This window comes from Corvus hawaiiensis, chromosome 2 (assembly GCF_020740725.1).
Source record: "Corvus hawaiiensis isolate bCorHaw1 chromosome 2, bCorHaw1.pri.cur, whole genome shotgun sequence".
In the NCBI taxonomy this organism is placed as follows: domain Eukaryota; kingdom Metazoa; phylum Chordata; class Aves; order Passeriformes; family Corvidae; genus Corvus; species Corvus hawaiiensis.
In genome coordinates, this window is record NC_063214.1 from 45,673,238 (window position 1) to 45,926,329 (window position 253,092).

Below are 253,092 nucleotides of genomic sequence, written 5' to 3' on the forward strand. Positions count from 1 at the left end.
GCATTTAATGCATCAAAGACTGATTTTCTAAGGGAAGCAGATTCTACTTCTGCAAACACAGCACATGGCTATAGCTGAATGACAGCAATTATCTAGTCTGCAGCTTTTGCGGTGTGGGGGACAGGGGCTGGAAGCCAGCTAGAGCTGAGCCAAAGAGACAGATTTATTTAAGATAAACTTTAACCCTACCATGGAGAGAATAATACAAGTTTGGATACAGAAAGGCCAAAACTGGGGGCTGAAAATGTATCTTCAAATCCAGGCAATATTGTATGAGCTCTAATTAATGTGAAAATTAAGCAGAAAAAAAAGAATATCTGTGTGTGTGATTTGAGATAAGCATTGCATTACTTGATTGTATGTTTTTTTCTGAGGCTGAGAAATAGCTTCATGTAAGTAAGTAATGCTTTGGTACAAAAGTATAGATGGGATGACAGCAGGATATTTGTCTCTCAGACATGCAGACAGGTCTGTTAGGGACTGGGAAATGCAAGACAAGATCACAGGACATACGTGAAAAGTATCATTTTTATTGGCAATAAACCTCACTAGAACTAATTTTTATGAGCAGTTTAGTGTATCAAACTGCAGTTACATTCTGTAAGTATGATTTTGCAGAAACAGTATTGAAGGTTTGCTGGTTATCATCCTTGAAATATTTTTTATCAAATTTGCTTCACTTCATGAGTTAAAAAGACAGGGCAGAGGCTTCTTCTCAGCAATTGCACCATTCCCTTTCTCTCCCTGGATCTGGAATTGTCCTTTTTGCTCATCCAGCATCTTCAGTGCTGAGACTTCTGCAGCTGGAGCTGCTGAGGTGATTCTCTGATAGTGGTGGCACAAGCCACACCAAAACCAGCTCACCCCTTCATGTGGGTGACAGCACTTGGGAGGTGAGCAAGAGAAATGAGCTAAAAACTATCACCTTCAAACAAAGGTGAACTTTGGGGTATTTTTTCACAGGTAATGACAATTAGGTCAATACAGCAAAATGCTATGGGTAGTGAACAGAGGCTATTCTTTATATGGTTCTGACATCTTCCTCACTCTACTGAGTCGATTATGTCACAGAGGTTATGGCAAAACATTTTAATGAGAACTGGTAAGGTAATGAAAAATATTTTTCATCAACTTTTTGGCAAAACAACCCCAAAGTACAAAAATGTTTAGGGGGGAAATTTTTTTTTTCATGGAACTAGTGTGATGTTTTAATATGTTTTTGTGGGTTTGGTTTTTAGTTTGTTGGGTTTTTTTTTAAATATAACCCAAAGAGACAATCTTTTTTTTATTTAGGAAAAAACAATTTTTATTCATAAGAATTCACATTCCCAATATCTGTAATTATCTAAATCGAGCTTCTGTCTCCTGATTTTCTTCTGGTTTCTTCCCCTCTCATTCCACACCGAATTCAGTTTCACTACAAAGCATTCACCTGCAGGGGGTTGTCTTTGTTACTGTGACTGTTCTTTCCTTAAGAAGATGTAGAACCAATGTCCCGATCCCAGAAAAAAAAGGGAATTTTTAAGTACTGTGTGATTCAGAGGGGCCATATGCATGTTTCCTGTCCATGGCAGAGGAACATGTGGGCGAATGACCTTTCTTAACCTGTACCCTCCCTTTCAGGTAACAACCTGACTTTTTGGTGTGGGTGATCACTAACCAGACTCCTCAAATATTTCCAGGGGAACCCTTCCTTTGCTACTTTAGAAAAGTACTCTGTAGAAAATGAGAATGAAATACACCTATTTTAAACCCTATTTCACATAAGTTTACAGACAGTGAGTTAGTCTAACTTGGACAGTACCTAGAAGACTAGCAATAACTCGTTTGGATTCAGGAATTATTATAAGTGATGGGCAGAAGTCAGCATTAACAAAAGTCGACATTTTTCCCTGTATAAACAAGACCAGATGGGCTCAGGTGGAATGCTTTTAAGTTGCTGCATTTTCCCCACAAGCATACCTCTAATTGATGAGGAAATTGCCCTATTCTTCAGAATTGCCTGGCATTTACTACTGCAATAAGCTGTACTTAGGAAAGAAACACTGCTTCAAACTTTTGTATTTTCTCAGGTATATCCCATGATGCAGCCCGGGTTATTAATATGGACAGAAAAAAAACTATTAAACCATTATAAATGTAATGAATACGAGATCAAATTTAAAGGGCATAGATTCCAATTTTGTTCTTTTATCAAGTTCTCAGGGACTGAAGCTGTCTGGGAAGTATTGCAAAAGAATTTCACAATACTAATTGATTGAGAAATAAAACGGCAAATGAAATTCTGTATCAAAAAAAATACAAAGCAGTGCACATGGGAAAAATAACCTTAACTATGCATACACAATGATAGGCTCTAAATTAGCTATTACCACTCAGGAAAGAGATATGGGAGTCTTTGTGGATAGATTCCTGAAAACATCATCCTCATGCTCAGAGGAAAATGATGTTTTAGGAGCAATTAGAAAAAAAATGAGTTAAGCAGAAACCAGTTTTACAACTGAAAAAATGTGTCCTATTTCATGTGTTTTTCAGAAAGACATAAGATGTGGCAGAGAGAATAGTGCCAAGGAGGATTGATACATAGTATAGACTATAAGATGTGGGAATACAGAAAGAGGTGACTGAAGGGTGCTATTATAACAGTATATAAAGCTATGGATATGGGAAGGTAAACCCTTTTTTTTTTTTTTTTGCCTTTGGGAATTTCCAGGACATGGTCAATACAAAATAAGGTTTAAAACAAACTAAATAAACTACTTTTTTAGTATGGGGTTATAGAGCTCATTTGCATAGGATGCTGCTGGACACTGGAAGGAAATATAAGACAACAACCATAGGCAACTCTTCAACACAAGGACCTCTTGAAAATTTTTAGTTTAGAAGCCTCAAAGCTGTGACTGCCAGGAGGTCAGAGGACTCAGCAATAAATAACCTCTCTCAAGTCCCTTAAAGTTTAAATGAAAAGCTCATCAGTTCTCATACTCTTCCCTAATAAACCTCTGAAAGTTAATGTTACACATAGGATACTGTTACAAATGGACATTGAGTCTAACTTAATTTGGCAGTTCTTAATTATATCAGTGTCACCACATTTTTCTCAGACTGAAGTAAAACCTGACTGATATCAGCACAACTTAAATTATAATCAGGATTTTTTTACTTTTCACAACTTCTCATTTCATGGTCATGGTGTCTTATAGTATCCCTTTAATTTCTTCAGGTCATTAGGTTTGCAAAGAATGATGTGAACATGCAGCACACTAGAAAGGAGTAGGATTGGTGGATGAACACGTTCAAAGCCAGATGAATTGTACTACAGTTGTTCCAGTATCAAAATAAAACTTTTAATGAGAAGTACTATTAAAAAAAATTAACTGTTCTCTCTACCCCAGAATTTAGATGAATGAAAAATAATAAGAATGAAAATGAGAGGACAAAATCTTGCAAAATGGAAGAAATTGCTGCAAAGCAACTTCCTGAAAAAGGGTTCTGCTACAGAAAGGAAACTGTATCTTCTTCTGGTGTTCTGCTCATCTATTCAGTACTGCTGGTATCACTTCAAAAGGTGACATGAGACCATGCCAAAGGGTGGAGTGCAAAAAATTCTGTGTAAGTGGTTCATATCTTCTTTACTTTTTATTGCCTAGAAGTGCTCAGCATTTCACAAAAGACAAAGCCTTGTCCCAGAGTTTACAGTCTAAGGGATCTATTTGACAGATACGTGAGCTACAGCATTTCATAAGGCAAGAAAGGACAGAGTGTTGACTCAGTTGGTTTTGCCATCACTTATTTATTACTGAAGCATTTCAAGTGGCCACACAGCAAAAGCTGCAATGAAAATTGTATTTGAAGCAAGACTAATATAAATGAAGGAATCCCTTTTTGGGATGGAGGTCTGTGCCCAGATGATTGTGCCACAGGGAGCCATTGTGGTGCAGACATTTGCCTACTCTGACTCATTAGGAGCCCTGACAAATGCCAGGGGCAGGGTGTTGTCTGTTTTAAAGCTGACATTGCCTCTGTGCACCTGGAATCTGCTAGGAAGGGGTGATGATGGATCTTTATTTTTGTGTCTTTTGCTAGTGAAATTGTCCTTCTCCTTTCCTCCTCTCTGTGCTCCTAATTGTCACAGTCTATCCTTGACAATTGGCACGGCTTTATTTTCCCCCTTTCTCACTCAAGACCTCTTCTCCTTCACAACATTATGTATCTTCAGACACACAATGGCATGCCTTTTTACTAGATGGCGTAGCTGGGATTTGCATTTTGGATGAAAGAACATATAAATATGAATCAAAGTTGCTACTTCAGCATGTGGATATTTATCTACTACACTCACAACACAAACTCTGTCCACAGTGGAAAGTGTCTGTCTCCTCCATACCCTGCGATTCTTCTGGGATTCCCATAAGATGAATGCCTCTGGTATCTTCTCTGCAGTTTTATTCCTCCTAGCTAACATACAGCCTTCATCTCTTTTTTAGAGTAAATCTTCTCATATTATTCCAGTTCCTGCAGGGTCTTTTCATACAGGCATTTTTTTCAAGCACAAGACTATCTGATCAAGGAAATAGCCAACCGTTTCCAAACCTTGCCAGAGGGGAAAAAAAATACATATTCTTGCATCTTTTGCAGCAGGGGTCATTCACGTGCTGCAGCAGATAGTCAGCCTCAACCTGAGAGTCTTCTCTCTAGTCATGGCCTCCAGCCAAGGCCAACAGGAGCTGTTTGTGCCCTAAGGCACAGCAAGCCTTCCCCACCAACAGTCAGCACTCCAGAGACAGACCTCCTCTAGTCTATCACTTCCATACAACTGATGCATTCAACAAAGCTTCTTTCAATAATTTCTTAATTTCTCTTATGTTTCATTGTGGCACTCCAAGATCTGTCCCTTGCTCCCTTAATCACCAGCCACAGCCTTCATAGTCTGCCTGACTATGAAGTGGGAACAAAGGGAATCCTGGGACCTCAGTTCTGAAATGGCTTCATGCAGCACCTCCCCAGCTGCCACCAGGAAAACACACAGGCTCTCCCTTCTGGTCTCCTCTTGCTTGGCAGGGTACAGATATATTGGTTTGTGTGGCAAGGCTGGGGTGGAAGGGTGTGCTGCAGGGGTGGCCTCTGTCACAAGACACCACAAGCTCCCAAAAGGAGCCAGTTTCATCCAGCTCCAAAACAGACTCATCGTTGCCCAAATCTGATCTCCTCAGTGATGCTTGATGGCACCTCTGGGATAACATATTACAGAAAGGGGCAAAAACAACTGCACAGCAGCTGCATGAGAAACGAATGAGAAAAATGGTGAAGAAACAGCCCTGCAGACCCCAAAGTCAGTGAAGAAAGAGTTGAGGAGGTACTCCAGGCACAGCAGCAGCCCATGGTCAAGACCACGATGGAGCACATATACAGCCGGCCATCCTGTGGAACACCCTACGCTGAAGCAGGTGGAGGTGCCTCAAGGAAGCTCCAGCCCTCAAAGAGCTCATGCTGGAGGAGGTTTTCTGTCAGGAACTGCATCCCATGGAGAGCCTCCACTGGAACAGACTGTTGGTGAAGAACTGTTCCCAATGGGAAAGACCCACCCTGGAGCAGAGAAAAAGCAGGAGAAGAAAGGAGCAGCAAAGTGTTATGGACTAACCAGAACCCTCACTCCTCATCCCTCTGCACTGCTCAGGAGGAGAAGGGAGAAAAGTCATGAAAGGAGTGAAGTTGAGCCTGGAAAGAGGTGTTTATAGTTTTGTCCTTGTTTCTTACCATCCTCTTCTATTCCTCACTGGAAATAAATTAAATTAACTTCACCCAGTTTGAGTGTTTTACCTGTGATAGTAACTGGTGAGTGATCTCCCCATCTTTACCATGACCCATCAGCTTTCTCACCTTATTTTTCACCCCCTGCCCTTTTGGGAATGGGAGAGCAACTTTGTGGGCACTTGGCAGACGAAGTTAACCGACCAGAGTGGCAGTGAGTCTAAAATCTTATCTCACCTTTCCTCCCCTCCAGTCTTAATCTTGATTGCATCCCTGCTACCTTTCCTGTTCCAGCTCTTCTGTCAGAAAAACATTTTGATCAATTACTTGATCATCTGCCATTCACTTCTTGAAACTTACTGAAATGGGATTTTTCTCCTTTGAAACTACAATTCTTTACTTTTTTCCCCCTTCTGTCTTTTAAACAAAATTTCTATAATATGGACTTATCCCCTTCCTTTCCTCTGCTTTCCACAGCTGCAAAAATGATCCTGAACTGTCTGAGCAAGGGAGCGTCAAGTGGAGGACAGGGTTATTTCCAGGAATAGCACTGAGTGATACCATTACAGGAATACTGGGTTCATCTCTGACAGTCAATATTAGAAACCAAAGCTAGAAAAATGCAGGTTTTAACAAATGAGAGTAGATATCAACTTGAACAACTTACCCAGGGAAGTGATGGATTTCCTGTCTCTTGAAGTCTTTAAATCAAGATTGGATGTTTCTCTAAAATATATTGTCCAACTCCAACAGAAATTACAGGTTTGAGGCAGGAACCGCTGGGTGAGACTCTTGGTCAGATCAGGTTAGACCACTGTATGTTCCACATACAGAGCCTATCATTGTGCAGTCTCAAATTAATTTAAATTAACATGCTACTACTGTGTTCGAAAAAGACCAAAGCATATTGCTCAGCTTGGTTAGCAGGCAGTAACTTGCTGACCCACTATAACGGATTTATGTCTAAAATCCTAACATTTAATACTTATTTAGCATGAATTCGCATGCCTATGTGCCAGCAAACTAACTAAATATTTTACCTGTTTCCAAGTTCACCTGCTCCTAGTGGAAAAGAACCAGCCAGCCATGGAAATACTATCTCATTTTCATTGGTTTTTATTTGGGTTTACGAAGTCAGAAAGTTAAATGATGAAGAATGGAGGAAAAGAGGAACCAACTTTTGGGGAGAATCCAGGGAAACAAAGGAGGCAAAGAAGAAAAGAAAATCAAGCAAGAGCAAAAGCAGAGGCCACAAAAAGACATGGGTAAATAAGGTGAAGAACAACCATGCTGTTTCAGAGGAAAGACTGGAAAATATGAAGGGAAAATAAACACAAGTAGAAGATTTACTGAAACATAAGGAATGAGTATTCTGAAAGGCAGGCTAAGTCTGTTTGCCATTGATCTGCAAAGAAATATTTCAGGAAGTAATTAATTTACAGGAACTCCACAGACTCCCAAACACACACACACACGTGTCATGCACACAGCTGCACACATCCATGATGCTAAGTCTGTCTGTCTGTCTGTCCATCTCTGCTTTCAATGTTCTCTGCTTACTCTCCTGAGTATGTGGTAGATGCTAAGGAGCTCACAATCATTCTTCACAAATCACTGTCACCCTCTGCAGCAAATACAGGGGTTGTCTTTCACCCTGCAACAGGAGAGTTTGAGGATACAAGGTGCAGTAAAAAACTAAGAAAGGAAACTTGAGTGAAAGGAGGCAAAACTCTGATCTTGGAGCAAATATGTGTGTTTCAAAGCAGAGCCACAAAGTTCACCTTAAAAAAATCAATATTCTTTCTTATTGCCAATTAACATTTTAAAATTATGCTACTGCAACTCCAATTATTCCCCGTGACTGATAGAAATATGCTGTAAAGCCACAAACTAGAAGCTCCCTTCTCTGACATACAGCTATTGTTGGATGATTTCATTACCTATCATTTATTATATATATATCTTTTAATTATTAACTGCAATAGACCCAGACTTCTGGCAGCTCCTCTGGGAAACTTCCAAGGCTTGAAAAGAAAAATTCAAAGGCACCAAAAAAGGACTAGACACTAAAAGAGCTCAATCACTTTTTCCTACTTAAAAATATTAAGGAAAAAAACGAAAAAAAAATGGAAAAAGGAAAAAAAAAAAAAAGAGAGAGAGAATGCAAAAAGGAAGCAGCATAGGAGCAGGGAAGTTTTCCTTTCCATTCGCTCTCCCTCCCTTCAGCATGAGTGCCACAGCCCTGAGCGGTTCCCTGCTACCGTCCCTCCGCTCCATCCTCTGCCGCAAAGCCCGGCAGCGCGGAGGGGTCCCGCTGCTCCCGAGCGGAGCGGAGCGCCCCCCCCGGGGAGGGAGGGACACGCCTGCCCAGCCGCGTCCCCCGCTCCGCAGCCGCTCAGCACACGCACGTCCGCCCAGCCACCTTCATTAATAATAATTAGTACTTAATAGCAGCAGCCCCAGTGATGGGCTGTCGCGGCCGAGCCTCCCGCGCCCCGCGCCCAGCCCGGGGCACTGACCTTGCCTGGCCCTCGCACCCTACGCCCGCGGCACTAACTTCCGCGCCCGCGGATGGGCTAGCGGCAGGAAAAAGGCGGGGGGAGCGGCGGGGGCAAAAAAAAACAAAATAAAACAAAAACAAAAAAAAAAAAAAAAAAAAAACCCAACCAAAAAACCCCACAAAACAATTAAAAATAATGGCAAATGCCGTGTGTGCGGCGGGTGCGGGTGGACTCCGCGGCCAGGCGCGGGGCGGAGCGCGGCGCGCACGGCGGCAGCTCCCGCCCGCGGCGGTGCGGGCGGCGGGGGGGGCGCACGGCGCATGTCCGCCCGCGCCGCGCCTCCGCCAGACGCTGCCCCCCGCCGCCAAACTCACCACCATCTTCTGCATGTGCAACATTTGCAGCCGGACACACACCGCTCCCCGGCGATGGAGACTGCGGGAAAAATCCGCCGCGGCGGCATGGCTTGCTGAAGCGGCAGCCGGGAGAGAGGCAGAGCGCGAGCGGGAGAGGATAGCGAACAAATACTAAAACAAAACCACCAGACAAAAAAAAAAAAAAAAAAAAAAAAAAAAAAAAAAAAAAATTAAAAGAAAAAGAAGGAAACCTCTCTTTTTCTCTCCCTTCCTTTTTTTTTTTTTTTTTGTTTTTGTTTTTGTTTTTGTTTTTTTTTTAATTCCTGGTTTTGTGTGTATCCTGCTCGCCCTCGATGCCTCTTTGAGCAGCATCCAGCGAGCGAGCGGGAGAAGGCGAGACAGAGAGGCAGAAGAGAAGATGAGGATAATTTGCAGACAGCTTGTCTTGTTGTTTTCTGGCTTTTGGGGACTAGCAATGGGAGCTTTTCCTAGCAGCGTGCAAATAGGTAAGCGCTGCATTGGGCTGCGTGCGTGTGTCCAGGGGTTTAATCCTTTGCGAAGTGAGTTGGAAAGGGGGCTCTGAAGGCAGTTTTTGCAGATTTCTCCTCCAGCACCATCCCATTTCCCTGCCTTCACGAATCATCCTCGTGGTTCTGTATATGTGCCTCCGTGTGTCCGTGTGTGTAAATATTTCTGTGTGCGTTCGCGTGCGGGAGGGAGGATGCTTGTCTTTTGCAGAACTCCTTCCAGCCCCTGGTGTGCGATATCGGCACGGCAGGAAGGGGTTTGGGGCTGATGCCCCTTGGCTGCTTCATCCCCCTCCGCCTCCCCTTGCTTTTGCCTGACTCCCGAAGGAATGGCGAGTCCTGGGCACCGGAGGTTGCGGTAGCCGGCAGGGATAGGGGGTAAAAGGCAACGCCGTCCTTCGTTTCTCTCTGTAGTTGGAAAGTTTAGGGTTTTGTAACTGTCTCCCTGTAGTCCTGTGCCCCATCCTCACCCCTTTCTCATCGTCTCCTGCTTCCCTCCTTTCGGACGTGTTTCAGATGGGACGCAGCTATCTGAATTCTTTCCAGCTCAGCTCCATCACTGCATCATTTATGTGGACTTGTAAAGATGCTACTAATAAGGCTGAGCTGCTGCCTGCCTGCACATGGCTGCAGAGGAGAAAAGTTCATTATATTCCTCTTCACTGCAGATTATCCTGCACCGAGTTGGTATTTTCTTTTTTTAATCCAGAAAGCATCGTTCCGCTTAATCAGCCCGCCACTTAATGTGAGAGGCTGTTGAGCAGCTGAGTTACCAGTGTGTTCGGATTCAGGGAGATGGAGGCTAAACACTTTAAAAGGTCACTGTAATCATGACAAATCTGGGTATTTATGTATGAAAGGCTGAAAGCCGAGAAGTCAGAAAAGAAGCATGAATGCATCAGGGAGGTTAAAATCGATTTGAGACAGTGATTTAAAGGCAATGGTTGTGATTATGAATATTATTAGTTCCTTATCCATTAAAGTCTTAGGACTTGCCTTACTGTGCAGCTTTAGGAGAGACAGTTGCTCAGTCTAACAAGGCAGTAAGTAGCTTGCAAATTATTTACCCAGCTTCTTTTGCTTTTTGCCTTTTTTTTTCCCCTGTTTTTTGTAGGTGGTCTCTTCATCAGGAACACAGATCAGGAATACACTGCTTTTCGATTAGCAATCTTTCTTCATAACACCAGCCCCAATGCATCCGAAGCACCTTTCAATTTGGTTCCTCATGTAGACAACATTGAAACAGCTAACAGCTTCGCTGTAACAAATGCCTGTAAGTAAACATGCCACTGATCTGACCACCTTACGGGTAAATTGCAGTATCAAGAACAGGAAAACACATCATTATCTTGCATTGTAAATACATCAGGAAGTCTGTCTTCGGTAAAGATACCCTTCGCAGAAGAGCAAAAGGGGCAGCAGTCCTTGTTAGTTCCTAACTGGAGCAAAATCCCTTCTCCTGCCTTCTGCTGACTAACCTGATGTGACATTTACTTTAGTGTTATTACTGTAGTTTCTTGCTTCCTGGTTTCTATGGAGATGAATTTTGTTGTTGTAAAGAAAAATTATGAATGTCTCAATAAGTGCATTAAACCCCACAGTTACTCTTGTTTGCTTCTGTGCATGCTGTGCCTTGAGTGTATTTGATAATATATGATAATGTGTGTACTCCCAAATGCTTTTCTAATGGCTGGAAAGGAGACAGGGAAGCAGTGGTGTGCAGGATAATAAATCTGAGTTGCTTGACGCTGCAGTTGATCTGGTGATGTCACTTGAGGCAGCCCTGCTCTTATATTCTAGGTTGTAAATGTCTCTTACCATTTCGTAATGCATACATCCTGTGGATATGTCTCTATGCATCCATACATTGGTGCCAAATCAAGTTAGTATCTGATCTAGTTGATTTCACAGACCACCTCAACTGGAACAAATATTCTCGTCCTACTATATATTTTATAAACACACACACCCTCCCACATAGACACAGATGCACATACACAATGAGAGGAAGACAGAGCAAGAAATGCCCTTAACAAATGAGGTAATATTTAATTAATTTATTACTAAAAAAAAAGCAAAGTCTAATTAGCTGAACTTGCTACACTTCAGTCACCTCAGGGTCTTTATCAGTGGTAAAAAACCGCATCCTAGATATGCCTAATCTCTGAGAGGGGCAAAGCATTATTTCTATTTATTTTCGTGTGTGTCTGGCTTCTTAAAAGGAGTTCATGTTATTATGTAAGACAGTGGTATACAGTGGGGCAAAGCTGAAGACTGTAGTAGCGTTACTACTTTGATGTTCATATTTCAGGACTCTGTAGGTTTTCCTCTGTGGCTCTTAAGTTTTTGAATCCCTCCTCTTCATTCAAGAGTGAATTGCCTCTGGAAGTAGATGCACTAAGCAACATTGCTGAGCGAGTTTAAAATAGCAACATGCTGGAGAATGTCTTAGTGTTCATCGTGCCTTTAAAATACGTGTCGTGTTTCTCTTCACTTTCTCACTGCCATCTCTGTGGCACTTTTTAATATGTAAACGTACAGTATGCTGTGCAGTTCTCATGAATAATTTATTGTATGATTGCTAAATTTATTTATACGAGTCTTTGCTACTTCAAGTTTCAGATGACCTTGCCACCTTATTTAAGAGGAAAAGCTTCTGAGCTGCCAAAATGGCTCCATTCATTTTGTGCAGGAAGGACTGATGTCCCATAAAGTGTGAATTCTGTATTAAGCAATGTATTAGTTGTGTTTACCATGGAAATCAATATCAAATTCCCTAAGGTAAAAACATTTCAGAAGATGCTTTGAAACTGGAAGGAATCAGGTCTATGCAGGTGTAGTTCATTGAGAAAATATTACAATTCATGTCAACTTTTGCAAGCACTGATAATATTTATTCCATGGAGACCAATGACACAGTACCTTTTTCAAACTTACATTTTTAGTAAAAGAGGATGGGACTAAAATATTTGTGTACTAAAATCAGTGATTTTAGGTGATTTCAATTATTTTAGATTCTGCCTATGCATCTAGTTCTGAGAATTTCTCAGGCTGTTGTTACTTTCTGGATTAAGGATATTGCTCAGTATTTCCATTTGAATGTTAGTGAAGTAATTCTGATTTGCACAAATTTTAAATTGTCTAAAATTGGACCACTTTTCTGTGCAAAACTAAACACCTTAAATTCAAAAAGTGTTTGCTCAAAACTTTGCCCGTTTACACTATTTGCAGCAGATCTTCTCTCATTCCAACCACCTTGTTATTTTTGCCTTAATTTAACTGAGGAACATCTCTCCCATTATGTTTGCTGTCATTTATAGAAATAGTGATTCATAACCTGATCCTTTTTTCCCTCTTTAAGCTGAACCCAGTTTCAGTTCCAAAGTGTTTAATGGCTTTAGAAATGATGAATCCTTGTAGTATGGGGGGAGGCAGAGAAGAAAGGGAAAAGTATATTTATGTGCTCGTGTGTGTATGCTCATATAATTCTGTACGTCTGTGTTAAAAAGAAATAATCCTAGAGGCCTTATTTATGTTTCTATTTGCCACTTAAACCCACATGTATTTTTGCATTAGTCCACGTTTGCGTTTATTTCATGTTTTCCAGTCTCATGGCAATAATCTGACTACATCGTCTTTTTAAAAACATTTTAATACTGAAGAATATTTTTTAAACAACAGATCTTCTCCTAATGAAATGTAGGCAAACCGACTGGCAACTGAATGAACATATCTCATGTTCCTTAAGCTAAATGTGAGCAGAATCCTGCAAAAATCAATTGTCTGATAGCTGGAGGACACTGGTTTCCATGTGATTGAATTTGCTGGCTTGACAGAGGCTTCTAAAGCGCAGATGTGAGTTTTTCTAACCTAATTAAAGAAACCCCCACCATTAGCTCTGAATTAAGTGATTTCATGGCAATATGAAATGAAAACTCTTTACTGAACTGCTGTGAAACGGTGGCTTTGGACCTTGCTGTTTGCACAGAAATTACTCAGAGCACATGTCCCCAGATATACAGCACAAAAGCTTTAGAGCTGCTGGACTGAGATGAATATGCATGTGAGTTCAAGCATAAAGCTCTGAGACATTACCAGTTTCCTCTGTTTCTGTTTCCATTTGCTTCAGAGGTTGCTTGTGAAGATTCAGGGCCTGACCCCTTGCATGTGTCAGGGACAGTAGACAGATTATTCCAAAGGATTATGGATGGCATGCCAGCAGGTAACTCACTGCAGCACTGGAAAAACTTTAATGTTTTTTTTCTTTTCACTAGGTAAAAAACATACATCAAAATGTTCACCCAGGAGTACTTTTGGAACTGGAATCATTTTGTGTATTCAGTGTCATAGCTAATTTCCAGTGGTTATTTTATGTGGTTTTGTTTTCTTCAAACAGGCCTAGAACATCAGTATTTTTATTTTAAATCATGAATGCATATGAAACATGTTGCTTTAGCAGATAGAATCTGTTGTGAGTTAGCAAAATTGATCTGATCTATATCACTCTGGAGGTTTCAGTCCTTTTTCTTTTCCCTTCACATTTGCGTGTTTCGTTTAAACTCTGTTCATTTCTTTTGCACTACATACATTATTCAGAGAATCCCTCTTACTGACAGAGCTGAAATTATTCCAAAACATGAATAGTACAAGATTCTTACTCATCAGAACACAATACACCGGAGCTGAAACATTTGTCTATTGGCATACGTTGGTTTGCACCTTATAAGCAGGAAATTCTGCTCATGATTAGAAATCTACCTGCATTCAGTTTGATTTCAGATGCTGGAGCAATACACTGATTTTTGGAGAGGACTGTATATATTTATTCTTTAGCTGAACGCAAAATAATTTTCTTCCCTCCGTGCACCATCTGTATAGTACATTATTATATCTCAGCATCACAGTCAACATTAAACATGCTTGAATACTTAGGAGAGGTAGTGCTATAATTTTACAAATAGCTATTTGCCTTTCAGCTCTTGTTTTGAGGCTGAGAATTTTTCTGTTGAAGTTTAAAAAATCCTTAATGTTTAGCAGTCTGCAGTTCTTGCACAGAAGAAGGCTAAAGGGGAAGAAGAGAGATTGATTCAAGTCTTTCATTAGAGTTTCATACTAAAAGTAAAGCTTTTTTCTCTTTGAGTCTGTTTGACTTCATGTGTATTCTGATATGAATTCACCTAATAAGTGTGATTTAGGGAAAATCAGACACTTCTTTCCTCTTTTGCACTGTTCGTTTTTACTAGATTTTAATCCCAGTAGGTACAACCTCCCAGAACATAACCTTGTTTATTATGTGCCACATGGATGAAAAGAAAAGGCCACTGGAATCAAAAATTTTCTATCTTGGAATAACTTTCCTCTTTCTTCAAGAGTTAGTACTTTGATTCTTATGCCCTCTAGATTTATGTGGGGTTGATGACCTGGAATGGGAGGGTCTGATTCTGCCTCACCAGTGGGAGTGAAGTTTCTGGGGAAGGTCTACTGAGGTCAGAGGCAATCCTGAGGACAGACAAGAGCCTCCCTTGCCACCCTCCCCCCTCTGTGTGTCTGTCTCTGGGCTTGTGCATGCTACTGAGGGGAGAGGCAGTGTCATTTTGGAGTTAAATTTCTGCTACCTCCAGAAAGCTGAGGAAATAGACTTGCATGTAGTATTGCTCTTATATTGTGTCTGTCATTTTACCTACAGCAGTTTCAACTTTGATTTACTCAGCTGCATCATAATGGGATTTTCATTAAATTTGGTTATTAATTCTGCTTTATAGTTACAACTCAATTTAGCAATAGAAGCATAACCTTGGTTGAATAATCAGTGTCATTTAAAACCATGGTGTTCTTTATTTAGAAAGTGAGATTTCATACAGCTGAATGGTGTTTTGCTATCAAGAGCAGTGCAGTATTCCCAAAGATGCAGTTTGGAGTGTGTTGGGAGTTACCATACAGTCAGGTTTTAACTGCAAAAGCAGATAGTGTACCAGTTGGCTAGAAAGATGGAACTGGATTAAATTTTACCCTTCTAAGATAGGTTTGATTACAAAAATCCTTTTGAAGTGAATGTGTTGCTTTAATTCATGGAATTTATCTCAAGCTAGACTCCAATTACTGAAAACAGTTTCTATTAATATTTTATTATTAGCACTTGCTGATGAAATCAAAGAACATGTGTGTACTTGGGTGTCATCTGCCATAGGAAGGATTCTGTATATTTTTAAGAGATAAGAACAACCATATTTGAAGAGTTTCATATCTCTAAATGTGATATTTGTAAATAGTCATACAACAGAGAGAAGATCAACTGTCAATATCTCCAGTCCATCAGAGTCTGGTTTTAATTTTCAAGGTTATTGTTGAGAAAATAAATGATGGGCCTTCTCTGACATACAGTCAGATTTCTACCCTAAAAATCTAGAACATCCATTTCCCTGGCATTAAACACAATTATTGTCCTAGCATGCTACTGGACTGACAAAAACTCTAAACTCAAAAGCTTTATAGTAGCCTATAGAAATAATTTAATATTCATTTCAGAGCATTACTAAGAAAGATTGTGTTCCTTCATTCCTCCTGCAGAAGCCAGTGCAGTGTGGTACATGTTGTGTAGGACAAAGCACTTTAACAAGTAAATTAAATTGATTAACTTCAGCTTTATCATTGTAATCTAAGTTTGTATGCTAGTCAAAATAACTCATGCATTTCATTTTTAGGTCTTGATTGTTTTGAGACTTGCTTGTTCATGAGCAGAGAAGACGTCTGCTTTGATTTCTTAACCGTTTTAGATCCTACTATGAATTGTGCAGTTTCAGATTGGGAACAGGTGAAGTTCTTTGTATTTAAACATGTTGGACCAAATAATCATTTCTCATAGTTCCTATTCCTTAATATATGACTGATTAAAGGGTACGAAATTTGTGCTAGTGCAAAAGTGAAGATGTCCCTATGATTGTACAAGTGTAATTATAGGGAAAAATTGGCCTCTTCTGTGGATTTCTATTCCTCTGGGTACTTAGCTTGAGGCAAAGATTTTGGACTAGTACAGCACCAAGTCTGCTTCTGCAACTGAGGTGGGCATACCAAAGTTATGTGATAGGACACAAAGTCAAACTAGATAATTTATTCCTGTGTAAATAAAGAATTGTTCTGAATTTTGGAAAATAAATTCACTCAAAAGTATCTGATCACAGTGTCTTGTTTGGAAATTTCGGTGTTGTTTTACTTTTAAAAATTTTCTCAGAAGTTTTAATATTTTCCTCTGTCTAGTTTGGCTTCTTACATAGCTTCTGGGTTTTATTATGGTTTTTAAAGATCTTACTGGTTTTTGTCAATGTTGATATGGATTCAGTGCTTGTCAATGCAGTTATATCTTAAGTAATCTCAAAAATTCTATATTAACGATATCTGCTTTCAGGCACCCAAGTTCAAATAGAAAGGCTACCCTGCATTTTGGCACTCAGAGACATTCTAGTATTTTCCAGAGTCGTTAGCAGCACCTGCCCTCCTGTTGGGAACTGCTTGCTCCTGAGCACTTAGGAGAATCTGTCCTCCTCTGTGCAATAATGCATAGGGCAAGTGTCTTCTCGCGGTAGTGCTACTTCCTTGTGAGGACTGTGTTTCTTCCCTACTATTTTTTCCCATGGTCCAGATGAAGTGTCTGCCTGACTTGTACAAATAATTGCAGCTATTGAGTTCCTGGCTTCTTATGGTAAGAAGATGGAACCACAGTGACACATATCTTGTCACCCTTGTCCTGGCAATGCATTGGGGAGACCCAGCTCGTCCTTCCTCTTCACCAGTTCTTCCAGAGCTGACTATAGAGAAATTTTATGTTGGACTCAAGTGGGAATACCAGGATACTTACAACAGAGCTACTGTAATGGCTAGGTTTTGACCAGCTATGCTAACATTAATAAATTCCAATACAAACACTGGCCCTTGTCCTGCAGTTTTTTCCCCCAGACAGAGATGGTTTTGATCTAAATAGTGGCTCTACCTGAGCAGTGATTGCAGATTGGAACCTCTCATAAAGAAGGAATAGTAGGAATCCACTTTTTTTGCAAGGTGAATATGTTCTCATTTTTAATCTCATAGCTCAAATTTTTAAAAGTATTAAATTACTTAACTCCTGTTATTTTTAAAAACCAAAATGTTTAGACATTGGACCCCTGGTATATAATTGCCTGTTTACAAAGAGAGTCAGTTGGGCAACTGTTTTCTTGTGTTCCACAGGCTATTTCAGTGTTGTATTTATATGCAGCAATTGCTCCTGAAGCATGCAGGCTTGTGCAGTACCTTTCACTATATTCATGGCCAACATGCAGTTATTTTTTCCGGTAAATACAAATACAACCCAAGAGAAAGAAGTACTTACACTTTTCACTAGCTTATTTATTAGATTATTTTTGGGGAAAGGCTTTAAACACAGTTTGAAGACATATTAAAATACATAATTATTTAACTACTCAAAACAGCTCTTCTGTTTCTCACTTTCAGACCCTCTGTGGGGTAGATCATGTGCCATTTCTGCACGCACAGTCTTCCAGTTGCTTCTATGGTGTATTTTCATAGTAAACTTTTAAACCCCTAAATGGAACTTCATTTTTAATTGCACATCATCTTTTTGTACAGTTCAGGTATTCCTAGTGCCTATCCATCAAATTGGTTTAGGAAAGTTTACAGGTAGAGAGAGTTAATTGCTGAAAAGAATTGAGACTTTCATGTTTTGCTTGCCTGTGTCCAAGGATATGGAATTTACATTTTCACATTGCGATGTAAGAGGGTATACATATGTTAATATTAGAAATTATTTTGCAAAATAATTAGGAATTATTATAAAAAATATTCTGGTTTTGTTAATTTCTTCCTCAGGTATGCATTATGCTTCATTCTTGATGATCATCAAGGTCCCTTTCCAACCCAAACCATTCTGTGATTTCTTTTTATTAGAGATTTCACTGATACCACAATGTCAGGGTCTGATCTGTTTTCCCAGTGGGTAAAGTGATTCATGTAATACATATTCAAGGTAGAAACAGCAGAAGGAGAGGAAATAGCGCAAAGAAAGTACAAAACGTAGATTATTATTTATCCCCAAAAGTTTCCTGTTCTACTTTAATATTCCTGATGTTCAGTAGAAGTGTTTCATGCGAGTAGTTAACGTGAAATATAGATCTGGATGATGCTGTGTTAAGGTCTGGAAAACACTGAGTATGAGGGAAAAAGATATCAAACACGGATACATTCATGTAAAATTCAGGAGAAAAAGCTATAATTTTTTTTAAATAGCATGTGTCCATCAATACACTGAGCCCTCTGTTTCCTCACCTAAGTTGATGAGGGGAAAAGGGGAGAAGATTTTACAGACCTTATGTCTCAGCAGAGTAGTGTAGGATCTTCATTTAGTGATTTCCTCCAGGTTTTCTGTGTGGATCTGTCCCAGTGAGGTTTGCTAATAAAGGCCTCCAGCCTTCGTAATTTCCATTCGTTTAAACTGCGAGGAGTGTTTAAGAGTGGACTTTTCAAAAACACTGCAGCTGGGAGGATAATTTCCTTTAAAAATCAATAGTCATGGGGTCTTGGCTGAGTCAGGAGTTTTTCTCACTTACCCTCCAAGTAGAACGCACAAGCCAAGTAAAAAGCTGGCTTCTGGGGCTGCTTGCACATCCTGTTAACACCGTCTCTGTATCTTGGTGTGTGACCTCCAGTTGAGAACTGGTCAGGGAAGTTTTTCTTTCTCAGGTCCTTTTTTTAGAAATCATTATCTTTGTTCAGTGCTTCTCTTGGGTGGTAAAAGCAGCAGAGTAATACTGTAAGTGATATGTTATATAGATAATCATTAGAGTTGCTGTCTGCAGGCACAAGCAAAGGTCCAAGAAAAAGAGCATAAGAGGTGTATTGGGAGGACCTTCATTGGCATCTCTTGCAGGATTACGTATGTCCCATGAACGTGCGTGTCTGGAAGGTCAGGTGTCGTGCCGTATGGAAGTGATCCAAGTCCTTACAGATGATGTAGGAGAGATGTGAAAGCAGTCTGGGGGAGGAAATGTTGACTGATGGCTATGAGCATCATTGCTTCCAAGAAGAAAAAGTAAAGGTCACCAAAATAAGTGGGAGTGTGGATAGCATGTAATAATGTTCACAGATTATTGTATTCTAAGGCTAGATGGGACCATTTTGGACACCCAGTGAGATCATCAAAATGCTTGTCAGCCAGCCTCAATACCTTTATCCAACCCGTAATTTTTTTTCCTGAATAAATCCAGTGTTGACTTGAAGACTGAAAAAAATCACAGATAAACTGTCATATCATCAACACATCATTGGGATATGTCACCCAGTGTCTTTACCTGTGTTGAATGTAGGAGCCATACAGAGTAGGCAAGAAAAAAAATGCCCGCTGGGTTTATTGTTGGTCTTTACATAATCAGCATGATTTTCATCCAGTTTTCAGAGCTGTGAAGCTCCCAGAGCCCCTAAGGTTTGTTCTGGATGGTTGGTATAGCACAGCACAGAAGGGTGGTGTGGGACGCCCTTAGTAGCATGGCGTAGGTGTGCCAAGATGTGAGGACTTAGTTTTTTCAAGTTTCAACTTGCCTTGAAAAATACTTAAGGTGGATACAAACAGTGGGGCTTTTTCCCTCTCATAAGAAAATAACATCTCCTAACCCCAGCAGGGACTGTGGCTTGAAGCAACAGTAGTAGAAGCTTGGTAAATAGGTTCCAAGACCTTTAAGTACATTTTTGCTAACAAATGTATGCTAATCCCCATTGTTTGTATTCACAGATTCATCTACCTACAAGTACAACTTAATGGTCATATATGTTACACATATTTCACTTTCTACGAGCCACAGAGGATGTGAATCTATTACTGCTTTCACCTGGAGCCTCTGGGCTGTTAAGAGATCAAGAGTTATGAATTTAGCTTTGGAAATCCCTAGTTTCATCTGCTTTGTGTGTCAGAGGAGATTGCGTCCTGAACAAAACATGACAATGAATGAGATTTAAAACACAAGAATATTTGCAGAAAGCAAAAGACCGAATAAAGGAATACAAGAAGTGCTCCCATAGCTGTCTTTGATGATCTGTTGCACTATTCTGAATAGCAAATGTATATAGAAAGAATAAAAAAAGGACAAACCCTTTCTTTCCTTATACTATATAAGTCACTAAAACAGGGACAAATAGTAACAGAAGACCTTAACAATTATTTATTGGTGTACTAATAGCTGTATTTACAATGTCTTGTTTACTACCACTCCATCCATTAAATGTTTTAATTAAATAATTTATTTTTCAGTTATTATTAAAATCAGCTGGAAAATGGAAAGCTGTTTTCAGACAACTCAGAAAAAGAACCAGGTACAGTTAGTGCAAATCCATGTGTGCAGCAGATAATTGACAAGGTTTCAGCAGGTGCTGTGTGAGATGATTTGGAGCACAGGTGGCAGGTGGTGTGCCCTGGTTCTTCAGGCACCTTTGCAGACTCAGAAATGAGAGATTACCTGGAGTAAGGGCTTTAATGAGTTTGAGATCTTGCTCCTGAAGCTCCTGAAGGGCTCTTTGCCCTCCATTGACCCTCAGTTGGGAGGGAGAAGGGGTTCAAGATACATCAGGAGCTGTGTTTTAAAGAAACACCATTATTCAGTGTTGGGGAAAGAGGTTTCAGAGAGCAGAGAACAGACTGACATGGAGCACTTCTTGCTGTGTGGGGTATTTTCTGCTTCTGAAAACAGCTGGAAGGTATGGCTGGTGTGTGTGAACCAGGGATTATAGCTGGTGTGAGCTGACATGACTTTAAAAAACTTTAAGGTGAACATGTGGTTGTGCCAAGCTGGAAACTTAGTACAGAGGGGGAAGTAACACCTAGTCCACATGTCCAGTGAAGCACAGGAGGAGTTAAAAAATATGGAAGAGCATAAGACTAAATAATACTGTTCCAAGAGACACAAATAAAATTCTGTTCTCTTCCATCAGCTCTCTTCCTCTCCCTGTTTTTTTATTGTTACATGCCCCAGCTTTACATGACAAAATGGGAGCAGTATTCAAGATGCACCACCAGTGGAAGCAGTTGACATGGTGCTTCCCATGCTCTGCACCACCAAGAAGAGTATCTTTGCATCCCAGAAGCTGTCAGAATGTCCCAACCTTACCTTACAGCTAGGGACAGGCTGTTGTGGCTTCTGGGTTCAGCACCAGCAGACACAGCAGCTTATTAGCTCCTGTAATGTATTGATTGCAGATAACTGTCAGCTTAACTACTGCAGGGAAAGGAAGGAAAGGGAAACAGCAAAAAACCATTTGCTTATTTGTTACAAACAGAAAAGAAATTACGTCCTTATATGACCTCAGAAAAACTCTGCCTGTTCCCATCTCTGTTTTACTCCCCCAAGTCAGACTTGGACTCCAACATGTCAGCACTTTGAGGGAGTGGTGGTGCTGTACCACAAAAAACAGTACATGCAGATGAATTGGATTGCTTCCCTCCACTCTTTTCTGGGTCTCTAACAGATGTTGAAGAACTACTGTATTTTTATTTCCTGATGAAAGGACCAGAAAACCCATCATTCTTTCAGTTACTGTTTATGATGGGAATCTTTTGCTCTTCAGCTGGCAGGCACCAGAGCTTCACACCTTAATCACATTTTCTTTGTCAGATGTTCACATGCTATGCTAAATGGGAGACTAGCAGAAAATCCTTTGAGCAATTACAATAATAGGATAATAATAATTATTGCAGTTCCTTGCACTTACATAGTGTCCCTGAGATTAAAATGAGATCCAGCATAATGTTACCCCTTTGAAAAGGTATGGATATCCACTTCCAGCAGCATCACCTCAAGAAACTGCTCTCCAGGGCCTCACCCTCCTCCTCCCTTATATTTGATAAGGTAAAGCAGGGCTGTACTGCCACCTTTCTATTCACGTCTGTGAGCAATTGACTGCACAAATGAAGTCATGAAAGAGAATGTGAATGAGAGGAATCGGCACCATGAAGAAGTTTTTTTTCCTCTTGTGCCTATAAAAGGCAGGAGAACATTAAAGGATAATCTCTCCAGTTCAGAGGGAGCATGCTTACATAAGATATTTTTTTTCTTGACTGCACATCATGTAGGTCTTCGAAGTACTAGTTAAGAGAGTTAAGTGTGTGCCACCAAAAATGTAACACACAGGTATTGCTTTAAGCCTGTTGATTCCTTAAGATATGCATTACAATAATGTACTGCCTTCCTGTCTGGTACTGTCTGTGAAAAGTATTGTCTGCAAACTGTTGGATTATTGGCACAGTAAATTAGCAGTTCCTATCCACTGAAATAAAATCCCTTGGGCCCTCTTCTTGGCCCAAATAAAAGTGTTTCACATTTAACTAAAATTAAAAGGTTCAATGTCAAGCTTTCAAAACTTTGTACCTATTGTTAGTGCTGTGATGATGATAAGTTCCTTATGGTATGTGACCATAACAAAGTACTGCTACAGTTTTTTCACTGAGACAAAAATAGAAAAGTGATAGAGAATCCTAGGGTTTGCTTTTTTTTTTTCTTGTTGATATAGGCTCTTAACTTTCCACATTGAGAATACAGAACAATTCCAGCTTTTAGTGGGAACCTGCCCCTTTTTGTCAACTCTCTCAGCAGACAGAGATGGAAGCATTAACGAAGCAGACTGTCTCCCTGCATCTGTAGCATGGGTGACTGAAAGAATTGTTTGTCACGTCCATTAATGTGGCTGGCTATCCTGATGCTTGACTTCAAGAGACAAAATAATGGCTCAGACATCCTAAAATTGAGGATGTACCACAATTCTGCGCCCTATATAGCCAGTTGTAACCCACATCCGACCTCCACTGGGGGCAGCATGGATATGGCCATTCCCAGTGCCACACTGGATGAAATACTTCTACCATGGCCCATCATCATTGTATGAGAAGGCAATCTCACAGGTTGTGCTGTAATACTTCTCACTCTCTTCTCTTCATCCTCACCAAACAGATGTTTTTGTCCCTGATGTCTGTTTGGCTGTAATCCGCTGGAAATGATAACACCTCACAGTGGCCTCAAAGGATTGCAGTCAAGGTTTGCTGGAGTATCTCATTTCTGCCACTTCTGTGTTTACCCGGGTAATTCCATCTCCATTTGGCTTTGTGAAGGACATGAGGAGAGCAGAACATGGCTGGCAATCCTGTCCTTCTTGGGGCCTTTTTCTCCTGCATCTACCGTTCATCCAGTAGAGCCCCTACCCAGATTAATTTTTGGAGCTTGGACTGTTTTCTTAGGATTGTTACTTGTGTTTCGAATTATGCACTTGGTTGACATTTTTTGTATCCAAGAAAGGAGGTTTGGGATAATAGGAACAGCTCACTGCAGCCACACTACAGCATTTTGGGATGGTGTCTTAGGTTGAGGTGCAGAGACAGATACATGCAAAAACATCTAACTTCATTTCTTCCATCTGTATGTAGAGAAAGCACTATAAAATATTTAAATACCTTTAAAATGGTGTATTTTGGCTTTATGTGGAGAACTGTAAACCTTTAGGAGACACTTTTCAGGAAGAGACTTCTTAAGTACTTTAAGCATTGCGCATCCTGGCAGGGCAAATTCCAATGCTCTGTTGGAAGCCTGGATGGCAGTTAATTTACTTAGACCAAGTTGTTAATTTCTGGTTGAAACTGTTGCCCAGAAGTCTGTGTAAATGTGTATAGCTGACAGAGAGCTGTCCTTTTGTACATGTATTTTTGTATTACTTTCAGCTACTTCAATGATCAAAATACTAAATCTAGCACTCAGGCAGCTTTTGGATTTATGACAGTCCCTGAAGGACTTTGGCTTACAGTTATACATATAGGTAGTTTTGAAAATTTATTACAGAAATAATAACTCTGTGATAGCATTCATCCAATTGCTTATTTAGAGCACCCAGTGGGAGAACAAAAAAAAAAAAAAGAGCAGCTAGAAATTCCCAGGGCAAAACTTTGGCTCAGTGCTCTGCTGTCCCTCACAGGGTGGGGAAGTCAGAGACATTTCAGAGACTTAAGGCAGTTTTCAGAATTTGCAGAGTTGTAAAACCAAAGTGAAATTTGTCCCTGAGCAGCAAGTAGTCCATTTAACTGTATTTTAGGTGCTGTCCTTACATATTTCAACTTAATTATTGTTTTCTAATATTCAGGGATGTGCACATGCACTATAGAAGCATTTAGTGAGTCACCTCTGTCCCACTCCACATGCTCAGAGGATGACAGTGATTTTCAGCAGCTTGTTCTGCCCCTCTTGCTCCTCTGTCATTGTCCATGGTGTTGCCCAGAGCACACTCTGGATCTCAAGAGACTACAGCTGATCTCTTGGGTGTAGGCAGTAATGAGGGCACCCCGGAAAAACAAGAACAGGCCGCTGGAGATGAGTGAAGTCAAGTCCCAGTGAACTGCCTGATGTGGTGTTGTCCTTCCTTCTGCCTTCCCTCTTGGGCCATCACATCCACCAAGCTTTATGAAAGGAACCTACCAACTATCAGGGATGATTTTTACATATATATATATTTCATATTTTTTGTCATACCTGCCATCTGTGTTTTCTGCATTCTCTAGTCAAAAAGACCAACTGTGACCTGAAGGAAAGTCCTTCTGCAGAGAGGGCAGAAGATGTCCTTCTAACATGCATGTCTTTGTTAGTGATGTGATCAAGCGTGAGCAAGAGATGTGACCATTCAGGTGTGATCTTTCAAATATGCTTGGGATGATGGTTTTGCTTTGATGTTGATTTTTTTGTTTGGGTTTTTTTGGAGTTTGTTTTGTTTTGTCTCAAATTCAAAACCAATAAGAATCACCTTCATAAATCTTAGAAATCTTAAAAAAAAAAAAAAAGAAAACTCCAAAGTGGGTGAATGTGGGCAGGGCTGGTACTTTCCATTTCAGCGAGGCACATGGGGGCAGGTGTTGTGTTGGATTAATGCTGTTTCACGGGTCATTACTGCCCTGTGGAGGAGCTGCTGCCTCACGGCCACCAGGGATGTGTCAGTGCTCCCACGCAGGGCTGTGGCACCTCCTGACTGGAGGTGGACGGTGTCCCTGCAGCTGCCGTCCCATCCCAGCTGGGCCTGGGGAAGGGATGTGTACGCACTTGGGTGACAGGCAGGGCTGGTTATCGGATGGGGTGAGGTTTAGCTGGTAAAGTTGTTCAAAAGTCGGGGAAGCAGCAGCTCTTTGAGAGCAATGGAACAAACCTGCCCTGAGCTCCAGCCGTGCGGAGCAGTGCCCACCTCCGTGGCTGCCTGCCAGCTGCTGGGCTCCAGACATGGAGCTGCCCACCTGCATCCCCACAGGAGAGGGTGATTGGGCAGCGGGGCTGGAGAAGGCATAAGCATTTCTTCCATAGAGGTAAGAGCATAAAAATGCTGATTATCAGCTTCAGGCTTACTGCAGGGAGAATTCTGCCATTAAAAGCTCAATTGCAGCCACTAAGATGTATGTAAGTGACTCCAAAAAGAGGTGATTTCAGAGGGAAACTTTCAGACTTTTTAATAAGCAAAATAATTGGTGCTTGTTTGTATGCCTTGAAACTACGTGGGGTTTTTTTCTTGCTCTTCAGGGTTAATACACTGTGTCCATGTCATAAGAGCGTCTGCTAAGTGTTTCTAGCAAGACAGCTTGAAATGCTGCCAGAGACCTGGAGATCTGCATACCTTGTTCTTAACACAGAGCGACAGCTTTGAATCACACATTGTACCACTGCACAGCCAGAATTGTAAATACCGAATTTTAATTATCAGGTATATTCATAATTCATTAATAGGAGGTAGACAAATAGACTGGGCTGGCTTTGCAGTGCAAGAAAGATAAATGGAAGATGGTGCATAGATAATAGATGCTTCAGTAGAATGTGTAGAATTTTTCTTTCCTCCATTTTGTCTTGCTGCAGCTATTTTTCTTGGACTCTCAAAGACATTCCAGGAAGAGGGGCTGGAAATAGGACAAATGTACATTCATCACAAATGTTCAGAATTCTGAAACTTAGCTTTAAGCACAATGTGAGCTGTTGAATGCAAAAGCTCCAGGATCAGCCATGATGTTGTGTATGTTTTGTGGCAGATATTTCTCTAGTTACTTAATAGCAGCCATTTAAACTTTGGATGTATTAAATAAAGTAATTCTTAACCACGTCCATTCCATTTGTTCTTGGATATAGAAGTTTAACTGACTTAATGTTAAATATTCCAGGAATTGCTTATCAATTTAGGTGATACAATAGATGATATGTCATTGATTTAATTACGTAAAACTATGTTTAGGTAATAAATTTTCCACAATCTTTCTCTCGTTAACATACAATCACCTGCTTCAACAGTTGTTTTTCAGGCTAAATTAAAAGTGTGTAGGAAGTGTAAGGTATATTCAGTATATCACATACTCAACTGTAACTTGAGTCTAGATAGCAGAGCACACGATTGCCTAACCATCAGGCTGGCTTTGGAGAAGTAATCAACTATAAGAAAATGATGAGTACATAATTTTAGATCATTAGAGATAATTATTGTAACTAGGAATGCTTTTAACCTAAAAGTGAATAAATGTGTAAATACTCTGCAATATATATGCCCATGGCTTGAAATACCATTTTAAATGGAAGATGTAGTGGAAGATAGAAAATGAAAGTTCTTTGTTTATTCAGAATATCCTTTTCTCTTGGGTCTTTAGACTCTTAGGATGAAAATGATATTTAATACAATGCACTGTTTGTGTGAAGGCTTAGTGTCAGATGTATGTTACTTTGCTCCTAAATGGAGTTCTTTGTCTGGATCAGGGCTTGGCTGGGAGGCTCCGTGGCCTCCACCCATCCCCACACCTGGGTGTTCGGAGAGTCTGTGGGAACACAAACTTCCAGGGCCACTAACTTATTTTACTCTACATCATGCAGTTTAGTTGGGAACATAATTCATAGATTTTGAATGAAAAAGGTACCTGTAGTTTTTGAAGGTCAAAAAAAGCCATCATACTCCATTGATTGCCTACTGTGAAAACACCTGCTTATAAAATGATATTCAGAAGCATACTTAAAAAGTCATGGCAGGCAGGTGAAGTTCTCACTGGCTGGAAAAGGGGAAACATAACCTCTGTTTTTAAAAAGGGGAAAAAAGAAAGACACAGGAAACTAGAAACCAGTCAGTCTCACCTTGGTGGCCAGCAAAGTCATGGAGCAGGTCCCCCTGGAAGTTATGCTAAGATTTAGATTAGGTATTAGGAAGACATTCTTTCCTGTGAGGGTGGTGAGGCACTGTAACAGGTTGCCCAGAAAAGCTGTGGATGCCTCATCCCTGGAAGTGTTCAAGGCCAGGTTGGATGGGGCTTTGAGCAGCCTGGCTTAGTGGAAGGTGTCCCTGCCCCTGGCAGAGGTTGAAATGAGACAGCCTTTCAGGCTCCTTCCAATTCCACCCAGTCTATGATTCATTCATTTTCTACTGATCAGGCATTTGGTGCCTTATTTCCAGGAGTGGTGTGCTGACGACACACGCTGTTCCATCAGCCAGAAAGCTAATGGGAGATGCTGTTCTCACTTTTCTGAAAAATAGGGCTGAATTTTTCTCCCAATTGGATCACCGAATGTCAAAGGCAGTTTATTTTGTCCCAACAAAAAGGTCGGTAGGGCTTCTGCTGAAGCACATAAATGGTTTCACCCAATTACAGAATCAGTAGTTTGGTGAAGTGACTTTAACTATCAACTTCTGTTTCTGTTTCTGTTTGTAAAATAAGTAAAATCAGCCAAAACCAACTTCTTTTATAGTTTCCAGGACAGCTGCAAATTTCAGAAAGATTCAGTGCTCAGCTATCTATGCTGTGTGTGCAATAACATCTCCTAAGCAAATATCATGGCAAAATGACTCGAGGTCCAATTTCCAACAGTTTATTCATGTATGTGCCAAACACAGAAATTTCATTTTTTTTTAGATGTTCTCATCAGCAATGATCTGCTATTTTAAAAACTGAAAATTCATAAAAATGTTGAAAGAGAAGGAAATCAATGGCATAATCATGTCAGGGCAGGATCCTATTCCCCATCGCTGAGAGTTTAAGGGGGCACTTTTATACTTCAGAAAGAAATTACACCCTATCAGCTACAAGTTACTTGTAGCCAGCCTACAAGTGAAAATAATCGTTACTTTATGACCATCCAATATGCTTTTAGCAATTCTACTTTAAAACACAAGTTACAGATGTTCTTCAAGGCTCATCTCAGAAAAAATTTCTTTTTGTGCTTTTTCAGGAAAACCTATTATGTCAAAATCATTGCAATTACGTGTATGCATAGAGTTAAGCATATTTCCTTCGAAATGCTCAGCTGAACAAGGCATTGAGAACATTTCATTGTTCTTCAGGCCAGAGCACAATATTTTACAAATGTGGGAAACAAAGTGAAATACTTGCTTGAGGCTAAGGAACCAGTTGCCAGCAGGCTTGAAGGGGACTAAATTCCCTCACTAGCTTCTTGACAGATGGAGCACAGTCTGAGAGCCATTTACTTATTTAGATATAGGTGTAAGAAACTTCATGATGCTTGTGTTTTATGGTTGTCTTTATTCTCTGTGAATGCTCTGTCTGAAAGATAGGAATTTTTTTTTAATGAGCAAATAAGCTATTACATGGCAATCTAATGTTATGAAAGTAAAAATGGTGCATGCATTCTTGCTTTCTTGTTTTTATCTTATAGTGTTGTCATGAACAAGTTTATAGCCTTAGCGATATGTTTTATTTTCCCTAGTAACATTAAAGCTGTCATTTAATTTTAGTGTGGGATATTCAGTTGCTAGTTGGTTTATCATCAAATTTAAAGGGTGTATTCCTGGAGCATGGAGCACAGTTTTTTCCCAGGAAAATTAATTCCCTGATTGTAAATGGCAAGAAAAGTTGCTGAACTATTGTTTTACTGTTCTGCTTTTAACTTTTGTTGAAATAATATATTAAATATGTAGTGTAAGCTTCTCACATATTAATCTTTGCCTGAAAAAAAATTCTGAAAATAATCCCTCTGTTTATTGTTGGGCTGTTCTAAAGGAAAATTTATGTCTGTGCTGACTTTTTAATAACAATTGAGGTATAGAAACAATTGTTTCCAGAGAGCAGAATGAACCTTCGGAGTTTAAGTAATAACAGTGTAAATTAAAGTTATTTATTTCATATATTTTTTCTGCATTTCCCCAAAAAAGTTTTTAAGCAGCAGATTCAAAACAAGCAAACAAACAATGAAACAACAAACAGATGTGTTTTTTGCATGACAAGTGGTAGTCCTATGGGACCTTTTTCTGAAGAAAAATGGGGATGCAAGCAGTTTGCATGGATTCAAGTTCAAATTAGCTGTGCACTGGCAGAGATCCATGAGTTCAGACCACTCAGAAAGACCCAGGAGCGGTAAATATAAATAGTTGAGTGCTGGGAACATATTCAGGGGAATTACTCCCGTCTGGGCACTTCCGGAGATAGGTGGATCCTCTACCTGAGGCAAAATTGCCATTCTTGCTCTGGGGCAGGTTTCCAATCCTGTTACAATTACAGGTTCTTTTATGTGCTCCTGTGCTAAAATAAGGACAGGCTAGGCATGATGGCAAACCAACGTCTTTGGACTGCTGGGACTGACCTGAGGTGTCTTTGGACAACTGAGTGTTGTTTCCAGGAAGCGAGGACCACCCAGGAATGCTGCTCGTGCTACTGAGCACCGGCCTCTTGTGGCTGTAGGTAATGGCACAAGATGGAAGGACGGGAGAGGCTCAGAACCAAGGAAGCAATTTTGTGTCCAACGCAAACACCAGCACTAATGAAAGCCTCACAGGTATTTCCAGAGGAGAGTGTACCCTTTCTATGCATAAACATCAAAGGATTCATAGGGTTACTGATTAGGAACTGCAGCTTCTTTTAGTTAAAGAAGGCATGGTTAATTAATGATTTTGCATTCTGATTAGAAAATTAACATTGCTAATGCTGTTATTAGATAACTGAATTTCAGTATTATAAAAGCCTTTTGAAATGCAATTTGACAGAGCATATATCAGATTAAATTGGATTGATTATGGGAGTTTTGAAGTTGTTGATTTCTTTGAGAGCTCTGTTAACGAAGCATTATATTGTAACAGAATCCATTAATAGCACTGTTCTCCTAAGCTAACGGCCTATTACCCTCAGTAGGTAATAAAGTGCAGACGTGAGGCACCATGGCAGGCAGGGTAGGACAGAATTACTCCACTGTGTCCACTGCAGATCTTCGTGTACACTTCTAATTTTGTAGTGCTGGGGAGGCCCTGTCCTCACCGTCAGCTTGGGTCGGTAACACCTAGTCCCACAGAGCACTGTCATGAAGCAAGACCATGGTTTGGCGTTGTCTGTTAGCATCAGAGGACTGGTGTGGTAATACCATGTGGCAGGAGGGTGCAGTGAAAATGTTCTGCCTGTTCCAGGAACTGGTGAAAAGAATTGACACCCTGGGACATGTGATCCTCCCAAAATGGCAAATACTACCTGCGTATCCTCGCCTCCTCAAGGCTTTTGTTTTGCACTCTACATATGCCAAGGCAATTTCTACAGACTTGCTAACATGCTAGATATCTAAGTGGGCAAGATAGTATTATGTGTTTCCCCCTCCCAGCTGGGGATAGTAGTCTTATGTCCCAGAACCACTGAACTGATTTATTTACCTCATATCTGGGTAAAACAGTCCTTTCTAAAAAGTGTAAGAGTACCTACAGTCATCTACTGCATATTTAGGAACATCATAAAATTATTAGTGTAGAGTGATTCAGCTGATGACCTTAAGAGTACTGGTGGTTTTTTCTTTTTGTTTAGATGTATGGCACATTCCTTTTTTTTCCCAGACAAACTGGTTAATAGTTGAACTTAGTGATCTTGAAGGTCTCCTCCAACATAAAAAACCCTGTGATTTTATGATTCTTTGTAGTTTTGCTCAGTTTCTTTCAGGTGAGGTACTTTTTTCCCTAGAAGCCAAAGCCACTGTGGGGTACCATGCAAGAAATGAAAACTATGCACTGAATATTAAAATAAGGAGGTCAGCCTCAGAACTAATAGCAACTAGAGGCTTTGGCTGAATACCAGAAGCTCTTTTTAGTTCTTATAAAAACTTCCCTGCACTGGATCTTGGCCAAAACCTTATCTTGGCAAAACTCTATATATTCAAAACGTTGGCGAGAAAAAGCTTTGGTGTCTCATCTCTGAATGTTAGTGCTGCATCTGTGGAGTTCTTTGCTACTTTCCCATCCATTACTGTAATGGTCCCAGTGAAGGCAATGGGCAATGCCACGGTACAACTAAAGATTGTAATCCAAAATCCCGTGGTGCATAGATACACCAAAAAGTTATTTTTCATCTTCTGAGATTTTTTTATAACAGTGATGATGCAGGAAAAGAGATTTTCACAGCTGGCAGCTGAAAACTGGACTTTTTGAGGTCAGGAATATAAGAGGTAAAAAAATAAAATCTGTGGTCCTATCTGTTGTTACCTTTTGCAGTAAAATTGCCCTTAATGTAGATGTTTCCAAGTCCACGGTTAGATGCTGTGGTTGTCTGGGAGCCCTGAAAAAGAAGCAGCCTGAAAAGGAAACAACCAGTAGGGAAATACATTATACAGCAGTTCTCTTGCCATCCTGGCATGCAATGTCTGCTTCTTTATGCTTAGGAGATAAAGCAAAACTTTTACTTTATTCTGTAAGGAGATTTTTTGAGGGTGGCAGAAAAACCGGGGATGTGAGAAACGCTGTTCTTTCTGGAGATTTCTATTAAATCACATGCCCCACATATCCCTGCAGGATCTTGACTGTAAGAGGCGAAATCTGGGCTCGGTAGAGGTTAATAGGTCTGAGAGCAATAACCCAAGAGTACCTAAATGCACCTGTCAAAGACTGATAAGAGCCGAGGTCTGTGAGCTGCATTTCTGTAGTTCTGGAATTGTGTCAGCCCAATTTCCTCTCTATTTTATTACTTTTCGGTAGCACAAAATTCTTAGAGGAGTGTCTGGTGCCTTGCAACCCCTGAAACATAATTCAAATTATTTGCCACAGAACTACACTCACAGACCTGGAATACTAAAATTCTGCCTGCATTGCAGGGTGGAGGCTGTGGCTAGTTAATTTTTTTTAAAGCCCCAACAAAACAAAAAAAGCAAGACATGACACTGTTGGCTTTTGATGTTAGAGTCCTCTTTGTTAGACTGGGGGGAGCTTTGGTGTAAATGGCTTTACACAAAGTTGGTTAGATTGAGTTCATTGACATTTACCTGAAATAGCATTGGCTCTTAACTCCTTTATCAAATTTTTTTCAGTAGTTTCAGTTTCATTTTGGAAAGTATTCTCCACACCCAGAGTTGGAGACTTGTGAAGCAGTCGTGTTGTTAATGTGGTCTCTTTCAATCAAGATAACAAAAGAGACTAAAAAGCAGAAGGAAAGGATTTACTGCCATGAGACAAATAGGAAACTAAGAAAAGCAGTTCCAGGGCACTGGAACATGAAACTAGTTGCCCTGTGACCTGTGCTGTTTCTACCAGGATGTAGAGATTTCTGGAGCCAATGTGTTTATCCATGCCATGGTAACTTGTTCAATTAGTTTATCTACCCTTCAGGACTTTGCCTAATCCCTTTCTGAATTTGTGTATCCTCCTGAAATTCCCAGCATCCTGGTGTGGGAAGGGAGGTGCGGACACATCCTATCCATGACCTACAGTGTCTTTCCTGGTTTAAGTTATGAAATGAATGGGAAGGAGTCAAATCTTCAGCTACTGGGAGTTGCTTTTCTGGAGTTAATGCAGAAACTGCATCAAGCTTTGATTAAACCAGACAAAATGTTTCCTCCAAAATATCATTTAGCCAAACATGCAGATCTGTTGCTATTGATATATTTCATTAATCCATTTAGATTTTGTCAGTATGTCTGACAGCATGTTCTCTCCCTGTCTCTCTCATCTCCTTCAAATTAGATATACTAAAATACCAATTTCTAGATTTAGTATTTGACATTTTAGTTTAAAAAACTACTTTGAATTCAGTGTAAAACAATGAAATTCCAAAATTACTCAAACAGAGAGGGAGATATATTTTACTTTCAGATATGTTTCTGACTGTTTTACTGTCAAGAAAAAGAAAATCCCCATCCACATAAGATGTTGATTTCATTTGCAGAATTTCAAATAAACCGAAAAATAAGTTATTCGGACAGTTTTCCTCCTGCGTCTTTGGAAGACTCACATTTATTTTAGAAGCCTCAGATGACAGTAATTTGTATTGTAATACTCACTGGTGTGTTCTAGTCTTGCAAATAATAAAAGAACATGTATGACATTGGTACATTACATGGAGTATCACAGGCAGTAGTACTACAATATCATACTGATTCCCAAAATAAACAGTTAACTGTCAAAAATTAGACCCTTCATGCAGTTATGAAGTTGTTACAGTGCTCCCTGTCCCCTTAAGATTCTTGTGACTGATCAGTCAATCAAAATCCAAGTGGAACAACTAGCTCTTGAGGACACTGGATTTGTCAAAGTCCTTTGAAGAGGTGGCATTTGAGTAAAAAGATCAAAATGACAGAGTAAAATTGTCTGTTATATCTGTGACTTCTTTTCCTGAAACGACTGCACTAAAATTTTTAAACATAGAAAGTGTTTGAAGACTTCATTTTGGAAATTGTACTTTTATGATAAGGAAGCCCAGAACAATTTTAAAGTATATTACAATGTATGAATGATCAAAAATTGCAAATGATTTAATAAGTGGGCACAATTTTTTATGTCATGTCAGTGAAGAAAGACAGCGAAGCACAGTGATCAGGGACAGAGCTGAGATGTAGAAGACTAACCCCGTAACGTTACAGGTAACTGTTCTCTACCAGAGTAATTAGAACCCTCCTTTCCTTGAGAAAGAGTAGAAATTCATTTGCTTGCTTTACTCTCAAATAATCCTTATGACAAATCAGTGTAACTAGATCATTTAGATTTTATTTTCCCTATATTGTTTTCCTCTCTGCATTTTATCACACTCTGCCTAATTAGGAAGACACCCATGATAGGTGATAAAATTGCTTGAATATTGGAGGCCTTTTTTTGTTTTATTTTGAAGTGGCAGAAAGCAACTAGAATCACCACAGGTGTTCATATTCAGTGCTACATATTGACCTAATAAATGTTTAACAGGAATTTATTTTGTAAAAGCCTTTTAAAAAAAAGGCAAAACTTTTTAATTCAAGCTAAAATATAAGTTGGGGAGAGGATTTATGTTATTCATGTACTGTGAGTCGTATCAGAAAACTTACTAGGATATTCATTTTTTTTCTCCTTTTTTCCCCTTATTTTTTTCCTATACAAAACTAGCACATGTCCCATTGTAGAATTTTAGTTTTCAGCATCACATGTGGTAATCTCTGAAATAAAGGCATTGGATAACTATTACAGACTACAAATACAGCCCAATAGACCATATGCATCTTCTCCTATTTCCACCTAGGATGTTTCATAAGAAGAGCAAGATTTTTTTTTTCCAATTGGACAGGCTTCTGGTTGTGCAGACAGTGAATGAGACTGATTTAACATCAATATTCTCAGTAAAATTAGACAGATGTATTAGTAATCTTGCTCCAGTCTGTGTGCTGACAAGCAGTGCATGAGTAATGAAGAGGTCTTTCCAGTGTGACCCTACTGGGGAGTACTAATGAACAGGGATGTGCATTATTAGTTGATAGTACATACCAGAATTAGAACAAAGAAATGCAATTTAGGGTGCTGCTTACATATCTAAGGTTCTAGCTGCTTTACTTTAGGAAACAGAAGAGAAGTGGGACTTCTGAGCTGCACCTGGACAACTAATGTTTTCCTTGTTTTTTAAGGAATTAATGCTTTTTCAAGAAAAATGTAGAAAGCTTCAAGAAATTATTGTTCCTGGCTTTACAGTCAAAAAAGCAGACTATCTGACCTGTAAAAATATTTCCATTTAAATTCCAGTATGGGTGAACAGATAAATGCTTTTAAAATGAACAGTCATGTTCAGTTGAAGATAATGAACACTTTACTTAAAAATGGAAATACATTTTTTTAGGTTTTGACATTCCACTGTTACCTCAGAACTAATAGTCAAACAAATCAACTGTTTTCTGGCTTCTTCTCTAACATGTGCTAACAGACCTTATATTTTGCTTCCTATTTGCTGATTTGGTGATAATGGGCAACAATACTTATGACAAAATCTTTTTGTATACTTTAGATTGCAAATTAACTCTTCCCGTGTATCGAAATTGCGATCAGTTCCATAGCAAGAGAGAAAGTAAGATATTACAGAATAAAATTTCATGTCAGAAACACTGCAATCCATAGGTGCTATTCAAGTGGGATTGTCGTCGTGGGGAGTTGTCAGAGGTCCAAGGATTAAAGTCACCATAGCACATTGCTCCAGGGTGGCATTAGTGACACATGGGCACTGCTAAAACCTTCAACACAGTCAAGCACTGGACAAAGGCAGATACTCGCCACCCAACACAGACACGATCTTCTGGTGCAGTGGTGTGGCTGTTTTCCGCTCCTTCAGACTTGCAGCTCTGTGTACAGGGGTGGAAAAGAGATGTGTGATGAGCTGCTGGCTGGAAGCGGAGTGTGGAAGGAAAGTAGCAACTGGTGCTGAGTTCACTCAAGGAGTCTTTGGCCCCTGGAGCAAAGATATTCGAAGGCACCTCCAAAGACATTGAAAGAGATAGCAAAATATTTCGTAAGCCATGCTACTGTGGAAAAAAAGCTTATCTCTCTCAACTTTTAAATTATAGATAGATGAGAATCATAGTATAAAGAATGTTTTTCACTGTTATTGAATAATATATGTTTAGGATAAGGAACACCTAGTTATTATCAGAGCATGAAATCATCAGTCAGTTTCAGCTGACCAGCTAATTTGAGGAAACATCTGGTTTGTGGTCTGGAATGTCCCCCAGATTACTGAGGAAACCAAGAAAAAGTGCTTGGAAGCCAAGCAGTCTTCCAAGTCCAGTACAGTGCAAAGTGATTTGTTTTGTTTCATTGACAATGGTAAAAGCTGCTTGGTCTACCAGACCACCTCAGAAGTGGTAATATTCAGGTTACACAGCTGTATGAGGAAGCTCAAGGCTTGCTCTTAACTAGAAGCAAAGTAAGTGTGATTCTAATCCTCACGTCAAAAGTAGTCTTTCAAAATTTTTTTTACTTTCTTAAAGCTAAAAGTTAGCCCCTAAGCTATATTCTGAATCCTGTAAAGTTGTGGAAATAGTGGAGGAAGGTAAGTAATTATTTTTGTAAGTCATTCTTCTGTTCATTTTGCTTAGATTGGTTTCAATGAGAATTTGCTTGATCATGTGTACATACAATAGATGAAAAACCACCTAGCCCAGCCAAACTGGGTAATGGTTTTTACCAGTCTGGTTGTGGGTCTTCCAGGTGAAGTCCCTCTTCATTTAATGGAGATAAGATGAATTATCATCCAGTGCAGAGCACCTTTGTTTGCAAAAGTAATGTCGTTTTAGTACTTCTATGTACTAAAGGATTTTGCAAAGTAAGTATGTAAATTTTAGAGCAGGGAAATGAAAGAGACTTAATTTTGTTTCTTTTTCTTTGTTTATTTTTATACTAAATAATTCAGAAATGCATGTTTGGGTTCTGTTTAGCTATTTTGCAGGTTCCTCTAGAAAAAAAAAAAATTCCTTATAAATTAGAGCAACGTGCATATATATATTTATATATACGTGTTTATATATATATATCTGTATGTGTACAGATGCAGACATGCATGTGTGTATGTTAGACTTACCCTAAACCTGGTTGTTGGTTCTGATGCAAGTTTGACACCTCTAGTGAAGTAACTGTAAATACTTTGGGAAGATAAGATCTTAAGGTTAATAAAGGCTGTGTGAAAGTTGTGCTCCTTTTGTTTATGCTTGCATAGATTAACATGTTTCTGGGAATGGTTGCACCAACCAAACTTGCCAGGCATGAGATTTCTCTGCCTTTAAACCATTTACTGGCTGCCATATAGGTTTTCTAGGACTGGCATGAAGTGCTGTGGGACTGTTGGTCCAGTTGTGGGCACTGGAGGAAATAATCCATGATTTGAGCTAGACTGCAAAGATAGAAGAGAAGAAAGAGCAGAGTACCCTGATTTCTCTGAATGGTTTCTCCCCTTCAGATACGCAGCCTTACACCACATGAAGGTATTTTCCTTTCTAGAAGCGTGAATGGAGATTAAAGCATTTTATCCCTCAACTCCCCCTCTTGTAGAGAGGCCAGGACGAGGGAGCCTGTGGGAAGTTAAAGCCCTTGGCTAAAATTAAGATAGCTACAAAGAGCAGTGGAAGTTTTTACTCTCTGGAAAAGTTGGCTTTTGACTAAGGATAACCTTAAGGCTTACCCAGTGGGACATTTAGCGTACCTGTTACTGTGACCCTGCCCTAGTAACCTGTAGCAGCTGAGTGAGTTGGCAGTCCTGCTGTTTTTACAAGAAGCATTCATGAGCTTAAAGAAATTCAGGGTCATGAAATGAGTTTCTAAACCTTATGTTTTCACAGTAGAAAAATAATGCAAATATATTTTACTCTCTAAACCATTCCTTGTGTTCTAGTAACAGGCAGTTTGTATATTTTTTGTTGTGGGACTGAAATATGTGATTTAACTATATAAATATCTTGATAATAATCTGAAAAAGTGATCTCTTTAGTAAGCATTGATTTAAAAGAACAACTAGAATATTAAGTGAATCTGTAGTATCTTATATTTTCATTTTACTGACTGATAAACATAAACATGTCTTTTAGACTGTTAAGGAAACCTTCCTGTCTGACCATTCAGGGAGCATTCTGGCAGTCAAACTCCCACTATTGAAGACTTTTCACTGCTGGGGCTGAAGCCACTTTGTAGCAAGACAGCCAGACAAGGTTTCCTTACTGGCTCAACCCCAGGCTTCCCATAGCAGGGTCTCAGACATCTGAATCCTTTAAGTAATTTAGTCAAGGTGCAGAACACAAAACCATTTCCAGCTGGGTTCCGCTGAGGAGGGACCCCAAACAAAGGACACCCTGGGCTTTTTTATTTTATACCCTTTCAGTATAAGCTCATGTCAGTCTGGGGTGCTCCTGCTGAGTCCCTGGCTCCTGCAGTGTCTCTGAGTGCCTGCTCTCCTGGCTGGTCCTAAAGGTGTGTGTGTCTGCTGTGCAAAGGGACAGCACCAGTTCACAGCCTTTTGCCTCGGGCTCCCATCATTTTCCGACACCCAGAGCCCAACCTGCAGCTCACACTGCAGCTGCACACTGAGCTGTCTGCACCGAAGGTATTCCTCAGCTGGACCACCGAAGTTTCTGTTTGCTGACTGTTCACAAGTTCCAGAGTGCTCTACTATACCACATGCTGAATTTCATGTAGTTTACCATTATGCATCATGAATTTTGTAGAATGGGCATTATAAAGCTTTACCTGATGTTTTGTTAGAGTCACAGTGGTTGTACACTGAGGATTTGTCATGCCTGACAAATCAAATAATAGATTCTCATGTACTGGGACCAGTGCCCACCAGTACACTCAAAATTAAGCCATGAGGGGCATACTTAATCATATTGATTAGACAAGGAGAGTTAGAGATGCAGAGGAAGAATTTCAAGTTGAGTAAAACTCAGAGGATATATCATACCTGGTAAATCCCTGTGCCAAGGTATCACCCCCTGCTTTCAGAAGAGGCAGGGGAAGGAGACACAGTGGAGCCACGTGTCTGCCTTTGTCCCTGCCAGCACAGCCCACCTTCATGACAGTGAACCTTGTGGGTGCAGTGACTGTGGCTGCTGTGGGCTCCTGTCGGTGTACTGAGTGCTAAGCACGGCTGGAAATTAAGAGAATTACCCTGTAACTCATAGGGAGCCTTTCTAGAAGGCAGTTGTCATACGCTGTTAAAGATTGCACCTCTTGGGCTCTATTGACTAAAAATTATAATTTAAACCTTTAAAATGTATATCACAGTGGCTGTAGACTGTAACATGAACCAGCTTGTACTGTTTGAGGTTGACTGACAAGATAATATGTATTTAAATAAAAAATGACAGTGGGGCTCCACCAGATTTCTCTGGGATTCAAGTGGCAATTAAACATTGCCAGTCTTCTTTGTACCACAAATTAATGAAGAGATAGAATAATCAGTAAGGAAGCTTACAGCCAGAAAATAACCATTTACGTAAAGTGATCATTAATAGGAAGTCAGTATTTACTGCACTGCAAATACACAGTCTTTCCTTTTGTAAAGAATTAACCACAGGCCCATGGTACGTGTCTTTTTCTCTACAGTGATGACTAGCATAGCTGCAAACAGCTATCAAATAAATATACTGCCAAATGCTATTACCACTTGTTCTTGCCATAGAAATAAGAAAAGCTTACACACAGTTCTTAAATGAGGTCAGTATAAGTAGCTCTGGGCAGTAATTCAGAATGTCCAGTTGTGTCACTTGCACAAGAGGACTGTGACTAATAATAGCTGTCTAGTACCAGGAATAGTGAGACCAGCTTGGGGTGGGACGCTGGATGTGGAAATTCAGGTTATGGGTTATCCAAGTGTTGCTACCTCAGGCTCAGACCTTGTGGACTTTATAAAGGAATCTGTTACTTCAAGATGTTGGGTTAGATTTGCAATACAAGGTAAAAACACAGCAGTGTTAACCATCGGAGCTGACATGAAGTGTGGTGTTGCCACTGAATAACAGCAGGAATTCACTGCTAAGGAGAAGTCATACCTCAAAATTAAAATTGATTATGGACTTAAGAAGCATAAAATCAGCTCGAGTGAATGAAATAATAGCTTAACTGGCAGCATTTAAAAAAACCAACCCAAATTGCTTGTTTCTATCAATGCACTGAAACAGGGACAAAATCTCACTAACATAAACTGTAACAACATTTATTCATTTTCAGGGTGGAACTGCTTGACAGCGTGTTTGCTCAGCTCAGTAAAACATGTGGTGGACTTGACAAGAGATAATAGAAATAAATCACTGTCTAAGCCTAAATTCATTATAGTGTTGCAGTGATAACCTGTACATAAGGTTCCACTGCCAAATTTACTCTCATAAAATATTGTTATAGCTGGGTAATAATGCTGAAATGTCAGTCATATTTTTATTCAGGCAATGTTCAAATAATTAACAGACAGATTCATAACCATTAATATTATAATTAATATTAAATGTTTTATTGCTTCAAATGTCCTAGCACTTGCCTTAACTGGAGGTGACTTCTTTTTGAAGCTAAAATAAACTCAACAACCTGATGTTTCCAAGTGTCTGAACAGTGGAGTTTCTTCACCTAAGATAATGGATGGAAATGTATTTTTACATATATGTTTAAGGGAGTATAATTTTCAGTCCTTATATTTAACATTCATAGTATATTCTTGAGCAATGAAATATGTTCTCTGTCTTGCTTGAAGATAATTTTTACTAATACAAGTACTTTTTTTAAACCAGATGGAAGACAAAATGTGATCTGTGAATTCAAGACTGTAGTAAGGGTTCTAGTGTTGCTGCTGAATTGGAGTAAAAAGTGTATGTGTGTTTCAAATTGAAAAAAAAAATACATTTACACAATGGCTTTGAGATAGTTTTTAAAGTAGCATAATACATATTTTATATGTGCCGATCATAGTAAGGGGTTTCTAGAAAAGGGAAGTACTTTTCCAGATACATTATTTTTTACAATAAACTTTTGGAAAAAAATGGGGTTTTTTTCCAAGGGATTTCTGTAGATTGTTTAAAAAATGAGCAGAAAAAAATCTTTAAATAAAACTGATGACTTTTTACTTTGGATTAAGAACTGTTTATGCTTTTATTTTCATTCTTTGGATATGAGTAATTGAAATCTGTACTTTAGCCTATTTTAAAATACTACTTCAAAGGGCCAAGGCAAATGAAATTAATGTTTCTCCAATGAACAAAGCAAAATTTTCTACCAAAAAATTTTGCAAAAATACCTGCCATTTCTAACCTACTTTATGGTGTATGCTTCCTAGTAGTGAGAAGCACATGAAGACAGCACAGCTACATTCTTAACTGTCAACTTTCTCAGTATCAGGATGAATTTTTTTTTTTTGCAAAAAAGGCAATCATATTTGCAATTAAAAAAAAAAGCCATGTACAAACTGGAGAAGCAAATGAGGTATCAGAGAAAATGCCTCTATGAATTGTGTAAAACCAAGTTACTATTAAATTTACTTTGCCTTTTGAAAATTTTATTATATAGTCTCTGTAAAGAGGTGATCTGACATACCTGGGCACGCTATTCAACCATATGTCTTGGCTTTTAAGTGTCTTTTGTGCTCTTCTGTACTTTGAATAGATGTGATGTATTATTTAGTGTCAGGAAGCCATCACTATTTAATTACAGAAACTCTAGCTATAATATTAAAAATGGAATATTTTCTCCTCGGAAGAATTTACTATAAAAGCAACACCGGGCTGTAGTTTTGGAGGAAGGATACAAAACAGATGACATTTGTGTCCACTATTGATTTGATTTGATTTGATTTAATCTAATTAAAAGCCAAATGAAATGTTCTCTGATGAAATGCTGCTAAGCAAGAACTCAATATTTGGGCTTTACGTTTCTTTGTCAGCAGTGGCTCACTTAGGAGTTAGGAGCATTATGAAATCTTTTTAATACCTGAGGTGCTCCCAGGTTTCCTTGTAGGACCCACTTATAACATGGTTGCAGGCACCAGCCCCAAGCCACGCCAGGGTGGGCTGTCTGGCTGCAGTGCGAGCCAGAAATGTACTTTCCCAGTTGAAGACTTAAAATATCCTGATGTGCCGTCTTGGCTTGTCACCTCAGATCCTCATCAGGCTGTACAGCATTTCATTGCTGAGCAGAGACATGAAGGACGAGCTTCTGACCTACATTGTACAGAATGGCTATAAAGCACAGTCAGAGCCACATCAGTGGTACACAACTCTTTCTAATAGCATTTTGGGGAGGTTTTTTGCCAGATGAGGCTGCCTGTAGGAAGTGCAAGGCAGGGGAGTGTCAGGGACTATGATGGGAGCAGGGTTCTTTCTGCTTTGACAGAGAAAAGATGAGCTGGCGCTGATAGAGTGAGTCCATGTGGTTCAAATTGTTAGATAATAATTTCTAGGATGATCAGTTGTCTTTATTGCAAGAGTAGCTGCATGCCGTTAACACTTCATATGCAGCAGGCAAGATTGTGTTGTGGAGATTTGTTTGGCATGGGGGAACTGATGCTTTGATTTCTTTTTGATTTTTTTTTTCCCTGCTAGATCCCAATAGATTCTTGGGAGCCAAAGGATTAATCCTTAGAAACCAGACCTGTGTGGTATTGAACTAGGACTATACTTTTTATACTGAAATTTCTGTTTTGTTTATACCATGTTTGTGAGTATGGCTGAGACAACACCGGGTAGTTCTTGGTTTGTAGGTGCTTTGGATTTTGGGTAGCATGGATACACTGTGTAAATTGTCCTGAAAAACCAGTAACGTAGGTAAAGAGGCTTTACTTCTCTATAATCTGGCTGCCTTGTGTATTTTTCTCTTTGGACACTAAGGTACTGAAACCATCACATAGATTTATGACTTTCTTGGAGAACTTACAGCAGCTCAAGTTTTTTATGTGCCCATTTGTCGTCTATTTTAAGCGGACTTGGTGGATACTTTTTATACCTGAATCAGTGTATGAATCCCTGGATATTATTCATGCATAAATTTTCTTTCAAAGGCATAACATTTTTCATGCATTTAACTTTTCAGTCAAACAGAAGTGTAATGGTAAGTGTTGATTTAGTATAAAAATATGGAATGTTGAGTATATAAAATGCCGAATTTAGAATGTGAAATATACTGAAAAGCAGATAGCTGAGAGCTGCCTACGTGAGTGTTCAATGAAGGTTTAGACTGCAAGGTGTCATATCATGGATGTGTCACACTCTGATTGTCTAGTTCAATTGTTCACTGCTACAAGTCAGTCTGATGGAAACATTTAATTTCATCAAGTCACAGATTGTGGTTGCCATGTTTACCGTATTGTCTGTGGTTGTAGTTTGAAGGGGGTAACATCTAAGACATGCTGTGCTATGCACTACAGCAGCATAAGGAATCAGTCCCTGCCCAAGGGGCAGGAGATGATCAGTGGAGAGAGTAGGAGTGCCTTCCCCCAAAAAATAATAAATCAACAGTACTCATATGAGGAGGTGTTGGTAAGGTAGTAGTGGTACTAAACTGTACAATATTTATGGATAAAACATGTTGGTATGAGAAAGGCAGAAGAAAATAGATATTTTAGCCTAAATTTTCTACTACAGGTGTCTAATATCAAGTGCTTAAGTGCTTGAGAGGTGTCAAAATGTCTTACTATTCCCATTGAAATTAACTGATGGAGAGGCCTGGGGGCAGCTCTCTCAGTCAGACCTGACTTTGTGGATTTGGAGGTGTTGGCCTTCATATCCTCCTCATGCGTGTGTTCCTTCATAGTTTGTATCCAGAAATTTCTTGTAAAGGTTATTTACTACATAATTAGAATTCTAGCAATTTCTTACATTTGTAAGAGTATACTAGAAAGGCAGAACCAGAATAATTAAATGACACAGGAGAGACCTTCCTGTATCCACAAACAGAAATTAAACAGTGCAATTTTGTCAGGACCATGGATATGTAAACCCTATACCAACATCTGCAACATACTCTGTTATTCTGTTCCTATTTAAAGGTAAAGCCCTGGCTTCTAGGAAATGAACTCAAGGGTTTTCCAGTATTTCTGGTACTGTAGTGTTTAGGACTTGATGCTCACAGGAATGAAAATCTTGGAAACTGTCCATTTTCCTGAAGGATGCAGAGGGAATTGGCCTTTAGCATCTATGGAAGAAGAAAATCAAGACAGACAATTCTTCAATATGAATTGTTTTCAGTGCTGTTAGAAAAGCTGCACCCTTCTCATTTTCTCTGGGTCCCTTTCTGCCTCTCCATGAGCTTTCTTTGATGCATTTATTAAATATCAACTATATGGAAATGCACTCTATTAAATTACATTCATGTGATTTTATGCTTTGAGTTTTGCAAAATCAGTAAGGAAATACATTAAAACACCAGTAGAGATGTAGTGTAGTTACATTCACTTCTGCCGTGTAAGTTTGTACTGAATTTGTCTTGTTGGCATAAAACCTCTAGAAAATTGATGTTTTTACACAAATGTCGTAACAATAGACTCATAACAAAATGAAAGCGCTTGTTCTTTCTACCTTCTTACATAAGTCACCTTTGGAGAGTATCTCAGTAAAGAAAGGTAAATGTAAACAATAATATTAATAAGCAATGTTTCAAGGCCAAGGGTATGCTTTCAGCTCTAATCTAGCTGCTTTTCGCACCTCATGAGTGCCTGCAGGGACTGAGAAGGGTGAGGCATGTCCATGCTGAATTAGTGAAAGGCAGAAATTGACAGAGGGCTTCAATTTGCAGTAGTTGTTTTACCCTGGTTTTTGTCATCAGCCTCCTGCAAAGAAGGTTTTGGCAAGTTGTCTTGGTTGGAACTTGCTGAAAAACAGCCAAAGAAGCTTTATGGCTTACATGTGCTGATGCTGAGTGTGCAGTAGCATTGTTCCAGAATCTCCTTAGGAGGCTTCTTATGCTGTGGCTGCAGTTCGTGCCAGCTGAAGTGCCTGCACCAGGGTTGTTAGATCCGGGGGTGTTCCCTGGTTCTAAGGTCTGTCTGTATATCCCACCTGTGCCGCAAATCCATACTCCATCACAGACTTGTTTGTGAAATTGTATGCTTACTGCTCTCAAATTCATTTAATTTCTAACCCTAATTGCAGATAAGATACAAGGCAGAAGTGGGATAAAACTCACACTGAATAAATAGTGAGATACTGAATGGTGTAAACATGTTGGGAATTCTGCATGTTTCTTAGAAAGTCTTTGCTAACCACAGCTCGTTATTAGGTAAATCAGCTAGTGAGACTGGGATTCAGTCAGAGAATTCTTCCAGAGTGTTTTCTGCGTACTGTATCTTTTCCCATTCCAGTGCCCTGAGATCATCTCAAGCTCCTGCCTTGTTTGGATATGTGCTTCCTTGGGTCATCCTCCACCCAAGAAAGTCCTACTGTGTCTCCTTGCTTGGCAGTTTGAAAATTTTCAGTCTGTAAAGGTCCTTCATTTCTTACAGCTACTATGTCTTCATATCTTCCTCCAATCTCTCCTGTCCTCTTCACCTGCATCACTAGACCTTCACCATCTCAAGCAGCTTTATACAGCACTTGTGGCATAAAGAGATTCTAGCAGATCTTGCCAGCCTTGCAGGTTTGGCATCCTGTCACTCGTGTCAGGAGAAAATATTCCTATGAAAGCAGCTGCAAGAATGTGTCCTATTCTCAGTTCACAACATTTTTTGGAAAGAGCCCTTAGAGAATAAAAGCACCTACTATTTTCATTTGTTGTGGAACTGTTTACTGTTTTATTCATTGTTAATTTAGAAAATGCTTGCCATAAAACCTGTGCTTGTTTGAACCGTGCCTGTGATTTGTTTGAACTGTTACAATATCCCTTCCCATCATATATACAAGTTACTAAAAATATTAGTTCAGTTTTAAATTACTTTTTGTGCAGCTGCTGAAGCAAAAGCTTTATCATAATCCTTTCTACACAAGTGTCTGGCACAGAAGAGGACTAGTAACAGATATCATTAGTATTAAAAAAAAAATAAAGTGTCCATTTTGATCTGCATTAATTATAAACTCTAAATCCTGAATATGGACCCCACTTCCTGAGCTCAATTACATAGCCTTACGTAAAGATATTTTCTCTTTTTTAAAGCTTTTTTTCTTTCTTATTTTTAGTGTGTGCAGTCTAAAAGAAAAAAGGACATCCTGCACTCATAAGCAGAGCCTGCTGTGTAACCAGGGAGCAATAGTTCTGCAATAGATAGAAGTACTGTCGAGTTGCATTGTATCCTATGTGGAATTAGTGAGCATGGGAATTGATCTGATGTTACATTTTCTCTCAGTTGTCACCAGATAGGTCACCAAATTTATATAGCACCAGTCACTGTCTTACCTCTATTTTGTATTACCCAACATGAAGTAAAAAGCACTAGGTAAACAGCAGAATGGTTCAATACCCTGTGCTGATTTATGAATACATGCAATACGGCTATGAAATAAGAAGCAATTGCAGTGTAGAAGAATGATGTGTAATTTTTGGGCACCCCAGGAAAGCTGCAATTGTATATTACCATTTTGTAGTAAATGTGCAGTGAAGCCCTTTCTTACGAGAGGATTTTAGTGTCCAGTTAATGGCGCTGTGTCTTGCTCGGATTTGAACTCCTAACATGAACCATATAGTGTGCTGCAGACTTGCTTGAGGGAGCAAAGGGTGGTCTAGTCAGCAGTGCACCTGCATGACCTTTACATTTCTCTGAAGGATTGTGCAGCGTCTGTTTCCTCTCTTGCCTTCTGCAGGGGGGAGGTGTAGAGTATCTCCTGCTTATCATGCACGCACTTAACTCCTGTTAATCCTTTTGGGAGCGACACTGTGGTATCAAAGCAGGTATATACTTTTAATCTCTAAAGCAGCCCGCTAAGAGGTAACTGGGATTTATAGGTCTTATCAATTTGCAGCAGTGCGGGTGAATAAAGAGAGTCTTTAAAATAAAGCAACTGCTGACTCAGCTTACATAGAGGCTTGGGAGTAAAACTGAAAATTCAGCAGTGCTAGTCCCTCCTCAGGTATCAGCTGATTGAAAGTATTACCCTTTTCATGCTGATCCTCTGAGACTGGTGTAATGTAAAGTACTGGAGATATGGGTGTCTAAATAACAGTAGATCACTAGTGTTTGGAGACCCTTTAAAGCGTAGCTCCTCAGGGTATCCTTCCACAGCAGATAGGGAGAAACTCAAAATATTAAGGTTTCCTTTAAATCTGAAAGCTAACAAAACTGTTTAAGTAAATTCAGGAAATTCACTAACATGGAGACACTTCACATAGATTCTCTTTGCTCTGAAAAGGTAGGAGCATCTGCTTTTGATCACTTTTATATTTTGATTACCTGAGATAAGTAAGGTTCGATAGTCATCCTAACTCGAATAACAGCAGTCCAAATAGCTCACTGCCAATACATGTTGAATAACAGTATCATTGTGTAACGTCAGATTTATGTAATATGCTATTTGTCAGATCACAGATAATAGAAATGCAAGTTTGTTGTATGGTGCTGGGATGAGCACATTTGGGATCCACATTTGTGAGCCAGCCTCAATTAAATAGAAGATCACTTCAACCCATAATTAACTGTGTTACCCTTCCAATCCAGTCCTAATGGCTCAAATGTCTGTTTAATGTTCGCAAATATGTTGAAAAGTGGAGCTGAACAAATAGTTTATAAATAAAGAGCAGTCAGAGATGCTGTTCCTGCTACTAATTTTAAATCAACATACTTTCAGACAGTTATCTCCTTACATACTGGTGATATGATGAGTAATAGGAAAAAGTACAGTGGAATAAGAAGGCTGATACATAGAAAATAAATATTATTTCATGCAGTTAATAAAAATGAACAATGGTGTCTGGAAAAGATGAAATTTCAGTGGGGGTTCTGATATTCTCCTGTCAGTTAATTTCTAGTATCTGTTGCTTGATTAATAATTTCTATAAAATAATGGCCTTATATTTGTGTCACTTGATTTTTTTTTTATTTCTGACTATATAAAACCATTGTGCATGGTAGTAATTGCTTAGGGTGCTTTAAGAGCCAGAACCTTGTTCTTAATTGTCAGAAAAGGGTTTTTTCAGGTACTATTCACAGGTGGTACTTCCTGAAAAAAACTGCATTCAATTTCATATGACTGTATTGCAGCCAACTTCTGCGTTTTAGAATGATAAATAACATTGAATTATATGTTTTAAGGATGCAGAAATTGCAGTATTTCTGAGTCTTACTCTCATTACCCATTGCACGTTGATTTTGAATAAAATGTTCACGTATCTACTAAATGCCTTCTTCAGACTGCAGAATATAAGAAACAAGTACTGTGAAAGAATTCCATAAAGTAAATATTGCTTATACGTGTAGAAACAGAGGCATTTTGAAATTTCAAATGCAATGAAAAAAAATGCAAATAAAAAACCCACTGTGCTTGCAGATACTTATGGAGAAATTTCCTGGATCATTAAATGCCTCTTTTCATTCATAATATGGAAGCATAGCAAGATGCATCTGGTATTTCTGTTGAAAGAAATCACATTCAATTTTTTCAACTTCCTGAAGCTTAAGACATTCATGATCTGAATAACAGATTTTACAAGAAAAAGATTTACGAGTTAATGCTAAAGGCTGATAACATGAGAGAAAATATCAGAACTCTAAATTATATGCATAAATCCAGGTAATGAGGGTGTGGCGCAAGTCTGGAAAAAGCTTTATGAACCTGGGATGTGTTTTAATTACTATTCTATATAGAGAAAATAGTTTTCTAAGAACTTGTGAAATCTGCAGTTGAATTACAAAGAAGATAACATTACACAAAATGAAGAAACATAAATTTGGAGTTTATGTTCATAACTTCAAAGTCTAGGGATCTGCATATCATCTCAGAAATGAAACAAAAGCTGAACCATAAATCAGCTGGTGTTCATTATAATTTACATACATGTATGTAATTAGAAGTGAATGGAACAGTAGAAAAATACCATAATTTACTATCTTTTCTTTAGAATTGTCTGTAAACATTTTGTGTCTTAACTGTAAGCTAAGTCACAGCTGTAAGTTGATGTCTTTCAAAGACAAGAAATTGCAAAGCAGGTCCCATCATGGATCTGGGGACTCCACTAGAACATTACTTATCGGGATATTTTGGCCTGAGGTTGTGGGTAAGTGAATTCCTTGGCAATGGCAGCTGTTCTTTGCTGGGGCTATCTGCTGATGCTTTTAATGCTGGTAACTCAACTCCCTGTTACTCCATGTTACTGCTGTTGTACATCTTGGTGTATGTGTGGCTGCTGCCTTCCATATTCCCTTGACCTTTTCTTTGTTTGAGTGTGGAGTCAAGCATGTTAGATTGAAATGCCTTCACTGTTGATTTAAGATTTAAAAAAAAAAAAAGGCTTTTCATTGGGGCATTGAGTCTAGGAAGCAGTCATGGGCTCCATTTAGTTTGCTTTGCTGTTGTCATGGTGAACTCCAACATGGAGGTGCAAAAAATGGCCTGAGGTACTAACATTTGCAGCTCTTCCAGCTGGCTGCAAAATAAATATGTGTCTGTGACCTTAAATTCTAGGATGTAGTTTTATAGTATGTGGTGAATTTCTGTCCCTAAAATAAATGTAAATTTTAAAAATGAACCCCTCTGAAAAATATATTTATTTAAGTCTCTAAGATCACATTTTAATAGTTAATAGTATGGATTGTAACTGCATATTGCTGCTTTGAGGATGTATATCTTGGTTCTTGGCTTTCCCAAGGCAGACTCTAAGATCCTGTAATCCTCCCTGGTCCAACAGCAGAGACAGTCTTGTAAACATGAGAGTTTTCTCCATAAAGCTGTCCTTGCAAAATATATCTGTGCAATTAGCCCTCTGTCACTCTCTTCAGCACTTCCTCCCTCAAATACAATGTTTCACTTTTCAATGGGTCTAATTTAGATTAACTCTTTGGATCAGGGCGGTAATTTCTCTGCCTGTTTACATCTGTGGTGCTATTTAAAGATGTCATATTGTTGACGAAAATCATAACTTACCACACATTTTTCACTGGGTAATGTCTGGTGAGGCTATCTGATTACAAGGTGAATAGGGAGAAAAAAGTGCTATTGCCTTGCTGGAGGGGCTGGAGAGCTTTTTTGAGACTTTGCATTTTCTGAGGTGCTATGTGAGGGAATTGTGAATGACTAAGGAATTGTGTAGTGTGTCCAAGGGCTCCAGTTTCTTTTGCAGTCACTCAAAGTGTAGATCATTTCCTAAGATCTCTTCTGTTTGAAAGCTGTGCTCAAAGGCTCTGTGGAGAATGTTCTGTTGCTGTCTGGGTACCAAGACAAGAGGGGACTCTCCAGTAGGCCCAGATTTCCTTTGGGCCCACTTATGCTGCTACTTTGGGCACGTGAAATGACCTGAGAATGGGCATAGCTAACGAGATGACTTGTGGCAATGTCCACTGGGATCTGGGATCACATCTGTCACTGCACATTGCGCTGCCTTATCTCTCTGCAGCTCAGAAAAGTCTCCTCTTGCAGCTCAGAATAATCCTTCCTTTAGGTGATGTTTCTGTCTTTATCTAGCTCTTCTTACATGACTTCACTTTTCTTAAACCATGAAATATATTCCTTCAGCACTGGAAGAAGACCTGCAAATATATCTGTCATTGGCCTCAATTCAGGCTGTGGGAATGCGGCAGGCTGGCTGCTGCAGAACTTTCCCAGTAGTTAAATTTGTATCTGTCAAAGCTGATGTTTCATTTCTCTATACACCTCTCTACTCACATCCCCAAAGTTAGAAGCTGTGTCTTAGAATTATATGAGTCTGCGTATACAATTTTGTACTTGGACCTGAAAGCTTAGGACAATTCTGGACTATTCAGGGCTTTTCACCTTGGCCAAGCTATATCCCATCTTAGCCTGTGTGGCTGGGTATGTGTCCTGTCTGTAACACCCACAAGCTGAAACAAGTTCTAACTAGTTATCACTGAGGAGAGCATTTATGTGCACAACCTCGTGTACAGTCAAGATCTAGTAGGTTTTAGCTATATTCATGCATGTAACTTGAGTGATCTGATATTTTATCACTTGACATATGAACGGAGCCAACTTAAGTCACTGACAGCAGTGACACAACAAGGGGGAATACAACAAAGCTGCTGTCTTTGGATTTGAATGTGAGATGGAGGCGCTCCGTATGCACAGTGTTTGCATGGGAAAGATGGAGGTTTAACGAGTGTAGTGCATAAGATTTCATGCCAGGAGATGTTCCTGAGGTTCTCCTGAAAGGTTTCCCATAGTGCATGTGAGTGTGGAACTGGCCACATATTCTACTAATCAGTGCCAGTATACATAGCTCAAAGAGGTAAAAAGTTAATGGAAGTGCTTTAGGATAATGCGAAAGGAAATAGATTTAATTAAGGCATATAGCTCCGGGTGCCTTACAAGTATGTAAATTTGTTCCTGAAAACTGCACTGAGCAGTTTTGGAATTCCTGTCATTTGATTGAGAAAACCATGAAGTGTCTGTGGACTTCTGACTCAAACTCACACAGGAGGAGGACTAGAGGGCAGAGTCAGACAGATGTTTGGTATGCATTTACAAGCTCAGTTTCAGTCTGATCTTAAAATAAAGTTGTAGCTAGGTGCACTTAACCATACATCAGTGCCTCTATGGGTAGTAAATGGGATGGTAGAGGTCCGTCATTTAACAATTTTTTTTTCTTCAAACCCTTCTTCAACAAAGCTTAGTATTTGAATTATCTGCTGACATTTTATTCTTGCTATGAAAATTGTGAAAGGGGAGGAGAGAAAAGCTTTATTTTTACATGTCCCGAATAAAACTGAATCATTAACCAATTTAAGTGTTTAGTTCATTATTATAATTGATGCAAACATATAAGAAGGGGGGGTGTTCCACTATTTTTTGTTACTGCTTTGCTTTTCACTATTTTTTGTTACACGGCAGTTATGAAACAAGTATTATTGATGATGGCTTTAAAGCTGGAATGTCTAGTAGTTATTTAGCATCCTTGCTTTTTCTTTAAGATGCCTTAAGCTACTGGAAAAATCAGTTACTATGTCCCAAAATTTCCTGCCTTATTAGTTAAAAGAAAATATTTCCCTACAGATATTTTCACGTGTAATGATATTTCCCGTATTTCACAAGCTGTTTGCAGTTTAAACTTAATCATATTTGCCTCTCTGTCACTGAGGCTCTTAAGAATTACCTTAGAGATCTAGATATTATTTAGATATTTATAGCATAATTAGATTTGACGTATGATACTTTGTTTATCTCAGTTAATGCCTAAAGGCTTGATTCTGATCTGAGATCTGCAGAGGCAGAGCACCAAATTTGGAATAAGCTCTGTATTGGAAATGCTAATAGCAGTCTCTGTCCAAAATAGTTACCCTGCTCTCCTCCTGCCTCCTAAAATGTGTTAGATTGGAAGGATATATTTGTATTTTTTTTAAGAATGAGGTAATGGGAGGAAGTGGAGCCAGTCTGCAGCATTTTAGTCTTCTTTCGTGGTACTCTCTGTAGATATAATTGTATAGCTAACAGAAGAATACATTTTATTTTCTCAAACCAATATGTCTTTGATCCTTCAAATATACCCTCCCACAAAGAGACACAATCACCTGTACTTTTGATTTGTATTTTTTCTCTGCATTTTTAGTAAAGCAGAGATCCAGATATAAAATTCAGCATTCCTGGAAAGTGAGTCTGGACTGGTGATGCTCCCCACAGATCTTTTTTCTCATGAATCAATGAATTAGTCATCACCCAGAATTTGTAGTTTACCATCAGTAAATGAAAAATATTTTTGGTTATCTTTCTTCATATGCATTCTCCAAGGATAACTGCAGGCTTCTGACTGCTAAGAATTCACATCTTTCCTTGCTTTATAAAAGTTTAGTATGATCCTATCACAATAGAGATACTCCCCGTAGCACTACAGCTAATGCTGTACTGCTAGAAACAGTTGCAATATGTGTTAGCTGGTGATGCAAAAATTCTGACTGCTGAGTACTTGTGTTTGGAGCACACTGAATTACAACACAGAAATTTATATCCTTCCTTGTCTTGCATGTGTTGGCAAAACTCTGTCAGCATCCTTCCCCCAGACACATATTTTCATCGTGTATCTGATAGCATAATGCTAATATCTTTAACTAAGCTGGTTTATCATGTCGATCTTGAAGGCTGGTGGTATTTGAAAGCAGGAACACTTGGCTGATTTGCCCACACTGAAGGTATGGGAAGTCCTCCTGTGTTCAGCTCTGAGAACAGAGTGTGCAACAGGAAAACCCTGGTGTAAACTGCTTCAGGTGTGCACTGCTTTTGGTTGAAGCCCTCAAATATATGTGCCAAAAAAACAGTGCTGGTACTGCAGCTCAGAGCTGGGCCTCTATAATTTAGCTGCGCTTAGCTGATCCCTAATTTAGGTGTTGGGTAATGCAGCCCATGGACTCCAATTGTTAGGAAATATTTCAGCTTCATAACTGTCTCCTTTTGTCATTTGAACTCTGATCAGAGTAAATTAAATTCAATGGCCATAGTCATGCTTTGTGACTGCTATCCCTCTTGCAAAAGAAGCCCTTTTAAGAACATGTAAGGCTCCCAAAATGTTTATGTATAGGCGGTCTCTTTCAAGACATGGAGTGCACGTGTGGATTTCCTGAATGAGGTAAAGTAGGGGAGAGGTGTTTTTGAATTACCTGTTTTCACAGACTGAAAATACATGATTGTGTTTAGAAGGTTATTTATAATGTTATGTTTATGTTTTTATGGAAAAAAATATGCTAAATTAAAGTTTGCTGACATGCAATACAGGTTTAGCTGCACTTAAAAAGAACAATGCACATAAAATACTCTGCAATTCTCATAAAAATACAGGCAGAGAGACTGATTTTTTTCTGGTTTAACCTTTAGATGAAGAATGCTGTTTAGTATTCATAAGGCAGAGGGTAAAGTCTTGCTTTTTGAATTCTGATGCGTTGTTGAAAAAAATGGCTAGTGCTGAAAATCATTGTTTCTATAGAATTTAATTTCTTGTTGGACTGTTTGTGTCATTTTAGAGAAATATGGCTTTATTAAAAAAAAGACATTAATATCTTTTACTCATTAGTCAGAGGTTCTGCATACACTAATTAGCACTATGTTATTTCTCAGATATTCAAATTATAGTGTACAAATAAAATTTAATTGCTAATGATTTGTACAAAAGTTATCAATTTCATTATTATAGACTGTTGATACTGTGGAAAATTATTATGCCTTAAGTATTTTAGACAAGAGTAGGGCCATAATTATTGCTACTATTAGTATTCCAGTATTTCCCAGAATTTACCGAGTGCTTTAGAAATGTAGAACACAGCATAGCCTACATCTAAAAAAATGCATAAAACAGCGAGAACAGATGTAATGTGCAGAGAGTCAGATTGATGGTAGGCAAATGTCTCATTATTTACAGGTTTGCTCTGTCTGAGTCTAAATATAACACATTCGTGGTATTTAAGCCGTTACTGTCCACACTGATCCATCTAAGTCAGGAGTGACCAGCCTGTGGCTCTTGTGAGGCGCCACGCAGCCCCTGCCACGGCCATGTGTGGAACCACCGTGAGGCTGCCCATCACGGGCATCACTGGAGAAATAAACCCTGGAGCCATGGGAGCTGGAGGATGCTGCCGAGGCCAGAGGCACTGCAGGGCCTCCAGGCTGGGCTGGGCTGGGCTGGGAAACGCTCCCAGGTCATCCTTTGTGTTTGAACTGCTGGAGAGATTTGCATTTGCTTCCCTGCTCCACTGCTCCCTAGCCCCATTCGGGGATGGGCTGTCTCTTACTTTCATTCCCATGAAGTGTGATTACACAGCATGTAGTAGCAGCTGGATTTTGGGCTACTTCTAGCCTTTTTCCTCCAACAGTTCTGGCTAGGTGAATGTAGGCTTTGTACCTATGGCCCCTACAGTGCATATCTGAGAGCTGCCATAGGGAAGAAGAGTGACTCAAGGAGACACCTGGCAGGGAGTGGGGAGCTTTTCCAAACATTTCAGAGCAGGTGATCCCATTGGAGTTGAACCATGGAGGGAAGTGAGGGCATAACTGTGAGAAATGTAACAAAAGAGGTGTGAATAATGCCTTCATGAGTATTTGCTTTCAATTTGCCACAGCTGAAGATCTCAGAAGTAACACTGGTGAGAGCTCAAGGTGATGCTGTGATGAGAAGCAGCAAGAGAGACCCTGTCAGAGATGACTCTTACATGGAGCAGAAAGTAATGAGTGTTATTTCTGTCAGGCCAGTGTGCAGGCATCACTGTGAGTTGAGCTGGTGAAGGTGCAATAGGAGAACAAAGCAAAGAAGATGTGTTATATGCAATGTGAGAAAAAAAGTATTAGACATGACTTGTGGGAGGGAGGTAGATGAGGAAAAGGGGTCAAAATTGTGTTGGGCTGTATCAGAACTCCATGGTGAACTAATTCCTGGCAGAAACAGAAGAGCTCTGTTTTGCCATGGTGAGTTTGAGCAGGTATTCTGAAATTATGAGTGAGGTTGATTTATAGAACTGAATAAATTGATACAGGCCATCACTGAAGAAGCAGCTTTGCTGTGAGTCACCTATGCAAGAATATTACCTAACAGTGTTTGAACACGCAAAATTGGAAGAAAAAAAAGAAAAAAAAGACAGCTTTAAGAGAAATCAGTGAATATGGGTAGACAACTGCATTTGACTGAGCCAAAAAAATATAATGGCTGTTCTCACTGTTTTCCAGTTTCTCAGCTCATGGTAAATTAACCTGTCAATCAGTTTGAATTTACAACAACTGAAAATCAGACCTACAATACTGAAACAAGGTAGCATACATAAAATGGGCAGAAAGACCCAATTAATAACTTATTTGACCTTTATATATTATTTATAAAGGGCTATGTATGCAAAGCACTAAGCATCTCCCATTTTCAATAACCAGTCTGCAACAGATTCCATAAAAGCATTCCTTCAGTCTCATATTGAAGGAAGCCAGGTTTATCAGGGGGTTTACCTCAGGCAGTGGGATATGGTGACTTCTGCTGCCTTATTGACATGAACCAGCTGTGTAGTGATACCCAAAAGAAGATTTTAAACAAACCAATGCAAAAAGTAAGTGTGCCTGCATGGAACTGGTGGAAAAATAATGACAAAAAAGCCCAAAACATTGAAGTCCTCTGCTACAGATTAATTTAAATATGGTTTATGTTTAAGACTTTCTAAGATTAAAAAAAACCAGAAACCCATAACCTTAAGGCAGATGAACCTGAAGTTATGGTTTATGCAGGGGTGCTAGCCGAGGGTGGACCATGTAGGAAAATTATTGGAGGTCAAAAAATTATTTGTATAATGTACCACATTTGTACCAATGAGCAAGAGCAAGGGGAAGCTGTTTCAGTTGCGCAGTTCCTCACATAAAAAGGGTTTACAGTCAAGTCACAGTCAGGATTTGCAGGATTCTGCGCTGGGTTATTTAGGTACAGGTTCACTGGTGCTTAGTGGGCTGAGATCTACAGACTGTGCTTTGGATCAGTCAAAAGTCTGGTACCAGAAGCTATGACTCTAGCGCATGTAATTTTAAATGCATATTTGGAAACAAGAATTTCATGTTTTGTAGCCCGTTGTTTCTCTTAATTTACAAATATACCTGCTTGTCTTTCTCAGATCCGATCAGGCTGACTTGTTGCAATTGAACAAATAAACAAAAAAGCATCAAAAAGTTTTAACTTTCAAAAATATGTAAAAGGTTCATCAAAGTTTTAATAAATCTATTTAGATAGGGCAAATAAACTACTGTAGTTGATATCATGGGGGTGCCTAAACAAGATTTTAGTATGGTGTCTTCTAAACTAAAGCTCTGTGTGCCCAGGGTAACTGTTATGGTAGATTGGTTGATAGCAAAGGCTCTTACTTTTAAATACTGGCTGGGTTAACAGTAGCTCATCTCTTAGATGGGATGATGGAAATTTCTACTGGTGGAAGAATGCAATATTCAGCTACAGGCTGTATTTGGCCTTCTTGGGAGTGGCAGAGCATTCACTGCTCATACTCTAAGCTTTACTAATGCAGAAAATTGTGTACATTGGGGATTAGCTGGATTTCCTGTCAGAACTGTGTTTCTTGTACAAATGACTTAAAGGTGTGCCTTTTTTCTTTCAAATCTTAAGGTTGTTTTGTCTTCATGAATTCCATTTCTGCTGCAATAGCTCAGCTTAGCTGCCTAGATTTTTATAGTGCATAGATTGGATCTTCCAGTGTATTTTGGAAAGTTGAACTTGATCTTGGAGGTCTTTTCCAACCTTAATGATTCTATGATGTCCTGTTGGTGTTGGTTTTCCCCCACCTCATGAAACTTTCTGAGTATTCAGCTTGTAGTTCAGTGTGTCTGAGGTAGCAGAGGCTCTCCTGCTTATGGGGCAGTTCATCTACACATTGGAATGGCTCTGCTGGTTCTTCCTACTTGTCTTAAGTCATGCATTGCATTTATTCTGTCCTACTTGAGTGTGCAATTTGTGCAAGCCAAAGTATCTTTACTGTCCTTCTCAAATTTAAATGTGTGCAGACTCACAGCTATTACTTTTCTGTCCTTTAGAAATGTTTCTTCTGATTGCTTTGAGGAAGCAAATTTAAATTTTTTTTTTTTTTCATTTTCTTTATCCCCTTTGTTTCTCACTTTTGTATGTTTGTATTGTTTGGTTGGGGTTTTTTTAAGAATAAAAAATAATCTCATAAAGAATGTGGTTGGCTGACCTTGGCTAAGGGCCACCTTACCAGTTACTGTCATGGACAATGCAGACATGATTTTGGGAAAATTAATTAAGCAGCTTTTCCCAGGCTCAGCTGCAGTCCTTCCCTCTTGTATCCTTCACTTTGGCTGCAGGGCTCAGCCATGCCCTGTGGTGAGGCTGTCGGAGGCAGCCCTGGCCTCCTTCAGTGTGTTCTCTGCAGCCCTCCTGGCCAGTGCCTGGGTGCTGACACCCTTACAAAGAGACACAATTCAGTGAAAGCATCCAAAGGAAAGTTCTTCTTCCCAACCCCAAGTACATTTTCTCCATTCTGTTTTCTAGTACTTTTGGGCTAAAGCTTTTTCTGGTGTGGGTGTGTGTATGAAAGCTTACTATCTTGTTTTACATATATAAATTTTATATGTTTCAAATTATTTTATTTAATTCCTGAGATTCTTTTGCTTCTTGCCTATCTCCCCCGCTCCGCTGGTTGTTCCCTCCATTTTCTTCCCCTCCCACAATCAGCTGTTAATTAGGGTTTACTGCTCTGTATTTACCAGATTTACTCTGCCTTTTGGTGGCTGCTATAGCTTTCCCATAGTTAAGTATCAGAGGGCCAGTCCATGTCACTGGGCCCATTCACTTCTTCCTCTTCCCATATGCTTTGGGCATGAACCTGGTTGATGCCCAAATCCTTGCCCAAACCCTGCCTCTTTTACCCTTTTGCACAGCATTGCCAATTCCAGCTTGCTTCTTACTGTACTTGTCCACTGCTTTCAGGAGTAAATGTGCTTTTCTTCTTGGACTCCTTTTATTATTTCCCATAGTCAGAATTGCTTCCATAACCCTCAGGCATTTGGTTGTACACTGGCATAGCCATACTACCTTTTACCTTAGCCTTCTTTACATTTTACACTTCTGTTAGGTGTATATTGATATCTTAGAGGGTGTATATATATATATATATATATATATAACTTTTATTACATTTATTTTGTACATTAAAACATATGATATATTAACATTTCCTCACCTTAAACGTTAGCTATCATTAGAAATGGCTTAACATCTTTCCTAGACTACTCTGTCACTGAACTCTTGATTGAAAATTATGTTTTTCTTACTATGTTAGGTATCCTGTATTATCTATATTAACCTATATCATTATGATTTCAAACTTTTCCTCTTCCACAGCTACAGATGACTTAATTATTGGAGTCTTCTGTCAATAGGATAACTGAGGTTGAACATGGGAATATTTAGACTCTGAGGCTAAGTTTTTTGGGGGAGCTAGTTAAACATTCCTGATCTGAGAAAAGCTTAACAATAAAAAGGATGTTAAAATATCTTTGTCAAATCCATCTCTGGACAGCTTGTAAGCTGAGCACTGAGCTGTGTACACGTGGTTTTAGCTTAGAGAAATGTTATCTTCTGAAATACAAAAATATAATCACTGCAGGGCTCTGTTTAATAAGTTCAAAATCTGAGTCACCAAAGCTTAATTGCAGAACAACTGGTATTTTGTGAAATGCAAGTTAACTAATTTAGTCTTCCAAAATTATGACTTCCTGTTGTCATCCTTTTTAAAACTACTATCTATTTTGATGTGCTTGTTTCAGCTCTTGGCAGTGATGAAGGTGTATGTATTATTTATGATCTTTGAATGTCAGGAGGTGTATGTCTAGTTGCGTAGCTCTCAAAGTTAGACTGCTCATTTCACGACAGGTTTTCTGAGTAGCACTAGTGTCAGTGATGACCAAGCCACGTGTTAAAAAATCCTCTTTCTGCTTTGCTTTTAGACATTTATAGAAATAATGAAGATCAGATAGCTGTATTATATGGCATATACTTACATATCTTTTGAATAAATTAAGATGGAAAATCAAAAAGACTGCTCCTCTACTGCTCCTTCTTCCCTCTGCCCTGGCAGCAGCTGTTGTAATCATCCTGTTCAGGAGGCCAGGGGAAATGTTTTGTTCCATCATGGGAATTGTGGTCTGACCAGAGACCTCCGTTTCAAGTGAGAATGAAAAATTGTCTGAAAAAGGAAATTACTAAGGATGGACAGTTCCGAAACAAAATTTTCTGAGACAGTTTAAAAAACCGAAATATTTTATTTGAAGTATAATTATTTATTTAGATTTTACTGATGAAAGATGGGAGTCTTCAGGTAGTTGTGAGTAGATGTCAGAGACCTCTACATTTATAGAAATTGTATTTTCCTAATAATATTCCTGTTTAGATGTCAGCAAATTAGAGGGTTTTAAATCTTATTCTACACTGTGATATTACCCTTGTGGCTCTTTTACTGAAATTAGAACCATTAGTTCTCATTAGATATTTTTATTGTTTTGAAATTATTTGGTAGTCCTTGGTTTTTAATATGTGGGATCTCGAGAGATGAACAGATGAAAATTAGAGGAAGGCCAGTAAGTAATCATCTGTGCAATTAAAAATACTTCATGTTGTTTATGAAATCCAACCCAGACAAATGTCATAATTTCTAATAACTTTTCTCTTGTGTTAAATACACAAACCAAAAATAATTATAGCAAAAAATAATTTGAGCATGTGCATATGCACATGTAACTACCTTTTTACTTCATTATTTGTATACTGTGTCCTTCTCTGTTTTGTCCCTATTATGTATCTAAAAAATGTGCATAATGTGGTAGATGTAATTTAAAGACAATAGCCTTGCAAAAAGAAGATATTTTGTCACTGCCTATGGGATGCAGTACAGCGAGGAGAAAAACTGGCAGCATTTTGGATAAGAGAGAGCTCTCTATCAGAGACCGCTTAAGGCATATCTCACTAGCTGCTTGATTTCCTGATTGCTCAGCATTTTGCAGAAGATTGGAGTTACACTAAAAGCAAAGTTATGTGTTTTTGACAAATTATTCACTATTTCTTTGCTGCAAGGCTAGTGCAGAAAACAGCTTGCACTTTCCTAGTTTTTCACAGAGGAGCTTTTAGGTGAAGCAAGGCGATAACTTCTCTTCACCCGGCCAGATGAGTGTAAACCAAAACACTGCTCAGTACTGAAGTGTCAGAGTGCTCAGTCAGGCACAATGTAAGCATCAGGAGGAGGCTGAAGGTGCCGGTGTTTCCCTCAGTATCCATCAGCTCATTGCTTTATCTCTAAGGAGAAGCATCCCTGTCCCTCACACACTTTGTGGTGCAGCGCTCAGTGCTGTGACTGCCTTGCCTTCCCAGGTGCCCTGCATAAAAGGAGTGAGGCTGTGCTAGTGGGAATGAACAACATCGAGGATGGTGGTTCATCTACCTTGGAGGTGTCACCAAGGTTAACTCATCCTACACCCTGCATCAAAGCCACTTCCATAAAGAAAAAAAGATGTGTCATTGCCGTAGGAGACTGCCTCCTGAAGGGGATGCACGGCCTAATACACAGACTGGACCCACTTCTTAGGGAAGCCTGCTGCCTTCCTGGGGGCCAGGTTAAAGATATGAACAGAAAGCCTCCTACCCTGGATATGGCCCTCAGATTCTTATCCATTACTGGTTTATCAGGTAGGCAGTGTTGAAGTTGCACCAAGAAATTCAAGGGCAATCAAGAGACTTCAGGGCCTTGGGATGACCGGTCAAGGGATGAGGACCACAAGTTGTGTTCTCTATCCATCCAGTTGCAGGGAATAATGGGGGAAAAAATGGGAAGAGCCAACAGATTCTCTTAAATGTGTGTACACCTGTGTGATAGTCCTTAAATGCTAAATTGAAATATATTTCAAAGACCTGTATTTATTTTTTTCACAATTTTTCCACTAAGTTCAGGGTATAGATCACTTATGAAGTGTGTCCTCTGTCTACATAGCTTCCTAATTTTGATAATAAAGTGAATCTGCTATCCCTGCATAGGAACTGACTTCCACAAGTGTTCTGTTACAGCTCTGTTCTGCCACTTACTTCCTTGAGGTAATGCAAAGATGTGACAGTAAATAGAGAATAGAACGACAGAATGAAATATAACCTCTGAAGAGCAAGGCCTTTGCCCTATTCTGACATGTCTAGACCTATGCCTTAGGCTGTGTACAGTGTCAAATAATCAAATTGTGTTGTTTAAAATACTCATTGATATATGTTTTATTTTCTGATGCTGTGGGATGACTTCAGGCTAGATTTTGCCCTTGTGTGTGCAGAAGCAGTTTTCACTGACTTTGTGGCAAGGTGACTCCACACAGAAGTGGGATATTGTCCCTCAGCCTTTATGGCAATGCAATTATTTAATCAATTGGAGCTGTGCTTTTGTGACACCTCATAGTGCACCAAATCCATAATAAATGATCAGTCTGGATTTCTGGGTTTAGTAAGTGATTTGGAATAAAACATATTCCTCTGTGTGTTAATAACATTTTCTCATGGGCTCGTCCATTCATAAGTGGGTGTGACTTCCTTTATGTTTCTACAGTTGCCTTACTTGTGGTCCAAATTTGTATTGGGATAGAACAATATGATTATCAAGCGCAAATATGATCTATGTTTAAGTCCATATTTTCAGATATATATGCACATTTGTGTTCATTGATATTAACTATTGATAACCCTTGGTTGTTAATGTTTTGGGGTGTTTTTTGTTCTAGTAGCTGTGCTGACTTTGATCATAGTAGTTACTTACTCCTTGCGACGGGCAATGAAAATTGTGACATCTTTCAGGCAAAACCTGTAAGAGGACCTGTTAACCAATATCAGTACCTTGAGCCGTATGAAAAGGGGCAGAGATAGTAGATCAGAGATAGGTATTACTCACCTTGAGCACCAGCCATTCGGGAAAAGCCTGGGGGCGCTGGTCTTGCTCAGCCTGAAGCAGAGGTGGCTTTGGGAAGACCTGACAGCAGTCCCCAGTGCCTGTGGGAGATCATCTAGGAGATGGAGCTGGACTTAGTGAAGTGAGGCAGGGTAAGAGATAGTGAAAGTAAAGTGAATCGAGAGAGGTTTAGGCTGAATTTTTTTTTTAAATGCACCTATGAAGACAGGCAGTGGAACAGGACGAGCAGATATATTGTGCAGTTTCTGTCCTTAGAGATTTTCAACCTTGACCAGGTGAAGAACATGGTCTGATCTCAGAGCTGACCTCCTGTGAGCAGGAGATTGGACCAGAGACCTCCTGAGGTCACTCCCAGTCTGAGCTATCCTGTGATCCTATTGCTTCCCTCCAGACAGTTTGCTTGAAATCTCTATTTGCTTTTTCTGAATTTTGATCTCAGTTAAACTCAAGGATTAAAAGTACCATGGTAAGGAAATCCTGTGGGATTGTGCTGAGTTTGTCAGCTCTGAGAGCAGAACATTATGACAAGGAACATGATGCTGGAGGAGATTCCTTTGAGTCTCCAATCTAGTCCTCTGTATTCTCACAGGCCACCAGCTGACAGGCCATCCCTCTTCTTCAGTCTAGAATAAAGGAGAGAAGAAAATTAGGCCGCTGGTTTGGTTAAACTATCTCTTGATCATATTATACTTAGAGGAAGAATTACCCAGCAAGTGTGGATGTGAAGTAGATGATCCGGGCATTGAAAACCAAGAAAACACAAGGACTGGTTTTTTTTTTTTAGTCACCTCAGTGTGATTTCAACAAGGCACACCTTAAACACAGCTGAACCTGGAAGAAAGTTAAATTATCTAGGCTATGTTTTATCTTAGGCAAAAGAGTAACTAATGCATCTCTTTTCTTTTGTGAGTAGGTATAGAAGCATAACTATTGTGGAAATGCTACAAAAATAGGCTAAGAAAGAGACCGAAGAGAAAATCAAGTTTTAAAAGGACAAGTTTTCTGTGCTTCTGTGTATTATGCCTTTTTCACAACAACCCTTTTATTTCAAATCAAGCTGTGAAAAATATTCTGTATTTTTCTTCTGAAGCTTGAGTAGCATCTATGTTCCTTTGTTTACCCATAAGCAAATCAAATTAATCAGGAAAAGAGTAGTTAGTTAGATTTTGCATAACTGTGTTGGAGAAAAAAATACTTTGCTCTGTACATTTTTCCTGACTGAGTTTAGATACATGTCAGCATTTCTTTTAAATCTTTGGTTGATTGGAAAGTCATAATCAGCATGATCAGCATTTTCTAGAGTTGAAGAAGTTGATTTTGGCTAGTAATTGCATATCTGTGTAACAAAATCATTGTGGTACCTTAACTACTAATTGAATCTTCTGTATGTTAGAAATTTAAAGATCATAAATCATTTTCAAGACAAATATAATGCAACTTTTTAAAAAAAATACATGCTATGGTAGCTTTGAGCTACCAGAAATTAATAGTTTTTAATGACAGAGGTACTTATATATGTTAGCATATATGCATTAAGAAATGTGTTGCAATCCTTTTTCAGGGAAAATTTCCATTTCTGTTAATGAAATTTTGCTTGAAAGAGTAAGCAAGGTAAATCTCAGTGAAAGGAAAAACTTGCTTTATTAGAACTGTTTTGAATACATCTTGCTGGAACCAATAAAACTGTGGAAAACTTTTCATTTTTTTAAATCTAATTTTATAACTAAAAAAGAACATATATATATATTTAACCTGGGTTTTTTAAATACTCTACTTATATTGGTTTCTTTTTCTCCAATGTGTCTGTAGGCAGTACCAATCCATTTTCCCAAGGCAGTATTTTGATCCTTCAGAGCGCTATGGAGAAAACCAGCATGTACAGAAGCATTTCTGCACTCGCTGTTTTGTGTGATTGGGTTGGTTCCACATTACCACAGTCACATTTCATCCACCAACTCTTCAGCCACTGTTAATATTTTTTTCTCGTTTCTCTTTCCTGTATATAGCAACAGATTGACTGAGAATTACGAATAAATATATGCTAATTAAGACAATAAAGTAGTTTAAAGATACACAAATGTTAATAGGATTTGAAATAAGAGGTAGCTTGAGGCCACTGCTGTAACTAACAGGCCATTTAAAAATTATTAGCATCAGGCCCAGTGGACCAGTAGTAAAGTATAGCTGCCTTTTTAGTACATTATCAGAGCTAGCAGCCCCTAGACCCTGAGCTTTATTCCAGTGATCACAGCTGTGAACTGTGCTGAACTAAATTTGCTTATTCCTGCAAATGCCAGCATAGAAGCTACTTGCCTTACATAATGCCTAAGGTGATATATACAATATTTTATTATTCTTAAAGCAGTCTTTACAGTAAATTAATTTCAGTACATCAACAAAGACATGTTCTTGCATATCAAGCTGTTAAATGTTTTATTAAATTTCAGTGGTCTGTTTTGATGTACAAAAGAACACAGAGTATATTGCTCATTTTGTTGACCCAACAATTCAGTGAAGTGACAGACTCTGTTTTGGTCAGCCTAAAGTCCAAAAATAAACAGAAAAAACATAGGTTTCAATTGAGGAGACTGCTGTTGGAACAGCAAAAGAAGTTTACGTAAGGAGATTTTAAATCTCTTGTGATAAACAGGATAAAAAAAATTTGTAATGGCAAAGTCTGTTTGACAATCTGCCTCCTTTTCCCCCAGACCCCACAGTACACCCGCCTTTGGTCCATTCACAGAGATAACTGGGTGCCAGCCAAACAATCTCAGCTCCCTTCTTATCTGTCTTCTTTTCTAAAACTATCACCAGTACATTTGCCAGCTCTGTAGAAATCCCAATTATAGATAGTCCATTTCAAAATGCCTTATGGATGAAGCCCCATTCCTGCCAAAGATGTGAGAGAACAAAATGAGAGGGCTCATGCTCCTGTTTTAAATTAGTGAAATTGTGGAAATACTTAAGATGGTGCCTGAAAACCTGGCATAGAGAAGACAGAATTAGCTGAAAGCTCAAGAAGAAGTGAAGATAACTGCAAACATGTTTTTGTCACTGCTTCTTTTTTGTTGAACATTTTCCAACTACAAAAGTCATGATCTCTGCCTTCAGAAGGTGTATTTTTTGTGAAATGAAGAAAACTCATTGCGTGTAGAAAGATGTGAAGTGGTGCATAAAACTGAATATTGACAGCTGCTTTAGGCTTGGACCAGCAATGCCCTCTCACTTAAATGATTCTGAATACGTTTTGCCATCTTCTTGTTGTGCTTTACAGACTGCTGTTCTCACTTATAACCTCACAACTTGACAATGTCATAGGAAGAGAGATGGAAACAGCATTTTGGATTATTGTGCGAAAAGCAGGATAGGAACCCAAATATCTGCATCACAGCGTACCTAAGGAGAGCAGTGGGGAGATAGTGTTTGAGAAGAAGTTTGATTTCTTTGGGTTTATGATTTTAAATCAGTAGGTTGTACTGCTGTCTTTTTGTGTGGCCGCAAGAAAGATTCTGGCATTACTGTTGTCAAGAGTGTAATAATTAAATTTAGTAACATCAATTGATTTTGACACGAGTTAGCAGTTTTGCTCTTAGAGGAGAATACAAGGTTTGCTAAGCAATTTCTGCCTATGAAAGGCGGTGTTGTGTTTCAGAATGGCTTCTTGAGTCAAGGGGAGATAGGTCATGCCAGGCATTCAAAGCCTTTACCTCTGTTACACTGTCTTCTTTTAGTTTGGAAGCCCTTAAGAGCTTCGGTTTTGGATAAAACCACCATTTTGTTTAATGTTTTACAAGTACAGAGTTACAAAAGAGGTGTTCATTCATAACAGAAGTTATTTCGTGTAGAAGTTAATTATTTCATGTGAAACATTGTTTTGTGTGTGGTAACGATGCTTTATGAGACAGCAAAACGTTCTCCTCTCATCAACTGCTAGGCCCTCAGACAATAGCACATTCATTTCCATAAGTATCTCCTGCCCCAGAATTGAAATGAAATAAACTCTCCTTGTTAAACTAAACATGGAGAAGTATGTGAGTAAGATAAATATGTTAGACACAAAGTGATGTACTTTATTGGGCTTATCTGCATACTTCTTTCAGAGACATCTAAGGTAACATCTATCTTTTGATAGTAGAGATTTGTGTGTTTAAAACAAGCAGCTATACAGAATAGAAGAATTTCTGTACAGAAACAGAGAACATGCATACATATTCTTCTGATATATAGACAGATATGTTAATACATCTATAAGCTTCTTTTCTTAAGTCTAGTTTTAGCTGAAAAGTGTTCTTTAGAAAGCATACCCCATTCATGGCATTTGACACTGGAGACTGCCTTTCGTATCAAGCAGTTGGAGCTCGACGTCATTAAACACGGCATGGCCAGAATATCTTTTGCACTCGGGTCTGATGAGGCTGGTCTTCCATTTAGAAGGCAAATAGCTTTCACTGTAAATACCCTTGGTCAAATGGTTAATCTATATTTTATTTTTAAAAAGATAATTCCTTTTTCCCATTACTTTAGTTATTATGTGAGACCTATAGCTATTGCAAAATGCCTTTTATACATGAAAGAAGTTGAAAGATTAGTTTTTTAGAGAAAGAAAAAACAGCTTGATGGCAAAAATAGAAGACAGTGGAACATGCATTTCTAATCATCCATGCCAAGCATTTGATTTTAAAATCACCCATTTGTACTGTGGCTAATTTCCCCTGGCATAATCATGGGAGGCTAAGAAGAAGCCCTCGTAAAATGAGTGGAGAAGAAACTTCAAGGCACACTGGGAAAAAATGTGCAGAGAGTATGGGGCTAGCTTGGGTTTTCTTAAATTTTGGACTTCTGGCCCTCCAAAGACGGTGATTGCCTAATGTAATTTTGATAAGACATCCATAGTAGGCAGAGTCTACATCTGGAAAAATTCCTCAGCTATGATCACTGCATTATCTGGGGAAAACAGGCAAGCTACAAGATGCTGGAAAAACCTCAGCACAGTGAGATAGTTGAAACAACAAGGCAACATAAAGGACCAAGTGCAGAAAAGACGATCTGTTTGAGTGTTCAGCATGAGATGTCTGAAGTAACCATGGTTCACAGATATATATAGTCACCCAAGCAGGCTAAGATCCAAATTTCTGGAGAGAAAATCTCTTGGTATGGATTTGGTTTTGTGAAGCTAAGAGTAATAATGCCTAGGATTTTTGAGGGAGGGCTGCAGTGTGAAGTACAGAATGATGAAAGAAGTCTCAGAGAATCCATGCTGAACAGGTCAGTGATGAATAATAAAGGTATCTACATTCATCTTACTGATTCTTTGAAAATATTTTATTCTTGACTCCAACTATATGAGGAACTTAAGTGTTAGAATTTCGGTTTTCAGAAAACTGGTTTTTGGAAAACTCAGAACAGCTAATTGACATGTCTATTGGAAATTAAAATGGAACTTTGAGTGAAAATTTACCTTGGCTTTCACTTCTCTGTCCTTCCAGGTACCATTAAGCCAGTTCACTAGATCAAGGCTAGGAAAAGCAGTAAAAACAGTAAGATGGTACAGTTTATGAGGTAATTCTGGGCTGTTGGAAGCACCTAAGTTCTGAAAAAGCCATCATTACCAATCCTCATGTGGAAGAAGAAACAATCCAAATAATCATGAAGTACATTTTATATGTACCTGGCAAAGTAAATTTCACATCTTTTAAAAAATTTATTTACTCTTCAGAACACACTTGCACTATCACAGAATAAAACTCATGGGAGCATGAAAATCTCTCATCCACTGTAAATAAAAGGTCCTTAAATGTGGGTAAACTAGTAGAACAATTGGCACTTGATATATCTCAATCCCTGAAATGACAGTGCAGAAGATACTCCTTGACTGGAGAATAGCTTCAGAAGAGCCTTGCGCACTTTGTCAGCAACTGCTGTCCTGCCAATACCTAGTCACAGGCTGCAGAAGGCAGCAGCAGAATTTTGTTTCTAGATCCTCTGAAGAGTTTTGTCTCTCTGATCAAGCTGTATATGATCTCATGATGTGCTAGCATGTTCCATTTATCCGACAGTAACGCTGGTTTCCAGTTATGCTTCCTACCATCAAGAGGAAGGAAGTAATGGAAGGACAACATTTTTTCGAAAGTATTCAGAAACTTTTCATATGTAAATCCCAGTTATGGGGATTAAAGAAATTAATGAAAATGCTTTTTTTCAATTTAAAGTATGTGTAATTAGTTAATAGTGGTTTTTAACCCGTGGGAAATTGGGAAAAAAAAACAGGTAAGATTTTCATCACACATATCCTCTTAACATGAAAATTGTTTTCAGAAATTAGAAACCATGTTTTCTGGATCTTTAAAAGATACTCAGATCTAAGAGGGACCAAGGAAGCAGAGTTTTATTTAATGTTATTTATTCAACATCATATGATGAATGTCTGTTAATCTTATTGAGGCCAAAAGGAAATCATGGCTTCACTCATTCTAAATAGTAAACGGCAAAGTGGGAAAAATTATTTAAGATTATATCCTTGCACAATAGCATGAATCAAAGTAAACAATAACTTAAGTTGCTGGTGAGGGAACTCTTGATGATGTGAAATCAGCTACTGAGGAAAGAAAGTAGAATCCCAGCCCCACCTGGGCCAACACATTCCAAAGCCTGGACAGAGATCGCGGCACTTCTGGGGACAACATGTGTTGCCTGGAAGGTTAAGGTGGAAGAATAAGAATTTGAGAATACTCACCAACAAAAGAACAACAGAGTTCTAGTGATGAATCAAATGACATCACTTCCCTAAGGACAGACTTTAATTCTAAATATAAAACTCAAAACAGACAAAAAATAACATCTTTGGTCAAGTTTGAATGAAAACCATGCTGGAATGAATCTTCACACTGGACCAATTTAGTTACATCTTTCATGATTACCTGCCTTCTATTTCTTCCTTTGCCAGATTTTTCAGTGGTCTGGGGAGATATTTCCTAAGCCAGAGGGAGCAGTTAAATGTCTAGTCCCCTTTTAAAGTCACATGGAAGCGTTGTACCAAGCTTCCTCAGTACTTCAAGAAATGCTTTTCTTGAGCTTCCTCAAATTACCGTGGTGTTCATGGGGTTTTTTCAGTTCAGTAAAATTAGAACACGACATTTGACATAAAGAAGCAACATTGGTTCAAAATGTGAGTTAGAGAATCACAGCATCATTAAAGCTGGAAAAGACCTCTAAGACCACAAGGCCAACCTTCTCGGAAGAGATACAGCAAACCAGTACATTAGGAAAACGTGCTTTCAAGAGAAAATCTAGGGTATGGTTTAGGATGCTCTGGCATGTGCTCTTGTTAGAAGATGATGGATCTTTATAATAACATTGGAAATCCCCTCCCCCCAAATTTAATACAATTATAGAATAATATAGGTTGGAAAAAGACCTCTAAGGTCATTGAGCCCATACATAAACATAACATGCAATGTCCACCACTAAACCATGTCCAAAAGTGCCACAGCTGCGTGTTTTCTGAACACTTTCAGGGATGGAGGTTTAATCACTTCTGTGGCACTTCTGGGCACCACTTTTTTAGTGAAGAAATTTTTCTAATGTCCAATCTAAACCTGCCCTGGCACAACTTTCCATTTCCTCTTGTTCCGCCACCTGTTACCCAAGAGAAGAGGCCAACCCCCACCTGGCTACAGCCTCCTTTCAGGCAGCTGTAGAGAGTGGTAAGGTCCTCCCTGAGTCTCCTTTTCTCCAGGCTGAACACCCCCAGCTCCCTCAGCTGCTCCTCACAGGACTTGTGCTCCAGACCCTTCCCCAGCTCCGGTGCCCTTCTCTGGACACGCTCCAGCCCCTCAATGTCTTTCTGGCAGTGAGCCCCCAAACGGAGAACAGTATTTGAGGTATAAATTATGGTAAGGCGTTCATCAAAACAATTTAGGTCAGGAGCCATATTGTATGGCTTCGCCTCTCATATCTCAAATTAAATTCAGTTAATTCCTGTCAATGACAGTTTTGCTGGCAGGAGTACTGCAAAATTACCGTGTATTTCTCCAAAATTAAGAAAAAATTGTCTCTATTTTTTTCTGTAAACTACAAATAGTTCTTCTTATGTGTAAAAAAAAAACTGTGGTAGCACAGCTATGTATAAAAAGCTGTCTTTATGTAATCAACTGCACACTTCATAAGACACCATGCTATTTAAAATTGATGAAACTGATTTTGTTTTTTCAGCTCTTTTTCTTCTGGAAAGAAAAGCATATTTTTAAATATGCCTATTTTTTCCCTTTTCAAGATAAATTTTAAAAAAATGGAGGCTAGCATTGTAAAGAAGTGGGCCATCAAAGGGTTACTTCTTAAAACAAAATTCATATTTTCTTTGCTTTGTCTCATTAAAATAGGATATGGGGGAAGGTTTTATAAAATCTTAGATTTTGAGGGGAAAAACAAGCTGCAAAGTAATTTGTTTTCTCTATAAAGAAATGTTTGGATGAAGTTCAAATTTGAACTGAAAGAAGTAATATGTCTCGTAAGAAAATGAATCTCTCCAAGAAAGAGAGAAAATGTTTAATCAGAGAAGCAAAAAATGTTTAATCACACAGACAATCTAGATAAGTTATCAAACATGATTTCTTTAGATATTCATTTAATGAGGGTGACTTTTCCCTCAGCTGGCAAACTGAAAAGGTGATAGGATTTTGCAAGAAGATCTCTGACCACCAGCAGTATCAGAGTTGAAATGTTCACCTCAATTAAGCAACTGGGAATTTTACGATTGATTCCATAAACCAGTTTTTTACTGTAGTCCAGTCTAATTTCCATGCAATCTGTTATGCCTCTCTAAGCTTTTATCCTGAAGCAGGAAAAAAAATTTCAAAGGTGGCTCTGGACATTTTGTCCTTGAGAAAACCTGCCAGTGTCATAGGAACTTCCTATCATGTTTAACTTTTTAAAAAACTTGTAGTTCTGAAAAGCCTGGAAGTCTCACATGTTACTGATATTTTTATCAGCTTTTAAAAACAGCCAAAAAAGAACTCCTGTACTGATGTGGATTCTCATTCATGTGGCTATGAAAGGTAAATGCTGCATGAGGATTCTCTATGGGAGAGCTTTCAAAAAGAAAGTTTTGGCAGAGTTAGGGATACACACGTGTATGTGCATTGCCAGATAGCTATAAATATCAGATCCATGGAGTGCACAGGACTGGAGGACAAAGGCACAAAGACTGGTTGATTTATTGTAGACAGAGCAGTAAAGTGCTTTAAAAAATGAGAAAAGATTTGGTAGCATTCAGCAAATGTGAAATTCGTGAGGGGTGTTCTATCAAAGAAATTAGCCAAGGCACAGAGGAAAAAGAAATTTTGTAAATAAACCCAGTGGAAATTTTTTTCTTGCTCTATACAAACATTCCATTCGATTTAAACTATGTGGAATTATATACTAATGAAAGTAAAATACTTTAGTGGTGCTCAAGTTTCAGATGGAAATTATTTAAAGATTGAAGCAGTTTCCCTCACAAAAGTTTATGAACAGCCAAGCTACTTTGTGTTCTTTATCAAGAAATGAGAGTTGTCAGCACTTTTTAGGAAAATAGACATACATGATCTCTGAGAAATACCTGCAGCCCCTGGCTGCAAGGGATCTGTGTCAGTCAAATGAGATGGCCCTCAGAGAAGGCTAGCTCCAAATCAGATTGGATCTAGGGATGGAGAGGGAATTAAAAATACAGAGGTATTTTTCCTAAAGTGAGATTTTGGGAACAATCTTAAATCCATCTATCTAAATGTAGGTGCCAAGCCTTTCATAATTGTGTAGTTTCCTTTTGTAGCTAAGAAGGGAAAGGTACCTCTAGTGGATAAATCAGTACACTTAATTTATCACCCATTTTAAGGTCTGTCATTGGAATATACTTTTTTTCTATTTTAGAGACAGAAAAAAAACCCTAGAAAATAAACCCTTGACTTTTGGGTGGTAAGAACCAGGTGAGACAGACTCCTACACTCTCCCTTTGTGCCCCTGTTTACATACAAAGACACAAATGCTTTTTGCACAACTTCTTTTGCAATTGGCATGGAGGAAACTTTAATCAATGTATTAATTTCTGGAGAGACAATCTTGCCTCCATATGAAGCACGGAGAAGAGTTCAGCAGGTGGATCTGCAAGCCAGTCTTGGCTGGTCTCAATGGTCTTCTCTTTTATTCTGAGTGTCCCTCAGGGAAACCCTCTAAAGTTAATGTTCTGTAGCTTAGTGATCTGGTATAAGACACTGTACACAAAATACCATATTACAATCTTCAAATCCATTTTAAAAGAAGAAAATACCATGCATGTTAGTTAAGCTAATTCAATTCCATTTTCCATTCAATAGGCAAGAAATGCACTTCCACTTTCTGATATTGTTTCAGGAATTGTCTTTGAGCAGAAATAGTCTTTTAGAGACAATTCACAAAAATGATTTCTGGAAATGTAACAATTAATTAAAAAATGTAGTAAGTTTGAATCTTGTTTTTCAATATGTTCTCACATCTGCAGCTGAACAAACAGAATTGCATTTCCCGAATTACCATTTGATTTGACACATTAAACCAAGGCTTTCATTGTTCTTAGGAGAGTATTTTTAAATGAGCTGGTAAGTCACTTAGAAGAGAGTACTAGAAGTAACCCGCTGCTGTGAGTAAAAAACACTCCTGAATTTGCTGTGTTTGATGGATCTGTCTGTTGAACTCCATTTAACTACTCCTGCACACTTTTTAGTACCTGCTTAATCTTATGCATACAACCAAACACAATGACCTTTAGGACAAAGGCTTATGTGTTTTTAGGGGTTCAGAATTTACTATGGAACTGCAAGATATGTGTCCACTAGGTATAACATTCATACACATTGGGCTAGCACTCTGAAGCACTTGAGACAGCTGGACCATTGTGCTAAACTTTTTACAGATATCTAATAGGAGGCTGGCCTTCCTGTCAAGTGCTTATAGTCCCCAATAGAACAGACAGTTTAAACCTTGAAAACTGAGACATGGGAATGCAAAGTGACTTGCTCCAGGGGATTGATTTAGTTTCAGAGATTCAGTACCCAACATACCAGACTTCTCATTATGCAATATCTTACAGGACAAATGTTTGAGAGGAATAAATACTCAAGGGGGTAGTACTTGTGATTCATTGGGGTTTTTTTTTATTTTTTTATTTCTAAAGCTGGAACTATCTTAATGTAATATCTTTTTGTTCACCTCAACCACTAATACAGTGTTAAATTTTAGAGCAATAAGCTGGTTTTGGTTAAAGTAATGCTGTGATATTATTTCTGGTTATAATGCTTTAGATATGTTGCTACCTGACATGTGATGTATGTCTCCTAAATGCAAGATAATTAATTTTCTTGGAGGAGTTTGTGATCAAAAGACAAAGGTACATGATGATTTAGAGGGTGCAGAATATAAACAGAACATGAATAGGGTTTTGTTGGATGTTGTTGGATGTATTAACTATATAATATGCAAAAAAGCTCCTTGTTTCCCTTTTGTCCTATTTTGGATGACCCTATTTAGAGGTATCCTACTCTACTCCAGACCGTTCTTAAGATGGTAGTAAACTGGTCCTAATACATGTATATTTTTTTTCATCTAGCCACTTTATGTAACACTGTTTTCTCTTTTATAATCCTGTCTGTCATCTTATATCAGTGATTTAGTTCATCTCATTAAGTTTGTCTCAGTGTTGGGAATTTTTCTTAATGCAAGAGCATAATTTAGTATTAAATCAGCCGTCTCAAACACAACTGAGGAAGAGCATATGTGTATCAAATCTGTACTGGATTTGGGTGCAAGATAGTTTAAAACTGCAGAGGGATGAATTTAGATCATGTGTATTTTAGTTCCAGAGCTCTAGCTAGCCTTGTGTCATCTTCCAGGAGGTGGAGGTCAGTGGAGTGATCAGGAGGAGGTGGATCCGAGAGCACAGAGGACAAAGAGATTTTTGGGATGATCTGTGCAAAATGAACAGAAAGATCTTTGGACATTTTAACAAGAAATGCCAATCTCAAAGCTATTTGAGAAATACTGCTTAATCTCATCTCAGATGTCAGAGCTTTCACAGACATAAGTTGATAAATCATTTGACCTTGTGAGGCAGGTTCATATTTAAATTAAATGATTCTCCCTTCTGTGCTTCATCTCACATGTAGAGCTTGCATCTCCATATGGGTAGGCTGTTCCTCTTGGAAGGAGTTCTTTAGGTTAGGAAAATTCACACAGTATTTTTTACATCAGTGCTGGCAGGTGCACAGCAGCTGAACAAAAAATAGTGTATATGACTGTGACCCATGAAGACATGGACCACAGATGGCATTGCAGACACACCTCAAATGAAAGTCTTCATGTGCCATTATGGTGGCAAGGAAATGTGACTCCCTAAATATACTTTTTAAATTTGTTGCTCTCTGAAGTTTACCAGATCAAAGAATCGTAGAATAAGCTAAGTTGGAAGGGACCTTCAAGGATAATCAAGTCCTGCTCCTGGCCCTGCACAGGACCATTCACAACAGTCACACCGTGTGCCTGAGAGCATTGTTCAAATGCTCCTTGACCTCTGTCAGGCTGTGGCTGTGACCACTTCCCTGGGGAGCCTGTTCCAGTGCCCAACCACCCTCTGGGTGAAGAACCTTTTTCTAATACCCAACCTAAACCCCCCCGACACAGCTTCAGGCCATTCCCTCAGGTCCTGTCACTGGGCACCACAGAGAAGAGATCAGCGCCTGCCCCTCCTTGGCTGGGGGAAGGGGACTATGGGGGCAGCCTCTGTGAGAAGATGCCAGGGGCCACTCTCATGTCAGACAGAGGGAGTTTTCAGCCAGCCCCAAAACAGACATGCTGCTGGTAAAAGCTGAGCATGTCAGTGATGCTGTGGTACCTCTGTGATAACACATTTAGTAAAGGATAAAAAACACTGCATAGGAGCAGTGAAAGAGTGCAGCCTGAGGAGGAAGGAGAGTCAGACACAAGTTGTCATTGACCAATCATAATCCCTAATCCCTGTCTGGATGTCAAAGCATAGGAGGAATGGAAGAGACAGCAATGAAAGACTGTCCTCATATCTGAAAACTTCCACAATGTAAACTAGTCTTGAGTCTTTCAATTTGGGTGCTTCCATAATTTGGGTTTTTATAACAGATGTGGGTGTCTGTCAGTATATCTGTAACAGCTAACTGTGCCAGGGCTTCCCACACAGGTGTTGAAAACATAGGGAAAAGCATTTTAAAATGCTCATTCCAGAACCTGTGTCCTGGAACACTCAGGGTCAGCGAGTCGTGACTCTGAAGCAGCATCTGCCATGTTGCTTGGTGTTAGGCTGCAGGTCTTCCAGATTCCTACATATATGGTTCCTGTATCTGGTACCTGTTCACTGCTGAGCAAAACTAACACTGTTGGCAGACCAGTTGTACACTCCTTATTCTTTGTAAATATATTGTTTAGAGGATTTAAACTATCTGGATATAACTTGGAAATAAGAAGTTGTTGGAATTTTTTGCTTTTCATTTTTCAGGGTAAGATTTTTGTTTTGTTAGGGACTTGTCTTTAGAACAATAGCAGGAACTTTGGAAAGTATTTCTCTTACAGAGAAAGAAGACTACTGTGACTTGACCATGTGTGTCAGTAAACCCTTCAGTATATACAATTTTTGCCATTTTGGCATTATGATATCTTTTCTTAACTGAAGGTCCTCTGAGTCACCTGTTCTTTTCTAGCAGATTGTACTACCACGTAGTACAATCTGCTAGAAAAGAACACATCTCATTCATATTACAACGACTGTATCAGCACAATCTTGGCTATTTAAGGTGCATTGCAATGTTTTTTTCTGGAGTCTGTTCTGAGAGGAATAGGCTGGGTGGAGAAAGGATTCAGACTAGCCCTGGGGAAAAGCCTTGGAGGTGTTGGTGGATGAGAAGCTCAGCATGTCTCGGCAATGAGCACTCACAACCTAGTAAGCCAAAAGTATCCTGGGCTGCATCTAAAACAGCGTGGGGCAGCAGGGCCAGGGAGGGGATTCTGCCCCTCTGCTCTGCTCTGGTGAGACCCCACCTGCAGCGCTGCATCCAGCTCTGGGGTCCCAGCACAGGGAGGAGTCAGTTGGAGTCAGTCCAGAGGTGGAACACTTAGTTGTTCCCAGGGCTGGAGTGCTATTCCTGTAAAGCCCGACTGAGAGAACCAGGTTTCATCCTGGAGAAGAGAAGGCTGCAGGGAGGCATAATTGCAGCCTTCCAGTACCTGAAGGGAGCCTGCAAGAAAGATGGAGAGAGTTTATTTACAAAGGCATGTAGTGACAGGACAAGGGGGAATGGTATTAAACTTTAAGAGGGTTGGTTTAGATTAGATATTAGGAAGAAATTCTTCACTGTGACGGTGGTGAGGCACTGGAAAAGTTTGCCCAGAGAGGTTGTGGACTCCCCATCCCTGGAGATGTTCAAGACCAGGTGGAATGGGGCACTGAGTAATCTGATCTAGTGGCAGGTGTCCATGCCCATGATAGGGAATATTGGAACTCGATGACCTGTAATGTCCCTTTCAACCCAAACCATTCTATGATTCTATGAGTCTGACCTCTGCATTCATCTCATCTGTGGTGAGACCAATGGCACTGAAATATCTGCAGGAGAAAATAGTATGTGTAATACGGATAGTAGGTTGTCAGCTATGAAGAGATATCTGGTTTAAAGACAAATTATTATTCAATATTTTTCAAAGTATGCTCATAAAAGTGTTCTTGTCACTGCTTTATATTTATGAGGGAAAATATCTTGAACAAAATTTTCTTAGAATGCTAATATGCGACTGTTTTACCAAGCATAATTTAGTGCATTTTTAATAAGTAAAATGCCTTTAGAAGTGTAAGAGAAATGGAAAAAGAACTGGGAAATCCAGGTAGTCATGTTTGCCTGGAGGCATTTTCTGAGAGCAGTAATGAGTCAGAATGCAAATCCTCCTGGCTTTGCTGATTTTTGTGGTCGCTGCTGATTACTGTAAAATTGATTCAAGAGTGTTGCAGCATCTCTGCATATGTTAAAGCTTCATCTCCATAGTGTCACAGGCATTTTTCCTCTCTGGGGGTTTTGTACTGAGTAAGAAAAAATTCTCATAACCCTTATGTTAGCATTTTTTCTTATCAAGGAGCAAAGAAGGACACTCTTCAGTTACTTCCCAGTCTTGATCTCAAGTATAATAGCACAAGTTTTCTTGGATCGGCTATTTCAGGACTCTAATGGTACTCAGATAATGTTTTATCACATTTGGATTTAGACTGTGGCAAGGATAGTTTCCTTTGAACATGAAGAATTATTATTCTGTTACTTTAAGTTATAAGTACTTCAGGGTCATATAATGTTATTTAATGAAATTTCAAGTTTGACTTTTTTCTCCATCCTGAGAATGAATTCAAGCTTTAACTCCACTAAGTGTACAATTTCACAGCTTGGCATTGATTTCTTGAATTTTTCATCATGTGGATTCCTACTGTAAGGACCGTGTATTACAAAAAGTACTCTGTGCCGCTGTAAAAGTGCAAAGTACAACAACAAGGAGCCTTAGGAAGGATTTTGTCTAAACAAGAAACACATTAAGTAACTGCCACTTACATACATGAGGTTTGTGTTCAATTATTTCAGTTGTCAGGGTTAATTGAGCTGTGTTAAAAAATAGAGAAGGCTGCCATATCCTCACAGAAATATTTGTAAAACACAGAGAAATCCCTCTGCAGAGGAAGATAATGTACAGGATGTGACTGAATGAATGATTATAGAAGGAAGATACCAGAAACAAGTGTTTAAAAAGGATTATTAATAAGAAAGTTTTGGGGTTTTTTTAAAAAAAGGAGCTATAAAGGAGATTTGCTTCAGAAATGAGAGCCTAAGTTCCACTGAAAAATGAAACTTTTAAAGGACATTAAAACAACAGTAGAAGGTCATTTACATATTTAAATAAAAGTACAGGAAATAGGAAAATAATTAAAGCTGTTCTATATTGATGATGGGACAGAAAAGCAGAAAAATCTGGTTTGGAGATTTAAAACTGATAGATATTTCATATTGATTTTCACTCAAGGAGAATGTTGATCTTAAAAGAGGTGTGATGACAAATGGGAACAGGGAAATTGCATCTTTCTTCCCTGGTTCTTCAAGAATTGGTTTACTGAAGGGCAGATGCAATTACAAGTGCCTCTTACTAGACCTGTTAAGTAAGTTGTGATATGTATGATCAGTGAAGTTGTAGAACAGATTTTGATGGAAAGAAAGCTTTAAAATATGGATGTACACTGAAAATGGCATAAAATGCAACCAGAAGTTCCTAAGGTAGACAGTATAGGATTGATCTCTATCTTCCAATTTCGAAGAGAATGTAATAAAATAGACATGCTCTTAAGAGAAGTGATTTATGGAAATGGGGACAAATGGAGTCAAAAGGCAAGCACGAAAAAATGGAGAAGATGGCAACAAATTTTGGTGGAAGAGGAGGTACCAGGCTGGAGAAGCACAATTACAGGAGGAAGATAGTAAGTGTCTAATTTTGTAGCAGACACAGAGCTGAAAAGTCAGGGTACAATGATGGAATTTGCTGGAGAGGGAGATAAGTACATCAAACAGAGCAGACTAAGACTTTAACCATAGAAGTAAATAATTTTGAGGAGTATGGTAATAAGTGTGACATGATGGAAAACGAATAATAGTGACTAATGAAAATTCTATGCTGTAAGCAGAAACGCATCATTTGCAAATGGCCCAGAAGGAAGAAGGAGCAGAATTTTGATCCCAGCATGGTCATCAGCCATCACTGAGGTTCAGAGTTAGAAAAACACAGTGTTGTCTTAGGATATGTCAGCAAAAATACTTTATGGTAGAGATGGGGGAATAATGTAAAAAGAAGCAGAAAGCCTTCAGCTGAAATTCGCAGCATTTTGGTCATCTGTGTTCAAGCAAGATGAGATGGAGCTGGGAAAGCAGAGAGCAACACTGCCTGTGATGACTAGTGGAACGGCAAGCCACTAATTTGGCAAATGCCAGTTTGAGGGGTCTGTGGGAATCTGTTTTGTGTGGTCCAGAAAGGAAAATACTGAGAGGGTTTATAAGAAATGTGCATATTGAAGGGGAGCTTAGGGAAAGGAAGAAAGTTTTTGAAAAAGCTTTACTGATATACAGTCTGGCTATAAAAATCGTTAGGATGGGAGCCATAGCAGTGGAGGAGCACATAAAATCGCAAAACTGCCCTCAAGCCACTTACTCCAGTTCTGACATCAGAACTGGGTAAATCACCTAAATCTTAGGAGAAAAATGCACAATTTGTATTTTTAGCTCTTTATACAGTAAATGTAATGTGAAAAAAGTTAAAGCTGAACTGATTTGAATTTGCTAAGGGTGTACACTGTACCCTGACTGCACTGCACATGCAAAATGACTGTGACCTCCAGGCTAGTGGGAGGGTTTCTTAAGTTTTCCTGTGTTTAGGCAACATGTAAGAATGGACTGTGAGAAGAGAGAATCTGGATCAGGAGAGCATAGGAGATACACATACTTGTATATGATGATCCCCTAACTGACTGTTCCTTTCTCCATTTTCTGTGATTCTGGGATAGGTAACACTATTAATGATCACACAGTTTCCAATAACTTGATTTGTGCTTCAAAGGAATGGGATATTTTTCATTAGACCCTTTATAAATTGATAGAAATGCAGTATTTGCTTAAGAAAATACCCATATGCCTGCTTTTATGTGCAGAGATCAGTAAAGTCCTTACCCAGTCTGATGAAATCAATAGAAGTCCTTCCCTATGTCTTAAATGAGTCCAAGAGCAAATCAGAACTCAGAATATATATTCAGGTCATTTGTTTTCTGGTTTTCGGGTAGCACAGGGTAGAAACAAAAGGGCTGGGGAAAAAGTGTGATCACATTGACTTACTATGTTTTACTTAAACTGCGCTCTTAAAGTCAAGGACATTATTCATGAAGTAGGTTTTTTTTACTCAATGTCTCTAGAAGTGTTTTAATGTACCACAAGGACTTCCTGCTTAAAAGGGAACAAAGGTTCTACATTGTTACAATTCAGAATGTCCAGATTTCACTTACAAGGTCAGTAACATTTTTTTGATAACTTTCACATTTTAGAATGTGAAAATTTTTCAGTTAAAGGTAATGGAAATGCCTGATAGTATGCAGAGCTATGGCTAAAACATTATATGTTGATTTTTTCACTGGTATGCAAAAATACACGTTGTTTATTTTGTATTTTATTTTTGAGCAAAACCACTATAGATGCTTCAATGAATGGGATCAGAAAGTCACAAAATGCTATTTAGCTATTTATTTATTGGTTTCCAGAATAAAACACATGTGAAAATTTAATTTAACTGTACAGGCAGAATTGCAAATCTTCAAATTAAAAATATGGGGATGTTTGAATGTGTAAGTACGTATTTACAGATTCTGCCACTACTTAAACTCTCTTTCTTTCTTTCTTTCTTTCAGTTTGCTCCCAGTATTCTAGAGGAGTTTTTGCCATTTTTGGACTATATGATAAGAGATCAGTACATACCTTGACCTCATTCTGCAGCGCCTTGCACATCTCCCTCATCACGCCAAGTTTCCCCACGGAGGGTGAGAGTCAGTTCGTGCTGCAGCTGCGGCCATCCCTGAGGGGAGCCCTCCTGAGCTTGCTGGATCATTATGAATGGAACCGCTTTGTTTTCCTGTATGACACAGATCGAGGTAAGTTGTGACCCAGCTTTCTTATCTTTGTCGTTCAAATGACTTCTGCAAGAGCTGTGAACTTTTATGTCCTATTGAGAGCTTGGGGAGCCAAATTTTAAAGGGCCTTTGAGGTGAAATATCTCTGACTGAGTAGGTGTGTGGCTGAAGGAAGAAATCCTTTGTCTGCAAAAATTGGGTCTTGGATTCACATAGTATGTAATCGACCAGCCAAAGCCTATGATTTAAGTCTAGAATACTAAAATCATACAACTAATGGTAGTTAAACAAAAACACGGTGCAATAATCAGAATGTTACAGCTCTATTCACTCTTCAATTCACTTCGTAAGTGACAGCAGCACAAAGAAGTAGAGAGGAATGGCCACTTCTCTGCCTCTGCACTGCTGTAAGCTGAGATGGGAGTGAGCCTATGGGACTTCCAAGCTTTGGAAGCTCAAGGCAGAGAAAGGCTCTGCCCTCAGGCTGTGCCAGAGTAGTGGAGGTGAGAGGCAATGCCTACCAGGCACAAGGTATCCACAGGCCAGCAGAGGGAGGGAGTGCTGCTGCAGCCCATCTTCTACTCCTTTCATCTGGAGTTACCTCTGTGAAGGACTACACTTTTATAAAATATGTAGTTAATTACAGAAAAGGGTGCATTTTCTATCCACAGTTTCCATTCCACATCCCAGAGCATCTCAGAACTGTTTAACTGGTAAAAAAACTGTAAGTGCATTACTGCACCTCACCACTCAGTGAGGAATTGAGAGGTAAAAGCTGTTCTCCGAGTTGTGTGTTCATTCTGCTGGGAAAGTCCTCTGCCGTTGTTTGTGGAATAGGATCGAGCCAAAATAGCAGAGCTTCTGTGAAAGAGGCAAGATTTTTATGTTGATGGCTTGCTTACAGGGGGGAAGCGTGCAGCATATCTGTAGTCAAATAATTATTTTACTACAGCTGTTTCAATATAGTTCCCCATGTGGACAGTCTATTCCAGAATTAAAGTGGCTTTATTCTAGTATAATTACTCTACAGAAGAAATAGGGAATTACACTGACCTAACTAAATCTGTTTAATTATTTGATTGTGGCTATAGAAGTTAATTTTCTCATATATACAAGCACTACATTTCAGTGAGTTTTTACCTTGATATGCTGCCTAAATACCTGAATTTGAATCAAAATGAATAAAGTAGGAAAATGAAAGAGTTTGTATTGTATCATAATTGTTTGTTTGTTGTTTTTACCAAATTATTTTTTTAATGCTTGCTGGACCCATGAAGTTCTAGGAAGCATTATAGAATAGATTAGATAACTGGAAAGAGGAAAATATGGCAGAATTTAAACGCATTTCTACTCAAGATGTAGTTATGGGTAAAAAGAAAACAAACACATAATTACAGATGTGGTCCTGCAAGTTCAACAGAAAAGAAGTGCACAACCTGCAGTTACCTTTCTCATCTAAATTCACACACTTAATTAGATTGAGGCATTATTTTTAAGCATGTGATATCACACCAAGGACAGTTTCAGCACACGGTCTGTAACAGCACAGTTAATAATTAATTCTTATGGCACTGAACTCAGCAACTCTGAACTCATCAGCATGTCTTTGATAAAGACATGACATTTTCCAGCTTGGATTCAGGGGACACTACATTGGGTAGTCTCTCAAATTCTGGATAGGTCTTGTGATGCAGTTTCATGCAGGAGAAAGTAAGATTCAATGTATCTTTTGGTATTAAGAATACTGTAAAGACACATCATTGTTGAGTAAATTTTCACTACCTTTACACAAGACAAAATTTCAATGTGGACCTGAGATACGGTTGAAAAAAAAAAAGTAAACATCACCTTACTATCAGAGTAACTGGAAAAAGAAAAAAAAATCATTAATGTTGAGTCGTAAAAATCTCTGTCAGTGAGGCCAGAAATTAACCCTGTCCATATTTTTGTCAGAGATCCTTCCTTTACCTGCCAGATGTCTCCCTGTCTCTCTGAGCAGTCCCATCGAAGCAAATTGAAGGAAGGTGAACCCTCTCAGCATTTTGTTGCTGGGCTTGCAAATTGATATTTGCAGCTTAAGTGGGAAGCTATGAATAAGCTCTTATGGGGGAAGGTAAGCAATAAGCCTAAATTCCAGCCTGACACAGTAGCTAACTGTGAAGAAGGCAGTATTTAGCAGCTGTCAGTATTGTAAAAGGCAGAAGTCCTTCACAGAAGGTAGAATGACAAAATACACTTGGGCAAACCTTCAGCAGCAGTGGTGGACAAATGAATGTTGCTATCAGACCTGCTTTCCCAGCCTTTCTGTCCTGCCTTCTTCTTGGTTCTGTTGCATGTGACTCGGTTGCTGCTCACTCTTGGGGGTTGAACAATTAAATCATATTTTCAGGGTAGGTTTCTCTATTGCATCATTCTGTTCATCTTTTTGACAGCCCCTCAGCTCCCTGCAGAATGCCAGTCTCTGTACTGCTGGAGCCACCTATGTTAAGATTTCAGTTCAGGCCAGGAATGCACTTTTGTTGCATCTCTCCAAGTCATTCCCACATACCACACCTGGGGTTATACCCTGTAGCAGTCTTGGACCTCACAAACTCTGATGAGGTGGTGGCTTCAGCTATTATGTTAAATCTCCCTTTCTGATGTTCTGCCAAACTCACAGACTGGAAAATCACTGTCCTGTGACAGAATGAAGATACTAGGAAGAATGGCAAAAATACAAAATTAATTGGATCTAGCAGGGGACATTATGGAAAAGGACAGCAGGTTTTGCAAGAGGCATTAGACCTAAGAGAAAGATGAAGGAAAATTCAGCTCATTATTTAACATGGGAAAGTGAGCAAGTAAAGAGTGACACAGAAGGCTAAAGCCTGAAGGGTCATTTTGTTTCAATACGTTTCTCTTTCTCTTATCCTCCTTTCAGGTTCAAAAAGGCTTAATTATGACCCGATGCTTAATACAATTAATATTAACAGCAAAGTGCCAGGAACACAGGGCAGGGAAAAAGCACGCTGAAGAACATTTATTTGAGTTATGCAAAGCATAGTAGGAAAGGGCTGAAACAAAAACCGTGCCTCCTTAAGAAACCCAGAGGAAAGGGAAGTCCACCAGGAAAGAAAAGTTCAGGTAATATTTGATATTATCTCTAAAGGGAATTAAGTGAAAAACACCAAATGAGTAGAACACAAGAACATTCAGTTTGTATATGTTGTTTTATTGTGACTGAGAGGTATTTAATTTAAAAAGAGGTATACAATGAAGTGGAGCTGTGTATCTGTAAATCCATGAGATTTTTGACCTAGCATAAGTATGCCTGTAGTGTGATTTCACTAGTTGGTGACAACATTTTCTGGCACCAGAAAGAAAAATTTAGACCCTGAAACCACAAAAGAAGGCCAGAGGAGTTTGTGTGACATGTGAGAAGCTGTTCAAGAATAAAAATCGTAGAATAATTTAGGTTGAAAAACCCTTAAGGTCAAGTCCAGCCATTCACCTAGCACTGCCAATATCCAATATAGACTTGAGAGATGCAAGTATTGAGCCTACAAGAGGTCAGTGTTAGTTTTCCACACTGTGTGTAGCCTTATTGAGAGCTGGAATGGCTGAAGTTGCCAGTTAAACTGCAGAGATTACCCAGAGCTGAGGAGTCCCTGGACGGAGAGTGGTAGAGGGGCTGTAGAGCAGCATGGGGCCATACAGGACACCAGGGAGGATGGCAGCCAACAAGCTGGAAACTGCTTTCACAAATTTTCAGCATCCATTTGAACTCAGCTGTGTTTCCCAGCAAGAGTTTTCAGTCCCAGACTGTGTCTGAAGAGTGGGAGCGCAAAGGGGAGAGCTACCAGCTGGCCTAGCAGTTGATTCACCAGAGGCAAGGACTATAAAATAGTTATATTCTATAGAAATTAGGAACCATGTGTGAGCCTGCTTATGTTCCTTGTTAATGCTTTTTTCTTCCCCTTTGCTCCTTTTAAATACATGTTCATGAAGCCAGCTCAGTCATGGCTGCAGATGAGGAAAAATAGCTCACTGTGCACAAAGTAAATTTAATTTTCCCACATTTCTGGATAGTGTTTTAATAGCAACTCCTTTAAAGTTGAAAGTGTTCTATGACAATCTAAACCTGGCAGAAGGGTTTACAAGTACTGGTGGCCTGTTAGAATTAATCCTACAGTACACAGAGTAGCAATCTCTAGGCTTTTGTCTCTAAGAACTTATGGAGGATAAGTGAGTCCCAGAAGAGAACAGAAGATGTCTGGAAAAGGCAAATAATGGTACATGAAATTTAAAGCTTTCCCTCATATTTCGAGGGAGATTATGAGTTTATTTACAATCAGTTTATCAGGCTAATCTAACTTCCACCTTTGGCAGAGCATCTGGCTCAGCAGTAAGGATAAGGTTTGGGGTATCCATGATTAGTACCTCCAGTGATACTGCGTCAGGCCTGACATTCTCACAGAAAAAATAGAAAACAGAGGTTCAACTACAGCATGGCAATTTGAAAAGCAGAAACCATAACCCCAAAATTTTTGCTTATGGCATATTTTAAAAGTAGGAGCAGGTCTCGGATGAGGTGCAACGGATTTGTCTTTGAATTTGCATGACAGCACAGAAAAAGACTTTGGTGGGTAGTGAGCCTGGCCAAGGGATGAGTGGTACAAAAAGGGTTCAGGGTTTAAAGTGATCCTGCCAAATAGATAGACCAAGAAGGTGAAATGTGATAAAGGTGGTGTAAAGGATAAACATAGCTGGGAAGAATCATAGCTACAAAGTGCAGAGTAACTGTCTCAGCGTTGGTACAATGGGATATGTTTCAGGGGTTGTGGCGAGCCCTAAGTGTAATGTAAGTACAGAAAGCCATACTGGTTATTCTGAAATTTCGAAAAAGAATGTTGCGTGTGAGATGTGAAAGCTGAATATCGCTCTCACCTGGCTGGCCATGCTGCTGTGTCACGTGTTGAGACTTCCACTGCAAAAGAAAACACCAAAAATTTTCAAAAAAAATTTTTCCTTGCCCTTTGAAAGCACCAGATGCTGTTTTCAGCTATAACAAGGGCCTTCAGTATAAATGTGGCACAAGAATCCATTGCTGGAATGTCACTGTGATCACTGACCACCATATACAGATACAAGTTTCAAGGGACCAGTGAAGAGAAAGAATATTTAAAGAAAAAAAAAAGGCATGACCAATTAGAAAAAGCTTTATGAATGGAGATTTTGCTTTATTTTCTTAATTGTAGGACAGTTAAGGAGCAAAGATCAATAATCGTTTGTACCTGATGAGATCAAGGCAAGAAATAGAATTATGTAGGCAGATTTAAAGTGTTACTAGGAAAAAATGCTTCAATTAGGTTGGAATAATCTGATGAGATTCTTACCACTAGAGTAAGATTGTTACCACTTCAGAGGTTTTGAAGAGGTTAGTAAATATCTGCACTGGTGATCTGCGTTTCTATACCCACCTCAGATGATCTCTTATATCCCCTCAGGATTATTTATGTAATTGTCATGTCTCTAGGAAATTGGGAATGGCTTCTTCACAGTACTTGGGACACTGAAAAGATAATTTTCTTAATTTTCTACTATGGAACAACTTTCAATAATATATTATTTCTATTCAATTATATATATATATATATAGCCTTTGTAAAACATTTAGTGTGTTCTATTATTGAAAAATCAGATCAAAAATATTCTGAGTGATCTAGATAAAAACACTGCAAAACCAGGTTGAAGGACTATCATTATAATATGGTACTCAATAAGTTATCATTAAGGGGGCATTTAGGTGCTGAAAGAATTGACCCTACATCGAGCTTTAGTTGATATTTTTACTGCACTTCTGAACAAATTTTTTGATGACTCACTAGTGAAAATAGTGGTAGTATAATAGCAAGTTGTAAAGTTATTTCAATACCTCAATTGAAAGAGCTAGACTTACTAAAGTCAGTAGTGATATAAACATATAACTTGCATTTTTATGTGCAAAAAAATACTGAGTCAAGGTTCTTATTTCTGAAAAAAGTTAAAAGGACCAAGTGTTACTAATAAAAAGCAAATTGCAGGTGACCTTACAACAAAATATTGAAAAAAAATGGTTTTGACCCCAAGTGCTCTTTATTTATTAATTTTTTTCTGCATAGCACTGTTAAGCCCAAACCAACATCATTCTTAGCTTAAACTGCTAAAATAATGTCACATTGTGTTTCAGGTAAACCTGAAAAAAACAAGTTATGTCTTGGATTGTAAAGAATATTATGTGGGGAATCTGTCTTTTTTCAATTGCAGTCATCCACTTGGTCTTGGGCCCTTTTTTCATTAGTATCACCAGGAAGAATTTGGTAGGATTCCCACAATATGAATTTTTCATCCTACTGACCTTTGGCAAAATGTTGGACAATAAAAAAAGAAACGTAAGTTCATGGTTAGGTCCACTGAAAAAGGAAGGTTCTTACCTGCATCATGCAGTTATGTACCAAACTTTTGTGAAATAAAGATCAGTGTTGTCATGACATTGAAGAAATACTGATAAAACAAACAGCATTCAATACCTGGTCTCATAGTCTTTACTAGACTGCACTAACATCATGGTTTGTAGGTTTGAATTTTTCCATATTCCTCACTAGATCTGATAAAAAGCTATTTGTCTTCAGCAAACACTCTACATGGGTAGTGCATAATGTCACACATACTGAGATCCAGCTACCACTGTGTTTGTTTTTTACCAAAGTTACATTGTAATTTAATGCAGGCCAATCTGAAATGGTACACAAAACACAGAAAAATATCGTTTTGTTAAATATCAGTGAGTTTAGAGACCTGCAGTAAGTTTGTCTTATGATCTACTGTTGTCTATACTCAGTAACAGTAAATTCCGTGTTTTTTATGAAATAGAGCAATGTGCTTTATCCATCACTAATTGGCTTGCAGCAAATTTTGTTTTGCCAGTGTGAGATCATTAATAATTATACCAGCAACATGCCAGCTCGTCCTCATCTTCTTAGCAGGTGGTAGCAGCTTGAAAATTCAGGTAATAAATGCACACGTGAAACTAAAACGCAGCTGGATCCTAAAATCAGCATTAGTAATGATACTGTGACTTTCCATCTTTCTCTTGTCTTACCACTAAAGAGAAGCAATTCTCGTAAATCAGCAGGGTCATCATTTAATTTATTACATGTGAAAAATCGTCCAAGAGCTTTCAGAATGCTTCATTTAACAAAAATGCTCCTCTTATTGACTGAAATGATTGAACATTAGATCAAGGTTGAAATTAACAGAAAGTGTGGGTATTAGAATCAAAAGCTGATCATCAAGTGTACAGATGAGTCTCCTAACTTTAGTATTCCATGTAAGATGTGGCTCAAAATATGCTGCACCAGAACTTCTCTGTGTGTTTGGTCATCTGGCAAACACTGAGAATATAGAGTGCAGCCTAATATGCAAATGCCATAGAAATACATAAATCATAAAACATTAAATAAACTGCTGCTTATTATATCGCTAGTCTGAAGAATTTGCTTTGCTTTATTCTGACTTAGTGGGTGTCATGGAGAAGACAAGAGACTCATGATAATTTTAAATACTGCTTTTTAAGTTGCCGTGCCAGTGAATCAGCTCTGCCCTTTCTAATGATTTGTTTGTGACAGTGTAGTAGAATCCTTAGAGCTAAGTTCTTTTCTCAGTAGCGTTTATCTCAGTTTCACACATGTGTAATTCAAGATTATGCCTGTAACTTCTATATGCTTTTATATTCCAACATCCAAATGTAAATAACATTGCAACTTCCAATGGCTTGTTCTAATAATATCAGAGAATTAGAGAATAGTTAATTTGTTGTTACCTGCATATATAAAAAACAGTCCTTTAAATGAAAACATGTCATTTTTATCTGGTTTTTACACACATTCTGTATTTACTTGGGAGCAGGGACAGTATGGTCAGTAATTCTGAATGTCTGTTTCCATTTGCTTAAGAGCTTTTTCCACACAAGGATGTGGTTAAGAAAAAAAGTGACTTCCTACCTTTTTTTCTGGAAAAAGCTCATGTATTGGCATTTTTGTTCTTGATTTTCTGAGTAGTAGAGTTAAGTTCAGCTGCTCTTACAAGTTTCAAGTGGCAACTCTGAGCACATTTCTGATTTTATTATTATTTGATCCCAAATAAGAGTAGATCTTTTATATATGTAATGATTGGACTTGTATTCATCTTTTCTGTGGATCAAACAAATTACTTTCAGAGAGCAAAGTGTTAAGCAGAAATTTGTGTTACAGTTCACTGGTATTAGCTTTCATATTCATACTTAGGGTAGACCCTGCCCTTCTTTACATGTATCTCTATCGGTATCATGTTTGACAAACCCTGCAGAGAGTTATCTCCTGTGAAGGCAGCCTTACATCAGCATAACCAAGTGCATCTTTTCTAAGTCTGAGGCTGTGCTATGTCACCACTACACACTGGTCAGTAGTAACACTGCAGACAGTTGATAGATACAGCACCCAGCAGCGTGGACCGCCAAAGAGGGCCTTGAAAAGACTCAGACGAGGAAGCCAGCCACACATCCAAATGCTTATGCTTTAGAAATTCCTTTCAGTATGGACATCCGAGTCCTGCAGCTGCTGAACGTAGCCTTTTATATGGCCACAGGTGTTGGCTTCAGCGCTGGAGCACAGAGTGGTAGCAAACAAAGGGGAGTATAGTCAATGCTGCCAGAGACCAGACGTGGTGCCAGTGTAATACTGAATGTAAAACAAATACTTGTGCCAAGTTGTTTCTAAATGCATTTTAGTTAGAAAAATTAGCTTGTCATTTGGGAGTATTATCTATGTGTAGATGAATCTTCCAAGTTTTAATACAGTATAAAGCAGGCTTTTTAAAAATAAAAATAAATAAACAAGATACAGACTTACAAAGGTCAAGACATACTATTCCATTTTTTATGCAACTATTGTTTAAAAAATAATAAAAATGTATAAGACTAATTTAACTCTTCATGATCCCTCCTTGGCATATTTGTGAGACATTTATCCCTTGTGTAGTGTGAGTTACTTCTCCAGAGCAGGAGCAGGAAGTAAAGGTAATTCTGCTTTAGAGTAAATCTGTGTTTGTATATAAGGGCATTTCAGGAGTTGCACATTCTTAATTCAGATGATTGAACTGTCATCCTATCATCGATGCAAACTGTCATCCTATCATCGATGCAATCTGTGATTTTAGGACTACATTTTCTGCATCTGTAAGGAATGCATTTCCGATGTATTTAGATGTTCACTATTCTGAGATGCATTTTCCCTGTAAACGGAATATATTTTAGGTGGTTCCCTCATAAATTACTGCTGAATCCTATTTGCATACATATTTATACAAATTGTCTTTGGTCAATTCCAAAAGGGGTGGTTGAAGCATAGACATCCTTTTAAAATGACTGACTGCTTATCACAGTGCTACAGATGCTATTTCTGCCTCTGTACAGGGAATTTCCTGCACCAGTATTTACAGATAACAGCATTAACAGCTGCTTCTGTTACCAAAATTCCAATGTATGTTTGAGGTATTTAGCATTTTGCAATTGGAAAGAGAGTTACCAAAGGGTCCTTTAATCCTGGGGTCTCAAAATCCCTCTTTTGTACTACTACCTTGGTGGGTTTTAATATTAATGCACACCTGGATGCTGCAGGATGTTTTCCTTTGGACAAGGGGCATACATTTTGCTCCAGTGTGACTTCATCTGCAAATGGCAAGCAGAACATTTAGTAGTTTTGAAGATCTGGGCAAAATAAATGATGAGAGTGTCACCAAAGAGAGGGCTTGTGAATACAAAACTGGTTGCTAGCGTAGGTCCTTGGAACAAATATGCATTTTATGTTAACTTGTCACTGGGAAAAAAAAAAAGAAAGAAACTGTCCTAGGAGTAAGGACTTGTATCCTAGATCATCCCTTTCCTAAGGGTGAGTCCAATCAGCATGGGACGGTGCGCTTGGGAAGGCCCTATATAGACGCTTTTATTTCATAAAAGGTATTGGTGCCAAATTTCCTCTGTAGTGAGTTCAGAATAAAAAAACTAAATAAAATTGTCAAGCGTATGTACACATAATAAACAAGTCTTTAACACAGAAAAATAATAAGCAACATTTTTTTGAGTGTGCTTTGTGAGACAAAGAAGTCTCTCATACCAGAGAAATGCATTTGCAGATGCCTGTTATAAAATGGCTTGATATGTATGAATCAAATCAAGTGGAAAGAAAGCAGTTTACTTTGTCAGTAAACTTGATAAAAGTAAGGCATTGTGATATCTTGGTCTTCAATGATATCCTTCCTGTAAAAAACAAAGTATTCTCCTTTATATAATGGGATAAAGAGAGTTTCAAATAGGTCTAAATTATTCAAAACTCTTCTAAGAATCTTTAACTAATGGTAGTTAAATAAGGCAGCTTTGCCAAATTTGCATTATAAGCAGTTTACATTTAGAGTACAAAAAAGGTCATGAACCTGACCGTTAAACACAAGTGACTGTCCCAATCACAGGCTTATCAATTATTTTTGTGTGGAATCTACTTTTGTCTGGATGCAGAACAGCTGAAGTCATTTAAATATCAAAAATCTTCCTATCTTACAAATTCATATCATGCTACTGAAAAATATTCTAGCAGTAATTTTAGATTGTATTTTCCTTTTAATTTGTATTTTCATTCTCATTAAGCATTATATTAAAACCAAACTGTTTTTACAACCTTGAACTAGTTTGTCTCAACATCTCCATTATTTTGTTTCAACACTATTCAAAACAAGAAACTCATCGAAAATAGCCTTTTCCCATGAAAAGCATTTCCATACTTGTTTTTCAAGGAAAAAGTTGGGGAAAAAAGGTCCCAGCTAATTCTGTCAAATAATTTTTTTACTGAGAAAAAAATATCCTTCTTCTGAAGTGTTTAATAAATGTGTTTTAAAAGACCAGGAAATCATTGTATATATCTTTATATTTGTGCGTTTTGCTAGATTGATTTCACATCCAATTTCTCCTTAAAATAAGCAAAGCATTCTGCCAGGTATTTCCTAATGCAGCTACATGCTCTTGATCTTGAGGCAGAATGAAAATCTCTGTTCTGAAGCCAAGGGTGACGTTCACAGTGTGCCTTTCTGCACAGGACTTCTATTATTCTGTGAAACACCCCCTAAGCCCCCCCACTTGATGCATCCTTCTCTTTCGTGATCTCTTCATTACCGCTTGTGAGAAGAGGAACTTCCTTTCTCCTCTGCATCAGAATATCCATTTGTGGGTTCTGAATTTGTGGACTGTGGGTGGAACTGCAGCAACTTTATCTTCTGTCACTTCAGGAACTCTGTTTGGTAGGGCGTCCCAAAACTCAGCTATTTTGTTGCTCGCATTTCCACTGCTTCAGGGAGGTTTAATTATTTTCAATTGCATTATCTTGTGAGTCACCTCAGGATCTACCTCTGCATTCCTGCTTTCATATATTTGCCCAGATTTATTGGCTTGATTCTGCTTTTCTTTTCCTCCTTGATAACTTATATTGGCTTTTTTTCCAAACCTTCTTCTACTCCTTTTGCCACATTTTCCTGTTCTATCAGTACATTCCAGAAATCTTGATCCATTTTCAGTTCTTATACATTATTTCAGACTCTGGGAGCATCCCACTGCCATCTATTTTTATCTCTGCTATTTACAATTATCACAGATCACGTTTTTAGCTTGAAAAATTAGAAAAACCAAACATGTAATTACACTTAAAATTAGCCTGTGGCTGTCATAGAGAAAAAAATTATATTTTTGTCTTAGGGTGAACAAATAGTTATCAATATATTTTAATGCATCAACATTCCAGTTTGAATGAAATGAAAGTCATAAAAAACCAAAAACCCAAAACAAAACCCGCGACCTGGTATTGATTATTTTTTGGTTTAGTCTAAATCATTTTATAATGAGAAAGAATTCCAGTTTTGATTTACTTACTTTATTTCTGCTAAAAATGTCTATGGATTTCACGTGCGTGAATGACCAAACAGCAAAAGGAGAAGTTCACCAAGTGCATTGTCTTGTATCCTCAACTGCACTTCCAAACTTGCTGTCAAGTGATAATAGGAAATGCATAGAGCTGCAGTATTTGATCTGTACCAGAAGATGAATTCACAAGTAGTCTAAACACCAAATTACATAATTTCTCCTCTCTCAAGTCAGGCACGTTGCAGTGGCCACTGCACAGCTGCTGGCCTGGGCGACATCCAGGCAGACACAGTCACAATTGTGTCTTTTCATCTGGGTCATTCTGAATTCCTTCAACAGGAAATGGAACACAAGCAGAAAAGTTTTAAAAACATCCCAGACATGAATCAACAAAAACCCCAAACATCTGCTCATCAAAGCTCATCAGAAAACAGTGTATTTTATTTACACTACTCTTCTGGGTGTGCTGAGAATGCCTAATGAGGCTAGAGATCACTGGAAAATATTGCTGGTATGAAGTGTCCATTTCACTTTCAGAATAACTGGCCTAATCTCCCCAAAAAACGTGAAATACAGTGTATTTCTCTACCATTTTGTTATTTATTTTAGCATAAAATGATACAGTTCTATTAAAAAACACAGGTCACTTCAAAGCCAAGCTGGCTAAACAAAGGTACAACATTTTAAACAATATTTTAATTCCTTTTCAAGACAAAATGGTTCTAGTAAATGCAGAGACCAGGATAATAGAAAATGCAGTTAGTGTAAATGCATTCATCAGAGATGCGAGAAACATTTTCACACGTAAGGAAATGCGCGCTCAGATCCTCAGACAGAGCAGCTCAGCATAACCTACTGACTGCTTCCTGTACTGCCGGGGAACTGGACCACTGGGTTAAACATCTGATACTATATAGCTTTTCTGTTCCACAAGACAGATCCTATACTCTGTGCTCATGCAGGATTTATGAATTTTTGTGTCCTTGCAAGAGGTCACATTACGGGGGCAGGTCTAATTTCGGCTTTGTCCATAGTAGGAGCTCAGATACCCTGTTCTTCAGCAGTTGGTGTTTTTGTAGAGCTTCATTCAAGCTATTACCTGGGGAAGTGGTTAATTCAAAGGTGGTTACTGACCTGAGCTACTTCACTTATTTCAGGGAGGGGCTCACCTCAGCTACAGTGAGAAAAAAGTGTCTTTGTCCTTGCAGACATCCTCACAGCTCCGTGCATACCAGAAGGGAAAGAAAATTTTCTTTTGTTGCAGTAAAATTTGTTAGGGAGCGAAGGGAATGTTTTAATTTTACTTGTACACTGATTTTTTCTTATTCAGGCTCTTTAAACGGTTCTTCTCATCAAAGCAGCACACAGTATTTCCTCTGAGGCTTTTCTGTTTGTGTTCATAGGGAAGCATCTTCCTTAGCTTTTAAAGGAAGCCAATGTAACACCTTGGTCACTCTTATAGACACAACTTGGAGATTATGTTTCTCTTAGTAAATTCCAGAGCAGCAATACTTTCATAGTGTTGGTTTGGAGAAGGAGGACATCAGCAATGAACGACTGGAGCAGCTGTAAGTCACGTAACGGGTAATTATTCTTTGGAAGTGTGGAAAGAAATCTTATTCTGCATGTCTGCTGTGTAGCTACAAAATATTGCTGTCGATGCCAAAACGGATAAACACCTGCTAAAAGAACTGTGAAGATTATCTCTCTTCCTTACACATATACTTATGAAACGTGTACTACACACTTGGACCATCTCCAGGTTTTTTCTCTTTCTCTCAGCATTTTTCTAGTCATTGAATCAGTTGTTCACCCTGTCCGCCTGACCTGTGGAAAAGACATCTGCTATGGAGAGAGGCCAAATATCAACATATGACGTGTTTCAGTTTTGTGGTGCCAACCTTGTAGGATAGAACCCTTGTTTGTTTTTTATTTGACCTGCTTTTGAGTTTTGTCACATGATTTTGTCATTGGGATGTGGGGCCAGTACTCTCTTCTGCTTCTTATCCCTTTTCACCAGGTGGGAAAGAGCTTGTTGCTGACTTCTCTCTACCTGTGCAGCTGTAACAATGCTCTGCCAGCAATGTTAATGCTCCCTTGCCAGTTTTTAAACATTCTGCCAAGTAGAGAGGATTAATAACAAGATCTGAATCATCTCTAAAATAACCCCTGTGTCCTATTCCTCCAGAATGAAGTAATTCTTCAGCTCCTGTCCAGGGTAATAAGAAGGATCTGCTATACACCCCAAGCTGAGAAGTGTGTCAGGGTGGGCCACACCATTTATTCAGCCTACCCTTTCGCCTCTGCAGCTCTAAATGTTTAAAAACCTCTAGGCCATATTTTACAGTCCATGTCATGCTGCTCAGCTGGTGCAAAGTGGATGGGCTCCAGCCAAAGCTGGAAAACGGCCACAGCCTTCCCCTCATGCTCGTGAAGACATCTGGGACAGGGCAGTGCTGTCCGTGTGCCCGTGGCTCCTCTGTGGTGTCACATGCAAGGCAGCCCAGGCCAGAACCCCCCACCCTTGGAGGGGAGCCCTCAGCTGGGCTCAGCCCTGTGCATATGCTGGGCAGCCCATCGTGCCATGGCTGACATTGTTCCCTCTGAGGACATCCATGCTTCAGAGCAGAGCTTTTGATTTTTAGACTAAAACTCAGAAGAGTTGAAACAATTGAAGGGTTTGAGCAGAGGTTAAACTAATAGGGAAAAACTACTAAACCTGAACCATATCTGATAGTATCTGCAGTATACATGCCTACTATATCTTGAGCAGCAAGTTTCCACTGCAATGTGGGCTTAACTTGTTTCTCTTTCTTTCATCTTGTTTCCTCCTTTTTTACTCCATTTGGAAGCAGAAGCCAAGATCTTAATGAGTCAAGATGAACTGTCAAAAGTTAATAGTGGAAGATGCTTTGGGATAGCCATGCTCAGTTAGAACCACACCTTCAAGAAGTGCTAACAAGCATTCCTTTTAGGTATAAAAGTGTTTCATTTTTATGTCAATAGGAAAACTTGGCCTTTAGTCTCCAGAGACCTCCGAATCTGCGCAGAGCAGAGGCAAAGGAGTGGATCATGCTCCAGTAAGCTGTGGTACCTGTTTCTGCTCCTTTCGTTCCTGTTGCAGCTACCAGTAGCTTGCTTTGGCTGGGTGTTGTGTTTTCCTTCCCCAGTGATCCAGAGAACAAGCATAAGGTGGTACACTCTGAGCTTCTCCCCTCTCTTCTCTCCTGTCTCTCTTCTACTACACATCAGTCATGAGCCTTATTTCCTATTTACATGGTATCCTTTCCTTGTCTCCAGCTCTCTGTAGTGCTCTTGGTTTTCCCTTGGGCATGAGGACTCTGGGGCAACAGTTCTGAAGCTCTTTGTTTCTATTTCTTCAGCCTGCATCTTCTGTCTACTGTTTGGAAAGAAGGACAACTCTAACTGCTTGCAACAGCATCCCTACATACCAGTGTGGCAATTCTGAGACTGTAGTGTGGTAAAAGGCAAACCTCTTTGTAGAAATGCAAACACTCTCCTAATACTTCAGCGTTTACCTGTCAGTGGCCATGCCTTGGCCTTGTCCTGCCCTAAGCATGTGAGTTGCATATAAATACCAGATCACATCCCCTTTTGCCGCTGCTTTCATTAGTAAGGGGTTATACCACGTTGGCTGTGATAATAGCAGAGTATTAATTGGTATGTCTGAAAGAGCCATCTGGTACAAGCCACTAAATTCTTTCTGGTTCTCTGCTCCATTTGTAGTAAAGAGGCAGTTTCTGAAGGCCTGAAAAGTTATCTGGCTTGTAAAGAAAAATCCACTCTCTGGCAGAGACTGAAGTTATGAAATTTGATCTACTTAACTAAAAATCCTATTAGATGGATTTACACATGGCTCTCTGAGATCAGGCTGTCCAATATAAAGAATAGGACCTGAGGCCTTTTAATGGGACCTGAAGCCTTAAAGCTGTTTAACGCTGTCAGGAATTTTTTCCAGGTTACTTTTCCATGGTTCCTTCAGATTCTGGTGATAAAAACAATGCAAACTAGGGTCTGATCCATATAGACCTTGCAGTTTGGAAAATCATTGTGTCAAATGACTAAATCTGTTACATTAGAATTTGATAAACAGTACTGCTATAATCAAGAAAAAACAATATTTTTTTTTGCCACAACTAGCTACATGGCATGACAAGATGGGTCTCCTTTGAGGCTGTTTTGTGCTCTTAAATAGTCAATTCTCATTTTATCTTGCTGTTTTTAAATCCATTTTTTCTTGACTTCATAGTGCTTCATCTCACCCCATTCTGCAAAACTGTGTGACTTAATTTCAAAGCTATCAGTGTACAGTGTTTTCTTCCTTGAGTCTCTTGCTTGGAGAGCCAGGTGGTTTTGTGAAGCTCTCAGCATTCCTTTCTGTCCAAAAAGAAAGCATGAAAAAGGAAATTTCTGTCCTCCTCCATTTTATAAAAGATGTGTGATCCCAAAAACTGCACTGGCTCAGAAATCAGATGACAAAACAAAAATTCAAGTATATATTGTTATCTTTAAATTCCTTTATTTTTATTAGACTTGTATTTTTTATTTGTTTTTAGTATCAAGCAATTGCTTTGAAAGTTTTTTTGCTTAGTTAAACTTTAGTTAACAAGATCCTGCCAAAAAAACCCCAACAAATGAACTCCCAAAATCAGTGCCCTGCTAAAGATCCTATGAAATCCACAATTTCTAATAGTTTAAGTAGTTGGGATTATCCCCTTCTCCATTATTGTCTTTGACTTCTTCTTATCATCTAGATAATAATGTTCCTGTAAGTGAGAGAGGTGTTTGCTCGCATCTTGTTACCTTCTTTGCTGTAGCTGTCAGAATTTTCAAAACCTTGACAGGAGAAGAAAATGCATATATCAGCCTGGAATAACTAGAGAATATGTCTTCTGCATTTCCAGCAACTCAGGGTACTCAGAGTCACCCTTGCCAAAACTTGGTGAGAATGTTTTCTCCCTAAAGTGTTTGGTATGGTGTTTCTGGGCCCTGAGCAAACATCTTTTCCTCCAGCATCCTACAATCCAAGCACAAGAAGAGGACATTGATGTATTGGAGAGGACATTAATGTATTAGAGAGGACATTAATGTATTGGGCACACGGAGCTCTTACTGGTTGTGAGCAATATTGGTACAGTGTGTTTTGCAAGGCAGGGTAGCTTACTTTCGAAGTAAAATAGTATTACTTTTAGGTGAAATATTATTGGTCTGAATTAAAACATCCTGCACTGGGTTTGCATTTAGTTACCCTAAATGATGATGAAAATGCAAGGCCTTATATATTGATTCCTCAATCTTGAGACCATTGAAGTTTGCAGTACATTTGGCAAGTGAGTATCGACCTTCACATGATGATGGTTAATGTTATCTCTAAAAACACTAAAATCCTAGTCTCATCTAAACAGAAGTGCATATCTTCTTATTACCTATCCTTTTCCCACATGGATTATTGTATTAAAAATGACAATCTATGACTTTAGCTTGGCCTTACTTTGAATCATGCATATACTTGACTTTTCAAATAGGGTGTTTGAAATTAAAATAATGTATTAAAGAACTCTGGTGAGACATAGTGGATTTATAAAAATAGAAAACTGCAAATACAAACACATAAATATTTATGGTGAATTTTCTGTTTATATTTTATGTAGCATAATCTTCCCATCATAGGATTAGGTTTGGTCCGCCACTGGTTTGTGTGACAAGACATTTAGAGCAGCTCACATCAATCAAAATAAATCACAGTATGCCATGAGTTAATATCAACACTACAAATGTGAAAAGTTTTTAATGCATGACTATTGCATGTGCATGTCTTGTCCTGGATTAAAAGGACCGTTTCGGGCTGAAAATGAAATCCTAGATGAACTGTTTTTCAATTAATAAAGCAAGGGATACAAAGCTTTTAAAATACTTCGTATTCATAGATACACTTCACAGAGTGCACATGGCAGTGGCTAGTTCTTCAGCCTGATTCAGCTTTCACTGACAGTGGTCAAAATCAGGAATAACTCCAGCAAAGGCAGTGGAGCTACCTGGGATAAGATGAGAACAAAATGAGGAATTTATTGTCACAGCTGTGAAGAAAATATATTGCAGTGATGGATTATTCCTTTTTGGACTATGACACAGCTTGAAGGCAGGAAAAATAGTAGTGGCCTATAAGCAATTGATTTTTTTTCCAATGCTGAATGAAAATAGAGCCGCTGTTAGCCATTGCTCTTATGCAGAGACACAGCTGAAAAAGTACAAAGAAGTACTGGATGTGAAGATCTTTTGCAAAGATATTTTTGCTTTAATGATTGGAACACAGTATTTTGCCTTTTTATAAAGGAAAGTATATGTCTGAAAATGGTGACAAAGATTTGGCTGGAAGACAGCTTGGAGAAGTGTATGCCAGAGACTGCCTGAAATATTCTTTATTTGCAGATTAGGTTATTTTAATGTATGTAATTTTGAACTATTGCATTCTTCAATGACTGTTTAATTCTTTAGCTAATAAATGATGGATGACTTTGGGTTAAACAGATCAATGAAGACTTTAATTTCTGGAGGTTTTTCAAACTGCTTTAATTCCTCTCAACTTTACATGCATGCAGGTTAGGATCCTGCTTATATTTGGTTAATACTGAACACTGCAAGTCACTACCTGGTGCTAGTAAACTTTAATAAGCCATTTAATTTATCTTTTTCTTGCTGTCCCTTGTCCTTTTCAAATTAGATCTAACACTTGGTTTTGATCTTTAGCAAAAAAGTGCCACTGTATTTTTCTTCTCATGAATCAAAGTGCAAACTGACAATTCTAACTGCTTAAAATGCAGAGGGCAGAAGATTCACTCAGTGATAGAATTTTAATAGTCAACAAAACTTCAATAAATTTAGTGAAAGGAAAGCAAAAGAAGGATATCACACTCTTATTTTTGTTCTGTAAGACTACAAAAGAGCTGCTAAGATGGGGGATTCAAAACTTATATAGAAAATTACTTGGAACACTCTTTTAAAGTAGCCAAAGAAAACCTTTAAGGAGTGTTGGGGTCCCTCCCCTGCCGTGTAGCCCTGGGAGAGGGGCCCTGAGGGCACAGACACGGGGTTCCCTGTCCCTGCTCAGCCTCGTTCCCATTGGTTGGTTTGTGTTTCCTGCGCGGGCAGAAGGACCCTTGGTCCCGTGACTGGGACAGTTCCTGGGCAGAGCTCCGGCCATGCGGCTGGAGAAATAAACATCTCTGAAACAGCTAGCAAGAATCAGTCTGTCCGTATATATTTCCTTTCCACGGGACTCCTGGTTTGATATATGCGTGTTGCAGGATCCCCACTGCAACAAATGGTGGAGATTTGAGAGCAGAACGATCCCCGATCCCTAAGCGACTGATTTGTGTGAGTAAACCCTGGAAACTTTGGATTCCTCTTCTTGGTTTTGCTTTGCTATTCCATATCTAAACTATGGAGGAACCGTGGGAAGACTCTTGGCTCTCAGAGCCGCATATGGACATTTATCTTAAACTTAAAATGATTCTTGAACAACGATTTGTAAATTTTAGCTTGATTCAAGCTCAAAAAGAACTGAAACACTTCCTGGCATGGTTGTTTAAGAACTTTTTCTATGTTTCTTGGGATTTAATTCTTACCAAGGGCTTTTGGAAAACCGTTTGGACACAGTTAATATTGGAGTCAAAATATATGCCGATGGAAGAATATTTTCGTGAATATTATTTAGTTACTGAGACTGTTGAGCAATGTCAGCTGTGTCCTGGTGAAGGGAAGCGTGGCGCAGGGACCGTGCGGCCCAGGCCACGTGCACCGAGCGCTCTGAGAGCAGCAGCGAGGCAGTTCCCGCGCGCGGGCGGAGCCACGCGAGCCGCAGTGTCGGTGGCGGAGCGAGGCGCGGCGGGAGCGGCGGGACCCGGCAGTGCCCGCCCGGCCACGCGCAGTGCGTGGTGGAGCGAGCCCCGTGAACGCCCGACCGAGAGGGGCGGCGCGCGGGCAGCGGCTGGCGGCGATGGCACGGAGCCGCGCCCAGCCGAGACGCGCGCTGGAGCAGGGCGCGGGGGAGTCATCGCCCGGGGACCCGGCCGAGACGTGGGTGCAGCGCCCGGCAGCGGCAGCGAAGCTGCGACCAGAGGAGGCGACGCACGGAGAACTGAGCGGCACGGCCCGGCCCGGCCCGCGCAGCCCCGAACGCGACCCCGGGAAGAGCGCGCAGGCACCAGCAGCTCCGACAATTCCAACACGGGAGCGACCGAAGGAGAGAGCAAAGACGCAGCGAGACAGAAAACAGCAGCCACTCGGAAAAAGGAAAAGATCATAGCAACTAAGACCTTAGGGATAGTAAAATGGTATAATGTTAAGCAAAATTATGGTTTTATAACAAGGTGTGACAACCAGCAAGACATATTCGTGCATAGAACTGCTATTAAAAAGAATAACCCTGAAAAATGCATCCCAAGCTTGGGAGATGGAGAGGTGGTGGAATTTAATATTGTACTAGGGAGAAAAGGGTTACAAGCATCGCAGGTCACTGGGCCTGATGGTGTTCCTGTAAAAGGCAGTATATATGCAAAAAATCGTAGTCATGTTAGACAGTATCTCCATTGTAAGCCCCCCCTACAGTTTCCCTTTCCTAATCCCACCTTTCCCTTTTACCCTATGTCCTATTACCCCCAGTGTATTCCCAATCCGTTTTTTCATCCATGGTTTCCCTCACAAAACCATGCTTTTGCCAATTGTTTCCCCAAAAATCCCTTTCCAATGCCGAGTGGGGGATGAAAAGGGGGAGGGAAGAAGTTAAACCCTCTCCTGCCTCAGTTTCCCCACAAAGCATGCTCAGAGTTCTGTCTCCCTTCTGTCAGCCCTAAGATGTTCCGCAGAATCTGTTTGGACATTTAAAGACTCAGGAGGGTGGCTTGTTTTGTTTTGAAACTGTTCTTGTTATGTTTATCCAGTTGTTTTCATTCTCCTTTTATTAAAATAAAACGGGTGAGGTGTTGGGGTCCCTCCCCTGCCGTGTAGCCCTGGGAGAGGGGCCCTGAGGGCACAGACACGGGGTTTCCCTGTCCCTGCTCAGCCTCGTTCCCATTGGTTGGTTTGTGTTCCCTGCGCGGGAGAAGGACCCTTGGTCCCGTGACTGGAACAGTTCCTCGGCAGAGCTCCGGCCATGCGGCTGGAGAAATAAACATCTCTGAAACAGCTAGCAAGAATCAGTCTGTCCGTATATATTTCCTTTCCACGGGACTCCTGGTTTGATATATGCGTGTTGCAGGATCCCCACTGCAACAAAGGAGCAGAGTCCTAGGCTCAGAAAATGCCTAGTGGGATGAATCCAGATGCTGGCAGATGTAAAATGTTGTAACTATGGGACTATGATGAGAGAGGGAAAGGAAGTTAACAATTAAATACCCAGGGACAGATAGCTGTAGATTTTTTTCTTTGCCTTTGAAATTAATCAGAGGAAATACAGACACTATCTAATAAAGAGAATAAAGCTGTTGTTACAAGAGATCAGGAGTTCTCTTTCTGCATTTGAGTGCATATGAACAAAGATATGGTAGATTTATAGATCTGTAGATATCCTAGATTGAAACAGCCATGGAAAGGTGGCCATTTCAAAACACTTGAAAAATTTTGTACACAGTTTTGCATTATAGTGGGAAAATTATACTTACAGGATATTGCTGAAGGTATAAATGTAGCATACCTCAATTATCAATTGGACACTGTGATGAGTAACAATATCTTGAGTTATACTCTTGAGTAGAGCCAAAGAAGTACTATTGAAAGGAAGACAACTCATGGCAGATTATAAGCCAGTATCTGAATGTAAGGGAGTGTGATAAAACTGATAGAGAGTATAATACATAGCAGCTGCCTTTTGGCCATCTTGTGAGGCACCTGGTGTTGCATACTGTAAGAGGTGGGATCCTGGATGGGTTGGGCTTTGTTTTGTTCAGTGTCAAATATTAAAAGCTGCAAAGTACAAAATATGGCACTGACTCTCAAATACAGTGATATAAAACCTGTCTGTAAAAGTTCTCTGCCCAAATTTCTCTTGGATAGTTTGTCCAATTGCATTCAGTGTGGTAGGACTGTGGTAATTTATCCTAGGTGACAGTAGGTTTCAGCGTTTTAAGATAAGCTACATAAGAGAAGAGACTTCAGCAAAACAAACACTGAGAAGTAATCAATCTTTAACTCCTGATTGAAAAACTACCACAAAGCTAATAAATCGTTTTTAAAACTAATGACAACATAAAGTGAAAATCTAGTTTTTGTGGGGAAGCAACATTTCATTCTGATTTTCAAGCTGAATCATACAGTTTCCTCACAGGAAGCAGCTCCCATGTTTTCTGTTGTTAACTGGTAAAATTCACCTTCAGTTGATGACATTGAGGTAGTACAGCTGGGTAATGTCTGTGTGGAAAATAGGAACGTTCAAATGCTTAAAACTAAATATCAAGCTACTTTTTGAACAGCTAATATTATTGGGTTTGGGAGCAATAAAATTATAGATTTAGATGATGGAATAGTAGAAACATAGATATGTGTGTTTCTGTATCATTTGTTATTATGTTGCCTAAGCAGTGTGAAAGATACTCATATATATGGTGCCATGACAGTCAAAGTTACTGCAAGCTCTTTTACCACAGAGTGGAAAACTTATTCAAATATCTAGAACAACAACAACAAAAAAACAGAGTACCCACATCCTAGAAGATGTTGGGGATTACCATAATCAGTCTTAGGATAGCCATCAACCCAAAAAAAGACGGAATCTTATTTTCTGAACTAGAGGAGTAAAAGTTCTGTGAATACTGTAGCAAATAATTAAAGTGTCTAATGAAAATAAAACACAAAACCAGCAGACAAATTCCTCTGTTTTCTGGTAACATTTCTGTTAAAAATGCCATACTTCAAATGTAACAAGACATACATAGAGAGGAAAATGAGCCTAAAAATCTAAAATCACATTTAGTGACGTTTTAAACCAAGTTTTTTTGTAGATCTCTGATGCCTTTATCAGGTCTTACACATCTACACTGCTTAGCAAAAAGTTTTTGTGTTTATTGTTAGCACTTGCCTAAAAGTAATACTTGTGATAAACTGTCAATTAGCTAATTACCAAGCTGCTTCGAGAGAGATTGTCTCACTTGGTCTTTCTTCACTGGTTTCCAATTCTGTCTTGCCTGTTTTTTCTGTTCTCTTTTTTATCCTTGACGGTCACTTCAACTGACTAAGTGACCAGCCACTGAGCACTGTGATTTGTGATTTCAACAGCAGGCATCTGGACTTCACCTCTGCCTGTTCTGCTCTACATTACACATTCATTCTAACTCATGGACTGTTCACCCTATGATGAATAACTATGTTATCACTATCTACTAATTAAGAATAGGTGCTGTACCATATCACTACACACAGATGAACTCCAGCTGAATTATTTAGGCAACAGTCAACTGACTGCCAGATGTTGTCTGAAACAAGGTAAAACCTGTCTACATGGTATGGCAGGACACTGGCTCTTTCTCCTTGGATTATGGGGACTTCACTCTTCTCCCCATCTCTGTCTTCCAGCTTAGGGAATGGATGGATAAAGACGGAGGCAAAGTGGTACTTAATACTAAGTACCTGAGCCTTTTCCTCAGCCTTTGTCACTGTTTTCCCCTGCATCTAATAAAGGATGGAGGTTCTCCTTGGCTCTCCTTTTGTTGCTAATGCATTTATAGAAACATTTTTAGTTTTTTCCAGCTGTACCCAGATCAAGTTCTAGTTGGGCTTTGGCTCTTCTAATTTTCGCCTTTCATAACCATACAACATCCTTGTAGTCCCTCTGAGTTGCCTGCTCCTTCTTAAAGTCTCCTTTTTACACTGAGTTCTGGCCAAATCTCTCTGCTCAGCCAGGTGGGTCTTCCTTCCAGTTCACCTTTCAGCACATTTGGATCATTTGGATGACCTGCTCCTGTGTCTTTAACATTTCCTTCTTGAAGGATGTGCAACCTTCCTGGACTCCTTTGCCCTTCAGGACTGCCTCCCAAGGGATTCTGGCAACTGAACTGCTAAACAGGCCAAAGTCTGCACTCTGGAACTTTTTTTTTCACATAATATGTATGTATTTCCAGATTTTTAATGTCACAACAAAGTGATTTATAGCAACATCCTAATAATGAATAATGCAATTATAAATCATCAGAACAGCCTGAGCAGTAGTTCACATTGAGAGCCTGCAAAAATAAAAAAGCTGTTTATTGTTAATGAGTGAAAGAATATTAACTAGTAAGATGATGCTATGATATGTTCCTAGTAAGTTTTTACTAGAACCAGACATTCATTTGAAAACATGCACATGTACAAATTACATTGTGAGAGTTAATCAAAGAACCTGTAGCTAAATTAAAGGAAATACAATTTTCCTTTTGGCTGATTCTTAACTTGAAAGGAGTCTGCCCCAGTTGCAGTTTTAAAATGAGAAACTGGGGTATCTCCTTTAAAGGATTAATGTGTCTGCTAAAATGAAAAAAATGAAAAATAAATGAACAAAAATCCCTGTTTAGTTGCTATTAGAATTCTTTTCAAGCCTTCAGTTAGTACACAATAGAAACTTCTTCATTGAGAAAATACCACAGCTACTGCAGTTTTGATCAACACCCCTGCTAAGTCTTGGATGTTCTGTTCATCTTGGATTACGTTTATGTATTCTGTCTTATGAGTTTCTTACTTCGTTAGACTTTTAAAACTGGGACCACAGATAAAAAGAGGGTGTGAGATTGTCTTGTTAGAGATAGGCAGAATTTCTAACCCGACATTCTTTCTCTGTCTAGTTTCTTCTTCCTTTTCTTTGAATTGTAAAGCATCGGGTTTCTGATGGACACCACATAAATGCTGAAGAAATGCAGCACCTTGTACTGTTCCTGTCAGTCTGACTCAATGAGAACTGAGGGGTTATAAAGATGAATTAGAGGACTGTGTCCATCACCTCGGCATTCTGCCATATATGGGGCAACAGTTCTCCCCGAACTGCTGCACCATGGGCCACTCTTCCACAGAGTCAGTCCTTCCAGCACAGGCTGCTCCAGCATGGGTCCCCCATGGGGTCACAAATCCTACCAGGAAACCTGCTCCAGCATGGGCTCCTCTCTCCATGGGTCTGCAGGTCCCTGCCAGGAGCCTGTTCCAGCATCGGCCTCCCAGGGGTTCACAGCCCTCTCTCAGGCATCCACCTGCTCTGGTGTGGGTCTCCTCCATCTCTGCGTCCCTGTGATCCTCCAAGGGCTGCAGGGGAATCTCAGCTCTGGCACCTGAGGCACCTCCTGCTCCTCCTTCTTCACTGACCTTGGTGTCTGCAGGGCTGTTCCTCTCACATGCTCACTGCGCTCTTCTCTGGCCACAGTTACATCTGTGCTATAACTTTTTTTTTCCCTCTTCTTAAATATATTATCATAGAGGCTTTACCATCATTTCTGATGGGCCCAGCCTTGGCCAGCAGCAGATCCATCTTGGAGCCAGCTGGCATTGGCTCTGCTGGACATGGGGAAAGCTTCTGGCAGCTTCTCACAGAAGCCACCCTTGTAATCCTCTCTGCCACCAAAACCTGGCCATGCAAACGCAATGCAAACACACATCTGATCCAGTAGCAAAACAGACCAATATCCCTGCTAAAATCACAGAATAATTTGTGTTGGAAGGGACCACTGGATGTCACATGAAAATTCTCCCACCCGAATATATGGGCAAACTTCAGCCTTAGAAAGGTGTCTCAAAACTTTCTCTAATCAGTTTTTCATATCCTCAATGATAAGGATCCGAGATCTCTGAGAAATCTCCTCTTTTGATTACCTTCATTTTGAGAGTTGAAAACTCTGGGTCTGGAGCTTGCATCTGTTGGGCCTTTCTTTTACTGTGCATCACCAGAAGAGTCTAGCTCCGTCTCCTTTATACTTTGCCGTTACGTTGCTGTTGAGACCAGTAAGATCTCCATTAGCCTTCCCTTCTGTTGCTGCCTTCTGTCTTGTGTGAGGCCTGTGAAGGATGTAGTTATCTCAGTTTAAATTGAACTTTGTGAACCAGGAAAGGCTTTGGCCCGGTATATTTTCAGGTGAGCAAAGCAATTATTTCCCAAAGAGTTAGTATCTTTTGGATACTTCATTTTGAATAGCTATTCAAAATGAATAAAGAACCTTATTTGGAGTCACTTACATCAGTAATAGCCTTTTACAATCTTAGTTATGGTGTCAGTAGTATAATTTTATAATAGAAGATTTTTTTTCTCTGTCTTGAAGTAAAACTAACTGCAGAGACGTAGACTGCACATTGTGTTAGGCTTTGCTGGTTATATGCCCTGTTAGCAAGGGGAAAAACAAGCTGTGACACTGCTCCATTCCATATTCTGTAGATTATCATCTCCTCTCCACCCCACCCCATCCTTTTCCGAGACACTCGATGCAGTAACAGATCTTGAAAAGCCAGTGAGTGTCAGGATTGAAATTTTTACTGGCTTCAGTGAGTAGTGCATGAGGAACTGGTCACACAAGGAGTAGGGATAATCTAATGGCATGGAAACGTCCCACTTCTTAGATATGCAAACACAGAATGCTAAAGGGCTGAATTTTTTTGCTTCAGTGGCTTTGTAGATGGGGGCTGTTTCCCCAGTCTGCTGCATCTATGTGAGCTGATGGAGGAAGTCTAAAGGAGGCAGAAATAAGAGGCCCGCTGTGTCTCTGACCCCCAGCACTCTCCTCACAGCAGCTGGGCTGTCAGGAGGGCATCTCAGTACACCTGGTACATGCCTGGCTCTGGCTGCTCCCGCTGCAAGGAGGAAGCAGGGGACTGAAATGTGACTTTCTGGGTCACCATGCACACCCGAATCTGCCCCTGAGCTATGCAATTACACATTTTCCTTATTCAGGGATCATGCTGACTATGTGATCCAAATAAATTTCAGAGCTTCTTTTCATGTAGCTGTGATTAGATAAGTTGGTACAATGGCTGTTTTACAGAACTGCAGTGCACTCTGTCTATGTAGAGTGTAGAGAAATGCTGAAAAGAAAATTCTGAAATAATTCTTTCTTCAGCTGAAATTTGGTTCAAGTTATAAATGAAGGGTGTTTTTGAAGGCAGTTTAACTGGATATTTTTCTCTCCTGGGAGATATCTGCAAAGCTCTCTACCCTGTAGATAAGGCAATGACAAACCTAAATTTGATGCGCTAAATGTCATACTTCTACTTTTTTTGGTGGGCATACACAGGAATTATGTTTACAACATGAATCAGCTAATTGCTCCTGATAGGCTGCTTGTATCAATTTAACTTTCCTCCAACAGAGACAGCTTTTTGTTTCTTTTCTTTGAAAAGTTGAGTGCCTCTTATACAGCTTCATAACTGAATTTAATGCTTTTATGAACATCAGCAGAAATACCTTTTATTGTTTTTGTTCCTGATGGAATTACTATGCAGGATGAAAATTTTTGATCTTAGTATACCTCCTCCAAACCATAAATATACTAATGGAGAACATTAAACATCAGACAATTATAAATGTTCATGTGCCAGAAAATTTGAACTATTGTTCTCACAGATTGTAATTTCTTTTTTCTGAGTATATGCAGAACTATGAATTTCTCAGTACTGCTTTATTGTACTTAATTTTCATTTCATAGCCACCTTACATGTGATTTATGATTACTGAAAGTTGCTCATTCAGATTTTCATTGTTATATTTGTTCACACAGTAAATTTTTCCAGTGCTGTATATGGAAGGGTGTTGTGGGTCCTGATGCGGGGGTGAAAGAATCAAAGTCAGGAAAGGAGGGAGGATAATTAGATAGATAACAGTGTACATTCCTGAACGATGGTATGTAATTGTGTCAGAAGTCTGACCCTGAACTGGTGCTTCTTTCAGGCCCTGTGCTAGAACTGAGACAACATCTGATTTGGATGCATTTGTATTGTGACTTTGCAAAAATGCAGGATATGATGAGATGATAGTATAAAAGGAAGCAGAAGCACTTGTAGCCACTGTAGTCTCTCCTTGTCACTGCTCGTGTGCAGCTGTTGTATGTAAAGACTGATGCATTTGTTTTAGATCTGATTTTGAGCCACTGTGCCAGGACGAAGTTAAGAACTGAAAGTGAGGGAGATGGAGAAGTAATAGTATCATCCTGACTCCTTTTTGGAAATAGGGTGTCTCTCATGCATACTGAAATATGTCAGTCTGCTGTGGAACAGTGACTCACACATACTTTGGAAATGCAAACAGCAGTGCTGCACCATCAGAATGGAATCAATATTATTGAATTACTAAAAATAGCAAAATTAATGAGGATCTTAATGAGGAAAATGAAAAAAAAATCAAGAAGTTCTGCATGGGTTTGAGAAAAAAGCAACAAAGTATGAACACAAAAAATAATTATAGTTATGAAGTGGTTTATACAAAATTTTGCTTCAGTATTTTTCAGCAGTGGTCAAATTATCCTTATTCCATAAAGAGGGACGTACTTGTGAGCAGTCAGTGGAAGCCTTCCTAGTTTTCACAGAGTCACAGTAACATAATTTGTCCCATATAATTCAGTAATGACACGGCAGAGTTTTTTTACTCTTTTTTAGTTGTTAATTTTATTTATTAACAACTTCCGACTGTTTTGAAAAACAGAATGATGTTACATTAGTAACATACAAGTGTTCTATGACTCTGCGTTATACCTACCCTGGGATCACTGAAATATATCATCTCTAGGTACCTATCAAGGACCAGGCCTTGGCATCCAGCTACATATTAAGAAGGTTAATATTACATGAAGTGAATAGGGGCTGGCCAAGTTCTTTGTCTGTAAAATGGGTTAATACCTGGTCTCTGTTGCGAAAATATACACTATAAAGTCCATTTTTTGAGATGCTGAGATCCAGGAATACTAGAAGCTATTGAAGTCTATATGAAAAAGGAATCTGAAGGTTTTAAAAGAGTGATAATTAATATAAAATAGAGGTGTTTTTTCTCATTTCCTCTGTTTTGTGATTTGTCAAATCACATGGCAAATTACTTTCTTTGTGAAGGGAATAAAATCGGTATGTTTTCTGTCACATCCTTGGAGCAGGCAAGAAGCCATTTATGACATAAACTGGTGCCCCTTTTTTGCCTTTTGAACTATTCATTATGTACTAGACTTCACATTTTTGTTTTAACCCCCCCGCCCCCCCCCCCCCCAAATTAGTAAAGTGATGTCAGCTACATGTAGAAGGCAAAAACAACCAACTGAGGATGATTCTTCTTCAATATCTGTCAAATACAATTTTCCAAATCAAGGAAAAGGCAACTTGCTCAATAACATTCTACCTCCTCTTATGAAATAGATTTCATAGATTACATGCAGAAACATAGAGAGAGGAGCACACTGAGGCATCCTACTTTGTTTTTTCCTGCAGTCATTATTCACCTTTCTGGCTTCTCCTGAACTTACAAAAAGTACAACTATTGATAGTACTGAATTATCACTGTTACGTGGTAAACCCTGTCACTAGTGCTATGAATTAGCAAATGAACAACAGTGAGTTTATTTCTTATTTCCTTTCCTTTTTCATTCTTTCCTTCTGATTCTCAGTGTACTCTGGCATACAACTTTTAGCTTCATATGACTGCAAAGATGTTTGAGGGAGTCTTGGCAAAACTGGAGAAGGTGGCAACAACAAGGCCCAGGTGCAAAATGTCTGAGGACCATTGCAGTGCTCTGATTTTTCTGCTCTGTAGAAGAGCATTCAGTCCCCAAAATGGTATTCACTTACAAATGGCAGAGTTGCTGAAAGGAATTAATGTGGGAGTGTGACATAGTCATGACTATTTTTTGCCTCCGGTAGGATGGAATAGCTGCTAACAAAATACCCAGGTGATTGTTTCAGCTAGTATTATTCAAAGCCTTTGGTTTTAAGATTCTAGCTTTACAGATATAGAATTCTTGGTTCACATAGATAGCTGACAAGAGATTCATTAAACATAATAAGAAATGAGTCAAGACAATGTGGGCTATGCCTACACTTCATGTTATGCTTTGATTGGGAGCTTGCTTTTTTGACCATTTTTGTCATATTGCATGGAGGTTTCCTGACTGCTCAAGAAACATTCCAAAAATGGGTTTTCCTCAACAACCTTAATGGATTGATAGCATGACAATTTTAGAATGGAATTAACAGCAGAACTACCCAAAGGCAAACTACCAACAAAATGGAAGTAGTATGTTCATATGAGTATTACTTGTTGGTATCATCATAGCACTTGAGAACTAGTAAGTTACTTACACATAGAGGTAAAAAAGAAAGACACCACCATTACTTAAAGTGATGACATCTGGGCATTAAACAGTACAGCAAGAAGAGAGCAAAAGATGGGAGAGTTCAGCCATATATAGGGAGGCATGAAAAGTATTCTTAGCATCATGGCAGCTTTCTTACAGGTGTTATGGAAAAGCAGTGTTTCAGGGAGGGTAACGAGGTGACTAAGCAAATGCTCACAGAAGTTCTGCTCAGCCTGCAGAGCCACAAAGGAGAAAGCTGAGTTGAAAGCTGGAAAATTTTGTAAGTAGATGTGAGATTATCATCAGTGCTCCTCAGCATGTGTGAAATAAGTGATAATATGGTGGAGCTCGTCAGAAAGGGCTTTGAAAGTGGAGAGAAATATTTAAATTTGATGCCATAAGGGAAGAAGAGCATAATAACAGGAATACAAAGAAAGGGATATTATCACCGTAACAGTGAGCTAAGAGACATTGAGTAACATTATGGATGGATATGAGGGAGGAAAAATTATGCCTGTCAGAAATTAATAAAATAATATTGAAATAGCTGAGAAAAAATATGGAAGCTATGATAAGTTTGGACTGCAGGCTGGATACAATACACAAACATTAAGGAATTTAAACAGCAAAAATAATATAGTACCATTAGCATGTTTAATGTGATAAATTATTGGAGTTCTGATGTGTAGGTTAAGAGCCTGCCTTATAAATAAGATGTGGTGCTTATGTTATCACACTATTTAAGTCAATAGGCAGGTCAAAAAGGAAAATTATTCATGTTGACCCTGAGCTGGTGAGGAAAGAATAGAAAGGCAGAGCACAATTTTCATCTGTCAAAAACACGGTCTAGACTCACAAATGCACAGGCTGTACATTTGACAATGGCTAAATATCTAGGAAAGTAGGGACAGAATACAGGTTTAAATGCTTAAGCAGAAACTTTAGCTGATACAGACAGGTAGGTGGGAAAGCAGATGAGATGATCTGAGAGGGACCTGGCAGACAAATGTGCTTAAAGGGGTTGTAAGCAGTGGTTTCAGAAAGCTTAGAAAGAAAGGAGATTAAGATAGTAATTGTAAAGGTAAATGGTGTAAGATTGGTACAAATTCAGGTTCTGATTAGGAGGGAAAGATGATAACTAATATGTATGAAAAGTACATACTTGTATATGCATATTTGTAAGCTTATAAAATAAATACTCCAAAGGCAAACACAATTCCTTTTTTTTTCCACTGTTGCCTCACTGCCACTTTATTTCTATATGAAGTATGTGGGTTGGTTTTAGAATTCAGCAATTTCTTGAGAATAAAAAGGGCATAACACTGGCTTAATGTGTTAAGGGTCTGTATTAAATTGTTCTATTAAGAGCTTTGTTCCACTAATTATATAGGTAAGTGCTAATATAACTGGTTTCTATTACATTTAGAGTACAATATGCAAGAGGACGGATGTTGCTTTTCTAAACCTCCTTTGTTGCAGAAAAAGATAATGAGAGCTATATAAAGTCCTGAAATCATAGCCAATTTATCAGGCCTGCTATGTGAGCTAATGCAAGACTAGAGACATACTGCATTGACTGCTGATCGTTTTATACCACTTTTAATGCCTAGAAATGAAAAGAAGGAAACTAATGGGGAAATAAAGAGAGAAAATGGAATATATATAATGTATTTTTGACACTTTGAATCTCACCCTATTATTAGTCTTTTATATGGAAAAAAAATCCAATCAAATCATACAAGTATTCAGATTTTCAGTTTTATCACATATACAGGGATTTTAGAGGATACTCCAAGAAGTGTTGCAAAATCATATATTTCTCATAAGGATCTAAATTGAACAATGGTTTTCTTAGCGATGATGCTTCATGATTCCATAATTATCTGTTATTTATACTACAAGAGTAAATCCTGTGTCAGAATTTCTTTTATAATACTATTACTAGAAGTCTACAATTTACTTTTGAGGCCTTGCTTTAGTCTAAAAATTGACTTTTAAAATGTAAGCTAAATTATCTTGTTTTATGTAAGGGAAGGAGGAAAAAGATAATAAGGAGCAATGGTAATAATTTAAGGCATTTTTGTGTTCTGATAACATAAAACTTATTTGATTCCTGGTCTGAACTGTTGCATTTAGGCCTAAAAATCAAAATTATTTGCATATCTGTTTTTTTAGGTTGACATCAGAGGTCTTGACCTAGTGGGGATTGGGAGGCCATGAGAAAGCACCAGGCGGACAGAATAGTGGGAGAGGCTCTCACGTTCTCAGCTGGTGAAAAATTGTGAGTGTAGTCCCATCCCAGTTGTCTGTGTCAGAATTCAGAGAGCATATGGAGCAAAAAAATGGGATTAGGTGTCTCTGTACAGCCACCAAGCCAGGACCCTATGTGGGGTTACAGAAAGCAGTGCAGTGACTAAAAGGCTGGGAGTGTTGCAGGGCAGGGAGGAGATGGACAGGATGCAGAGCTGTGCTCTGTGTGAAGGGGTTACTGCAGCATCCACAAAATTCCCTACGGGGCAAACTGGCCCAGAGCGTGGGGGTCAGGAGCAGAGCACAGATATGCAGGTGTGGTGGTACCTCTGCTAAGTGCAGTCAAGAGGTGGAAGTGGAGGAAACCTTTAGGCAGCTGGAGGAAGCCTTGAAATAGCAGGCTCTGGTACTCATGGGGGACTTCAGCTGCCCTGGTAAGGGGATAAGGTAGAGTGCAAACAACATAAGAGATTTCTGAAGCACATCCAGATGATTTCTTGAAACAGACAGTGAAAGTGATAACCAGGATAGACCTGGTGAACCTGCAGCTACAAGCAAGGAGGAGTAAGGCTGGAGATGGGCAAAGCAGTGGCAGCCTTGTAAGCAGCAACTGTGTGATTCTGAAGTTAAACCCAGAGAGGTAATGGTAGAGTCAGAGCCCTGACCTTAAGGAGAGCAGCTCATTTAGGGATCTTCTTGGCATGGTCCAACAGACTTCTACCCTGTAGAGGAAGGGGTCCAGGAAACCAAGTTGATCTTCCAGGACAGTTTCCTCAAAGCACTTAGATTATTCTTTTTGATGTGCAGCAAGTCGAGCAAGCATGGAAAGTGCTTGAATGGTTAACTCCTGACAGAGCTCAAATGCAAAAAGTAGGTCCACTGAAACTGGAAGCAGGGACAGGCTCTCTGAAGGGTTATGAAAACATGTCTCAAGCATGGACCTGTGGAGTAGAAGGAGAGTAAACAAAGGGGTGCAAAGTGTATCTGAAAGTGTATTGGCAGAAGAAGGAGGAAAAACCTCTGAGTCCCCTGTCCAGTGAGCAGTGGAAGAGTGGGCAGGTACACAAAAATCTCAATGCCTTTTTATCTTGATTTTTGCTGGGAAGACCTGCCCTCAGGCCTTCAAAATCAGTAAGTGGCAGAATTGGAGTGAAGAAGGACTGTGTCAGAGGCCTTTTAAGACAATTGTTTTTTTATTCAGACCCATGGTACCAGATGGTTTCTATCCAAGGGTGCTGAAGGAAGGAGCTGACATCATTTAAAGGCTGTTCTCTATGGTCTTTGAAAGACCTTGTTGTTCAAGAGGAGGTTCATGATGACATGGAAAACTTCACACCCATCTTCAAGCAGGGGAGGAAAGAGGATTTGGGGAAGTCTTGTCTTTGGCTCAGGCTACTACAGAGTTATGGAGTAAATTCATTTCTGCATTTATGAAAGACAAGAAGGTGACTTGGAATAGCCAGCATGGATTTACCAGGGTAAGACTGTGCCTGGCCAATTTGATTGCTTTTTATGATCAAAATATTGACTCCATGGACAAGGATAAAAACAGTAGAGTTGTGAGTAGATGTGTTTAGTTGGACTTTAGCTGGGCTTTTGACATTATCTTCTATGCTGTCAACAACTGGGATACAGTTTGGGGGCATGAGTGCTAAGGTGGGTGTACTGTGGGCGGCATTAATTACACTGAACAGGTTGTGCTTATCTGTACAAAATCCAGTTTGCAGCCGAATATTGGTGGTTAGTGGTGGGCCTCAGGGGCTGTTTGGGTTTTACCCTAGCCAGAAAATATATACCACACAGCTGCTCACTCACTGCCCACCACCCCACCCCACAGTAAGGAGGAAAATCAGAAAGAAAAAGTAAATCTTGTTAGTTGAGATAATAAGATTTTAATACTTGAAACATAATAAAATGTAATAATACTGATGATATTAACAATAATGATAGTACTTAAACAAAAGAGAGGGAGAATAAAACCAAAAAAAACCAAGTGATGCGCAATACAATCACTCACCACCTGCTGACCGATGCTCAGCCCATCCCCCAGCAACATGGTCAACATGGAAGATTAGGTCTGCAAAAGCACTTAAGCACAAAATTCCCATTGTTTTCTGTAAGATTTTTCTGATATTTTGTGGTCCTTGTTTTTACATTCTAGATCCTTTCGAGAAACAAATATTATTTTTTTCTCTAGTGGGTCTTGTTGCCTATAATTTAAATACTTATATTTTCATAAATTCACAGCATGGTTTGGGTTGAAAAGGACCTTTAATGATCATCTAGTCCAACCTTCCTGCCCTGAGCAGAGACATCTTTCACTACATCAGGTTGCTTAGAGCCCCATCCAGCCTGGTCTTTGAACAGTTGCAGTGATGGGGCATCCACAGCTTCTCTGGGCAACCTCTTCCAGGGCCTCACCAGCCTCACTGGAAAGGATTTCTTCACTGTAAAGAATTTCTTTCTTATATCCAATCTAAATCTACCCTCCTTCATTTTAAAACCACTGTCCTTTGTCCTTTCACTACTGGCCCTCGCAAAAAGTCTCTCTTCATCTTTCTTATAAGCCCACTTTATATATTGAAAGGATGCAATAAGGTCTCCCCAGAGTCTTCTCTTGTCTAGGCTTAGCAACCCCAACTCTCTCCATCTCTGACTGTTCCAGCCCTCTGACCATTTTTGTGGCACTCCTCTGGACTCGTTCTAACATGTCCATTCTTTCTTGTACTGGGTGCCAAAGCGGGCATATACTCCAAATGGGATCTCAGGAGAGCAGAGAGTAGTTGGGCAAAATCACCTCCCTCAACCTGCTGGCCACACTGCTTTTCATACAGCCCAGGATATGGTTGGCTTTCTGGGCTGCAAGCACACATTGCCAGATCATGTCCAATTTTTCCTCCAGCAGTACTGGCAAGCCCTTTTCATCAGGGCTGCCCTCAATCCATTCATCCCCCCAGTTTTTATTGTGATCAGGTGCAGGACCATGCACTTGGCCTTGGTGAACTTCATGAGTTTTTCACGACTTCTCAAGCCTTTAAAGGCTTCTCAAGCCTTTAAAGTTCCTCTGGATGGCATCCTATCCATCTACCAAATCAGCTGGACCACTCAGCTTGGTGTCATGTGCAGACTTGCTGAGCATGCACTCAATCCCATAGTCTACGTCATCAGCGAAGATATAAAATATTCCTGGTCCCAACATGGACGCTTGAGGAACACCACTCATTACTGGTGTCCATTTGGGCATTGAACCATTGACAGTATATCTTTGTCCAATGCAGTCGTCCAGACATTTCCTTATCCTTCTAACAGTTCAGGCATCAAATCTGTATCTCTCAAATTTAGAGGTGAGAATGTTGGGGTGGATGATAGCAAAGGCTTTGGAGACTTTAATGTAGTTTTTACCTTTTTTAGCATTTAGAATTTGGGAGACAGAGAAAGGGACACATTAAGTACTGGTAATGAGATTGTGTACTATAAACATTACTGTTTTCATTCCTCTTCTTTCCCAGAGAACTATGTTAGAAAGACAGGAATAGTTTATATTAAGGCACTTAACATATTTTCCTGTGTTTTAATTAATCTCTAAATTTACACACATATGCATTTTTCTTTCTAAGTCTCTTTAAGAATTGTTTTTACATTTTACTCTCTTTTTCATGCCTTTTGTTGATTTTTCCCCAAAACACGAATGAAGGAGTGATTTATTTGGCAATTATAGGTTCATTTTGAGCCTGTGTAAAATCTTACCATGTTCAAGTCTGTATACATTACTAAGAGGAGCAAAAAATTGTATTTCTTCATCCTTAATGTTTACAATATATATCATAATGGTTTCTTAAAAAGCAATATTGAAGACCCAACAGGCATGTGAAACTCATTTCTCATGCATGAGTTGTGCCTTTCCCTACCCCCACCAAAAATGCTGCCTAAATGGATTTTTTTAACCACTCGTCTTTATTAGTACACATTCCAAAGAGTAGCAGATTACTGTGCGTAACTCACGGTGTTCATTGATTCATTGGAAACCACTGTTCTGCTCTCTGAGCTCCATATTTCATCTTCCTTCTCCTTGAGTATCAGGGTTTTTTTGCATATTAAAGATTTTTCAAACAGCCCTAAGACAAGTGTCAGGGAAATTAGATTATCATACCTCTGGAGAACTGAATTTAGTTGGATACCACTCTTCAAGGCACTGTAGTATTCAATTATCTCCTGAGATTTCATGCTCAGTTATGTTAAATAGTTTATGAGCTTCTTAACACTTTTTAATGGTTTTGTATTTCTTTCCAAACTTACAGCAAATAAATAGTTAGTGCTTTGAAAGGATGATTGTTAGTGTTCATGTGCAAAATGCTGATCAGGATGAATAAATCTTTTTTATTAATATTTGGTGCTGAAGACTTTTAGCCATGTTAATTCTTCAAGAAAGAGGGATTCTGAGAAGACCTGCTAGGATGATCATCACTATGCACCGTTCGCATCATGAAAGAAAAGAGGCTCTTCTTTAAATTAAAAATTATTGGGTTTCATCAATATATTAGGAGAATAAAAGTAATGGAAGAAATAAAACTTCTTAAACTAAAGAACAGTGTTGAGTCAAACACAAAGTAATGTAGAAATGGCCAAAAAAGCTAATCTATATTGGAAATAAGATTATTAAGTAAAAATGGAAGAACATGTGGAACAACTACCACATGAGCTTTATGGAGAAAAGATTGTGACACACTTTTAAAAGGTAAAGTGATGATTCTTGTCTTATGGTTAGATTTTTTCCAGGTGTTTTGTCACAGAATGTATTTTACTTTTAATGTTTGAAAAGGGAAATGTGTGTTGTTCTAATATCATGTGCTTCTAGTATAGTGTTTCTGTACCAAATTTTGAAAATGGCATACATACACTTTTGGGGAAGATAACCATATTCAGCAGTGTATAGATAGGGAACAAAGATATCTGGTAATTTCTAAGTAATAAGGGTAGTTTTGTAGAGATCAAACTCACTTTTCAGATTCAAACATACAGTAATGAGAACTGCAGAAGACTTTGAAAAGACTATATGCAGTGTAAATCACCCATTATCAATAACCAATCTATGAACTTTGAGTACAAAATAAGAACTTCTGCTGTTTTACTTGCTGTAAACTTTTTTCCCCCAGTCCTGGGCTTTGTATTGTCTTACTTTTTCAAATGTCATTGCCATTAGGAAAAATCAACATTATCTGAATAATCCAAGGAGAGTCCAAAATAAATAGACAGTCATCCTGTTCAAATTCTCCATGAAATCTAGGATTTAGTTTTGTAAACTGAGGGACATTAATATTGTCAGTCTAGGAAGACCAGTAAGGTAAAAGATAGATCAGGCTTCTGAAGATGAAAAACCAAGACCTGTCAGGATTTTATTTACTAGTCAAGAAAAAGTAAGTTTCTGAAAATGAGATGCCTGACCCTTTCATAGAGTTTGCCTCTCTGTTTCTTTTTTGTGTCTCACTGTCTGGAGAGGAGTTCTTCTGACTGTTTGGGTCAAGTAACTCCTCTCTTTTATTAGATACACCGGTCTTTGACAGGGCTTTTAGGAAATTAATTCACTTCCTTTTGGATTTCGTCCCATGCCCAATATCTAACCAATATTTTCAGGAAGACCTTTTCTCCTCTTGCTGTTCACTGGGGTGTTATGTTTTACTTGTCAGATTAAAAAAAACCCCTCAGATTTTGACCAGTCAAATGAAACAGCCTCTTGAACTAAAAAACAAACAAACAAACAAAAAACCAAATACACCAAGCAAAAAACCACCATCAAAACAAAAAAAAACCCTGTTAATTGGCAAAAGCCACTTTGAAAAGCATTTTCTGTCTTGCTGGCTGTATTTTGCCTGTATTGCCATATAATGGACTGAATTCCCTCCATAATTACTGGAAGGATTTTGGGTTTCACTGGGACTGTACATACACACACAAGCACAAATTAGTCTCAGTTTAGGATCATTTTTTTTCTTCCATAGCATGGGATAGTGAGTTGGTACAAAGACCTGCTTGTGGGGAAAGGAGAGGATTCAGCAGGCATCCAGGATTGGGCCCAGCTGGTTCCTGATGCCAGGAATGAGCCCTCTGTGTTTATCAGATTGCAAGCAAAAGCACCAGATGAAATCCTCTATTGAATTGTTAGAGGTGAGGTGGGACTACATAGCAGAGAAAGGTTTAATTCTCATTTCCTGATTTGGCGCATTTGAGTGTGGGCAAGAGTAACAATAATGAAGGCTCTAGAGAATTGGAGGAGGTTTTAACTCAAGGCAATATACCTGTGCTACATAATAAGGAGCAGTCATGGGGTTTATATGATTACCACCAGTATCTTTGATTACTTCAGTCTTTCACTAATCCCTAATTTCGGCCTTGGAGTGGCTAGACACTTAGAGTAGCTTGGCACTCTGTTTTCTAAAAAAATGAATAATAAATTACTGAATATGATTTTATTGACTAAAATAGATTGTAGGGTTGTTTCCCAAGCTGTTGGGCACTTTCCGCAGACTTTTTACCTTTTTTGGGTGAATACATTATATTTGTGGATTAAGTGTTTTTGTTGAAAAGGAGCATTTGTATAAAAACAAGAAAAGCATTGTAAAACAGATACTGAGATCCAACACTAAGTCTATGGGTCTGGATTTCTGTAAATTTACTGAGGTGTCTATAAACCCCTTTAAATGCAATGAAGTACTCTAATGAAACATGGATTTAATCTTCAGGGAGAGTCCAACATGAAGATACCTTACAAATCCTGAAAACACCACAGGAGCAATATCAAGAAAAGAAAATTCCAGGGTGCAAATTTATCAGATGTGCCCATTTTATTGTCTGCTCTTTCGGATGCCTGGTTTCCTGCTAAATTTTCTCTTCCACTTTGTTGGAAAATCAAGACATTTTGCAAACTCACAAAGAGACAATCTAGTATAAAATTTGATTTTTAAGTGTATTTAGCAATCCCAAGTGATTGACAGTACCTTCTAGGTTCATTCTTTTTAGGTCACTCTTTATAAGTTTATCCCATACAGGTAACTTGTACTTCAAGTTCTATTATTTTGAAATTTGGCCTGTGACATTTATAAGAACTACTGTTTGGACATGTCTGCTGTTGTTAGGGTTGCTGTATAAAAGGAGTTTCTCAGGACCCTTTCCAGAACACAGATGGAAGTTCCCAAAGATAAGGTAGGCATTGGCACAGGCCTTCTTAATATAGCAAAGTTAGGTATTTTGCCACATTTTAATTACGTGTCTTAAAAGCATCAAGTCAGAATATCTGTGCAGCTGACTTTGTTAAACCTGAATTGTAATAAACCTGCAGGATAGAAAACCCTTGGAGTGCCAAAGACAGTGTAATGGAGAAGTGTGGCTTTTAGGTGAGAATGTGCAAGAAGATATGATGCGGTATTTAAAGACAGTGTAGCTTTCAGATTTGAATATTACTATGTTGCAGCATAAAGACCTTTTCTCGTACCAGTTTTGAGTGGCCTGAGACCACAGGTTCAGTTCCTCTTGGGCTTCAGCTGACATGGGAAGCCTGGAGCATTCCTGGAGCAAGTTACTGTTCCAACAATGGAAGTTGCTTTTCAAGCTGAATATACTGGTGAAATACCAGTTTGCTGCAAGTTACCTCCCTGGTAAATGTTCTGTAGCGCTTGTTATCATGGGAGGCTGGGGTTTTTTTAAAGTTTCTTTCTTAGCCAGCTATTAACTGTCCTGGATATGAAGTGACTTAGTACGTTCCGGGGTAGAAAATTGCTTTTGCTGTTGCAGTCCACTGAATGTCATAGACTTCACCCACATAGTTCTCCTCAGCCAGGAAGTAGCTAGTATTGACATACTGGCATGCTGACAATGAACTGTCAAAAATGTCATGAATTCTAAAGAAAAAAACCATGCTTATCTATGGTAGACATATTTTGCCATGTTTTAAGTGTTCAGTTTTCGAAAACAGTGCAAATAGTCATTTAAAAATCAAACTCTGTCGCTTCATATCTTTTTGAAATGATCATAAAATACATGCAGTAGCTTTTTAAACCATGTGCGAAAATTGTGCCACATGTGTTGTGACCACCCTGAAGTTGTGAAACTGCATGTATATAGAGGATATATTACAGAAAGTTGTACAGAACAGGTGAACATTTCTGTCTAAAAAGTGAATAATCTTTTTCTAGGGGAAAAGTATATCAAGACAATATTTAACATAAGAGTAAAACATCAATTCCAGTCCAGACCATGATTTGTCATGTTTATTACCCAAATTCACCTGTAACATTTAATATGCTTTGTGACAGGACAGCAGTTTTAGTGTCTAGTCCTAGTTCTACAAAAAAGGGTCCCCTTCCTCCCTGCCTTCCTTCCAGCTGTAAAGTTTTGCCAGCATACTGGGATTTTATTTTCATATCTGGTTCTTTGTTAGCTTTAACTTCTTTTTGTCAATTACATTTTCACCTGGAAGAGAATTAGTTGTTATACAGTTAAAATTCAGTGAATGTATTAAATGGATTTTGGAATTAAATGCTCTCAAATTTTAATTACATCAGATTTCAAATATTGGACCAACTTCTTCTCCCGTGAGTAGTTCTAGCTAAAGTCAATACGAATATTTTATGAGTTATGCAACGGGATTTGTCCTGCCTTTTATAAGTAATCCTAACACCCACACACAGAATATTTCTCTGGTTCTTATTCTGTGAAAATGCAAGTTAGAATATGGACTGTGTAGTGACTTTTCTGTTATGCTGAAAAAGAATGATAGAAAGGAAAATGCCAAGTAAATTATTTAAATTATTTGCTCCTAAGCATATTTCAAAAGAAACAAATATAAATAAAAATAAGAATATATGTGTATTCAATATATGTCTAATTTGTATGGTATATTTTTGAACATCCTACTTTTAAATTAATTACTGAATATCCATTTAGAAGCAAGTTGTTTTATTTTCAGACTGATAAGTATGAATAATGCTTCTGAAATGTCTTCTTGACCTAATTAAAAACAAAAGTAGGAATAAACAACTTGTCCTACCTCCGAGTCTGTTTGGTTTCCAAAGTCATCTTTTTTGAGACCTTTTTCTGCACATGTACTTGGTACAGTACCTGGGACAATGAGGCCTTTGAGCACAACATTACTTATGTAAATACAATTATTCCTATCAATGGCCCTGAAATTTTATCCACATTCTCTACTATAGGCTGTATAGAGGTCTATATTTCATGATAGTTGTTTCAGGATCAGAATGACCTTTTTAATCATAAAAATGCATTAACACCAGACTTTTCCACTGGAAAAGGACTTGTTCATTTTAACTACCATAGAGATGAAAGCTAAATAGTGAATATTACCATTTTCAGACAGTGATAAAACCTTAAAGAAATATCTATTAAGTAATTACAACTCTTTTTCTTGCACAAATACATTCCTAAAATAAGACATTAAGGGTTTTTTAAGTCTTCATTTAGTGATACACAAGTCAACATGCCATCATCAATAGAATGCTAAATGTATGCTGAAACTGGTATTCTGTAGAGTATTCTCCCATGAATAGATGTTTTATGTTTTCTTTGTTATGTTCAGGAGAAATCTCTCCTTTTTGTCTGTCATGAACAACCCCAGAGGACACAACGTGTTGCTTCAGAGTAGCTCCAGGCCAAGGAAGCAGCCTGGCCCCAGGACAGAGGTCCTTGGAGGGGATGTGGGGAACAACACCACACAGGATGACTTTACAAATTTACACAGTCCTCCCAACTGCAGCAAGGTTGTTTGGTGTAAATGTCCTGCAGTGTGTCAATATTGAGATTTTTGTCCTCCTATCATCTCCAGTGTTAACAGCTCAGCAGGGAAGCTCCTGCTGCTGCTTATATCTGTGCAAATTGTCTCTTATGAAACCATCTCATCAGGGACATAGGCAAATGTCCAGTTTCTGTAATGGTGATGTTTGTTTATTTACAATTAATTAGCCTGAGATTTGGCTCAATGATTTGGAACCTGAGTTAGCAGGTAACTTTAGCAGGAGGAATGAGGTCACCCTGTCTTTTGTACTTTGGGACATTGTACCCCGTACATCCCAGCCTGGAGTCACAGCACAAAGCTACCATGTGAGTGCTCCTTCAGGGCATAATTCAATACCACAAGCAAAACACAATGTGCTTAAGGAGTTCTGTGCAATTTTACAGCTGTAGCCTGGTCTCCTGGAGACAGTTTAGGATCCCCAGCAAGGGAGCCAGGTGTGATGCCCGCTTCCTTCCACTGTGCTACCATCGAAAATGCCCTCAAGAAATAATTGCGGCCCACTGCTCTTTTTGGAATAATGCTTCAGGGCTTAGGTTGAAAAGGTTGGACATCACTGCTTTAAGAAAATTGGAAGATTCAAGTCTACATTGTATCTCTTTAGGAAAATAAGACAGTTGAGGTAATTTATAGCATTTAAGATACTATATTGTAAAATCATACCTTGTCAATCACGTTGAAAAGGGCAGTGGAAGCACAAGCCAAAATGTGTAAAGAGCTATTAGAGGGCAGCAGGTTTTCTCCCAGTGTTTTTGAGCAATAAACATAGATAGTGTTGTTCTGGCAGCAGTGTGTAAGAAAAATTAAATAGCATTTTTTATTTCGATGGATTATCATCTCCTATAGATTTTTAGAAATAGATTTTAATTTCCAAGTACAGAAGTGGAGACATCAAAAAAAAATTGGTGAAAGTGGGATTTTTCTGGTTTTGCACTAGTACAACTAAAATGAGACCCTATTTACTGTTTTATTTTAAATTAAAGTCTAAAATGCCAAATACATGTTCTAGGACTTATGAAATATCTTACACCTATTGAGCAGTTCCTGCATTCTCACTTCTCATTCCTCTCAGATACAGAAAGACCCTCTGTAATGTCTTATTTTTCAGCTCCTTAAGTTTTTGCAGCCAATTCCCACATCCTCTGCAGCTTTTTCAGATATTCTTTTATAAAATAATTAGTCACTAAAGACAAGATTGCATTAAAGGTTTCCCACCTTTCTGATAAATATTCTTTGTACCATGCTGCAGAGTAATTTTCTCTGTCTTTTTCTGTCTTTGGCAACTATTTTATCACTGTTTTCGTACTGTCGGTTTGCTGGAGAGGTTTAGACTAAGCCACCCAGGACATGCCCAGTCCTAATGATCATGACACAGTGTACTCAGGGGCATTCAGTGAAAAATGCAGAATTCCATGCTTTCCTGACCAGGAATTCTGAGAGGGTCTCTTGCTCCCACTGCTCTCCAGCATAACAGTTATGCAGATACCAAATTGTGCCTATTGTTTCTATTCATGGAGATGCCCTAAATGGAAATACTTAAGCAATATCCATTTTTATTATGAGATGTTTCCACTCTTTTGAAACCTTTGTAATTTTTTCTCCCTGGCAAGTCCAAGGCAGAAATGCTTGCTTCTGCTCATTAAGACTTGGGATTACACCAGAGTGTGCTTTTCTGTGAATAAACAGCTGTTCAGGGGAAGGAAAATACCCAGCTCTAAAATGAACAAAGTTCTTAAGATCATTTGCTTTCAAAATGGTCAATGCAAGTGCCATTGTATAATGAAACGTCACAGGCACTTAACTTTTATGGAGCAGTTATTGACTGGTCACTCTGTTCATTTTCAGACATTAATGCCAAGGTCAGTTAAAACTAACCAAAGTCCAGATCAACATATATTTCATATTAGAAACTTGCCAGGATTTTATTCACAATTTTCTGTCCTGGTCTGTTTTCAGACAGGCCAATCACAGCTTTCAATGTCTGTATTCTTTTACCTGTTATCTTTTCATTATACCTTGCCTATTCTCATGTTTCCCACTAAATGTCACTTCCTAAAGCTGAAATTTAATTTGAATTGTTAAATATATTCATTCTACCAGAGCTTTGAACACAAGTTTATGATTACTTCTTGGCATATAGCTTGCCTCAGTGGGATGTAGTAAATTAGTCTAATCATATGGTGAGTACTTACTTCATTCTGTGTTTGTTCCTGCTAGGAACTGAAATTGTCTCTGTAATTGTATGCAAATCCCTTAACCAGAATAATCAAAGGAAACCTATGTGTAGCTGCCCATCCTCCACAAGAGAAGCATAAAAGTAACCTAACTTTTAATTCTACTTAAATGAAATTTTGTATCTTCATATGTGAAATGTAGATACAAAATAGAAGAATAAAATTAAAAGTCTGTGAGTAGCAGATACTGTGATAATATTGCTGATTGCTTTTAGTCCTGCTCTTTACATATGCACAACATTATGTTTATAGTGTTCATGGCATTGAACCTGAGAAATACTGATGTTGGGATGTTTCATTTTAAACATGGAGGAGTGTCTTCTCTGCCAAAAAATACCTGAGACATGTGATGGAAAGTTTTATGAATTTCCTTCAAGAAGGCGCCTGTTTCCTTCTAGTGCCTGAAGAAGAACACTGGAGGAACTAGCTCAGAGTTAGCCATCAAAATTTCAGTTGAGATAAATTCTCCTGTAATTCTCTTACTCTAAGGCATGGTTTATATATTGGCCTCAAATCATCTTGATTTGCTTCTTTGACCTCTGTCAAATATTTTAGCATTAATTTTTTAAACATGGACACCATCAAGAGATTTAGCTATGTAGGAGTAGTCCAGTGTTCTCTGTGAAGATCATATCATTCTCTTCCCTGTTTCTCTGTTTAAGTATCTAGATGTTATATTAGCTGTCTTACAGCATTGCTGGAAAGGATCAGTTCTGTATATCAATGACTCTGATAGCAGTATTTGTGAAGACGCTCAAATGAGGCAAGGTTACCAGGTCCCCATTGCTCTGCCAGTTCTTTTTGGAGGTGTACTGAAAACAGGGAGAAGAGAGTATAAGAAGCCAAAACAATCAACAATCTCTGTTCATTTCCCTTCTTTGAAATTTTTGTCATTTCTTTGCATGCTGCTTTGCACAGGTTCATATAAAGCAGTTACAGATATGCATATCTATAGATGTTATTTACTTGTATGTACATATATATGAACATTTAAAAGAACTTATTTAAATGTTTTGTTTTGTTTTGTTTTGTTTTGTTTTGTTTTACTTGTAGGGTTTTGGGATTTTTAAGAAACTCAGATTGTGAGCCATTTTCAGGGTTTAGTTGAGAGTGATATTCACATTAAATGCCCAGCAGGTGCATTATTCAACATCATAGAATAATTTAGATTGGAAAAAGTTAAGATCAAGTCCAAACATTAACCCAACCCTGCTGTGCTCACCCCTAAGCCATGCACCTCAGTGCCATTCTACATATCCTTTAAATGCCTTGCAGGATAGTGACTCAACTCCTTCCCTGGGCAGCCTATTCCAAGGCACGACAACCCTTTTCATGAAGAAATGTTTCCTAATATCCAATCTAAACCTCCCCTGGCACAACTTGAGGCCATTCCCTCTTGTCCTGTCACTTGTTACCTGGGAGAAGATGCTGACCCCCACCTGGATTATCTCCAAATAGTCAGTTGTTGAGGGAGCAATTAACTTCTAATAAATTTGTGGTCCATGTGTCAGTTTATAAGAAACAGTAAGACTTATTTCAAACTCACTTCAAACAAGTGGTAACCATAACCATAGCATGCAGATTTTAAGTCCTGTTTTCTCAGGGCTTGTTACTTTTTTCTGGAAAAGGTAAATACTTAAAAATGTAGATTTCAAAAACATCTTAACACAAATGAAATTTAAAATTAAAAGTAATGTGTCTGGGATCTACAAATAGAACTCATGGAAGGAGTAAGATCCTAAATATTATATGCTGTCAGTAAATATGGACATGGCCACAAGTGCAGAGATATAATTAAGGTTGTGACTTCCTTAAAAATGAATGCTTGTTAATGTGAATGCCTGTTGTTTCAGTCTGAAGACTTCTTCCTATTTTCTCTCTCATGCAGGTATTAGAAATGACACAGCCAATAGGCAGAAATTGCCAGATATTTTATAGTAAAACACTACTTTTCCAACAAATCCCTATAGAAAAGAGGCAGAAGACCTGACATCAAGATCTTCATTTAGTACCCACAGTCAGTTCTGTCCTAGGGCACAGGTGTCTTATTGAGGCAGATGCCTTATGGGGAAAACTAATATGTGACAATACAAAGACAGCACCATAATACATTAACCAGAATAATTAGGGTACTGCTAATTTGAAGATATACCAGCTCCTGAGAGCTTTAGCCAGTGGTGTTCATATCCTTTGACATGGTTCTTTAGGATGTTATTTACACAAACGTCTGTGTACATTTGTATACCATCACAGGGCAAAGTAAATCCTGTTAAATTGAGACTGGAGAGGTAAGTTGTGGGGAAGCTAGCAATTTCTGAAAAATAGCTATGCCTGAATGAAGATACTGTGTAAGAAAGATAATTTAGTAGTATCAGTCTAGATTTTAGTGAATTTAAGAATTTTGGCAAAAGGTAATAAGGTAAATATTTGAACATATGGTATTTCCTTCCAAAGTAGGTTCATTTTGTCCTCTTTTCTGCCCTTTTATTAAAAATACTGATACACATTACTCCTAATGGTTGTCCCAAGATGACATATCAGATAACTGGTTATTTAGAGAGACTACATAGGTGATCTGACAGAGGGTAAGCATAACACATGGTTCTGTTTTTTCCCCACTGTTTTCTTTGCACTTGTTGGCTTAATTGCTGGGGTTTTTAGGTAAATGTTTGCAAATTTTTGATAGCACTGTAATTACAAGCACTTTCTGATTTAGCATTTAAATTTCTGTAGTAAGAATTTGCCAGAATTTGCTAAGAGTGTGTCTTCCTTGCTGCTTGTAAAGTACAGAGGAGCCAAAGACCTCTCGTCTGACCCAGTCATAGCTGAAGCCTATGGCATAACTAAAAATAGACAAATAAGAGCAAATAATACATAAAATACTAACAAGGTACAAAAATTTGGTTTTGGCATGTATCTGTAAGTACCTTTGGATGTTTTCATCTCCATGCATGCTTGTCATAACAAGGATTATGGGACTGCAAAGTCAAAGGCATTTAGTTAAATGGGAAGGGTAATGGTATCTGAAAACTGTGAAAGCCCAACCAAAACTATCAGGCTGGCTTCAAAACCAGGGCTTTTCTTCAATCCCTCTCAAGTTCCCACTTATCTCTATCACTTGGCACTTTGATGAGACACCTTTACAGTGTTTTTCATATAAAGGCTGGAGACTCTGAAATGCAAAGGGGGAAAATCTTGCTGCTGAGTGGGTGTAGCATAAATGGGAGCTGACATAGCTTGAATCTTTGATCATGAATTCCCATTGTGGTGTAAGCCAAACCTTCCATATGCTCCCTGAAAGCACATTACTTAGACTATGTTGTTCCACTTAAGACTTTTTTTTAAAAAAGAAGTCATGGTTGTAATATATTGACAGCATTTTCTTGTAGCTTTATGATCTCCTCAGGAAGGAAGGATTATTAAATATTGCAGATGAAGCTGCACAGGTACCAGTCTCGACAGGATTAAGGGAGAGAAGGACAGAAAGTCTGACCATACACCATTACAAGGTCTTGTTTTGAAGGTAGCTCTCAAACACCAAGAAAATATTCAAGGTCATAGTTGTCAGGGAGGCAAGAAACATGAATTCACAGGTAGTTTCCTTTATATCATCAAATATTCTGAAGTATATGAAACAAAAGTACAATAGAGGAGATGGCTGAACTGGATCCATCATTTCCTCAGCTTTGTTTCAGAACCATCTGTAGTAAAATTGTCCTGATCATAGATGGTATAGGTGGCTTAATTCAGAATCTACATCACAGTAGATCTCTTTGAAAGTACACAGAATTTGGAAAGCTAAGTAAACCCAAACATGGATTTCTCAAAAACAGATTATGTGAGATAAAGCAATTTTCATTCTATTACAAAATAATTGGTTTTCTAGACATTGGAAAAAAATTAGGTGTCTCATTCTAGTGCAAGTTTTTATGGTTTCCATGAATTTTTTCCAAATGAGTGTATTGGGTTTGCATGGCAGAGGTTTGGTTGTGGGTCTGCAGGGGTGGATGCTGTGAGCAGCTGCTGGAAGTTTGCCCCATGTCTGATAGAGCCAAAGCCAGATCCAACATGGATCTGCCACAGGCCAAAGCCAAGCCCATCAGCAATGGTGGTAGCACCTCTAGGATAACGCATTTAAGAAGGGGAGAAAGCTGTGCAACAGAGATAAAAGTGAGATTGTGAGAGAGAAACAGCTCTGGCGACACCGGTGTCAGTGCAGAAGAAGGGATAGGATGCTCTCTAGGCCCCAGAGGTGAGATTCCCCTGCAGCCCGTGGTGCAGACCATGGCAAGGCAGCTATGGCCCTGCAGCCCATGGAGGTACACAGTGGAGCTGGTGATAGAATTGTAGATGTTTTGGGTTGGAAGGGACCTTAAATATCATCAAGTTCAAACACCCCTGCCACAGGCAGGGAACCTTCTGATGCCTTGAGGTGGCTACCTGAAAACAGAGGCTAAACGCTATTAAGAGAATAAAGTGGGTATTTATTTGAAGGGCCTTCAAAGGCACACCTTGGGAGTCAAAAGCCTCTGAGGGGCTCCACCCAACATGGACATTGAGTCACGGGTTTTTCACACTTTTATAAGTTTGGTCCATTTGCATATCAGGGTTAATTCTCCAATTATAATTTCAAGTAATGATGTAGTAACCCCAAGTTTGCTCCCCCTGTCCAGCGACTCAGTTTACATATTTCAGGGCCTGGGGCAAGAAGGTGTCCTTGAGTTCAGGCCCAGAGAGGGTTTGTAATGTCTAACCAAAATGTGAAAACAGTAGCTAACAGGCTATATGAAGTTTCAGAGTTACACACTAGGCAGTACAGGATCTGAAAAACATAAAAGCTAAAACCTAAGGCATCACTTCCAGTAGACCAGGTTGCTCAGAGCCCTGTTCACTGCGGCCTTGAATGTCTCTGAGGATGGGGCATCCACAGCTTCTCTGGGCAAGAATGGCCTTCTACAACCATATGCATGGTTGAAGAAAGGAGAGGTGGAGAGAAGGTGGTTAAAGACTTTTTTCCTCATTATTCTACTCTGATTTGATTGGCAATAAATTAAGTCAATTTCCTCAAGTTGAGACTGTTTTGCCCATGACAGTAATTGGTGATTGATCTCTCCCTTTCTTTGTCTTGACCCACATTTTCCCTCATCCCATCCAGTTGAGGAGTGAGAGTGACAAAGGGCTTGGTGGGCACCCAGCATCCAGCAAAGGTCGACCCATGGCAATGAGCTAAAGAAATTTTGCCTTGATGAAATTTCTAGAAGATATATAAAATACTGATCACACTTGAACTCAGAAAGAAGTATATGAAATTCACTGTCAAATAAAGAGATACTAAGTATTGATCCATTCTTGTTGTAGTTTTTTTTTTTCCAGTATCCTTGTTAATGATTTGTATGAAGAAATATAAAATACATTTGTTAAGCTTGCGGAGGATAAAAATTTAAGAGGACTGTGTGTACTCTGAAATACATTTTTTAAATACATCACATTTTCCCAATTGTACTTCAGGAAAAATTTGGATCAGTTGCAACATATCCAGAGGAAAGCAAGGAAGAATGTCAGAATCAAGAGTAAAACATTTTCCACAAGGAAAAATGGAGAGAATCATGCTTTAGAAACAGAAGTGCAGATAGAAAAGAAATGTAACAGCAGTCTTCAGATACATAAAGGATTGCTTTAAGGAAGAAGGGAACAAACTGTTCTCCAGGCCTACTAGAGATAGGACAAAAAGGAGTGGCTTTAAATTATGCCAGAGGAGACTTAGATTAGACTTTAGAAAACATCTCCTAACGATAAGGATAATTAAGCAATGAATATATTACCTAGGATGTGACAGAATCCTCTTTAGAGATTTTTAAGGACAAAGAAAGGTATCTATCTAGAATGTTTTAAATATAATTTATATGTCTTAGGGGATGGAGGGATTGAGAGGAATAGATGGAACTATTTATTGAGTTTCCTGTCTTACTTTCCAATCTTTGTATCATTCCTGTGAATTAGACCCAAGAAGGACTCAGAACACACCTGCAGTTCTAGCTTCCACTCTGTCATCTGAATTGGCCAATCCGTATGTATATTTTGTTGAATGTTTTGACTCCAACTCAATCTGCAGAGAAAATCAGGGGTGCAAGGGATTGTGTTTAAGTTTGGGAAGCTCTATGCTGACCAAAATTTGAAACAAAACTGTATGTTAATAAAAACATAATAAACACAGGAATGAAAAATGAAATATACATGAGTTTGAGTGCTTGTAGTTATTGGTGGAACATATGGTCATGCATCCCTCATACTGTAAATTTCTTGTATGGTTTTAGTCACTGTATTTTCTGGATTCATCTCAACAAGATTTGGCCAGATAAAATAAATGGTAGATATTTTCACTAAGCCTCATGTCCAAACTCCTTCAGTATTCACTGAAGAAAAAGCACCTTTGAAAGCTTGGATGATTAATTTAGACAACTACTTTGTAAACAGCTAGAATTAAGCAACATGAATCCAGTTCTGAATATTAAATATATTGGCTTATCCTTACCAAATGGTTTATTGTTTATTCTTCACTTCTGCTGTGTGTTGGATTTATAAAGAACTTACCCTAATGTGAATTCCTACAGTTGGAAGTAGCTTTCGTAAAGTAGCTCTAGCAGTGTCTGGGGCTTTTGGGATCATAACAAATCTTGGGAATGGGATTTATTCCTATTTGAAAATTAACTGGCTCTGAAAGAGAAGCAAATGAATCTGCATTTCAGTAGTGTGCAGCATATGAGCCCATATAAGCCCATCTTTGGAAAAGACCCATGTTCGTCAGAGATGTTTTCTGTGCCTGAGGTCATAACAAATATATTGCATATGCTGTTTCCAAGTTTATTTACCTGTTAACTCAGTGATTCAGTACTGTTAGTCTGCTACCCATAGTAAAATACAGTCTTAATATGTAAATATTGCATCCCCTTCACCGTAGAAAATTAATAATAGGTTACTGCGCAAAAGTTCCAAAATGAGAATTATTACTGGGGGTGATACTGTTTGGAGCAAGCAGCTACTTCACTGTCTGTCTCCTGTCAAGACCATCAGGAATGATTGCCTGTGCTTAGAGGGTTGGAGAAATGGTTTCCCAGAACTAAAAGGCTGCTGGAAGATGAAAGTTATTGAAATTTAATTATATCACTGTAATTGATCACTGACGTATTTTCTAATGAAAGCAAGCAAGTAAGCAAGGAAAAAAAAAAAAAAAAAAGGAGAAAAAAAAGGAAAAATGTTCATTCCAGCAGAAAAAATAAGTCAAGATGGTGCTCCTCTATCTCTTCAGTTTATCCTGAATGTGCTGAAGAGATTTAGATACCAGATTTTACCTTTTATTTAAATTGAAATAAATGAAATTAAATCATTGCCTGCTGAAATGAAATTGGTTAGGGGAAAGCCTAGATGAAGACAAAAAAGCGTGAAAGGCAACTGAAATTGTAAAATCAAAAAGATTTCTCATGATTTCAGCTACTTGGCTGGAGAAAGGTTGTGTATAGGCTCCAATTACAGCAATGTTGCAGTGAGTAGGAGAAATCCTAGACTACAAAATTGCCCATTTTACACACTTTTGCCCCTAGAAGATACCTGACTCTGAAGAAGTATTAATGTCTCTACAGCACCAGGTGCACATATGCTATTATTTTTCTATGGCTGATGCATTTTTTGATGAAAAAATGTCAGTGTGTTGTGGAATGAGGAAAGAAGGCTTAAAAAATCTGAGTTTTTGTTTGTAATGTATTTAACTGTAGTATCAACCCCAATACATAGATTTCTTGCAGTAGGGATCTCCAGCTTTGATTTTATAGGAAACGAATAGAATAACTTCTCATTTTCATGTTTGGGGAGGGCGAGTGGTTCGTGGGGTTTTTTCCCAACATTATGAGTGTGTGTTATCTTTTGGGGAAAAAAAATAGAAAATAGCAGTGTGGTAGATCATCACAATTCCACCTGTCCAGAGAACAGAAAAGCAAGGAGAGAAGAGATGAAGAAAACAAAATCTTTGCAGGCTTGCCCTGTCTCTGTTTTGGTTCCAGGATATTGAGGTGGAATTGGTATTACTGGTCCTTAAGCAGCTGTTAATAGTATCTACATTTAAGCAGTGACCTACAAAAATCAGTTGGTAGACTTCTCATAGCAGGTCATTTGGGGAAAATTCCCCAGAATACAGTCCCATAAAGAGGAAAAAGAAGTCCTTGCATATAATGTCCTTGCATTTGGGGAGGACTTCAGCTGTGCTTTCAGGAAGTTCTGTTGGTGTTCTATTTTGTTCATAGATTTGCAAATTAAAAAAAAAAGAAAGGCAGGATCCATGAAGGACCAGGAACTTCTTGATACAAATTTCCAGGCTTCAAAGTTATGCCTGGACACAATCATTTGTCTTTTTTAATAAATGAGTTATCTGCATTTCAAGGTTGAATTAGTTGATGAGGAAGGGTTACTATAAAAATTTGTGAGAGAACTTAGCTTACTTTTATATATTGGCATAGTCCTAAACATTTTCTTAAATGATGTTGTTTACAAAAACGTGGATTGTGCAGCTCAGCTGATATGAGCTAGCCTAGGGATTTTTTGGTTTGCTTTCATGCAACAAATAGTATTTTGCAATAAATGGGAGGGAATGTATTCCAGAAAATTAATCATTCATCTGTCTGTAGCATAACTGAGGATAAACAGCAGGTAAACAGAAAATAAATACCTTTTAGATGACAGCTATAATATTCATGTCTGCTGTCTTTACTTGGGCAAACATCTTTCTAAAGATTAGGAATTTTTCTTGAATAGAAATGCAACATTCAGTTTCTGAGAGCTATCCCAGGTTGGTTTCAGAGGTTTTTGCCTTACAAAATGTTTGCAGAAACCAATTTTTTTCCCCTGTCAGCTGTAGCCAATTATTTTGGACAAATAAGCATTCTCCACAGCATGTCTAATTTTTATGCCAACTGAGCCTGTGAATGCCTTTATTCATTCTGTGTAAACTTCATCCTTGTCAGTCTGGTATATTAGAAATTGTTCCTGCACACTGAATAGATGACCATACCACTGATTACTTGCATAGGGACTCTGAACTCTTCTGATGGAGATTATTGCACCATATCCACTTACTGCTGTTTAGTTGTGTTGTGCCTATATGTGAAAACCCACATCTAAGTGCCAGCTACTGACAAGAAGCCACAGAAGCTTCAAATACCTAAATGAAGGCAGTTGCTAATGAAATGTGGCAAGTGAAACCTTGATCCAAGATAGAAGAAAAGGTTTTCTATGTGTTTGTCTGATATTTGTCATGCTTCATGCTGGGATAAATTACCAGTTTGATCAAAATACATCTTAGTTAAGTTGTCCAAGTGAAATAAGAAAGGAAAGAGGGGATGTCAATTGCTGCTTCAAACACCATTCATTCCGAATCAAAGAAAATGTTAATTAGTGTCACGAAGCTGAATTAAGTAAATGTTGACTGCCTTGGTAGCAAAGATCAAGTCAAATTTACAATGTAAGTGAAGCAGGAACCCCTGTAACATTGGAGTGGTTTTAATATACTTCTATATATGGAAATGAATAGGAAATGAAGCAAGAAATACAATGTTTGGGAAAGAATCCCATCATGATTTGCAGAGATAATTACAGACAAAAAGGAGATTGAATATAGCAACAGGAAAAGCAGAATAATTATGGAGCAATTAACAGGAAAGCTGATGGTTCTTTGAAAAAAAATAACAGTCATCGGGTTAAAAATATATGCTGAGTAGAGAAATGTTTTAATACTCAATATATTGAGTATTTGAATTCATTTCCTGCAATAAAATACTGTTTCATAAAATAAATGTCTCATTTATGCTCTAAAATATCTTCTGCATTTTATGTATTTATTATAATTGTTAGTATTTTTATCTAAAATATGTCATCTGAATTGGAGGGAAAAAACCTAATAAATGTTCATTTTGGAGTGCTGGTGCGTAATGTCATAATGATAAGAAAATACACATTTTAAGTTAGTATTTCAAAGACTGAAGATGTTATAGGAGCCAGTAGAAAAATAACTACTCATAGGTTTGCAAGAAAGTCAGGTTCTCATGTGTCCTAAAAACTTCATATTCTCATAATACTATCGTCTACTTTTATTTGACCAGAGGCAAACTCAGATTTCGGTTGTGTTGTAGGTCTTCTACTAAATAGTTAGTTAGGAACCACACACTCAAAAGTGCTCTTTCTGAAATGTAACTTACAAAGATTCGTCTTGAGGTCTGTGGGAACAGCTCATAGTTCTTCTACAGGGAGTCTGTCATGCAGTGGCACCTTTAAGTGCATTAAAATGACTCCTGGGGGTCATTGCACTCTGGCATAGGACCCTCTTGTTGAAGAGGGCAGGAGGCTACCCCTGGGCAGCCACATCACTAAGGAAAATTTTTAAGAGGTTAAATCTTTCATTTAAAGCTAGTGGGGAAAATTCTGCCAGATAATGAGTTAAAAGCCACAATACTTCCTGTTGTGGTTCTAAACAGAAGGACCTTCTCTGAATTGTGTCATTTGTATGAGCATGTTATTGAGAAACATATCTGTTCTGCTGTTCTTTTTGTCTTTTTTAAACATTAACTCTGGGTGTGAGGTGTACAATCTTCATTTCTTTAAACAAATTCCTGACTTACTGTGGATGAAAAGTAAAATAATACATGCTTTCTGCTTTAGGAGTTGGTTAGGCAAGTCAAGACGAGGCTTGCAAGCTGTCCTAAGTCATGTCATAAGCTCCCCTGCCGCCTCTGTACTGCACAACCCCAGTGAGAAATAAAACAAGAGCGGGAAGAAGGTGAGGGGCTGGTGTGCCAGGGCAGCCTGAGACTGCAGGCAGAGAGCCTGCCCTGCAGGTCCAGGGGGAGACCTCTGACAGGACACTGCCTTTCCCGTCTGTGAATGGCCTCAAAGACAACACGGGCGGCATCAAATAGTGGTACGGATAAAGAGCAATAATCCTGCCAGTAGTAACAGTTAATGCTTCTCTGGTGCCCTTCATTCATTGACCTCTAATCTCTTTACATACATTGATTCAAGCTATATGGAAGCTCTGTAATAGTTTAATATAATTTCTATTCATACTGGCATATAAATGTGTTGTATAATTAAATGAAACAAAGACTTCTTCCTAGGAAGCATTAAAAGCTGCTTTTAATGCTAGGAAGCATTAAAAGCATTAAAAGTGTTGTTATTAAACCAACCCAAACTGAAGCATTTGAATGCTTTTGTGGTATGCAAATGCTTCCTCTGAATGAGCGGGCTCAGATTTTTCCTTTGCTGTGGTGAAATGCCCAGATATGGAAACTTTACAAAACTAATCTGAGAAGCTGAATCTGGTGCTTGAGTGGAAGAGTTTGTTTGTATGAATCATGTGGCGATTCTCCATAATGCTCACTCCCAGCATTCTGATCACAGCCATTGCAGGTTTTGTTAATTGCGTGCTGTGTGCTGATTGTGACAAGCAGCATAGGTAGGGATACAAATATTGTCTTACTCCCTTCCCCGCAGGAAAAAATGTTAAGAGACCTAACATTGATTGAGGACAATTCCTATTCGAAAAACGCAATGATTGTGTTACTAGTGTATTGTATCCTTCTCTTTTAGGTTATTCAATACTTCAAGCAATTATGGAAAAAGCAGGACAAAATAGTTGGCAAGTCAGTGCCATCTGTGTGGAGAATTTTAACGATGCCAGCTACAGGCGGCTTTTAGAAGATCTGGACCGAAGGCAAGAAAAGAAATTTGTAATAGACTGTGAAATAGAGAGGCTTCAGAATCTCTTAGAACAGGTAACACCTGCTTTTAACATTACTGTAAACATATTGCTGAAACTCCATGAGATTGCATTTTGTTTATTTTCTCAGTGGAAATTAAACTGATTTTTTTTTATTTTTTTTTTTTTTACTTCATGGGCCTATATTTGTTTGTCCACTTGCCTGTTCCATTTTCTTTTCATATACAATGCTTCTCTTAGCAGCTGGCATGTCAGGGCAGAGAGCCCCTCCTTTTCTCCTCAGGAGCTTGGTGGTGAAAGGCGCCAGCAGTCAGGGCAGCTGCACGTTTGGTCCCACTTTCCAGCACCTCCATGCCTGATACCTCCTGCATCAGGGTCAGAGGGCTGGTGGAACAATGTGGTGTTGCAGAATTGCCAGTGTGCTCTTAGTCTGTACCTTCATGGGGGTAATGCTCTGTTTTGTTTGAGAGAAAAAAAAATCATGTTTAAGTCCTTTATTCTTTCTATTTGCCAAGTGCCATAGGTCATGTATTTCTAACCATAAAAAAGCCTCAAAATAATTGTTACAAATATATAAACTCATAGTTTTAGCACCTTAGCAGGGTGTTTAGGAACGTGAAGAGCAATAGAATAAAAGTGCTATTGGACTGGGAAAAGAGGTCAGGTTCTTCCATCTGTTATTCATGGAAACATGCTACTGGGGAAGGAAAATACTGGGTGAGACAGACTGGCTTGAACTGGGTAGTATCGCTACCAGCGTGCAAAGTGAATATCAAACCCTGCTGCTCTGACGTGGCCAATCTACCTCTATATAGTGTTTATGTGTAAGCCCTTCCTGAAATGATGGAAAAAATTAAATGATGCTTTGAAAGAAAAATTTTGTCAAATAGCAGGAAAATAACTTACGGTTAACAATCTGCTTCTCTTAGGATCCCGCATATTACATTGCTGTGGTGCAAGTTCACTGTTCAGTGCCTCCTGCTGCTGCAGGAATTGCAGGGAATGAATGCCATCTGCTGGTGCTAGACCCTCTGCCGCCATTCAGCTTCTCTTGGTTAATGCATTAGAGAACTTTGAAGATTTTGTTGCAAAACCATTCATGATACATCTGTCTCTGAAGTCACTGAAAAATGAAATGTCATTTTTGATACAGAAATTCATAAAATAGTACTCATAAATGCATAAAATAGTACTCAATGTCATATATACATCAATTCTGCTTTCACTGGCAGAAGGTAAAGAGGGAAACTGAGAATGAATAGTGTGGCTGATATGACAAGGACTTTGACTATTGCCAAGAAAAGAACAGACAATGCTGTGTTTCTACAGATAGCTCATTTGGCCATTGTATTCTTCTTTATTCTGAACGCCGTTATGTTTTAACGGATACTTTCTATGGCTTCTAATGAAATCGTCCCCCAGTTCAGCCTACATTATAGTAAAGCAGAACACCTATGTGGGGGTCTTCTAAATTACATTCAGGAAAACAATTTCTCCCTCAGCTCAGTGTGTGCACATGATGGTACCTGATTTCTTTTACATGGTGTGAAAATGTGCCATAGAAAAAGTACGTTCTGTTACCACAAGTCTTGAAGTACACCCACCACCCTGCGTAGGTGATCCTACTGACTATCCACTCAGTTTCAAAGGAAGATGAGGTCACTGAGTACATGTTTGGATCTCACTGATCTCACGTGTACATTTTACTTGCATCCAGGAGCTGCTACTTATTTTCCTTCTAGATCAGCACTTGCATAGTGAGTTTGTACAGGTCTGGATTTTGCATAGGTAGTTAGTGCAGGCATGCTAAGAAATAAAAATGGAGTGTGTGGGCACAACAGACTGAATGACATGGTGAGTTTGTCTCACACCTCTACAGGACAAGCCTGAAAGCTAATTGAGATGTTTTTTCATTAACTGCACAGGGAGAGTTGAGGGTAGGAGTTAACACCTAACATGCAGCATACTTGTATCACTTTTAGGAAGTGATTTATCTGGCTACTGTCTAATTTTGGGTGGGATAAATTTTACCTAGGAGATGAGATTTTTTGTACTTGTGCTTATGCTTATTTGCTCTTAAGTGTAAAATCTTTGCCCTAAATCTGTGCTAGTGAAGTGAAAGAAACTGGCTTGTGGGCTTACAGATTTTTTTTCTTCTCTCAGTAGTCACTGTCTATGTATATAACATATATATACTTACATTTGCATGACCTAATTAAATTGGAATTCATATATCATGTGAATTCCCTTCTTCCTCAATATGCCTGGAGATTCTCTCCATCTTTCTAAGGAACAGTCACTGTAAAAGTAGGAACGGCATTAGAGCCAGGCTAGAGAAAGTGTGCAGAAGAGCTCCAGCTTTACTCTCCATTCTGGAGGTCCTCATCTTCCTAGACAGGCTGACCTACAAATGGGCCTGAGGTGCTGGTTTGGGGTTCCAATATGACCTTCAAAGACCAAATGCTGCTTTAAGGATGGGCAGTCAGAAGCAGTCTCAGACACAGAAACATTAAGCTTTCAAAAAATAGGAAGGAAGAAATTAGCAAAAATAAATTAGCCCAATGTAGAAAATGAAAAATAATAACCATTTTCAAATATCAGCCATTGACTTTTTCCCTTTGCTTGAGGGCTTTAATAACCTGTAGCAGACAGGTAAGGTGGCTTCACAGATGGACTAAAAGTTGGCATGTTCTTCCCTGCATACACAGAGGAATTGATTAAGCTTCAGTGAGTCTAATTAACTCAACTTCTTTCCTGCCTAGTTCTCCTGTAATTGAGAGCCTAAGTTGTGACTATACTGTAATACTTTGCAATGTACAAGTAAATGTTCTGCAGAACATTTAGGAAAAGTAATTAAATCTCAGTAATGAGACCATAACTCAAAGTGCTTTGCCCTTAAATCTACGCTAATGAAGAGAGGGAAGCTGGCTTGTGGGCTTGTGGGTTTCTTCTCAGTTGACCGCTCATGTACATACACGTTCACACTTCTCATGACTGCATACCTCAAGCAGTGAAGTCTGGGCACATTTTCACTGGCTGTGTTGTAGAAGTGAGCTAGTGTGCTCCTCCCCTGCCCGTACCTGCTGCCCACTTATCTGACCTGGTATTTTCTGCTTGCTGCCCTCTTCACCTGCCAGCAGAGAAAAACAGCACCTTGCTATTTCCTCACTTCTTGTACAACTTTATTGTCACCATCTCTTGTTTCCTTTTGTCTCCTGTATTTCTTAGTTTATTCGTTTTTCTCATTTATTTTCGCCTCTCCATGTACCTTGGTGTGTGTGTAGAAGCTACCCCCATACTCTGTATCTGAGACTTGTCTTCACAGAAGTCTTCTCTCCTGGAACCCAGTGAGGTATCTGAATTCCAGACTCCCCCCGTGCACAACCCAGGATGTGCATTTTTTATCATGAGGTCTTCCTTTTAGGTTTCATATAGCTGCGACATTTTGGGCAGGGCCAAGTCTGTATTTCTTTTTATAGTGAAATACAGAGAAATGTAGTTTCATTTTCAGATTTCCTTTCTAGAAAGGGACAGTAGGGCTGGCATTACATTAAATCCAGAAGATGGATTCAGCCTGCACTCAAGGGTTTATATCTGGTTTGCTTGGATTGCTCCCTCTTGTCTTCATCTCAGCAAAGGTTTCAGACTTTCCCTCTCTAGGATATGCCAAGACTGTGATGGTTTTCTTATTAAAGCTGTGCTACTCTTCTTTGGTCATGTTCACCCACACAAGACTGAATTGGAGGTATTTGGGGATTATTGGAAACATTTTGCTTGGGTTTGGTGTTAGTGCCAGTTGGCATGGCTCAAAGCCCTGTTTAAACAAAAGACTGAAGCAAGGCATCCATTTCTGCACACATCAAAGAGTTGTTGCCTCTATGATCAGTAAGAGAGACAGTGTCTTCAGCCTGAGTCAGCAGATCTCCACCTACACTTACTAACCTGCTGTAACTTAAACCTACCAAGATAATTTTAGCTCCTTTTCATCCTTTGTTCTCAGGGTGGTGAAAGAACACCTTACCTTCTTAACAGCTTACAACAGCCATAACCAGGAAAACCTTTTTGTTACTGGAAGTGAAACTCATCCTTTACACTCCTCTGGCAGACCTTACCATCCTGCAATCCCAGGCTCTGAAAGACACCACGCAAACACCAAGACTATTGCCAGAAGTGTTTTGTTTACTTGCCCACTTTAAGTGATGCACATGATTTGCCTTTGGGAGGGGGAAGCAGACCTGCACCCATTTTAATTGACCAGTGTAGTCGTGGTGTGTGGCAGGGGGAGGTGTGGCTCTTGGCATGGACTGCTCCCTCCCCATGCCCCTCGTACTTGAGGCAGATCCACAGTCTGTAACACAAGGGGGTTCAATGCTTGACATAACCACTGCTGCTCCCCTGCAGAAATAACCCAAAACCAGTGTGTTTTGCTGCTAAGCAGGAGCCGCAAAAGCAGTAAAAATAAGACGGAAAGTGTCTCTGTCAATGGAACTCAATAATCTTTAATGTTCCTTCCAATTAAAACAATTCTAGGATTCCATGATCTTATGAAGATCTATTCCATGTCAGTTTTCCACACAGCTTCCAGAAAGTGTGTTTCCATCTTGGAGAAAGCACATCTGTGCTTAATGGTTATAGAAAACTTTTTATGCTTAACAGAATGCGTTCTAGAACCTTGTAAGTGATCTAAATCTGATTCGGGTCTCCACAGTTTATTTACGTGGCCCTTTGTTTCACCTGTTCATACACAGCCATAAAAAAAATGTGCAACAAGTTTTTAATTCAAAACATAAACCCTTTATTTATGTTGCATAAGTGACTAGAGACAGAGGCAAAGCCCCATTTTCCTACAGGCATGAAATTAGGGATTGTTTTTACCATTATCTTTACAGATTACTAGGACAAGACAGAGAAAGGGAGCTAAAACAAAGACACAGAAAAATAAAATTATATCTGCACAGTTTAATGTAACAGCTATAGCTTATATAGCAGAATGCATTTCTAGTGATTCATTTTCTGTCAAGGACCGTTATGTCCTTGTTTACCGACATCCCTTTTTTCACGGCACTTTCAGCAGGTGGTCTTTTAAAAGCACAAAAATATTCTGTTAGAATGAAAGGATGAAAGTCAGTGAAAGGGATGGAAAATTCTCTGCTTCTGTGTCTCTTCTTTACAAGCTGTGTTCCTAAAGTGCTGCCATGAATTTAATACAAAGAACTTTCTGCTTAAGATGAAACGAATGCTTGAAGCCCATTGTAACATCATTTCCATTTCCTTCCAACTAATCCACTAACACTGGCAGCAAGCTGTACAGCATCTGAGCAGTCCAGGCCAAAGAAGTCATTTGCCACATACGGCACAGCAAGAAACACACAACTGTTCATTGAGAGTTTTGCTTCTTTTCTTACCCTTTCTTTTCGTTTTATTTTTCTTCCTGCCTTTTAAAAATAGTGTATCTGTTCGCATTTTTTCTCATTCAGTGAAAATCAGAAGTCAAGTCAGCCTAGGGCTGAAGGGTATACCTACTAAAATTAGAAAATTATTACTTTAAACTTATATGTATTTACTGAGTTTCTATCTGAAATGCAGAATCCATGTTTCAAAATAAATATGCCAACAAATTATTTATTACTGAGAAAGCTCAAACAAAACTAATCCTATTTAAGCTGAAGTTATGAAACCCCAAGACAGGCTTCCCAATCTAACAAAATGGGGTTTTTTAAATTTTTTCCCCTACAGAATTTTATTCACATTAGTATTTATTTATTGCTTGATTTGTATAAGTACAATCTGAAACAATCGAGAAACTACATATAGCAGATGGAAACAGTGTTCAGAAGTACTAAAACAAGTGATAACCCTTTGGTTGTTCGTGGGCTCTGTTTTTCTCCTAGACCACCACTTCCACAAACACCATAAAAGTTTTCTTCCCAGAAGTGTACTGAGCAAGAAGGCAATGGCAATTACTATGGCCAGTTAAGAAATGTGTGGAAGGTGTCAGTACCCATGTGCTGACTAGGAGCTGTCAGACAGGAGGTGTAGTGTCCTGGTGCTTCCTGTCCTTTCGGTGGCTAAAACAGATGGGTCTCTGTTCTCCACCCAGTAGCCCATATTAATAAGAACTGTACAGACTTAATGCCTTAGATGTCTTAGACAATGTCTTAAAGATATTGTCTTCCTTTCAAATATAGCCGAAATTGCCTAATGTGTTAAAAAATATTTTACTGGAAAATTGATAAACAGACCCAGAGACAGCTCAGTAGCAGAAAAGTTATTTCCTTAGGAAAGATGACTGAAAATGTATAGCAAAACACACACATTTAAAGAAATGTCCTGGCACTCTCTCCTAAGTTGTACTTACATTTAATTACTTGGGATACTTTACCTTCAGTAAATATATGTCACAGATTTCTTTCATTATTTCTTTGCTATTTTGCAAGCAATGATGAAGTGTAATAAAACAGAGATATCGTGGTCAGATTTGAAGAATATCACAGAAAATAATTTTGAAGATTTTGGTGAAAACACCTACTTTGTTCAGCCACTGTATTTGTTCTTTTTACTTCTTCAGAGACTAATAACCCTTGCTACTGGAGAAGCAGACCATCATTTTCTCAGCCATAGCTGATCTCACAGTTATTTCTTACAGTTTGTTCAGTGCTCAGAAATGTGTTCAGGTATACAATGCAGTCAATGCTCCAAACAGATTTGATAATTACAATGAAAATTGTAAGCTAAGAGTCATTTAGATCATGAGGGGTAGGGTTATTAACTATAAATATTTCAGCCCTTTTCTTCTGGTCTCTGAATATTTTTTTCTTTTTGCTGTTAATCTGTACCAAAAAGACATGTAAAATGATGTAAGGAAGCTTTCAAAAGCATGAAGTGCTGAAATTGAAAGTTAACAGTTTTGTTCCCCTGTCCCTTTTTTTGCTAGAATTCTCATTGTCAGCTCATATTAAGCACTGCAGAGCAAGTAAGGCACCAAAAAAAAAAAAAGACTGTACTCCTGGAGCTCTGAGATTTGCTTTCAGACACATTTTGGAGATGGTTTTGAAATTCAGACTGTGAAGTACTGACATGAATAGTTCTATTCCACAAATTTAGTAAGAGAATAATTGGGACTGGAAGTCACCTCTGAAGATCACTCCTGCTGGTCAAGGGGGCAGCCTTAGATCAGGTTATTCATTCAGTCAAATTTTGAATGCTCCAAGGATGGAGATCCCACAACAGTTTTATTTCCTGTTTCACTACTTGACTACCTCATAGAAAAAAATAAATTCCTCATATCTATCTGGAATTTTGTGTGTTGCAACCTCTGTCTTTTGTCCTATTGTTGTATCCCTTGAGGGAGAGTCAGGTACCCTCTTCCCTACACCATCCCATTGGGTATTTATAGGTATTGCTAAGATCAGCCTGAGCTTTTTGTTCTCCAGGCTGGTCCAGTCACAGCTCTCTCAGCTTCTCCTCGTATGACAGATGCTTCAATACCCTTTGTGGTGTTTCTCTGGACCTGTTTCAGTATGTCCATGTTTCTTTTGTACTGGGGAGCCCAGCAGAGCTGAGCAGAGGGGCAGGATCACCTCCCTTGACCTGCTGGCAGTGCAGTCCAAGAGGCTGTTGGCTTTCTCTGCCATGAGGGTGCATGACTGGCCCATGGTAGACTCAAACCAGAAGCCCAGGAGCCTTCTGGCAAAGCCTCTTCCTACCCGGTGTGCACCCAGCCTGTCCTGCTGTGCTTGGTGAGTCAGGCTGAGAGTCAGGCCAAGAAATAAGATGTACACAGAAGAGCTCCTTTGATTTGCAGTACTCTCTTTACACACCTATAGGCAGCTCTTGAGATAGAAATACCTTATGAGTGAGTGAACTGTGTATCATCTTGTAGTGAATCTTGCAAACCCATAATGTGCTTGCATCAGAAGCAGCCAGAAGGAATACCAGAGTGATCAGATCAACCTCTGTGCTACATTGTGTGACCACATCTAAAAAGTTCTTCACTAAGCCAGGCAGGTGCTTCTCCAGCATTTTGGTTCCTGATTCTCTGCTGTTGAGTACACTGCTACTTCTTCCTTATTTCTAGTAGCCCTCTCAGAAAGATTTTTACTAGAAATTCAGTTCAATTGTGTCTACATAATGACCTTCATGTGAAGCTCAGCAAAGCAAGCTGAAAACACAAGCTAACTGTAATTGCATTTGCCTAGGACCTTTATGTATACTTCTTTCTGAAAGAGAATATTGCTACTTCTAATTTCTGTTTTCTAGGGCTTTTCATATGCAGTAACATGACAGTGTTTGTTTCTATATTAATACAAACAGATATGTCCATAAACACATCCACATGATGAGGACTATTCAGAAAATAAATGTTTCTCCTTTCTGCATGAGTGGCAATGGATTTCCTTTCTTCTTCCATCTGTAGCAGTCCATCCTCTCCCACTGTCTCCATCTGACAAAGTTGAAACCTCAGCATTCTGTGTGTTCAAAGCCTTCCAATGTCCACTGGGAACAGCATTTTCTCTGAATTTTGCACAGTGAATCAGTTTTGCTGTCAGAGATCATCAGTCTAGCTCCTGGTGTACCAGATAGGCTGATCCAGTGTATTTTTTTCTTCACCTTGCTCTTTCCAGCCCATAAGAATTAAATAGGATGTTTCCCAGCAGACGAGGACTTTTCTCAGGTCTGTCAGTGCTCTGTATCATCAAGATCAAGCCTCACTGCTCATCCAGGGCTTATTTGCCTTTAAACAGAGAGGTGAAAACTGTTATGGAGCATCTGGCACAGATTTAACACTTCAATGTGCACAGCTGAACTGGTATATAATAATAAAAAGAATTACATTGTCCTGTGTAATATTAAAATTTACACATGGATGTAAAGTTGTCACAAAGTACTAGTATCATTAATCTTGTAAAAATTGCAAACCAATAAACTCTAATTAATAACAGCTAACAATTGTTATTAATAAGCTTAATAGGGAAGTAGCTGCTCAGTGTCTTGAATGCTGTTCACAGTTGTCTAACTAACTCAGTTGTTGAATGTGTTGCTTGACATCGCTGATACCTCAGTCTTAAAGGGTCTTGAGATATGTTGCTGAGGAATATCATGTATGTGTTTGCACTGAAAACCAAATCTCTCTGAAAGGTAAAATGGAGCAGGTTGTCACAGCAAGAATTAGTAGCAGTAGTAGTAGGAGTAGTAGTAGTAGTAGTAGTAGTAGTAGTAGTAGTAGTAGTAGTAGCAGTAGTTAGTATCACCATCAAAATGAAAGCAAATAAATGTGTGTGCAGAGAAAAAGTACAGAAGATTACATATTCCCCTGCTTCTTGATCTCCTCTTATTTTGTCACAGGAGTGCTAAACTTGAAAAAGTAATGTTTGACTGCTGAACTTCTCAAAATTGATCAAATTGTAAATTTGGCCAGTTTTAAAAACATTTGTTTTCTCATCTTAGTTTCCAGTGTGTCTACTAACTCAAGATAGCACTTGGCATTTTTGCAAATCATATTTAGATTACTAGCATACTTGATTTAAGATAATAATAAATTAAAACATGATACTTTGCAATAAATTGCAACATAATACAGGAAGGCAAAAATTACCCAGACATCTGAGTTACACGGAGTACTAGCTCAAACATTCCTGCAGAGTTTCTTCTGCTTCCCTGTTTTTTGTGAGCACAGAGATGTGTTGGCACAAAGGATCACTAGCACAACACAGATGAGTATTTATCAGGAGACAGCACAGCTTTTACATGTAGTTTAGTAGCATAATGTAGATTTCTTTATCTCTTGTTTCAGAAATAGCATGGGATGTCTGCAGTTTTCCCCCTTTGTCTATTAGATTTGCATGAATAAAAGGCAGGTTTAGTTCTGCTCCCACAGAACCACAGGAGCAAATCATTAGCCAAAGAATTTGGTATGTGTACAGCACACAGTAGTGTGGGCTGGCAGCAGCATTGTTAGACTTCGTACCACTTCAGGGACATAGCAACAACTCTCTGTGCATCTCAGTCCCAGAGGAAATGGAAGATTTCATAAAGTGCCTTTTCTTCATCATTCTTCACTCTGCATGCTTTTTTTCCCTAGAGGTCTATGGAGTTGCTTCTAAGCAACACTATAATGTCAATGCAAACTGATAGTTCTTCTCCTTGAAGGAGCCAGCTGCCAGCGCTGCCACCAGCAGTTTCCTCACCTTGCAGAGCCAGGAGGAGCTCTGCATAGGCTGATTTCTGTGAAGCAGCTGGGATTTTGCATACAGTATTTGTCCCACATTGCACAGTAATAAGAACGCATTTTGTTATTGTGGCACACAACGGATGAGGTTTGGACATGAGAAATAGGTTATTTCAGTTACTGAAAGAGCAAATAGGCAGTAGGAGACAGAGGATGAATAGGAATGCATCAAAGGATTTGTGAAGTGACCTTCTTCTTGCACCCTTCATCTCTTTACTTGCTTCCTTTTTCCTTACAAGTCTGCGTATCCTATTTAGGATAGGAGTAGGCTTTGAATGCAAACAACTTTAGCAGCAGAAGGAAGCAACTAGCCATGCTCAGGGCACTGGTAAATGACCTTTGAGCCACCTCTCCAGGTTTTCTTCCCCAGCAGCTTCCTGCACTGCACAGGGCTCTCTGCTTTGCCAGCTGGTGGTGAACATGGGGTCTGTGTGGGAAGCATTGTTCTCTGCCCAGCCGTGTGAGGGGCAGCTGTGCATACCCCTGTTCTGGCTCAGCACCTGCCTTCACAAGAGAGAAAGAGCCACATCTGCTTTGTTTTTTGCCTTCTTTAGCATCCTCTCTAGTGGCTGTCCACCATTTCCCCAATAAGAATGCTCTTTTCTGAGCACTAGTTGTTAAGATTAGGCTTGTTTCTCATTTGCTTTTTTTATGGCTTTGTGAAAGATTTATCCTGGCTTCAGATATTGTATAAAATCCCACTTCAGTTGTGGTTTATATCATCACCATTTCTGCTGCAATATTTCAGGTCAGGTCTCTATCTTCTGTCTTTAACAAGTCTCCACACTTTTTATATTGTGTTAGACAGACTTCATTTTATTGCAGGTGTTCTTTTTCTTAAGGCAGTGGATTGTGACACAATAGCAAAGAGGAAAGCCTTTGTTGAAGTCCAATTGGTAATGCACAGCTATCACCCTTTGAAGAGATTTAACTGAAAATAAGTCCTTTTCACTCCAGCTGTACTGACCTCCATCTTCTAGAAATCATAACAAGGGACATTTCATGCTACAGAAGTTAAGCATTCTTCTAAAATAATTTATGTGCAATATCCATTTCACAGTAGTAGAGAACAGAGGATGACTTGGGGCCAGGTTCTCTGTTCAGATGCTGATGCAAGTATGCGAATGGTTTTATCAAAGTCAGTGACCTTGCTACTCACAGAAAAAAAAAAAGAAAATAATCAAAGCAGACACTGGTAGCCCTTCTTTTCAATAGTAGAACAGTTTCTGAATTTCCTAGACTAGGCTGTTGTTCAGCTAAATGGAAAGAACAGTATTGTATGATAAAGTCACAAGGTGCAGAGTTGTGTCAAAAGCCTGAGTTGGATCTCACTGGCCCTGCTTTTACCAAACTTTAAACTCAGTGGTGTAATTCTAGTTACTTTCGATTACCACAGGAATTCTGAAATCAGAATAGGGCATTTTCATAATTGTGTTATAGTAAATCAGCAACTAAAAATTATCACAATGCATTGTTCTTTTTAGTTTCGTACATGTCAATGCATTTTATAATGTGATTAGATCCTAATGCTGATTTGGTTTTTTTTTTAAAGTTCACCTTTCTGCAGACACTTATATAAACAGTAATATTTGGGAAAAAAAAAAACCAAAATTGTGTTAGATTCTGAAATAAACTTGATAGCCTGATGGCCTTAATATCTCACCTTTTTTTGATTCTGTTCTGTTTCATTTACAGAAATTAGGTATTCACTAATAGTGGGACTACAGGGTAATATATGGAACGACTGTTGTCTTCCCTGTTAATGGCAATTTGGGAAGCAGATTGTATTTTCTTTTTCATTCTTAATACTGATGACTATTTAATAATTTCTTCTATTTTACAAATGAGCGTATAAAAAAGCTCCAATTATAGTTAGTAGTCACCTTGGTCATTGAACTAAACCTGCAAATCAACATGAAATGAAGACAGTTCTCACTGCTCAGCCTTTTGTTGTGTGAATCTGCCACGGGCCCCACAGGTGCTCAGGCCCTGTCTAAGTGCAGCCCACAGGTACAGAGAGTATCTTACGGTGTCAGGAATGGGGTTTTTTTGCAGTCAGTCTCCTAGTTCCTGAGTTTCACATCAAGGTTGCGCTGCAAATACATGAACTGGTTTTTGTTTGGATGAGGCTGAATGAGATGTGCCCTGAGGTGTAGTGTGAGCTCAGTCTGGTGACCAGATTAGAGGGAGTCCATGGTAAATCCCTGAAATGTGTGCTGTGGATGCCAGCTCCTTAGCACCAACACTTTTGCTGTACAGATCTTACCCTGTCAGCTGCTCTGTTTGCTAATGTAGATGTTAGACAATGCCACTCTGCCTTCCCTCTGGACTGCGATTGAACTTGGGCCTCTTGGTCTGAATTTAGGTGTGCACAAGGAAGTACCTGGGTTTTCAAAGTGCCCCCAGACTTAATGAACTTCTATAGCAAAGGCTTTCTGTAACACTCTCAGCTGTCAAAATCTCAGGCCTGTTTTGGGTTCTGGGTAATATCTACTCTTACATGTATGGAATGGTGGAGTTCTCATCTCACAAAACTTTAGCCACTGTTAACCAGTTAAAGCACAGAGAAGGAGAGTGTGAGAGTTCACATTCCAGACTGAGTAGCTATCAAGCTCCTTCCCCTGTTACAAAGAGACTTAAGTTCATTGCCTCAATGTCTCTCAGGGCAGAAGTGCAGTGAAGTGAAAGGGGGTTGTTCAGGTAGCAAGAATTCATATCCTGTTTTGTAGATCATAATCTGCAGCTTCGAGTTTTTGAGAAAGAAAAGCGGCTGCGTATATATTTTGGATATTCAAAACTATGAGATGTTCACAAAAAGCTATTTCACTAAACAGGCATTTTTTCCCTAAACTATAACTAATTCCTGGTTTCAAAGTCTGTGTGACCAGTAGCTATAATACTTTCCAAATTCAAAATCAGAATTGTACCCAATAGTGGTTGAAAATAGAAGCCATCACTTCTCTTTTCCAGCTGCGTAATCAGCATTTTTAGGGTGAAATTCATCTCCGTTAACATTAGGAATATAAAATGTAGGTGTCTACATCAGAGCTAATCCCCATCAACTCTTCTTCTAGTCAATGCAGAAAAATATGCACTTTCAGGGCACAAGCTGTCTAATTAGTTTTACACATGTGCTACAGAATAAGATGAATCATTTCCTCAAAGTGCCTGCTCTTTCCACTGACTATAAGGGAAGTTAAGACAACTACGTGATACATAACTGTGTACTTGTATCACTTACCCAAAGAAACAAGTTTTGAGAGAATACAATGAAAACATCAAATTGCAGGTTTTTCAAAAATATTATGTATTATTCACATCAAATCTAGGAAATCTGCAGTAGTATCTACATTGATTTCCCAGGCACAAAAACAGAAATAAATCTCAAAAGGACATTCGTCCAAGCTGAGGGGGAATGGATTAACAACAGATCTGAGAAGAAAGACCTGGGAGGTGATGGAACTAGATGATCTTTAAGGTCTCTTCCAGTCCAAACCATTCTATGATTTTATCATCTTAAATTATGTCAGTCCATAATATTGTCAGTCATAATTATGTCAGTCCACTTACAAACTTTCAAGTTGTGATGCTGTATTTATTTAAAAATGTATTTTTTTAACCTATATCAGTTTTCCTGTAATGGGGAAGCAAATATTTTCATTACCATGCACTGCTGAATGAGAACAGATGTATAAGCTTTGTTGGTGTCAGAGATCGTATTCCTTTTGAAGCCATTGACCCAGCCAGGATTTGAAACTTTTTATTATATGGAAACATAAATTACTTGACAGTATCCTCCTCACACATGTTGAGCTTATAGTAGGGAAAGTTGTGACTTCTCCCTCTCTGCCACCCCCAATAAAATGGTAGCAATGGTATTTAGTCACTGATCTTAATGGGAGTTTTATTAAGTCTAAAATTCATTTATGTGAAGGGTTAACAGTCTGGTCATGGCTTGGGGGGTGTGGTGTATTTTGGGATTTTTTAGGTTTGTTTTGCTTTTTAAATACAAGCATTTTAGCTATAGACTATACATATGAAGCAAAGTTTGGGATAGAGTAGAAGAATAAAAGACAAATTGCTTATTTACTTAATTACTTTAAAATAATGATATTAAAATAGTTTTGACCACATATTTGTGCCAAATCCTTTGGATTTTCCTTTCCATTCTGCTGCAAAAGCGAATTAATTTAATGGAACAATAGAGTCCAGAGTCAAGCATTTCCAAGTCTTAATCCAGATTTAGATCCTGGATCCCTGGGTGTCTTTCATCAAATTATTTAGTCCTTCATCAGCTTTTCTTCATCTCCAAAATGTGTTTTTTCTTACTTTTTACAGCACTGGGAAAAAGGGCTGCAAGACACACTGAATGTTTGCTCTGTCTTTTGTACATGAGGTGTGATCCCTAAAGTCAGGAAGCTGTCAATTCTTCAGGCAGAGTCTAGAGCTAAGATTTCAAAGCTGGAAAGGAGACAGATCCATAAGTTTCCCATTATTTACTGAGTAACCTGCACTTCTTGGAAAACTTTTTGCTTGTGTCTTATTTACTCATTTCAAGGGAGGCTAAAATGCTTTATGGAGAGGTAAAAACCCCACATATTTGAGCTGCATGCAGACTTTTTCTAAATGAGTGGTAGACTATCAAAAATAAGAGTTCAAAGGACTGTACTGTTAACTACAAGCTGCATGTTACAGGTAGTACTGCTAGTTTCTTTAGTAAAAGCAGCTTTAATCTGCGATGCATCTATTATCACCATTTTCTACTGACAAAATATTACCTCATTTTCTTTTTTCAGCACATTAAATGAGAGTCATTCCATCATGGAAATTGCAATAATATTGATACAAGGTGCTGGTTGACATAGTTTCTGTCTAAACCCTCTGGTTGATCTTGCCATATAGTGGTTGTTGCCTTTTTTGCATTGCTTGATAGTATATTTTGGTTAAACACTCAGACAACCTTCCTCTGTCTTTGCTCATGCCCATTCCCAAAGCCTTAAGCATTTTACTAAGAGCTGAATAACAGTTGTAGTACTTGACCACATCAAGACCCAACAGCTTTGATCCCAAGAGATGAACCCCTGGTTTCATTCATAAATTCTGCACTTACTTCAAATTAAAAAGTAAATCAGTGGGTAGGCTTTCTAGCTAATGTGTGATCTCCTCCTTCTGAATTCGTGTCCCACAGATAACTGCTCTATTTGGTAAAATAGTCTACTACAGTAACCTTTTCAATACAGAAGGCATTTTGATTACCAGTTCATTACTTTACTCACTGTAATTTTAACTTTTTCCCATTATTAAGCCCCTGGAAAGTTATAGTTACATTATTGCAGAAAGACTCTCAACATTATATTACTGCTGCTATATATTTTGGTTTATATCTAGCTTTCTATGAAAACACCTTCATAAAGAAAACAATATGACATTGTTTTTCCTTTTTTGTCTTATTTCTCTCCCACAGATTGTGAGCGTGGGAAAGCATGTTAAAGGATACCACTATATTGTTGCCAACCTGGTAAGATACTTTTCTAGAATTATACCCCTGCTCGGTAAGTGAAACACTCAGTTTTACTTTGAAGTTACAGTACTTCACACAGCATTTCCCGTCTGTCTTTAATATGTGGTTGTACATAATACGTTTTTTATGATGTGTAAAACAACTTGGGTTTCTTATTACAGCCATCTAGATATGAAGGGCACAGTAATACAGTAATACTCGTAAATTTTATCAGAATCAAGGTAGGAGAAAGAACTAATAGGTGTATCTTGAGGCTGAACTATAATTTACAGAAATACAATGATTTTTGACTCTTTTTATTATTAGTAACATAATCATTCTAGAGGTAACTTTTATACATTCCCCAGCATTCATTTTCTGGGAAGATCAGCTGTTTCCACTCAAATTACTTGTTCAGTATTTTTACTTTAAACTGGACATTCACACATCTAATGTTCAGAAGAGGGCAAAGAAAGTAAATGCAGTATTTTGTTATTTAAATGGCTCATTCTTTAAGCCAAAATACCTGCCTGGCAAAGCGCAGTGAATGCAGGACAGATTCGAATGCATGCTTTAAATTGTTCTCTTTCTACTCTCCCTCAAGGAATTTTAGTTGACGTGAAATATTTTATTGTGCTTTGCTGGACTTGAACCCTAACTTAGTATCACTTCAGATTATTTTTAAAGCCTCAGGCATTTCAAATGAGATATCTGTACTCTTAGGTCTTATAAATTAGATTTTTCAGCATTACAATTTTAAAGTTCCCAAAGTAATTTTTCACATGCGAAATAGTTGCTGTAAACAAGGAACTGGATGTTGCAGTGAGCTGCTAGTGAGGTGTGCAGCGGAGACAGGCACATCTGATCTGCTTCAGCAGGGGCACAATTTGTTATCCACTGTCCATTCAATTATGTGGGTAATACGCTTCCTGATGCGTCACCTTTTATATTTACTGTCAGTATCCCTTAGGACATGAATCAAATCTCTGTCCTTAACAGGTGTTTTTTTCCCCTGGGATATTGGGTCAGTACCCCAGTATCCCACTATTTTTTTTCCTAAGTATTTCTAGATTAAGTGTGATGTACAGTTATGTTTTCACTGATAAATACTAATCAGAGGAATTTAAGAAAATAAAAATAAGATACCTCTGTGCTAGCCTTAGACAAAGCATCTAGAAAAGGAGCAGAAAGATTTATGCTTGCTTCTTAGTGCTTTAGCAGTTTGTATTATGCAGTTTATTGAAGTTCAATTCTGTCTCTAAAGGCAAATTTTAGTAAAGAAATTGTTCTTTATATGTGCTGAACAGATTAGCCAGAGAAACCAATAGGTCAGGAGATATATGTACTGCATTTTCTCTTTTGGTGTTGAGGTTCACTCTAGGTTTTCAATATATAACAGATCTGAGAGCTACCACAATCCTGTTTAACAGAAGTGTTATTCTGATGTTGTTTTCCTTGCACTAACAGTGAGATCCTCATGTGCTGTTTCTGCCTTCTAATGTCTATTATATTATCTCATTATCTCAGACATTTTCAGCCTAAACAATGAATCGTGGAGTAAATGTATTTACAGAATAATGTTGTTCATTTTTTAAACGTAAAAAAGGGATGCATTTTTTAAAGCACTAGTACAGTGCTTATTCAAATCTGCCAACTTTGATGGAAATTGGATTAAGCCTTTAATATTCTGCAGGCGCTTTTCAGTTGATTTGCCAAAGGCATTTCTTCCAAAACTGTCTTCCATTCCCAGCAATGTGTTGCTAAGCTGTCAAGACCACCCTAGCAATAATGTGGCAAATTTATTTCTTGGCTTTTTTTCTTTATTACACAAATGGAAGTTATGAATAAAGGTTCAACATTATTCTCTGGTTTTAAATTTTGCCTTCTAATGGAATCCTGTTGTTGTGCATTCTTTAGTCTGCCATGCTTACCTAGAACAGATTGGACCCACAGTGGTGTAGGAGGGCAAACAAAATCTTAAATTGATTTTCTAGGGATTCAAAGATATTTCTCTGGAGAGATTTATGCATGGAGGAGCCAATGTGACTGGATTTCAGCTAGTGGATTTCAGTACCCCAATGGTAACTAAGCTGATGCAGCGCTGGAAGAAACTGGACCAGAGAGAATACCCAGGATCTGAGACCCCACCAAAGGTACTCCCTGATCTGAAGCACTACCAAAGATATCACTCCAGCGTTCTAATTTCTGATTAACATTGTTGAATACATGAATGAAGACTTTGATATTTATGCAGAGGAGAAGGCAGGTGTTGTTCTTACTATTACTGGCCATTAGTCATGCCTATCCTTACATTTGTATGGAGGAAAAAAAAACTGCAACACATTTTGCTGATGTACTTAAATGTCTCTTGTCGCTTATCCTCCAACTTCACCCCTTTACTGACAGCAGTTAAAGGTCAAATGCTTAACTGACAACTTAATTTCAATAAAATTTACATTAATTTGTCTAATTATCTATGTTTACTTACAGTGCAGATCTTTCCTGATAGGTGAATTCCTCTGTATGAGATATTACTGTAATTGTAAATTTGCTGACTATAAATTTTTGTATGGAGTTTCCTCTGGACATTTTCCACCTCAAAACCTTGAGTAGAAATCACATTCAGGCATGATTTTAAAGTTAAATCTTATCCCAGTGTTCCTCTATCCTAATCCTTCACAGATTGATAACAAAATATTTCTTTCACATATCATTTTCCTGGCAGGCAAATCACAGCACAGATATAAATATGACTTCATCAAAGTAATTCTGTTACTATATGCACTAATGGATACCACACGTGGTTGAAAATGGGCCCCTTTGTGCTGGACACTATGCAAAGATAAGCAACCAGCCCTTCCTTGGCTGGGAGATGGGTAGCTCGGCAAAGTCTAGAGAAAATATCAACATGGATATTACAAGACATAGCTGCAGAATTCAGTAAAACTCCAGAAATTTATGTGAAAATAAAAACCAAAGAAACAAATCAAAACCAAGGATGCTGTGGGCTATGGAATGCAGACATCTCCAGTTACTGGTGACAGGAAAACTTCTACCTATAGGACTCCTTGCCACAAAAACAGGATTATTCTGCCTCCTTCTGAGAAGTCAGCATGATTAATTTGAATCACAAATAAATCATCTAGGGATAACCAAAATTTGAGATTATAAAGATAAAGCATGTCTCAAAGACCTTATAATCTGCAAGACGAAAGGAAGGAAATTAGATTTGAATAATGGAATTTGAATTTTGGAAATTGGAGAGCATATCAATAGCAGCCCTGGGCATGTGAACAACTTTTCCTGATGCAGTGTTTTCATCAGAGGACCATACTGAGAGAACACTCCTTTGTTAATGTGGCTCCAGGCTAACATCTGCTGAAGACTTGCTCTACACATTTCGTTTGGCATGTTATCAACCTAAAGCAGTCGCTGTAGTTAGTGTGGAAACACAGACTGCTCAGGGTATGTTTCAGGCAGAGAGCCAACACAAGTTTTCCAATTGGAAGAACCTACTCTTGGTCATTCTTAGCAATTCCAGGGGCCTGGATGTCTGCTAATTAGCTGTTCATTTTGTCAGTTACATTTTCTCAGTGAGTTACTGTCTCTTTCTTTTCTTTTGAATAAGTTGGGTGGATGGGGTTATTCCCTATTGTATAGTGGGAAAAAAAAAAAGAAAAATACCTGAATATTTCAGGTTTAATTTGTTTCTTTCATTAATTCTTAAGATGCAGATTTTTCTACCCTTAGGAAATAAAATTTTAAAGCTGGACGTAGTGACATGTCCTGCATTTGTCCCTTAGACAAAATTGCTTTTGATTTTGAGGAGAGCTAGCTGTTTTGTAAATGAAGGTGAAGAAACTGCTGCATAATGCATCAAACTAGAATTATCTTGAAACAGTGGATTTTTTTAAAGACATGCCAACTCTCAAGGGCTGTGTTTGTCCATCTATTTAGTATACATCTGCGTTGACATATGATGGAGTGCTTGTAATGGCTGAAACTTTCCGTAATCTTAGAAGACAGAAAATTGATATTTCAAGGAGAGGAAATGCTGGTGATTGTCTTGCCAACCCTGCAGCCCCATGGGGTCAAGGAATTGATATGGAAAGGACATTAAAACAGGTAAGGGGAAGCTTTATTCTAGTGATCTTTTAGAATTTTGGATACCAGTTGTGCACTATATGCCTTGGAAAATAGTATGCACAAAGGTAGTGATAGGAGAGGGGAAATTATTTTGTACTTGGAAATTGGAAGCAGCTTGGGCTGTTCAGGTTGTTCTGATTTGTAACTTGGAATGAAGGCAGAGAGGAACTACTCTATTTGAAGCTACTGTTAGATCTTTTGAGATAGTTGGAACTTCCTCCAGTACACTGCTGAATTCATCTTACTATTGCAAATAGCCTGGCTGTACAGACATTGTCATTTAAGGAAAAAGGTATAACCACATAATATAACCTTTCAAATATGTTTCTGTCATCTTCAATAAAGTAGACTTCTCCCAGGGAAATCACATAGGTAGTTTTGGGGTTTTTTTCTTTAAAAAGAAATAACCCAGAGCTATTGTTCTCCGATGTCAGGATTTTGAATTCCTGATGAATATGGATGCCTAGAAAGTTCCAGATCTCTGTCAAGATGATTTAGCCTTTCCTTTGAATGGGACAGTAAAGAAAATAAAAATCCTGTAGTAGAATTTAAATCATTGGAAATGAGCAGACTCCACTCAGGAGAAACTGCTGAGGAGAAGTGACTGCTGACAGAGCTGGCAGCTCTGTGCCTGGAAACCAAGGTTTCAGATCTGGAGAAAAATCAACAGAGATAGAAATGGACAGAGGGAAAGAGTAGGTGATTTCAATCCACATCCTGACTCTTAGGGAGAGAAATAAAGCATTTTGTATGCTTCACCTAATCTGTGGACATGCACAGATCTGTAACAATTGAGAGAAATGTTAAGTCAGGCTTATGTGTTCAGGCAGACAGCCTGAGCCTTCGAATTCTGCCAAAGTGTTTTTCATGGCCAGATCCTGATAAAATCAAAGCCAGCAGCAATATGGCCATGACTTCTTTGGGACAAGGACCACAGTTTGGGTATCCTTCAGTGACACAGTAAAGTGCTGAAAGGAAGAAAAAGTGTTCTGGTTTCAGCTGAGGCACAGGTGGTGGAAAACTGTCACAGCCTGTAGTAAGGCTTCACATCTGACCTTCTTCATTCTAATGCTTTGAAAACACCCTTTTCAAACCCTACCCGTATCAACCCTGTATCATCTTTGCTGGGGCTAAGGTTGTTGTCGAGTTTACCTTGATGAGCAGTAAATACTCAATTTGTTCATTTAATCCACCGGAGTGGGACCTAAAAAGGTATGTGAGCTCAGTCCAAAGTCCCTTTAGGTTTTTTTCATATGACCCCAGGAGCAATGAGAATGGTAAAAAATGTGCTTCTCTTTAGAACCTGCAGGTGGAAGGTGTTGAGCTGCACAGCATGAAAGAAGAGAAGGTCCACTGTGTGTCTTTGTTAGCAGTTAGATACTGACATAACTAAGACCGTTTTGAGCATGGTTTGACAGGGAAAACGAATATAAAGAAAGTAGCCAACTTCATTGCTTTGAATGCTTCTGCAGTAGTGTTTTTCTGGTAATGTAAGGATGGAGCCAGGATAACTTGCACTGCTCTGTGACATTTGAAATAAAGAACATAAGACTGGATCTTCATGGTGGTTTTTCTTCCATTTGTAGGTTCGAATACAAGGTTTGACTGGAAATGTTCAGTTTGACCACTACGGTCGCAGAGTCAACTACACCATGGATGTCTTTGAGCTGAAAAACACGGGCCCTCGGAAGGTTTGTGCTCATAGCATTTGCTATCCTCATATCATATAAGTGACTTGTGTGTGATGAAAAGGTTATTCCAACTTGTATTAAAGTGGAATCTGCAGTTTAAAAAGGTGTAATACATGGATATTTCTGGTGAAAGCAGTTTTTAGCTGCATTTTCTACTAGGTGCTATTATTCAGTGCCTCAAATTGGGGAATTCAAAAACAAGTGTGCATCTTGGAGTGGTGAGATGTCAGTCAGTCAAGCATACTAATGAAAACCAGCTGGAAGACATGTTGCTAGGCTGCTGGGTGATGGGAAATGGTCAGAATTCTGAATAGTAGGTATTTCTTGTATCTTACCCCAAGGTTTCTATCTTGAAAATTAATGGCATTTTTAAGCAGGTTGATTTGTATGTTCTATGTAAATATGAATCATAGGCTGTAACTAACACAGGGCTTTTAAGGGTGAAAGGACAGAAGAGGAGAGAGGTGGAAGAGCGAATGACCTGAATACTTACATTTTCTGAAATTAATTGCAGTATCTAATCCTGTGTGCTTGATTGGTTTGGTTGTTTGTAAGCAAATGCACATTAATAGATGTCTAAGCAGATCCTTCATGTCTGAATGCTCACTCAGCCCAATCACTTTGAAAAGATAAGCCTGGGTACTTTGTTGATCCTTCCTCTTCTGTGCTGAAATGTCTCACAGTATAAAACAAATAAAAGCAGAAAATGTACTCAGGCTCAAGAATTTTAATTTTTTTAGAGCTGTTGTGGCCTATTTTGTTTGAGAGGTCATCAGAACAAGAAAAGGGGGCAGATGATGGTGAATAGGATATTCTTGGTGCTTGAGTAGGGCCAAAGCAATCAAAATTGAATTAAATACTCCTCTGCTGTTGGCCAGAGGTGACAAGCACAGTAAATAGTACCACAGGTGAACTGTGCGTCCCCGGAGACAGTTGCCTGCCACAGTGCTGAGGAGGCAGAGTGTTAAACTGCAGACCCAGAGCAGAATTACACACTTGGATGAAAAAATTGCCACTATATCACAGTATAGAGCTGTACACCAAAGCAAAGCATGTGCCTGCATATAAGGCCTAATGGTGCAGTTGTCCTTTGAAAGTGTGACAGATGGCTGAAGAATAAATTGGAAAAGGTGAGTTTGACTTCCCTCTCTTGAGAAGTCCACTGTCTTCTGCCAGAAAGTATGTCTGGTCTTGCTACCAGTCCTGCTTCCTTCCTGTCTCCACGCTGCACTGTTGGCAGCCAGGAGGATACATGGGTGGCTGGGGTGCACTGGAGGAAACTGAAATATGCCCTTTTCATCCCCTATTCCCAGTTGTACAGGAGGGAAGGCAAGGTGCAAGAGATGTGTTTAATTAGGTCACAACTTTAGTAAATCATTAGGGAATTTGCTTGCCAGCAAACTTTTGAAAAAGGTTGATGTTTCAACCTTTGTCACCTGTTTTGGGAGAGGCATCTGTCTGGCACAGCTGCAGGGATGTATGTCCCCATCCTCTCTTCTTGCCTGCAGTTTCAGGGGAGGGTGGTTGCAAACAGAGGAGTTATGTCTGTGCTGTGCTGGAGGCCCAAGGTGCTTTTCTTACCTTTCAGTCATGCCTCTCTGCTACTCTTAAGTCATTACCTGTATTTGATGTAACAAGTCGTGACAACTTTGACAGATCTGGCTACTCACAAGAATTTATTTCTCATGTATTAGATATTGCTTTATATGTGATCATTGGACCAGTTCTGTGGTCCAGCCTGATAAATCCTATATAATACGTGAGAAATGATTATACTTAATTGAACTAAGAGGCCTTCACTTTTAATGCCTTCTTCTCACGCCCAACATAACATGACTTATGAGTCACCCAGCACTATCCTTTCAAAACTGCCTTTTCAGTCAGAGTAACGCATGGAAAAGTGATTTTTGTTGCCCACGGCTCTAAATATGTAAACAGGCCATTAAAAAATGGCACAGCTAGACAGAGGCAGACTTCCATATCATTTAGTAAAATGGGAAATACTAGCCTATGCTCATGTTAGTTTCATTTATGCAGCACTTCTTACTTGGTTCTTCTCTGCAGAGCAGTAACAAAACCTGCTGCTGAGGGGAAATAGTGTGGGGACAAGGATCATGGAAATGTAATGGAATGGCTCCTGTTACTGGAGGGTTGTGATCAAATGATCCAGGCTTTTCATTGGGGCCCAGGGACTGCACCAGAGGCAATAAGCACAAGCTGAAACACAGGAGGTTCCTTCTCAACATTAGGAAACACTTTTTTACTCTGAAAGTGACCAAGCTCTGGCACAGGTTGTGCAGGGAAGTTGTGAAATCTTCATCCTTGGAGATATTCAAAAGCCATCCAGACATGGTCCTGGGCAACTGGCTTTAGGCTGGACAGAGGGGTTTGACCAAATGACTTCCAGAGGTCCCTTCCCAGCTCAATAATTCTGTGATTGTGTCATTCACCGTGGATACTATCACCAAAATTTTAAAAAAGTGGAAAAGAAAAAGTAAACAAAGCATATACTTTACACGCACATGGACAAGACAATCTAAGATTTGGCTCCTGAATTCCAACTTGGCAGCATGAAAATCAATTATCAAAATTTTTTGAGTATTCTCTTGCCTTTAGTGGCTTGTGAGCTCCAGCAAGATCACTTCAGTGGTTACTAGAAGGAGCACAGGCCTTCAGAAAGGACACTATTCATTCAAATGCCAAACTGTTATGGCAGATTTACTTTGAGGCAAATGTTTTTGCAATATTTTTTCCTAAAAGATAAATTCAGCCTCCGTATAAGTGGATGCAACTGCCATGAAGTTCAGTTGCAACCCAAATAGAATTGGAGGTACTTTTATAGCTGAATTCAATCCTACCCTTTGAGGAGTTTTTTCCCTTGTGGAGTTGAGGTATTTATGGGAAAGCATACTGTTATTTAGTGCTCTCAAAGTGACTGTGTATCTCTATACTTATACAAGTGTCATGACATATCTTTCATATTTATTCAGTAATCTAGTTCCAGAGTTACTTTAGCTCAGGTTTGAGCTGAACACATACAAGCTCACACCAATGCACAAAAGCTAAAATTACTTTAAAAGATGCCTGCCATTTCTCAAATAATGCCTTTATCTCTGTCTGAATTTTCATGAACATTCATTTTCCGCTTTCCTTCTGAACTTCATAGCAGTGAAGATTTGCACAATGAAAAATCATCATTCACTATCGTAATAGTTGCCCAAACTGCCAGGTTTTGGTGTACATATTTTGCCTTTTTGCTGGTCACAGTTTTTTGACCATAACTCCACATTTTCAATAATCAATTGTATCTGTGGCTGCATGGTTGTCTGGATGAAAAAGAATATTTGGTAGCAGTGCATACTACTAGGAAGAAAACCTTCCTCTCCACTGTATCAGCATTGCTGACACTTCCTGTTAGCTGCAGACACCTAAATCAAGGCTCCAGTGCTGTAAGAGCAATCATAAAAAAAAAAAAGGAACATTTCAACTAAATATGCCAGAACTTGTGCATGGACAGTTTGTGCTTGTTTGCTTCACTAATAGAAAAAAAATCACTCATGTTCAGTCATACTGCTCTAGGGGCTGTTAAAATGACTTACCTCTCCATGCATTTTTTTCAAGAAGGAAACTAATGAAATAGTAAATGTAAAAATCAAGAGGAAGCTTGACTGTTTTAATAATATGCAGAATATATATGTAATGCATATGACAGGAACCAGAAGCACTCCCCTGCACTTTTAAACTCTCGTATCACTTCACTGCATTGAGCTGAACAGGTCATGGAGGCAGAATCCTATGTGATGGGGAATTTTTGTCAGGGTTCTACAATGGTCTTGGAAATGATATTGACTGCATAACTGATTTGATCATTTAGCCAGTTTCCATCATACTGAAATTTTTCATCCAAGGCACAGAGTGTCCTTTCGTCCTGACAATTACATTGAAGGTCTGCCTGGAGCCCACTTTCCACTAAAATTCCCATTCCTCTACTAGTAAGATAGACAAGGCATTCTTCTCTCCCAGCTCTTGGTCTCATGAACTCCTAATTAATCAAGGAAGAGGGCAAGGGGCAATTGCTGCTGACTGGTCCCAGGTGCTCCCAGAGACTGAGCTGTGCCCGGTTGAATTGCATCTCTTTGATAGAAACCTTTTAAATCCCGTGTCTGTGAAATCATGCTGGGAAGAAAGATCAGTCTCCTAATTCACTGGGTTCTCAGCAAGAGGGAGAGCCCCTTTAGGTGGAATTAGAGCACTGTTCTACTGACCTGTTTGTGTTCATGCTGCCCATTTGACATGGAGCTGAGTGCTGTCAGGGCTGGGTCAGAGGAAAAAGCCCCAGCAGCCTTGTCAGTGGATGCACAGACAGTCATGATCTAGCTGCAGAAAAGAGAATGGGCAAGAAGGGGGAAAGATAGGTTTGGGGTTTTTTCTCCATGGGATTACAAAAACGACTGATTCAAGTCTGACTCCGGAGGAGCTTATGGCCAGCAGTGAACAAAGGCGGCTGTTTCACCTTAAAGCTGCTCTGGGAAGGGTTGTGACAGCCTAAATGCTGCCAAGGCGAGAAAAACCCAATTTGTTCCACCTCCCTGTAGGTACTTCCCAGAGATATATTTAGTGAGAATTCACTCTCACCATGCTTTAGAGTCAGTGGGAAAAAGAAGCACCTTTCTATGAGGGGTGCTTATCCTGCATGAGCTGAGTCACTGTCTACTGGTACTGTCTGTCCTGTGAGTGTGAAGAAAGCTTAAATAACAGGGCTTCTAATGTAGGTACTAAAAGGTCATTGCTAGCAGTTAAGTGGAACAAGCCTGGTATAAGTCCCGGAGTTGGGGTCTCCTGGGAAGCCCATGATGGAGCAAGGAATTGAGATCAGCCGTGGAATTGCAAAACTGTCATCCAGATGTCTTTCATTCCTCTCTCTAAGACCAGAAGGTCTGGAGGACTAACGAATGAAAATATTCTTGTGGGGAGCAAAAATACTTACATTTCGTTTATGCCCCTGGAAGGCTTCAAACTAATGAAAATGGGATTTAACTTGTGCCTCTGGTTGAAGTAAGTAGCCCAGATCATCCAGGAGCAGTGAAGAGGAGATGACACCAGGTCTGACTATGTGCAGCAGGAGTGCAAGGAGGTACACCCAAAATGATAGATGCATACCCCCATATCTAACTTGACAGCACTTCCTTTGGACAAGATTGTCTTTGGATCACTCTGGTTTTCATATAGTAATTTATATTTGTAGTCATGCAGAATGCAGACCTTACTGCAAATGATATGCATTTTGTTTTGCAGGTTGGTTATTGGAATGATATGGATAAATTAGTTTTGATTCAGCATGAACCTACACTTGGAAATGACACTGCAGCCATTGAGAATAGAACAGTAGTTGTCACTACAATTTTGGTAAGGTGTTTTTTTTTTAATGCTTATACTGGTGTGTGACACAATCTCATTTCTAGTTATGATCTAATTTAGTCTGCCAGTTGCTAGGTTAATGGGAGGATGAGAGCCATATATCTTAATTACACTGACTGTCATGTCTGCAGAGATTTTTTTTGGTAGGCATTTAATATAATGATTCACTTGAAATCAGGTTTTTAAAACTGAGTTGTGGTAATTTTTTTCTTTTATTCAGTCTTTTCCATTTTTTACTAAAGAAGTCTCAGAGATATGGGTTCTTAACAACATCTAATTGATAAATCTTGACTCACAAAAAACTGGAAGAAAATAAAAACCCAAAGCCTTTCAATGACAGAATAGAATAGAGGGTATAAAATGAGATTACTTTAATGCCAGTGTCCCTTTTTCTTGGTAAATTATAAACACAATAATTGACTTTAGTAAGAGCTAAAATTTTACGTAGTATGGTTCAGTCAGCCAGTCAGAACTGGATTATCTACTGTTAATTGTGAATGAAAACATGAACTTAGTAGATGCATTCTTAATATGTTTATTCAGCATTGCAGTAAAATTTTCATTTTAATAAAATCTAAATATATTTGGAATTTGATATTCCAGGATTATTGTGTTTAAAGAGTGGTTGCAAAGGAGAATGCAGTTGCTTCATTCATTTACATTTTTAATCCGTAATTTTTCAAAACAATTGTTTCTTACAAATCTGTATTTTAAACAAAATATTTAACAATTTTTTCCTCTGAAGTCAGACATGCCCTTTAAAGCTGATGCTTATCAAAGCCAACTGGCAAAGGGTGACCTTTACGTGACCGCTTTTAAGATTTTACATCTCAGTTCACTGCCCTTTTCACCTGCTTCATTTAGACAAGACATGTTAACCCAATAAACTGTGTCTCAAATGGGAAAGAATATTCTGTATGTGTTATTAAGAAATAATTTTTCTAACTTGATATGGAGTTTAAAGTAATCTGAAGGAAAGTGTCAAGACATTTTCTAACTAAAAATACAGTTAATTACCAGATTTTCAGCAGTGTATATCAGCATTTATGCATTAAGTAAGTCTTAACAAATTTCCTGTTGAAGGTTGTCATTCCAGGATACAAAACAACCAAACTACTGTACAGGAATTCAGAATGTTACTCCTAACCAAACTGTGTAACTTAATTTTATTTTTGCATGGGAAATTTTAAATATATGTATCTCTTTCCTAAAAAAAAAAAGAAAAAAGAAAAAAAAAGATTTGGTGATGGAAAAAAATATACTTCAGTACAGTCCTCCTCTTTTCAGCCTCTGATGAAGAATCCTATTTTAAGAAATTGATCAAGGAAGAAAAGAGTCCCAAGATGCTGCGAACAGTCCTAACTAAGGCTCAAGTATTACCCACCAGTCTAGTAACATTGAGCTAATTTTTCCATATGGATTACTGTTCCTCTGACTGGATGACCAGGCACTGAACCACCAAGAAAAGTTCTGTGACTAATCTGAAATGTCTAGAACAGATGACGTTAACCTTCAACTTTGCCAAGCTGAGAAGAGAACGATGTGAATTACAAGCTTTCAGTCGAAATTTTCCTCTCAAACCAATCCTGATATGTTTGACTGAAGCTCTCACACATGAATACTGTAATTTCCATAAATAGCTCCAAGCTTAGGAAAAGCAAGTAAAATATAGTAATGAAAAGTAATATAAAAGGTTCCTGTTCACAAGAAAGGAAAAAAAAGGAAAACAAGAAAGCTTTTAAAAATGTGTTATCTTGCCTGTCCTGTTTGCATTGAAGCATTTTGATGTGCATAATAAATGTTATCTTCAAAAGAACTTTTCCAGCCCCTGTATTGAAGGGACTGGTGGGATCATTTGCAAAACCAAAAAGCTGAATTAATATTCCAAAGCATGCCCTGTGTTTACGCAGCATGTCATTTTTGGATAAATGCAATTAATTGAAAGCAGCACAGCTTCTTGACCAAAACTGTCCCCTTTCCATATTTCTAAACCACAGTGCAAGAGAAATATATTGGAATTTGGTTTGAATAAGAATATATGGTGAATTCTGCCTTATCATGACCATCTCCCACATACTCCTCTGGGAGCTGCACACATGATGCTGAAGGCAGGATAGAACCATGATTCTTAATATTGGCCTGCTAGGGCAATGTGTTTAGCATCCACAAGCATATGATCACACACACAAAGAAAAGAAATACTTAACTAGAATAACTTCCAGAGTCCTGTTATTTTTCTCTTCTTTGTTATGTTGCAAATGCCACAGAGACTTTTTCACCTCTTCATTTCCCTCTTCATGTTGAAGGGAAGTTGAACCATTGTAGATGACTCATTTAATTTTGGTTGCATGCATATTTTCCAACATTAAACTGAAAAGCTTCTGCAAGCAGTGTTGTCAGACTTTTCAGTCTTCAAAGACAGATGTCATGGCAGCGTAGGAAAAGTTTACAAGTTTTCAGCATGGCTCGCTTTAAGTTTTGCCTGAAGCCAAATAGCACAAGTTGATTTGTCCTCTGTTTTTTCAGCTTCTACGTGTCTATGCTTACTTTGCTGTATGGCTGTTGCATAGAAACTGCATTATAATGAATTAGCTCTGCACTCAAAGAACTTAGTACAGCATTTTCTACTTAGCAAGATGTGTTCTTCATTTGTAACATAGTGAGAGCACGTAGAAGTTATTTTACATATTTGGTTTAGGCTCTCAGCCTATCCCCAGTTAGCTATGTGATGCAGTAGCAGCCCAGAGACAGGAGGCAACAGGGGCAGCTGATGTTCTTTACCATTTATAGTTCCTGTTCTGCACCTGATGTGATGCATAGCCTCCTGCACATCTGGAAAGGACAGATTTCCTACCTGTGCAGAAGCATTCCCTTTGGGCTGGGATCGTAACACCTCCAAATGCACAGCAGGCTCCTTGCATGACTGGAGAAGGGATGCTCTTTGCAGCCCTGCCCTAACACTAAGGTAAAGTGAGGGACTTGTCTGGCTAGGGAGAATGATCAACTCTTATGCAGGTTCAGAAATATGGTCACAAGCTGTTGCGGTAGAATTTAGGGAAGTAGGCTGGGAAGACTAATCCAAACTCTCAAATACATTTCATGATACAGCCAACTCTGTACTTAACTCTGAGACTGCAAAACTTAAAAATCACAAAATTCCTTTAAAACCAAAGCTTGATGATGAGCTGCATCTGCATTGTGGCTTACAGTTCAATATCTTAATGAGATACCCTTGTGTTGGCAGATGAAGTTCCAAGGGCAGGATCCAGTTCATAACCAAGTCACCTAGATGTAGATGACTTTACAAAGGGTATTGATTCAGTTGCATTCAGTGACATTTAAGATGCTCTAGGATACACAGCCTGTCCCCCATTTCTTACACTGGCAGGGTGACCCTTGCCTGTCTCATGCTCTATATGTGACCTCTCCATCTGGGTGTCTCAGCTGGTGTATGTACTTTTTCAGGCATGTGGGGTATATTGTGCCCCATGTATGTAAGGCCACAAAGATTTAGAAATTGATTCAGTGGCCCATAGGTGGATGCCTTATACTGAGGGTATCAGAACTATCTGTAAAGGGCGTGCACAAAGCACCTGAAGAACAGCACCTTAGGGTCAAGCAGATCACCTTAGGGCATCTAAGATGACAGGAAACATTCATTAGGTGACTGAGAACCACCATCACTGTTTTGACTGATATACTCTTGATAGAGTCTTACCTCAGAAATTCTAGTTATAGCCTTTTTTCTCATAATAGAAAAATATTTTTTCATTAGAAACTTTATTAATTAAATTCTTCAGTAGACTGGAGAATAAAGTGAAGTTTATTGCATGACAATAATAAAGACTTCAAACCGAATCCTGGACACTTTATTCAGAAAAAAAGAAAAAAAGGTCACCAAAAAACCTTCCATTGACATTTACAGAAGTTTCTTTCAGAATAAAGTGTGATAATGTGTCCCACACCTGTTCTAAAAATCAGAAGTTTCCTTGCACAGATATTTGTCATGTTTACAAATTATTTTTGCAATGGTGAACATTTTGAAAACCACTTTAGAATAGGAAAACCAAATTTAGATCTGTTTGTTATTTGGGTTAGTTACTTTGTCCAGCTTTCCTTATAGTACGAATCATCAGTTGTGAGCATTTAACTGTACACATGAATTCGTGGCAATGTGGTGGAATGATTTGTTTACATCTATAAAGGTAATTGTTGCAGACATCAACTTGTATTTGCAAATGTTAAGTATTGTTATAAAATTGTGAATTATATGAGTAAAGCTTGCACCATTTCAAATATCTGTTCTGTGCTAGTCATTGGTCATTTCAATGTGGGCTTTTCCTTGATTCACTACCCCATAAAATACTATTAAGCAGCTGAAATCTTGCAAATATTGCAGTGTTAAACCTCATTCAGCAGTAAGTCAGATGTATGTTTTATATCAGTAGGTTAAAAGCTGATAGTCCAAAAATATAGTAAGTACAAATATGGTGGGGAGAGATAATCTTTCTATTAGACAAGATAACTGGAAACAATGAAAAAGTAGGTCTATGTTTTCAGCTATTTCAGCTGATCTAACAGAAGGTATTACCTCTCCACAGACTACTTGCATCTCTTGCATTTTTAGACTACCATGACTACACTAACATTGCTGCTAACTTCGAAAATGCTATTGCAATGGATTATACAGAATAATAAGCTCTTTTTCAGTGCCACAGATAGAAAAGAGCATCAAGATACGGCTAAGTACATGCTTATTGATCAATACAGATCTTTCATGACTTCACAGTGTGACCTTGAAAGTTTATCTGTGTAAGTTACTTGTTAGCAAACCAGTAAAACTTGCCTTTCAGTGTCCTTTCATTGTAACATCTGCACACCTCATCAATTTGAAACACCCTCAAAGTCTTAAATGGACAGGATTTAAAACTAGGGCTACTATTTGATTTTTTTTTTTTAATACAGTGTTTATCAGAAACTCACATGCAGTCCCACCTGCATTCCACCATAAAATTTTACCTTGAAAGCAGATACCTGATTATTTGTCAGGTAAAAGTAGGCACTGCAATTAAAGAGGTATAAAATAGGCTAGGAGGGAAAGCAAAACGTAGTAAGCAAGTGGTAGTAGGTGTTGTTGTTACCTTTAATTGTATCATTTCACACTGCCAGGTCACACTCAGTGGCTGCTTCCTTGAAAGCAGTCACAGCAAGGCATGCTACCTTACTCTGTAAGATAATTGCATTACACAAAATGTTCCCTGCTGTATTTTGCTCTAAATCAGTGAGATCACAATAAAGAAAGGGAGGAGGATGGGGAAGAGAACCAATGTGGTTCCTCCAAGTACCCAGCAGATCCCTGTCAGGTCTTGGTGGTCACTCCACTGGATGGGATGGTCTCTGCTTGGACCTACCAAGGACAGGATTGGGCCACCCCACTTCCCTTCTCAGTGTTCCCTCACAGAACTCCTGGGTAGGAGGGCTGAAGTTCGTTTAACTTTTAACAGAAAAAATGACGCATCGGTCACTTTGCTTTGCTGCACAGAAACAGTTAAAATGCTTTTTCTGCAGCAGCCCTGCCAGTGGTGAGGTATGGGCAGAAGCAATGTCTGGGTTTTGGAAGGAGGAGCTAGCTGAGCTGGCATACTCTGTGCCTGTCTTCTTTAACTCCATTGCCAGAATTATCTCCTGGTGTGACTCTAGTTGCATGCCCTTGGCCAGGGATTTATGGCTGAATCAGAAGAGCTAGCAATCACTAACTCTGGTCTTTGGAAAGCAAAATTGCTTTTGAGGTGCAGCAAGCAATGTAGCTGAAGCTTGTAAGGAGAGTTCACAAATGCAGGACACTGGACAGACTTGGTTGCCCTTCTAGCAAGCAGTTGGCTAAATCACAGACAGGACACATAGTATTTTTCAAGTCTGTTTATTTTAAGCCTTTTTTTTTGTGCAATAACCTATGTGGAAAGACCTCGATTTTGGCTCTTCCTCTCAAGCAAACAAAAAGCCTGTGTGAGGGAGGAGCATTTTATACATGTGGCCAAAATACTTCTGAAAATCAAGAACTACTGCAGAGATCAAGATCTCCCTGCTTTTCTCCCTCCCTCTCTCCCTCTAGAAGACCAGTAGTTGAGATCAAGGTGATTTAAGTGGGGATAGGGAATACAAGAAAAGCTGCAGGCTGCTGGTAATACTCCACAGTTTTCCTTTGAAGATGCAAACTCTGTATGGGCAAAGGCACTGCACTGCACTCGTGTAATACCACCTATCCCCCCTTGTTAGACACCTAATAGAGACTACAAAATTGTTGTTGCTTACAGCTGATGTTCTTTTAGTTTCAGTGAAGCAGACATTGTTGCACTACATGTTTAAAATTTTTTTTTTACTAGTTATGTCTGTAGGAAAGATGTGAATAGGGCAGAGTATTACCAAGGCTAGTGTCAAAAGACCAACATTTGCCAGTGCTAGCACAGAGAAAACTTAAGTTGCCAGTATTTTGTGATGTAAATTCAAACAAAGGGTGACCTAAGTCACCCTTTATATTAGACAAATATTTCATCTAGAACTGGCTCTGAATATGAATTATGTGAAGTGATTTAAAATACCATCAGAAAGTATAGTTTCATTTAATAATTTCTAAAGTCTGAATTCACACAGAGCTAAAAAAAACAACCTTGATTTCCCAGTGACATAATGTTCACTATTGCGACAGTATGGTTTACACAGGGAATGCAAGACCCTCTTTTCAAGACAGATTTTACTTGTTTCCAATGGCACTCACTGTCCCAAAATATTTGGTCCTTCTTTTTCATGCAGCATGTATGGTCACTGTCAACTTAATACCATTCTTGTCCTTGCACATCACTTAAGTTCATCCTAAACAACCTTGCAGAATCTGCACTGTTTATTTTAAAGTGAAGATGCATATTTCCTTGGGGATATACTTCTATGTTCTTACTAAAATGTGTGTAGCCTCTTAGTAACTATGCATTCCTCAACAAAGGAAGTCACTCAGGCTCTGCATCTGAAATGTCATAGGCAGTAACCACACTGTGTTAGAGGATATGCTTGCTTACTGAAGTAAGAAGTGTACATTGTACCTTCATGATCTCACAGTCCTTTGCACTGTATAGGCCCAATCTCTAATCATGCTTTAAATTTAGCATATACTGCACTAAGGTCTTTCATTTAAAACAAAGTAAGGTTGATAATTCTTGTGAAATATATAAGCCTAATTAGTGTAAAGTGTATACCTTGCCAGAAGGATTTTTGCTCATACATTTTAATTTAAATGTGCTAATACTGTCCATGAACTTTTGATAAAGTGTGTGTTGTTCAGTCAGTTCATGACATGTTTTTTTTCCAGACTATATTTGGTACACTTCTCCTTTACAGTTCTACTTCTTTCATTATAGGAAGCCCCATATGTTATGTTCAAGAAAAACCATGACACGTTTGAAGGGAATGACAAGTTTGAAGGATACTGTGTAGATCTGGCATCAGAAATTGCAAAACATATTGGTATCAAGTACAAAATTGCCATTGTTCCTGATGGAAAATATGGAGCAAGGGATCCAGAGACAAAAATCTGGAATGGGATGGTGGGAGAACTTGTTTATGGGGTAAGCATACCAATTTTTGAAGCAGGATTTAATTTATCATAGTATAAGTCATAAAATAGGAAATACATGTGCATTTTATTTAGCCTTGGGGTCACAGAAAAGAAACAGAATCTCGTTTCAGATCTGTGTGCTTTCACTTATTTTCAAGAAAAAATCAAGTAGTTTCATGCAAGTTCTACTATTTATTCAACTAGTACCCTGGAACATTAGAACATCCATAGTTTGCATATCCCTTAAAAATTCATTAATGTTAGAGATCATCTATTCCTGACACACTGTAAAACTTATTTGGGAAGAATATCACTCATTAATTCATTTTCATGTAATGGTGGACAGATCTTTTAAAAAAGATGGGATTCTTGGTCTAGATTGAGAAATGGAAAATCCACCATCATATATATTAAACATAGGTAACAAACCACTACAGACAAGTAGATAATTAAGCAATTCAGAATAAAGACAGACTTTTAAGATGACCATCAATAATAAAATTTAAGAGCAAACCTGGTAAGTTTAACAACTGAGAACGTTATGTTATAGAGTGATCTGGAGAAGGCTTCTTCAGAATACCATAACACTTAGCAATTCTGTTGACACATAAAGCTCCAATATTTAAAGAAAATAGTTCCCACAAACCCAAATAAATATTTGCAGTATCTGGGATTACCAAAAGTAGCAAAACTCAGAGCTGAGCTTGCTGATGACTGCAGTTGCCAGTATCTGCACTGAGAACAATTCAGAATTCTTAGAGAAACTTTTCATTTCAGTGATGGAATAAAAAAAAAATCCTCAAATACTCAAGTGCGAATATTTCCACCAAGAACTCATAAAGTGCCTCAACTTCCCCATAAAAAAATTCCTGCATACCTTTTGCTCCATCCCCAGTTGCATTTTTCACAATTCCATTGACAGTTTGGGCCATATGTGGCAAGGGCCTCATGGCTTTTGTAGCAGCTCCATTTCAGTTCCCTTCTGTCAGTTTAGTATAGCTGATAAATTCTCCATTAGCATCAGTTCAAGGGACGCTGCAGAATGAAACAGTTTCTGTGCTGTAGGAGTGTGGGAAATGTTGCCCCAGAATTTTGGTGATCTCCCCTCCCCACAGGGATGAAAAGGTTATATCAGGTTCACAAAACTCTCCATGTTCTTAGAAGTTCATGAAGGAACCAAACTCAATTTTGTCTTTAAAGAGTAGAAACACTGAATCTAACCAAACGTGTATCTACTTCAGTGGCTTGAAAGCACCTCAACTCTTAGGATATTAAAAGATTTTTCAGACTTATTTTATCAAGTATGGAGGTTACTCCTTCTCTGGCTTTTAATTGCAATAGCAAATTCATGGACATCAATGGCCAAGCACTGTTTTATAGTAGAATGTTTTTTCAATAATCCAAGAAATTTTACTATTTATGAGAAAATCCTTTTGCACAGATGTACAGTTTCAGTGGTCTATCATCTAGTCAAAAATTATAGAGGAAACTTGATATTACACTTTCGTTTTCTGTTTGTTTGGGGCATTTTTTTTCCTTCTTTTATCTTAAACCTTATCAAACCCAAGCTGCCCTAGGACTAGACTGAAATAAAAGTGCTGTTATGAAGCTCACACAGATGTGTCAACACCTGCAGCTGTTAACAAAGCTGAAATCAGTAAAGCTCACAGGCATAAAGAACCTGTTGCAAATTACCCACATGAAGAAGGACAAACCAGAATACATGGCCAACACTTCATTTTTTGTAATGGAAAAGAGTGAGGAGGAGGCTCTTTCCAGCTGTCTGTTTAGGAAGGCTGCAGTCTCTCTGAGTCTGGGACTGGTCCCTGGCAATGAGCTGCAGCAAAGCTCTTGGAGCTGCTTTTTTATTGAAGTCAGCTGTTGCCCAGTACATTTGCTCCACTGTCATAAGACTCCTTGAGGTTTTATCTATCCTAGTGTATCAGTGGCACCAGGGAGTGTCCCTGTGCTTTGCAATTCGCCTCATTAATCTGCTAAGTTGCAAGAATGGTCTCTGGTATATTTTTGGCTCATAATTACTGTCCAAAACAAGTCCTGAGCCCAGCTGGACACTGGGACTGAGGAGAGACCTTTCCCTACAAGCAGCTTGAATGCAGCCATGCAGGTTTAGAGGTCGGGTGACTTTCACGGCAGCAATGCGGTCTGTCCAGTGCCCCTGGGCCTTAAGGCCAAGAGCTACGCCAAGTGTGCTTTATGCACTTTTACAGGTGTAGCTTTGAAGGAAATTGTTCTTTCTGTTACTTACAAAGTTTTCTGCTAAAGATTTCCACAGGGAATCCATCAAGAGCATCCTCCCTGAAACTTCCTTGAGTCCTTGCCAGATGATTTACAGAGCATCAGGTTCCCAGGCCTATTCCACATAGAGAAAGCGGAAAAATCAGTCAGCCAGAGACTTTGCTGCAAAGCTCTGCTAGAAGAGCATGTTCATCTTGTCTGATAGATCCCCTAATCATAAACACAAGTAGTCTGAGTAGCTGGCTGTGTTTCAAGCAAGGCTTTTTATGTGCAGCCAGGATTGGGAGAGAATTTGCAACTGAATTAGCAAGTTGACGAGATGATCTGTTTGGGAAACATTTTACAGCTTTTAATTCCCTACCACATTAACGGATTAACAGACAGTGTTGTGCTGGCCAGTGAGATTGGAGCCTTTCTGTACAACAAAAAGGGTTCCTCTGCTCTCCTGATCTTACCATCATACACCAATGCCCCTTAGCCCTATCCATATTACTGAGAGTGGACACAGGAAAATTTTATCCCATGTTCCCTTAAGACCTGTATGCACCAGAGAATGGTCTGTTACCTGGACACTCAGTTGCTGCACAGAGAAACTTAGTCATTTCCTAAAATCTGTGGTTGATTTTTCCATCTTGTCCCAGAGGAAACATCATATAAAATGCTGTGGGGTACAGTTTTGCTAAGATTGTACAGAATGCTGTGGTGGGAATGGTTGCTTACTTTCCTGTTTTGTTTTTAGCACATTTTTAAAAACTACCAGGAAATCTTCGTCATTTGTCCCTGATGTATCCGAATGCATGCAATAATCCATGTGGATTCTATTTGCCTTGATATCTAGCTCACAGGAGAAATGCTGGCTGGGGATGAAATGCCATTAAGCATATATAACAGGTGTTTCCAAATTCACTAGCAGTCAGCTCCAATTAAATACTCATTCTCCTGACACAGAATTCTTTTCTTTCACTGCTTAACAGAAAAGATCAAAACTCATTTCTCTGAAAATCTCAGAAGCCATGAGCTTCTCAGATTGAAATCACTTTCTGCATGATTTTTCTCAGATAGCTTTACTACCTTCACAATACTTGGATCAAGCATATATTTTATTCACAAGGTTATAATAATGATATGTTCTGGAAAAGAAAATGTCTCTCACCATCAGAATCAATCTTTTCTCATTGTATAATATTGTCAGGATCCAGAATCCATCTGTACTTGGTAGTGGTGGAGCCTTGATTGAAATGCTGTTACGGATGCAGTTGATTTAACTGTGAAGTATCATTACTCTTTGTCAAAACAGATTTCACTGGCAACAAAATCATTAATTGTTTTTGCACCATGGTTATATTGTTAATCATTTAAATCCATAATTATATGGTGTACATTAACTGGGCAAAGCACAAATGCTGATAATTACCATGAACAGCTATTTTCATTATTTAGCTTTCGCAATGAAGAGTTTATGCAGGCTTTACATGGCACACAGTAGACTTACAAAAATAATAATATGATCAGTCTGGGGGGCTGCAGTTTCTCCATTTTTATGGCATTCAATTATGACCTAGCTATATATTGTCCCTTTAAATTTGTTGGCATGAAATGGATTTATCTACATTCTGAATTATCTGATACTAGATCACTATTGTAAAAAATGGATTAAGTTCCTATTTCTCCTCTTTAACTCCTTCAAGTACTGCAGGCAGCTAGTTCTGATGTTGTTCAAATTCTGCATATCCTATTTGAGCATTTAAATTTGGTAAGATAAATCCTATACAGCATTTCACATATAATATGCAGTGTGCTAAGTAGGTATTTAAAATCTCCTAAATTCACTCTAAAATGGTGATGTCACTTTTCCAACTCACACTGTGAAAACTAACAACCCCCAGGGATTTGGGTTTTAATCCTGATAGAAATCTGCAGACAGAAAAAAAAACCCATTAGCCAACACCTTTGAAGATCAGTGACCAGGTCTGTCATTTACACTGAGTTAATGAAGATACCACTATGTGACAAACACAGAGAAGATTGGCAGGAAGAGATCACAGTTGCCATGAGTCTTTCACCTCATTTCAAGGACTCCACATTAGGCATTCTCAGTAATCAAAATTTAGAAACACAAAAGACATGGACTCTAAAGAAGGAAACCATTCTTCTGGAGAAAAGCTGTTTATGAGTTAGATGAAAAACAAAAATATGCAGAAAAGCCAGTAGCTCAGACCATCCTACAGTCTTTAGACTGCAGAAACTAAGTTTACTTTATAATTTTCAGGCTACTTAAAAATATATTTTAGACATGTTACCCTTCTTCATATAATAGCTATTTTCATAAAATATCTATTTCAGCCTGACTTAGGTAATCACAAGGCATCAAGAAGTCAAATTTTTAAAGATGCTTTGTACAACAAAATGTAAATTATAATTCAGAGAATTAGCATTGTTATCATAATGTTTACCCATGAAATTAACACCAGAGGTAATTCTGATACCTTTGCAAAATTATGATTTTAGATGCATTGCTTAAAATATAATTACTTTATATAAAATTTTGTTAAGTGTTTGCATCACAACTATTTCAGAATGACATATATAACCTGATGATTAATATATAGCAATCTTAATACAAATTTGCATTTTTGGGACATTGCACTGGAGTGAGTCAGTTCTTTTGAATTATTCACAATTGCAAAGCCGCCAAAACAGGTTTAAATTTTAACTATGCAATATTGGTTTAAAATTAAATTCCATAAAACATATGTAACTCCATATGAATTAGTGCATAAAATAAAAACCACATATTATTTTAAATGCATTTACCTGTTTCTAAGTTGTAAGATGACAAAAAACCCCTCCATTTCAATATTTTCTTTTCTTTAACACACAGGCTATTTACATAACAGATTAAACTATGTGAGCACGTCCTTATTCTTCAGCATGTTTTAATCTCATTGATACAACAAAGTGTTCACAAAACACAGTTACTCTCCTGAGCCTATAAGCTGCATAGAAGTCCACACTGGTCACAGAGCATGGGCTCTGCTCTGTCACTGTACCTAGACACACCACCATGATGATGAACAGGTGTAAGGTTTCAGCAGCTCTTGCATCTGTTCCCCTCTCAGAGGTGCATCCTTTGACCCAGGTCCCCATACAATTCCCATCTGAAGTGCTGCTGTAATGACAGCTTTAGTGTAAAAGGCAAGGCTAGGCAAGGAGCAAACCTTAATGTAGTGTAGCATCCCTAATGACAAAAACTATCCGTTAGCTTAGCTCCAGTATTTTATAGTGCATGCAGACATCATTATTAGCAGCCATAATCACCTCCATCAATAATGATTCATTCAAGATTGGCATCTTCATCCTGAAAACATGTTAGAAACACATTTAAAAATATTCCTGACACTAATGGGAATGGATTCAGCACACATTTTTATCCTTTTATCACATGATTTTGCACACCTCTTCCCTGTATATTTGCCATTTTTTGCTGTTTAAAATCTGATTCAGTCCTATTGAACTATCCTTCCCTTGAGACACATCTGTGCATTTTGGTGGAATCACAGCAACAGTCAATCACTTTTGCAGCCTCATGCTATTTGGAGCTTTCTTGAGTCTATGAACTGCTTTACCTCCAAATATTATTATTTTTTATGAAAATCTGACAATTAATTACTGTTTCTGGGATCTTAAAAAATCTCTATATGTTCAGTGACAATAGGGTCATTCTCGTTTTCCATTCTTTCTTGAATTCCTTTATTTAAATCTAAATTAATGCCTAAAATGATCTTCCTGCACTGCTGCTCACCTCTGTAAGATTCAAGAGTCTTCTCCTTAGCGGAAAAATTAAGTATTTGCATAATTCTGTAAAACAAAAACCTGCAATGTGTATGTTTTACTGAAAGCATATTGAGTAAATGCAGAGTGTGATAGAAAGAAACAGAAAAATGCTACAAAGAGCATTTAAGCCGCAGTGTCCTGCTGTTAATAACAAACCTTTGGAATTAGCTGCTTAGCCAAGTGTGTAAGCCAACATCAATTAATCTATACATCTATATTTCTTTTTTTCTTTATAGAAAGCAGAGATTGCTGTTGCGCCTCTGACCATCACTTTGGTACGAGAAGAGGTCATTGATTTTTCTAAACCTTTTATGAGTTTGGGGATATCCATTATGATCAAAAAGCCCCAGAAATCTAAACCGGGAGTGTTTTCCTTCTTGGACCCTTTGGCGTATGAGATCTGGATGTGCATAGTCTTTGCCTACATTGGTGTCAGTGTGGTCCTGTTCCTAGTTAGCAGGTTTAGTCCATATGAGTGGCACACAGAAGAACCAGAGGATGGGAAAGAAGGACCCAGTGACCAGCCTCCCAATGAATTTGGCATATTCAACAGCCTCTGGTTTTCCCTGGGTGCCTTTATGCAACAAGGATGTGATATTTCCCCAAGGTTTGTGTCAAATCTTTTTACATTTGCATTTTATCTTCCACACTGAAGCATAAAATCTTCCTTCGTTAATTTTCCTGGTAATGTTTTGAAGTTCATTCTTCAGGAAGCCTTTTTTTTTTTTTAATTTTTAATAGCCATGATAAGAGCAACAGATAATCTGCTTTGAATTTCAGTCATTATTATTATTTTACTGATGTCAATGTGCATAAACCACAAACAGCTCTCAGAAACAGCAGGTGCACACAGGGGAAATTCCACTGGGTTGACTTCAGAAGAACTGTGTTGTTGCTAGATTAGTTACCATTGTGTTGCAACCATGAAATGCACACAGTTGAGCTGAATGTCTGCCTTGCATCAAGGAATGTCCCACTTCTCTTTCAAGTTCTACAGTGCTGCTTCGCAAATATTGCTGTCTGTGAGAGACAATATTTGACTTTCTGTTTCTGAGAAGCCACGCTGCATTGCTCAGGTGTGCCTTACAGAGCATATGCCTCAGATCTAGTAGATGATTAGTCCTATAATACATGATTAATCTATAATATATGATTATCTAGTACATGATTAGTCTAACACATGCAGTCCTGAATTTCTCAATGTTTTAAGATGTTCTGGAACTTTAGTGGGCACTAACTAAAGCTTTTTAATTAAACCTTATGACCCAATCCTTCAAATTTAAAGGCTTCATTTTAGCCATTTGCAGTGAAATGTTGAGTGTTCAGCATTGGCCTAATCCTTCTATTATTGAAGGTAGCAATAAAACTGGTAGTGATTAAGAGTGGATGTACATTACTCCTCAAAAACCTTCTCGTCAAATCACAGTTACTGAAAAGGAAAACATAAATTTTAACTTAACAGAAATGTCTCTTTTACTACAAAATTCTTGCTTCTTAAATAAGAAAAATGTGAATGTTCAAATGATTGTAGTACCTTGTGGAATTTTTGAGAAGTTTGGGTGACAGGAACATTGTAATCCTAGAGCCAACATAATCCATGGACAAATTTTTTTTTAAGAGGAAACAGAAAAAGCTACTGATTTGCAGCTACCATGCTTTACTTTTGTCTCCAAAAAGAGATTACCTATCCAGTATTTTTGACAATTTTTTCCTATTTTTAGGCATGTCCTGAAATAATAGGAACACTGAGATTACTGTTCGAGAGCAGTGATACTCATTAGTACAGTGGACTGTACTGTAGATATTAAGATTCAAGAGTAGAAACCTTTATTAATATTTCAAATGCAAATGATCATCCTCCCACTGATTGTTACTTAATAACAAATGTTCAGCAATAATGGTGCCTTCACTCTATCTCTCTCTTTCTCTGTGGCTCAAGAGACAGGAAAATGTGCATTATCTTATTCATGTTTAGATCCCTCTCAGGTCGCATTGTCGGAGGTGTCTGGTGGTTCTTCACGCTCATCATTATTTCATCCTACACTGCTAACCTCGCTGCTTTCTTGACTGTTGAGCGAATGGTCTCACCCATAGAGAGTGCAGAAGACCTCGCCAAACAAACTGAAATTGCTTACGGGACGCTGGACTCAGGGTCAACCAAAGAGTTCTTCAGAGTAAGTTGGCGCATCCATTAGAGCAGCTATGCCTACCAACTGCTCTCATAAGACGCTTGGAAATGTGAAATAATGTGACTTTGCAGTTATATGCAGTATAGTTTGTACCTCCTGCAATACTTCAGCTACATTTTTACCCCCACAAGACCATTTGTTGGAGATTTCAGTTTTTTTGATCTGTGGAAAGCTTATTGATCCTGTCACCCTGGGCAAAAGAGATGCCCAGGAGGATACTGAAGCCAGTGATAATTAAAGCAGCATTGCACTATTGATTCATCTGAAGCTGCAGTACTGAAGTGATGTGCAGCATTGAAAGCCTGTGATGGTAACATGGAGTCTTGCAGGTTTTGTTGCTGCTTATGGATTTGGCTGTGTGTATTTTGCTTTAGGGCCTTGGGCAGGAAATGCATTTTTTAATTTGCTGACTTTCAGATGGATAATGAAAAGAAAATTTAACTCGAGGGGATGTGGTTGGAGCATTAGGAAATAGCCTAAGTAGCCATTCATATGCCTTTGCTGTCTCTATTGATTACTTCATTTTCATTTGCTTTCCTGCGTTAGTGTGGTTGGTATGTAATCCTCATCATTTGCCAGCTGGAAAGCACGGAGCTCGGATATCACAAGGAGTACATAATAAACAGTCCTTCCTGCTTTATTTCATGTGTTCAGCAGATGAACGTTAAGCTCAGCTGACTGAAGTGAGTTTAGTGTTTGAACACAGAAATGCTGTGAGCCAGTAACACTTCCTTGAAAATTACACAGCTAGGGTCATAATTTATGTGAAATGTGGAGATTAAGGAGTTTTTGGAATTTCAGGAAGATGGAATGGAAATTTCTTCTTATTGTCTACTTGAAAGGAGAGAGATCTGTGTTAGGTACTCACACACACCTTCACTGTTTTCAGTTTGGCCCCATTGAACTCAGTAAACCATTAACAAAATTTTCAATGCAATTTGGAAACTACAGACAATATCCATTTAAAGGCAGTGTCTCAAGTGAAATAACCTTTTTATTGCAACAGATATCCCCATAGAAGAGCTTGAAAATCTGTTCTATTAGCTGCAAAAACAGTATTTATAAGATACAAATTTCACTTAAGAAACACACAGTGATTGGACCTTCACATCCAGAAACTGATAAAGGAGTTCAGTTTAACCCAGTTTTCCAGATTTCTTCTGTAGACACTGGAGAAAGAAAAGCAGCCCTGTGCATGCTGTGTGGGACATGTGTGTTATGTAGAAATAAATCACACATTAAAGTATCTGCTTCTTTACTTGAACTCTAGAGGGATCCAGCTGAAATGGCTAGGGTGCTTGGTGCCTCATTTTTAATGGATACAGTTCACTGACAAGTTTCTAATGGCACCTGTCTTACTCTATAGTCAGGGTGTTGGTATACACAATATATATACATACACTACAGATGCTCTCTGGGAGCTTTATTTTTTATCCCAAGTGGTAGAAACTCATCTTGTGGTTCCTAGAAGCCCTGTTTTTATTCCAGATGTCTACAAAAATGTTGGTATCAAAATGTAGAAGGCCCACCTAAGAATTGAAATATGTTGGTACTGATACAGCCAGATGTCCTGTTTTTTAATGAGTATAGTTCATCCTATTGATTATTTATATTCACCTAGGGTTCACCCCTAAACACTTCTTTAGTTCTTTTTGTGTAAAGTTAGGTATTTAATTCTTGAAACTCCAGTCTCAGTACATCATAAGTTGAGGTGGTAACCGCAATATATGGGTACCAATTGTTCATTCTGCTAGAATAAAGCTGCGATAATACTTAAAAACATGATGCTGATGGCCAGTCAGATTTATGTAGTGTTGTATTTATTAACGTTGCATTTTCAGGAGTATCTAGTGCTTGCAAATTTTTTAGGTGATATGCAAAAATTAATTCCCAAAGAAACAATAGAGAACGTAGGACTGGAATTGTTTTCTTAAGAGTTTCAAAACACTTGTACAAGCCATTGTATTGAAGTAATGAGATAAGATATTTTGATGTAGAAACAATTTTGGTCACAAAAATTTCATGGCTCTTTTAAATCATCCTATAAACACAGAAACTTTTTCAATATTTTATGCCAGTTCTCATTTTAAAGAGAAGACACTATAATGAAGTAAAAATGTCTATGCAACAGCCCTTCCTTCACTTCAATCTTGAAGGGTTAAGAGAAAAAAGAAGAAAAATCAATGTTGCTCTTTTTATTTCTTCTTTTCTTTCAAAATACAGAGGGAAACATTAAAGTAACTACAAATACAAAATATTATTGCATATACAAAATTTGAAGCTTAATCAAGATTTGAATGGTGTTGATCACTTTTTTTAAAAATGGTGCCGTTGAGGCCCTGCTTTCAAATTATTTCTAATCTCTGTCACAGTATAGTGATTTTTAATGGTACTCTGTTCTACTTCTGAAAATATTTTTCACAAAACAGGGAGAAAGATAAAAATATTGGCAGATAATATTGACACAAAAGCTCTTTTCATAATACATAAATTAACACCTAGCCTGAAACAATAGTACAAGACTTGTGTGCCAAGTCTAACATTTTGTGTGTTTGGAAGCAATTCACTTTTTGGTATTAGAATCATGTGTTTGCTGTCAGTGGTGATTATCTGGCTGAAGATGAGCCTTCAGGACATTTGCTCATCACAGTGTCATTTCTGATCAAAATGTCAGAAACTCTGAACACCTCTTCAGCCTGTTTTAAATCTGGATTGAAAGCAGAAAAGAGAAAATAATTTTAAAGCCAACATAAAGAAAAAGAGGAACTTTGATACTGTTAGCTGTTAGGTTCTCTTATTTTCTGGTTTAGATGCAGTGAGGGTTGTATTTTCCAAGCAGCTTGCTTAAGAGGGAAAGTAGTTAGTTTTAGCAGTTCTACTCAGAAAAGCCCAACATGAAAATTATCCCAGCTTGGCTGACTGCAGGGAAAGCTGCAATGTTTCCTCATATGATAATAAAAAATATCTATTGGTTCACTCTTCAGTTTTCACTCTGAGTTGACATGTAGAAATTGAATGTTAACAAATGAAAGTTTGGTAGAAGAAAATGTTCTTTCAGAGCATATACCTTGTTAGACTTTCCATATTTTTTATATTTTGATAGGCAAAGGAAACTAGATTCTATTAAAAAAATATTTAAATGCAACCTTTTTCAATTGATTTAGGGCAGTGTTTCCTCTTACTAATCAAGCTGGTTTATGTGCTGCATAGTTTTAAATGAAAGTGACCTATTACATGGTTGCTTTATAAAGAATTAGATGTAATGGACGTTAAGATGTGAGAAATGTTTGGAAGCGAAGGCAGACAAAGGCAAGAAAATATTATCGAAATTATGGCTGATTCATTACTACTCTCTTCCATTTTTCCTTTTTGTAAATTTAAATCCATGAAATTACATCAGTATTAAGCAAAAAGAATGCCTTGGTGGCTTAGAGTATGCTCTGCTCCCAGCCACTATTATGTAAATGTGAAGTAGCTGTGACTACAGTGGAAAGAAAGGGTGACAAGTCAGGATGTGATTATGGACATACACAGCTGATGTTGGTTTGAATGTTATTATATTTGACAGAAAGATAAAGTTATGCATACAGACAAACTAAAAAAGGAAAGCATAATTTATGATGTTCTGCTATATGGTATTTTTTTTGAACATTTTTGTTTAAATGCCACTTATTTTCAAGATAGACTTAGGTCCCGAACAAGTTATTTTCTAAGTAATAATACAATCATTCAGTCATTGGTAAAAAGAAGTGCTTCAGGGAAATTACTCCCACCTATAAAAAGGCTCAGTTCCAAGTTCTTAAAACCATTTTCAGTTTATATAATACTTAGATTATAGGATTTGGTATTTGTTTAAATAATCTAAGGCCCTTTGTTTTGGGGCTTTATAATAATGAATATTTTCCTGGAGTACTCAGCACAGTGTAGGAACAGGCTCATAGACCAAATCTTGCTTAGCTAGAAACTCCTCATGACTCAAATAAAAGCTGACTTGAGCATTAGGTTAAAAAGTCCTTTTTGCAGCATACATAGGGGAAGACAAGTGCCATCTGTTATTATAAAAACACTGTGTAGTGTTCAGCTGACACACTGCTGGTTCGCATGTATGTATTCCTATTGCTGGAGGAAGCAAAGGAGTTGTTGAGTGAAGCTAATGAGCATGGGAAACTTCTCAGCCTGACAGCATTTCCTTCCCTTTTTTTAGTGAAAAATTTAATTTGTTTTTATTTTTTATGAAGAAGTTTTATTTTTGGTTAAGTATTTACCTGTAGTTACTCCATGCATTCCCAGACAGGCAAATTTCCAACTAATGCACTCTAAACCATGAATTCTTGTGCATTCTTTGAGAAAGTACATTTCTTAGTTATTGGCAGGATCAGAGTCTTTAAAATAAATCCACTGATACTGCAGTTCTAAAATCATACCTAATTCATTAAGAAAGATGCTTTAAGGCATTTTACTTCCTTTAATAGCATATTTGGTCCATCTTGTTGTTTCCATCTTTTATTGTGAACCATGTCTTCAAATATTGTATAGCTTTTCTGAATATGAATCAGAAATGAATTCTGGACTCTGAATTATGAAAGCAGAAATCTTACTTAAGCTATTGTGGTTTTGATGGTGTAAGAAGTGGGTGTTAGAGAAATGCTTTAAGATTCAGCGGAGTATTTATGGGGAGATTACTTTACTGTTTCTCTTAAGAGTACGAGCTTATTGTGGACATCTATTTCATATATCATTCCCTAAAACACACTTTACCATACATTGACTGTGTGAACTTCGTTTATCTAACAGTAAATTCAGCTTTGCAGAGTTTTTTTCTTTGACTGCTAGAGGGTAGCCGAACTTAAAAATATTATCTGCTATTATAGTATTGATACTTTTATTTCTTGTCTCTTTTAAAAGAATGGAATTCAAATAAAACCCTTCTCCAAGATTTTCCCAACCGCAAATGTCTGAAAAATTAAGTATGATTGATTTTATTTGCGCAGTGCCATTCTGAAAGTTGCAACATTCTTTTGTTTTAACTTGGTTTTGATTTTCTCCAGAGATCAAAAATAGCAGTGTATGAAAAGATGTGGACCTACATGAAATCAGCTGAGCCATCAGTGTTCACTAGGACTACTGCAGAGGGAGTAGCTCGTGTCCGCAAATCCAAGGGCAAGTTTGCCTTCCTGCTGGAGTCCACCATGAATGAATACATTGAGCAACGAAAGCCATGCGACACCATGAAAGTGGGAGGAAATCTGGATTCGAAAGGCTATGGCGTAGCCACACCGAAGGGTTCTCCATTAAGGTGGGTGGAATAGTATAACAATATAAAATGTGTTGTTATAGTATTCCACCTTCCCTGATGTCCCTGATATAGCTCTTTTTGTTTTGTGTGTGGACATGGTATGTTATTTTTATTTTCTTCCATTTCATTCTTTTTGATCAACAAAGGTAACCATTTCTAATTGCAATATGGATTTAGCAGCTATAGTTGGCATATGTTTCACGGCCATATAAAAACCAAACTGGTTGAACACTAGCTACTTGAATTCAGCCTCAATAGAATTAACACCAGTTATTCTATTTCATCAGCTTTTTTCACCAAATTCAACCCTTTATAGGAGTATTATGCTTACATTTTCTGCATCAGTATCTGCATCGATAATATGCCTACATTTTATGTTTTGTTTATTGATCTTGACTGCTAATTTCTGAGTAAGAAGCTGCTTGTAACATCTTTTTTCAAATGTCATCACTTGGAGGCAATTAGTCCTTCATTAAAGCAACTTCATTAAAGTGCTTTTTTATTAAAGCACCTTCTTATTTAGAAAAAATAAGTTTGTGTTTCTAGCATTATGCATTTCAGTACTGCCTTCAAACTCACCGGTATTTTCTTTATCATGGTATCGAATGCATTCAGTAAAGTAGGAGAGTTTTTGATTCACAGGCAGAACATCATTTGCATTTCATTTAAACTGTCAGGGGACACAAGTCAAGGTACTAGCTTTGTATTAAAATTGGCGGTATTTACCATTCTGTTTCTTTAATATTTAAGGCAACAAAACTTGCATTTTCCAGTGGTAGGTTTGCCAGTTTTCTTCAAAGCAAAAGAGCAACTAGCAGTTGAAGGGAGTATGGCCTATGGAGTCTGACAGTGATAGGGTGCACATGGGTGGGGGAAAGGGAATACTACGTTGAGTGCTCAGCACCCTATTTCTCATGATAACAGATTACACATTTGAGCTGATGATAACGGATTACAAAGGGGAGGAAGTAGGTGTAAGGGAAGAGTTTCAAGTGCAGATGGAGCCATATTTCTGTGGAGGAAATAACTAAGGAGCTATTTGTCTACAACTGACGGCAGAGGAGACATCATTACCAGTATGCAGATAACTAGACTCACTCATAACTCATCAGTTTAATCTGCACACAATACCACAAACATCAGTAGCTGTAACTGCATTATAGGGATGGTAAAAGGAGTATCATTAGAACCATTTCCATCCACAGCAAAAGAAGATTTGTATGTGCAGGGGAAAATCAGACCAGTTATTTCAGTGATTGAATATGAATTTTTGGTCCTTAACATTCAGGACCTCTCAGATTTAAAAACTGCCACCTTCACTGCTGAATAAAGTAGTAAGAGAACTTAAGGAGGTGAGAGAGGGAAAGTGACACTAAAAATATTAATTATATAGAAAAACATGTCCAGAACCCATAGAATAGTTAAAGGTAGAAGGCAGTGATAGTAAGAGAGGATGATCTATTATCTGGATATATTTTCAAAACACTTGTTTTTTATTTTACACTTCTGATAGATTGATATCTCCTTCTCAGTGTTTCAGACAACCTAAGAGTGGTAGGCAGCTGCAGTTTAGGGTAATAAGGAAATGTCCATTGCTGACAGTCATGCTTTACTGTGTCAAAGCTAGGGCAAACATTTTAGGAGTACTTTGGCTGCTGTCATATATGTCCTAGCAGTGGGCTCTTTGCTTTAATTGTGCTTTGTGGTGTTCTTTAGTCCCTTTCCCTTTTTTCTGCAGAGTATTCAATACCAACAAGAGACAGCCTGTTATAATGAGCACTAATAGCCTGTGGAAGCTGGTTTGTGTCAAATTTGGGCTTGTTTCAGGTTTATTCAGTTGGCTAGACAAAAATACCTAGGAGTAATGGGGATGAGACGTAAAGCAGTTAGAAGAGGGTCTAGTAAGACTAATAAGAGCAGAGAGGAAGAAAATTACCATGATTTTAAGGATCCAGTGGGAAATCCTGGTTCCATCCCAGGTGAAGACCAATCTCCCAGACATTTCAGTGAGGCCACAGTTTCATCTAACTGGGAGTTGGCAACTATCATTAGGGTTATGTGATCAAAACCATGTTGTTTTTCACATCCTACCTTCAAATGTGTTTCAAAAAGGAGAATAGGAGAGATCCTACCCAACTTGAAAATTGGACCAAATCTTCTTTCAAGCTGTCTCAACTGGCTGTCCATGTCCATGCCTTTCCTGAGCCTTTCTTTCACATGTGCTGCTTGTTCTCCTGCTGCACCCCATTCCCTCTCTAGTCCCAGTGACAAACCACCAGTGCTGCTTACCTACTAAAAACATTAAGCAACACACTTAATGTTCTGGATGAAAATAAAGAACAAGCAATACCTGACATTTGTACCACCTCTTTCATGTATGTCTATAGAGAGTAGCATTTATGGAAGAGGGGAAAAGCTTCCTCCCCCTGTGCTTTTGAACAGAAGAGAGTCAGCTGTAAATTTTAACTGCATGTTTCAGTATTTTCTGAATGTTTTAAATTTTAGAATATGCTGCATTTGCTATTTTGACTGCATCCCACATGGTAGTGTTTCTGTCACTGATCAGATGACTTATGTAACTGCTGTCTGCACAGATAATTGCAAATATTGAACATGCAGTTTGAAATCCATGAAAGGCAGGCTAGCTGAGCTCATTACATAAATTAGTAAAAAGACTTTATTTGCTATGGGAATTGTAAATTCTGTTTTATTTAATAATCATAATTTCCTATCTGAGTAATATGTAGACCACAAATTACTTGATGTAGTTCACAAATAATTGCAAGTAGCATATAAATGTTAAACATTCGAACACTATTCTTGGTCTGGTCAGGACTAGGGAAAAATAACAATTTTTCCAAATAAATTATTCATATTGAATTATTCACTAAACTGTTTGAACACCTATTTCATTAGAAGTATTTTAGTCTTAATCCTCCGCCTACTTACAATGACATAAATCAGGAGTTTTTTCCCTGGAAATGTAGTAACATCTGAATAAAATTGGTGTGAGTGTGTGGAGAACCAGACCATATATTTTCACACATCTAACTGACAGAAAGTGGTTCTTCCTGTAGCATAGGGTTAGGGATGGTTCCCTGCCATCACATCACCGGGCCCATGTTCATCACAGAGCACGTACCCATCACTTGGCTCATGCAGATGAAATCCACCTGTCAGAGAGATCCAGGGACTGGTGTCTCTGTTGCTCATGACTGTACACATGAGCAGGGTAGTGGATTTTAATTTAAAACTCTTCCTTGTTGGGTTCCATGCTACACTCCTGCAGTGTTCAACCAGTACCTATTGGCTAATTGGAATGATTTATTCTCAGTGCTGGTGCAGTATTATGATTAATGCATATCACTGAATGGAGGAGAATGGGAAATGCCTGATGTGTGTTTCTTTTATGCCCGATGGGCAGTACCACGGCACATATCATGTGTGTCTCCTTCCTTCCTTCCTTTTCTGTGATATTCATTTCTATATAATGTTGTGAAAGACTGACGTGTTTGAGAAGGAATGTGGGATTGAGGGCAAAGGCTCTCATCACAACAAAGATTGAGTTTCTCTTGTGGCACTACCCAGCTGTTCTTACTGTTTCCTCCTCCTCCTCCAACGGTAGGTATCCTTCCAAAGCCACTGTGTAGTACTCAGTGTGAATTAATGAGCTTTTTCTTCAAAGGTGGTGCTTTCAAAGGTGGTTAAGAGAGTGCTGCTTGTCTGCTTAACAAGACCTGCCTTTGTAAAAGTGTTGTCATTAGAAGATGTTCTCATGGCCAGACTTCTGGCCATTGTGGATCACCCCTGGGTCATCTGCCTTGCCACTTGCAGTAATCTGTGTTTCCAGAGGGCAACAGCTGGAGATCTTGTACTACTCAAGTCCTGTGCCTTGCATGCCTCTGCTTTTCTGTTTTAGATATGTAGGCATCATAAACAAGTTGGAATAGTGAAGAACATGAAAGAGTTCTCTACTCTAAGAGGTAATGAAAAAGGAATTAAGTGCAATATTTTCTCAAAGGTACACTAAAAGCTTTTTCAGCTTTTAGTACCTTGAAGCTGTTTTATGTAAAGGGGAATAACAGGTTGGGCTGAAAAATGAGGACTTACAATTTTTTCTCTTACTGTTTTAACTAAGGACATTTGGCTGTCCTGTCCTGTAGTCAAAAGTATGCAGCATGGATGAGTGAAACCTGCAAGGTCATGAGTGTCTGGTGAGACATTTTGAGCCCAGGCAGATGGGAGTGGCAGGATTAGATTTAGACAAATAATAGAAAAAACTTTGACTAGATGCATCAATGTATTTTAGAGATTGGTGATAATTGTTCACCAACCTCATGAAATCCAGAGCTCTAATAAGTTCCTGCTATTGGAATTACAGTTAATGTTTATATTTATGAACCTAGGATTCTATATGCCATTATTCAAGTCTCTATTCTTTTTATGTAGTAAAGGATTAACTCCAGTTTGACTTTAGGAAGAATTCTTTTTGTTCTGGGGAAGGCAAAAAGGTCTACCTGGTGATATCTGCTGTTTTTTTGCAGTGTGACATCTGGTGACATGGACTGACTCTTTATGCTTTATCCATTCTTTACTGTGTTCAACATAAGATATGCAGTGTGGGTAGTGCATCAGTGATGCAGCTGTTGCAGATGTAACTTTCCAATCTTTCTAGCAACTTACAGGAAGAGCAAAGTACAATGTAAATGGGGCTATGGATTTTAGTTTCCATCCCATGCAAAGGAAGAGTGCTCTGGAGATTGCTTTGTGCAATTGATTTGTGCTTCCAAACAGTGCCCTGTCAACAGTGTATGGATTCTCCTGTTTTATATAATATAATGTGCAATATCTGAAAGAGATTTACCCTAGGAGTGAGAGATCTGTGGTGGAAGGAACTTTTTTTGAAGAAAAATTAATTTGTGGGAATAAGATAAAGATCTGTTATGAAGGGATTGTTTGTGTGCATGGGTTCTATAATCTAGCATCTTAATCTCAGTGACTTCATCTAGTTCTTTTCCTGAGGTGAATCTCTAAAATTGCTATTCTTTCATTGCTTCACTTCAATGTGGTACTACAGCTGACAATGTTATCATTGCTCTTCACAGATATATCTAGTATGGTTCCTTAGAAATGTAGTGTTGGAAGAAAACTTATTTCAGTAATGCATGCTCATTCATACAAAATTTTGGCAGACCTTACACAGGATGGAATTTTCTTTTTTTTTTTTTTTTTTTTTTTTTTTTTTTTTTGTTAAAGTGATATTTCCTTTTCTTTTTTTCATTGACCTGAAACAAGCTTGGGAAAATAACAATATGATAGTATAGTTTCTTCCAGTGGGACTATTAAACTTTTTATCAAATGTTGTCCTTGATGTTTTCAGAGACCAGAGTATAAGGAGCCTATTGTGGAAGGAATTCCCAGCTCATCATTCACTGCCAAAGCTGTTTATTGTGAACTTAATATATTATTCCAAGATATACCCCAGTTCTCACTTTAGCCTGGATTTGTAGATCAGTGAGCTGGTAATTCACACCAAGATCTGTAGGAAAGCAGAGTCATTACACAATAGTCAACTGCAAGGACAGATAAAAATGTTTCCCACAAAATTTCTTTCATGCTCTGGTTTCTTATGCTTTCTGTAAGATCAAATTTGTGTTTACAGAAGGATAGGTATGATATTCACAGATTGCCTCTGAGTAAGAGAAAAACTAGGAAAAGTGTTTGAGCTGACCACCCAATTTTTTACATTGTCAACATTTATTTAGTACAGAGGATTTCTTCCACTGTTGTTTTTCAATGGTTTTGTACTGCAGAAATCCATGAATCCTTACAAAAACAGACTTTTCCCATCAGGGAAGCTTCCTTGTACAAGTTGTGTTGTATCATAAAGGAAGCATTTCCCTGAACCACTCTTCAGTGTACCCTATATTGTTCAGTTTTCAAAGGTCTTTAGAGATTTTTTATTTTCTTAACCAATATTGTTGATGTAACTATTCTAGCTCGATATTTCTGTGCGTCTGGGCTGCATTCTTCACTCAATGGCATGGTCCTGTTTTTAGAAAGGTACAGAAATAGATACAGGTGGTTGGGTCATCCTGATAACATCTGTGGCCCATGTGCTTCTGAGCATGTTCTGGCACTTCAGAGAGAAGAATGGGTATTTCTTTTGCTGGTTAGCTGCCTTCTGGCTGGCAACACTGGCACGTAAAGGCCTCCCCAGATCATTCTGAAGGCAAGCAACCGTCACAGTGAGGAGAGATGCAGAGGAAGCAGGTTTGATTTTTTTCACATTTCTCTTCTCCTACCAGAATGTCTGGTCTTGCCCTTAATCAGTGTGTTATTCAGAGTCATTTCAGCAAAGCACCATAGGACCTAGAAACTGATGTTGTTTATATATGACATAAAGAAGATATAGAGAGAACTGGTGAATAATTGAGTTCTGAGGATTAAAATGAGTGATGTGAAAATACTGAGTTTGACCTCTACCCTTTTGAAGCAAGGGCCACTGGAGAAAACAAAAATCCCTGCATGGTTATGAGGTGCTCTGTTGATACTTAAAAGAACAGGATTTTAGTCAGCTTACCAGGATTTTACAAGGTCATTTCTTTCCGTGATACAAAATTATTTGAAAACTAGAATGTGATCTGTAGCATTTCATACATATGTAAATATTATCCTGTTTGACTGATGGTGTAGATCATACTGTATGACTTTACATAATATTTTTCCCTTCACTGTAGGCATAACAAGGCTTGAATTACCACCTCATTACCATTCAGTGTCAAAGCTTATAGCTGAGATATTTCTCAAGCAGGTCAGATCCTTCAGAGCTTGTTGGGTTTTCTATCAACTAAAAATAACATTTACTAGGTAAAAAGGCAGAGAATGGCCCACTGCTTAAGAAGGAATATAAAATTCAGGGGTCAAAAGAAGATCAGTGAAGAGAGCCTGAAAAGAATGTTAGCAAGTTGTTCTTTCAGCTGAGCCTGGGAGGCATACTTAATTTTGGTTACCTGGATTATTTCTGTCTGAAAACAGAGTATCTATTTTAAAAGTAAAGATAAAGCCTTGGGAACAGAGATTAGAGTCCCAACTTGCTCCATTCCCCAGTGATGCCTGTTGGATTAATTTAATAATTTTCAATCAAGATAAGGATCTTCCCTGTACAAAAATAGTGCAGTAAAGAAAGGGGGAAATTTGATGATGACTAATGAGATCCATTGCAAGATGTATAAGCAAATGTATTGAGGCAAAATCTTCTACTTGAAAGAGTTTTGCCCATTCTTGCAATTTTTACTTATAGAGGAAGGAAATTGTAATAATTCTGATTTAAGTCACCAAATTGCAGTGAAGAGCATTGCTATTGAGATAATTTCTGATACTTGAGTCTTTGAAAGAAAACAACTCATTAGTGTCCATGATGCTGCACTTGCTGAATTTTCTCTTACCTGGGGGGGATAAAAACATCACTATATCTTTCAAGTGCTTCAAAGAGCCATCTCTGACCTGCCTTGCCTCACAGAGCCTATTTCTTCATTGCCACCAGCAGGAAGTTTTCACTCTCAGACTTCAGGGATGATTCATAATTGAACAAAGCTTTCTGTGGTTTGGAGAAGAAAGCACAAGTCCCAGGAATTTGTTCTGCTGCCATTTGTGTTTTTCCTACACTATGAATGACACTAGAAGCAACTGATGGAAAGCAAAGGTCTTCCAAGAAGCTCAGCTCCCATTTTGGTCCCACTGTTAGATTCTGGTGCCTCTCTGTAATATCATCCTGCTCCTTACTCCATGGAAGGTCTTGGGATTTTAGTGAGGAAAGTTGTGAAATGAAGTGTTTCTGAGCAGGAGTGAAAGAACAGAGCATGGAAACACCAGTAAAACTATTGCAAAGAAAGTTTTTTTATCTAAACATTTCAGTGGCAATAGGTATTTCTAAATTAGCAGTATGATCAGTGTAAAAGGTGAAACTACCATTCTGCCTCTTCAGCTTTAGTATTGGCTTAAAAGCACGAGGCTTTTTTTTTTAGGTTTTTCTTTCTTTACAAGATATTTATACAAGAGATTTCCAATTCTCTTGTATATTGATTGATTATGAAAAATTAAATTTCTGTACTGTTCTACAGAAGCATTGGGCTAGTCTGGGGTAGTCAGCACCAGGATATGTTTAATAACAGGCTTGTCTTCTACAGTCAGAAAGAAATCAAGGCAGCAAAAAGATCGGAGTTCTTTTCTCACTCGTCTGTTTCAGAATTGTTTGAATGCAAACAGGATAGAAGCTTCACAATAGCAAATCTGTCCAAATGAAATCTGTCAGGCTGTTGAATTCTCTGACAGGTAAAAAGGGGCTTATATTTAAGTATAACCAATGAACCTCAGACTATCAGCAAAGGCCATAATGTCTCAACAATACTGATACCATTGCTGTGCACGTCTTACTGATTTTCTGGACTTTTTCAACCCTTTGATAAGCATTAATCCCCACCGTATGCCAGTGGGATACAAAAAGGTTATGGTTGTTTCCAATCTATAGATCCCCTGAGAAATAAACGCTGCTTCTTGGCACTTCAGAAATAATTTTCTCCTGCCCTTTTCCCTGCCATTTCCCCAATCCCTTGTAAAGCATCTCAGCAGAGGGCAAGATGCAGCCCTTTATATTTTAACAATGCTGCTCGTTATTATTTCTCTCTTTTCTTTTTATTAGAACTCTCTGGCTGTTTAGGTGTCAAGTCCCATGAACTGCCCTTTGAAGCTGATCGTACAGTTCCCGACAACTAAAAGGCCTATCCCACTAAGATAATAATTGTTCAGGTAAATTGTAGGTAGACTAAAGCAAGGAATCAGGCTGCTGAAAGGCATCTCAGCAGCTCGTAACAATACCTCTCTGTGGAAATGACATTTGGGGAACAAATAGCACCTGAAAGACAGTTTGAGATTAATCTGTGTGGTAGTTGTAAAACTGCCCACGTCCAATTGACAGTAAGTACTAGATGGACTCCAAGAGACATAAAATGGCCATTTAGTCTTTGTGCAGCCTTGATTCTTGTGAGAAATCCCCAACCAAAAGTAGGGAGAAAAGTTTGTTTTCTTTCTTGTTGTTTCTTTGAAGTGAGAACAGTATCTCTGGCTGGCACAATGTGTGACAGAGTAGGCATTATGGACTGAACATCCTAGCATGAAAGGTGGAAAGGTGTTGACAGCATAAAACAAGATGCAGTAGTTTTAATGTATAATTTAATCTACTCTGTGTCTTGACACAGCAGCTCTAAAATGCAGCTCTTTCCCACCATCAGAATGTTCTCAAGGAGCTCAGGCTCCAAATAAAAATGGCCATATGTGTACCTCACTGAACAGTACAAGTTTAAAATATTGTTTTATAAAATGGTGACTTGTGGTTGATCAGTAATTTTTCCTCTTCACTGGTCTGCTTTTTGTGTGGTAGGAGGTAGAGGGAAAACTGGTGCTCTTTTTCTCAACTATCTCTAGCTATCTTTAGCTCAAGTCTCTGTACTTTAGTTGCTCGATGCCTTACTCCCATTTTCTGCTTTCCTTCCTCTGCTTCCTATTCCAACCAAGTCACTGAGTAACAGCTTAAATCAAGCCTGAAAAAGGATTTAGCTCCTATTTAACTATATCTTTTAGCAAATCATATGATGTTAAACAATGCTGCATGTTCTTCTGTTGAGACTCTCTTTTAACAGTTTTTGGCAGTATTGGCAGTTTTCTGTAGTCAGAGTTTGACTACAATTTTCCCTGCAGTTTTTTAAAGCCAAAAGTCAACTGGATAAAAATGATCCAAGCCTGACCTGATACAGAGACCTATTTCATTGTTACACTTCAGGTACTTCTTTCTACTCTAAAAGAACACATGAAAATAATAATCTGCCTCCAGCACACAAAGGAAATAGAGCTTTTTTAGTATTTTTGTCTCCCCTCTTGGTCAGGAATAGCATCTGTGCGCAGGAAGATCCAGATCCCTTGCTAGCTTCCAGATCTTCCATTACTAGCAGCAGGGATGAATGAGGCCTGCAGGTGAGAGCAGCCCCAACATCTGGCAGCCCATCTGTTACTTCCAGAATATGTACAGTTTTCTCTGAACAGTTACGCATCAGGCTCTTTCCAGTCTGTTGCTCATATGGTTCCATTTAGTGCAGCCCAGATTTGTAACTATGTCTTTAAGAGGCTTTTATATGTAGAATGAGATCTTTGGATTCCATGGTGTGGAATGCATGTTGCACATTTTACGATGTGTTGTTTGTGTGATTTAGGTCTATTTTGGATCTTAAAACTTTTAAGCCTACAGAAAAATCCATGGGATCTTGTTATTTCCTACAGAAAATCTCAGCTTTTTCTAGAAAACTTAAATGGTCTATATTTCATATGCCTCAATGTGGACATTACTAGGCAATTTTTCAGATTTTTACATTTTCAACCAAACTTCTGAATTTTAAGGTTTCCACAAGAGTGTGCTTGCAACACGAAATATGAAGAGATGGGTTTTAGAATGATGCTCATTTATTTATTGGTTTTAAATAAAATGAAAATGTCCTCTGTGCAAACCTAGGGGACCAACCCACATTCAGATGCTCTGCATTTAACTAAGATCCAGCTCCTCGGGTTTTAATCAGTATATGATAGTATTTTGATTATATTCTATACCTGCTGACACTTTTTGGTTTAAAACCACATGAATACTTGACAATTAGTTGTGATTTTTCAGTTTAAATAATGTGAACTCAGGCTATGAAAGTGTAGTTGAAAGTGAACAGAAAGTCATCACAGTTTCTTGAGGGTTTAGGATCTTTTCCTGTCACAGTTAAATAAGCAAGCTGCTACTGAACCACCAATTTCGTGGAAGATGATCAAGATGGAGCTGGATATGGATCTGGATCTCCTCTGGTGAGGAGCGGCTGAGAGAGCTGGACTCGTTCAACCTGGAGAAGGGGTGACTTTGGGGGGTCCTAGAAGCAGCCCAGAGTGTCTACAGGAAGGTCTTCGAGGAGATGGAGCCAGACTCTTCACAGCAGCATAGGGCAGGAGGGCCAGTGACAATGAACATAAAATGACATGGGAGAAGTTCGGACTGGATGTAGGGAGGAACTATTTCCCCTGACTGCCTGAGGGCAGTCTGACAGTGACACTCTGCTCAGAGGGGCTGTGCAGGCTTCATCCTTGGAAGTTTACAAAATGTGACTAGTTGAAGCCCTGAGCAGCTTGGTCTGACCTTAGGACTGACCCTTGTATGAACACAAAGTTGGACCAGACAACTCTTTAGGTGCTTTCTGGACTGCACAGTGCTATGATAATTTTTTGAAAATTATGGTTATGAAAAAGATACCTTCAGCCATCACACTGAACCTTCTGGAGCTACAGGAGTATTTGGAAAGCTGTAGTAGCTTATGGAAAGTGATGTTTATGTTTCCTGCATGGTAGAAGGTCTTCTCCCTGACCACCTGGCTTTAGTTACAATTTCTGTGAATTAAATGTCAAGCAGATCATTCTCATCTGAATAACATTTTCTTGCTGTAAAAGCAGAAGTGAATGAGAGGACCTGAACTCAGTGAAGTAAGTGGCAGTGCTTCCTACCTCTTCTTTACCAGGGCAAAAGGAGCAGTTAACTTCCTAAGCAGCTTTATACAGCTGCTGAGTGATTGACAGCATGGACCTTTTTGGAACTCCTGAGTGGGTCAAAATGTGGAAGAGTTTCTTTGTTTGTTTGTTATGGGAGTCAGGCCACTCAAGTTGGCTGTCTCCCACTTTCGGCAGGAAAAATTAGAAGTATGTTGTGGTTAAAGACTGAATTGAGGAAATACACACAGAAGTTTAAGCTTAGTCTATCTCTGGGAGACCAGAAGGATAGATTCCCTATGAACAGTTGCCTGAAAAGACCCAGAGATTTTTGAGAAGCAATGAAGTTTGTTTGCCTGAAGTCATGTCGTACTGGTGAGCTTAGTTAATGACCCTGCCCAGATTTTCTGGATGTCTGGGAGATCAGTGCACCTTCTTACTTCAGATTCACCTTTGCAAATTGAGGGCAATGACAATTGCCCCTCTGCCTCAGAGGAATAGTGAAGATTAATAGCATAGTGTTTGTTGCACTGTGAATATTTGAAGCCCGTTCCCACTCCAGATGGTTGTATGATTATTTCAAATCCATGGAGGTGTGTGCGTCAGGACAAACGCGATGGTAGATTTCTCAGTGTCTTTGGTCAAAGAAACTGTTCTGGAGAGAAACCTATAGGGAAATTGTAACTTCGACTAGGGGTTTCTGAAACAGTCTGTGGTCTATGACCTCATTTTTTGTGTTCCATTTAGAAAGCAATGACACAAATCTCCATCACCAGTGGACCCTACTCCATATGGCTTTTTTTTATTAAAATTGGCACATGGGCATGAGTTCAGGACAACAGTAATTATATCATTTGTATCTCCATATCCACTGTGGAGATCTGTTAGTACTTTTAGTACTGTGTTTTCTCTGTAGCCTGGCTGCTTGTATTTGAAACATTACGAGCATGAGTGTTACCATATTGATGTGATTGTGCTCAGTCCGACTGGTCTGAGAACTGCTATATTTGCATTTCACAGAGTGGTTTGGGTTGGAAGACACCTTAAAGATCATCTATTTCCAACCCTGTGCCATGGGCAGGAACACTTTCTACTAGACCAGGTAGTGTAGTGGATGAGAGTAAGTGGGACATAGTAAAGTCCTGGCGGAACCCTTGTATTGAGTTGACTGTGGCCTTTCCTTCACCACCACCAGTGGCAGTATAAGGACACAGAGCTGTGCAAAAGTGAAGATGCTCCATGCTTAAGTGGAACCTGCTTCCATGCTGGGGAAAGGTGGAGAGTTTGCTGCTGTGTACATGGCTGCATCAATGGTGACATCATATAGCTGGTTGCCAGAGGGATTGGATTGCCCTTGTGATCATTTCACCTGATCTTGGACCGATGTTCAGCTGGCTTCAGGGCATTTTAATTATCAGCATACTGGCTATTGGACCAACCACCTCATCTGGTTGCTGGCACTGTTTATGTGTGTCTAAGCATATCAGATATTTCTCATTAACTTCTGCAATAATATTCAGACAGAAAGTCCTAGGAACTCTTCCAGCTAATCCCCATTTTGGCTGCTGACCAAATAAGGCTTTATATGGCACAACTGTAATTGCTTCATTTGTGTGGTATTGATCTGCCATTAGGCAAAACACAAGCCAGCATTTCACTAGGGCACAAGTTATGCAGTATTCTTTATTGTTTGCATTGGCGTTTCAGCTCCAGTTCCTACCTGGGAAATGGCTCCCGTGTTTTTTTTCTTTTAGTCTCTACTTCTAATTAAAGTAATGAACTTCAAAGTGCTTGCATCATAATTAGACCAAAGCTTGAGAAAACATATCTTAGATGGAATCTTTTCATTTATTGCCTTCCTTCTAATCCTTCTTTATGAAAAACATCAGTATGGAGGCACAAAGAAGCAAGTATGTAGACTTACAGAAGTCCCTCATGCCTCTTCTCAGTCTAAGTTTGGACCTGCCAGAAGTGTATCAACCGTACAAATCTCATGAATTATTGATCTGTTTCTGGCAACCATAAAAGTCAAGAATCCATCCTGATTTCTGTGCTGCCAGTAGCTTTTGGCATAGTGGCCATGTTTCATTAATAACTTCATGGACATTGATGTCAGTGGATGAATTCCCTCAGAAGCAAACAGCAGTTTTGCCCTACAGCTTTCCCATGTGGAGTTGCTTTACTAGGAAAAAATTATTGAAGAGCTTGCTTGTATTACAGCACTTTCAGTACTGTACAGAATGCTGATGGTATTTGGCACACAGTCATTTCATGCTTCATTCTCATTAAGGTGAGGCTAGGGCTTGGTGGCTGAAAGGTCTAACCAGACAGGCAAAAGGTTAGAAAGAGTACCTTAGAAACAGAACAAACATGGGCTTGTTCCTAAAATAAAGATATAGACATTAATAGAACCACAACATCATAGAATCACAGAATAGTTTGGGTGTGAAGGGACTTTTAAGGGTCATCTAGTCCAACCCATCTGCAATGTGCAGGGACTGAGCCAGTTGCTCAGAGCTCAGTCCAGCCTGACCTGGAATGTTTCCAGGGATGAGACACCTCTCTGGACAACCTACTCCAGAGTTTTACCATCTTTTTTGTAAGAAATTTATTCCTTATGCCTAGTCTAAGTCTACCTTCTTTCCACCTAAATCTGCGCCCTTTAGCTGAAAACCACTACTCGTCATCCTGTTTCAGCAGGCCCACTAGACAGCTTTGTCCCCATCTTTCTTATTACTCCCCTTTAAGTATTGAAAGGCCTTAATAAGGTCTTGCTGGAGCCTGGTTTTCTCCAAGCTGAACACCTCCAGCTCTCTCAGACAGTTCTCATGGGAGGGCTGCTGCATCCCTCTGATCATTTTTTGGCCCTCCTCTGTACCCACTCCAACAAGTCTCTGTCCTTCCTGTCCTGGGGTCCCCAGAGCTGGATGGAGTACTCATGGGAGTGGAGGGGCAGAATCACTTCCTTTGGCCATGCTTCATTTTATGAATTCAACTGAATGTGGCTACTCCATGAATTCCTGAGAACAGCAGTAGTATTTTTTTTTCCAAATGCAGCTGCTGGGCAGATGGCAGAAGTTGGGGTTTTTTCTCTCCCTATAGGTCTTGCCACAGATACCTATATCTGTCACCCTGAAAGTGGTTAAATGCAACTCCTTTTGTATGACTCTTCTCTGAGGACATCTCAGAAATATTAGCTAGGATAGAGGACTTTTATCATCTTTTATGGAGAATCATAAGCTGACAGTGACGTAGTTTATGAAAAAGGCATGCAGAGATGCTCAATTGAGCACTTTTACTTGTAGAAGTCACTCCATCATGCTCCTGATATTTTTCTGCCATTTCTGAGTCTTAAAGACATCTTACACTAATTAGGTGCTCTTGTGAGATCCTGATGCTTGCAAGAAGGAAAATACAGCAACATATGAGTAGAAAACAGGTGAAGACCATTTCAGATGTAGCTCCTCTTACCCATCATTGTATGTTCATAAATGGTGGATTCAGCCTTATATTAATGAAAAGTTGGAGAAGTCTGAGAGTGAAATCTTTTCAAATATTGCCAAATTTGAACCAAATCTCCAAAAATGCCAGATATGTTCAATACTGCATTAAAATCTTGGGTTTATTATTGTGCCCTGCTACCCACTAAACAGAACATACATTTATATAGCATACTGAGATATGGGGCTGGTAGGAGCTAATTTTTGCAGTTAGCCCAGCAGGTTATTTTATTTTCCATGGTTTGTAGCAAGATTCAGCAGTGAGTTCTGACTCCTTTTGGAGGTCACAGTAACATTTCTTTTGGGATGGGTGATTCAACCTAGGACTGGGTCTTCCTGCAGAGGAAAGCTGTGAAATGCTCAGTCGAATGTACAGTATTTCTGCCACTGCTGGGACATGTTGAATGGAGTGAAAAATTAGAAGCTGCTGAAACAGCTGCCACCTGCTTTGTTCTGGAAGATTTTGGTGTAGTACAATCTTCCTCTGCATAAGGTAACCAGAGCTGGTGATCCTAAAAGGCTGTGTAGCAATCCATCAGTGATATCAAATGGATTGAAGTGGATGTAAAGAAGGAACAACTTTCTAAGTTACAAGGAACCACACCAGATTTCTTTTCAATAAGCACTGAATTGCATCCAAACAAGGTATATTTTCCTAGCCTCATTCTGGGTGAAAATAGTCACTTTGTGGTATTCAGAAGCATAAATTTAAAATGCCTTACAAATACTGTTAAGATACTTAAGATAATTAAGAAAATAAATACTGTTAAGATAATTAAGAAAATTTAAATCTTCCGGCCAAGGTCAGTAATGGTGAATAATGTTTCCAGTCCTGTAAAATCATCCATTTGAAAAACAATTAGATCAGTTGTGCAGGCCCTAAACTGCAGCATTTGGCTTTTTCTTGAGATGGAGAGACATAAGGAGTTTCAATATGTGCCTGAGTAACAAAACATAATGTCCTTGCAAGAGGCTTGCACTAATGCAGTCTAAGTAGGAGAGGAGAGGGACAGCGTGAGACATGATGGATCTTCATTGCTGTGACCCTCACCTCAAGCTGCTACTCCCTGACTTTCAGCAGTGCTTATCCAACACAGATGGAACCTCTGCCTGGCACTGAACCACATGCTGTGCCTTGCCATGAAACCCCTACCTGTCTGTGCAAATACTGCCATTTTCTGTCAGTTGGAGGACCCTAAACTTAGGAGTTGCTGGAGAGGCAGGTGAAACAGCATCCAAACATCCTGCTGCCACAAAACTGTGAGTGGAGGTCTGCTCCACCTAAGGTATAAAAAGCAAAAAGCTTTCTGCCAGCCATGCCAGAGATGAATGTTGCCCCATCTGAAAGCATTGTGTATTGGGGGGGAGAGACATGTACTTAAATATGCTCATTTTACACATTTCCATTTTAAAAATATTACTGTAAATGCTCTCAGCAATATAAAATGTATAAAAACCACAAATGGATCAGGCTAACTAATGTTTCTGAGGTGAAAGTTTTGAGGCACTTGGCAGTGGGCTAAGCTTATCCTGAGAGCAATTCCTGCAGCATGGAGGCAGCGTTACACTGGTGCTCAGACACTTTTGAAAAATACCACTCAAGCGAGGGATTTGCTGAGGGTGGTGAGATGCTGGCACAGGTTACCTAGCTTTGTGGATACCCATTCTCTGGAAGTGTTTAAGGCTAGGTTGGATGGGGCTTTGAGCAACTTGGTCTGGTGGAACATTTCCCTGCCCATGGCAGGGGAGTTGGAGATAGATGATCTTTAAGGTCCCTTCCAACCCAAACCATTCTATGATTCTATGACTCTAAACCTTTAAAACATATATTCTGAGTTGCAGGTGTTAGACTGCAGCAGCCTATTCACATAATCCTTGCTGGAGCCAGCAAGAAAAAATGTGCTTTGAAAGAAAAAACAAAATGCACTGCTAATGAGAACAGGATTAGGTAGTTGTTAGCAAAAATTATAATAGCTCAGACTTGGGAGAAACTAGCATTTCTGCTGCTGCTTAAGACTGTGTACTGAACCAATATGAATAGTTTCTCTAGGGAAAATTTTATGTGTTTTTTATTTACAGCAAAGCTTTGTATAAAACTGAGAAACAAGCTGAGTTGCAATCCCAGGTCAACTGCTGTTGGTTTTACACAAGCAAAATATATATTTAATTACTTGTGCCAAGAAATGTTTGCATACTGTAATTGGAAGCTTTCAATCTGTAAAACAGCTTTCAATCTATATAAATACTTTAAACTACAGTCATCGGACCTCTAGCTGGTGTAAATTGTCAGAACCTCTTTGAATTCAAAGTAGCTATGGCAATTTTTAGCAGCAGTGGGTCTCCCATTAATTGGAATTCCTGCTGATCCTCAAGGTGCCAGTTTGGCTCATATTTGTTTACAAAGCTCAGCTCGAGGAACTAAACTGTGTACTATACTTAGGATATACATAGAAGCTGTAAATACTCACTGCCCCTGGAAATTAACCATCTTATTTGGATGGATGAATGAAGAGTGCTATCTATACTTATTTTAATTAGCCACAATTGAAAAGTATCTGAGCGCTGCCATAAATTTCCCATCTCTAAATAAATATACATCCTTATAAAAATACTTTATTCTTATTTTTTGACTAATATTTTGATATATTTTTCTGTAAACGGTGTTTTAAATGCAGTTGGACAGGGGATTTTAAGATAATGTTTTTAAAAGGCATCAGCTTCTAGTGCAGCACAGAACCTGCCCAGAACTTTTTTGCAATACTTTGGCTTTCTACAGGCCAGTCAGTTCTTCAGGGGTATGTGAATTTTGCAAGATGGAATTCAGAAGGCATCCACTGTTCTGGTGGGTCCTTAGCTGGGCCTGAGCATTCTGCTGAGATGGCTGATCATGTCCTTTCTTTGATAAGCATGATTATAGAAATGGAAGAGCATAGCAGAAAAGCCTGAGAGACCCACTGCAGAAGAGCTAGTATTATTGTGGAGACTTACAACATGAATGCTAGCAGTTGTTTATTTAATAGAAATGCTGGGCAAGCTGTGACAGCAAGTGCCAAGGACTCTATTTTGTTTGAGCTAACATATGAAAATGTTTTGATGACTGCTGTGCTTCAGTATTTGAAAACAGTTTTTTTCATATGAGTAACATGAGACCATGCAAACCTTTATAAATCCCAGTACAAATATTACCCCTGTAAGATCTTGAATGTATTTAAGAAGACATGCTTTTAAAGCAGGCCTTTTGTCATTAAAGTTTAGGTTATTTTTCGTGTAAAAATGTTCATGCATTAGCTCTCCTTTTTAATATTTACATTATTGATCCTTCAGGCCTTCTGAGTACAGTGATGTAAGCTTTTGCTACGTCTTTCTCGTTAACAGAGTGCTTGTTTCATTCCTAATTTATTAAACATATTCAGCCAGTGCCATGCAGCTTTACACTTAATTTCTCTTGATGAATTGTCGAACACCCTTAAACTGCACTACATTTGTGTCATGTTACAATCTGCCATCAGTGCTTTTCAAAATATGGATAAAATAAACAGCTCAAAAGATGTGCAGGTCTTAATTTTTTGCTTGGTAAGGTTGCATTTTAATTCTTCCTGTTAAAAATCATTTGAATGGATGATAGATACAAGCTATAAAAATGCACCCACTTGTGTCTCACTAAGCACATTTAAGACAGATCTTCAGCTGCATCCTGGAAGCACTAGGCTGGCGGGTGAGGAGAGGCTCCTGGCAGCTGTGGCCTCCTCTTCCCAAGCCACCTGGGCTGGATACAGATTAGATCATGAGAGAATAACTGCAACTCACATCACTGAAATAAGGTCACTGAACTTGGCTTTACCGAGCGCCCTCTCTGCCTTGTCTTGCAGGAGGATGCCCTCCAGCCTGCACCAGAAGTGCCCAGGGGCTGGTCTGAATGATGGCTGCACGAGCAGGTAGCTGGGAGAGACATCCAAAGTCCAAGGAAGAAAATGAGCTTGGATTTGCTTGAGACACATCATCAATTGCCAACAGTGATATTGCAGTCTCAGGAAAGCTTGTTCCTTTAGTGGTGAAGCACCACCACATCTGTGGGTTTACTTCCCATTGTGCAGTAGTTTTCTGATCCCCCCTTCTTACCAGGCACCAGTTATGTAGGAGTATATATACAACAAACTTACAGGACAATGTGGTCATGTATTTTATCATAGTAGAAAGGAAGCCTCAGTTATTTTGCCAGTTGGTCCATACTTCATGTATGGCCCACCTATGGGGCTTTGTTCATGTAACATTCAGGTACTCCTTGTTGAACTTTTTTGTATGTTCAGAGAACCTGAGGTTAACCAGAGATGCCATCTCTCTGCACCACATGACTTCTAAGTGACTGAGTGATTTCTGAGACTTTGAAATCCCTTGTGGGAAGGATTTGTGAAAAGCCTTTTGGAGGGTTGGGGTCTCTGCTCTGTTTCTACCTCAGCAGCTGCAGTGGCAGCCCCAGCATTATTGGGATGATGGGCTGGTCAGTGTGGCTGCAACAAGGCTGTCTTTGTGTATGTAGGGTCTCATTAGTGAGTCATGTTATTTTTGCACATCTTGCTCGTTCACTATTGCAAGTGAATGACATCCTCAGCTCTAAGCAGTGAAACAACAGTGCCGCCGTCTGTGATGATAACTGCAGAATTGTGCTAAGAATCTGCCCAGGATGCAAGGAAGTATTTCTGATATCTAACATGCCGGTTACACAGAATTTATGAGACTTAAGTTCAAGAAAGGGATTCACGAAAATGTCAAAGCTGTTTAAATAGCCAAGACATTTAAGTTTTCCTGGCAAAGCTCTACCGGCTGTCTAAAAGATTGTTATTAAATGCCTACAGCAGAGATTCTGCCTTTGTTGTAATGAGCACTTACAGACCTGTCTGTGCCTTTATGCCAGTATTCAGTATTTAGTATTCAAAAGCAGATATTCTGAGACCTTACGTCTGCCTCCATGAACCAGGCCAAGGCTGAATGCTTGAAATTGTATTTGGGGATGATGCTGAATGGTGCAGATGGGTGGTGCTTTCCACCTACCCTATGAAGCATGGTGCGTCCAGAGATTTTGGGAACTCAGTGACTTAAACGCAAAGCAGCTGTATCTGAGAGCATACATATTTGCATACAAGTATACACACATCTGGATACATATTCAGCCTAACCAAGCTGGAGAGAGTCTTTTCTGTCTGTTGTGTGTATTCAAGCTCTGGGTATTAGGCTGTGAGAACAGACTTGATCTTATTGAGCAGAATGCATTTAATGTCTTAGTTCCTGATTTCTAAGGAGTGCTGAGTTTCTGTGCCGAAATTGATGTTGAAAGTGTTGCATTAAGCAAAATTTGGTCTCCCTTTTCATGATGTTCCGCTATGACTGTCTCGGATTTCCAGCAGTGCTTGTGATGTGTGCTGTGGTGGTCCCTAGCCTGGACCTCCATCTCATTCCCTCGTGGTGCAGGGACCAATGTGTGTCTTTATCAGCTGTGGGAATGCCCCTCCTGGGGTTGAGCATGTGTATGAGCTGGATACCACAGTGTTGTGCACCATGGTGTTCAGGTCATTTGTTGCATGCCTCCCTCACTGCTTCTTACAGGCTGAAGTCCAACAGATAGGTCAACTGCTAACCATTGATGTGACTCAAATTCAGTGGAAGTCAAAGCAAACCTCTCTGCCTGCTTCCCTGGGCTTTGGGCAAACACCCTGGTGCAACTCTTTTGGGTAACAAATGAGATATCCCTGTTTGGAATCACTGATGTTATTTTGTAGTCACGTTGTCATCTGTCTGTGCAGTGTTATCTTTTGATAACTGTATAAGGTGTATCTGCAGTTGGCACAGATAGGCTCTTTTAAAAAAAAGAAGTGATACTAATTAATGTTTTAAAGTGCTTACTGCTGTTTATTTATAGGGAGATGGACAATGATTTTAAATGAGTGATAATGATTTAATTCTCATCAGGTTTTTCATACTGTAATTCTAAAGGCTGCTTAAAAGTAGCTGTGATCCATACATTGAAATCACTGTCCATGCACCCAAGAACTTGTGAAGCGAGGGCTGCAGTTTTGTCTGAACTGGCTTGACTATTGCATACAAGGACTCTGTTTTCTTCTGAGTAATGGAAAAGGCAGGACTGTGCAGTGACACCAAGCATTACGAGTCAAATATTAAAGCCCTTGCTTGCTTTCTACTATTAAACCCTCACTCTCGCAAAGATGTCAGTTCCTTTCTTGAGGAATACATTTTCTTTAGTGGGAGTTTGGACTAAGTGTGGTATTGAGGATACAGTCCTAATTTTTGAGATGAAAGAAAAGTTTCTGCCATGGAAACTCAGGTTTCCAAATGCCTTCGTCTGTGGCAGAACGAAGCATTGTCTAGGTTGAGTACGGGTGATCTAGCCTGGCTCTGAGATCTTGGTATATAATTTTCAATGCAGTCATCACTGCATGTTTTAGGCTCTCAGTTATAAAATATCTAGGAGGTACAGCAGCGTTGAGCAAAGGGTCTCTGTGTTTTGCTGACCAGAGGGAAATTATTTATTTCCACATGTTGAGGTGGACCTGGATAACAAAGCAACAGAGAAAGCAGTGTGAAACTAACCTGGTTTTACATGGCCTGCTAGACATGATGAGGATAATAATGTGTTACATTTATAAACAATACCGTTAATTTCAGAGCGATGATTGCAGCTTAAATCCACATTTACTTCTTCATCCTTTTTATTTCCATTTCTCTATTGTGCTGTGAAACTGTCTATGGATATGGCTAATAACCCAGCTAAATAACCCTCTCATGAATGGGTTTCATTCATTTATTTATTTATTACTCTCGGATTACTATCAACCAGCTGCAGCTTCTCTAAATGACTGTGGGAAAATTTTCCTTGATGATCTTAATGCTGTGAAAGATAAATTTGACCATTTGCCAAGTGAGGAAGCTCTTTCCCTTCAACATGAAAATTAAACATGAAAACTTATATTAGTTGTCAAAGACATCACCTAGTTGTTTTTAATTCATCTTGGAATATCCAAATGAAAGGTGTAAGTAGACACTATCTTGAAAAAAAGTTGTAAATTATCAGGTAACATCTTCACCCAAAATAAGATAAAGAGTGAAAAGAAAAAACTTTCCAAGGATTTCAGCATAAGGACTTTGTCTAATTTGGTGAGCTTTAATGTTCACACTTGACAGACTACAGCTAAGAGGAAATAGTTTGAAGATGCTTTTTTCAGATAGACAGATTGATAGGGCTTCCCATCTGCTTTAAAATCAGACTGAGATTAAAGTGACTTGTTGAATTGAGAGTTAGTGACATTCCTTGAGATACATTTCATTTTTCGTGGGAGTGATCAATCCTGCCTGCATCTGTAGAACTGTCAAAGCAGCTGCTTATGTAATTGCTGCCCAGTGTGACAATTCAACATAGCAGCATTAAATTAGACCTTGGTTTGGATCCTGTTGAAGCGAGTTTTGACATTGACTTTGTAGACAGCAGGCTCCAGATATATATCTAAGCCATTTTCAGAATAAGTAATGTTGTTCAGCATTAAAGAAATTGTGTTTCCAGGATCATCTTTCATCTATGGCCCACTCCCAATGTCCTTAAAAAGGTAAAGTTTATGTTTAGTGTACTGGAAATCTGTCTGATAAGTGGCAAGGCTGGCCACACAGTTACCTTTCTGAATGGGGCAAACAGACTGAAAGCACAGGCTTTGTAGTTAGAGCTGAGTATGGAAAATCTGTAGTAAATATGACTGGTTCAAAAGCAATTGCTTCCAAGAACAAAAGGGACAAATGAACAATTTCATTCCCATTTTGCAATTGCTTCTCTCCCTCTGGAGTGTGAACCATAATTAGAGCACTTATACAAAATCACATTTGTCAGTCTGGCTGCTAAATTTCCCTTAAAGATTAATCCACAAAGAGCATTCTGTTATCACTCCCACTACAGTTCTCATTTTCACTTTCAGGGACAGACAAGCAATTACTTTATCTCTGTTAAAAATCTCATATAAATCTAACTGCAGTGAAGTTAGGTAACATCAGATCTACACACAAGCGGTTTCCAAACCATTCCTTCATGACCAGCCAGCAAGGACCTGTCTTTCATCCAGGAGGAGCTTTATAAAAAACTGGTACCAGAAGACAGTAAAGGTTTGTCCTGAAGCTGACATTTGTCCCACAGATGGACCACTGTAGTAAAGGACTCTGCATAAGCTGTAAAGTACCATTGTCTGTACCTGTTTGCCAGGAAGATATCTCTCTTAATAAGTGTGAGAAAAATTTCTGTTCTAAGACCAGAAAGGACCCCCAGGGACCAGAGACCTGCCATCTCTAGAGATGCTGAATCCCAAGCCCCAGTGTCTTCTGGTGCCATATGATTTGACAGAGCCCTGCTGTCAGAGGATCTCTTCCTGGCCCATCTCCAAGTGCTTTGAAGGTGTTGCATCCTCTCATTGTTGTTGAAGTGAGGATGCCATTGACAGTCATAGTTCTTGTCATATCCCTCTCAGACAGATCTTGAGAGCATTAAACAAATTTGGAGAGAGAAACTCCATCTTTCTCAACCCCACATCATCCCCAAAGAGCAGTAGTTAAGCTACTGACACCTCACAAATACTTTGGAGATTAATTGTGCCACTGGCCATGTGCCTCTGCAGATCCACAAGCAAGCCTGGACAGACACCCATCAGAGAGAGTGTACATGTCTGATAGGCATGGGTGCACTGGGGACCTCTGGACGTAAAAACAGGAAGATGCAGTTTTACTGATACTGATGTAGTTGTGTATCATTAGGATATGTGACTGTTTAGGGTCTTAGTAATACAGATAGGAAGTCGTACACTTAAACAAGTGAAAAGTTTCCTTTGGAGATGATGAAGGCTGCATAATAACCTTGGCAGATTAGTTATCAACTGATTTTAAAATGCTACATAGTGACTACAGTCACTATCATAAATCCAGATGCCTTACATTTGGGTTTGTATGATGGTCTATACTGTCTAACCTCTGCCATCCAGTCCTGATGCTCTCTGGACACCTAAAGGGAAACCTCTGAGCATGCACAGAAGCACCTGCATCCTAGGACCAGCTGTGTCCAAGTTCTTGGCTGAGTTTCAGTATGATTTCAGCAGCCTTGAGTTCATACAGAAGCAGTGGTTCTGTGCTTTAGCCTTCATGTTGGCAACGCCCCTCTGCCTGCAAAGATCCAGTCTCTCTCAGGTATTTCTCTCATCTAAAAAGAGCATTTAAACATGATATGGAGGACACCAGGCTCACAGAACCCCTTTCATTCTGTTATGCCCATGCCACTGTGCTGCTAGCAAAGCAGGATTTGTCTTTCATCCAGTGGTAGTATAACATGTATAAACTCTCCAGGAAAAAGTCCTCAGGATGTCCAGAAAATCTTCTTGTATCTCACGTCCTCAGGACGTCCAAGAAACCTTCTTGTCTCTTAGCACTTAGCTAATTGGCTGGCTTTGCTCTTCCCAGTGCTTGAGCTTCAGTTTGACTGCACTGTGCCCAGGTTTCCCAGCGCAGACACCCTTCACCACCACCTTCCTCCTCCATAGCACAGGTGCTCTTCGGGCTGGGACACAGGGTGCTCTCCCAGAATAGCAGGGCAGTCCCTAGAGTCATGGCACTAAGCTAGACCCCAGGCCTTGCCTTTCATCTAAGTCTCTAATCTGCAAGGGAGCAGGACTCTAGAGCCTGCATCTCAATGTACAGATGTGCCAAGAGCAGGGCTTCAGACAGACCTCTGTTCACCTTTGTCCAGTGCTCCCTATTGACTGGCTCTTAGTCAGTGTGTGAGTTGTTAGTGCTCCTCCTCAGCTCTTCCTCCCATGGCCTGTTTCTGCAGCCCTAATCCATAGCTTGTGAGGGATCAGTCTGAAGTGCTACATGTCAGAACTGTAGTAACACAGTGACTGGCAGTGTCTAGCACTGGCAGTCTGGATCTTGCCTCTTTAGTACGTGGGGATACATTTTCTCATCTGCTTGAAAAAACAGTCTGGGCCCACACTGAACGTACTTTAAATACAGATTCAAATAAATTTGTGCAAATTGTTTTTAATTCCGGGCAGAATTTTATCATCATTTTCCAAAAATAGTTTGGGTTGGTTGATAGAATTTTTGCATTAAAATCCAAGCTGTTCTGAAAATCGTTTCTACAACTGGAAACACAGTTTTCGCATTTGGAAGTAACCACAGTTATTTGTGCTGCCAAGGGCTTTGAAATATGGAAATGAGAGGTTTATTTAGTGTGTGGATCAAGCTTATAAACAGCTTAAGTCCTCATTCCTTCTAACATCTTAACAGCTGTGCAGTTTCTTACAAAATATGTTTTATCGTTTCAAGAAATGCTGTTAACCTCGCAGTTTTAAAACTGAATGAACAAGGCCTCTTGGACAAATTGAAAAACAAATGGTGGTACGACAAAGGAGAATGTGGCAGCGGGGGAGGTGACTCCAAGGTTAGCCTCAATGTCACCAAAAGCGGGTAAACAGTATGTGAAGTAATTGGTGCATCTGCTGGGGTCTTACCTGCGATGAAACAGCTTCACCAGTAGCACAGCACTGCTGGTACCTGCAGCTGAAACGGAGGTGTATGCAATTACTGTCAAAGCAAAAATATTCGCATTTGTTTAAGCACCCCAAGGCGAACTTGTAAATCACCAGTTTTCAGAAACCTGCATCTTCTGAAATTGTGGCGAGCCTTTTCCAAGCTTGCTCTTGTGAACAAGCAGTAAAATACCTTCAGAAGCCTGCTAACCAGCTAAGACTTTTTTCCTACCATGTGGTACTACTCAATATTTTTCAGTGACGTTAGGGGAAAAGAGCAAAAAATCAGTGTGACTATCTCTGAGGGGTAATTTAATGTATGGTCCAGGCTCAGGAATCCACTATTGACACAAACAGTACTGCTACAAATTACAATTTTCACAAGTATCCAAAATAGGAAGACAAATTTCACATAAAATATCTTCATGCTGACATTTTCTGATATCTTTCCAACAAACTGAAATCCATGGTGGTTCCCTAGGCATAATTTACCAGAATTTATTGGACAGGAATTGTAGGCTGCATGCTAGGCTGAGGTGTTAACAGCTTCACATTCTTTCTGCATTCCCCTGTCTTCCATATGGCCAGTACCAGTACTTCCTTGCCTTCTCACAGCTTCTTTTGAGAAACTGCCTGGTGCTGAAAAGAAGCAAAACATGTGGAAGGTGGTGAAGTGGGGGAGAATTGAAATACTAAAAACACCCCTTCTGTTCCAGGCAGCATGTAATAATATTTATTTATGTGCTTGTGTGTGAACAATATATTAAAGAATGCTGCACAGGTAGCTGTGCAGGCACAGAGCTAGTCAGATATAGATGATTAAATTTGACTGATTTGTCAAACACAGTTTATCTAGCTTTCTTTACAGTTGCCTGCATATATTTTTTCTTACTATCTTCTCTCCTTCTTTAGTCCTCCTACTCTTTCATGCTGTGTCCTGGCCTCAGGGACCATCCCTTGGGCTGTACTGCACTCACCCAGAACTGGTCTCCTAATCCTCTTCACTTTGCCTTCAATCCTGCTGCTCTACCTATTTTTCCCCACACTGCTCTGCTCGCCAGTAGTCAGTTTCAAAAATGGTCTCTATTTTCTCTTCCAAAATGTTCAGATATATTAAACCTAATAGCACTTACCTCCACTCAGGCCTGAACTTTTGCATTACTGGGGGAGGGATTTTTTTTTTTTTTTTTTTTTTTTTTTTTTTTTTTTTAATGTCACAGGCAGAGAATAAAATCATTCAAATACCTCAATTTTCTTAGCGTATCCTCCTCATAAGCCTGCAGTGGTTGCAAAGTGAGATGAAAGCTAGATAGCAAACTAAGGATGTTGTTAACTTGCTTTCCCTGATTACCAGCCACAGGTTCTGTGAGTCATGAAGCAGGTAAAAAAGGGAGCAGCTCACAGTAGAAGGACAGGCAGAGTTTCACCAAGAAATGTCTGGAAGTGCTGAAGGAGCAAGTTTAGTGTGATGGAAAGTGACAGAAAAAAGAGTTGGGGGGAACAGGCAGAAAAGAAAGGCGAGGAATGTGGTTCAGGGCAAAACAGGGGACGTGTGAATGCAGGAGGGAGAAAGGAACACATTGCCCGTGGAAATAAAAAATAGGTGACACAGGCAGTTCAGGATACAACAGACAATGTGGTGGGCAGGACAGTGTTAGCAAAGGATAGAGAACATGATGGAGCTCAACCCGTGGTTCTGGGACTATATACAGCCTGCCATGAGCATTCATATGACCTTGGGCCTGTCTCTTGCCACAGTTTTTCTCAGGCACAGCTGGGTGAGTAGGCAGTACCAGTGGTCCTGGGAAGCTCCAGGTCTATCACGTGCGTCCACTGCCTGCGTTTGGTAGAACCAGGCACATCGTGCAGGTGAGCAGCCATTCCCATGCTTGTCAAAGTCTGCATTGCAGCAGCATCTGGTCTTGGGTTATAAACTACAGCCAGGCTGATTCCCCAAAGGGTTACTTAGCCATTTATCATCTATAAAATTCATTTCCTTGTTCAGAAACAATCTTGATCAACTGAAGTCAAGACCCTTTCTACTGAATTAATGGAGCGCTCTAAGTATTTTAGGTTTTTTTCTGCTAGCAAATTATCATTAGTGGAATAACCAGGACATTATGCACTACTTTTGTAAAGCTGATAGCTACCAGCAAGTCCTGAACAGAGTTCCTACCTTCTCAAGAATACTTCTTTTCATTGTATGAATTTAAAAAGAACAAACCCTGAGCTTTTTTAGAAGCTCCAGTTTAAATTACAGGGCTTTGCACTCTCATAAAAGAGAATAAGAAACTCCTCTTCTCTTGAAATAAATACAGCACCTGAGGCTTGACTGATAACTGTGATGTTATTATTTGAGATTCATTAGTCAGAATATGAGAGTCTAGACCCACAATAACACTTCATGATACTACAGAGGACTACAGAAAAGAGGGAGCTTCATGAGACTTTAGCTGTTCTCCAAAGGTTTGTATTGCTCTGTAAAACAAGATGTCTCCTACCTCCATTCTCTGCTCTTAAAAGGTCACCTCTAGCCTCCCCATTTATTGTTCCCTTTAAGGGACAATCTTCCAAAATTCAGAAAGACAGTTCAGAAAGCTGCCCTGTGTGAACCACCTGTGGTTTAGTGGTCTGATTAATTAGTTCATGGTTGAAGATAGAAGTGAGTTCCCCAAGTCATTTGAGTGCTTTTGAAAGTACTACCTCAGATCCTAACTGCATGCCATCATTTCGTGTGGTGCATGGGAAGGTACTGAAATACTGTTTCTGCCACTTTGCTCGATTTTTTTTATAAAAATGTGAGTGGGCAGAAGCTGTGATGATGAAAATCCCTCCAGTCTCTGCTGGCACCCCTCAGGAGAACACGGTGGCCCATGTTTTTTTCATTCAGCTGATGAGGCTGACCTTATACTCAATTAATGGCTCAGCCATGAGTGGGTAATGAAAATGCTCCTCAAGTATACCCATGATTGCATTTTTAAAATCTTTGTCTACCAGAATTCCATATTTGTTTCAGAATCACTCCGTATTGTGATTTAAATGTTATAATTGGCCATTTCTTGTCCTGAACACAGCTAGCTCAGAACTTCATTAATGCCATTTTAAAGCACTGTGATTTTGCTGATGTTGCTGGCTCAAAATCCAGCCTGAGGCTCTTAAAAAACAGCCCTTCCAACAGCAAGTGATTGATGACCGGATAGGAGGAAATGAGTAAGAAGCCAAGGTAGAAGGGCTGAGAACATGATGAAAAGTTAGAAAACCAGTGTCCCTGTGCCCAAGTCAGGCCATGCCAACACCGACTTCAGCACGTGGGTGAAGAACAGGGTCTCCTGTGCTGTCACAACAGCAGTTTTGCACTATGGCTACATGGGGCAAATTCTTCTCCATAGATAAAGGGATATTTTAGTTACAATTTCTCATATATTATCCTTACATGAACTTGAGGCAGTTGGATCCTACGACAACAGAGATTCTCAGCAGCTGTACACTGGAAAAAAAACTACACTGATTTTCATAAACTGTGACAGTTTAATCTAGTTGAAGATTTAGCCCAACATTAGTAATTCAGGAATCACTAAACAACTTGAACAAAACCCAAGTATATAGACATTTTCCACTGCCATATTAAGTATGCAATACTGAACTTAATGGGAAATTTAATTATAAATGCTGAATTTGTCCCCTGTATATAACTTCAGTACATCACTCTTGCTCACATACAGCAAACCATACCAATTTTTTTGTTTCTGTCCCCTTTAATATCAGTGGGACTATTCACCAACTGACTGTGTAAGCAATGTAGTAACAAGTTGTAGTCTCTGAGTTCATGACTGACACAGTCAAAATAAGTGACTTGCCCCAAGAGCCTAGGCGATCTGGACATGCATCTCCAATAAGAGCTGTTGAGAATTTCCTACTAAAATCAAACAAACAAACAAAAGCCTAAAATACATTAAAATTCACTATACCTGCAATCACTTACCGTGGTTGCAAAGAGGTGTATATATGCTGTGATTCTGAAAAACATAAGCAAAAAATCTTCCTTTTCCACTCTGCAGCCCCTTAGTCTGGGCTTCTTTTATTGGACCATGTGCATTTCCCATCACAGCTGAGTGATTTAAATTAGGACAAAAATCCTGTTTTGAAAGGGTAAAATACTTTAAATACATAATTTTAAGTTTTTCTCAGAATGCTTCTTCCTCATCACAGCTGGGACTGTCTGAAGGCAGGTGTGTGGGACATGTCACACAGCCTTGCTAAGGCAGGCAAGAAAGTGAGGGGCAGCGAGCAGGCTTTCTTGAGCTTCAGCAGGTTCTTCATTAAGAAAGTTTTCCAGCAAAATAAGTGGAGAGGACAAACAGGGGCCTGGCCTCAGTCACATCACTGCTGTATCCCAGTGAAAAGTAGGAACATTCTCTGCTTACCATTGCCATCGAGACCAGTTATAAACTGAGGATAGCGTGGCAATTTAAAGTGTGAAACTGATTGTTTTTCCCAAAGGAAAACCTGAGAGCATCCTTGCAGGCACAATGCAGAAAGGATGACATTAAAGTCACTACAGTTGCAAAAAAGAAAATATTCCCTGCCTGTGTCAGGCTTTATGTGCCTAAACTGTTAGTGCTGAAAAAAAAAAAAAAGAAACAAAGGACATGGAGACATCTTTTTTCTGACTTGTTCCCACCTTGCTGGTGGCCTTGATAGTTCATATCTATTCCTAGTTATCAGTTTAATCAGTTTAATCTGCAACAACTCCACAGGCTTCTGATTTTCCAAGTGAGAACTGTACCTGTATGCCACTTACCTTTGTCATAACCAGCCCTGTTACACTGATGGGATTTAGGAGCACTGGAATGTGGCTCAGTGCCAGTGCATCACACGTTACAGATGACAGCTATTCAAATAATATTAATTATTTTGCACTTGTACTAGAAGCCAGCAGAGGATCATGTTGACAGGCAACTTGCCAGCACCCCAAACCCACTCATTTCACAGCTGTGGGACTCTCATGTTCCACTGTCAACCTGCACAGCCTGCTGCCAGAAGCCTGAAGGCAAACTGTAAGTTTGAATACTGGAAAAGAGCAAGAAATGGGCATTTTCATTTCTAGAAGCAGAATATTGCATATGAATTAAATGTGTGGGATTTGGAAAGTGGATGAAGCTTTTCCTTTACTTAGAGTGATCACTTGAGGGTTCCTGGGAAATCCTCTCACCCAACTGTGGCTGTCAAAAATTTCTCCGACGCACCAAGGCCCCCTCAGCAGTAGATGAAGAGACAGGCATTGCAACATCATCCTTCGTGAAAACTGGTATCAAAGCCCACCATTTGGAGGTACCGACCTTTTTCTATTAACTGCAGGGAGGTCTGGACAGAGAGGCAAAGCTTGGGGCACAATTTAGGGGTGAAAAAATTGAGGTGAGGTGAGTCCCTCCCCCCTCTTTAGGTACATATAGAAAGAGTAATCAGAATGTATGAAGAGGCAGGGTCCCTAAAGCTAAGAATAGCATCCAAGGCTCAGAAGCTGTTGTGTATTAAATAGATATATATAAACCTGCACAAATACATTAATACATAAGCATTTGAGGATTTCCAGTTAAACCAGTTATAGAGTGTAACAAGCCCCTTTTGTCTTCAATGGAAACTATTTTAGTAGGTTCGGTTAAACTATACTAATTAATGTTTGCACTGGTTATTTATTTATTAAGCCTTGAATTTGTAAGTTAATGTTTTAGTAATGCATGGATTATGGCATATTATGGGAGATAAATTTTCCCATAGGAATCTGCCGGCACACACAGGATCATGTCATTTAACATCACCAGAAGGCTATCACATGCTATTTCTGTTTATCTCCCTGCTTCTCTGATATATATTGTATTTGCATGCACACCTGCACATAAATAGATATCCATATGCCTACCACATTAAGAATTAGGCAATGATTTAAAGTGGAAAGTACATAAAATATGTCTGTTAATAATTTCATGCGTTTTTAAAACATATAGTGGTAGATCTGCATGAAGTGGGGCATTACCATAATACTCTGAGATGATTCAATGAGTTTAAGCAACTTCAGTGTAAACCCATAGCATTTCATGATTTGGAGGCATTGGATTAGGTTTCATTTCAATATTAAACTCTGTTACACCACCCACAGCAAATGCCACCAGTAAAAAAAAGCTATTCCAAGCACAAATGTATCATCAGCCTGGACCCTTGAAATATTGACATGAATAAGTGAGATTTAAGGAAAAGCTTTAAATTTTAAAATAATGTTGAAACAGGAAGTGAAAATTGAAGACTCACTGTCCTTCTTAGCTGGGGATAAGGGGATCTTTGCACCTCTCCCCGCAAATTCTTTGCATGCAGACCTCCTACTACAGGGCTGTGTTAAATGGTTATGGGCAGCACACTGCAGGAAGCATCTTCTTTTCTTGCCAGGATAATTTTGAGGGCAGTAAATGAAATACCTATGGCCTAATCATATTATTAGTTTGTATGCATACAAACTAAAAATAGATTGAAAGCAAGGAACACAAATTAATGTTTCCTAAGTCATATATGCAGTTGTCTTACATATATCTCTGAAGGGTATGTTGTTAATATGTCTAAGCCAATAGTTTTGGGTTCACAGTAATTGCATACTATTTATTTACAAATCTTCCCCAGCAGTATGTGCCTGTTACCTAAAGCGATGGAGCAGGTCCCGGTCATATGTCTGTCTCTAAACCTGGGCCAACAGTACATGACATAGCACCCACTGTGGCCTCTGCTCTGTCACTTTGCAATGCGATTCTATGTAGTTTTACTTGAATAACATAAAATAACATATATAATGTTATTTATGTTATTTTCCACGTGAAGAACTCCTGTAAACCTTGCCGTTTTGAAACTCAGTGAGGCAGGCGTCTTAGACAAGCTGAAAAACAAATGGTGGTACGATAAAGGTGAATGTGGACCCAAGGACTCTGGAAGTAAGGTCAGTCGCTACAGTTCGGGACCTACTATCGTGTTCACAAAGCAGTAGAGGAAGTAATAAACAAAATGACATAGAGATGAAATAAGCAGCTGTAGACACAGAATCAATCAGCTTTGGCCCATCTTGATGGGGGTCGCACTTTAATTTAAGGAAGCACTATTGCATTTTAAAGTCTTCAGTGATAAAAATCACCAAACATCATCCCACATATTCAGAGCATCTCCTGAAGAAATACAAAGCAGATTTTTGGGTTTGGAAGAGGCAGGCTGAGTTAGTTGTTTCCTTCCTTCCTGGAGGGGATGGACTTTTCCCATTGACTGCGTAGGAAATGTCCCTTCACGTCTTCTTTTGGAGCTGGCCTACCTCAGCATTGTCTGAAACAGAGAAATGCTAGCAGGAAGGACTGCCTTTCATCACTGGCCAGGAAGGTGGTGTCTGGCTGCCTTTGGGGATGTCCCTGGCTCCTTGAGGGCCAAGGAAAACTTAAGTTGAGCTTTGAAGTGAAAGGCTTCAGTAATTAATAGTTTCTTTAGCTTCCAGTGTTTATCCTAGTCCATACCCGAACAGTAATCCTGACAGCTCCAGGGAGCTGACAGCTCTCTATATGGGGACAGACCCAGAACCAAGTATTTTCTGATGGTTGGGAAACACCACAGTCAGTGCCAGCCCTGTGTTTGGGGAGTCTGACATTTCTTCACAGTACCTGTCTCCATGCCAGCCTCTTCAGCCACAGCTAAAAGGAAAGAATGACAGGCACTGACTGCTTGCTGCCTGCATGTCCCGAGACTTACCTTGATAAAATTAGCATGGGAAGCAAGCTTTCAACACATTTCACTTTTTCTGGCAAGTGCTTTGAAAAAAGGAGTGAAAACCGTTTAAGAGGATGACAGAGTACCTGTAAATAACAGCTGAGAAAGCCTCAACCCACCACCTACATTAGGGCAGGTCTTTCTCAGTCCTGCCTCCTCCTTGTTTGCAAGCACCATGTTAACAATTGCCACCAGAGGAACAGTCATCTCCAAGATACTCAGACTCCTCCTAGCCAGCTAAAAAGGCGCAGACAAAGCAGAACCCGGCTATAAGCCCCAGTCACCTCTGTATGCCCATGGAAACCTTTACTGTGCTCATCTGCTGATTACACAATGAATAGTGCCTCTTTAAATTAAACATACAAATATTTTTCAGTCTTCGTAAGTTAAAATTTCATAGAGATTACAATCAGAAGTTAAGTACTCTCCTTACTTTAGCTAAAGATTATATAGTCTGCGTAAGAATAAAGCTTTATAAGTATTTTAAGGCACACAATGTAGCATATGAAGTCAATCCTGAGAGAGTTCCTTGAGAACTGTGCTAAAAAAGCACATGGATTTCAGGTCAAATAAATGTGCTTCATAACTCAGCAGTGAAGTATAGAGAAATATAGAATAGTTATTTACTACAATACACCCAAGAAGGTGATTGTAAAATTACGTATATTTAATAATTTGCTAAAGAAAATCCTCACTTTTATCTAGATTATGAATAATGTATAAAATTGCATAAATTCATATTTAGAAGTACACTGTTACTGAGCTTAGTAGTCCATGGGCATATTCCAGAACTGTATCTATAGTAAAATAAAACCAAAATACAATAATAGGTAAGAGGCAAATATATCACAATGTGTATGGTACAGTGTGCACTTTAAAAGGAAGTGTTTGTTCAAAGAAAGAACTTAAGCCTTATTTGTTATTTTCACCTGTTTTTTAAGTATCAGAAGCCCAGTCTAGATCTTTTAATGCCTATCACAAGTACAATTACTGGTTTTTGTAAAGATCAAGCAGAGTCTTGTCTGATATAAATGGATTTCTGGATTCCGAGGCTTCTGAAGAGCTTTACATAAATGCAGTTTCATATCAGTGCTGAAATGTCCCCTAAAGAGAGCTGGACATGTCATTGTTTAATTCTCCACGTAATGGAAGTAATGCTTTGCAGGAAGCAAGCAATGACATCCTGATATGTTGGCAATATACTTAGAATATTTTTTATGCCAACCAGGAAAACTAGTTGCTTAAAATATATTTTATAGATCCAGATAGGTCAAAATTTGCTGAAGTATGTAAACAACTGTCATTAAAATTCAGCTTAACGTTGTTATTTATGTCTATTTCTAATGTTTTAGTGTGTGGTTTGTGCTTCTTGGGATCCATTTTCCAGGGTTAACTGTGTCACTTCTGTTTTCCCAGGACAAGACGAGTGCCTTGAGTCTCAGCAACGTTGCTGGAGTCTTCTACATTCTGGTTGGAGGCTTGGGCTTGGCAATGCTGGTGGCTTTGATAGAGTTCTGTTACAAGTCCAGGGCAGAGGCGAAACGAATGAAGGTGGCAAAGAGTGCACAGACTTTTAACCCAACTTCCTCGCAGAATACCCAGAATTTAGCAACTTATAGAGAAGGTTACAACGTATATGGAACCGAAAGTATTAAAATTTAGGGGTAGGACTTAGGGCCTACTACAGCGAGTGGGTGATGCATCTTGTAACGCAGTGTTGTGACATGTCTGTCTAGTGGTGCTTGCTTCTGAACAGAGCTTTATATTTCGAAAAATTTCAGTGCAAAGTGGTTCAGTTCTTTTGGCTGCAGATGTACAGTATATTATTCTATGTTGCTAATAGACATCTGCATTGCAAGGAATTTTTAACATGAAAAATACATTTTGAACAACTCAAAGTTGTCAAATCAGTTGAGAGATGACAACTATTTTAAATGAGAAAGTAAATATTCAGAGGGCCAGTTTTTCAGTACTTGATTGGAAAATTGTTTTCCTAAAGGTTTGCACTCTACTAGTGACAAGTTGCTGCAAGCCTGTATTATTCAATTTTGGCCCTGTCTGTAACCAAGATTTAGGATAGGCAACATCACTGAACCATAGTTAACCTAATGGAAGAAAAGGCACTGTTACAAGAAGTCTAAATGTTGTTTTACCTTCTCTCCCTCCTCCCCTCTCTGTTCCTTCACCCTCCCTTTGATACATGTTTTATGCTAATTGTGCGGCTTCCTCTCCCCCCCCCCCTCCCCAAATATCGTGCTTCAGGTCAATTTTTGCCCAGAATAGTAGTCACAAAAAGTCACTAACCAGTGAATAGACCCTGATTATCATCCTCAGCTTTCAGTAACAAACCTCCTTACCGAGGTCAAGACTAGTGTATTTTAGACATTCATGCAGTGATTTTGGAGGCTGAAGCACTGATGCTGCCGAGCTGCGTCCTGCATAGCTCCCCTGAGTAGGTGTGCAGGGATGGGTTACTAATGTACTTGCTCTCATCCATACAGTGAGTATCTTGCCAACTAATCATTAGACAAATCAACTCTCTGACCTTTGGAAATGGTATGCAGCAGCAAATTGAGCTTCTAAATATAACTTTTACGTAGCTCCCAAGCTATGCTGGCTGCTTTATAAGTGAATGTGCAGCTAGCACCCCACTCTGTCATGCTAGAGCTCCCTTGCCTTTGCAAATAGCAAGCCACATGTCTCCTCTGTTAACAAAAATCTTCAGCTACATTTTCCTGAAATCACTGAGCCATCCCTATAGTGGAAGTAGGAAACACAAATCTAGGGAAACGAGATTAATAATATAATACTTATGATGCCACCTAGAAAAAAAAAATGCTTGTAGAAAACCACTGGAGATACACTTATTATTTTTTATTTATTATTTGTATAGCGCTGGAGTAGACGGCGCTGTACAATAGGTGAAGTGTGCCAAACACATAACAGGTCCCTGTCCCGAGGAGCTTACAGCCTAAAGGCACAGCCGGTACAGTACCGAACCATACAGTACAGAGCAAACACAGAGTGAGCAGAGAATGCTGTTTGAGCAGGATAGCTGGAGCGCTGCGAGGAATAGGTGGGTTCTCGGGGCGCGAGGGAGGGGGCTGGCTGGGAAACTCTGCCCAACACACTGTTCTGTGTAGTTTTCTTTTCTTCCCTGTTCTAGAAGGAGTCATGACCCTGGGTATATTCTGATTGTAACAGAGCTGCCAATTTCCCCATGTAAAAAAAAGGTGTTAGCTGTGCACTTTGTTCACTAGTGAAAATGTGAGCCCTAGTATGTGTCAAGAGGACTCCAAGAGTATAGGCCAGTGTTCATTACTCTGAACTGGGAACCAGGACTTCCAGATGCTAATATTAATTTCCCAAGTCCACTCCCTACTGTCAGCAGTAAGGGTCTTAAAAAGAAGTAATCCTCTGCAAGTCATTGTGCAAAATGCAAGTGAGGGTGGTTTTTTTAGTGATGTGCTCACAACTCAGAGTGTCCCCAGGCTGGTGTAAAAGCAAGAATTCCAGAAAACATATTTCTTATCAAGTTTACAGGGTGCAATGCATTCAAAATACGGTCTTAAAAAAAAAAACCAAAAAAATTAAGCTTTCATTTAAATACTGACCTGGCTCCAATTGGCTGAGCATGCTAAACATGGCATGACTTGACAATCCCCACAGTTGCCACCTAGCTCTGTGATTCCAGTGCAACAGACATTGATTATACTTGCAGAATTTTTTTTAGTCTTAGTGTTTTCTTGTAATAAAAAATAGAGCTAACTAAGTTTTGTATTTAAAGGAAAGATCATAAGCACCTTACTCTAAAGTTTGGATTTCTGTGGGATTTGTTGCAACACAGAGATGAAGTCCTATTGGAAAAATATATTTTAAACAACACAAAAAAAGATACAAAAACGTTGCATTTTGTTTTATTGAAAATTCATTTTTGGGTCAGTCAAAACTTCTGATAGTTAACATTTTAGGGTGCAGACTTTTAAAATTCACAAAAAAAATTACAAGGATTTTGAACAAATATTTACAGACTTCTGAAATTTTTTTCTGCTTATTTGATGCAATATTTACCTGAGAAATTTCAAGTGAACTTCTTATAAAAATGCTTGTGCTATATGTGGGAGACTTCCAAGGCACAGTCATCCTCTCCTGGCCACACTGGCAGCAAGAGGTGCCTGTGTGCCACATTGCACAGGGGGACTATGCCATCTGTTCCTACACGTGCTAGTCATAAACTCCTGCTTAGCTGGCATCATTACAGAGCCCACAATGATGGCTGCACATAATTCTGTAGAAATATGTCTGTCTTATGCATTTTGAAACCTTTGATTTGTTTATTTATCCAAGGAGTAAAGAGATCGTATTGGAACTAAAACCTGCTAATATGGAAAGATGCCTGGTGGTTCTAACCTGCATGAGTAACCAACACACTGACTTTTTAAGCTAACATCAAATAGTTTTAATGCTATATGTAGTAAACTAATATAAAATAGCTTAAATAACCCTCTTGACAATTAATGTTCATTACCATGATTTTTATCTTAGTTTCATTCAGTCAATCACGAGTTACCTCAGGGAAATTCACCCTGCCTGTGAGGCAGCTGAAAATGAAAATGAAGGACTAGTCTGTATGTGTGGACTGGTCTTTATGATAATGGACTAGTCTATATGTGTGGGATAAAGACATTCAGAGGGAGACATCAGTTGCCACTGCTGAAGGCAGGGAAGAAAGTTTGCTTTAAGGAGGGAATAATCCCAATCCTCTTCCCCTGGGCAGTAGATTTGCCATTAGTATAAAGCCCTTATTGTACAAGTGAAGCTGATACCAAGAGCAGTGAGGAGCTTAACATCCTTCTCTCCAGCTGCTCTAAGGCAAAGCCCTGCTGAGTTCCTCACCCCAAACCCACAGGCTTTTGAAGGGGTTGTCCCAGTATCCAGCCAGCCACCACCACCACCTCTCCATGGCCTTCTCGGAGGGCCATGAAACTCAGGAACCAGCTTCCAGCTCAGCTGCCTTCTGTTGCTCTCCCATCCCATGCTGTTGTTTGTAATTAGAAAACTACAAAGAGCAATGAAAAACATCATTATTACAATTAACCACAAGAAAAGGTGAAGTGTTACGGGATGGCTCAGTAAGTGCATAATGTACTTATTTTGACTTGTATACTTCCAATTTCATAGTCACAAGAGAAAAAGTCATTAAAAGTTCATCTTAGATATTAGTGCCAAAGACACCTCCATGTGACCCAAGTACTAGAGGAGCCTGAACAACAAAAAACCCCACACAGGCTAGGATATTTGTATTACACAGACTGAGGATACCAGTTTCCGTAATTTCCATTTCCTGTTAGGAACAAGGCAGTCAGTGTATTCACGTGATTAATTCCACAACTAATTTAACCAAAACTAATGACAAATTTGAAAATACCTTATCACTATTAACCACATACACTTACTGCAAGGAGACTTTCACAGTTTGGGTAATATTCACAGTAAATTCTGAGACTTTGCCCTCTTATCCCAGCCACTCCTCAAACTGTGTCTGCATCCAGGCCATACATCTGAACTTGTAGCAGCACAGTTAAGCAGAGTATCAGCCTGGCTTGTTACCTATAGCATAGTTTAAAGTACAGAGCAGATGCTTACCTGGTTACTTGGCTTTATGGCACTGTCCCAAGTACAAGTTTGACCTGCTCCTCCTGGCTTTTTAAGTGTCTGAGTTGTCCTGTGGTGTGTTGCTGAGCTGTTGTTAGTCTCTGCACTAAGAGGACATGAGTTATTTCCTTGCAGCTTTTCTGTTCTTCTGTGGAAGGCTGCTGAGAAAGTGTTGTTCTCTTCTTTTTTTTTTTCTTCTTTTTTTTTTTCTTCTTTTTTTGTTCTTTTTTTTTCCTTCTGGATGCCTTTTATTGTCTTTCTGTCCTGAGTGTGTTGTCAATGGCCATAAAGTTATTTAGACTGAGCTACTAAAGCAGTTACATACAACTCATATATCCCATACAAATCTGAGTGCTCTCACTCAGATTTCCCTGTGGGAAACTCTGAATGGCCATGAACAGATAGCTGATCAATGTGCTGGAGAGACACAATGATGATGTTCTGGGAAATTTAGCACATCTGGAGTTAGCCATCCCTTTTCCACCCAAGTTTGCTTTCTAATCTGGTTTGGACTCTCATCCCTCTTCCACACTAAAGCACCTTTAGCTTTTTCTTGCCATTGACCAGAACATATTCTCTGCACTTCTGCAGACAGAGTACCAGCACCCATTTGCAGTGGGACTCAGGACACGCACCATGTGGATCTGTACCACACTGCATTGTGTCTGTGCTTTGCAAATGCAGAGATTTTTATTTGCTGCTGGGAAGTGGTTGAAGTTTTTGGTACCTACTTCCTCATCACCTCTGCCACCCTTTTTGTATCCAGGTGTTGTTTTACATCAAGATATGTTTGGTAACAGTCCCTGTCACAAAGTACAGTGGGGGCAGGGAAAGTTCTCAAAGGATGTCCTTTACCAAAGCTGTGGGTTTTCGATGTAAGGGGAATGCCATAATGCCCTCTGTAAGCTGAGGCCTTTTCCTGAATTTGGGTGCTCTTGAAGACTGAAGTTTTTAGGGTAATTGGTTTGGAAAGTTGCTTTTAAATCCAAGCTCCCATCTGTGCCACAAACAGCTGCTGTATTTTTGACAGCTCTTTTTGAAGGAGCTACTGATAACAATGCAATATTAGACTGGTGCATTTCCACAGAAATGCACCAGAAGCAGTGAAAATGTTTGGGAGTTTTAAGGACTCTTCCTCATCCCTATATACTCATATATAAAATTAACTCCACATATCAAACACCAGCTCAGGATTTCACTGCTACCTCAGAAGAAGAAACTGGGCTCAGAGGGATAAAGTTCAAAATGTAGAGATTAGTAATAAAGCAAACAAAATGATTTAATGATGTTTGTCATCCCTTTGCTCCTATGTGAATGCACCCTCCTATCTCCCTTTTTTCCCCAATTGGTATTTCAGACTGCATCCCTGCACACCATTTACATAGCTTCTTCTGACTAGAAATCAGATTTCCCCACTAATTAATATCTTAACATGGTTATCTCTGAAATCTCTTTCAATGTAGTATAGTTTGGGTGCCTTGCTGCATTGTTTGACCTTAGACACTTACCCTAATTTTAGTCATCTGGAAATTACTTACTTAAACTAGTCCTCTTGGCTTTTTTTATAATCACATGAGAGAGCCCTGTTAGATTAGACTACTGATTTTTGGATGACTAAAGTTAGATGGCATAACTATAAATCTTTTAACAAATCCAGATTTTTTGCTTGAGTAATTTAGTCCCTAAACACGATATTTTGTTCTGATTTACCTGAAACTAAAGATTTGTAAGTAACAAAAATTTAAGCCTTCTCATGGAAAATTTAGACATAATGTAGAAAAATGTGGAAAACTGTATTTTGTCTCAATAAATTACATTTTCTTTGAAAGTTATCACCTTCTCTAATGGTAGGAAAATATATATATGAAAGAGATTTGAGGACAGTTCTCAGATTTGCTGATACAAAATATTTGCTCTGTGAAAATAAGTAACAATTTCTTTCGATTTAAATGATAGAATTGCCAGAGGGATAGCTGATACAGCTATTGCAATTTATAAACAATTTTCAGACATTCCTAGTTGAACGTCAAAGCCTATAAACACCTGTGCATGACTTTATTCACAGATGCTAATGCTTTCAGGTTCCAAAAGGTCTTCTCACTGTATATAAATTTAGTTTGAAGCAGTTTAGATGAAGGTATTACCTCTTCAGTTAATTTCATGATCAAATTCAGATTTTATATTTAAATCAGTAACAATTTATTGTAATGAAATTTACCCTCAGAATTGCTAGTATTTTTTCCCCAGTAGACTTAAGTGCTATGTATTATATTTATGATGATTACTACTTTTATATTTAACATTAACATGAAAAAATGCAGATGTCTAAAATTTAATATTTTGGTGTTTGCTGTGTCCTGGTTGGCTGAAGGACAGAAACATTATAACACTTTCCTCTCTTCTGCTTCTTCTTCAAACCTAGCTTACCTTTTCTGAAGCCATAAGAAACAAAGCCAGATTATCCATCACAGGGAGTGTGGGAGAAAACGGACGCGTATTGACTCCCGACTGCCCGAAGGCCGTGCACACTGGAACTGCAATTAGACAAAGTTCAGGATTGGCTGTAATTGCATCGGACCTACCATAAAAACCAAAAAAATAATTGAGTGCCTTAATCAAACTGTGTTGGTGACTGATGGGAACACAGCACAGACTGTAACGACATGGGAGTGTCATTGATGAACTAATAATTTGGCTGAGAAAGGGAAGTACGTCCAAATGCGCCAGACATCATCAGCAACAATGTGTGCATGAGCTCAGCTCGGAAACCCAAACTCAGATTTTATATCAGGAAAATTCATAATTTAGTTTTGTTGGGGGGAGGGGGCTGGGAAGGGTGTATTAACAGCAACAAATTTCACTTGAGTGGACTTAAAACTAATAAGACTTGCCAATTTAGCGCATTAAACTGTGAAGAACGTGCTCAGAAAGGACACCATTTTGGTCTTTGTCTTGACAAAGAGAGACAAATAGCTATAGAAGTCAATGAACATGCTAACCTGTGTCTCCAGAACATCAATATATACAATGGAAGAATACTCAGCTGTTCAGCTGTAGAAATGAATCACTAAACTGTGATAAAAAAATAATAAATATGTAAATCCTGTGAAAAAATAAAGAAATTATTTACATTTTCTTTGGAAAAAGAGGAGTATTGAAACATGCTTGCTTTTTAACTGATGTAAATTCAGTAGAGGACAACACAATTCTTTTTTCTAACCATCTTAGGGAAAAATCATTGCAATAATTGATATAAAATGCCATCACTGTAATAAAATTCAGAGAATTTTTTTTTATAAAAGTTGTTGGTCATCCTCTTGTTTGCTGTTACCTTCATTCTGTTCCATCATTCTGTGTTCCACAGATTTGCATCTGTCTAATACAAGAAACAAAATGATAAAATGTTTAGAGTACTTCATCAGTCTGCAGTGTAGAATCAAAAGAGACTACGGGTCACTCATGTTACAGATATTATTTATAATCTTGTTCTGTGTAAGAAACTGTGGTTTTTGTACCCACCAAAAAGAATAAAACAACAAATGTTCTTATAATATTGACAGAGCTCGAGTTGTTTTCTGATCATTAGGGATGCCACCTGGAAAATAGAAAAGGGTTGCTCATTTCTTACAACAGGATTCAGGATCTTGTCAGAGTCAGTCAGAGTCCCTGCACATTTTTGAAGTGCTTTTAAGTCCACATGACGGAGGGACTCTGAGCAGCTGAAAAACTGTCATGATTATTCACTAGGTGTCTTACTACCAGTCACAGAAACCCTTTCGGAGGTGTTAGGGAACCATTTAATGATAGTGTTTGTCCTCTGGGTAGGTCAAGGGACGAGATGCCAGGGAGCAAGGAAGTACAAACAACACTCCTTGAGACTGATGTGATAGATGATAGATGATAGATGCAGCCTGCTTGGTATCCAAGAGCCTCAGTTTTCATTCCCCAGCCTATCAGTGGCACACCTGGGAAAGACTAGCAGCCACCATTTGAATAAAAGCCAGATGTCAACAGGAGCAGGCATGACTGTAGGTGCAAAGTTGCAGCAAGTCTGTTCTGTGATGCTCATTCTCCTTGGCCTCACAAGACCTGGCAGTGGTGTCCTAATCCAGAGTGTTGCCCACAGTGTAACAGCTCCATGCCAGAGCCCAGACTGTGAGTAATCACAGCTTGTCATTTTTCCAGGCCTATGAGGGCTCACGTTCCAATGGCTTAAATTTCCCCAAGCCTGGTGCTGGTGCTTCTCTCAGCTGCCAGGACTCTCATGCAGAGGAGAGCAGGCCCCAGGTGGAGCCTAAGGATGCCCAGCAATGACCAACCCTCAACTACTGCCAAAAACAGCAGCCAGACACTACTGAGGTGATGCTCCTTCTGTGTGCTGCAGAGTAGCAAAGCAGGAGTTCGTTTCAGTCCAGATATCAACTATATAAATACGAGTTTCTTGCCTCAAATACTCTGTAGACACCCTTTATAGCTACTGAAATAGAAAAATAAAGAATGAGAGTGAATGACTTCATCTTAAAGTAGACCTTAAAACGTCAGCAGCTGAACCACAGCAGCAAGAGCCTAAATCCTTCCACTCACCTTAATACAGGCTGAGGGAGAGCAGTTCTTATACAGAGCTTGACAGTGCAGGCAAACATGAAAATAAGGTGATGCTTACCCCCCTGAGGCACAATAGCTATAATGTGTGCAGGGGTCTCAGAGAAAAAGACAGATAACACTACAATGAATCACTGTGACTAAACTTACTTTGTATCCATGTCTTACTGGCATGTTTAGCACATTCATGAGTTACTGTGAAGTGTTCTGTGTTTCTTTGGCTGGGTTAGGTGAGTTGTCTGGTTTTTCTCTTTTTTGAGTAAGCCTGAAAGCTCCCTTCTTTTTACAGCTAAATTTAAAAAAACAACTTCTGGGTGGGTTGGTTTTGGGCTTGTCTTTTTTTTGAAGAAAAAAGTGTTTGCCTCCATTTTTCACAAAGTAACATATTAGAAGCTGAACAGATTGAGAGACTGAGTGTGAAGAATGCTGTCTATTTTGTTTTACTGTGTCTGTCTGTTTTCCAGGAGCTTGTCTTCATCCTTTCCTTGTCCACAAGTGTGAGCAGTGCCAGGGCCATCTTGGGATATTTTACTATCTTCCAGTGTTACTTCTCTTATATGCTCCACTGTCTCTTTAACACATTATATTTATTTTTCACTTTCAGCAAACAGCCCATCACTGCTGTTAGGAATGTTGCTCCATGGAGCTCATTTTTAATTCCCTGAGTCAGGTTTCCACTTGTCAACGAGGCACCCTGTTGGGGTCCCTCCCCCGCCGTGTAGCCCTGGCAGAGGGGCCCTGAGGGCACAGACACGGGGCTTCCCTGTCCCTGCTCAGCCTCGTTCCCATTGGTTGGTTTGTGTTCCCTGCGCGGGCAGAAGGACCCTTGGTCCCGTGACTGGAACAGTTCCTCGGCAGAGCCCCGGCCATGCGGCTGGAGAAATAAACATCTCTGAAACAGCTATCAAGAATCTGTCTGTCCATATATATTTCCTTTCCACGGGACTCCTGGTTTGATATATGCGTGTTGCAGGATCCCCACTGCAACAAATGGTGGAGATTTGAGAGCAGAACGATCCCCGATCCCTAAGCGACTGATTTGTGTGAGTAAACCCTGGAAACTTTGGATTCCTCTTCTTGGTTTTGCTTTGCTATTCCATATCTAAACTATGGAGGAACCATGGGAAGACTCTTGGCTCTCAGAGCCGCATATGGACATTTATCTTAAACTTAAAATGATTCTTGAACAACGATTTGTAAATTTTAGCTTGATTCAAGCTCAAAAAGAACTGAAACACTTCCTGGCATGGTTGTTTAAGAACTTTTTCTATGTTTCTTGGGATTTAATTCTTACCAAGGGCTTTTGGAAAACCGTTTGGACACAGTTAATACTGGAGTCAAAATATATACCGATGGAAGAATATTTTCGTGAATATTATTTAGTTACCAAGACTGTTGAGCAATGTCAGTTGTGTCCTGGCGAAGGGAATCCTGGCGCAGGGACCGTGCAGCCCAGGCCATGTGCACCGAGCGCTCTGCGAGCAGCAGCGAGGCAGTTCCCGCGTGCGGGCGGAGCCAAGCGAGCCGCAGTGTCGGTGGCGGAGCGGGGAGCGGCGGGAGCGGCGGGACCCGGCGGTGCCCGAATGGCCCCGTGCAGCGCGTGGTGGAGCGAGCCCCGGGAACGCCCGACCGAGAGGGGCGGCACGCGGGCGGCGGCTGGAGGCGGTGGCGGTGGAACGGAGCCACGCCCAGCCGAGACGCGCGCTGGAGCAGGGCGCGGGGGGGGTCGTCGCTCGGGGGCCCGGCCGAGATGTGGGTACAGCGCCTGGCAGCGGCAGCGAAGCTGCGACCAGAGGAGGCGACGCACGGAGAACTGAGCGGCGCGGCCCGGCCCGGCCCGCACGGCCCCGAACGCGACCCCGGGAAGAGCGCGCAGGCACCAGCAGCCCCGACAATTCCAACATGGGAGCGACCGAAGGAGAGAGCAAAGACGCAGCGAGACAGAAAACAGCAGCCACTCGGAAAAAGGAAAAGATCATAGTAACTAAGATCTTAGGGATAGTAAAATGGTATAATGTTAAGCAAAATTATGGTTTTATAACAAGGTGTGACAACCAGCAAGACATATTCGTGCATAGAACTGCTATTAAAAAGAATAACCCTGAAAAATGCATCCCAAGCTTGGGAGATGGAGAAGTCGTGGAATTCAAAATTATACGAGGTAGAAAAGGGTTACAAGCATCGCAGGTCACTGGGCCTGATGGTGTTTCTGTGAAAGGCAGTATATATGCTAAAAATCGTAGTCATGTTAGACAGTATCTCCCTTGTAAACCCCCCCTACAGTCTCCCTTTCCTAATCCCACCTTTCCCTTTTACCCTATGTCCTATTACCCCGAGTGTATTCCCAATCCGTTTTTTCACCCATGGTTTCCCTCACAAAACCATGCCTTTGCCAATTGTTTCCCCAAAAATCCCTTTCCAATGCCGAGTGGGGGATGAAAAGGGGGAGGGAAGAAGTTAAACCCTCTCCTGCCTCAGTTTCCCCACAAAGCATGCTCAGAGAGTTCTGTCTCCCTTCTGTCAGCCCTAAGATGTTCCACAGAATCTGATTGGACATTTAAAGACTCAGGAGGGTGGCTTGTTTTGTTTTGAAACTGTTCTTGTTATGTTTATCCAGTTGTTTTCATTCTCCTTTTATTAAAATAAAACGGGTGAGGTGTTGGGGTCCCTCCCCCGCCGTGTAGCCCTGGCAGAGGGGCCCTGAGGGCACAGACACGGGGCTTCCCTGTCCCTGCTCAGCCTCGTTCCCATTGGTTGGTTTGTGTTCCCTGCGCGGGCAGAAGGACCCTTGGTCCCGTGACTGGGACAGTTCCTCGGCAGAGCCCCGGCCATGCGGCTGGAGGAATAAACATCTCTGAAACATCTAGCAAGAATCTGTTTGTCCATATATATTTCCTTTCCACAGGACTCCTGGTTTGGTATATGCGTGTTGCAAGATCCCCACTGCAACAGCACCCAAGTCCTTTGAGAAGTCCAGTGTCAGTAACCACAGAGGATCCACACCAAGGATTCAGCAGAATTGAGCAGTGTGAGCAATGCAACTACAAAGCTGCATGGCCGTGCGGTGGCATGACCCACCAAGGGCATGTGGCCAGCAGCCACAATGGGGAATCACGACATCCTCTTACCACTTCCAAGCCTTGGCCTTGCCAAGGGAAGGCTTTACTGAAAAAAAACTTGATCAGATGAGATGGAGACTCCCACTTTGCTGATGCCTGTCGTAAGCAGATATAAATTTGAATAAAAATAAAATCTGGATGGGAAAATGCTACAGCAGAGAGAGTTGAACTACAGTTCAGGTGGTTGAGAAAGTAATCTCAGGGAACTGGTCTGCTGCCTCCACAGTAACTTACTCTTTTGTCTTACTCCAAGAGGGTAGCTGCTGCATGACTGCTGTGACCACAGAGAGCAGCTCTGGGGAGAAGGACTTGGGGGTGTTGGCGGGTGACAAGCTTGACATGTCTCAGCAATGTGCACTGACAGCCCAAAAAGCCAACCATGTCCTGAGCTGCATCCAGAGCAGCATGGACAGCAGGGCCAGGGAGGGAATTCTGCCCCTCTGCTCTGCTCTGGTGAGACCCCACCTGCAGTGCTGCATCCAGCTCTGGGGTCGCAGCACAGGGAGGACACGGAGCTGTTGGAGCGAGTCCAGAGGAGGGGCACTAAGTGTACCACAGGTCTGGAACACCTCTCCTGTGAAGACAGACAGAAAGTTGGGGTTCAGCCTGGAGAAGAGAAAGGACCCCTGTACAGATGTCTCAGATGGCCTAAGGCATCTCAAATGGTACCTGTGAGGAGTAACTGAATTGTGTCTCTTCAGATGAGTTGTTTTCAAGAATACATTGACTAGATCTCCATGGAGTATGAAAAGACTTCAGACATGTAGTTGTCCTATAGATTTCTAAATTTAGCTATCTTGATGATGAAATGAATTATATCAGCATTTATCTGCTTTTAAAATAATTTCAGTTTCAATGTAATCAAGAGCAATTATTAACATTAACACTCACAACACTATTAGACTCATCTGCAAAATAAGTCTTCTGAGCTGGTGTGAATCACACTGCAGGACCAGCCTGCTTTGACATTCACTGTTCTATTAGTAGTTTTTTGTTCTACCCATTCAACCCTCCCACACTGGTTGTGTATTCTATTAAACACCTATTAAATTTAAAATCAGTACAGACTTGCTGGGTTGTCTGAGAACCTCACGGGCAGAATTAGTTTTATGCAACCACTTGTTATTGCTGAATTTCACCTAGAGACTATTCTGGGAGCCAAATGTACATGTTCTGAATTGAATGTGCCTCGGTGCAAACAAGAACAGAGCCTGGGGAAAGGAGTACAACTTTATACAACTGGTTGTAATCATTGTGTGTGGTGAAGGAGGACAGTGGTACCTGTTCATCTGTGTTGCTTAATAATTCTGTAATAGCTTCTGCCCTGACAGGATATCAGAATGAAGAACAAATATTCTTTAATATTCAAAGTGTAAGTATACTTTCATCCATGATTAGAAAATTACAGCAGAAGGGACCTCCTAAAGCTCTCGACCTTCAGAATTTACCCACACTAATGCCAACACCAAGAAAAGAAAGGCAGCCTGCAAGGAGCTGCAGATATTTGTTGTAGATATGGATTAATTAACACTGTTACCACAAAATGTGTAATTGGTATGCAACAGCAAGTTTAGCTTCAGCTGCAATGTCTAAGGATAAAACGTCACCAGCAGAATTATAAATAGAAATTTAGAGCCACTTCCTTTTCTAAGTGAGAGGAGTGTCACAGATTCCAAATAACTTATTGATTTCATAACAGTTGCATTAAATGTAAGGTCAGGCAAGCTGAAACTAGTAAATAGGAAACATGAAATATTTTAAATTGGAAGGGATTTCTGGAGGTCAACTCCTTCAAACTTCCCTTTAAAGTAGATTCAGCTTTGAAGCTAGATCCAATTTCAAAGCTTAAGAGGCTTCTCATTGTTATTTCTATCACAATTTTAGCATCTCTAGTGTTGAAATTGCATAACCTCTCTGGGCAACCTCTTCAAAAGTTCTGACCACCCTCAATATTTTCCTAAGGGCAAAATTTTCTTAAATTTTGTTGTTATTCTGCACTGAGAGTAGAATCAAAAGCAGCAACACATATCCCAAGCTGCTTACCTAAATGAAGATGTGCATCATCACTGGTATTGCTGAGCCCAGAATCTGGACTTCTCTGTTAGGAGACTAAGGCACATTATCATGACACTTCAGAGGAGTGTGCACTGCTGTCAGTCTTTCCTGAGGGCTAAAACAAGGATTCACACCCCCAGCTCACCAATCCATCATCTTCCATTAGCACCAAATACTGAAAAGTTTTAAAGGCCAGACCCTGATTGTCTTTTTAGATTGTTGTATCTCTAAGAGGTCTAAAGACCTTCAGCAAGGCTAAACTGTTAAAGTGGACTTTTAAGTGCTTTAAGGTAAGTTACACATTTTCCTAAGCCCTTGAAAAACAACTATATTACTTTTCAAGTCTTTGTGTATTTTAGCTATTCCTGTAAGGATTCCAGTGCTAAGGCACTGATTCTACCTAGCCTTATGCCTGATATTAATTGTTCAAATCCATGCATAATGGTGTAAAAACGTAACCACTAGTGTGGATGGAAAGATCTGATCTGGTGAGACTTTTAAACGTATTTTGGGGTAACCGTGTAGAAGTTGTGGAGAATTTCGAAGTCACAAGACTGCAGCAGTTTAAATCCAGCCATTCCATTAAGAGTCTTTCTACACATTACAGTAGTCATGAAGTCCATAAATACATAACAGAGGTGGTGTCTTCCCTTCTTCCCTCTTATATTCCAGCTACCTGCAGTACTGTCAATTGCTGGAATTTCCGTGACATTTCTAAAACAACTTTAAGAAAAAAAAGCCTTTTTGGCTATGGGACAGAATCAATATTCTACAAAAAACTTCATCTGTTAAAAGCTCCATCACAAAGATTAAGAAATAACTGCTGGAAAGCCTATAGAAAATGCAATGGCATTCTGAGAATACCAGATATTTGGGGTCACACTCAGTGACTTTAAACACCTCCAATTTAACTATCTAGGATCTTGTAGGATGCAGTATAAATAACTGATTTTAGATGACTGTTGGTGGGTGGGATAGTTTTGCCCTAACAATCCTTTCTGAGTTTCATTGGTGAAGACAACCAAGAATGACTCACTCAATAGTTGACATTTACGCTACAGGTGCCTACATTTGGCCAGATGACTCCTACTCATGGTGACCCAAGTCCAGCCAGCACACGGTGAAATGGAGTGAGTCTGGCACGTTTGCAGCATCAGTGAGACGAGCGCTAATCGGTATCAGTGACACAGGGACACAAGGATGGAGCTGCTGCCATCGCTTCCAAACTGAATGCTTATCACCTTCAGCTACATAGTACCTGATGCCCAGAGGTCGCTTGTTTGCCATTCTGTGTGTAAACACACAACTTTGAGCTCCCTGCTGCTCTCACAGCTGCTACTGAGATACCACCAGCCCCTAGCGATGACTGCTTTCCTCCAACTCCAAAAGATTATGTTGCTGGGTACACATTTTGCTAAACTTGCCACTTAATTAATATAAGCCACTGGCAAGCTGGTGGGAACCCTGGTTACAGCAGCAGCTGGATGCCCCAAAATCTGAATTCTCAAAGGAGAGGTGAGAAGAGGTGGGGAGATATTTTCCTAGTGATAAGTGTATCTTCAGCGAACCTCAGGTATGATGTTTTGGATCAAGAGGGCTGAAGGCAGGTCAGTGCAGCGTGAGGCCCTCTGGAGGAACATAGAAACTCTCTCTGTGCATTTCACTAGATACATTTTCATTACAGCTAGAACTTGAGCCTGTGTTTCCTACAGCTCAAATGAGTTAACTCTCAGTAATAAAGAAATTTCCATTTTCATGTTACTCCATTAATGCTTATTTCTTCACACCAAGTGGAATGTCTACAGAAGAAACCCCAGCCAGGGGCAGACTGGTTTTCATCCTCATCACAGGAACTGTTCCATGAATTGGATCTAGGATGATAACAAATAAATTGGAAATACATGAAAATGACATCATTTATATAAAGACTAGATATAAGACTTCATTTCTTCATTTAGGGAGTATTTTAAACTAGTTCTAATACAAAGCAACAAAACAAAGTCACTGCATTAAACAGTGAATTGCATCATTCACAAGGAAAATGTACAAAGGTGCTTCCTTTTAAAATAAGCAATTATCACTCTGAATAATGTTGGGAAGAAATGCCTGCTCTTTCCCCAGAGACATTTCTGGTACAAGGAGGCCATAGCAACCCTGAGGAAGGAGGCTGTCAGACAGGTTGAGTTACACTGATAACCATGTCAGGTTAAGTTAGGTTTGATATTTTCCAAGTGTGTGATCAGTTGCTGAAGGCTTTGAAGTGGCAAGCGTGATGCAATCGAGTTTGAAATTCCTGCAGAGTTCCTGAACAGAAGGGGAGGTTTCTTTCTTAAGCATGCGGGCACAACTTCTAACCTGTCTCCTCTTCCTCCCCATCAAACAGAATCTGTTTCAGGAGAGAGAGTGCAGTTAAGGTCACTGCTTTCAGACAGGTTCTTAGGTTCTTGGAAGGCAGGAAGTTGATGTGGAAATGCTGCTGCATCCTTCTCCTCCCATGTTATTTGGTCACGGGGGCATGCAAGGCCTGAGAGAAGGCTTTAAGACATCTAAGCCATTAGCAAGCACAACTGATAGGATTTGGTCCATCATGCTGATGTATTTCCCCATGCACTCAGACCTGTCCACCTGATTATCGCATCCTCTGTTAGGAACTGAAAACCAGGAGTCACTGTGACATTAAATTAACCTAGGAAAAAAGAACTGACAAGCATGAACCCATTCTTCCTACTTTTGGCAAATTCTGTAGAATGTTTCTACCCAAAGAGGAAATTGGCTGATGCTTTCACTCAGCATTTTTGTAACCATGCTGTTTTCTGCAGGCCACTGAAGCTCTTTGGGACTGCATGTGGTCATAGAGCATTAGCAATTTGTGGTAAACCTGAAAAAAGCTCTCTGGAGATTTTATTCCCACAAGGCAACATAGGCTTTTGACTTTCCATCAACATGAAGTTCACCCAAACCAGTCATACTGTCTCATCTTGTTATGAGTCTCAGTAATAGTCACAATCCACAGCCCACGGACACTTCACTTTGTGGACCTGCTCTACTGGTTGCTGCTTGGCTGCCTTTCCTCTTTACAGCTCCCTTGCTCTCCCCCACACTTTCCTAGTTCTCTTTCTTTATTTCAAGCCCCACTACAACTCTGGTCTCCAGCACGTTCCTGTCAGATCTCCTTCTGCCAAAGCCTGGCTCACTGCTTGGTCATGAATTTCTTTCATTGCCCTGAGTTTTTCCACCTTTGCTCACCTACATCAAGCCCCAAGGCTTTCTCCCACTCACTGGAGTTTCTTCCACTCACAGCTATTCTTTGTGCCAAGATAATAAAGGTCGTGATCTTGTCACTAGGCAGGCCTCCCTTGCAAGGCAATGTCATATCTACAGTTCTGCATGACAGCTAACCTTAGACTAATTTCTAAACCTCTAAACTGGTTACATTGGTGTCCCTGGGATTCCTTCCAACTGAACCAAATTCATCATGAAGTCCCATATCAAAATCTTCCTCTAATTCCAGCCTGATTAGTAGTGACAATAAAAGCACAAGGATTCCTTTCCATGTTCATTGCAGACAGAATTCCTAAAATTGAGAGATTTTTTTATCTACAGGAGTAGGAGGATGTTGGTGCATTTTCTTCCTGACTTTTTCCAGTAAAGCTACAGAGCCATTCAGCCTTCATTCTGCATTTCTGAGGTGGATTACTCCTGCTTAAGTCTACAGTTTTACATTTGTGCATCTTGAATTGCGTTCAATTTTTCTAAACTATTTACCAATGTCTTAGCTTCATATGAAACTTTTCAGCATTTCATACGAAATAGAAAATAGTAAGGGACAACAAAAGGGGAAAGTATGTTTTAATAGTGAGCAACACTATTTCATTATGACAAATTACAAGTGCTATTAATATTTAATAAAATAATACTTCATTCTAAGGTTTTCTTATTAAAATGGTGATTTTCTGCATATACATGCAGAAAGAATGCATTTACAGAATTATTTTCAAAATTATGGTAATGCGATGTTTTTGTGGCATTAGCAACAGATGATTTTAAGTTTGTATAGTGATAGAAGTGATGTGGTGACTTCGTGGAACTGAGTGACATTATGGTGACAGTTTGGGAACAGTTCCTTTGTTTACGAGCTTGGCTTTGAAGAAGAGAGATGAAGCTTTGCAAATCTAAAGCTTCTCTGTGTATAAAATGCCAAATATCCTAACTTCTCTCTGACCAAATTTACAGCTGAAAGAAGATAAATATTTCAACATTACTTCCTCAGGCCCATTTACTTTAATATCCCTTAGGAAAATAAGATTTATACCCATACAATAAGCTTGCACAAAGGGATAAACACCACATTTTAGTAAATTTGATATATCTGAAGGGTTTCCCAGTAGTTAGAAAACAGAAGTAATTTCTAGGCAGAATAATATTTTTCCTTTCCTGGTATGAAGTCGTCAATCAGAAAAATTTATCTTCTGTTTTTCAATTAGCCCCCTTGGATAAATGCCAAAAACCCCATTTATTCAGTAAAATGATGCCAGGACAAAAAAAGGTCCCTTTCTAGAACATCCTCTCTTATGTTCTTTGTTAGAAGAAAGAAGAGGAAAGAAAATATTTGTACATTTTCCAACTGTGGTATTGAAATTTTTATAGGGAATCAGCACATGCCACTGAGCAACGTTTCAGTCAATGTGAAGACTGGTGTCAGCCCACAAAAAAAAATGAAAGAATGCCAAATTCCACAGTTCCAGCTACCATTAATGTCAAACAGAAAATGCACAATTGAAACAAAAACAAAGAAAGAATTCTAGCAGTATTCACAAATGTGGACAGTACTTGGAGCAAGTCCTTGGAATGAGTCACAGAAAGGCTTAATCTTTTGTACTGGCCTGTTCCTAGTGGTCAAGCAGAAATCCAAACATCTTGTTAGAACAAATCCAGTGGAAGATTGTTGCGAGGAAAGAGAGAGCATCTCCGGAAGCACCAAGCCAAGAGTTGTGAACAAAGGCTTGAAGGGGACTTACGGCACAACGGGGAGAAGTAGCAACAGCAGAAATCCAAGTTAGACATTTGTAAACAAAACTTTTACAGAAAGGTTGGTCAAACATGGAGACAGGCTGCTCAGAGACACTGTGGAGACTCCATTTTCAGGGGTAATTAAAAGCTGCTAGATCTAGTTCTGAGCAACTTGATGTAACACTGAGGTGAGATGTCCTAGCTCTGAGTGGGGGTTGGTACAGAAACTTGCAATGGCCTTGACCTTCTTGCCAGTAAATGCTATTCTAAAAACATTTTTCAGTGTAGGACTGTTTCCTTCCTGTCACTGGCTCTGAAACATGAAACAGTATTGTTCCTAGAGTGGACAATCTACAGAGAGAGAGAGAGATAGGAACAGTCATTTTGCGGCCAAGCAGATCCTCCCTAGTGAACTAAAGTGAAAAAGGCAACAGAACTGGCTGACATGAGACTTTGGGGCCGTTCTCAAAAGTACATTCCATAAGTGGGATTTTCTGATTTCCAAACCCTTTGCAGACAATGTGGCAGCAATGAGTCACAAAGATGAGGGAAGCAACAAGTTTCCTGGGACAGAAGGAACAGGCTGCTGAGCAGGAGGCTTACGTTTAGCATGTGATACAGCACTGTGCTGGGAGAAGATGCGGAGGGTGCAATTTAAGGTGCTGATCATACACAAAATTTAACAGCCAACAGCACACCCACAGATCCTGATTTGTCCATCCCAATGGGGAACTGGCATTCTTCACCAAGGATTATTCATATCTGGAAAATAAATAGTATTAAAAGGATGAGACTATATATTAAACCCTTGCTCCTTATAATGCCCTGCTTCCCTATAGACCCTTTGCTCTCTCCACTCCTTTCATGACCAGGTACCACATATTTCCCAAATCTCTTTCACTAGGAGAATCCCCATTTTGCAAGATCCATGTGTAGTTGCCTGGACTTCTACTGCCTGTAGGCACACAGTTCCCTATATAAAGGAAAGAGGGATATTTTCATATCTAAAAGAGATTTAGGGAAAAACATAAAGCCAAAGAAATGGGGAGAGCTGCTATAGCAAAGTTCCAGCAGAGAAAAGATGTGTGATAGATGCAGTGCTGAGGTGGTTATTATTGCTAGAGGGAGCAAACATTGGTAGCAGAGTAAATGCAAACTTGCAAATGAATCGTAGAATCATTTGGGTTGGAAAAGACCTTCAAGATCACTGAGTCCAGCTGTGAACCTAACACTTTCAAGTCCACCACTAAGCTATAAAGCCCAAGGGGTTGCTGTTTTCTGGTGTTTATTTTGGAAAAAGATATCATAATGGCAGGATTGCAAGGAGATAAGGAGCATCTGCCAGCATACAATATAATTTATACCATATAAAGATAACAGAAAAAACATTGGGGTGTGGGCTGGTCACTTGGTTTCACAAGCTAATTTTTGTGTGGTGCATGCTGACTCCATCTCACAATACCCACCTACCACCTGGGGTGCTTATTTTCTTGAGGCACTCAGACCTTGATCATTTATCAGCACGGACAATTTGGACAATCCCTTGCTCTTTTCAGAGACTCACAGGTTTACAGTTGAGAAGGGAAAATTACAAGCAGCTCATCAGAGGTCACATTTGTCACAACCCACAGCACCTCCTGTGCTGGTGCTTCTAAATGCCACTCAGGACTCACTTAAACCCTACATTTTTTAGGGTTAAACACAGCTTTTTTCCACATCCAGGAATTTGATTGCATTGTTTCGCCTTTATCTGCTAGAATACCCTACCCTCTGAAACCTCTCATGTAGATATTTCTAGACCTTAATCAAGCTATGTTGTCATGACGTTCTCTCAGATAAATTAAACTGATCTATTATTTAAGTAGCTGATTGTACAGCAGTTTTCTTCAGCCTGGAGTGGCTCTTGATACATGCACCCTTGGGCTGTGTCAGCACAATGCTTTAGTCAGCCCTATTTCATACTCCTAAAAGCTTTGTCGATCTGAGACCACTTAGGCAGGAGGAAGAGAAACCTCTCTGCAGCCCTGTGAGACCCATTCAGAAGTGTGCAGTTGAAGACAGAAAGCTCTGCCTTGCCTGGTTTTAGCTGTAGATCTGCCTGACCTCTCTTCAGGGACGTGGCAGGTTTGCAGCCCCAGCAGTGACCCAAGTGAAGAGATGCTCCTACCTGCTGCCACCTTTCCCCACAAAAGCAGTCAGTGAGGGCACCCCCCAGACCCAACCACAGCCACCAGCCTTGGATGGCCGATCAGAGAAGAGGAGAATGAAGCCAAGCTCCCACCCAGGAGCCTAGGACAGGTTTACCCCCCCCCCCCCCAGAGCTGATCCTGGAGCAACTGGCCAAATCCCAGGGCAGACACAGACTGCTGGAGGGAGGACAAGGTGGGATGAGAGCCCGACCACGCTCGGCAGTGAGTTATTATCACATGCTGCAGTGAACATGTGGTGGCTTTTTCCCTGCCTACTCTTTGCGGGCCGACAACCTTGTTTCAGTGGGAAATGTGATGAGTAGGTGAATATGTCCCCTGAACTGGTATTTCAGGCAGAAAAGATTAATTTATGTATATTTGATAATTGGTGATGCATTTCTTATTTTGATTTCTTTTGGATGATTTCCTATATACCCACACATACGCAAAATAAAGGACAAAAAGTTTTTTGGCTGCTGTATTTTGTATATATTAGTAGCATGGTTGGTGGGCTGGGGTTTTTTTGCCAAATACATAAGAACTGATAAAACTTACCAAACAGACTCCATTTGAAACTGAAATTTCTTGTATAGCACTGGGAAAAATACTGCACAGGCACTAACAGTGCTGGCTGCCCCCAGACCACACCAGTAAATCTTGACATCAGCCGTCATTTACAGAAAAAACAGACCTCAGTTATCCCTCTCTGTGTTTTGCTTCTGGAGATGAACTGCCTGGTATTTTCGTGACAAAGCTGCCTGTCCATTTGTAACCCTCTTGGGTCAGCTTGGTGATGTTGTCAAACTTGGGTGCTGATGTATGGGAAACTACTGAAGGTGAATGCCTGAGAACTGATTTGAGCCACTCTTTCTGCTGCTAACACAAACATGCTTAGCTCTTGCAAACCTGATTGTCCCTGAAGAGTCTCATCATCTATGAAACAGCATCACTCAGGGCTGCAGAGGTTGATAGTAGTTACATTGGAGGTCAAATTTCAATAAGGAACAAGCCAAAAATGCTAAACTTAAAAACTTTGGAGGCATTTGGGTTTAGTTCTCACTAATACCTTGCTAGAATTTCCTTTAGTACTTGTTTAAAACAAGTTCCTACTTTGCTCAGTCCCTATTATTTCCCTTCCTTTCCTGGTGTAAAAAAAAATCTATATATTGGGCAAAATTTTTCCAGGTAGCCCTTCTACCCAAGGTTTGGGAAATCTAAACAGGACACTTCAGTTTTACTCCCCATCTCACTACATTGGTTTAAAAACTAATCTAAAATTTCAGTTTGACCTCGAATTCCAGGTTGAATACAACAAAGGAGCAGAAATAAGTCTAGAAAAAATATCTCCAATAAAAATGGAAGATTAATAAGATCAGTGTGGAATTTACATTATGGAAATACAAAGACACTGTCAGAAAAGCAGCTTTATGGGAAGATATTGGTTCACCTGAAAATATAGTCTCAAAGCTCCCTGTTTCTTTATTTTCTGGTATTCATTTTTAGCTATCAAATTAAAATTAACTCTAAACAATGCCATTGTGCCACATAAACTGTATGTCCTGGGGTGACTGCATGCTACCGTATTCCCTATCATCTGCCCTATGCCAGACATGAATCCTGTGCCTTCCTGTGTCTTTAAGCTGTTTCTCAGGAGAGGGGGGAGAGAAGCCAGGCGAATTTTTCAGAGCAGGTTGTGCTCAAGGACACACACACTCCCCTGCGTTCTCTCACCGCTGCGGCAGAGTGGAGAAAAGAACTTTTCCTGCTTTTCCCAGCTCTCAATTCCTTTTCTCAGGAGAGAGAGATGGAGAGTTAAAATTCTTTGCTTTTTTTTTTTTTTCCACTGGCCTGCTAGCTGAAGCAAGAACTCTTCTGGACTGTTCAGCAACACCAGAACACCACCGGGAGGCCTTACACCATGGCCCAGAGGGGCCCATGCTGAACCCCAGCTCCAGAGAGGAGAGAGCCACACCCACAAAGGACTTTGAATCTACCCAGGTTTCTTCTCCACAGTGAGAGGTTTTATTAGCTAACACTGTTCTTTTTCTGTGCCTGCGTGCACTTTCCGTGTTAAATAAATAGGTTTTTTTCACTTTCCTCTAAGGAATTTCTTCCCGAACCTGTGGGGGAGGGATGGCTGAAACTTGCCTTCTTTGTAGGGGACTCCTTCCAGAGTGTTTCCGCTTTATTTGTCTCAAACCAGGACACTGTATCTGTCACAACTCTGGACCTGCTCACTCTTCTCAGACACTCATCCCAGCAGAGCTCTGTAGCCCAGGCCTTTGGCAAGAAATACTCTATCAGGAAAATGTGCTATGCAACTAACCCAAGCAGCTCCTGTCTGCCCTTCCAGTTTTATGATTTCCTTTTCCTTGGATGCAACACTAATTTTCTGAAAGTCTCACCACAGAAGTTCACCATTATTTTTGGAGGAATGATTTCGGACTAAAATCCATTTATCTCAGTATCATACAACCAGTTTGAATAACCAGTATACAAAGGACCTTACCTCTTCCTTTCTTTTTTTCATTCTCACAGAGGCACCTTTTTTTCCTTAGTAGACTTTGAATCTCTGCTGATGACATCCTCTTGGCCACTTGATAGGGAAAGTGGTTTAACATTCCTTAGGAGTTACTAGTGTTAATTTGGTCTCTTCCTGAGAGTATCTCTGAATTCTCCAACTGTCCTGGCTCTCCACCCTTTTCTTCTTTGCTTGCTCCAATTATAGAAGCACAGCAATGATGGGGAGGCTGTGAAGCAGATGGAAAACCTGACACAGGACCCGAAATGTTTGTGCCGTGCTGCACAAGAATAATTAAGGAAAACAACAACCTCCTTCCCTCCCTTCCTGAAGGAGTGTTGTGAATTGCTTAAAGAATCACCAGCAAAGGTATCAGTAAAAACAAGTTTAATATAAAAGCGACAGCATGACAAAGTTCACTGGCAAGGTTCACCCTGCTACTTACTAGATGGTTAAAGCACAGTGAGGAAAAACAGCAAACAGAAATCCAGGGTCAATCAATCCAAACCAAAACAAACTGAAATAAACACAAAACTAGCTTTGTGGAGGCAGTCACAAAGGGGCAGACTAGCTTTGTGGAAGTGGGGGGCGACAGGAAGAGAGTAAAGGATTCATATGGGATTTACAATAACACAACAGTGACTTACTTACAGGCCTAATTTACTTACAAATCCATAGTACTTAGGAATCCAGGAGAGCAGCATTTCTCTCACATTGGCTATAGCATATAAACACTTGCATGCACACAGACCCTGTAGTCCAGGAGAGCTCAAAGGGTGTCATTTTGGACTGCTGTTTATAGGGCCACAAGAGAGTAGGCTCTAGTCTTAATGAAGTTTCATCCCGGCAGCACTTCAGGTTGGCACACTTTCTTTGAAGTTTGAGAACGAAAATGTCATTCCGCTTGGGTTCTTATTCAGGCAAAAAAAGTTTCCACGGCTGTCCATTAAAAAAGAAAGGGCAGGAGGCTGTTAGGCAGCACAAGTTCCTGGGAACAGATAGTGTTTCTGATAAGGTCAAGAGGAGCTCAGTCCAGGTACTGTTCCTCATAGGCCGAAGCCTCTCGAGCATTTCCCAGATCATAGTATGGCCTGGGAGGAAAGGAGAGATGCACCATCACACCTCCCACTCATGAATACCACCCAACCAAAAATGTCACGTGTGTCAGATTTGTAGTGTGCACTTCTGGTCCATGGGGTCCATCTCCATCAGAACCTGTATTCTCCTAAACCTCCTTTGGTTTATATGCACACACACACACGTACACATTCCTGTTCAGGTCTCCATCAACTGAAGAGCAGTAGAGACACTGCTGAGTTTTCTGTGCTTCCCTTGGTGCAGGCAATGGTGAGGATGCCAGCACAGTGCTCGTCAAGAGAAGGACCATGGCCCTGACACCATCTGTGCCACGCAGATCATTCTGCTGACCCCAAGGGAAGCTGGCAGATCAAGTATGGAGGTTGCTCCCTCCCTTTGACAGCTCCCTCCCAGAGCAGGTTCAGGAGAAGGTTTTCAAAGCCTGCTCCACTTGAACTGTTTTTGTTTTTCCCTTAACCTCTTTCCGAACTCTTGGATAAAAAGCTGCGAACTGAAGTTCACAGAGTTTGATTTCTTTCCCAAAAGACTTTTGTTCTACAGGAAATAACTCTTTTCTACAAGAAGAATAAACATATGAACTACTCAGACTTAGCAATGCTCATGGATCAAAAGGGAGAGTATGAAGAGAGCACAAGGGATTTATTTTCTGAATGGATTTGCTCATCCTGAATAAAAGCTGGCATCTTTAAATAGACTGAATTTTCTTTTCTGGCAAACAGTCCAGCTAAACTGACAAGCTTCTGACTACAGCCTCCTAAATAAACAGCCCTGTCTCCATCTTGCAGAAACATTGCAACTATTATAAACACTGCTGATGGAAAAACAATCTGAAGGAAGGGAAGCTGGCGGGCTCCAAGAAGAAGGAGGAGCTGGCACGTGCACTTCGATTCACTGGAAGGGTCCTTTTGTGATAAAAATTAAGTAGGGCAAGTGTTTGCGTTCACTCCTGCCTGTGGAAGAACTGCTTCCTGACAATATTTTGTTATCGAGATGATCTAGGGCAAAAAAATTTAGATTATCTACATATTTTATATGAGGTCAACTATAAATCAGTTCTTTATCTGACAATGCCTATTTGATCTGACAGAAATGCTTTTTCTTCAGTGTGAGACAGTTCAGAGGCTGGTGATAACCCTTAGCTTATCCTTTAGAAGTAAGAGCTTCCCTGCAAACCATTCTGGATTAGCCCACCTTTTACCCTTCATATTTCTGAGCCAAAAGATATCCCCAGCTCCAACCTGTAAGACAATCAGTGCTAGTTCTTTTAGCTGTAGACTGCCCTGAGTCATTTAGAAAGCCATTAGTGCACCAGCCACCAGCCCTAGAGCAGACCATGTGCCAGTGCTCTGGGAGGTATCTGCAGGGAGACCTGCACACATCTAAGAGCAACTGTACTCTTGCCCAAGCCCTGTGCAGGTCTTGAAAAGTAGCACCCACACAATCAGACAACAAAAACAGATTTTTTTTTTTTTTTTAATGTTTTCCTTAGATTGGTCCATTTTTGTCTCCTGTCCTTAGCTCTGAGATTTTTTTGTGTACCAAACACAATACTAAAGAATAGTAACACTTATCTATGTTTTGTCTCCTTTCTGTATTTTGTGCAATTCCTTAAGATTTGGGGCAATTGGAAGAGGACAGCCACGGTTCAGTAGGATGCTGAACCTCTCCTCCTCCCCCAGCTGCTCAAAGTTGGCACAGACTGATCCCCGGGATCCCAGGCCTAAGGACTCTAATACTCCCCAGAGGTCTGTGCTGATACCACCCACCATCTTGGCTGCATCTCCTGAGTTCTCAGGTCCTCTCCAGAAATCTTGAGGCATATTCCCTAAGGAGGAATCACCAGGCAGACCTCAGTTCTGCAAGTGCTCAAGGTGCTAAAGTGTTGTTCAGCATATCTGAACCCAGGCATGGTAAAATTAATAATTCATCTCTTCATCTTTGCATATTCAATTTCCCCACTTTTTCTGCCATGTTTTTACTTTCTTAATTGCTGTTTTGATGCAACAGTGCAAAAAGATGCATACCAGAAGTGGAGTGACTGATCAAATGATCTGTCATCACAGTATTTCTCAAAAATTCTCTTGGGTGGAACAGTTTGCTGTTCTCAGAAACGACCTGAAGTCCTTCAACTAAAACACTTTTGTGTTAGTAGCACATGCATAAAAGAGTAGTGATGTTTCCATTTCAAAGTCAGTTGAATACTTGAATCAATAGAAAAGCAGATTGATCCTAGAGAGCCAAGAAGAGAGGTGAGATGCTATCCATTCTGTAGCTGCCATCGTTCTTGGCTTTCACCCATGTCCCTGGAATTCACTTACCGACTCCATCTCTGTAATCCAGTTCCAGATCTGATGTTTTTGTGTTGTTCTTTTATCATTACAGCTTGCCTTGCATGTTGGTTTTACTCATCTGCCATGTAGGGGATGCTGGAAGGAGCTGCTCTAATGGAAAATCCAAATCAGTGCTGTGTTTTTTCTTCTTGAGAAAGGGGAAGAGGCAGTGGAAGGCAGCCTCTGTCCACCCAGAATGCACTGTCTGATGCCTCGTTTCCCTCTCTCCTTGTCTCTCTACTTGTTAAGTGTCACAATTAACTCCTCTCAGTGGTTTTAATATCCACTGTCACAGCAGAGTGTGTACTACCTGCTTCACCCATCTAGTCCTCCTGCTGCCCTCTTTCCATTGAACAACCTCTAACTGAATTCTGAACCTCAGACCTTTCCCAAAGTTTTGGTAAAAAATGACCTTGACATAATTTGCAGACACAGCCACCTCGCCTTGCTTTGGTGAGATGACAAAACCCCCATTAGGGTACTGTACCTTCAGTTTCTGAGGGATTTTTAAGTTTGTTATTTCTGACTAGTGAGATCTCGCTGGTATTCCTTTGCAGGGAGAATTTGTATACAAGAAGGATGGCAGATAGGATGTGAGATGGAAAATCTGAGGTGCAGCCCTGAGCAAAAGTCAAAGAGCAATGAAGACCTGAGAATTTTATAACATAAATAGGAAAATTTTCTATTTATGTTCAAAACCTAGGAATAGGTTGTGCCCTTATATCTGTAAAGATATGCAAGAACATAAATTTTGCTTTATCGAACCAAAGCAAGTCTGTCTGGACAGAAATTCTGTCCATGAAATTGGCTCCTAGCAGGTCCTTTTCAGAAAAGTGTAAACATGCCCCGCTAGGATCAGGCTTTCCTCTGCCGTAACCTTAGGGCACTAGGATGTCATTTGTCCCTAAAGGCTACAGCCCTCTCTACCCTTCCTCCCTTGGTGTGGCTGTCCTGGCCATCCGTGTGACCCAAGTGCACTCTTGCACTCCATACTTGCAATTCTTCCCTTGCTAGGAAAGGGCACTCCCTGTGTCTTATGACTGAAAGTTGACTGCACTTCAAAAAATTGTTTGACTCACAAACACTTCCATGAAAGAGAAGAAAACCTTTGGAAATCTTTTTTTCACAGACCTAGCACTGAGCAATAGCAGTAAGATGATGAGCTCATTTCACATAACCCTTAGAACAGTTATAAGAAGCAGGTAATGGTTTTCTCCAGTACATTAAACAGGTGAATAAAAGATTGGCAATCCATTAACAGAATAACACACAATAGCTTTCTGTGGAAGAACATTTAATTTTTATCTTTCCCGGTTTGCAAACCAAAACTTTATAAAATGCTTTTCAAACTTCAATTCTCTCCTTTAAGTTCTCATTTCTGTAATCTCTACAGTGAGATAAATATTGGTCTGAAGAGAAGTATTCAAGTCACTAAATTGACAGAGGAGCAAAATTAAAAATTTGCTTCTTCCTTTAACTCTTATACACTCTGTGATGGGGCTATCCATCACAAGTGAGCTATCTCAGGATTAATCACAAGTCTGGCACAATGTAATTACTGAACCAAAAGCATTGTATTATATAGCATGAAATGAAATAGCAACTTTGCCTTCCACATTATGAACCTGTTGACTAATGATGGAGTGGTGCAATTAGAAAATATGGAAGTAACAAGACAAGGTAATTCACAGTCTACTAATGTATAGACTAAAACTACTGATAGAGTGAAGCAGGGAAATTAAAACCAATAAAACTGGAACAGAAAATAACAATGGCATTCTTAATAAACTGTAAAAGGAAAGGATGGAAGTGTCCTCTAAAGCAGGTCAAGTTTAAAAGGATTATTGTCTGAAAAGAGCTACTTCTGGTCTTGTGTCAGTGGACCTATTTTTTTTTCTAGTATGTTTTGTGATGGTTGAGAACGCTTGCATTCCTTGGCATCATAAGTGTGACCTAGCATCAGGAGATTTTCCTTTAAGAGACTAGAGAGGAAAACCCAATGGGTTGTGGGCAAGAGCTCCCATTGCCCAGGGCTCCCTCCCTGACTGCCATTTGATGCTGCCTGAGTGGCAAAAGGCTGATTGCCGTGTCATTGCTAGATCACCTGGCGACACCAAGCCAAAAGAATGAGTGGCACAGCTAGTGCTTTGAAAAATCATGGGTTTGGTACAAATTGGCAAAAAAAAAAAAAAATTTAAAAAAAAGAATAAGACGAAAAGATGAAGTACTACAAGTTGCCCCAAGTCCATACTAAAAGAATTCACCTGCCTCCTCCTATTTGCTTGGGCCGTGCATCTTCAAATAAGCTGATTATCTGGAAACAAAAAAAAATACAATCTTTCTTTTCTTTTCTTTTCCTCTTCTCTTCTCTTCTCTTCTTTCTTTCTTTTCTTTCTTTCTTTTTTCTAATCCTGGATTAAAATCTTTCCATAGTCCTAATACTAACTACAAACATTCTGAGTCCCTGATGCAAAACAAACCCATTAACCTAAGGAGTAATCCAGCCCATTTATCTTTCATCTTAATGTTAGCTTGAAACTTCAGCAGTCCCTGAGTGATGCAGGTATTCAGACTTACAGTGATACAAAGAAAGGAAAATGAAAAAGAGAAAGAAAAAAGAAACGGAAGAAGGAAAAAGGAAAAAGGAAAAATAAAAAGAGAAATGCAAGAAAAAAAAGGGAAAAAAGGAAAAAGGAAAAAGAAAAAAGAAAAAAGGTAAATACTACTGCATGTGGTGACATTTTCTGACACCATCTGACTCAAATTCACCAATTAATTTCAGCAACAGCAGAGAAAAATTAGTCTTTCCTCCTCCCTCTTCTCCCACCTATCACTTCTGTCAAGGCTACTGACTGACAGAGAGTAGGATTTTTGAGGGTATTTTTGTGTTTGTAAAATATCAGCCCCAGGTCTGACTCCATCTTCTTGGAGCACTCCGTGCCTTCCTGCAGGGAGCTTTTGGGGGCAAATGAGCCTGAGAGGATACTCATCACTGATGCTCTTTTGTGGCAACTGCATGAACAGTTCTGTGAAAAGGTGAAGAAATATCAACTACGGGCTTCTGCTCCCACTTGCAAGGGGGATTTTAGAAAGTCTTCCTCTCCTGGCTGACAATTCCCTGGCTAGTAAACACACCTTGAGGTGATGAGGATACAAATGCTTAGGAAATCCTAACCATCTCTTGTTTGTCTTAATAAATTAATATTTTATACCTTGCGTACACATTGTTTGCAGCATCTCTTTATGCACAGTGAAAGTTGCTCAAAATGTCCTAGAAATAACACAAGACCACTGACTCAAGGAGAGAAAGTTGTCTTTGAATCCTACTGTGCTTTGTCAGCTGTGTCCTGTTGGGACTGTGGCTGCTGTTCATCCTGGGTTGTTTCTTGGGGCTGCATTTACCTTTACACCATGACTGATGGTGGTAGAACACCGAGTTTGTGTGTATGTTCTAATATGGGTGACATTTACGGAGGTCAAAATCTTGCCCTTAGGCTTCACTATCAGGATCCCAGGTTGGTAAATCAAGCAATTAAAGCTTAAGAGAGTGCAGGTTAGTATTTAAATATATGACATTTAAATTCAAATTACCACAAAATGACTGCATTTTCATTATGAAAAAAGCAAGCTATAAAATTGATGTATTAAACTCTGTAATTTTCTCTAAATTTTATGTTGAAACTGTATTTTCAGTGATTTATCACAATACTTAATTTCATCATTCAGTATTTTCCAAGATGTTTTCTATAACCAAAAGAGGCATCATTTCCCTAGGAGGCTGAATAGTTTTTAGAAAACATAATTGCTTACATACAGCTCTATTAACATTTGAAGAAGTGTTCAAATTTCTGAAACAACTGAGAATTCAGAAATGGTTCAGATTTATCTATTCATTTTTCCCTAAAACCTTTAATGCTTTTGGGGTACAATTCCAAAGATGTTCAATGTAAAATACAAATCATTATCCTAACGGATAAATGGAGTAAAACATGAAGACAGAGATGCTGGTATCAAGCAGCAGCTCAACCACCCGTTGAAACAGGAGCCAGAGTCCACATCTGCTCCTTCCTGGCCAGCCACGTCTTCCAGATAAGACTGTAGGAAATTTTTCTCTGTCCTGGTTTGGTCCTTCTGGTCACTACCTCTTGCAGAGCTGGCTATGTTGCCCCTTGTTCCTACTCTGACCCTGTTTGGCAGTCAGAATAGTTATCTAGAAACTTGGTCACCTCAGGGTACAGCAATCATAAAATACATGCTATCCCACTATCTCAGTCAATGTTCTGCACACTAGTCAGTCCTGACTAATTCCATGAATTTTGCCTCTTCCATGTTTTAAAAGGAAAAGGTAAGTATTTTCTCCAAATTATAGTAAGTTACTTTTAATATCAATTTGCTTGATACATATCATTTGTCCCTTTATTTTGGCGTATTGGATTTGTGAGGTAATGTCTTGGTAGCAGGAGGGGCTACAGGAGTGGTTTCCGAGAGAAGCTGCCAGAAGATGACCCTCATGTCGGACACAACCAATCCCTGGGAGCTCCAAGATGGACCCACCCCTGGCCAAGGCCAAGTCTATCAGTGATGATGCTAGCAACACTGGGATAATGTATTTAACAAGGGAAAAACGCACAGAAGCAAATGCAGCCGGAGCGGAATGACAACATCCAAGAAAAAAAGCCCCAGACACCAAGGTCAGTGCAGAAGGAGGGGCAGGAGGTGCTCCAGGTGCCAGAGCTGAAGCTCCCCTGCAGCCCATGGTGCAGATCATGGCAAGGCACCTGTGCCCCTCAAGCCCATGGGGGAGCAGAGACCCACCTGCAGCCCGTGGAGGAGCCCACATTGGAGCATGTGGAAGCATCTGAAGGAGGCTGTGACTCCGGGGGAAGCCTGCACTGGAGCAGGCTCCTGCAGGAGCTGTGCAGAGAGGCACTCACACTGGAGCAAGTTTTCTGGCAGGACTTGAGACCCAACAGGGGAGCCACATTGGAGCAGCCTGTTCCAGAAGGAATGCACTCTGTGGGAGCCACACTGGAGCACTTCATGAAGAACTGCTGTCTATGGGAAGGATTCCTATTACAAAAATTCATGGAGGACTGTCTCCCGTGGGAAAGGCCCCATGCAGGAGCAGGGGAAGAGTGCAAGGAGTCCTCCCCTTGAGGAAGGAGAAGAGACAGTGTGTGATGAAGTGATGGCAGTCCCCATTCCCTCCTGTATCACTTGCAGAGAGAGGTAGAGAAAATCAGGAGTGAAGTTAAGGCTGGGAAGAAGGGAATGCTGTGGGAAAGGTGGTTAAAGATTTGGTTTTATTTCACTCTCTTTTACTCTTAACTGATTGGTAGTAAACTAATTTCCCCAAGTGGAGCCAGTTTCGCCCATTGACTGTAATTGCTGAGTGATTTCTCCCTGCTCTAATCTTCACCCATGAGCCTTTAGTTATATTTTCTTTCCCCTGTCCAGCTGAGGAGTGATAGAGCAATTTTGGTGGGCACCTGGCATCCTGTTGAGGTCAGCCCACCACATTCAGGAAGAAAAAACTCCAAAATTTTCCC

The 253,092-nt window shown here is 39.3% G+C and overlaps 1 protein-coding gene across 9 annotated transcripts; it reads left to right on the forward strand.

Moving 5' to 3' along the window:
* Nucleotides 1-8,887: 8,887 nt before the first annotated feature.
* GRIA4 (glutamate ionotropic receptor AMPA type subunit 4) lies at nt 8,888-228,172 on the forward strand. Of its 9 annotated transcripts, none has more exons than XM_048294672.1 (17): nt 8,906-9,114; nt 10,250-10,408; nt 80,871-81,110; nt 137,253-137,437; nt 153,075-153,128; nt 155,105-155,263; nt 157,068-157,235; nt 158,843-158,947; nt 164,243-164,353; nt 171,775-171,981; nt 178,298-178,668; nt 180,037-180,235; nt 185,299-185,546; nt 210,974-211,088; nt 220,381-220,515; nt 221,858-222,040; nt 227,042-227,209. In XM_048294672.1, the coding sequence occupies exons 1-16, from the start codon at nt 9,027-9,029 to the stop codon at nt 221,990-221,992; spliced, it is 2,679 nt and encodes an 892-aa protein (XP_048150629.1). In that variant the 5' UTR covers nt 8,906-9,026; the 3' UTR covers nt 221,993-222,040; nt 227,042-227,209. The 9 variants fall into 9 exon arrangements, 8 of the variants coding, with proteins under 8 accessions (XP_048150634.1, XP_048150629.1, XP_048150630.1 ...); XM_048294673.1 differs by lacking the exon at nt 210,974-211,088 and adding an exon at nt 218,041-218,155; XM_048294677.1 differs by lacking the exon at nt 221,858-222,040 and having other exon boundaries at nt 8,888-9,114; nt 227,042-228,172.
* Nucleotides 228,173-253,092: the final 24,920 nt, after the last annotated feature.

Coding starts and splice junctions, on each gene's coding strand:
- GRIA4 (XM_048294677.1), top strand. CDS start 9,027: ATGAGGATAATTTGCAGACAGCTTGTCTTGTTGTTTTCTGGCTTTTGG. Junction 9,115..10,249: donor TCCTAGCAGCGTGCAAATAG/GTAAGCGCTGCA, acceptor TGTTTTTTGTAG/GTGGTCTCTTCATCAGGAAC. Junction 164,354..171,774: donor TAGTTGTCACTACAATTTTG/GTAAGGTGTTTT, acceptor CTTTCATTATAG/GAAGCCCCATATGTTATGTT.